Source organism: Delphinapterus leucas, unplaced genomic scaffold (genome assembly GCF_059928025.1).
Source record: "Delphinapterus leucas isolate spDelLeu-1000000601 "Yukka" unplaced genomic scaffold, BTC_Dleu_Yukka2 spDelLeu_asBTCV2_sq25, whole genome shotgun sequence".
NCBI lineage: Eukaryota > Metazoa > Chordata > Mammalia > Artiodactyla > Monodontidae > Delphinapterus > Delphinapterus leucas.
The window spans coordinates 11,261,590-11,539,770 of NW_028322234.1; the positions used below are offsets into that span (position 1 = coordinate 11,261,590).

The window sequence follows — 278,181 nt, forward strand, 5'->3', positions numbered from 1 at the left end:
TCAGAAATCTTCATATGTTCTTGACCATTAGTATAGCTTTCTTGGAAAAATGTCTGTTCAAGTGTTTTGCCACTTTTTAAAATATTTATTTATTTATTTATTTGGCTGCACCGGATCTTAGTTGTGGCATGCAGGATCTTTTAGTTGTGGCATGCGGAATCTTTAGTTGCATCATGCAAACTCTTAGCTGCGGCATGTGGGATCTAGTTCCCTGACCAGGGGTCGAACCCTGGCCCCCTGCACTGGGAGTGTGGAGTCTTAGCGACTGGACTACCAGGGAAGTCCCAAGTGTTTTGCCACTTTTAAACTGGGTTATCTGGCTTTCTAGTATTGATTTATAGGAGTTCTTTATTTACTCTTGATGCAAGTCCCTTATCAGATACATTATTTTCAAATTTTTATTCCATTCTGTGAGTAGTGTTTTCACTCTCTTGCTTTAAAACTTTATACTTTTAATTGTGATGACATACACATGCCATAAAATTTACATCTTAACTATTGCTAAGTGTACAGTTCAGCAGTGTGAAGTACATTGACTGTGGGAAACCAATCTCCAGAGCTGTTTTCATCGTGCAAAACTGAAACTCTATACCCAATTAAACAGCAACCCCCATTCACACCCTCCTCCAGCCCCCGAAACCATTCTATTTTCTGTCTCTATAAATTCGACTGCTCTAGGAACCTTATATAAATGGGATCATGAAGTATTTGTCCTTTTTGGACAGGCTTATTTTACTTACCATAATGTCCTCAAGGTTTACCTTTGTAGCAGGTGTCAGAATTTCCTTTCTCATTAAATCTGAATACTATTCTATTACATGTGTATACTACAGCTTGTTGATCCATTCATCCCTTGATGAACACCTAGGTTGCTTCCACATTTTGGCTATTGTGAATAATGGTCCTATGAACAAATATACAAATATATATAATGGTCCTATGAACAAATATACAAATATATGTCCATGTTTTGAATTCTTTGGGGTATATACCCAATGTAAGAATTGCTGGATCATATAGTACCTGTATAATTTCGGAGGAACTGCCATATTGTTTTCCATACAAGCAAAATGATTTTACAGGCCCACCAATAATGCACAAGGATTCTAATGGGTGTGTTCCCTTTCTTGATGGTGTCCTTTGGTGCACAAAATTTATTAATTTGGTGAAATCCAAAATATCTTTTTTTGCTGTTTCTGCTTTTGGTGTCATATCTAAGAATACTTTGCCAAATCCAAGGTCATGAATATTTCTGCCTATGTTTGTTAAGAGTATTGTAGTTTTACTTCTTATGTTTGGGTCTTTGTTCCATTTTTTGTAAATTGTGTGTGGTATGAAGTAAGCGTCTAACTTCTTTCCTTTGCATGTTGCTCTCCACTTGTCCCAGCACCGGGATTTTACACAAACCTTATCACAGACCCACATCTACTTGACCTTCACAGAGTAAATTGTTCTTACCTCCATCCCATGTGGTAGAGGGGAGTCTCCTGGTCCCCAAACCAATGCCCAAGTTGGGTTTACCCAAATGAGTTGAAAATTTAGGGCTGCACAAAACCCTGAACATGGATATTTATCACAGCTTTATTCACAATTACCTAAACACAGAAGCAATTGAGATGTCCTTGGTGTAGATGAATGGATAAATAAACTGAGCTACCTCCAGACAATGGAATATTACACAGCAGTAAAAAGAAATGAGCTATCAAACCATTAAAAGACATGGAGGAAATTTAAATGCATATTACTAAATGAAAGAAACCAACCTGAAAAGGCTAAATACTGTATGCTTCCAACTATATACCATTCTGGAAAAGGCAAATCTATGAGACAATAAAAGATCAGTGGTTCAATGTTCATTGCAGCACTCTTTACAATAGCCAGGACATGGAAGCAACCTAAGTGTCTATCGACAGATGAATGGATAAAGAAGATGTGGTACATATATACAATGGAATATTACTCAGCCATGAAAAGAAATGAAATTGAGTTATATGTAGTGAGGTGGATGGACCTAGAATCTGTCATACAGAGTGAAGTAAGTCAGAAAGAGAAAAACAAATACCGTATGCTAACACATATATATGGAATCTAAAGAAAATAAAATAGTTCTGAAGAACTGAGGGGCAGGACAGGAATAAAGACACAGACGTAGAGAATGGACTTGAGGACACGGGGAGGGGGAAGGGTAAGCCGGGACAAAGTGAGAGAGTGGCATGGACTTATATACACTACCAAATGTAAAATAGATAACTAGTGGGAAGCAGCCACATAGCACAGGGCTCGCTGCTTTGTGACCACCTAGAGGGGTGGGATAGGGAGGGTGGGAGGGAGACTAAGCAGGAGGGGATATGGAGATATATGTATACATATAGCTGACTCACCCTGCTGTACAGCAGAAACTAAAACAACATTGTAAAGCAATTGTACTCCAATAAAGATGTTAAAAAAAAAAAGATCAGTGGTTGACAGGGGTAGGGTTGAGGGAGAGAAAAATAGGCAGAGCACAGAGGATTTATAGGGCCGTGAAACGATTCTGTATGATACCATAATGGTGGATGCATGTCATTATGCATTTGTCAAAATCCATAGCACGTACAACACCAAGAGTGAACTCTAATGTAAACTACAGACTTGTGCGTGATAGTGTTGTGTCGACGACGTGGGTTCATTGATGGTAACAAATATACCACTGTGGTGCACACTGAGAAGGGGGGAGGAGCACATGTGGGAGGAGCAGGGGCACATGGAAACTCTTGATTTCCGTTCAATTTTGCAGTGAACCTTAAACTACTCTAAACAATAAAGTCTATGAAAAACAACAAAAACCCAGGTCCAGAGAGCTTTACTGCTGAATTCTACCAAACATTTAGAGAATTAATACCAAGTCTTCACAAACTCTTCCAAAAGATAAAAGAAGAGTGAGCACTTCTCAACTCATTCTACAAAACCAGTATTACATTGATAACAAAATCAGACTAAGATTACACACCGATTTCTTATAAATATGGATATAAAAATGTTCAACAAAGTGCCAGACAACTTAATTCAGGGACATATAAAAGAATTATACATGACTAGGGCTTCCCTGGTGACGCAGTGGTTGAGAATCTGCCTGCCAATGCAGGGGACAGGGGTTCGAGCCCTGGTCTCGGAAGATTCCACATGCCGTGGAGCAACTGGGCCCGCCAGCCACAACTGCTGAGCCTGCGTGTCTGGAGCTTGTGCTCCACAACAAGAGAGGCCGCGACAGTGAGAGGCCCGCGCACCGCGATGAAGAGTTGCCCCCGTTCGCCACAACTAGAGAAAGCCCTTGCACAGAAACAAAGACCCAACACAGCCAAAAATATATATATTAAAAAAAAAGAATTATACATGACTAGGTAGGTTTTATTCCAGGTATGCAAGGTTGATTTAACATCCCAAGATCAACTATTATAATACATCATATCAATAGAATAACAAAAATCCCATGATCATCTCCATAGACACAGAAAAAGCCTGTGACAAAATCCAACACTGTCTCATGACGAAAACATGCAGCAAACTTTTTTTTTTTTTGGCCGCACGGCACATCATGTGGGACCTTAGTTCCCCAACCAGGGATTGAGCCCGCACCCCCTGCTGTGGAAGGGCGTAGTCTTAACCGTTGGACCACCAGGGAAGTCCCTGCAGCAAACTGTTAACAGAAGGGAACCTCCTCAAGCTGACAAGAGACAGCTATGAAAAACCCACAGCTAAGATCACACTTAATGGTGATAGACAGGATGCTTTTCCTTACAAGAACAAAAACAGAACAAGAATGTCCACTCTTTTTTTTTTTTCCACACACACACACACAGTATTTTATTTTTACAAGAGATAAATAAACTGACACCAAGCATTGTAAATGGATGACCACAACAAAAGCAACAATGATTGCAATTACCAAACACAAAACACACTCATACTATGTCTTAATATTGAGAATGTCCACTCTTGCTGCTTTTGTTGAACATATCAGATGTTTTATCATTATTTATCATAAGTAGACTAGGAAAAAATAAAAGGCATCCAGATTGGAAAGGAAGAAGTAAAATTATCTCTATTCACAGATGACATGATATTGTACATAGAAAATCCTAAGGAATCTGCTAAAAAACTATTATAACTAATAAATGAGTTCAGCAAGGTTGGAGGGACAAAATTAATATACAAAAATCAACTGTATTTCTATATGCTTGCAATAAAATAGTTTAAAATAAAATGAAGAAAACAAATTCATTTACAACACCCAAATGCTAAAACACATAGGAATAAATTTAACAAAAGAAGTGCAAAACTTATACTCTTAAAAGTACAAAACACTGGGACTTCCCTGGTGGTGCAGTGGTTAAGAATCTGTCTGCCAATGCAGGGAACACGGGTTCGAGCCCTGGTCCGGGAAGATCCCACATGCCGCAGAGCAACTAAGCCCATGTGCCACAACTACTGAGCCTGTGCTCTAGAGCCCACAATCCACAACTACTGAAGCCCACATGCCTAGAGCCCGTGCTCCACAATAAGAGAAGCCACCACAATGAGAAGCCCGTGCACCACAATGAAGAGTAGCCCCCACTCACCGCAACTAGAGAAAGCCCACATGCAGCAACGAAGACCCAACACAGCCAAAAATAAAATAAATAAAAAATAAATTTATTTAAAGAAAAACAAACAAAAAAAAACCCTATCAGTGAGTGGCAAGTGAAAACAAGCTCAGGGCTCCCACTGATTCTGCATTATGGTGAGTTGTATGATTATTCCATTATACATTACAATGTAATAATAATAGAAATAAAGTGTGCAATAAGTGTAATGTCCTTGAATCATCCCAAAACTATACCCCTCCCCCACCCCATCCATGGAAAAATTGTCTTCCACGAAACTGGTCCCTGGTGCCAAAAAGGTTGGGGACCACTCCTCTAGAGAACCCCAAAGATGACCGAGGAGACAAAAGGAAGGACACCAGAGAAAAGTTCAACCTCTGACACTTGCAGGTACAGCAAACAGTAAACAGAGACTAGCCAGATAAACTGAAAATATCACACTAAAGGCTCATTATCTTAGTTCCTTTGTCTCTGCACATCATGTCTGGCTTCCAACAAAAAATTACAAGGCATACTAAGAGACTTAATCTTGGAAAAAATCAGAAGAGAAATAAAACACACCTTGGTTATGGAGAAAGAAGGATAAATATTAAATCAGACTTCTTCTCAGAAATCATACAAAAAGAAAAGTTTGTGTTGAAGATTAAAAAACACCCACGAAGAGGTCTGTGTTGAGCAAAATTATCTTTCAAAAGTGAGAGAGAAATAAAGACTTCCTGAGACAAACAAAAGTTGAGGGAATTTGTCACCAGTACACCTGCTTTGCAAGAAATGTTAATAAATGAATCACAAACAAGGAAAATGAAAAAGAAAGGTAGAGCATTAGAGAATGAATAACTGAAGGGAAAACAAAATCATTTGTTTTTCATACTCTTAATTAATCTCAAAAATAACAGTATGTTGAAAATAATAGCAACATTGTTTTCAGTAATTATAGATTATGGATAAGTGAAATGAATGAAAGCAATGTTATAAGGGTAGGGAAGGGGTAATTGGGACCTCTGTTATGAGGAAGTTATACAACCAGTGAAGTATTACAGTGTTCCCTGAAAGAGTACATAGGTTAATTGTAAATATACGCTGCAAATGCAAGGGCAACCACTAAAAAAGGTGTTTTTCTTAAAAGCATAATTGATATGCCAAAAGAGGAGGAAAAAAAAACAGAATCAGGTAAAAAGCTCAATTAAAGCCAGAGTGCAGGAAAAAAAGGTGGAAGACAAAAGAGAAACAAAGAACAAGCACAACAAATACAAACTAGTAAGAGGGACTTCGTTGGTATTCCAGTGGTTAAGACTCCATGCTCGTTATGCAGGAGGCCTGGGGTTGATCCCTGGTCAGGGAACTGGATCCCACATGCATGCGGAAACTAAAAGGAGCCCACATGCCGCAACTAAAGGAGCCCATATGCCACAACTAAAGAAGCCCACATGCTGCAACTAAAGAAGCCCACATGCCACAACTAAAGATCCCGCATGCCACAATAAAGATCCCACGTACCACAACTAAGACCTGGCACAGCCAAATAAATAAATAAATATATTTTTTAAAACAGGAAACAGTAAGAGTGTGGTAAATATTAATCTGGCTATATGTATAATTATTTTAAATGTCAATGGTGTCAATATAAGAACTGAAAGACAGATACCATCATAGGGTTTTAAAAAATAACAACTATTGGGCTTCCCTGGTGGCGCAGTGGTTGAGAGTCCACCTGCTGATGCAGGGGACACGGGTTCGTGCCCCAGTCAGGGAAGATCCCACATGCTGCGGAGCAGCTGGGCCCATGAGCCATGGACGCTGAGCATGCGCGTCTGGAGCCTGTGCTCCGCAATGGAAGAGGCCACAACAGTGAGAGGCCCACGTACCACAAAAATAAAATAACAACTTATTGAATGTTGTCCATAAAGAAGCCACTTTAGGAGAAACTGACAGTAAAACAATAATAGTCAGGAACTTTAACATCCCACTTACATCAAGAGAAATCATCCAGACAGAAAATCATTAAGGAAACACTGGCCTTAAATGACACATTAGACCAGATAGCCTTAATTGATATATAGAAAGCATTCCATATGAAAACAGCAGAATACACATTCTTTTCAAGTGCAAGTGGAAAAGATAATTTCAGGATAGATCACATGCTAGGCCACAGAACAAACCTCAGTAAATTTAAGAAAACTGAAATCATATCAAGCATCTTTTCCAACCACAATGCTGTGAGACTAGAAATCAGCTACAAGGAAAAAACTGCAAAAATACACAAACACGTGGAGGCTAAACAATATGCTACTAAACAACCAATGGACTGCCAAAAAAATCAAGGGGGAAATCAAAAAATACCCAGAAACAAATGAAAACAAAAACAGGATGATCCAAAACCTATGGGATGCAGGAAAAACAGTCCTAAGAGAGTTTATAGCAATACAAGATTACCTCAGGAAACAAGAAAAATCTCAAATAAACAATCTAATCTTACACCTAAAGAAACTAGAGAAAGAAAAACAAAACCCAAAGTTAGTAGAAGGAAAGAAATAATAAAGATCAGAGCAGAAATAAATGAAATAGAGACCAAACAACGACAACAAAAACAGAAAAGGTCAATGAAACTAAAACCTGGTTCTTTGAAAATATAAGCAAAACTTCAGTCAGGCTCATGAAGAGAAAAAGGGAGAAGGCCCAAAATAATAAAATCAACCAGCACCACAGAAATACAAAGGATCATAACAGACTACTGTGAACAACGATATGCCAATAAAATGGACAACCTGTAAGAAATGGATGAATTTTTGGAAGAGTACATTCTCCCAAGACTGAACCAGGAAGAAATAGAAAATATGAACAAATTACCAGTAATGAAATTGAATCAGTAATAATAAGTTTTAAAAACTCCCAGCAAACAGAAGTCCAGGACCAGATGGCTTCACAGGTGAATTCTACCAAACATTTAGAGCACAGTTAATACCTATCCTTCTCAAACTATTCAAAAGTGCAGAGGAAAGAACACTCCTGAACTCACTCTATGAGGCCACCATCACCCTGATACCAAAACCAGACAATGATATCACACAAAAAGAAAATTACAGGCCAATTTCACTGAAGAACATAGATGCAAAAATCCTCAGCAAAATACTAGCAAGCCAAATTCAACAATACATTAAAAGGATCATACACCATGATCAAGTGGGATTTATCACAGGGATGCAAAGATGCTTCAGTATATGCAAATCAGTCAATGTGATACACCACGTTAACAAACTGAAGAATAAAAACCATATGATCATCTCAATAGATGCAGAAAAATCTTTTGACAAAATTCAACACCAATTTATGATAAAAACTCTCCAGAAAGTGGGCCTAGAGAGAACCTATCTTAACATAATAAAGGCCATATAAGACAAATCCACAGCTAACATCATTCTCAATGGTGAAAAGCTGAAAGCATTTCATCTAAGATCAGGAACAAGACAAAGACCACTCTCCTCACTTCTATTCAACATACTTTTGGAAGTCCTAGCCACGGCAATCAGAGAAGAAAAGGAAATAAAAAGAATCCAAACTGGAAAAAAAGTAGGAAAACTTTCACTGTGTGCAGATGACATGATACTATACATAGAAAATCCTAAGGATGCTCCCAGAAAACTACTAGAGCTCATCAATGATTTTGGTAAAGTTGCAGGACACAAAATTAATATACAGAAATCTCTTGCATTCCTATACACTAACCAGAAAATATCAGAAAGAGAAAGTGAGGAAACAATCCCGTCTAGCATCACCTCAAAAGAATAAAATACCTAGGAATAAACCTACCTAAGGAGGCAAAAGACCTGTACCCTGAAAACTATAAGATGCTGATGAAAGAAATCAAAGATGACACAAACAGATGGAAAGATATACCATGTTCTTGGACTGAAAGAATGAATATTGTTAAAATGACTATACTACCCAAGGCAATCTACAGATTCAATGCAATCCTTATCAAGTTACCAATGACATTTTTCACAGAACTAGAACAAAAAATTTTTAAATATGTATGGAAATACAAAACACCTCCAACAGCCAAAGCAATCCTGAGAAAGAAAAAGGGAGCTGGAGGAATCAGGCTTCCTGACTTCAGACTATACTACAAAGCTACAGTAATCAAAACAGTATGTCACTGGCACAAAAACAGAAATATAGATCAATGGAACAGGACAGAAAGCCCAGAAATACCCACAAACCTATGGTCAGTTAATCTACAACAAAGGAGGCAAGAATATACAATGGAGAAAAGACAGTCTCTTCAATAAGTGGTGCTGGGAAAACTGGACAGCTACATATAAAAGAATGAAATTAGAACATTCTCTAACACCATATACAAAAATAAACTCAAAATGGATTAAACACCTAAATTTAAGACTGGATATCAAACACTCCTAGAGGAAAATTTAAGCAGAACACTATTTGACATATATCGTAGTAATATCTTTTGGACTTGCCTCCTAAAGCAAAGGAAATAAAAGCAAATATAAACAAATGGGACCTAATTAAAAGCTTTCGCACAGCAAAGGAGACCACTGACAAAATGTAAAGACAACATACTGAAAGGGAGAAAATATTTGCAAATGATATGACCAATAAGGGGTTTGTATCCAACAAATATAAACAGTTCATACAACTCAACATCAAAAAAATTAAAAACCTGACTTAAAAATGAGCAGAAGAGGGATTTCCCTGGTGGTCCAGTGGGTAAGACTCCATGCTCCCGATGCAGGGGGTCTGGGTTCAATACCTCGCCAGCAAACTAAATCCCACATGCATGCCGCAACTAAGAAGCCCATATGCTGCAACTATGAGGCTGCATGCCACAACTAAAAGATTCTGCATGCCGCAGTGAAGATCCTGCATGCTGCAACAAAGACCTGGAAAAGCCAAAATAAATAAATAACTATTTCAAAAATAACTTAATTAAAATTTCTAAAAAAAATGAGCAGAAGAACTGAATAGACATATTTCCAAAGAGGACATGCAGATGGCCAACAGGCACACGAAAAGATATTCATCATTGCTAATCATCAGAGAAATGCAAATCAAAACCACAATGAGCTATCACCTCACACCATCAGAATGGCTATCATCATGAAGAACACAAACAACAAATGTGGAGAGGATGAGGAGAAAAGGGAACCATTCTACACTGTTAATAGGAATGTAAATTGGTGCACCCACTGTGGAAAACAGTATGGAAGTGTCTCAAAACACTAAAAATAGAACTACCATGTGACCCAGCAATTCCATTGCTGGGTACATATCCCAAAAAACAAAAAACACTAATTCAAAAAGACACATGCACCTCAACGTTCATAGCATTATTTACAATTGTTAAGATATGGAAGCAACTTAAGTGTCCGTCAACAGATGAATGAATAAAGAAAATGTTGTATATATATATATATATATATATATATATATATATATATATATAATGAAATACTACTCAGCCATAAAAAAGAACACAAAACGAAATTTTGCCATTAGCAGCAACATGGATGGACTTGGAGGGCATTATACTAAGTGAAATAAGTCAGACAGAGAAAGACAAATACCATATTATATCACTTATATGTGGATTCTAAAAAATACAACAAACTAGTGAATAAAACAAAAAAGAAGTAGACTCACAGATATAGAGAACAAACTAATGTTTACCAGTGGGGAGAGAGAAGAGGGGAGGGGCAATATAGGGGTAGGGAATTAAGAAGTACAAACTATTCTACATAAGCTACAAAGATATATTGTACAACATGGGGAATATAGCCAATATTTTATAATAACTATAAATGAGGTATAACCTTTAAATATTGTGAATCACTATATTGTACAACTGTAATTTATATAATATCATACTCAACTATACTTCAATTTTAAAAACTCAGCAACAAGACAACCACCCCAATTAAAAATGGGCAAAACTTCTGAACACACATTTCACCAAAAAAGATATGTAGGTGGCAAATACACATACAAATGATGCTCAACACCACATACCATTAAGGAATTGCAACTAAAACAAAGTGAAATACCAGTAGACACTTATTAGAATGGCTAAAATTCAAAACACTGAGAACGCCATATGATGGAGATGTGAAGCAACAGGAAATCTCATTCATTACTGGTGAGAATGGAGGATGACATGCCTAAGGTGGAAAACAGGCAGTCTCTTTCAAAACTAAATATACTCTTAATACTCTAAATGTTTATATAAGCTTTATTTCTATCTGGCAAGACTTAGAGGTCACAAAGATATCCTTCAATAGGCAAACAGATAAACAATTAGTGGTGAAAATATCCATATGATGAAATATTATTCTGTGATAAAAAGAAATGAGTGATAAAAAGGCAGGATAAGACAAAGGAAACTTAAAACCATATTGTTAAGTGAAAGAAGCCAATCTGACAAGGCTACAAAATTCCAAGTATATGACGTTCTGGAAAAGACAAAAATATAGACCATAAAAAGATCTTTGGTTGCCAGGAATTTAGGGGTGGGGTGGACAAATGAATGAATAGGTAGAGCACAGGGAGTTTTAGGGCAGAGAAAGTATTCTGTATGTTACTGAAGTGATGAACACATGTCATTGTACATCTGCCAAGAACCATAGATTATATAACACAAAGAATCAACTCTAAGGTAAGTGAGGACTTTAATGCATCAATATGGTTGAATCAATTATAACAGGCATACACAGTAATACAGATATAAAAAATAAGGTTAACGGCATGAAGGCAGAGAGATTATATGTGAACTCTGTATTTTCTCAAGTTTTCTGGAAAATAAAAACTCCTCTTTAAAAAGTAGTCTAGGGAATTCCCTAGCACTCCAGTGGTTGGGACTCTGCACCTCCACTGCCAAGGGCCCAGGTTAAATCCCTGGTCGGGGAACTAAGATCCCACAGGCCACACGGTGCAGCTAAAAAAATAATAAAATAAAATAATAAATAAATAAATAAAAAGTAGTCTATTAGAAAAAAGAAAAGATTAAAACTTTTTTGCGGGCCTCTCACTCCGGACGCGCACGCTCAGTGGCCATGGCTCACGGGTCTAGCCGCTCCATGGCATGTGGGAGCTTCCCGGACCGGGGCACGAACCCGTGTCCCCTGCATTGGCACGCGGACTCCCAACAACTGCACCACCAAGGAAGCCCAAAACTTAACCTTTTCTTAATTCAAAAAGATACATGCACCCCAATGTTCATAGCAACATTATTTACAACAGCCAAGACATGGAAGCAATCTAAGTGTCCATCAACAGATGAATGTATAAAGATGTCCTACATATGGAATACTACTCAGCCATAAATAAGAATGAACTAATGCCATGTGGAGCAACATGGATGGACCTAGAGATTGTCATACTAAGTAAGCCAGACAGAGAAAGACAAATATCATATGTTATCACTTACATGCGGAATCTTAAAAAAATGATACAAATGAACTTATTTACAAAACAGAAACAGAGTCACAGACATAGAAAACAAACTTCTGGTTACCAAAGGGGGAAAGGGGAGGGGGATAAATTAGGAGTTTGGGATTGAAATATACACACTACTGTATATAAAAGATAATTAACAAGGACCTAGTGAACAGCACAGGGAACTATACTCAATATCTTGTAATAACCTATAATGGAAGAAAATGTAAAAAAAGAATATATAACTGAATCACTTTGCTGTAAACCTGAAACACAACACTGTAAATCAACTATATTTCAATTAAAAATTTAAGTAGTCTATTAGAAAAAAAGAAAAGACTAAAACAGACACATTAATATCCACCAGTGATCACTGATGACTGAAACAGGCCATCGTTCATTTAACTGATTTGAACTTTAGCCATCATGGTGTGCTATGAGGCCTGCAGGCCAAGACTGGGAAGGGAGGTGAAAGTTCCGTCGAATGCCTTTTCCGAGAGCCCAGCCCCGTGTCTCCTGAGAAGTGAAATGAGTGCCTTGCTTCTTGCCATCCGTGTCTAGAACTCCAACATGGATGAGGAGCGTGCTGGTGGGTGAAGCCTTGTATTGCAGAGTCAGTATACATGCAGACAAGTGTTACCTTGATTTACATGGTGGGTATCTATGAAGTAAGAGATTCCCAGAGTTCTTTTATCACAAAGGGGGAACTCTTAGACAATCATCTAGGAATCGGTAAACATGTCCAGACGGGCCAGCTGTTGGCCAATGCTCAGATGACAGCCTGATGTTTGGTCAGCTGTGTGACCCTTGGGTCCAGTCTTTTATCAGGGACATCCAAGTTAAGGGATGAAAGCAGCAGCTCTTCATCCCTACTGAGCTCCATCATGTAGGACTGTGGCCATGTCACCCATAAAGTATACAAAGTCCTCATTGCTTTTCTTTATTTTTTCAAAGATTTTTTAAAATTTTTATTGGAGTATAGTTGCTTTACAATGTTGTGTTAGTTTCTGCTGTACAGCAAAAAGTGAATCAGTTATACATATACATATATCCCCTCTTTTTTAGATTTCCTTCCTATTTATGTCACCACAGAGTATTGAGTAGGGTTCCCTGTGCTATACAGTAGGTTCTTATTAGTTATTATTTTATACATAGTAGTGTATATATGTCAATCTCAATCTCCCAATTCATCCCACCCCCCCCTTCCCCCCTTGGTAACCATAAGTTTGTTCTCTACATCTGTGACTCTGTTTCTGCTTTGCCAATAAGTTCATCTGTACCATTTTTCTGGATTCCACATATAAGCGATATTATACGGTATTTGTTTTTCTCTTTCTGACTTACTTCACTCTGTATGACAATCTGTAGGTCTATCCACGTCTCTGCAAATGGCACTATTTGATTCCTTCTTATAGCTGAGTAATATCCCATTATATATATGTACCACATCTTCTTTATCCATTCCTCTGTCGATGGACATTTAGGTTGCTTCCATGTCCTGGCTATTGCAAATACTGCTGCACCTCACTGCTTTTCATTCAGTTAATCCCAAGGAGCTCCCCAGGGAGCCTAGCAGTCTGGGGAACGGGTGACCTCCTTCAGCATCACGGTACCTGGCAAGGGACTGAGGAGAGGGGAGGCCACCCGCTCTTGCAGGGAGGAATACGGAGGGCCCAGGTTTGGCTCTATTATGTTGCAAGGAGGTGTCGGTAGCCGTGCTGAGCTCATGGGGTGCTGTTTCCAGATACCAAGGCATAATGAGCAGCCGGGTGGAGGGTCACATGATCAGGGCCTGGGAGAGCCTCTGTTTTCGGGAAAGCACAGTACCTGGTGGAAATGCAGCTCTAATGACATATAGTGTGGGGCAGAGGAGGGCAATTCTTTGCATCAAAAACCTGTGGACAGGGGCTTCCCTGGTGGCGCAGTGGTTGAGAGTCCGCCTGCCGATGCAGGGGACACAGGTTTGTGCCCCGGTCCGGGAAGATCCCACATGCCGCGGAGCGGCTAGGCCTGTGAGCCATGGCTGCTGAGCCTGCACATCCGGAGCCTGTGCTGCGCAACGGGAGAGGCCGCAACAGTGAGAGGCCCATGTACCGCAAAAAAAAAAAAAAAAAGAAAGAAAAGATAAAACCTATGGGCAGGGCTTCCCTGGTGGCACAGACCGCCTGCCAATGCACGGGACACGGGTTTGATCCCTGGTCCGGGAAGATTCCACATGCCACGGAGCAACAAAGCCCGTGCACCGCAACTGCTGAGCCCACGTGCTGCAACTACTGAAGCTTGTGCACCTAGAGCCCATGCTCCACAACAGGAGAGGCCAACGCAATGAGAAGCCTGCACACAACGAAGAGTAGCCCCCGCTCGCCACAACTAGAGAGAGCCCTCATGCAGCAACAAAGACGTAAGGCAGCCAAAAATAAATAAATAAAATTTTTAAAAAACCTATGGACAGGGGAACTTCCCTGGTGGTGCAGTGGTTAAGACTCCACGCTCCCAATGCATGAAGCCTGGGTTCAATCCCTGGTCAGGGAACTAGATCCCACATGCATGCTGCAACTAAGAGTTCACATGGCACAACAAAGGAGCCTGCCTGCCACAACTAAGACCCGGCACAACCAACCAAATAAAGAATTAAATAAATCCTATGGACAGGGACTTCCCTGGAGATTCAGAGGTTAAGATTTCGCCTTCCAATGCAGGGGGTGCGGGTTCAATCCCTGGTCGGGGAGCTAAGATCCCACGTGCTTAGCAGCCAAAACACCAAAACAGAAAACAGAAGCAATACTGTAACAAATTCAATAAAGACTTTAAAAATGGTCATCAAAAAAAAATCTTTAAAAAAAAAAGCCTATGGACAACTTAAGGCCACGATGCGTAACTCAAGGAGGCATGAGAGAAGTTGCTACACCCTCTACAGTGAGTGCCTGCTGTGTGGCAATTTAAACACAGTAAAGACCCTTCTATGGTAGGGGTGCCCATTCAAGGTGGGCCAATTTGCAAGTAACAGCATGAACGGACTCAAGTAAAATTTGTAAACAAGAAATACGTTGCCTCTGAACATCAAAAGAACCAAGTACATGCTTTGGATGCTGAGAGGGACAAGAGCTATTTCTTACAGTGTCAGGGACGGAGAAGCCGTCTCATTAACAAAGAATTTTCAGGAGGGAGAAGCCATCTCATTAATAAAGAATTTTCAGGAACTTAACCAGTGTTAGGGCCTCACATTACGTGTGGGGCAATGACCCATCCATTTTGGGAGGTACTCCTTTTTTCATTATTTCTCTTCCTGAATGAATGTCAAACCAGTGTCCTCAGAGGAGGATATCACTGGCGTCATGTCAGACCTGTGCTCCTGGAGCCAGGTAAATGTGGTTCAGATCCTGCCTGCAGAGACTGTGTGCAGAGGTAACTGTGCTGAGGTTCCCTGAGGATAACCAGGTAAAGGTGTATCATGTCCCTTCAGAGGCGGGACCATCTGCAGCTGAGAGGCTATTCACATAGGCACTGAACAGAACACACTTAGCCAAATCTGGGAGAGCAGGATATTTACCAGTTGCTGAGTGGATGGAGTCAGTAATTCCCATAATGTTGCAGACTGAGAATAGGGGTTTGTGCGGTGAGACCACAGCCTCCAGGTTGCAGTAATGCACTGTGAGGTGTCATTCATTCTCTCCAGGTTTAAGAACAGGACAAATTCCACTATTAAAGGAGAAGAACAGTGGATAATCACTTCTTCATTAAATAGGTGTTATACAATGGTTTTCAATCCTTCAAAGTCCTGTTTACTATGGGACAGATTAAGTAACTTAATTGGGGGGGGCGTGGTGGGGGTAAGGTCTGTGGAATCCCATTTCTGTCAAGACAATTTGGAAGTGCTAAAGACTTCATTTAAATGTAATTCATGTTGGTACAGCCACTATGGAGAACAGTATGGAGGTTCCCTTAAAAACTAAAAATAGAGCTACCATATGATCCAGCAATCCCACTCCTGGGCATATACCTGGAGAAAACCGTGGTCCAAAAGGATACATACACTCCAGTGTTCATTGCAGCACTGTTTACAATAGCCAAGACATGGAAGCAGCCTAAATGCCCATCCACAGACGAATGGATGAAGAAGATGTGGTACATATATACAGTGGACTGTTACTCAGCCATGAAAAGAATGAAATAATGCCATTTGCAGCGACACGGATGGACCTGGGGATTATCATACTAAGTGAAGTAAGTCAGACAGAGAAAGACAAACACCATATGATACTGCTTATATGTGGAATCTAAAAACATGATACCAATGAACTTATTTACAAAACAGAAATAGACTCACAGACATAGAAAACAAACGTATGGTGATTAAAGGGGAAAGGCAGGGGGGAGGGATAAATTGGGAGTTTGGGATTGACATATACAGTGTACTATATATAAAATAGATAACCAACAAGAACCTACTGTATAGCACAGGGAACACGGCTCAATACTCTGTAATCATCTAAGTGGGAAAAGAATTTGAGAAAGAATAGATATATGTATATGTATAACTGAATCACTTTGCTGTACACCTGAAACTAACACAACGTTGTAAATCAACTATAGTCCAATATAAAATATTTTTTTAATTTTTAAATAGAAATAAATATAATAGCAGAAATTTAAAATTTTTTAATAAATTTAATTCATGACTCGTTAGTGTAGAGTTTCCCTGCTTGGTATGGGGTATTTTAGGACACTGGGTATTATGACCATGGGGAATTTAGGCAAGACAGTAGTTTTCTGATGACTAAGGTGAGGCATACCTATTTGTCCCCCATAGTATATTCAGTAACTCCCCTAAGATGATCATGAGTACCTTGCTTAAATTTAGTGAGACCCCCATATGACTCTACTTTGAGACCTAGTATTGATTAATTGCTTGAAGATTTCTGAATTAGTGCATTACACCAGATGGCAAAATTAATTCAGAACCTATGTTGTAGAGGGCAAAAGCCAAGCAGTGTCCTTTTACCTTTTTTGTTGCGTAAAATCTTTTAGTATATGTTGGACTGCCAATTGGTCAAATTGTTTCAGTATTTTTTTTTTCTTTTGCTTCCTCCCTCCTTTCCTCCCCTGTTGTATTTTCATCACTGGATATACCTCAGGGGAAGAGGTGTCCTGTCTACCCTGGTGCTTATCATTTTTTCCCTCCAGAGAGCCTCACACCAGTGCCATTAGGGTTAGGGGTCTCCCCCATGACAACTGGTTGCTTCGTAGGGTTTAAGGACCCAGGACTTAGTTTGAGTTTGAACTAGTACCTTTGCCGGCCACAGAGGTGCCATGGTGTTGTCCCCTATAACCCCAAGAGTAGGATCTTTGTTGCAGTAGAGGCAGGGGCCACAGCAGCAGAGGTACCCAAGGGTCCTGGTGAGCCCCTAGAATTAGGAGGGTGAACTCAGCTGCCATCTACTGGCTGCCGTTCTCCCTCTCTTCTCTTTCTCCCTGTTTAAATGGCAGATGTTTCAGGAGTGGCCACCCCTTTTCCAGGGTATAGTCCCCCTCTGCCACCCAAACCCTGGCGGGTGTCAGGGCCAAACCAGCCTCTGTCATCGCTTCACTCTAACACTCAGATAAATCCGGCAAAGACATCAACACAGAACTACTTTAAGGAGAGCCCCGATCCCATACTCCTGCTCCTACAAGCTTTAGGAAGTCTCAAAACTGCCATCTCTGGCTGGCTGAACACAGAACTGAGTCCTGGTGGGGTCAACAATGCAACAAAGGGCAGCACAGCTCACAGCACGAGCTCCCCAGCACCCAGCAGCCCACAGCGCCGGCCCCCATCAGGGAGCAGAGCAGGTGAGCGAGTCAGAGCAGGAGAAGACAGACCCGTGGTGGGGTGGTCATGTCCGGACGTGCTGCTCACGGTGCCAACTGTTGTGGTCGCCTGCAGAGGTAGGGTTCCCTTGTTGAGGTTGATGCTGATGTGCACACACATGCACACACGCCAAAAGGGTAGGAAAAGGCTTACAACTCACACAATTGAGATCTCAGGAAAGGGCAGGGCTGGCCTCTCAAGCAGCTCAGAAACGGCTTCAGAAAACAAAGAGCGGAGCCTGGCCTGGATGTTCACTGTGGTTGAGGAGTGAGGCTAGGGCAAGTGTTCTGCACACAGGGGCCTGCGCGGGTGGAATCTCCTGCTCTAAGGGAGAGACCACCCAGGCTTTCTCATCAGCTTGTCCAGGTGGGGGCACGAGAGGAAGAGGGCGGGGTGAGGCTTAAGCTGTGAGCTGTCAAACGTCCAAAAATGGGGAGTCCAGTCCACACTGCCACTGCAGGGGGCCGGGGTTCAATCCCTGGCCCGGAATCTAGGATCCCACAAGCCACGCAGCCAAAAACAGAAAAAAATGGGGCGTCTGCTCATTACAAGCGCAAATGTGTAAGAACAGAATGCATTTGCAATTGCTTGTTTTTATATAAAGAAACACTTACAAGAAGCTCAAGAAATGATCAACACAGGTATTGGGGTGGCTGAAGCAAGAGCACTAGAGGCGCCCAGGATATGCTGGTGGGGAATCTTCTTAAGTTAGATTCTTATCTTACAGAGGTTTTTTAACCTTAACATGCATTATTAAAATAAACAGTACGTAATTTATTACCTACCCGATTGATTATCTGTTAGCCTGTATTTTTAACTTACCTTTGCTTTTTAAAATTCATTAATTTTAACTTTTCTTCATAGGAAACCATTCTAAGATATAGTCCTTTAAACCTTAATGGTTATAAAAGCTTAAGCCATAAAAAAAACGAAAATTTTCAAATCTCTTCCTAACTAAACAAGAGGCTATTTTAAGCTACCTTAAACCCTTTCTGGAACAAGGTTGGGTATAAACAGTGAACTTTAAAAATGAAAAAAAATAACAGGAGGCATCAGAGTTTGTCCTTATATATCAAACTGGAGGGTCTTTGGGGGAATGGGTTGCATATTATAATGCACTAAAGGTTTGGGCCTAATCCCATAAACATAGCATGGTTCTCAAAGATTTAAGTAAGCTTTGAGTAGTTCTCCCCCCATCAATTAAAATGGAAATTCATTTGGCTTGGCAATAGTATAGCCTTTTAAATATCAAAATTCTCAGGGATATGCACATAGAAAACCTACTTGAAAAATTGAAAATGTACCTGAAAATTTAAATTCACCCATCTCACATCTTGAGGTTCTCTGCCCTAAAAGGAGCAAATATTCTATTTGTCTCCAGAATTTTCTCGTCCAACACACACTGTATGTTTCAGTCAACTTACATTCTCAAAGCCCAAGAAATTAAAAGTCTCACACACTCCCACAGGAAAAAAAATTACAAACTGCTAAGGGAAATCAGTTACAGGGCCCTAATAATCAACCGATAAAGGAATCAAGGGGAAAAATCACAAATATTCGAATCAGCTGAAATAAGCAGCCTGAGCCCCACAGTTTAGAAGCAAAAGCTACATTCTGAAAGTGAAACACCTTCCCAAGCTTTGGGCTCCAGACTCTCCTCGTTGAGATAGAACCGCCAGGCCAGGTCAGTCCCTGGAGAAGGAGGGTGGGAACACCAGAGCAGTCACAAGAATAAACTCTGGGAGCTCCGCCTGCCCTCCTCTCCCTGGGGAATAATGGAAAAAGCTTCCTCTCCCAGGCTTCCATTCTCACAATGAGGAAACTCTCACCCAAATTCAACTAAAGGTTCTGACCCAGAGAACTCCCAAATTCAAGACCCTTTGTCAGAAGACAGAATGCGTGACCTTCACAGATTTTCTCAATGGGCACAAATTACTTGGATCATGCCTAAGCTGTGGATGCAAAACTCCAACCTACATCTAGAAACAGGCACAAAGGGACTACAGTTACAGCCTCAAAAAGGGCATCACTCCACCCTGCCACCCCCATCGCAGGTGCATCCCCAGCTTTCCAGGGTTGGACCTTCTCTCAGTAGAAAGGGCTCCTTCTCAGCTGGGTGTGAGCAGGTAAGCATCTGCAGGGGGAGGCTTTCAGGAAGAACCAACTGGCCTTCAAGTCCTTCCCTTTGCAGCCTCAAGGCGGGGGCTTCGCTTAGAGACACTGACCTCAAACTCTGCTCCCAGCCAAGTTGCTCTGGACCAGCACTGACATTTTAAAAGCGACGAACCCACTGTTTGGAGAATGCAGTAAAGTCACTCAAAAGCAGTGTTTATGCGTAAAGGAGGGAAGAAATTTGCAAGGCTAGTTCAACGAGAAAACTCACAAATACCTATTCCCTTCAGAAATGAATATAACAGTTAATTATTATTTCCACAGCAAGAAACTGCTTGGAAAACAATCACATTTGAACACTTCTAAGTGTTGCGAGTCTAAGACCTGATATTCCACTTGAAAAGCCCCCAAAATAAGGACAGACTGTAATCAAGCAGGACCCTATGGGGTCTTCCGGAACACACCTCCTCCCCCCACCCCAGCCCCCGCGATGTCCTCCGCCTGCCTCTTGTCTGTAGAAAAACTTTAGCCTCCTAGGCCTTCCCAGAGTTCCAAAGAATAAATTTAATCAGAGAAGTGAGAAAATGCAGAAAAAAAGGACAACAGTCAAGCAATAGAAAATAATAATACTTTAGCCATTAAAGTCAAGAACCTTTAGTTCCTCCTCAAGGGCTATAGATAATATTCGCAGCCATGTCCTTTGAGCTGTTCTGCAGATACTGAAATCCTCACCAGGTGGAAGATGTTAACTGTATGCTGCCCACCAGCACCTAGATCCCAGAACAGCTGGAAACAGAAGGTCGGTGATGCTGACTCCCAATTACCTCACTGCCAACCAATCAGAAGAATGTGCACAAGCTGATCATACACCCCACAACACCCTCTCCCTCACCCCATCTGTAAAAATCTTTCCCTGAAAGCCTTTGGGGAGTTCAGGACTTTTCAGCACTAGCTATCTGGACTCCTTACTTGGTGCCCTGCAATAAATGCTGCACTTTCTTTCACCACATCCCAGGCTCAGTAGATTGGCTTTACTATGTGTGGGCGAGCGGCCCGAAGTTTGGCTCCTAACAAGACCTCAGAATATTTATACACGCTCCCAGGGGAGTAAAAAGGAAACAAGAAATAAACGGAACAAACGTAATAATACTGAAATACATTATTTCACTTTTTAGAAACTCACTTCTTTGTAAATATTTTATACTGTCTTTCAAGATCTCTTAATTAAATACATTTTATATATTGAAAAACTGAGACTCAAATAAGTGAATAAATTTTTCAAGGTGACAAACACAGAGAGGGGTAGGGCTGACAGGTGAGAACACCCAGGAAAGTTTCCAAAGACGTACCGCTGCCCCAAAGACTTCCCATAGGATATAGGTATCCAGGAAAGATCCGGGGGGAGAGACACAAGGATTTCATATAAAGTAATGCCAGCTGGTAATTCTCTGATTTCCTTTCATGTAACATATCCACAAACAAAAAATAAATCTTTTAAAAAGAGCCATCCATCGGCTGTGGAGAATAAACAATTGAAATATCGGGTCCGTTTGAAATGCACCACGGAGAACGAACAGCTGATAATGATGCTGTGAATTCGAGAGGGCAAGTGGGCCTTGGGAAGGTGGGAGGGATCTGGAAGTTCAGGGGTTTACTGCCAGTCCTAGGAAGACCTAGGCTTGGGGGACAGTGTCATGGATTTGAGGTCCTGCTTCCTAAAATTTTTAAAAATTCGAAAGAGAATGGGTGCCGCCTGGGAAGAAAACAGGGACTGGGGACACCACAGACCACAGCTCCTCCCACGCACGAACGCTGGAAACCGAGTCACGACTGTCCCCTGAGGACCCTCCCCAAGGTCACCGTACAATCTGGGCGACTCGGGGGGCTGCGGGCGCACAGCTACCCAGGAGCCGAAGTCGCGGCGCGAAGCGACGGGACAGGACTCCCGGGGTCCCGGCTGCCGGCCCCGCCCCCACTAGCAACACGGAGGGGACTGAGGTCCGAGCGGCGCCCCCGGCCCACGCGAGTTCGCAGACTCCAGAGTTGACTGCAGGGAGGCCAGCGTCCCGCCACGGCAGGTTCCGACTCAATACCCCCTCCCCGTCCTGGGACACATGACCCCGCACACTCACCATTTCCCCACTTCTGGGGTCCCCGGCGTCCTCCCTTCCACTCCCGCGGCCCGGGTAGGTCAAGGCGCAACACACGGTCCAGCAGAGACACCTGAGGCGCTTAAGTGCCGGTAAGCCGCGACCCCGGCGCATCCACAAGGCGTAGCGATGTCCACGCCCAGCCGAGCGTCGCCCCACCCACCTGCCCTTGATGTGCCCCCTAGAGGACTGTTCGCAAGGACCCCCTCTCACCACCACCACCACCCCGCCCCCAGAGTTAACAGCAGGTGGAGGTCACGTGGACAAGCAGACCCGGCTTCCGCTCTGGCCCTCCAAGGATCTTTGCTTTCAACCAAATCCTGCTTCGGACCTGAATGGGGCACAGGTGTAAGCAGGTTACTCAAAGCTGTTTCTAGACGGACCGACGCTTTGAGGAGCAAGTCGGTTGCCAGGACCAGGCCAGACTGGAGCAGGAGGATCTCCTCTCACCAGTCACAAGCTATGAGACATGTTCATTAAATTCTTAGATGTACGGGTTTGGTTTTTGGTTTTTGTTTTTTTGCGGTACGCGGGCGTCTCACTGCTGTGGCCTCTCCCGTTGCGGAGCACAGGCTGCGGACGCGCAGGCTCAGCGGCCATGGCTCACGGGCCCAGCCGCTCCGCGGCATGTGGGATCCTCCCGGACCGGGGCACGAACCCGTGTCCCCTGCAACGGCAGGCGGACTCTCAACCACTGCCCCACCAGGGAAGCCCTAGATGTATGTTTTACATTAGTTTTTCAGTGTGTTCTTAAAGCACTTTGAGAAGTAAACAACTGTAATAGCCCTACAGCAAAATTCCTCTTTTCACTGATAAAAGAAAAACAATAAATTATAAATGTCATATATGTCCCACAATATTATAATTGTTATAAATGTCCCACATTAAATTATAAATGTCCCACATCATATAAATGTGGGATGTACCCACAAACTATTAATATGCTTAAGAGATTGGATTGCAAACTCTTAATGCATTTAGCCATTTATTTGAAAGGCTTTGTTAAGATGCAACACATACTATACAATGGACCACTTTAAAATGTACAATGGACCACTTTAACATGTACAGTGCTGTGGTTTTCAGTATATTCATCACTATGGTCAATTTTATTTTTTTTATTTTTTTTTATTTTATTTTATTTTATTTTTGGCCACCACTGCGTGGCATGCGAGATGTTAGTTCCTCAGCCAGGGATGGAACCCGTGCCCCCTGCAGTGGAAATGTGGAGTCTTAACCACTGGACCACCAGGGAAGTCCCTGTGGTCAATTTTAGAACATTTCCATCATCTCAAAAAGAAACCCCTGTACCCTTGAGCTATCAGTATCTTCCCATTTTCCTCCTTCAGGCCCCAGGCAGTCACTTATCTCCTTTTTGTCTCTATAGATTTCAGTATTCACTGACTTCATATGAATGGAATTATGTAATATGTGGACTTTGTTGTTGGCTTCATTTACATAATTTTTTCAAGGGATATCCAGGTATCAATACTTCCTTTGTTTTTATGGCTGAATAATATTCCATTATATGGGCATAGCACATTTTCTTTATTCATCTGTTAATGGACATTTGGATTGTTACTACCTTTTGACTATTATGAAAAATGTTGCTATAAGCATCTGTAAAAAAAATTAATAAACATTTATTTGTTTAAATAAAACTTGTTTAATTAAACAAATTAATTAATTAGAGTCAGGAGAGCAGAAGGGGGAGCTCCCACACCCTGCAATCATAGCAGAGCCCAAGAGGAAGAAGAAAGACTCCTTTCTTGGCAAAGATTCAGTCAGTGAAAAACCGTAGACTGTTTACTATAACCCTCCCAAAGTCCTTATCCCTTCTGTAAAAGCATTCTCCTTCCCTTGCTCTGGGGAGACTTGCACACAGCTTGCGGTGGTTGCACACCCTGAATTGCAGCTCTCTGCTGATCCTGAATAAACCCATCTTTGCTGGAGAAAGAGCTGACAGTCTGTTTCAAATCAGTGCTGTCATGGACAAGTTTTTGGGTAAACGTGCTTTTATTTCACTCGGGCATATATGCCTGGGAGTGGAATTGATGGGTCATGTGGTAATTCTAGGTTTAAGTTCTGAGGAAATGCCAGACTGTTTTCCAAAGTGGCTGCATCATTTTGTATTCCCACCAGCAGTGTACGAGGGTTCCAATTCCTCCATATCCTCAAGTACGCTTATTCTTTCACTTTTGATTCTAGCCATTCTAGTGGGTATGGAGTTGTATCTTACGAGGTTTTTTTAACTGTTATAATTAACAGATAGCATTATATGAGTTTCAGCTGTACAACATGATGATCCCACATTCGTATATATTGCGATATGATCACCACAATAAGTCTAGTTAACCTCTCTTACCACACATAGTTACAAAAAAATTTTTATCTTGCAATGAGGACTTTAAAGCTCCACTCTTTCAGCAAGTTTCAAATCTGCAATACAGTATTTATTGACTACAGTTGCCATGCTGTACATAACATTCCCGTGACTTATTTTATAAATGGAAATTTGTATCTTTTGACCCCCTTCGTGCATTTTACCTAACCCCCACCCTCGTTGTGGTTTTGACTTGCATTTTCGTAATGTGTAATCGTGTTCAGAAATCTTCATATGTTCTTGACCATTAGTATAGCTTTCTTGGAAAAATGTCTGTTCAAGTGTTTTGCCACTTTTTAAAATATTTATTTATTTATTTATTTGGCTGCACCGGATCTTAGTTGTGGCATGCAGGATCTTTTAGTTGTGGCATGCGGAATCTTTAGTTGCATCATGCAAACTCTTAGCTGCGGCATGTGGGATCTAGTTCCCTGACCAGGGGTCGAACCCTGGCCCCCTGCACTGGGAGTGTGGAGTCTTAGCGACTGGACTACCAGGGAAGTCCCAAGTGTTTTGCCACTTTTAAACTGGGTTATCTGGCTTTCTAGTATTGATTTATAGGAGTTCTTTATTTACTCTTGATGCAAGTCCCTTATCAGATACATTATTTTCAAATTTTTATTCCATTCTGTGAGTAGTGTTTTCACTCTCTTGCTTTAAAACTTTATACTTTTAATTGTGATGACATACACATGCCATAAAATTTACATCTTAACTATTGCTAAGTGTACAGTTCAGCAGTGTGAAGTACATTGACTGTGGGAAACCAATCTCCAGAGCTGTTTTCATCGTGCAAAACTGAAACTCTATACCCAATTAAACAGCAACCCCCATTCACACCCTCCTCCAGCCCCCGAAACCATTCTATTTTCTGTCTCTATAAATTCGACTGCTCTAGGAACCTTATATAAATGGGATCATGAAGTATTTGTCCTTTTTGGACAGGCTTATTTTACTTACCATAATGTCCTCAAGGTTTACCTTTGTAGCAGGTGTCAGAATTTCCTTTCTCATTAAATCTGAATACTATTCTATTACATGTGTATACTACACCTTGTTGATCCATTCATCCCTTGATGAACACCTAAGTTGCTTCCACATTTTGGCTATTGTGAATAATGGTCCTATGAACAAATATACAAATATATGTCCATGTTTTGAATTCTTTGGGGTATATACCCAATATAAGAATTGCTGGATCATATAGTACTTGTATAATTTCGGAGGAACTGCCATATTGTTTTCCATACAAGCAAAATGATTTTACAGGCCCACCAATAATGCACAAGGATTCTAATGGGTGTGTTCCCTTTCTTGATGGTGTCCTTTGGTGCACAAAATTTATTAATTTGGTGAAATCCAAAATATCTTTTTTTGCTGTTTCTGCTTTTGGTGTCATATCTAAGAATACTTTGCCAAATCCAAGGTCATGAATATTTCTGCCTATGTTTGTTAAGAGTATTGTAGTTTTACTTCTTATGTTTGGGTCTTTGTTCCATTTTTTGTAAATTGTGTGTGGTATGAAGTAAGCGTCTAACTTCTTTCCTTTGCATGTTGCTCTCCACTTGTCCCAGCACCAGGATTTTACACAAACCTTATCACAGACCCACATCTACTTGACCTTCACAGAGTAAATTGTTCTTACCTCCATCCCATGTGGTAGAGGGGAGTCTCCTGGTCCCCAAACCAATGCCCAAGTTGGGTTTACCCAAATGAGTTGAAAATTTAGGGCTGCACAAAACCCTGAACATGGATGTTTATCACAGCTTTATTCACAATTACCTAAACACAGAAGCAATTGAGATGTCCTTGGTGTAGATGAATGGATAAATAAACTGAGCTACCCCCAGACAATGGAATATTACACAGTAGTAAAAAGAAATGAGCTATCAAACCATTAAAAGACATGGAGGAAATTTAAATGCATATTACTAAATGAAAGAAACCAATCTGAAAAGGCTAAATACTATATGGTTCCAACTATATACCATTCTGGAAAAGCAAATCTATGAGACAATAAAAGATCAGTGGTTCAATGTTCATTGCAGCACTCTTTACAATAGCCAGGACATGGAAGCAACCTAAGTGTCTATCGACAGATGAATGGATAAAGAAGATGTGGTACATATATACAATGGAATATTACTCAGCCATAAAAAGAAGCGAAATTGAGTTATTTGTAATGAGGTGGATGGACCTAGAGTCTGTCATACAGAATGAAGTAAGTCAGAAAGAGAAAAACAAATACCGTATGCTAACACATATATATGGAATCTAAAGAAAATAAAATAGTTCTGAAGAACTGAGGGGCAGGACAGGAATAAAGACACAGACGTAGAGAATGGACTTGAGGACACGGGGAGGGGGAAGGGTAAGCTGGGACAAAGTGAGAGAGTGGCATGGACTTATATATACTACCAAATGTAAAATAGATAGCTAGTGGGAAGCAGCTACATAGCACAGGGCTCGCTGCTTTGTGACCACCTAGAGGGGTGGGATAGGGAGGGTGGGAGGGAGACTAAGCAGGAGGGGATATGGGCTTATATGTATACATATAGCTGACTCACTTTGTTATACAGCAGAAACTAGCACAACATTGTAAAGCAATTATACTCCAATAAAGATGTTAAAAAAAAAAAGATCAGTGGTTGACAGGGGTAGGGTTGAGGGAGGGAAAAATAGGCAGAGCACAGAGGATTTATAGGGCCGTGAAACGATTCTGTATGATACCATAATGGTGGATGCATGTCATTATGCATTTGTCAAAATCCATAGCATGTACTACACCAAGAGTGAACTCTAATGTAAACTACAGACTTGTGCGTGATAGTGTTGTGTCGACGACGTAGGTTCATAGATGGTAACAAATATACCACTCTGGTGCAGGACACTGAGAGTGGGGGAGGAGCACATGTGGGAGGAGCAGGGGCACATGGAAACTCTTGACTTTCTGTTCAATTTTGCAGTGAACCTTAAACTACTCTAAAAAATAAAGTCTATTAAAAACAACAAAAACCCAGGTCCAGAGAGCTTTACTGCTGAATTCTACCAAACATTTAGAGAATTAATACCAAGTCTTCACAAACTCTTCCAAAAGATAAAAGAAGAGTGAGCACTTCTCAACTCATTCTACAAAACCAGTATTACATTGATAACAATATCAGACTAAGATTACACACTGATTTCTTATAAATATGGATATAAAAATGTTCAACAAAGTACTAGACAACATAATTCAGGGACATATAAAAGAATTATACATGACTAGGGCTTCCCTGGTGACGCAGTGGTTGAGAATCTGCCTGCCAATGCAGGGGACACGGGTTCAAGCCCTGGTCTGGGAAGATTCCACATGCCGTGGAGCAACTGGGCCCGTGAGCCACAACTGCTGAGCCTGCGCGTCTGGAGCTTGTGCTCCACAACAAGAGAGGCCGCGACAGTGAGAGGCCCGTGCACCGCGATGAAGGGTGGCCCCCGCTCGCCGCAACTAGAGAAAGCCCTCGCACAGAAACGAAGACCCAACACAGCCAAAAATAAATATTAAAAAAAAAAGAATTATACATGACTAGGTAGGTTTTATTCCAGGTATGCAAGGTTGAGTTAACATCCCAAGATCAACTATTATAATGCATCATATCAATAGAATAACAAAAATCCCATGATCATCTCCATAGACACAGAAAAAGCCTGTGACAAAATCCAACACTCTCTCATGATGAAAACATGCAGCAAACTTTTTTTTTTTGGCCGCACTGCACAGCATGTGGGTCCTTAGTTCCCCAACCAGGGATTGAGCCCGCACCCCCTGCTGTGGAAGGGCGTAGTCTTAACCATTGGACCGCCAGGGAAGTCCCTGCAGCAAACTGTTAACAGAAGGGAACCTCCTCAAGCTGACAAGAGACAGCTATCAAAAACCCACAGCTAAGATCACACTTAATGGTGATAGACAGGATGCTTTTCCTTACAAGAACAAAAACAGAACAAGAATGTCCACTCTTTTTTTTTTTTCCACACACACACACACACACACACAGTATTTTATTTTTACAAGAGATAAATAAACTGACACCAAGCATTGTAAATGGATGACCACAACAAAAGCAACAATGATTGCAATTACCAAACACAAAACACACTCATACTATGTCTTAATATTGAGAATGTCCACTCTTGCTGCTTTTGTTGAACATATCAGATGTTTTATCATTATTTATCATAATTAGACTAGGAAAAAGTAAAAGGCATCCAGATTGGAAAGGAAGAAGTAAAATTATCTCTATTCACAGATGACATGTTATTGTACATAGAAAATCCTAAGGAATCTGCTAAAAAACTATTATAACTAATAAATGAGTTCAGCAAGGTTGGAGGGACAAAATTAATATACAAAAATCAACTGTATTTCTATATGCTTGCAATAAAATATTTTAAAATAAAATTAAGAAAACAAATTCATTTACAACACCCAAATGCTAAAATACATAGGAATAATTTTAACAAAAGAAGTACAAAACTTATACTCTTAAAACTACAAAACATTGGGACTTCCCTGGTGGCACAGTGGTTAAGAATCTGTCTGTCATTGCAGGGGACATGGGTTCGAGCCCTGATCCGGGAAGATCCCACATGCCACAGAGCAACTAAGCCCATGTGCCACAACTACTGAGCCTGCGCTCTAGAGCCCGCGAGCCACAGCTACTGAGCCAGTGTGCTGCAACTACTGAAGCCCATTCGCCTAGAGCCCATGCTCTGCAGCAAGAGAAGCCACCGCAATGAGAAGCCCATGCACTGCAACAAAGAGTAGCCCCACTCGTGGCAACTAGGGAAAGCCCACGTGCAGCAACGAAGACCCAACGCAGTCAGAAACTAATTAATTAATTAATTTTTTTAAAAAACTACAAAACTTTGTTGAAACAAACTTAAAATCTAAATAAATGGGAAAATATCCCATGTTCATGGATCATAAGGCTTAATATTATTAAGATGTAATTTCTCCCCAGTTTGAACTATAGATTCAACATGATCCCAGTCAAGGATATTTTATGGATAATGACAACTGGTTAAAGTTTATGCAGAAAGGCAAAAGACCTAGAATGATCAACACAATACTGAAGAACAATGTCACAGGACTATCTGACTTCAAGACAGATAGTCTCTTAATAGAGAGCTACAGTAATCAAAACAATGTGAAAGAATAGACAGACTGGGACTTCCCTGGCGGTCCAGTGGTTAAGACTTTGCCTTTCAATGCAGGGGGTACAGGTCCGTTCCCTGGTCGGGGAGCTAAGATCCCACATGTCTCAGGGCCAAAAACCCAAAACAGAAGCAATATTGTAGCAAATTCAATAAAAAGACTAAAAATGGTCCACATCAAAAAATCTTAAAAAAAAACCAAAAAGAATTGACAGATTAATGGAACAGAACAGAGAACCCATAACTGATTCACTTTGATATAAAGCAGAAACTAACACACCATTGTAAAGCAATTATACTCCAATAAAGATGTTTAAAAAAAAAAAAAACAGAGAACCCAAAAATAAACTCACACATAGTCAACTGATCTTTGACAAAGAAGCAAAGGCAACTCAATGAAGAAAGAAAGTTTTTTTAACAAATAAGTCTTCTTAGCAAATGACAGTGGAAAGCATGGATAGCTATAAGCAAAAAAAATTAGACACAAACTTTAAAACTTTCACAAAAATTAGCTCAAATGTACCTCGTAAGCCAAAATGTAAAATGCAAAATTTTAAACATCTAAAAGATAATATAAGGGATTTCCCTGGCAGTCCAGTGGTTAGGACTCAACACTTTCACTGCAGGGGCCCGGGTTCAATCCCTGGTCAAGTAACTAACATCTCACAAGCCAAACAGGGTGGCCAAATAAATAAATAATAAAATTTTTTTAAATAAAAGATAATACAAGAGAAAATCTAGATGACCTTGGGTCTGGCAATGAGGTTTTAGATACAACCCCAAAAGCATGATCCATGAATGAGAAAACTGATCCATTAAAGTTCATTAAAATTAAACTTTTCTGTTTTTCCAAAGATACTGTTAAGGGAATGAAAAGACAATCCACAAACTGGGACAAAACATTTGCAAAACATATATCTGACAAAGAACAATGTGTGAACTGAGTGGAAATATCAACAAAGAAATAGAAAACATAAGAAGAAACCACAAAGGGACTTGCCTGGTGGCACAGTGGTTAAGGATTTGCCTGCCAATGCAGGGGACACAGGTTTGATCCCTGGTCCGGGAAAATCCCACATGCTGCAGAGCAACTAAGCCCATACGTCACAAATACTGAGCCTGTGCTCTAGGGCCCAAGAGCCACAACTAGGGCACGTGCCAGCTGCTGGTGGGGACTCTGACGCTCAAGGAGACGGGAGGAACCCCAGAATGAACTGGTAGGATGTAGAGGGACTGACAGCGGAAGAGAAGTGGAGGCCAGACAAGATCGGCACCCCTGAGGTGGGGGAGATCAGGAGAGGCAGGTGGGAGGGACTCTCCGGGAAGAGTGGGAGAGGAGTGGAGGGCGATCACCTAGCCCACTGGGTCTGGGGAGACTGCTGAGCTTCCAAGCCGGTTTCCTCACCCCCCAAGGCCCCATCCAGGCCACGTGGGTCCTAGGGGCAATGGAGGGAGGCCACAGAGATCAGGTGAGGCAGGTGGGAGGAGCCCTCCAGGAGGAGTGGGAGAGGAGCAGAGGGTTGATTGCCTTGCCCACTGGGGCCCCGGGGAGACTGCTGAGTTCCCAGGCCAGTCCCCTGTCCTCCAAAGCCCTCTCCAGGCTGCATCGTCCTTGGGGGCATAGGAGGGAGGCTGGGGAGATCAGGAGAGGCAGGCAGGAGGGGCCCTCCCAGACTCCAGACCGGAGAAGCAGTAGAGGAGAGGAGGGCATATGCCCTGCCCACTCAAGCCCAGGAAGCCTGCTGGGCTGCCAGGTGAGGTCCCCTGCCCTCTGAGACCAGGAGTGGGGGTACTCCTGGGCCCCTTCTGTTCCTTGAGCCTAAGCCTCACTGCCCACAGCCCTCAGGGCCTTTTCCAGCCCTGTAGGTCCTGAGCATTTGCCTTTCCCACCACCCAAACCTCGCCCTTGCTTAGGCTCCGTTCTCCACAGCCAAAGCCCTTCCCCCAAAACCCCCCTTTTTTTTTCCTTTTCCCTCCTCCTCTTTTTTACTACTGTGGTACTGATGTACCTTCCATTTGTTGATCCATCTATACTTTTATTTTTACATTTTTTCTAACATATCTGTTAGTTTCCTAGTCTAATTTTATTTTTTACTTTATTGTTCTCTTTTCTTTTTTTTCCACCCCATGCAGCTCGCAGGATCTTGGTTCATGAGCCCAGGGGTCCTCATATCAGCACAAAGACCCAGCTCTACTCAATAGGCTACAAACTCCAGTGTTGGAAGCCTCAGGCCAAACAACCAGTAAAAGAGGAACACAATCTCACTCATAAAAAAAAAAAAAAGAGAGACAGCAAAAAAATATGTTACAGATGAAGGAGCAAGGTAAAAAACTACAAGACCAAATAAATGAAGAGGAAATAGGCAATCTACCTGAAAAAGAATTCAGAGTAATGATAATAAGATGATCCAGAGTCTCGGAAATAGAATGGAAGCACGGGTTGAGAAAATACAAGAAATGTTTAACAAAGCTGTACAAGAACTAAAGAACAAACAAACAGAGACGAACAACACAATAACACAAATGAAAAATACACTAGAAGGAATCAATAACAGAAGAACGGAGGCAGAATAACGAATAAATGAGCTGGAAGACAAAATGGTGGAAATAACTGCCGAGGAGCAGAATAAAGAAAAAAAATGAAAAGTATTGAAGACAATCTCAGAGACCTCTTGGACAACACTAAACACACCAGCATTGAATTATAAGGGTCCCAGAAGAAGAAGAGAAAAAGAAAGGGTCTGAGAAAACATTTGAAGAGATTATAGTGGAAAACTTTCCAAACATGGGAAAGAATAGAGTCACCCAAGTCCAGGAAGCACAGAGAGTCCCATACAGCATAAACCCTAGGAAAAACACACCAAGACACATATTAATCAAACTACCAAAAATTAAATTCAAAGATAAAATATTAAAAGCAGCAAGGGAAAAACAAAAAATAACATACAAAGGAACCCCATAAGGTTATCAGCTGGTCTTTCAGTGGAAATCTGCAGGTCAGAAGGGAGTGACAGGATATGCTTAAAGTGATGAAAGAGAAAAATCTACAACCAAGATTGCTCTACCCAGCAAGGATCTCATTCAGATTCGATAGAGAAGTCAAAAGCTTTTCAGACAAGCAAAAGCTAAGAGAATTCAACACCACCAAACCAGCTTTACAACAAATGCTAAAGAAACTTCTCTAAGCAGGAAACACAAGAGAAGAGAAAGACCCACAAAAACAAACCCAAAACAATTGAGAAAATGGTAATAGGAACATACATATCGATAATAACCTTGGATGTAAATGGATTAAATGCCCCAACCAAAAGACAGAGACTGGCTGAAAGGATACAAAAACAAGACCCATATATATGCTGTCTACAAGAGACACACTTCAGACCTAGGAACACATACAGACTGAAAGTGAATGTATGGAAAAAGATATCTCATGCAAATGGAAATCAAAGAAAGCTGGAGTAGCAATGCTCGTATCAGATAAAATAGACTTTAAAATAAAGACTGTTACAAGAGATAAGGAGGGACACTACATAATGATCAAAGGATCAATCAAAGAAGATATAACAATTATAAATATTTATACACCCAACATAGGAGCACCTCAATACATAAGGCAAATGCTAACAGCCATAAAAGGGGAAATCGACAGTAACACAATAATAGTAGGGGACTTTAACACCCCACTTACACCAATGGACTGATCATCCAAACAGAAAATAAATAAGGAAACACAAGATTTAAATGACACAATAGACCAGATAGATCTAACCAATATTTATAGAACATTCCACCCAAGAGTGGCAAAATACACTTTATTCTCAAGTGCACATGGAAAATTCTCCAGGATAGATCACATCTTGGGTCACAAATCAAGCCTTGGAAAATTTAAGAAAATTGAAATCATATCAAGCATCTTTTCTGACCATAACACTATGAGATCGGAAATAAATTACAGGAAAAAAACTGTAAAAAACACAAATACATGGAAGCTAAACAGTGCGCTACTAAACAACCGAGAGATCACTGAAGAAATCAAAGAGGAAATTTAAAAAATACATAGAAACAAATGACAACAAAAACACAATGACCCAAAAACCTATGAAATGCAGCAAAAGCAGTTCTAAGAGGGAAATTTATAGCAATTCAACCTCATCTCAAGAAACAAGAAAAATCTCAAATGAACAATCTAACCCTACACTTAAAACAACTAGAGAAAGAAGAACAAAGAAAACCCAGAGTCAGTAGAAGGAAAGAAATCATAAAGATCAGAGCAGAAATAAATGAAATAGAAACGAAGAAAACAATAGCAAATTTCAAAAAAACTAAAAGCTGGTTCTTTGAGAAGATAAACAAAATTGAAAAACCCTTAGCCAGGCTCATCAAGAAAAAAGGGGTGGGCTTCCCTGGTGGTGCAGTGGTTGAGAGTCTGCCTGCCGATGCAGGGGACACGGGTTCGTGCCCTGGTCTGGGAAGATCCCACATGCCATGGAGCAGCTGGGCCCGTGAGCCATGGCCACTGAGCCTGTGTGTCCGGGGCCTGTGCTCCGCAACGGGAGAGGCCACAACAGTGAGAGGCCCGCATACCGCAAGAAAAAAAAAAAAGGGGGGGGGGAGAGGATGCAAATCAATAAATTAGAAATGAGAAAGGAGAAATCACAAAAGACAGTACAGAAATACAGAGGATTATAACAGACTACTACAAACAACTCTATTCCAATAAAATGGACAACCACAAAAATTGAACAAATTCTTGGAAAGGTACAATTTTCCAAGACTGAACCAGGAAGAATTAGAAAATATAAACAGACCTATCACAAGTAATGAAATTGAAACTGCAATTAAAAATCTTCCAACAAACAAAAGTCCAGGACCAGAAGGCTTCACAGGCAAATTCTATCAGATATTTATAGAAGAACTAACACCTATCCTTCTCAAACTCTTCCAAAAAATTGCAGAGGGAGAAACTCTCCCATATTCATTCTATGAAGCCACCATCACCCTGATACCAAAACCAGAAAAAGATATCACAAAAAAAGAAAATTATAGGCCAATATCACTGATGAACATAGATGCAAAAATACTGAACAAAAAATACTAGTGAACAGAATCCAGCAGCACATTAAAAGGATCATACACCATGATAAAGTGGGGTTTATCCCAGAGATGCAAGGATTCTTCAATATACACAAATCAATCAATGTGATACACCACATTAACAAACTAAGGAATAAAAACCATATGATCATCTCAAAACGTGCAGAAAAAGCTTTCAACAAAATTCAACACCCATTTATGATAAAAACTCTCCAGAGGGCTTCCCTGGTGGTGCAGTGGTTAAGAATCACAAGGAGAAGCTGGGGCGAAGGGAGAGCAGCATCGGCATATATACACTACCGAATGTAAAATAGTTGGCTTGTGGGAAGCAGCAGCATAGCACAGGGAGATCAGCTCTGGGCTTTACAATGACCTAGAGTGGTGAGATAGGGAGGATGGGAGGGAGGCTCAAGAGGGAGGGATATGGGGACATGCATATGCATATGGCTGATTCACTTTGTTGTGCAACAGAAACTAACACAGTATTGTGAAGCAATTATACTCCAATAAAGATCTATTTTTTTAAAAAAATTTTTAAAAGAAACCAAAAAGGGACTTCCCTCGTGGCGCAGTTGTTAAGAATTTGCCTGCCAGTGCAGGGGACATGGGTTTGATCCTTGGTCCAGGAAGATACCACGTGCCGTGGAGCAACAAAGCCCATTCACCACAACTACTGAGCCTGTGCTCTAGAGCCCATGAGCCACAACTACTGAGCCCGCATGCTACAATTACTGAAGCCTGTGCAGCCTAGAGCCCACGTGCCACAACTACTGAGCCCGGTGCTGCAACTACTGAGGCCCACACACCTAGAGCCCATGCTCCACAAGAAGAGAAGCCACTGCACTGAGAAGCCCATGCAACGCAATGAAGAGTAGCCCCCGCTCGCCACAACTAGAGAAAGCCCACGTGCAGCAATGAAGACCCAACGCAGCCAAAAAAATAAAATTAAATAAATAAATAAATATCTCAAAAATATTTTTAAAAAAAAGAAATTCTGGTTACATACATGCACCCCAAGGTTCATAGCAGCATTATTTACAATTACCAAGATATGGAAGCAACCTAAATGTGTCCATCTACAGATGAATGGATGAAGAGGCTAAAGAAGGTGTGAGATATATATATATATATATATATATATATATATATATATATCTCACATGGATGGACTTGGAGGGTTTTATGCTAAGTTAAGTAAGTCAGACAGAGAAAGACAAATACAGTATGATATCACTTATATGTGGAATCTAAAGAATAGAACTAAGTAGTGAATATAACAAAAAAGAAACAGTCACAGATATGCAGAACAAGTTAATGGTTACCAGTGGGGAGAGGGAAATGGGGAGGGACAACATAGGGGTAGGGGATTAAGAGGTACAAACTATTCTGTATAAAATAAACTACAAGAATATATTGGGGCTTCCCTGGTGGCGCAGTGGTTGAGAGTCCGCCTGCTGATTCAGGGGACGCAGGTTCGTGCCCCAGTCCAGGAAGATCCCACATGCCACGGAGCAACTAAGCCATTGCGCCACAACCACTGAGCCTGTGCTCTAGAGCCCGCAAGCCACAACTACTGTACCCAAATGGCACAACTACTGAAGCCCACGTGCCTAGAGCCTATGCTCCGCAACAAGAAAAGCCACCACAATGAGAAGCCTGTGCACCGCAACGAAGAGTAGACTCCACTCGCTGCAGCGAAGACCCAAGACAGCCAAAAATTAATTAATTAGCTAATTATTTTTTTAAAAGTGAACAGAGCCTATGGAATCTGTGGGACACCATAAAATGGACAAATATACACATTGTGGGGGACCCATAAGTAGAAGAGAATAAAGGGGAAGGAAGAATATTTGAAGAAATAATGGCTGGGCTTCCCTGATGGCGCAGTGGTTGAGAGTCCGCCTGCTGATGCAGGGGACACGGGTTCGTGCCCCGGTCCAGGAAGATCCCACATGCCGTGGAGCGGCTGGGCCCGTGAGCCATGGCCGCTGAGTCTGCGCATCTGGAACCTGTGCTCCACAACGGGAGAGGCCACAACAGTGAGGGACCCACGTACCAAAAAAAAAAAAAAAAAAAAATAGAAATAATGGCTGAAAACTTCCCAAATGCAATAAAAGACATGAATATAAACATCAAGAAACTTCAAGTAAGATGAACTCAAAGAGACTCACACCATGACACATTATAATCAAACTGTCAAAAACCAAAGCCAGAGAATTTTGAAAGCAGCAAGTGAGAAGTGATTCATCACCTACAAGGGATCCTCAGTAAGATTATCAGCAGATTTTTCATCAGAAACTTTGGAGGCAGAAGACTGATACATTCAAAATACTAACACAAAAAAACTGTTCACCAAGAGTCCTTTATCCAGCAAAACTGTCCTTCAAAAATGAGCAAGAAATTAAGACATTCTCAGATAAACAAAAGCTGAGGGAGTGCATTACCACTAGTCCAGCCTTGCAAGAAATTCTAAAGAGAGTCCTGTAGGGTGAAATGAAAGGATACCAGATAGTAATTTGAACCTGTATGAAGAGATAAAGATCTCAGTAAAAGTAAATACATGGGTGATTATAAATGCTAGCTTTATTGTAACATTGGCTTATAACTCCACTTTTTGTTTTCTACGTGATTTGCAGAACCGACACAAAAAGACAACATGCGTTGGCAAGGGTGTAGAGAAACTGGAACACTTGTATGCTGTTGGTGGGAAAACAGAATGGTGTCGCCACTATGGAAAATAGTACGGGAGTTCCTCAAAAATTAAAAGTAGAACTACCACGTATAGCACAGGGAATATAACCAATATTTTATAATAAATTTAAATGGAGTATAATCTATAAAATTTTTGAATCACTGTGTTGTACACCTGAAGCTAATACAATATAGTAGATCAACTACACGTCAAATTTTAAAAATGATTGGGAAATAAATAAATAATAAGAGCTGGAGCGAAGGGGAAACACCATAAGGAAGACACAAACCTAATATAGTAGTACTACTTAAGGCAAAATGTGTTGGTAATTACTGGTCAATGAAAATAACAATAATAATGTCTAACATTCACTATGTGCTTCCTACTTACCAGGCATTAATTTAACTAAGTACTTAGCACAGTCATTAATGCTTCAACAGCCCTGTGAAGTACGTACTGCTATTCGGATAGAATAAAAAGAAGTCTCGAGGAGGCTGAGTAACGTGCCAAGTTCAAATAGCTTGTAAATGGCATTCCTGAAATTTGGCCTTTAAATTCATATCTGTCAGATTTCAAAAGCCTAGCCATTTTCTTACATTTTATTCTGCCTCGTATCAACATAACACTTTATGCAAGGGCTACGGTCCTATCTCCCCAGCTGCTTCCCCATCCAGCCCTATCTTTAATAAAACAAATACACATTTTTCCATAATAAAACACCATAAATAAGTAAAATGTATCCTACAAATTCATTAATGTCTCAACATTAGGAAACCCAATAATATACAATTTTATTACTTGTGCTTAAAATCTATTTAAAAGAAACCATGTAACCATTTTTTTTCTTTCCTTGTGTATTAAGAGCTTTTCAGTTCCAGCCATTACAACTTACTTCAAGAATGAAAATGAAAGTCCTGAGATTTCAGAAAATACTAAGCTCTTTTGCATGTTTATGAAACGGCTTCCTGAATATTATGTTGCAATGTAACTTTACTAAGACAGCTTTCCCTCTATGTTTGTTTGTTTGTTTATTGAAGCATAGTTGATTTACAATGCTGTGCTGATTTCTGCTGTACAGCAAAGTGACTCAGTTATACACATATACACATTCTTTTTTTTATATTCTTTTCTGTTATGGTTTATCCTCTATGTTTTATAAATAGATCTATGAGTGCCTATGTTTAGATATATTGAAGGAAAACAGAAGTTTCTGAAAATAAAGAAAAATTTTGTTCAGATATTTCAACACACTTTTCTTATATAAAAATTACATGAGGGCTTCCCTAGTGGCACAGTGGTTGAGAGTCCGCCTGCTGATGCAGGGAACATGGGTTTGTGCCCCGGTCCGGGAGGATCCCACATGCCACGGAGTGGCTAGGCCCGTGAGCCATGGCCGCTGAGGCTGTGCGTCCGGAGCCTGTGCTCTGCAACGGGAGAGGCCACAACAGTGAGAAGCCTGCGTACCGCAAAAAAAAAAAAATTAATTAATTAATTAAATAAAACTACAAATTCACTTCTGGATATTTATCCAAAAGAATTGAAATCAGGATCTCAAGGAGATAGAGCTCCCATGTTCACTGTGGCACTAATCACAATAACCAAGATGTCAAAACAAACTAAATGCCCATCAACAGGTGAATGGATAAAAACACTGTGGCATATACATAAAATGCAACATTGCTTAGACATAAAAAAGAAAGAAATCCTGCAATATGCAGCAATATGGCTGAACCTTGAGGATGTTAGGCTAAGAGAAATAAGCCTGTCACAGGAGGACAAATACTGCAAGATTCCACTTATATGAGATATTTAAAATAGTCAAACATATAGAAACAAGGAATAGAATCGTGGCTGCTGGGGGCTGGAGGGGAGGGGGGAAGGGGGTTGCTAATCAATGGGTATAAAATTTCAGTTATGCAAGATGAATGAGTTCTAGAGATCTGTAGTACAACATTGTGCCTACCAATAAGAAGACTGTATCATAACTTAAAAACCTGTTAAGAGGGTAGATCTCATGGTAAGTGATTTACCACAATAAAATAAAATCTTAAAAATATTTATAAGATGAGACAATGGTAAATAATGTGAAGGTAATTCTAAAACAACAACAAAAAACAAAAACTGAGGTTTGGAACTTCCCTGGTGGTGCAGTGATTAAGACTCCGCACCCTCAATGCAGGGGGCCCGGTCAGGGAACTAAATCCCACATGCATGCCGCAACTACAAGTTCACACAACGCAGCTAAGGAGCCCACCTGCCACAACTAAGACCCAGCACAACCAAATAAATAAATAAATATTTTTTAAAAAAACCTGAGGTTTGAGAAATGCTGCCCTAAATAAAGAAAATGCAAAAGTTGACCATCCTTTATCAAGGACATGTCTTTCTCCACACATCAATAGTTAGAGAGAATCAAGTTTATTTTTTCAAAATTAAAAAAAACACACACAAAGAACTAATACATTTTAAAAAGCAAATACTAGTCTAAAAGCTACTGTTATTGTAACATTAGTTTGTAACTCTGCATTTTGTTTTTTACATAATTTAAGAAGCTAATGCATTTTTTATATAAATTTATTTATTTTTGGCTGCGTTGGATCTTCGTTGCTGCACGGGCTTTCTTTAGTTGCAGAGAGCAAGGGATACTCTTCGTTGTGGTGCATGGGCTTCTCACTGCAGTGGTTTATTTTGTTGCAGAGCAGGGGCTCTAGGCACGCGGGCTTCAGTAGTTGTGGCGGGCAGGTTCAGTAGTTGTGGCTCCTGGGCTCTAGAGTGCAGGCTCAGTAGTTGTGGCGCACGGGCTTTGTTGCTCCGAGGCATGTGGGATCTGCCCAGACCAGGGCTCGAACCTGTGTCCCCTGCATTGGCAGGCGGATTCTTAACCACTGCGCCACCAAGGAAGTCCAAAGAGGTTAATGCATTTTTAAATTATTAATTTATATTTTTGACATACAATGTATAAAGATGTAATTTTGTGACATCTACAACTGAAAGGGGTGGGGAATGGAGCTGTAAAAAAGCAAAGTTTTGTATGTTATTGAAATCAAGCTGGCATAAATTCAGATTACAGTGTTATAACTTCAGGATGATAAATGTAATCCCCACGGCAACCAAAAAGAAAATAGCTATAAAATATGCACAAAAGGGAATAAGAAAGAAACTTAAACATTATACTATAAAAAAATCAACTAAACACCAAGAATACAGTAAGGCAGGAAATGAGGGATAAAAAACAATGATAAGGCATATAGAGGACAAATAGCAATGTGACAGAAGTTAAGTCCCTCCTTATTTAAAGTAAAATGTTTACTTTAAATGTTCATAGATTCAATGCTACAATCAAAAGACAGATTTTGGACTTTGAATTTTGAAAATATTAGGGTTTCCCTATCACTTATTAATTAAAAGTACCAGACATTAAACCATCATGAGCTGGATGCTGAAACCCACGCTTAAAATAAAGGAGTCAAAACATCAGACAGTCATTAATTAAAACACCTTTAATCCACTCGTAAAAGCTGTAGCATTTTCCATCAGAGAAAATGGACATGTTTGGAAAACAAGACAAGATGCATGAGTACAACAAACGAGTAAATGATCCTGTTTCTTTTGAAAATTAAACACACACACACACTCACACACACTAGTATCAAAGGACACTTTGCCATACCAAAAGGATAAAATACCACACTGTAAAATGCACTTCTCCTCACTCCTCACATTAACTGCCCCAGCAATAATGTTATGTTTATTTGTTCCCAGAGAGGTATTTAGAGAAAAGACAGTGTATACAACTATGTCGAGGGGGGATGTTTATTTACGGCTTTTGCATATGTCTACAGATTGCAGCAATTAAATAGTTGACTATTGTGTTGATTTAAATGTTTATAAAAGATTTCAGACAGAAATAAACGTTCGCATTACCATGATGGGAAAAAAAAGTCAGGAATGATCATTCCTGTAAGAAATTATCAAAAAATCCAGGGAAGAGGTAAGAAACCTGTAGGTATAGAGCTGGAGGTAAGCTCTGAGAAACCACATTTTGGTGGGGAATTTGGGGACTGCAAAAGGTACATACACCAAAATTTGTGTGTAGCAGTTCAAACACAAGGTAGAGAACATATGGGTTAGGTTCTTCACAGTGGCTCTATGACAGCATAGAGGTTTTTGCATTAGGATGTTTCTTTTTGGTCTTTAAACACACACACAACACAAATTCCTTCTCCACCCCTCAGTCACAAAGATATTCTCCTATGTCTGCTACTAAATTTATATTTTTACTTTTCAACATTTCAGCATGAGTTAATTTTAATGTATGGTGTGAGGTAGGGAGTCTCAGTTCATCTTTTTACCTGTCCATATACAACTGTCCCCAGCACCATGTGGAATAGACTTCCTTCCTTTTTTAAAAAAAAATATTTATTTATTTTTGGCTGCAACAGGTCTTAGTTGCAGCACACGGGATCTTTCATTGCAGCCTATAGGCTCTTCATTGCCATTCACAGGCTTCTCTCTAGTTGTGGTGCATGGGCTTAGTTGGCATGTGGGATCTTAGTTCCCTGACCAGGGATCAAACCCACGTCCCCTGCATTGGAAGGCGGATTCTCAACCACTGGGCCACCAGGGAAGTCCCTCCCCATGGAGTTTTCTTGGGCCATTTGTTGAAAATCAATTGACCATAAATGTAGGGGATTATTTCTAGACTCTCAATTCTGTCCCATTGATCCATATGTCTAAACTTATGCCAGTACCACACTGTCCTGGTTATTGTAGCTTTGTAGTACTTTTTAAAACATACTACAGTTAACTTGTTCCTGTTCTAGATCCCATTCATCTTCTCTGAAACCCAGTGGCTCTCCTCTTCCCTACTACTCTATCCAATTGGGACCCTGCTCTTCCATCCTACATAACTCCTCCCACTCTGGTCTTCCATCCCCCACACCACAGGACCCTGCTATTCCTCCTTCTGGAGCCCTAGCCTTTGTCTCTTTGGAAACCTACTCTCTGCTTCAACATTCTTCCTCCTCACTCTTATTTCCAGGATCTCCTTTACCCCCAGGATGCTTGGTCTCCTCTTCCTGAACCGATTCCTCTTCTGTGGGCAGAACTCTACCCTAGGTTCATCTCCTTGCAGTGGTCCTTATTTTCACAGAGCCTTCACTGGGATGGGCATGACAAGCACTGGCCCCAGGTGTGAATGGCTCACAAACATCTCTGGGGAAGCCTTTGCCTCATCTCCTACTTCCTTTCTCTTACCTGTCACCTGGTATCCTGGGGCTAACTCAGGGATAGCCATGAGAGTTTAGGAGAGGGGACCTTTTACCAGGGCAAGGAAAGGGGCTAAAAAAATCAGATGGATGCTCTTCTTACAAAAGACAGTACACATATGAGTTTTTACTGAATTGAGCAGGTCATTTGTAACACAAATTTTCAGCAGCACCTGAAAATATGTGATTTACCACCTCCTCAGGGGGTTGTATCCTTCAAGCAGAGTAGGAATCACTTATTAAGCTACTGTCTCTCAGCTTCAATCTCATCCCTACAGATTTTTGTGTGTGTTGCTGGAACTGGGTCTCAGCAAACCATGTTTCTGCCTTGGTGCAGGCTCCCTCTTAAAGGCTACCAATAGAGGGTGACAGAGAGCCTGAAAGGCTGTAGGCGGGAGAAGGGACTTGATTCTTCCAGTTTCTGGTCAAACCAGCTTCTTCACCCTGGCAGAGGCACGTCGTCCTAGCATCCGCTTCTAACTCCAGCTGGTAGTTTTCTCATCACTCGCAGAACCAGCCTCCTTGAGGCTCCTCAGAGAAACAAGCACCAGTCAAGCTGCACCCCTCTTTCCCTCTCTCAGGACTCTGTGTTCCAACCCCACAAGACCCATCTTCCATGTTTCTAAAATTGAAACTATATATAGATAGACAGATATAAGATACTACTACTATACTATACTTAAGATTGGTAACCATCAAAGACCTACTGTATAGCGCAGGGAACTCTACTCAATATTTTGTGATAGCCTATATGAGAAAAGAATCTAAAAAAGAATGGATATATGTATATGAACTGAATAACTTTGCTGTACGGCTGAAACTAACACAACATTGTAAATCAACTATACTCCAATAAAACTAAAATTTTTTTTTTTTTTGGCTGCATTGGGTCTTCGTTGCAGTGCATGGGTTTCTCATTGTGGTTGCTTGTCTTGTTGCAGAGCATAGGCTCTAGGCACACGGGCTTCAGTAGTTGCAGCACTCGGGCTCAGTAGTTGTGGTGCACGGGCTTAGTTGCTCTGTGGTATATGGGATCTTCCCAGACCAGAGATCAAGCCCGTGCCCCCTGCATTGGCAGGAAGATTCTTAACCACTGCGCCACCAGGGAAGTCTAAATCCTCCTTATTAATATAACAAAGATGGCTTGTCTCTTCTGACTGGACTGTAGATGCTATAACGCCATCCTCAGATGAACAACAAGGTCCTACTATATAGCACAGGGAATTACGTTCAATATCCTGTGATAAACCACAATGGAAGAGAATATGAAAAAGAATGTGTGTGTGTATATGTGTATATATATATATATATATATATATAGCTGAATCACTTTGCTGTACACCAGAAATTAACACAACATTGTAAATCAATTATATTTGAATAAAATAATTTTTTTTTACAAAGCCCATCCTCCAACTCCCTTAAGTCTAGACATTTTTTGCCAGCCTTAGGTGCCAAGGGAGTTTGAATTCAGACAGACCTCACCTCTGCTGGACCAGTCTCTTGATGGGATCTTTGATCCCTTACGTTGGCCAGTTCTGTCTCTGAGAGACATCTTCCCTTTCTACTGTGGCCTCTGCCTTTCTTCCCTTTGGGCTGTGACAGTAGCCCATTGCCCAATTTTAGGAAACTGGCCCTTGAACTGTAGGGAGCAAAGCAGACCTTACCCACTAATTGTTGTGTAAGTCTGTTCTAACCTGTTTGGGAGATGCTTGGAGGACAGGTGCAAGGCACTGGTCTCTCTTGAGCCTAACTCAGCTCTCAGGTAGGAAAAGCAGCAGGCACTGCTCGTAAAGCTGCACAGCAGAGTAGAGACCCACAAATATCTGGGGCAAGAGATTATGGAGTTTAGACATACCATAGACTGCCCAAATTCTGGAGGAGACGCTGGAGTGAGATTCTTTGAGATATTGGGACATTCAAAGCAGCTGTGTAGGGAATTCCTTGGCCGTCCAGTAGTTAGGACTCCCACGCTTCCACGGCAGGGGGCCCGGGTTCGATCCCTGGTCCTGGTCGCGGAACTAAGATCCTGCAAGCCGAGTGGCAGGCCAAAGGAAAAGAGAAAAGCAGCTGTGTAGAAAATGATGTCAGGGATGATGGTGGAGAAGGAAGCACCAGGTACCTGATTCTCCATGTAGACAATAATTGTACTGCCACAAACTCTCTGAAGTTAACTCTTTTGAAACAATGGAGTCTTATTTGAATTAGTGGCTTCCATGGGAAATCTTGGCTACTCCACTGCAGCAATTTCAGTCAATTTCAGCCTTTAGTGCAAGAGTGACTACCCATCCCCCACCACTCAGCCCATGGCAGACAGCTTTGGAGACAGTGGCACCTATGCCAGGTGTGGCTTGCTAAACCCAGGGTGGGACAAAAAGACCTTGTCCTCCAATTATCTGGGTTCTATGTTCTGATGGCTGATTACTACTTTTGATCACTGAGGTGCAGACACTGAGGCTGGCTAGCATTGTTTCAACCCCTACCAGCCGAAGTGACTTCCAGGAGATTTTAAGGAACAGTATCTGTGTTTTTTGTTTCTTTCTTTTTCCCTTTTTCACCTTTTTGATTTAAGGATTACAATACTCACAGGCAACCAGATATATGGCAGAATTTAGAAAGTGACTGCAGATGCCCAAGGAAAAAATTAAGAGGTACAAACTATTGTGTATAAAATATACTATAAGGTGGGAGTTTCCTGGTGACATAGTGGTTAGGATTCCGGGCTTTCACTGCTATGGCCCAGGTTCAATATCTGGTTGGGGAACTGAGATCCCGCAAGCCACGCAGCACAGCCAAAAAAAAATAATAAATAAATAAAATAAAATATACTACAAAGACACATTGTACAAGAGAGGGGGCATAGCCAATATTTTATAATAACTATAAATGAAATATAACCTTTAAAAAATGTGAATCACTATACTGTACACCCGTAACTTACATAATGTTGTACATCAACTATACTTCAATTTAAAATTTTTTTTTTTAATTTAAGTGAGCCAATAGAATCCAAAATTTAAAACAGAATACCATTAACAATTGCAACAAAGAAGATTAAATACTTAGGTGTAAATCTAACAAAACATGTACAGGATATGTATCCTGAAAATTACAAAATACTGACGGAATCAAAGACCTAAATAAATGAAGAGATATACCATGTCCATGGATTAGAAGACTCAACATAGTAAACATGACAATTCTCCCCTTGATAGATAAGTTTAAAGTAATTTCTGTCAAAATTCCAGCAAGATTTTGCATAGACATAGACAAACTTGTTCTAAGATTTATATGGAATTGCACAGGTCACAGAATAGCTGAAAACAATTTTGGAAAAAATATAAAATAGAAGGGATCACTCTGCCCAATGTTGAGGCTTACTGTACAGCTACAGAAATCAAGATATGGTGGTACTGGTAAAAGGATAGATACCTAAAACAATGGAGTAGAATAGGGAACCCAGAAATAGACCCACAAAAATATGCCCAACTGATATTTTTTTAAGACACAAAAACAGTCAATGGAGAAAGGATAGACTCTTCAACATATAATGCTGGAGCAACTGGACATTTATGGGAGAAAGAGGGAAGAAGCACTATCTAAATCTTTCACTTTGTACCAAAATTAACTCAAATTATGGATGAAATGAAAATGTAATGCATAAAACCATAACACTTTTAGGAGAAAATCTAATCTTTGGGACTTAGGACTAGTGAAGAGTTCTTAAACTTGATACCAAAAATAAGATCCATAAAAGGAAAAACCAATAAATTGGACTTCATCAAAAGTATAAAATTATTTGCTCTGCAAGACACCTTGGCAAGAAGATGAAAAGACAAGCTGCAGACTGGCAGGAAATGTTTGCAAAACACATATTGCAAAGGACTCTTATCTAGAATATATAAAGAACTCTCAAAACTCAACTATTTTTATTTTTTTATAAATTTTATTTATTTATTTTTTGGCTGCATTGGGTCTTCGTTGCTGCTCACGGGCTTTCTCTACTTGCTGCGAGCAGGGGCTACTCTTCTTTGTGGTGCGCCAGCTTCTCATTGCAGTGGTTTCTCTTGTTGCAGAGCACGGGCTCTAGGTGTGCGGGCTTCAGTAGTTGTGACATGCAGGCTCAGTAGTTGTGGTTTGTGGGCTCTAGAGCGCAGGCTCAGTAGTTGTGGCGTACGGGTTTAGTTGTCCCGCGGCACGTGGGATCTTCTTGGACCAGGGCTCGAACCTGTGTCCCCTGCATTGGCAGGCAGATTCTTAACCACTGTGCCACCAGGGAAGTCCCTCAAAACTCAACTATTTAAAAATAAAAAAAGAAGAAGAAGAAGACCCCAATTAGAAAATGGGCAAAAGACATGAACAGACATTTTATGTGAAAGGACATAAAGTTGGTAAGTAAACACATTAAAAAAAAATGTCAACATGATAAGCCATTATGAAAATGCAAATTCAAACCACAATGAGACATCACTGTGCCCCTTTCAAAGGGCTAAAATAATAAAAGGCAATATCACCAAATGCTGGTGAGGATGCAGAGAAACCAGATCACTCGTGCTTTGGTGGTGGGAATGTTAAATGGTACAGCCCCTCTGGAAAAGAGTATGGTGATTTCTTAAAAAACTAAATATGTGCTTTCCATATAACCCAACAGTTACACTCTTAGGCATTTATATTAGAGAAATGAAAACTTAAATTCACTCAAAAACTTGTACATAAATGTTCGTAACAGCTTTATTTGTAATAGCCACAAACTGGAAACAACCCCAATGTTCTTCAACGGGTGAATGGTTAGACAAACTGGTACAAGCCATGAAATACTAGTCAAAATAAAAAGAAACTATTGATACAAGCAACAACTTGGACATATCTCAAGAGATTTGTTTTGGGTGAAAAAAAAGAAGCCAATGTCAAAGATTACATACTGTATGATTCCAGTTATACAATGCTCTCTTTTTAAACCACTTGAGATAGAATTCACATACCATACAATTCACCCATGTAGAGTGTACAATTCAATGGCTTTTGGTATATTCACAGAATTGTGCACCATCACTACGATCAGTTTCAGTACATTTTCATTATTCTTCCATAAAAACCCTGCACCGTTAGCTGTCAGCCCCTTTTATCCCTGGCACCCCACCCCCTACCCTCAATCCAACAGCCCTAGGCATCGCTAATATACCTTCTGTCTCAATAAATTTGCCTATTCTGGATATCGCACATAAATGGAATCCTACAATACGTGGTCCTTTGTGACTGGCTTCTTTCACTTAGCATAACGTTTTCAAGATTCATCTGTGTTGGGCTTCCCTGGTGGCGCAGTGGCTGAGAGTCCGCCTGGCGATGCAGGGGACACGGGTTCATGCCCCGGTCCGGGAGGATCCCACGTGTTACGGAGCGGCTGGGCCCGTGAGCCATGGCCGCTGAGCCTGCGCGTCCGGAGCCTGTGCTCCGCAACGGGAGAGGCCACAGCAGGGAGAGGCCCTCGTACCGCAAAAAAAAAAAAAAAAAAGATTCATCTGTGTTGTAGCATGTATCTGTGCTTCATTTCTTTTTATTGCTGAATAATATTTCATTGAATGGATATACTTTATAACAGTCTTGAAATGTCAAAACTGTAGACGTGGAGAATAGATGAGTGGTTTCCAGGGGTTGGCAGGGGGAGGTGACAGGGACTACAAAAGGGTAGCACCAGGGACCCTTGTGATGGAACTGTTATGTATCCTGGCTGTGGTAGTAGTCACACAAATCTAGTCATGTGACAAACTGCAAAGAGTTAAACACACACACTCGTGTGCGTACACACACCAGTGCATGTAAATCTGGTAAAATCCGAATAAGGTCAGTGATTGTATGAATTTCCTGGTTGGGATATTGCACTGGAGTTATGCAAGATGTTACCATTGGGAGGAAATGGGTGAAGGTCATACTGAATCTCTGTATTATTTCTTAAAACTGCATGTGAATCTACAAGAGTATCGAAATAAAAAGTTTGTCTTTTTTTTTAAGTGCTTCACTAAAGTCTGACCCACACTCAAGGCAAGGGGAATGAGGCCCCACTATCCGAAGGGAGGATGCTATGGACAGAATATTTGCATCCCTCAGAAATTTTTATGTTGAAGCCCTAACCCCCAATATGATGGTACTTAGAGTTGAGGCCATTGGGAGGTAATTAGGGTTAGATGAGGTCATGCGGGTGGGGCCCTCAAGGTAGAATAAAGCCCTTATGGGGGACTTCCCTGGCAGTCCAGTGCTTAAGACTTCATGCTTGCACTGAGGGGGCCACAGGTTCAATCCCTGGTTGGATAAATAAGATCCCACATGCTGCAAGCCACAGCCAAAAAAAAAAAAAAAGAGGAGGTAGCCGTCTGCAACACAGGAAGAGAGCCCTCACCAAAAACTGAATAGGCTGACACCTTGATCTTAGTGTCAAGATCTTCCATAACTTCCCAGCCTCCAGAATTTTGAGAAATAAATGTCTGTTTCAAGCCTCCCTGTCTGTGGTATTGTTATAGCAGCCTGAGCTAAGACAGAGGAATAGCAAAGAAGTTAAACCTATCACACCAGAGATGTGCCATGGAGCGGACAGAGTTGGAGTTAAGCCTCTGCTTTGGAGTTGGAAAAAACTGAGTTCACAGGCATGCTAGTGACCTTGGACAAGTCCCTTGACTTCTCTGAACCTCAGAATGTCCTTCTGTAAAACGGGGATAATAAGGCTGTTGTGAAAGAGCCTTTTTTTTTTTCTTTTGGCTGTGCCGCATGGCTTGTAGGATCTCAGTTCCCCAACCAGGGATTGAACCCAGGCCATGGCAGTGAGAGCCCAGAATCCTAACCACTAGACCACCAGGGAACTCCCTGAAACTGCCTTTATACTGCATGACCCACAGCCTGGCAGCATGTAAAGTGGGTATTTGCTGTTATTATTATTTTTGTTATTATTGTTCATGTGTTGTTCATGCTAACTATATGGTGGAGCAGGCAGGGCCAGGTCTTCCACGACTTCAGATGCCAGGCTGAATGGCTTGGACTTGACCTCCAGAGCACTAGGGAGCAATGGGAGGTGTGTGAGCAGGGGAGAGATGGAGAGAGATTCTTTTGGGACTGGGATGGATGACTAGGAATTGAAGGCAATTAGGACAGACAACTATGGCCCAGGTGATGGCTGTCTGGCCCTGGGTGATGGCCATGGGGATGGGGGGAGTGAGAGGAAGAGACACATTCAGGATAAGTACTAGGTGTGGGGCTCACATGGTGACCCCATGACCCAGGTTGAAAGGAGCAGTTAAGCGGGGGGGTAAGTTAGATCAGGATTTTAGTTTTGACCTTGCTCTATACATACCCTTCCCTCTGCCTAGGATGTCTTTTCTTACTGTGCCTTCCTAAAAAACTCCTACTGGTCCTTGGAGACTCTGCCCAAAGACCCCTCCTCTGAGAATCTGGTTTGCAATTTTCTGAGACGCGGGCTGCTCATCAGATTATCCTGCAAACATCTGAATCCCTGTGTAGCTCACTCATCCCTCCCCCCGGGAGCTTCTGGGGTGGGGGGTGAGGCAGACCTCGGCTGGCTCCATTGCCCGACCCTCCACACCCCACACAAGGGGGCCTTTGCGCACCAAAAAGGAAACACGGTTTGCAGGACGTTGCTGCAGTTCAGGATTTGCCCACGCGGAAGCAGCAGTGGACAGGTCAAGAGTCTGAGGAGGGCGCCCGGCATTCTGCTGGGGGTCCCGGGGAGCTTCCGAGGTCAAGATTCTCAGACTTTGTTTACCGGGTTTGGGGGAAACCAACAGGATCCGGTTTCTCCCACCGGTAGCACCCACCACGTAGCTGTGGTCCACAGCCCAACAGCTGGTGGAAATTATGCAAAACCTGTTGATTAGTCCCACCTCTGCTCAGAATTCTCCGCGGCGCCCTCCTCCCTGGGGATAAAAACCCTCTTCCCTGCAGCCCCCAAAGCACTCGCACGCACCCCTTACCTCCCTGCCTTCGTTTCCTCCCACTTTTCCCCTGGCTCCTTCTGCTCGAACCACACTGGTCTTTGCGTTCCTCAAATCAAACAAACTCACGATGATGTCTGGATCTGGGGCAGCTTTGGTGCCTAGAAAAATCCATCTTTGTGGTTACTTTGCAAGTATACAGTCAGTTTAAATTATACCTTTAAAAACAGAGTTTCTCTTAAGTCTTCGGTTCCAATTACAGCTATTATGTTACTTATACACCTGGCAAAGTGGACCATCACTTTCAGAGAGGTCATTGGGTACATATTTGGGTCCATTTAGAAATGTAGTGGGTTGAAATCTCTTAAATATTGCAGATGGCATTTATAAAAGTGTTATATTTGATTCTTTAATCTTAAATCCCTCCACCAAGCAAATGCTTCTGAAGTCCTTAGCGTTGTTACAAATCTAAAAATTAAACAAATAAATAGGAGTTTGAAATATGTTCTTTTAAACATTCCAATACTGCTTCTTAATTCAACCAAATTATCATATGACTTTTCAACTTAAATTTAGCAGCCCAGGGCTTCCCTGGTGGCACAGTGGTTTAGAATCTGCCTGCCAATGCAGGGGACACAGGTTCGAGCCCTGGTCCCAGGAGATCCCACATGCCACGGAGCAAGTAAGCCCCTACGCCACAACTACTGGGCCTGCGCTCTAGAGCCCACGAGCCGCATTACTGAGCCCGCGTGCCACAACTACTGAAGCCCGCACGCCTAGAGACAGTGCTCCGCAACAAGAGAAGCCACCGCAATGAGAAGCCCGCATACCTCAATGAAGAGTAGCCCCCGCTCACGGCAACTAGAGAAAGCCTGCGCGCAGCAACAAAGACCCAACGCAGGCAAAAATTAAAAATAAATAAATTAAGAAAGAAAAAAAAGGTTACCATCCTGAAATCAATTAACCAGCTCTGGAAGGAGACACAAAAATCTGGTAACTTTTGTTCCCTCCAAAGCGGAGGACCAGAATGGGAAGGAGACTTCTCACTGTAAACTATTTAGGATTTTTTTAATTGAAATTACAAGGGGGAGAGGACTTCAACTTTATCTCTACTAGTTTTTTTTTTCTTTCATAAAAAGGAAAATGTATATCTGAAGCAATTACAACATTTGCCTCTTCATGTGATGGTAGAGGGGTGTTTTAGGATTATCTTCTGTGCTTTTCTGGTTTTTCTTTTTTTTCAACTTTGGTAAAATACAAATAACATAAAATTTACCATCGTCACCATTTTTCAGTGTACAGTTCAGTGGCATTAAATACGTTCACGTTGTTGTGTAACCATCACCACCATCCATCTCCAGAACTCTTTGCACCTTGCAAAACTGAAACTGTCTTCATTAAACATTACCCCATTCCCCCTCCCCCAGCCCCTGGCACCCACCATCCTACTTTCTGTCCCTATGAATCTGACCACCCTAGGGACCTTGTAGAAGTGGAATCATACAGACCTTTGCTGACTGCCTTATTTCACTGAGTATAATAATGTCTTCAAGATCCATCCATTTGGAGCAGGGGTCAGAATCTTGACTATGTTTTTCAAATTACAGTTAAATTAAAATACAAAAGCACGTTAAAAAAAATACAAAACACATGCACATGATTAAAACAAATGAGACCTTTTGCAGGGCATGAAGTCTTAGCTTCCTCTCTGGGCATCTCCACGATTCTGAATACTGAATACGCTCCTCTCCCTCTAATCACGCACAGGTGAATGGAGCTCTCATCTGCTGATTTTCTGCAGCAGTGGATCAGGATTTAGCTCACAGCCACCCTTTCCTTCCACCTGCCTTCCACACCAGTGTAGATCCCATGCTTAGGTTCCTCTGATGGCCATCTTTGAAATTTTTCAGCAATATTCTTACCTCTTTATTTCTTCTTCCACCAAGAGTAATTCTTTTCACTGTTCCAACTGGGTAATATTATAAGTAAGTGTTTTCAAGGCATTTAAAAAAATTTTTTTAATATTTATTCATTTATTTTGGCTGTGTCGGGTCTTAGTTGCGGCACACGGGATCTTCGCTGAGGCATGCAGGATCTTTAGTTGCAGCATGTATACTCTTAGTTGCAGCATGCAGACTTCTTACTTGTGGCACGCATGCGGGATCTAGTTCCCCGACCAGGGATCGAACCCGGGCCCCCTGTATTGGGAGCATGGGAGTCTTACCCACTGGGCCACCAGGGAAGTCCCTCAAGGCACTCCTTACATGCCAGGCACTCCTCAGTATTTCTACACGAATTCACGTGTTCAATACCCACGACAGCCACAATCAGATCTCAGACAGGCACCCTTACTCTTCCCATTTTAGAGATGAGAAGCTGAAGCCCATAAAGGTTAAGACACTCCCTCCAGGTTACAGAGCTTTGCAAGTAGCAGAACCAGAGCTGCCTCCATTTACTTCTATTTTTTGTTTTGAATCTCACGGGGGTTGAGTAAGTTCTTTCTTTCATGACTGTAGCTGAGGTTTATCAGAACTTGCCCAGTGTACACTTAAGGCTTGTACATATCATTGTATGTAAATTTCACATCAGAGAAAAGAACTGTAAACAAATATCGAATTCTAGTTAATGGTATGAGCACAGAAGCCTTGGCAGGGAAGTGTGCAGATGTCCGCAACATATTAAAATAGGTAAAGAGTAAGATAGATGAGTGAACGGATGGATAGATACTAAAGCAAATATATGCAAATCTTAATTGCAGTATCTAGGAGCAAGTGTGTGGCTGTTCGCTGGACAATTCTTCCAACTTTGCTGTGTGTTCGAAATATTTCAGAATAAGATACTGGGACCTCTGTCCCGTGATCCCCACAGGGAAACCTGTCTTCTCCCACCCAGACAAGCAAGGGGCCCCTCAAATTCAATGTACCCACGCTCGGGTTTGTCCACTTCCCCAAAAATGGTTCCTCTCCCTGAGCTTCTTCCTTGGGTCTGGGTTCTCATTCTCCAGACCTGAAAGCTGGAAGTTGCCAGAGATTCCTCCCTCTAACCACTGGGTCCCAAGATTTACCTTAGGGTGACCAACTATCCTTCTGATTTACCCGAGACTGAGAGGGTTCCCGGGATGTGGGACTTTCTGTGCTAAAATCAGGAAAGTCTCCGGCAAACTGGGATGAGTAGGTCCCCCAACTTCTTATTTCTGCCTCTTAAACGTGTTCAGTTTCTCCAAATTGCCACTGCCCTAGTCTATAATAATAATACACATAATAGTAATGATAATAATAACAAGCAGTGACAGCTAGCTTATAGGGGGTGCTGGCTATGAACAAGGTCCTCTGCTGCATGTTCCATCTGTGACAGGACTTTTGGTGCCAGTACACGACACTCTGTACTGAATAACTGTAACATCACCCGTGTTAAAGATGAAGAAATAGGGCTTCCCTGGTGGCAAAGTGGTTGAGGGCCCGCCTGCCGATGCAGGGGACACGGGTTCGTGCCCCGGTCCGGGAAGATCCCACATGCCGCGGAGCTGCTGGGCCCGTGAGCCATGGCCGCTGAGCCTGCGTGTCCAGAGCCTGTGCTCCGCAACGGGAGAGGCCACAACAGTGAGAGGCCCGCGTACTGCAAAAAAAAAAAAAAAAAGATGAAGAAATAAGGCACAGAGAGGTAAAGCCCCTAGCCCACAGTCACACAGCTAAATAACAGCAGAGGAGCTGGAATTTGAACTCAGGCAGATGGCTGCAGAGCCCCCTGACTCAACCACCTTTAAACAGCCATCCTGGAGGGCTGACCCAACTATACCAGCCACTTGGGGGGGTGGGATGTCCCCCTCACTGTAGGCTCACCCTCTATCAACAATCATCTGTGCCTCCATCAGAATGGTTATTTAGGTAAATACTGTTTTCCTGATTACAAAATCTTTACTAGCTTTTAATTTTTAAAGATGAATTCAGTAAAGTAGAAATTGATAATTTCCCAGGGCAACCATCCCTGGAAGAAACCACTCTTAATTTTTTTCCTGTGGGCGCCAGAATTATTTCTTCTTGGTGAGTAGCAACCAAGCACTTGTAGTTTTGTATCAAGATATAGTGTGATAGACAGATTGATAGATAAAAATTAAGGGATGGATAGATAGAGATACAGATAGATGGATATAGATAAATGGATAGATATACAGATAGATAGGTAGATAGACAGACAGATAGATAAAAATAAATGGATAGAGATACAGATAAATAGATGGATAGATGTAGTTACATGGATATACAGATAGATAGATACAAATAGATATAGTAATGAGACTTCCCTGCCAGTCCAGTGGTTAAGACTCTGCACTTCCACTGCAGGTGGCGTGGGGTCGATCCCTGGTCTGGAAACTAAGATCCCCACATGCCGTGCAGCCAAAATAATAATAATAATAATAGATACAGAGAGACAGGCGATATAGATCTGTCTGTGACGTGCTTTTTTCCAGACTGACCTTTTAAAAACACAGCTTGGACCCTATCCTGCAAACCTGTCACCCTCCAGATCGAGTCCACACTCCGTAGCTCCAGGCCATTAGCTCCTGATACCTCCCACCTCAGGCTCTCCTCACGACATGTACCAATCTGCGCATACCTCCCTTCACTGACCGTGCTTGTCAGAAGTAATGCTAACCGCCTGCCCCCCTTCTGACCCCATCGAGTGGACATTTGTTGTCCACCCAGACCTGCTTTCGTGGGAATTCCTTGGGGGGCGGGGGACTTGACAAGAGTAGAGACAGGGGACTAGGTGTTGGGTGTGTGTGCTGAGTCAGGGTGTCAGGGTCGTCTGAGGAAGTGGCATTGAAGCCAAGTGCTCAAGGACAAGAAGGTGGGGGAGAGTGGGCCAGTGGAGGGCACAGCAAGTGCAAAGGCCCTGAGGTCAGAACACACTGTCCTTAGTGTGACTTGTGCGCAGTGGCCCCAACATGAAGGAGATGCACACATTGACATATCTCCAAGAGTCCTGGACAGATTATCAAAAACAACAACAACATTTGGGACTTCCCTGGTGGTCCAGTGGTTAAGACTCCCTGCTTCCAATGCAGGGGGCACAGGTTCAATCCCTGGTGGGGGCACTAAGGTCCCACATGCCACGCAGCTTGGCCAAAAAACAAAGAAAACAACAACAACAAAGTTTAGATCTGAAGCAAGCTGTAAAGGAGTTAGGGATGAAGCCAGGAGGGTGGGGGGAAGCTGCACATTCAGACTGGAGGGAAGGTTGTGTCGTGCAAGCGAGTCCCTTCATTCCATCCTTCCCCAGATAATTCCTGAGCAGCTGCCTTTGTGGGCCCCAGATTCTAAAAGCCAGAGAAACAGCATTAAACACCACTGACTGCAGACAGTTCTTGTTGCCTCAGACCCCATTCGGGTGGGGAGACAGACTGAAAACAAGATAAGCAGAGTTTGGTTCATCAGGCCTTGATAAGGGCTACTGAGAAAATTACAGCAAGTTAAGAGGGAGTCAGGATGGGGGTGGGAGGGATGCTTTTTAGATAAGTTAAAGGAACTTAAATACAGTGGGAGGGAGCCACGGTGATAGCTGGAGAAGGAACAGCCTTCTAGGAAAATGGAACAGCAAGTGCCAAAGCCCTGAAGTCAGAGCGAGGGCTCCTATTCCGGGAAGGGTGAGAAGGCCAGAGGAGTGGTGAGAGCTGGGGCAGAGAGGGGTGGGGAGGGCAGGGAGGAACTCAGCCATGGGATTGACGTTGTTGTTGGGAAGCAAGGCAGGAGTGGAGGGGGAGGGAGGCTCAGAGCCAAATCCTGATCCACCTCCACAGAAAATCAGCAGAAGCAGGCTCCCCTGAGTGAATGGAGGGAAAAGAGTTTACTCGGAACCCCAGAGGTGACCAGAGAGATATAGCCAAGGGTTCACAAGTTTCAGTACACACTCCGCAAGAAGCCTGATTTCTTTTCATGTGCATGTGCTTTTGTACTTTTTAATTTAAAAGATATAGAAAATGTTAACATTTGACACACTTAAAAAATTATATCAGTAGGGAATATCCCTGGCGGTCTAGTGGTTAAGACTGCACGCTTCCACTGCAGCGGGCATGGGTTTGATCCCTGGTCAGGGAACTAAGATTTCTGCGTGATGCACAGCATGGCCAAAAAAAAAAAAAATGGTGTCAATAGCATACCATTTTTCAGAAGACACATGTAGGCATAGAAAAATTAATGGAAAAAAATTACTGAAGAGTCACTCTCTAGGCAGACGAATGTAATCATTTCCTTGTACTTTTCAGTATTTTCCAACGTTTCTTTAAAGACCAGGTAATACGATATGATAATAAATATTATAATTTTGTGTGATCTCAAAAAAATACAGAAAGCATAGAAGATAATCCCTCAAACACCCCCAGACCTGCCACATGAAGAAGCAAATGTTAACATTTGGTCCTAATTGCTTCAGATAATTTTTTTTTTCCTTTTCTGTGAAAGGAAAACAGTAGGGATAAAGTTGAAGCCCCCTGCCTGACACTCCCTTGTCCCTGAGCCCCAATTCCATTCCTCTTCCCGTCTCCCCAGAAAACAATCACTGCCCTGGATCTGTGATGAGGTCTTTGCTTCCCATGTTTACATTCAGACCACAGATACGTTAGGAGGAAGTTTGCATTTATTCTGCTGGCAAAATAACAGTGCTTTTCAAGCAAAAATCCAAACAATACATAATGTATAAAATGGAAAGAGAATGCCCCACCCCACCCCCAAAGAATGGAAAGTAATTAACAGCTAGAATATAAATTTCACCAGCACATGGGGCCCCAGAAGAGCAGGTGTTTCCTATCTGTCTTGTTCCCTGCTGGGTCTGCCAGTACTGGGCATACAGCAGGTGCTCAGTGCATGTCGAATCCATGTTTAAGTTTCTTGGATCATGCCTATTTTCAAAGTAAACTGTTTTATTTTGGAGTAATTATAGATTTACAGGAAAATTGCAAAAAAAAAAGCAAAGAGTTCCAACATACACCTCACTGTTGCCTCTATGGCCAGCATCATCTGGAACCACGATATACCTGGAACCTGTACGCGATTCTGTTTCTTAGTTGTGTTACTATTCACAAAACTCCAGGCTTTCTTTGGATGTCACCAGTTTTTCCACAAGTGCCCCTTTTCTGGCCCAAGATCCCACATTCACTTCGTCCTCCCGGCTCCTGGGTCTCCTCCAGTCTGTGACAGCCCCTCAAAGGTTGCTTTTTCATGACTGGGCCATTTTTGCAGAGTTCTAGGCAGGTATTCTGTAGAATATCACTGGATTTGGGTGTATCTGGTATTTTTCTCATCATAAGCCTGTGGTTACAGGTGACAGGAGAAACCCAGGAGGTGAGGGGCCCTTCTCATGACATTATGTCAGGGCCACGTGATATCAATAAGACATCACTATGCTGTTCACCTGGATCATCTGTTAGGGCGGTGTCTGCCAGGTGTCTCCACCAGAAAGTTCCCATCTTTTGCTTTCCCATGCTTTACTCTTCAGATAAGACTCTTTTGCCTCCCACCCACCTTCAAAAGGAGGCGGGAAGGGTTGCAGCCCCAGCTCCTGGAGGGGTGTTTCAACATAAATTATTTGCGATTCTAAGTAAGATTGGACTCTTCAGCCCTCACACCGAAAGACCAGGAAATTGAGGTTGAAGATGAGACTTCCTCACTAGAGGGTGGTGCAGCCCGGGGCTGAGGCCCCACCCAGCGCTGTGGGGGCTGTGGGCGCCCCAAGTGCGCAGGCAGGTGGAGACTCTGCCTGCGTGGGGACAGGGGGAGGAAATCGGGTCCCCGAGCCACCCTGCCCGGCCGAGCTGCAGGCCAATCGGCAGGTCTGCGCCGCCCTCCAGGGAACGTTACCTCCTGTTACAGAAGTGCGCCCCGCAGGCGTGGTGGCGCGCAGGGGCCCAGCAGCATCCCCGGGCGCGCCGGCCTGGCCAGGAGGCCCAGGCGCCCGCGCTTGCAGCCGGGTATCACCTGGGCCGCCCCCTCCCCGCCGGCAGGGCGGGCTAACTGCTGCCTCCTTAAAGCTGGGGCAGCCCCGACGGCTAGCACCCCGCACTCCTGCAGCTCGATTCGCAAGGCCGCGCCTGGCCTTGACCCCTGGCCCAGGCTTTGCCAGTTGAGACCGCCCGGCGGCGGGAGGTCTCCACCCGGAGGAGGGGGTCTCCGCCTGCCCTCGTGACCCACTTCCTGTTTGTCGGGGCTGCGGGGCCGTGAATGAGGGGCCCCCATCTACTCTCGCAAGAGGCTGTAGGGAACCAGCGTGAGTGTGCAGTCAGGGCCGGGAGGAGGGAGGCAGGGAGGGGAGGGGCAGGTCAGAGCGGCCTCAAGTGCAGGGGCCCCGCTGCCCCATAGCCTGCCCCCCTGCCCTTGGGGTCTGAGGGTGTGAGGGTCAAAAGTCTGTGGTCACACGGCTTGTCACCAGCTGCCTCCTGCCTGGGTTCCTCCTGCAGGAATGGGGGGTGGGGCAGAGAGGAAGGTATGGGCAGGACTTCCTGGAAAAGGGAACCCCTGCTGTTTGGGGGAGGGGGTGTGACCCTGGGACTCAGGGCTCAGATGTTGTCAAACACACCCCACACACCGGACCTACAACTCAGCTGAGAAACACAACACAGAGACACACAACTCGGCTCGGCCACATGACAGGGACACACAACTCCTCATCGCGCACACACAGTTCCACTTGAGGACGCAGGCGCGCGTCACAGGCTTGCCACACAGGCCTTGCCAGCTCAGTGTCCACAGCCACGGGGACATGGGACTCCCAGGCAGACATGTGACCGAGGCAGGCACGCTTGGCTACACACAGAAAACAGCTCAGACACACCCAGGCACTGGCAGACAAACACGTCCGCGGAGGACACGGACACACATACGGGAGGTGCCTGGCCGGGGCGCACAGATAGAGCTGCGCACACAGCACACACGAGGCCAACGACACAAACGCGCTCCTGTGAGCAGACGCAGAGCTTGTGGGGCAGGCGCGGCTGCACTCATAGGCCAGACCACCCCCACCCCCCACCCCCGCTCCCGCCTCGAATCCCGTGTCCGGCTGCCGGGGAACTAACTCCAAGGCTCACATGACCCGAGGGGAGGGCTTCTGGAACAGTTGGCGGAGAAACTGCATCATCCCCTCTAATGATCCATTTCCGCCCCCAGGGAATAAAGGCTCAGTGACGACCAGTTCTGCTCTGGAGCTCACCTGCCTCTCTGAGCCCCCAGCCGACTGGCTTGTGCCTCCCCCAGGGTGAGTACTGGGCCCGGCATACCCCCGCTTCCCACCCCGCTGGCTGGACCCTGCCCGCCCCCTGACCCTCCCAGCCAGCTCTTGCACTCAAGTCCCGGGAGCTAGGGAGCCAGGCCATCCCTGCAGGGAGCCGTCTCCTCCTTTCTCAGAACAGGGCAAGTGGGGATCTCGGGGGGCGCATGCTGCCCATGCCCCAGACGCTTGTCTCTCCCCTCCCAGATGGACACGTGGACGGTGCTGCTCGTCCTGCAAGCCTCGCTGGTGCTCCCCCTGGTGCTCCCCTGGGCTGCCGGCATCAGTACCAACACCCGCACCGCCCCCGCCCCTGTACTGCGCTTTGTTGCCGTGGGTGACTGGGGAGGGGTCCCCAATGCCCCGTTCTACACAGCCCGGGAAATGGCCAATGCCAAGGAGATTGCCAGGACCGTGCAGATCCTGGGCGCAGACTTCATCCTGTCCCTGGGGGACAATTTCTACTTCACTGGCGTGCAGGATGCCAAAGACAAGAGGTTCCAGGTGTGCGCCACTGGAGTAGGTGTGGAGGCGGGGGGATGCGTGGAGAAGCCCCTCGACTTTTTGACTCTGGAGAGGGCAGAGGGAAGATGACACTAGTAGACGCCTAGCACACTCAGCGTCTCCCTTGTACATAGCGCCTGACTTGGTGGGAGCATCCGATGGCTGCTTGAACCTGCGGGGGGGGCGGGGCTCCCTTCTGTGTCGGCTGCAGGAGACCTTTGAGGACGTGTTCTCTGCCTCCTCACTCCGCAACGTGCCCTGGTACGTGCTGGCTGGCAACCACGACCATCTGGGGAACGTCTCGGCACAGATAGCCTACTCCAGGATCTCCAAGCGCTGGTGAGCCTGCCCCTCCTTCTATCCATCCCTCTGCCAGCCTCGCTCAGGTGGGCAAAGAGATCCATCAGCCAGAGCTGAGCCTGGGGCTTCTCTGCCCAAGACGGGCGCCCACCACCTCCATCCCATCCACAGGAACTTCCCCAGCCCTTACTACCGCCTGCGCTTCAAGATCCCACGGTCCAACGTGTCCGTGGCCATCTTCATGCTGGACACAGTGACACTGTGTGGCAACTCGGACGACTTTGCCAGCCAGCAGCCCGAGAGGCCCCGCAACCTGGCGATGGCCCGCACGCAGCTGGCCTGGATCAAGAAGCAGCTGGCGGCGGCCAAGGAGGACTACGTGCTGGTGGCCGGCCACTACCCCGTGTGGTCCATCGCCGAGCACGGGCCCACCCACTGCCTGGTCAAGCAACTGCTACCGCTGCTGACCACGCACAAGGTCACCGCCTACCTGTGCGGCCATGATCACAACCTGCAGGTGAGGGGACTGAGGGTGGGGCGAGAGCCTGGGAAGGGGTCCCCAGCCCAGCCACTGGGCCACATGGCCTAGTGCGGTCCTCCTTCTGTTTGGGAGCCCCCTGAATGTCACTCTCTCTCAAACTCTATGCTCGCTAACCAGAAAACAGCCCAAAGTTCCCTAAAAGCCATCTCACGGGTCCCAGTTGACTCTTGATTGCTCAGAGCAATACACTCTCACACGTGGGAAAAGCTGAGGCCCAGGACAGGACGGGGTGGGGTATGTCCCTTGCTCAAGGTGACTCTGTGGTCCATCACAGGCCTGACCCTGGACTCAAGACAGGTAGACACCAAGCCAGTGGTAAACCTCACTGAGGGGCTGGGGACTCCACTGAACCTGCTTCCTCTGTCCGCAGTACCTTCAGGATGAGAATGGCGTGGGCTTCGTGCTGAGCGGGGCCGGGAACTTCATGGACCCCTCGAAGAAGCACCTGCGCAAGGTCCCCAACGGCTACCTGCGCTTCCACTACGGGGCCGAGAACTCACTGGGTGGCTTCGCCTACGTTGAGATCAGCCCCAAAGAGATGAGCATCACTTACATCGAGGCCTCGGGCAAGTCCCTCTTCAAGACCAAGTTGCCAAGGCAAGCCAAGTCTGAGCACCAGCACCGACGGGGGCTCCACGCTGGGGCCTGAGTTAGGGGCGCCTCCCAGCTGGTGGGTGAGTGGGTCCCGCTGGGACCCCCTGCCCATGGGCAGGCTTTCTCAAGGGCCGGTGGTGCTACGGCAGAGCAGGAAGGAGAAGGACAGATGAGAAACTGTGGTGCCACGTGGCCTTTGTGACAAGGATGCCCATATACGTGAAAGAAGCATGGACACGTGTTCCGGCCAGAGTGCCAGGCCCCTTGGCCGGGCTCGCCCAGCCTGAGTTCCGGGCACTGGGGGACAGGGAGGGAAAGCCCTCCCCTGGATCAGGCATCCTTCTGTCACTGCCAAATAGTCAATAAAAAAAAAATAGTTGCAGAGGCTGAACGTGTATCATGAGCATCCCTTTCCTCACCTCACTGGCGAGATGCATCACCTGGGTTTGAAAGGGTCTGGGCTCCCCCACTTGCTGGCCTGCGTCTCCATCTCTAAGCCTCATCCATAACCAACTGGCCTCATACATGGATGCGATTTTAAGTAAAGACCAAACACAAAGAAGGGTCCAACGTGAAGCAAGCCTTCCTCCCCCATGCTCACCTTCCTAGGGACAGCCATCATCATGTTCTTTCCTTCCATAATAAAAACATCCTCCTTTTTTCACACAAAGCATCACAATGTATACGCAGTTCTTTTTTCCTTTTGTTTTTTTTTTTTGGCGGGATCTTAGTTCCCAGGGATCGAACCCATGCCCCTCACAGTGCAAGCACGGAGTCTCAACCACTGGACTGACAGGGAGGTTCTTTTTTTTTCTTCTGGGGTGGGGGGGGGTCTATTTAACCACAGGTGGACTGTTCATATCAGAACATTCATTTTTGTTCATTTCACTGTGGAATCGGTGCTATTCATATGGTTCGAAAATCTAAACCGTAGAAAGGTAAAATATCTTTCACCCCCTTCCCATCTGTCCCTCCACCTTTCCAAAAAGGAAATAGCTTTTTGTAAATGCCTTGGGCTTCCTTGCAGGATTTCAGTGCGCAAATGAAAGCAAACCTGAACTGTTTTTTCCTCCCCTTTCCCACTGATCTGCACCTTGCTTTTTTGGTGTTGGTTTTGTTTTCTTTTTCAAACCAACTTCATTGTGGTCTAATTGACACATTCTGAAAGTCTGCAGTTCAGTAAGTTTTGACAAAGGCACACACTCACAAACCCACCATCACAATCAAGATAAAAGCATTTCCTGCACCCCCAAAGGTTCTCTTCTTCAATTTGCTGTTTCTGCCTGTTGTACCTGGAGATCTGCCCATCAGCCCTCTGGGGGAACTTCTTTCTGCAGCCACAGAGGCCCCGCTGTGTGCCAGTCCCCAACTGTTTATCTAAACAGCCATCTACTGAGGGTCACCTGGATTGCTATCCTCAAACAATGCTACCATAAATGACCCACACATTCATTTCCTACATATGCACATATGCTTGTAGGATAAACCAATCTTTTCCAGTCTCTCCCTCTTACCAACAGAGCTGCAGTGGACACACCTGGACCCATGCTTTTGCACATCTGTGCAAGTACGTACAGAGGAAAACTTCCAGAAGCAGAATTATTTCAGGGCCTGTTCCTGCCGAGGCATGCTGAAAGCAGAATGCTCACCCTGAACTGAAAGCTGCAGAGAAACCCAGTTCCCCTCTGGGCTTCTGAGTTGACTAACACCCACCACAAACAGCCTGAGCCAGCCCGTCACAGGAACTGCTCTCTTGGCCTGCCCTCAACAGCCACTTCAGCTGCTACGGGGCCAGGGACCCAACTGTTTGGGTCCAGCTGCCAGCCCACCTAAATAGAATGAAATAGCACCCTGGGTAAAATAAGTGAGGTTGCTGGGGGTGCAGCTGTCTCCTGAATCAAGCATCCTTTGGTCACTGCCAAATAGTCAATAAAAGAATACCTGCAAAGCCTGAACGTGTGTCATGAGCATCCCTTGCCTCACCTCTCTGGGGAAAGGGACTTGATGGAAGTGGCACCTTCTGTTTGCTACTTTGTAGCAGTCAACACTGCTGAATTTGTTACAAGGTAACATGTGTTACTATTAAAATGAAGCAAAGCTGGGGCTTCCCTGGTGGCACAGTGGTTGGGAGTCCGCCTGCCGATGCAGGGGACACGGGTTCATGACCCGGGCCGGGAAGATCCCACATGCCGCGGAGCGGCTGGGCCCGTGGGCCATGGCCGCTGAGCCTGCGCGTCCGCAGCCTGTGCTCCGCAACGGGAGAGGCGACAACAGTGAGAGGCCCGCGTACCGCAAAAAAAAAAATTAAGCAAAGCTGTCTTACCAGAATGCCAGCCCTGAGTTCTTTCCAGCTGACATTACCACCCACCAAGCTCTACGCCAAATTAACCCGCCATCCCTTCTAATCCTGACCCAGGAGGAAAGGGCCAGCATCATCCTGGCTTCTCAGAGGACAGAAGCTCAACAGATTAAGTCAGGTGCCGAAGGTCATATCCAGGAAGCGTCACACCCTCAATCTTAACCACGACAGTCAAGGCAGCTCACGGCCACCCTGCCTCTTCCCACTGACTCAGAGGCTCCAAGCCGGCAGGGGTCTGAATCAGAAGTCAGCCCAGTGTCCCTGTTTGCAGGGCCCAGAGTGTGGAATTAGCCCAACATCCTAGTTCACAGGGCCCAGAGGGTGGAAAGGAGAAGTGACACATCCAAGCTGACACAGGGAACTAGTGGCAGGGAGGGGGATTGGTCCCCCTCCTCCACAATGGCCAAGCATGTCTACCAAGCACCAAGGACCAAGTCCTGCGCCAACTCAAGGAGCACCCAAAGGAATAAGGCAGGATAGACACATGCCCTCCTAGAGGGCTTCCTTCCAGCTCAGGGGACAATGTCAGCCAGCACACGGCCATGGGTAGAAAGATTCCTTGTAGGAAGCAACCTAAGTGTCCATCGACAGATGAATGGATAAAGAAGATGTGGCACATATATATAATGGAATATTACTCAGCCACAAAAAGAAATGAAATTGAGTTAATTGTAGTGAGGTGGATGGACCTAGAGTCTGTCATACAGAGTGAAGTCAGAAAGTCAGTAGAGAATGGACTTGAGGACACGGGGAGGGGGAAGGGTAAGCTGGGACGAAGTGAGAGAGTAGCATTGACATACATACACTACCAAGTGTAAAATAGATAGCTAGTGGGAAGCAGCTTCATAGCACAGGGAGATCAGCTCGGTGCTTTGCAACCACCTAGAGGGGTGGGATAAGGAGGGTGGGAGGGAGTCACAAGAGGGAGGGGATGTTCGGATATACGTATGCATATAGCTGATTCACTTTGTTATACTGCAGAAACTAACACAACACTGTAAAGCAATTACACTCCAATAAAGATGTTTAAAAAAAAAAAAGATGCCTTGTAAATTACAGGAAATAAGATGGCAGAATTCCTGGAGACCAGTCACAGAGTCTCATCTCTTCCCGCTTTTCCTGAGCAACTGCATCTGATTCAACCATCATGGATATTATCATCTCCCCACTCCCCTCCTCACACCAGGTGCTGGGCCTGGCACCGGCACCCTCACTCAGCCAGGAGGTTGTCACTGGAGAGTCAGGCCACATCCACCCTCTCAACAGCCTCCAAGGCCAAGACTCGTGAATAGCAAGGTGAGAAAGCCGCCTTGCCAAACAGCAAAACGCACTGTCATCAAAACAGCATGACCCTGGCTCCGGGAAAACGTCCAGAGGGAATCTGGAAACAAATTCAAGAACACGTGAGAACGTGATGTAGGTTAAGGTGACATTACAACTTCCCAGGAAAGATGTTATCTGCCTTGTTGGTTAGCCCAGAACAAAACACAACCTGAACCCTACTTCAGACCGTATACAAAAATGAATTCCAGAGGAATCACATGTTTTAGTGTAGAAATAAAATACAGTAGAGTAAATCAACTACCCTCCAAAATAAAATAAAAATTAAATTAAAAAAATACAGTGGAAAACGAACATCCACCCAAAGATCTCAATGAGACAGTACATAGTAGCTTTATTCATAATCGTCCCAAAATGGAAACAACCCAAATGTCCATCAGTAGGTGAAAGGATAAACAAACTGTGTCCATCCATACAACGGAATACAACTCAATGATAAAAAGGAACAACTACTGATAAACACAACATGGACATAGGGAATTCCTTGGCGGTCCAGTGGTTAGGACTCCACGCTTTCCGAGGACATGGGTTCAATCCCTGATGGGGAACTAAGATCCCACAAGCAGTGTGGCCAAAAGAAAAATGGACACGTCGCAAACGTACTGAGCTGAGTAGAAGAAGCCAAATTCAAAAGGCTATGTTTTGTATGATTCTGTTTATGGGACTTCCTCAAAAACACAAAGCTGTAGGAACTGAAAACAGATTAGTTGGTGTCAAGGGCTGAGGGTGGGGTAGGGATTGACTACAAAGAGACATAAGGAAACTTCTTGGGGGGATGGAAACAGTCACTGTCATGATTGTGGTGATGGTTTCACAGGTGTATGTATATGTCAAAACGTGCCGTTTATTGTCTGTCAATTATATCTCAATAAAGATGTGAAGGAAGGGAGGGAGGAAGAAAGGGAGGGAGGGAAGGAGAGACAGAGAAAGAAAGAGAAGAGAAAGGAAGGAAGGAAGGAAGGAAGGAAGGAAAGGGAGAGAGAGAAGGAAGGAAAGGGAGAGAGAGAAGGAAGGAAAGGGAGAGAGAGAAGAAAGGAAAAGGGAAAGAAAAGACAGAAAACCTGTGAACCTGGCAATCATGACTACGGCAGTCACACAATAATTATCTGTATGTGTATTGACCACTAAGTGGAAATAGCAAGTTGCAAGGTAACATGTATGGTATGATCCCATCCTGTGTATATCCAGGTTTGTACAAGCACGGAGAAGGGGTCCTCCAGAGAGGCACTGCCAAGGGTTAAGCTTGGCAGTTCTGAGAGTAACACTGCCCTCTAGAGGACTTCTTGGAGATAGGTCTATTGGAAATACATCGATAGATCTCTTGACAAGTTATTTTCCTAATCGCTCCAATGAAAGAGCTCTTATCAAGACTGCCAGGGACCAAACACTTGCCAAAGTCAACAGTCAATTCTCTTTCCTCATCTTACTCAAACTCGCAGCCACATGTGACACAGCTGATCACTCTTGTCTTGAAATACCTGCCTCTGGAGGCTTCTGGGAGAGGGCAGCCCACGTCTTCCTCCTCCTACCTCACTGTTCTGCCCAGTCTCTTGCTGGCTCCTCCTCCTAACCTCTAAGGCTGGGGAGCCCTGGTGTCCTTCTTAGCCCTCTTCTTTTGCTACACTTTGCCCCTTACCCCTGAAACCATGTGACCTCCTCTGGCCCCAAGACTTTAAATAACCTCCATATGCAGATGACTCTCAAAATCACATCCAGATCCTTCTCCTGAGCTCCTGGCTTCTCTTCCAAAGGCCCCTTCCAGAGCCCCTCTTGCTTGTCTCAGACTAATCACAGCCTAACACAACCCTTGACCACTCCTCCGAATTACCTCTCTTGAGCCTTCCTCATCTGAGTAAGAGGCAGCGCCCAGGGTCTCCACCCTTGACACTCCTCTCTCCTTCACTCCCTCTTAAGTTCTATAGGTGCTACTTCTGTCTGTGTGACTTCCACTCAGGTTTTGGATTCCATCCTGAGCATCGGCCTCCCAGGGAAGCCTTCTCTAACCTCTCGTACTAGTTTGGCAGCCCCCTCCACCATCACATGCTCTGAGATCCACACACCCCCTTCTGCTGCGCTGAACAGTGTAGCAACTGATCCTTTATATTTCTGTCCAGCCTCTTCACTACATCGTGGGAATTGTGGAGCTTTGTTTTCCCCTCCCCCAGCCCCTGCCTGCCTGTCCAAACTCATGTATTATAACTTCGGCACTCAAAGTGTGGTCCTGCAGACCAACAGCACGTATGGCACTGGGGACCTAGTTAGAAAGTCAGACTTCCAGGCCCCACTTCTGACCTAATGAACCAGAACCTGAATTATAGTAAGATCCACAGGTTCTTGTTAAAGTTTGAGAAGAGCTTCTTACAAGCTTCCCCCGTTAACTCTGATTCAGCCATACTGGTATCTGCCGTTTCTTAGCACTGAGATGTCTGAACGTGCCCGACATCGGGGAGACCCAGGTGAGCTGCGAGGAGCTGGGGCTTGAAGTGGGAGAGAAGGCACGTGAAGATGCTGCAGCCATGGGAGAGGCTGCCTTTCCAGTGCTGCTATGGCCCGGTCCACCGCTCCTGAAACGCGGGAACTGCCACCGAGGAAGCTCACTAGAGGTAGCAGCTACTTGTGCACCAACTGTGAAATGCGGTCCAGCCCTCGCGCACGCGCACTGCGATCCCGCCTCCGGGCCCGGAATGAGAGTACAGAGAAGACTTACTCTCTGTGCGTGCGCAGACAGACACTGGAGGAGGCGGGGCTTACTCGCTGGGAGGTCCCGGCCTCGGGTGGGTGAGACTGAAGGGGAGAGGAGGGATTTCCGCTTCCGCCGGGAGCTGGAAGTCACTGTCTCCCGGGAGAACGAGGCTGTCGCGAAGATCGTTGGCGAGTGCAGGTGAAGGATCGCGCGGGCGGGCTTTGGGGACGGGTGGGACTGGGCGCTCTGCGACTCCGGGGCGCTGACTGGGAGGAGGGGCCCAGGGCCCAGGGCTTGGGGGGCGGTCCATCGGGGAACTTGACTCCCCCGGGTCCCAGCGGGTCCCAACCCGCTGTTCGGAGGCCTGGCTTCTACCGGCGGCCGGCGGGAGGCGACGCCGAAGCCTCGGTGAGCCTGGAAGGACGGCCCACCGGCCTCCTCTTGAGTCCCGGCAGGGTCGGTGGCTGAGCCCTTTTCCAGCCCCCACCTTGGCGCGCTTTGGACTTAGATCGCCACAGAAGTACAGTCCGAGGCCCCTGGAGTTTTACGTGCAGGCCAGACTCCCTTTTCTGGAGTGTGGTTGGCGGGTGCTGTAGTCACCAGGGAAAATGAGATTCTGGGGCCCACCTGTAGCTTCTGATTCAGGAGACTTGTTTATATTCAACAGTTATTGAGCTCTTAATGCATACCAGGAACTGTGCGTGCTGGGGTTCAGCAGTGGGCAAATCATGCTCCCACCCGAACCCGAAGAACTGACATTCTAATGCCGGGAGATCTGGGGGTTAGGTTCAGAAATCTGCATTTTTTGAGCACCCCCAGGTGATTCTGGTGTGGGTGGTAACCAGGGCCAGGCTTTGGGGGGAAAAATTCAACAGAACACTACCCCTGTACCCCCGAAGGTGAGAGCCTGGGCTGCAGAACTGGCTCTGGCTTACTAAAGCCTACTGGGTCTTGTAGGGTCTGGCCGCTGCTCTCCTGTTGCATCTCACACCCATCTCCCCGTTACTCGCTGGGCTTCAGCTGTACCAGTCTTCTTTCTCTTTCTCAAGAAAAGCTTCTTCTGCCTTGGAGCCTTTGCAGTTGTTATTCCCTCTGCCTGGACTACCATGCATGGTGGCCTTCTCTTATTCAGGCCTCAGCTTAAATGACTCTTACCCAAGGGTTCTTCCAGCTCCACCCTTAAGTAGCCCCGTCCCAGAAGCGTTCACTCAGCCCTGTTTCATTAACCTCATAGCACTTACCAATATTGGAAATTATCTCCCTTATTAGTTAGCTGAAGGGTCTGTCTTCCTCCGCTGGAATATCAGTTGCACGAGAGCAGATACCTTGCCTGCCTTGATTGCAGCAGTGCTGTGGTTTACTGTAGCTTGGCATTGGTCATTCATTCATTCAGTAAATCTCTGTTGAGAGCCAGCTCTGTGCCACGAGCTGTTCTAGGCGCTGGGGATACAAAGAAAAGACAGAAATCCCTGCCCTCGAGGAATTCCCATTTGGAGGGTGCTGGGCAGAGTTAGAGATGCAGGGAGACCAGTGAGGATGCTTTTGTGATAATACAGGCCAGAGATGACTGGGACTCAAGACTCAGACCACGGAGCTGGCCCTGGGAGTGGTGAGAAGTGGTCAGATGCTGGATGTCTTTTAAAGGTAGAACAGTAGGGTCAGGATGGGATAAGGGGTGTGAGAGAGGGAAAGATGGACTTGCTGCCTGTGGGACAACATGTTGAGGTGTTCGGAGCTCGGTTTTGGACAGGTTCTGTTTAAACGTTTGGTAGCACCGGGTAGGAGTGTGGCTGAGGCAGGTGGCCAGGGGAGCCTGCAGTTCAGAGAAGACATCGGTGTAGAGGAGGCATTTGAAGCCCTGACGCTGGGTGAGATCTCCATGGAAATGAATGGAGATGGAGAGGGGAGGGGTCCAAAGACTGAGCTTGTGGACTCACCATTATTAGCGAATTGACGGGGTGAGGATGGGGTTGCAGCGCCAGCAGAGACTGCAAGAGGCTGGGAGAGCCCTGTGAGAATGGTGGGAGGAGGAGCCGGTGTGTCCAGTACCCTGAGGAGTGAGGACTGCCCCTTGGGGTGGGCAGCATGGAAGGGGCTGTGGAGAGAGGGTAGGAGGGAACGCAGACAGCTCTGCTAGAAAAGCTCACAGAGAATGAAGGGGTGGTTTTTAATGATGGGAGAGGTCCTAACAAGTGTGTTTGTTAATGATCCAGTAGAGAGAGAAAATGTGATGTTGGGATCCAAGGCACAAGGTAGCAAATTGTTTTTGCGGGGAGCGTGGACGTTCTTCCATAGCAAAGGAGAGAAGGTCGAGTGGGTGGTCCTGGGGACTTGTGGATTGTGGATGTGGTCTGACTGCTTCTGTTTACTCAGTGAATTGGAAGCACCCTTAGTTAAGAACAAGGATATTGCATAGAGAGTGGTCTTAAGTATAAGTGAAACTCTGGTCTTTATCTGGCAGGCTGCTGACCTCTGCTGTCACGGAAGAATGATGCCAGAATCGGGGAGGCAGGGCGGGGTGGGGATGACCGCTTCCTACAGCGTCGAGCCAGAGGGACGCGTGGGTCCCACGAGTCGCTGACTTCTGCCCCCATCCTCCCACAGGTTTGCCCTCCTGCAGACATGGGGCGCAGAAAGTCAAAACGGAAGCCACCCCCCAAGAAGAAGATGACAGGCACCCTAGAGACCCAGTTCACCTGCCCCTTCTGCAACCACGAGAAGTCTTGTGACGTGAAAATGTGAGCGGGGCCCAGGATCCTGCCTCACGGGGCCGGCCCTCTCCTTCCTCGGTTGGGAGGTGGCTTCCCCCCACCCCCACTGTCTTCCATTCTGTCCCCAGCCCTCCTGGTTAGGGGGATTGTCACCCACAGACACAGGCCCTTTCGTTCACTAAGTCCCCGCATCTCCTTCTGTTCCAGGGACCGGGCCCGCAACACCGGAGTCATCTCTTGTACCGTGTGCCTGGAAGAATTCCAGACGCCCATCACTTGTATCCTTGGGAACCTGGGCTTTTCCCAGGGGGCGGGGGCGGGGCGTCAGGGCTGCTCTGCCCAGAGTGGGCTGCTCAAGGGCACCCAGCCCTGCTGCGTGCCCTGGTGGTGTGGCCACCGAGAGGAACCAGTGCCACGTGCTGACTTACATGGGGTGACAGGCTTCAGGGCGGGGGTCTGGCTAACAGTAGCATGAACAACAGAAGTATGTATAAGAAAGGGGTCCAGTGCTACCAGTTGCCCTTGACCTCAGCGGCTCAGATCTGTCGGAACCAGTGGACGTGTACAGCGATTGGATAGATGCCTGCGAGGCAGCCAATCAGTAGCAACGCAGAGGACCCACTCCCTTGGCAGCCTCACCCGCTGGGTACCAATCTAGAGACATTCCAGGGTCCAGGGTGTGGGTCCAGGGCCTCTGCAGCCCTGTGTGTGTGTGTGTGGAGTGAGTGTGGGCATGGGTGTGAGTGGGTGTGGCTGCAGGTGTGACTGTGGGGGTGTCCTCGTGGGCATGGGGTAGAGTTGAAGGGTTGCTGGGCCCCAGGGGCCTGAACTGCCTCCCTTGGCTCCGAAAGCCTTTGACTTACTCCCTCCTCTGGCACCTGGCCCCTGGCTTTGGGGCCCTGGCTCCTCCAGGGACCTGTGTCCTGACATTGTAGGTGAGGGCAAGCCCAGCAGAGGCTGCCTGGGGACTCTCCAGCGTCTTACCCCACCTCACCAGCACTTGTCCATTTGAACTGGACCAACTGCGCATCCTCCTTCCCTGCCTTCCAAGGTGTGTGGCCTGGGATTCAAGCCACAGCCCCACAGGCCCCCTGGCAGGGCGGCCTGTTTTCACGTTTGGCCACTTTTGTAGAGGAGGGAGGGGCTGGGTTGGGGATAGCTGTCGGCCACCAGCCCTTAAATAAAGCAGCCAACGCGAAACTCCCAGCTCTCTGGTTTCCTGGGCTCTGGGTCAGACCCAGGGGCTCAACGAGGGAACGGGGGAGACTGAGGCATTCAGAGGTGGCCTGGCGGGCCATTGGAAGGGGTCAGCCCTTCAAACCGTCCAACGTTTTATCCACTCTACAAGCATTCAAGGTGAAACCAGGGCAGTGCTGGGCTCAGGGGACAGGGACAAACCCACGGACATCTGGCCAGGCGTTTACATGTTTATGTCTCATGTTTACAGTCACAGCAGAAACCGGGGCCAGTAGAGCCCAGGGTGAGGATTGGGGGCGGGGGGCGGTCAGAGAAGGCTTCCTGGGGGACAGCCTGAAGGAGCTAAGGCTCAGGGGCCACACTGGGCCAGAGGCCAATGTCAGGTTTGCCAGCCTTGCCCCCATGTCGCCACAGCCGCCCTGAGGAAGGAAGATGCTCGCAGATGAGGAGACAGGAGGTCACCGGCCAAAGGTCCCACAGCCAGAAGACTGCACGGCCGGGGCCTTGAACCCAGGAGGCCTGGCTTCACAGCCCAGCGTCTTACTTCCTCCTGAGTCCAGGGTCCAGGCTAAGGGAACAGCTCCTGGCTTCCTGGGGGATGGGGGGCAGTGGGGAGCACTGGAGAAGAGTAAGGGACCCTTGTCCTAGGGTCGTGAGGAGCCTCTTGGAAGGCTGGAGGTGGAGCCAGATGCACGTGTAGGGTGTAAGAAGAAATGCTTGGGCTTTGTCCCTGGCTCCTGGCAGGAAGCTTCTAAAACCCTTGGAATTTCCTGAGCAACTGGAGTACTTTTTGTCATCCATAAAGAGCCCCTTTTGATCACAGGTGAGATTATGCTAATGAAGTGACTTAGAGTTGGGCCCTAGATAGTCTCAGGAAGGGGCAGGATGCAGAGTAGGAACTCAGTCAGCCACACCCACCAACCTTCAGGAAGGGGAAGGGACCTACAGATGAAGCACGACATGAGGACAAGATTTGGTGAGCTTCTGCCCTTGGTGAACACAGGGAGGTGCTGGGACACTTGGAGAGGGCATGGAAGCTCCACCCTCCTTCCTCATACCTTGCCCTAGGCATTTCTTCCATCTGGCTCCTCCCGAGTTATATCCTTTTATAATAAACCAGTGATGTAATAAGTAAAATGTTTCTCCGAGTTCTGTGAGCCACTCTAGTAAATTAACCAAATCTGAGGAGGGGGTGGGGGGGGGCCCCGATCTCCAGCTGGTTGCTCAAAAGCACAGGTAAACAACCTGCACTTGTGATTGGCAGCTTAAGTCGGGGAGGGGCAGTCTTGGACAGAACCCTTATCCCGTGGGATCTGACGCTTTCTCCAGGTAGAGAGTGTCAGTACTGAGTTAATTGCTTGGTGGTATTGGAAAAAACACACCTTAACAAGGCTGATGGTGAGACCCCAGATGGTCTCGTGGTGTGGAGGGCCTGACACTTTGGCAGTGTGGGGCAGGTGCATCTCCTCCACTTGGCCTCGTGAGCCTGGGCAGCAAGTGACTTGTGCTTTGGCTTCCTCATTGGTACAGTGGGAAGGATGATGGAACCTTCCTTCCAGGGCCACGCTGAGGATGGAGGCACCTATCATGATTACTGGCACAGTTCGAACAGACTCAGACCCACCAGGGCAGCGGGGGCTATGAACGGCCGAGAAGATGCTGACCAGGCCAGAAGCCCTGGCCACCAGGCCCAGCCACTGAGTCTGGCATGTGTCCCCCAGGGCCCTCTCTACCCTGACATACCCCTCCTTGGTGCTCCCTCCTCCCCCTCCAAGGCCCCAGGTGGGGTCCCCTGGCCGAGGCAGGACCCAGCGGATACAGGCAGAGTGGTGGACAGGTGCCGGGGGGGTGGGGGATGCCCTCTGGGGTCCAGGGAAAGGGGGCTCCTGCCAACCAGGGCCCGCCCACCCCAGTCTTACAGACCAAGTGCTAATATGGTGCTGTTTTCCCAAGAAGGCAGGGCCCTAGGCCAGGCATGGATCCTCCTCAGCATAGCTTCCCCGAGCTGGCCCCATGGTAGCAGGACTTTGCGTAGCAGGACTTAGGGTAGCCAGGCCAAGAGCACCTGGAATCCAGTTTATGAGGCCCCAGGGGCCGTGTACGTCTGTGTGAGCAGGTCTTCTGATGTCTGTCTCTGCAGGTCCCCACATTCCAGCCTCGCCCCCTGCCCTGGGGAGGGAAGGGGAGAAGACCGCTGTGCCCCCAGCATGGCCGCATCCTCTCGTTGGAACCCTGGCATTTGATAGCTTCTGGGCAGGTTAGCTGGGGCCCACATCACCGGGAGAGCAGGGTCGCCTCTGAAATGTGGGGAGGTTGGGACCTTGTCCAGACTTCTGGGATCCTGGGCTGGCAGGCCAGGCACCTGGGCCAGCTGTGCCCTGCAGTCAGCTACTTAACTCTCTGTGCCAGTTGGTAAAGGGCTATTGCCAAAGTGCCTCCACTGTGCCCATCCAAAGTGGGCACATCTTTCCAAAGCGCCCATCTTTCCCCACTGCCCTGTCCCCTCCCACCTTCCCACAGTCTACTTCAGGGCTAAAGGGTTCTCCCTGCCCACAGGGGCCCCCAGGACCTGGCTGGTTGTCCATTCTCATGGTCAGTACCAAATGTCATCCCCTGTCTGGAGGCGTCATTTCATTTAAGCTCCCTGTGACCCCACAAGGTTCCATGTCATCATTTTCCTAATGCGAAAACAGGCCTAGGGAAGGGAAGTGACTTGCCCAAGGTCACCTAGCTGGCAAGCTGCAGAACTGTGATTTACATCCCATCTAGCCCGTTCCGGCGCTTGGCCTCAACGCAACCCACAGGCCCCCAGGGAAGGTACATGGGTGCTGAGCCTGTGTGTGTGTGTGTGTGTGTGTGTGTGTGTGTGTGTGTGTGTGTGTGTGTGTGGTGTACCTGTGTGAGGGTTTATGTTTTTATGTGCCTGGACGTAGGAGTGTGTACTGCATGTGTATCTGTGTGTGAAAGAGTATGTGCACTAAGGCTGTAGAGAGCGTGTGTACACCATACACACGAAGTGTGCGTGCATGTGGATTTTGTGTGTGGGCGGGGGGGAGCCCATCCTGGGTCCAGCGAGCTCTGTGAGCTCTGTGTGTGTACCTTAGGGTGCATATGAGTGTGTGTGCCTGTGCAGATGTGTGTGTGGGAGATGGGGTATATCCGAGCGAGGCCACTTATGCGTGTGCTAGAGCCACACAGCCTCTGTGACAGAGCAGCCCTGAGTCCTCAGATGACTTTACAGCCATTTATTGTGCTCCAGTGAAGTAGAAAAAGAAAGTGCTCGCGTTACAAACACCGCTGTCACATCCCTTAACGCCAGCTGCAAACCAAACCGCGTGTGTCCGCTGGGGGTCTGGGCATGCAGTTTGTTCCCACTGTGGGAATGGGGGAAGGGGGCGAGCCTGGGCTCTGGGGGCTTTGCTTGGGGGGGCTTCTTGTCCTGGGGGACCCACCTGTGGGGAGTGGGGGACAGCGGGGTAGCTTTGCTCAGTGCATCCTTTGGGTGCTGTCGGGAACACCCGGCTCTATGTTGGACCCAGGGAGGAGCCCCCTTTCCCCCCCACAGGCCCCCCCCAGTCTGCTCCCCCCAAACGCTAACCCTGTAGGCAGGTGCCAGGGGGCTGGAGGAGCCATGCAGGGGGAGGGGGTCGGCGGGCCGGGCTGGGCCCTGCCAAGAGCAGCACCGGCCTCCCCGGGGGAAGGCGGGAGGCCCAGGGCCCTAGGCGGAGTTGTAGTAGTTGTGCGGGTGGTGGTCGTGGGCAGGCTCGCCCAGCTCCGGGTACTCGGGCGTCAGGCAGTACTTGGGGTCGTAGACCTGGCGGGGCAGCCCATACACTGTCATGCCCCGCTGCGAGGCCCCCTTGTTGCTGCCCATCTGCAGGCTGACATTGAGCGTGTCGCAGTGCTCCATGCCCAGCCCCGGCTCGAAGATCTGCCGCTTGGTCCCGGGAGCAGTCATGCCGGCCTGCGGAGGGCAGTGCAGTCAGGCCGAGGGGACGGCGAGGGGCACAGCCCGCCCCATGGCCCCCCACACACCTGGCTGGCTCCCTTGTTGGTGCCCATCTGCAGGCTGATGGTGGCCTGGTCCAGGGGCTGGTCTGTGCCCAGCTTGGGGTCGTAGAGGTGGCGCCGGGTGCCGTAGGCTGTCATGCCCTGCTGGCTGGCAAACTTGTTGGTGCCCATCTAGGGAGCCAGAAGGAGAATCACCCCGAGGCTTACAAATCTCACGGTGGGCCACAAGATGTAACTCATGTCAGCAGACACTTACATGGCCCTCTAATGAGGCACTGTTTCCACCCTCAGGCTACAGACTGGAAACTGAGGCCCAGAGAAGGTGGGTCACATGACTGATAGGTGGCCTGACTTCCAGGGTTCAAGTTCCAGCCCGGCCACTCATCACATGGGCAATCCTGGCAAGTAAGCTATCTTCTCCAGGCCTCAGTTTTCCCGTCTGTATAAAGGGTATGCTGGTAACAGTACCCACCCCCTAGAGCTGTCGGAGGAGTGAGTTAGGGTATGGAAAAATGCCAAGCGTATAGTCTAGTAAAGGCCAAATATCCTGCCACCCCCCCCCCCCCCGCCAAAGCCTGCAGGGACCAGGGCGCCCTCCCAGCCTCCTCCACTCCCTGACCCTCTGCTCAGCTCAGCAGTGAGACCCGGATGTAGAAGGGGCGGTACCTGCAGCCCGATGATGTTCCGCCCTTCTCTTAGCTTCTCTGGCTCAAATTTCCGTTCCTGCTTCTCTGCATATTTCACTCCCACGTTCACCTTGTTCCCTTTCGTCTTGGCCTGGGGAGGGTGAGGGAGGCAGGGACTGACAAGGAAGCCCTGGGCCACACTGTCCCCTCGGAGACCCTAAGCAGCACCTGCTTTCCCCCTCCCACCCACGCGGGGCTCAGAGGGCACAAGGGGCCCCACCCGCATCCCAGCCCCGAAAGCCCGCAGCCCCACGGCCCCATGCCCACCCTTCAGCCACACTCACCATGCTGGCCAGGGCCAGGAGGGTGGACTGCACTTGGGTGTGGTTGGTGTTCTCGAACAGGTCGTTGGCCTCAAAGATGTCGTGGGGCCTCACCCCATACTTGGTGATGGCCTTGATGAAGTTGCCGATGTTCTCCAGCTGGAGGGGAGCCGGTGGCAGTCAGGGGTGGGAGGGGAGTGGGGGTCTGGGTGGAGCTCTGAGGGGCTATGGGCCAGGGGTCGAAAGAGTTAAGAGAGTCTGGGCTCACCTGGTGCCAATTCTGGGTGGACTCATTGACCTTCTTCACAGAGCCTGGCTGGAGCTTATTGATGAACCTGCAAGGCGCAGGGGAGGGGACTGAGGAAGGGGACCCCTACTGCCCCCACCCAAGCCCAGCCCAGCGGAACAAGGGGTCAGGATGACGGTCAGTGGGAGCTTTCCTTTTTTCTGTTTCCCACTGCAGTCAGCCCCCAGCTGCAGCCCCACCACAGACCATCCGCACACACAGGCAGGACCCAGATGGGAAACCAACCCCGGGGAGCTAGACTCGTTCAGGTCAGAAAGTCTCCCGATGGAGGGTGTAGGGGAGTCTCCTGGGTGCACCTGCCTCGCTCGTGACCATGTTTCAATCTCCTTTTGCAAACCGCTACACATCGGAGAGCCCGCAGCTCAGAACTGGGGCCTCTTCTCTGGCTACACTCACCCCCTTGATCTCATCCAGTCTCTTGGCATTTTTTTTTTTTTTTTTTGGCCACGCTGCGCGACATGTGGGATCTTAGTTCCCCGTCCAGGGATCGAACCCGTGCCCCCTGCAGTGGAAGCGCAGAGTCTGAACCACTGGACAGCCAGGGAAGTCCTCTCTTGACTTTAAATGCCATTCATATGCCAACAACTCCCCAACATCTTCCTGCAGCCCACCTCTTACTCTCCATTCCAGCACCCCACATGGGTGTCTCAAATCAAATTCACCCTACCTGGACTCCTGACACCCACTTTCCCCCACAGAACTCCCTCCATCCTCCCCGGCTCAGTAAACCCAGCCCTCCAGGTCTCAGACAAAGCCCTCCGCCGCCCTTGACTCTCCTCTCCCTCTCTCTCACCCCCACATTCCATCCCTCAGCAATTCCTTTTACTCTGCCTCCTGAAGACTTCCAGAAGCCCACCTCCGCCCTCTTCTGAGCCACCAGTGTCTCTTTCCTGGGCTCTTGCCTTGACCTCCCCTTGGGCTCCCAGCTTCCACCTCATCCCCTCCAGATGCTTGTCATCCCATGGCTAAAATGGCCTTCTTAAAACAATTCCGTATGGTTTATCATAGGATATTAAATATAGTTCTCTGTGCTATACAATAGGACCTTGTATAACTTTGCTGTACAGCAGAAATTAACACAACTGTAAATCAAGTATACTTCAATTAAAAAAAAAAATTTCCAGTTACTCCCCAGTTCAGAGCACTCCCATGGTTTCCTATTGCCTTGAGAATAAAAGCCTAACTCCATAGTATGAAGGATGAAGAGGCCCTGTACCATCTGGCCCCCAGCTAACTCCCTCCACTTTCCCTGATCACTGAGGCATGCTCCCACCCCAGGGCCTTTGCACTGGCTGTCCCCGCTGCCTGGCCCACTCTTCCCTAAGATGTCCTGCCGACAACTTCCCTCACTTCATCCAAGATTCTGCTTCAATATTACCTCTTCAGAAAGACCTCCCAGACCATTCTGTACAAAGCAGCAACCCTTCACCCCATGCCCCCCGCCCCCCATCCTTCCCAGCTTGACTCTTCCTCATGGCACTTCCCACCACAGGCAAGTATGTGATTATTTCAACAATTATTTGTTCAATCACCCCCACCGGGACTAAAGCTCCGTAAGCGCCCCAAGTCAAGTCTGTTTTGTTCACTATCCCCAGCGCCTAGACCTGGCTGGCACACAGCAGGTGCTCCATAAATGCACCTCGTCCATAAACGGGTGGGTGGCCCTGCACTCTTTAAGGCCTGGGACACCAGACCATCCCCCGATTCCTTGGATATGGTAGAACAGCATCCCCCAGCCCCTCTCTTTCCAGCAGCTAGGGCTTGGTAACCCTGTGCCTTCAGGAAGCTTCCCTAGCACAAGCTCTGGCTCTTAGGGTCACCCTGCCCTGGGTCAGACTCAGAGAAAAAGACAGGACCCCAGCTGGGCTCAGGGCCCCGCCCAGAAATAGGGTTGCAGTGAAATCTAGGAGGTGGAATCTGGAATCGGGGCTTGGGAGCTGTTGAGGGTTTTCCTCTCCCTCAGTGATTAGGTTCTGAGAGGGGGAGAAAATCAGGGCCCACTTAAATTACTGTGGCACATCGCTCAGTTCACCAAGCCAGCAGTGGACAGCTGATGTGGCCCAGTGCCTTTTCACTGTGACCTCCCTTTCTTGGGACTCTAGAGACCATATGTGTGGCTGCCCCGTATGCATGGCGGCTCAGACTCTAGATTCAGAAGTCATTTCTGTTGGAACAGCGTGGGACTTTGGGCGACGTGTTTTACCTGAGGCTCAGTTTTCTTTACTGTTAAATGGGCACAGTGGTTATCTTTATATCTGATACCTCAAAACAAAGGTATCAGATATAACGTGCCCAATCCAGCTCTGAGCTCTTGGTCATTTGAGGGGCTCAGGTAGTAGAGATGAGGGGTTGGGGGCAGCCCAAGGCAGAGTCTGAGCCATGAGTGCCGCACTCACTCGCAAAGAATGATGCCGTCTTTGAGGCCGTCCATGAAGTTGTTGCCAATGCGGCGCCCTGTCACCCCCTCGATCCACTCTCGCAGCTCCTGTTCCCGCTGGTGGTCGTACTTCTGGGCCAGCTGGTGGTGGGGGACACAGAGAAGGTGGTGAGGACGCAGTGGGGAGCAGGGTTGGCTCCCAGGCCCAATCTAAGCTTCCCTAGCTCTGCTCTCTTCCCTCGTCGCTTCCCAACTAAGGCAATTCTGTCCCAACGTCCAGTTGAGGGGGGTGGGGGGGATGTGCTGAGGGCCAGTGTTGAGGTGGCACCTGCCCAGGGGCCATTCCAGGCATTCTGAGGTTTGGCACCACCGAATGTGGATTAAGGGGTGGAGAACAAGATACTCAGACTGGGGGGCGGCGCCTGGCCTCTTGGTTCCCCCTCCAGACCAAACTTGGGGTTTAGCTTCCCCTGGCCCTGCCCCCCTCCTGGGAGCTTCAGGCAGGGGAGGAGGAGCCCTAAGGAGGTGCCCCTGGATGCCGCCTTGCAGGGGACAGCTCTGTCTTATATCTCTGTCTCAGTGTCTCTCTAGGTCCTCATCCCTGGGGCCCCCTCTCTGGCTCGGGGCGAGGGCCTGTCTTTGCCTTACTCCTGGCCCTGTGCATGTCTGTATTTCTCTGTCTCTCTCCCCATGGCACGATGTCCTCAGTCTCTCTCCCAGCTCTGTCTGTCTTTCCTAGGCCCTGTCATCCTGTCCCCATCTCTTCGTGTCCGGCTGGGGGTGGGCCTCATAGCTCGTCCATCTCTGCTTTCATAGGTCTCTCTCCATCTCTCCGACTCCAGGTTCCCTGCCTCGGGCAAGGATGGGGCTCAGCGGTCTCTCCACCTCTCCATCCCTGTCTCAGTCTTATCTTGCTCCAGGCTCGCCCTCCCCCATCCGTCCCTCTCAAGTCTCAGGCTTCCAGTATCTCTGCGTCTCTCCTCCACCTCTCCTCTCCCACTTTGCCCCCGCTCCGTTTCCCCAGAACTCGCTACCCCAGCCCAGACAGGCTCCGGGCCCCTGGGAGACCCGGTCGCCCCTTCTTCTGGGGGAGGGGAAAGAGGAGGGGAAGGCCCCCTCACCTGGCCCCGGCCTTGCCGCCCCCCTCCCCATCAGCCCGGCTTTATAAAGCAAACCGGCCCTTATATAGCGCGGCCCCACGGGCCGGGCTCCCGAGGCCGCCTTATATGGCGCGGCGGCTCCGCTCGGCTCCTGGGCCGGCGGTGGGGGGAGGGGGGGCGACGCTGGGATCTGTCTCCTGCCCGAGCACCCGCCCCCTACCCGGCCCCTCCTCCAGCCCCGAGGATCCCCCCGACCCAGGTTCCCAATCCCAGCTCCCCATTTCCTGCCTGTGGAACCCTGGGAAAAGCCACCCTGAGCCTCAGTGTTGCCCTCTGTCAAATGGGGCTGGGACTCCTCCCTGGACAGTGCTCAAGGGATTGTTCCAGTGGGTTGGGGACTTCAAGCTTGCTGCCCTGGAGAAGCTGATCCCATGGGGGACACGGGCCGCAAGTTCAGGGGCCCAGTTCTGAATCTCTCTTATATAGGACCTGAGCTACTTGCCTCTTCTTTCTGAACCTCAGTTTACCCATCCATAGCATGAAGGCGATGTCCCCATGTCCTCCCACCCCCAGAATTAGGAGACCCCTGCTTTGTCCCTAATGCCCACTCTCTGCCTATCCCCAGCTGTCTCCGTTTCCTTCACAATCTCCAACACCTTGGGGCCTCACCCCCCAGGAACCCCAGCTCTGGAGCACTCCGCAAATTCTTTGTCGGGCTATGGGGTGTGGGCAAAATCAAGTCCTTCCCCAGACCCCCAGAAACAAAAAGGGTTAACAGGGGACTCTAATCAGGTGGGGTTTCACAATGGGCCAACCGCCTCAGTTTACCTGTGACTGCCTGCATGCCCCCCCATTTCACACCCCAACAGGAGCTGAGGGCTCTGGGATGCTCAGGCCAGGGAGGAAGGTAGCCCCTTCCCCATATACTCGTCGTTTTTCTCTCTCAGGTTCCAAGTCATATGGGATAGGCAGGAAGGGGGTCCAGGGAACCCCAAGTGTGGGGCCTCTGGCCTGGCAGGGCAAGTGGGCCGGGTCGTGGGGAGGCCCTCCAGCCCTACCTTGTTCTTGACCTCAGCTGACAGCCCGTAGGCGGGGCCTCGGTTGAAGTGAGCAGAGGACATGCCGGCTGATGGTGGACAGCGGTGGCGGCAGCGCTGAAGAAGGCGGCAGCAGCTGAAGCTCCGTCTGCACCCTCTTCCCTCCTCACATGTTTTTGAAGCTCGGGAGGCGGCCCGGGCCTCTTCCAAGGCCGTCCCATTGGCCATAGAGGCCTGCCAAGGGGCGGGGCGCCCCCCACCTTGGCCAGCCCCCCTTCGTGATGTCAGGGCCTTGGTATTGGGAGCTGATTGTGTCATTGTTTCCACCTAGGGGGGCGGCCTGGGTTATTCATTTTTGGGGCGGCGGGCAACTTGGCCAGACAGAGACCACCAACCTTTCCCCACTCCCCACTGTTCATTAGCCCTCTGGCTGGGTCTCCTAGTCTCTTTGTGTCTGTCTCTGAGGCCATCTCCCCACATCTCTGAGGTCTTTCTTCATTTCTCTCCTGTCTTGAGGCAGGACTACCACCTGTGGTAGTTTATGGAGCACCACCCTGGTTTTAAGTCCAGACACCAATAGTCTATAAATGTAGGCCAGCCCCTTCCCCTCTCTGAGCCTCTGTTGCCACACCTGTAAAATAGACTAATGATAGTGCCTGCTCATGGGGGTGTTGTGAGGATCAGAAGAAATAATGCCTGGGACCTCCCTGGTGGTCCAATGGTTAAGACGCTGTGCTTCCACTGCAGGAGGCACGGGTTTGGTCCCTGGTCAGGGAACTAAGATTCCACAAGCCGGGTGGCACAGCCAAAAAATAATGCCTCCAATATGCCCAGGGCAGTGCCTGGCACAGGGAAGGACAGGGAATAGCAGTATTTCTGCTGAGAATCTGGCACCCCACTTCTGTCCCCTCCATCCCCTCATAAGGACCTGGGGGAGCAGAGATCCTGGATCTCACCCTCCCCATCCACCTGTGGGTTGCCTGAACCACGGAGTGGCTGTGTTAGTGGGTTCCAGGCCATGGACACCCCCATATATTCCTGTCCCAGCCAGGCTGGCCTGGAGGGAACACCTGCAAGCAGCCCTGCCTGTCCAGATCTCACCCCTGTACCATAGGGGTGGATGACATGCCCACGTCATGCCAGGTATGTTTAGGCCATGTTAGTGACACTTGGATAACATGTCAGCAACCATATCATACACTAATGATACATCAAGGACATGCAATTTGCTGGCCACATGCTAAGGGCACAGCTGTGATGTACTAATAATGACAACAGCCCTTATGTTAGGCCCCGGTCCAAATGCTGTACATGTATCCACTCATACATACCTCACAACACCCTCAGAAGTGGGTGCTGCTATTATATGCACTTTACAGATGCGGAAACTGAGGCACCGGGGTGTGGAATCCCTTTCCCAGTGTCACACAGCTCACTAGTGACAGAGCAGAATTTGAACCCGGGCCTCTGCCCCTAATGCTATGAGGCTAAGGCAGGGTTTCTCAATCTTGCTACTGTTGACACCCCGGCTGGATAATTCATCGTGGGGGCGGGGGTCTGTCTTGGGCATTGCAGAACTTTAAGCAGCATCCCCAACCTCTACCTACTCAGTGCCAGAAGCAACACCCCCCCTCACTTTAGTCTTTTTTGTTTTGTTTTGGCTGCACTGCATGGCATGCGGGATCTTAGTTCCCCCTATCGAACCCGAGCCCCATGGGGGGTCTTAACCACTGGACCGCCAGGGAAGTCGTTCCTCCCTTCCCCCCACCCCACCTTAGCCTTGACAAACAGGAATGTCTCCAGAGGTTGCCAAATGTCCCTGGGAAAGCTATGGGGGTGAGGGGTTGGCAGCAGATCGCTCCCATTTGAGAACGACTGGGCTAAGGCAACCACCGACAAGTTGATAGCGTGTAATGGTATATTGAAGATACGCTAAAATACATAAAATGAGCAAACAATTAGCTCCTACTACGTACTGAGTGCTTTGGATCTGTCAACTCATTCCTCACAGCAGCCTTATGATGTGGGGTCTAAATGTTGTACAGAGAGGTGAAGCCGACTGCCCGGAGTCACACAGCTCCAGGGTGGCGGAGCCAGGATTCAAACGCATAGGTTGCTGGATCCTGCCCACACTGAGCGGCCCGCAGCGGGCCACAGGTCGCTACTGCGCAGGAGAGGACCCGCGCCTCCGCTAGCCCTCGGCCGGCGCCCCCTGGCGGCCCAGGAGGGCGGGGGCGGGGCCTGGCGGCATCCAGGCAGCGATGACGCAACGCGCTGACTCATTCGGCCCCGCCCCCCGGCCCGCTGTCGCTTGGCCATTTATAGAATCCGCGCCGGCTCTGAAGTCACTGCCCAGGCACGACGGGGGCGGGGTGGGGGAGCACTTGGCTTGCCCCCAGACGGGGCAACCCGGGGTCTCCCTAGGGGGCAGCCCTTTTCGGGTCCGTTTGTCCATCCAATTCTGGGTCGGTGTCTCTGTATCTCTTGCAATGTCTTTTGGTCGTTCTGTGCCCGTCTCTCAGCGTCGCCTAGCCTTTTTATGTCTCAGCCTTTGTCTCTCTCTGCGTCTCTATGAATCTGCCCATCTCACTGTCTCTGTCTTTCTCTCTGTCCCCGTGTCTCCTCTCTCTTTATCTCGCCGTCTCTGCGTCTCAGTTTCTGTTCCGCGCCTCTTGGTCACCGTTTTTCACTGTGTCTCTGTATCGTCTCTGTTTCTGTCTGATGGATGGGGGTAGAGGCGGAGAGAGGGGACTGATCCCATCCCGAGGCCCCAGCCCCAGGGGACTCCCCCATCACTGGCTGCCCGGTGTGCAGACCCCCCACTCAGCTTCTATTTGGCGCTTCCCAGGCCGCAGCCCCTCTGTGCCTCAGTTTGCCATCTAAATGAGAAGGATGGGCTTTAGTAAGGAATAGAGTTTCTTTTCTCGAAGAGTCCAGGACAGTCATGAAAGAAAAGCTCTGCCTTTCCTCAGTCTTATGAGATCCCCCAGAAACTTTCTGACTCTCAGAACTAACACACACACAAACCTCTGTGCCTGTGCCCGGGAGAGTCTCACCCCCTTCACTTGCCTATCTTGGCAGACCGTGTCTGCCAGCACCCCCAAACCCACCCCCTACCTAGCTCTCCTTTCCCCAGATGGCTTCTGTTTCTGGAGGGCTCACTCCATGCCAGGCACTGTGCCAGGCACAATCTCACTTAATCCTCACCACCACCCTCTTGAGAGGGGAAGTCTTAGACCCCTTTTTATTTGGGGGGGGCGGGACGGTGGGGGCATGTGGGATCTTAGTTGCCTCCCCAGGGATCAACCGGAGCCCCTTGCTTTGGAAGCACAGAGTCTTAACCACTGGACTGCCAGGGAAGTCCCTTAGACCCTTTTATAGATAAAGAAAAGGTTCAGAGAAACCAAGTCACTCTCCCAGGGTCACGCTGCTTCTGCTGCTCCCACATCCTTCCACATGTATTTCTTGAGTGCCCAAGCACGCTCTCATCTTTGTAGTCCCTTCCGCCTCGACACATTTCCACAAGATGCCTGTGAGCCCTCTCCCTCATTTCCTCTGCTCAGATGTCCCCTCTTCAGAGAGGCCCTCCCTGACCACCTGCTCTAAAATAATGTATCCCACACCCCCAGACTGTGAGAGGATGGGCAGGAGGGAGCTATTCAATTAAGTGTTTGCACCTGACAGTGGATACCTACGTCTGCCTCCATAAAAACTTCTATTTGAATAAGTGATTTTAAAAAGCCCCCTCGGGGCTTCCCTGGTGGTGCAGTGGTTGAGAGTCCGCCTGCCGATGCAGGGGACACGAGTTCGTGCCCCGGTCCGGGAAGATCCCACATGCCGCGGAGCAACTAAGCCTGCGCACCACAACAACTGAGCCTGTGCTCTAGAGCCTGCGAGCCACAACTACTGAGCCCACGTGCCACAACTACTGAAGCCTGCGTGCTCTAGAGCCCGTGCTCTGCAACAAGAGAAGCGACTGCAATGAGAAGCCCGGGCACCACAACGAAGAGTAGCCCCTGCTCGCTGCAACCAGAGAAAGCCCACATGCAGCAAGGAAGACCCAACGCAGCCAAAAATAAATAATTAAAATTTTAAAAATAATAATAAAATTTAAAAAATAAAAAGCCCCCTCCACAGGACTTCCCTGGTGGTCCAGTGGTTAAAAGTGCGCGCTTCCACTGCAGGGGGCGTGGGTTTGATCCCTGGTCGGGGAACTAAGCTCCTGCATGCCGCATGATGTGGCCAAAAAAAAATGAAAAAAATAAAAATAAAAGAGTGGCCCGGATTGGCAAAAATCAGAACACCTCATAACAACAAATGCTGGGGAGGCTTAGGGAACATCTTTGATGGGCATGGGCAGTTTGCTGATAGCTTTCAAAATGATAAGTGTCCTTACTTTTTCTGGTGGTTACTTTTACGTGTCAAGTCAACTGGGCCAGGGGGTGCCCAGATACTTGGTCATACATTATTCTGGGTATGTCTTCAAGGGTGTTTTTGGATGAGATTAATATTTGAATTTGCAGTCTGAGTAAAACAGATTGCCCTCCCCAATATGGATGGGCTTCATCAGATCAGTTGGAGGCTTGAATAGAACAAAAAGGCTGATTCCCCCGTCCACTAAGAAGGAACTCCTCCTGCCTGACTGCCTTGAGCTGGGACATGGGTCTTTTCCTGCCTTCAGACTGGAACTGAAACACCAGCTTTTCTTTGGTCTCAAGCCTGCCAGCTCTTGGACTGGAACTTATACCATTGATGCACCCGGTTCTCACACCTTTGTTCTTGGACTGGAACTACATCATCTACCCTCCTGGGTCCCCAGCTTGCCAACTGCAGATCTTGGACTTGGACTTCTCAGCTTCCATAATCACATAAGTCAATTCCTTATAATAAATCGTCTCTCTCATATATATCAATATATATATGTATGTGTACATACATTTTTTTTTGTTTTTCTGGAGAACCCTACCTATGTAATACACCTTCTGAACCAGCAAATCTCTTTTTTAGAATATTCCTAAGTACAAGTGTAGGTATGAAGAATCACATTTATTGCAGTGGCCTTTTAATAACAAGTCACCCTGTAGATCTATCAACAGGGAACATGTGAGATAGACAAAGATGACAGCAGAATATACAGCACTTTGTTTCAATTAAATAAAGGCACTGTGGTGCTGTGGTTAAGACTGTGGGGCGGGGCTCTGGATCCATATTCCATGGGTTTGGGGCATACCCTGGTGCTTCCTGGCTGTGTGATCTCAGGCAGGTGTCTTAACGTCTCTGTGGTTGAGTTTCCTCCCCTGGAAAATGGGCACATTAATAGTGTCTGCTTCAGTAGGCTTGTTTCTTTTTAACTTTTTGTTTGGAGATAATTTTAACCTTACAGGAAAGTTGCCAAAAAAATAGCACAGAGAGTTCCCAAATACCCTTCACCCTGCTGCCCCTACTGTTGACATCTTACATAACCATAGTATGCTTATCAAAACTAAGAAATTAACTTTGGCACAATACTATTAATAAACTACAGACTCCAGTTTTTTAACTCATGTCCCTTTTCTGTTCCAGGACCCAATCCAAGATCCCTCATGGCATTTAGTTGTCATGTTTTCTTAGACTCCTTGGTCTGTGACAGTCCCTTAGTCTTTCACGACCTTGACACTTTTGAAGAGTACTGGTTAGTAATTTTATAGCCTGTCTCTCAATTTGGTTTGTCTTGATTAGAGTGGGGATTTTGCGTTAGTGAGAAGGATCCCAGAAAGGTGATGTTCCCTTCCCATACCAAGGGCTTATGATGTCACTATGACTTATTGCTGGTGATGGCCCCTTGGTTAAAGTGATGTCTGCCAGGACCCTCCACTGTGAAGCTGCTATTTTCTTTGAGTTGTTTTGAGGACTGCGTGTTAAAGGGTCTACATCAGGGCTTCACACATACTATTGTGCTCTGTGTTTAAAAAAAAAATACCCCTCCCCCAAAAAAGTACATGTCTGTGTTTGAATCAACTACTTCTGGAAGGATAAATTAGAAAATGAGAGCTGCAAATGCCTCACTAGGAAGATGAACAACGGGAGCTCTAAAGGCTGCGGCCAGGTTGGTGAGCCCACCACCACCCACGCGTGCCTTCACTCAGACCCAGCTGAGCAGATCGAACTGCGCCTACTTATAGCTGGGCACGCCCAGCAGAGGGCAGTAGCACTCCCAGCAGCTGCCCACGTGGCTGTCAACGTGCTGGGGAGGGTGCGCAAGCCCTCCTGGACCGGCAGTTGATTGGCTGTAGCGCCTCTTAGATCGGCCAATCACAGGAATCTCGATGACAGATGTGCTGCGGCTGCGCAGAGTCGTGGAGGCATCCTAAGGGTGGCTGTGAGCATCTTTCTGTCCCCCTGCCAGCACCCTGTGTCATGGAGGCCAAGGGATTGCAGAAGTGGCTTTATGGGAGCGGAGAAACATCATCGCCTGGAGACTCTGCCACTGCCAACCCCCCATTTTATGTGCTAATCTGTTGGGGTAATTAATAGCCTAAAACCAGGGCTTTCTGGGGGAGCCCAGGAGCCCCACCACCACCACTCCACTCTGACCTCCTCGTATTTCCCTCAGTTCACTCCACTCCAAAGGCCTTTGAAGTTGCTCCTTATGCCCAAAGTGTTCCCCAAATCTCCAGATGGTTCACTCACCTCCTTCAGGTCTTTACTCAAAGATCACCTGCTCAGTGACACCTTCTCCTAACCAGCCAGTTTCAAACTGCAAACTCCTCTTGCACCTCCTCCCTTTTTCTGCTTCACTGTTCTCTGTATCACTTATCATCTTTAAGTAGACTTTTTCAAAATTGTGGTAAAATATAGAACATAAAATGTACTATTTTTAAGTGTACAGTTCTGTGATGTTAAGTACATTGATGTTTTTCTGCAGCCATCACCACCATCCATCTCCAGAACTTTTTTCATCTTCCAAGACTGAAACTCTGCCCCCATTAAACAGTAATTCCCCACTCTCCCCCTCCCCCACCTCCTGGCAACCATCATTCTACTTTCTGTCTCTATGATAATTTGATTACTCTCTAGGTACCTCACATAAGTGGAATCATACAGTATTTGTCCCTTTGTGATTGGTTTATTTCATTTAGCATAAAGTCCTTAAGGTTTATCTATTTGTAGTATGTGTCAGAATTTCTTTCCTTCTTAAGGCTGAATAATATTCCATTGTATGTATATACTACATTTTGTTTATCCATTCATCTACTGATGAACATTTGAGTTGCTTTGGCTATTGCGAATCATGCTGCTATGAACATGGGTGTGTGAGTATCTGTTCAGGTCCCTGCTTTCAGTCCTTTGGGGTATATCCCCAGAAGTGGAATTACTGAATCATATGGTAATTCCATTTTTAATTTTTTTTAAGGCACTGCCATACTGTTTTCCATGGTGGCTGAACCAGCTTACATTCCCACCAGGAGTGTACAAGAGTTTCACTTTCTTCACTTGTTAGATTCTATTTTTTTGATAATGGCCACCTAATGGTTGTGAAGTGTTTACATAGACTTTACAAGTATATCATACATATAGAAAAGTGTACAAATTATAGCTCAATGAATCAATTATCACTTTAAAAATATTTTTAATTGAGATATTACTTAAAGTAAAATGCACACATCTTAATCGAGAGCTCAGTGAATTTTTATATACATATACACCCATGTAATCACCATGCACAGCTCAAGCTATAAAATACTTCTTTTTGAACAATTCTTAATCTGTTTATTAATATCAGCCCTTTTGTTAATTATATGTAGCATTTTACTTCATGAAAATATACCCTTTCTTGGAAACAGATTCTAAGTACTTGGAGAACTTAAATTTCTTTTCCTTTTTCAAATTAATTTCATATTTCCCTCTGGATCTAGCTTACAACACGTATTTGTTTTAAGTAATTAATTTGTTGAATTAATGAAAGTATTCTGATGCTTTGTTTGAGATGGCAGAATGACAGAAGGCATAAATCTAAATACCTAAATTAATACACAGAACACCAAGAATCAAGCTCTACACACAAGCGAAACAGGGACTAAAAATTGCTGTTAATTACAAAAGGTTACATGTTCTATGTTCAAAATCACTGACGATTCACAAGCTGATAGACAAAATCATATCCTAAACAGCTCTGAAGTTGCACTTAATATTTTTTCAAGCTGCATATAGCTATGAAAATATTTCTATAGAACATGGGTCTTTCGGACTTCCCTCGTGGCGCAGTGGTTAACAATCCGCCTGCCAATGCAGGGGACAAGGGTTCGAGCCCTGGTCCAGGAAGATCCCACACGCCGCAGAGCAACGAAGCCCGTGTGCCACGCACAGCTACTGAACCTGCACTCTAGAGCCCATCAGCCACAACTACTGAGCCTGCGCTCTAGAGCCCGCGACGATGTGCCACAACTACTGAAGCCCACGCGCCTAGAGCCCGTGCTCTGCAACAAGAGAAGGCACCACAATGAGAAGCCTGCGCACTGCAACGAAGAGTAGCCGCCGCTCGCCAAAAGCCCACGTGCAGTAACGAAGACCCAACACAGTCAAGAATAAAAACAAACAAATAAATATTTTTTTAAAAGAAAAGAAAAGAACATGGGTCTTTTTTCCGTCTCCTCCACAAGCATGCCAGCTCCCCCAGGTCAGGAATCTTTTTTTTTTTTTTTTTGCTTACTGCTTTTCCTCAACACTTAAAACGGTGCCTGCTACAAAGGAGGCTCTCAATAAATGCTTGTGTTTTGTGTGTGTGTGTGGGTTTTTGTTTGTTTGCTTGTTTTGTTTTTTTTTTTTCCGCACCACCCAGCTTGCGGAATCTAAGTTCCCCGACCAAGGATTGAGCCTGGGCCCTTGGCAGTGAAAGCGTGGAGTCCTAACCACTGGACCGCCAGGGAATTCCCTCAACAGGTGCTTGTTGAGTGACTCTGAGTCTTCTCGTGATGGGGTGGGCACAGCCTCAGGATCCTATGCACAGCTTCCCTTATTTTGGCCCTGGGTCTGAGGCTGCAGCAGGATTGAGGGAAGCTCTTCCAGATTGCTTCAATCCCTCCCCACACTCTGCTCTGGCGTACTCTGAGATGGCTCCCCAGCCTCAGGCCCCGGACAGGATGCGGTATAACTGTAGAATGTTAAGGATGTCCAGGACCAGCAATAGACAAGGTCATCACCCCTCGAATTTTAGAACCGTATCACAGAGGTGCCAGCTATATAGACTCCAGCCATGACCACACCAGCAAGGCCACTGGTGAGCTTTGGGGACAGCTCACCATACTCAGGAACCAACTGTGGACAGGAGGGGGGCGATCAGGAGTGAAGGAGAGGAAGGTGAATGCAAGAGAGCAGCAGGAAGGCCCTCACATGCCCCCCAGACCCAAGTGCCCAAAATTGACAAAAGGCTGTGACAGACACAGATGGGCATAGAATTCTACAAGGTAATGCAGCCTGTCCCGGGGCTGGAGAAAGAGGGGCGAAGGCAGTGGCAGGGTAATTAGTCAGGCATGCCGAAGGCAGTCACATGGGGCTGTCACAAGGGACCGTTTGCAGGCTTTAAAGGTTCGGGTGAGTTTCAGGAACATTCACCCATTCGTTTACTCATTTTTGTAGCTGACATCTATTAAGCACTTCCCATGTTCCAGGCTCCGTCTCTAATGCTGGGGACACCACACCAAACAAACAACCAAAATCTCCCTGTCCTCTTGGAGCTTATGGTAACCAAGCCCACAGGAGATGTTCAAAGCATGCGGGCAGGGTAGTGGGAGAGGTGGTGTCTCCAAGGGTCCTTATAGAAGCAGGAGAAGCCGAAGAGAGAAACTGCATGGTAACACGGGAACAACTGATCCCTGTTGTGGAGAATCACCACCAGGTCTGAAGGGAGCAGGGTTCAGAAGAGGACAGGGGATTGAGGGAATGTGACCCCCAGTCGCACGCAGCTGGATCCCATCTACCACAGAGCAGGTCAACAGATTCATCAGCCACAGTCCATGAGATGGGAGGAGTGGGGACACCACTGGACCCCCACCCTGGACGTCTCTGGACAGGGCAGCTGGGGGTCTGGTATGGAGGGGTCAAGGCCCAGGTCTGGGCTCTGCCTGGGCTGAGGTAGAGACAGACAGTGGGCTGGCCCATGAGGCTCCTTAGCTGGGCCAGCCTCACTCAGAGAACCTTCCTGGAGGAATATCTCCCTCCTCTGGACATCCTCAGCAGTGTCCACCCCCTTTCCCCATGCTGCCGACTCCCCACCCCTACAGGAGCATAGAATAGGGGTGAAGTGGAGAGTGTCCACTTGGGCCCAGCTGACCCTTACAGAGTGAGGTTCATGTTGATTGTCTCCACAGAGAGCAGGTTGTACCAGCAAAGGGTACTGATGGCCAGGGAGAGGAGGATGGCTACACACCTGGGGAGGGGGCAAGACAAATTAGGCCCCGCCCCTCTCTTCCGCGTGGCCCCGCCCCCGCACCACCTGGAGTCCCACTGGAGGAGTTTGCGTGAGTCCAAACTTGCTCCCAGGCTGGCGGGAGGCTGCTGAACGAGCGCTGGCTGAGCGCCTAGGAGCTCCTTTGGTGCAAGACGAAGCCAGGAGGCTGAACCACGGTGGGTGGAGGGGGAGGGCCGCCATAGAGACGGGTAGGGGTGGTTATTGAGCTGTGGCTGTGGCCACGTCCACGCCTCGGGCACCTCCTCTAACACACACAGACAGATCAACACAGTCATAATCGACCAATATTGAGGCAGGGTCATAGACACACAGTGTCATATATTGTCACACATCGATGGTGGGGGGCACCTATACAAGTCACACCCATACAAGTCAGAGACACACAGTGTTACAAACACATACCAATGGTTGGACACAACTACACAATGGAGTCCCACAACGTCAGAGACCATCCCCCGAATTGGCATGGTCAGACCTTTATACCATTGCTGGGACACAGAGTCACACACAGTCAGAGACACACAGGGTGCCATGAGCATAGCCATGCACACATGAAATCAGAGATTCATACGGTCACAGACACACACTGGTAGACACAATCACACACAGACCGATATGGGGTGTACCAGTCACATGCGTTTTCACAGTGGGACACAATCATTTATCCACAAGTTGGGAACACATGAGGTGTCACAAACACAGTCATCAATCCACTGGTGTTCAGACATGCAATCACACTTGCATTATTGCATGGAACATCAAAGAAATGTTGACACACCTACTCCCAGCCCTCAGAATTGTGGGACAAATTCCACAGCCTTACACACACACAAACGCCCAGAAGCTGGTACAATCACAGATGCACATGCAGCTAATGGCACGTGAACACACAAAGACACCCACACACCAATGTCCCAACTGGCCTGGCTCACACTGACACACACATGGGGGCCACACCTGACCTATGCTCACACAGCCACACACAAACCTACACACCTTTGCTTGAGTTCTGAGACACTACAAAGACACATGAAAACCTCCACGCTCTATCACCCCAACACCACAGTCACACACACACACACACACACACACACACAAAATCATGAATATGCACACAACACTACAGGACCCTCAGCTCTCCATGAGGGTGGCCCAAGGTGTCAAACCAGCCTCCATGCCCTTCCAGTGAGGGAGGTGGAGGGAGGTGTTAGGGTGAGTCCCCCATAATAACAATAGCATAGGGAATTCCCTGGTGGTCCAGTGGTTAGGATTCCTCACTTCCACTGCAGGGTGCACAGGTTCCATCCCGGGTTGGGGGGGGAGGGGCGGGGGGGGGCGTGTGGAACTAAGATAGCACAAGCCGTGTGGTGAGGCCAAAACAAAAAACGAACAGGGCTTCCCTAGTGGCGCAGTGGTTGAGAGTCTGCCTGCCGATGCAGGGGACACGGGTTCGTGCCCCGTTCCGGGAGGATCCCACATGCCGCGGAGCAGCTGGGCCCGTGAGCCATGGCCGCTGAGCCTGCGCGTCCGGAGCCTGTGCTCCGCAACGGGAGAGGCTACAGCAGTGAGAGGCCCGCGTACCACAAAACAAACAAACAAACAAAAACAAACAAACAAAAAATCTCCAGCATACACTTATATGGCTGTTCTGCATAACTCAATTAAATCTCAAAAACAAAAAACAAAAAAACCCATGGGGTTATTATAATTGGCCCATTTCAGGGTTGAGACAATCGATGCACAGATGGGTTAAGCACTAGCCCAGACCCATGAAGCTAGATTAGCAGAGCCTGCCACCTTCCCTAATGTTAGTGTCCAATCCTCAGCGCCTGGCTCAAATGTTTGTTGAACAAATGAAGGAATCCACATCACTTCCACCTTTAATATTTCATTCCCACATTTCAGGTGGGAAAACTGGGGCTGCCAATAGGATTCACAGGCCCCACCCCCACCCCAAGTCCAGCCTCCCAGCCCGGAAATGGGGCAGTCACTCCTTCCCGAACCAAAACTCCTTAATTCCTAGGTAGGAGGCGCCGCTTGCCTCATTGAGGGCGGGGCCTAGCACATTACGAGGCGGGACCAAGGCCTTTCCACCTTCCTATTGGTGCTCCTCTCTTGGGGGAGGGACCTCTCGAAACCGGTGTTCTTGATTTGCTGTCGCCTTGGCGGCCCGTGACCCGGATGGTGCAACATGGCGGCGCCCAGCGGTAAGGTAGAACCGGCAGGGATTCCGCGGCCGACCGCGTGAGTAGGTAGGTCGCGCATGGGGAGGCAAGCGCGAATATCTGGGCCCCGGGGCGGCCAGTTCTGTGCTGGCAGTGCGGAAGGGCGGCCCCGGAGGGCCGCGGCTGCAGGGCCAGGGCACCGTGACCTTGCCGGGTACGGGGCGGGGATGTGCCGGAAAAAGCCGCCCTCTCTGTACCCGCCTCCCCACATCCCTAATCTCTAATTTTGCAGATGAGACTGCTGAGGCTCAGAGAGGTTAAAGCCTTCTCCCAAGGTCACACCGCAAGTCATCAGCTAGGCTGGAATTGGACCCCGCATCTGTCCCTTTTTCCGAAGGGACTCAAAATCCTGGCAGCCAGCCTCAGCTGCTGTAGGTACACCCTGCCTAGGGATTAAGATTTTTAGAAGTTTTGTAGAAATTTAGCTCTTCCCATTAACTGATATTTGCTGGGTACCCACCATATACCAGGCACTGTCCCAGGTCCTGGAGACGCAGCAATAAGGCACACAAAAATCCCCGAGCTCCCCGGGAAGCCAGACATTGAACAAATCAGAAGTAAATGAAACATGTGATTTCAGATGCTAATAATTGCTAAAAATACATTCATCAGGGTGATGGGACTTTAGATTGGGAGTGGGGCGTTGGTCAGGGAAGGCTTCTTATTTGACTATAGACCTGAATGACCAGAGACAGCTCTGGACTGATGGGAGCGGGTGTGGTGGTGGGGGGGTGCGAGAAATTTACAGAAAGAGAAGCAAGTTCAAAGGCTCTGAGGCTAGAATAAAGTCAGCTTGTTTAAGAAACAAGTTTAGCTGGAGCTGCCAGTACTAAGAGTTGAGTTTGGAGGGGCGGACCCTGCCTGATTTTATCTTGTGTGATATAACATTAGTGATTTTAGGCAGAGGACACTGAATAAACTTTACATTTAAAAAGCTCCCTCTGACCACTGTGGGGAGAACTGAGTGGAGGCAGGTAAGGAAAGAAGTGTGAGGCTGGGTAGGTGGAAAGAGGTCATGGACTGGAGTGGTGGCCTGCAGATGGAGAGAAATAGATGCATCTGAGGTGGATTTGGAAGCAGTCAACAGGAGTAGCTGATGGATTGGATGGGGGAGTGAGGGACACAGTGGACTCAGAATTCCCAGGTTTGTGGTCTGAATGACTGGGAATGGTGATGTCATTGGCTAGGATGAGGAAGAACAAGTTTCAGCAGGGATATAATTTGGAGCAACATAAGTTTGAGATGGCTGGGGAATACACCAAAGTGGCAGTTAGGTATGGAGGCTGGAGCTCATGGCATAGATCATCATTTCTCAGACTTTAACACACAGAGGAGAAACCTGGACTTTTGTTAAAATGCAGATTCTGATTCAGCAGGTCTGGGTTAGGGCTGAGATTTTGCATTTCTAATAAGCTCCCAGATGATAATAACCAATGCAGCTGGTCCCTGGGACACACTTTGAATAGCAAAGGTTTAGATTAAAGTCTTAATCTCAGCTGCATGTTACAGTCATTGGAGTGCTTTAAAATGCTGATACCTGGGCCATGCCTCTAGATATTTGGATTCAGTATATCTGGGGTATGGCCTGGACAAGGGGATTTTTAAAGCTCCCTAGATAATTCTAATATGAACAAAGTTTAAGAACCATTAGAGCTGCCTACAGGAATACAGAGAGGAGAGGAACCTCTCTTGGAAGCTGAATGATGCCTTAGAGTAGCAGACAGATAAATTCAGAACGTGGGACTCTTTGCAGCCTTATTACTCAAAATGTGGTCTCCAGACTAGCAGCATCAGCATCACTTGGAAGTTTGTTAGAGGTATGGTCTTTGGCTCCACCCCAGACCCACTGAATCAGAATCTGCATTTTAACAAGATCTTTGGTGATTCATCTGCAAATTCAAGTTTGTAAACATTGCAAACTTTAGAGAAGGAAGCAGGTCTTACTGAATGGTTGAGAAATAGACCTGGGTACTAGGAAGAAAATCAAGAGTGTCAAGGTGGGAGGAGGACCTCACCTATGCCAAATCCTTCTGAGAAATTGAGCAAAATGAGCCAAAGAAATAACCACTGGCTTTGTTAAGTGTAGAAGATACAAGGGGTCTTTACAGGAGTGGTGTCAGTGGAGTGGTTGGGGCAGCAGCCAAGTTGGAGAGAGTGAGGAGGGAACACAGCGTGCAGACATCTCTTGGGAGAAGCTGTGCTATAAATGGAGCAGAGATGTGGAGCAGAGGCGAAGAAGATGCTAGAGAAAGTTTAAACGGTGATAAAAGTGATCCAAATACTTCCCAACTCATTTTATGAGGCCAGCATTACCCTGAAACTAAACCAGACAGACACGACAAGAAACGAAAACTACAGACCAATATCTCTTATGAACCTGGATACAAAAATCCTCAACAAAATGTTAGCAAACCAATTTTAGCAACATATAAAAAGAATTATACACCATGACCAAGCGGAATTTGCCCAAGGAATGCAATATGAGTTTAACATTTGAAAATCAGTTAATGTAATACACCATATTAATAGACTAAAGGACAAAAAACCACATGATTAGTTTGATAGAAGCAAAAAAAAAAGCATTTGACAAAATCTGATGCCCTTTCTTATAAAAATACTCAGCATCTAACAATGGAAAGGAATTTCCTCAACCTGATAGGTCATCTGTGAAAAACCCACAGCTGACATCATATTTAATGATGAAAGACTGGATGCTTTCCCCGCTAAGATCAGGAACAAGACAAGGATGTGCACCCTGGCCACTTCTATTCAACACTGTACTGGAGGTCCAGCAAGGACACTTGGGCAAAAAAAAGAAATAAAAGGCATCCAGATTAGACAGGAAGAGGTAAAACTATCTATGTTTGCAGATGACATGATCTTGTATGTAGAAAATCTCAGGGAATCCAATTTAAAAAAAAAAAACTATTAGGACTAATGCAAGTTCAGCAGGGTTGCAAGACACAAGATCAACACATAAAAATAAATTGTGTTTCTGTACACTAGCAATGAACAATGTGAAAATGAAATTATACAGTAGCTTCATAAAGAATAAGATACAAATAAATTTAACAAAAGAAGTAAAGGACTTCTACACGGAAAACTGTAAAACATCGTTGAGAGAAATTAAAGAAGATCTAAATTAATGGAGAGGTATCCCATGTTCATGGATCAGAAGATAATATTATTAAGATACCAGTATTTCCCAAACTGTTCTACAGATTCAACACAATCCCTACCAGAATCCCAGCTGGATTTTTTCCAGAAATTGACAGCTGATTCTAAAATTTATATGTAATAGTGAGGGATCCAGAATAGCCATATAATATTGTAAAAGAGAACAAAATAGGAGGACTTAACACTTCCCAATTTCAGAACCTACAAGCTACAATAATCACAACAGTGTGGTATTGGCATAAGGCTCAACATATAGATCAACAGAATTAAATTGAGAGCCCAAAAGTAAACCCTTACATTTATGGTCAATTGATTTTCAACAAGAGTGACAATGAGAAAAAATAGTCTCTTCAACAAATAGTACTAGGACAACTGGATATCTACATGAAATGAACCCCTTCCTCACACCATTCACAAAGATTAATTCAAAATGGATCAGAGGGGAATTCCCTGGTGGTCCAGTGGTTAGGACTCTGAGCTTCCACTGCAGGGGGCATGGATTCCATCCCTGGTGGGGCAACTAAGATCCCCACAAGCCACAAGGTGTGGCCAAAACAAACAAAACTTCTAGAAGAAAACATAGGAGTAAATCTTCATGACCTTGGGCCAGGCAATGGTTTTTTAGATAAAACATAAAAAAAAAAAAAAAGCAAAAGCAAAGCTACAAAAGTAAAACAGAAATTGGATTTCATTGGAATTAAACATTTGTGCCGCAAACAATAACATCAGGAAAGTGAAAGACAATTCAAAGAATGGGAGAAAGTATTTGTAAATCATAAGCTTCTAGTATCCAGAATATATAAACAACTCAATAATAAAAAGATAAATAACCGAATTTTTAAATGGACAAAGGATATAAATAGACATTTCTCTGAAGAAGATACACAATGGCCAATAAACCCATGAAAAGATGCTCATCATCATTAACTTTTAGGGAAATGCAAATCGGAACCACAGTGAGATACCACTTCACACCCATTAGGATGTCTGTAATCAAAAAGAAAGACAACAGCAAGTATTGGCAAGAATGCAGAGAAATTGGAACTCTTATACATTGCTGGTGGGGATGTAAAGTGGTGCAGCCACTTTGGAAAACACTTTGGCAGTTTCTCAAATGATTAGACATAGAGTTACTATATGTCCCAGCAATTTGATTTCTAAGTATATACCCAAGGGAAGTGTAAACATGTGTTCATACAAAAGCTACACAAGTGTTCATAGTAGCAATAGTCATATAGTCAAAAAGTGGGAAGAACTGCAAGTGTTCATCAATGGAATGGGTAAATAAAATACGGTTAAATCCATATAATGAAAAAATTTTGGCAATTAAAAGGAATGAAGTCTGATACATATTACAACGTGGATAAACCTTGAAAACATGCTAAGTGAAAGAAGGCAGTCACAAAAGAGCCCATATTATATGATTCTATTTATATGAAATTCCCAGAGTAGGCAAATTTATAGACACTAGATTAGGGGGTGCCTAGCGTTGAGGGTGAGGGGAAATAGAGGGACTGCTAATGGGTATAGGTGGGGTTTTTTTGGGGGGGGGTGTGACAAAAGTGTTCTAAAATTAGATTTAGTGATGGTTGCACAATTCTGTGAATATACAGTTGACCCTTGAACAATGTAGGGGTTAGGGGTGCCGACCCTCCTCACAGTTAAAAATCCAAATATAACTTTATAGTCCGCCTTTCATATCCACGGTTCCACATCCTAAGATTCAACCAACCACAGGTCGTGTAGTACTGTAGTACGTATTTACTGAAAAAAAAATCAGCGCGTAAGTGGACCCATGCAGTTCAAAGCAGTGTTGTTCAAGGGTCAACTACTGAAAACACATTGGATTTTATACTTAGGTTCAACTGTATGGTACACAAATAAAGCTGTTAAACAAAACAGAATGATCTGGTAGGGAGGGGGACGAATGCAGGAGCAAATTCCTCAAGATAGTGAAGGGTTTGGCCCAGAAGAACAGGGACCTTTGATTGTAACAGTCACTTCTGCTCCACCTTGTGCATGCAGTCTGGGACGTGACCTCTGCCCAAGAGAGGGGTCTCATTGCCTTTAGCGGGTGGGGTACCAGGCTGATGCTCTTTCTTCTCTCTTTCTAGGTGGTTGTCCGACAGGCAAAGACATGAGCTGGGCCCAAGCCATCCTGCTGGCCCGGGGCCTCTCTCGGGGCTGGGGAGGTATCTGCAGCACTGCCCTCACCGGAGCCCCCTTCTCTCAGGTAACTGCCAGTCATGGGGTGGAGAGAGGCAGGCAGGCCTGGGATTTGCTCACAAGCCCTCCCAGTGAAGCCAGCTCGGGGTGGCGGGGGTGGGGGTGGGGGGTGTCTGGGCTGGCCTGTCTGCTCTGAGGGCCAGTTGAATGTCTCTTCTCATTTTAAGAAGTGTTGGTGTGCCCATGAGTGCGGCGCTTGAATTTGAAATCAAGAAGGTCTGAGCTAAGTAGATTTGGGTGGTGACTCTGGGTGACTCCTGTATTCACTTGTAAAGATGTGAATTGAATTTCGTTCCCTTACCCTAAGTGACCAGGCTGATCAACGGCCATAAATTATAACAAGGATGGTGATGGTGACAATATTAATAGCTCCCTTACTGAGCACTTCCTCTGGGCCAGGCCCTGTGCTATGCATTTCATTCGCATTATCTCATTTGTGGTGTCTCCCCTTCTTTGGAGCATTCTAGAGCTGCTTTTCTGCTTTCTGCCCTATGCACGTACCACCTGTAGTATTAGTTTCCTACACTTTCACTTTATTTATTTTTTTAAAATATAAATTTATTTATTTATTTTTGCCTGCGTTGGGTCTTCGTTGCTGCGCACAGGCTTTCTCTAGTTGCAGCAAGTGGGGGCTACTCTTCATTGCGGTGTGCAAGCTTCTCATTGCGGTGGCTTCTCTTTGTTGCGGAGCAGTGGCTCTAGGTGCGTGGGCTTCAGTAGTTGTGGCACACAGGCTCAGTAGTTGTGTCACACGGGCTTAGTTGCTCTGTGGTATGTGGGATCTTCCCGGACCAGGGCTCGAACCCGTGTCCCCTGCATTGGCAGGCAGATTCTTCTTTTTTTAAATAGAGAACAGGAGTATTTATTTATTTATTTTTAAATTTATTTGTTTTTATTTTTGGCTGTGTTGGGTCTTCCCTTCTGTGCAAGGGCTTTCTCTAGTTGTGGCAAGCGGGGGCCACTGTTCATCGTGGTGTGCGGGCCTCTCACTATCGCGGCCTCTCTTTTTGCGGAGCACAGGCTCCAGACGCGCAGGCTCAGCAGTTGTGGCTCACAGGCCTAGTTGATCCGCGGCATGTGGGATCTTCCCAGACCCGGGCTTGAACCCGTGTCCCCTGCATTAGCAGGCAGATTCTCAACCACTGCGCCACCAGGGAAGCCCTGGCAGGCGGATTCTTAACCACTGCGCCACTTTAAATGAATGCCTTTTTTAAAAAAAAAAATCTCCTTACCTAAGCAGGATATTGGGATGGCTATTGGGTGCAGCAGAACAGAGGGCTTCAATCTCAGCTGTGCTGCTTTGCTGCTGTGTGGCACCAGGCATCTTGTTTCATCTCCCAGGGCCTCAGTTTCCTCATCTGTAAAATGGGTACACGAAGAGGCACTCCTTCAATGGACAGTTGAGAAGAGTAAATGAGCCTCACTCTCAGAAAGTGCTCAACAATGCCTGGAACATAAGAATATTCCATAAGGGACTTCCCTGGTGGTCCAGTGGTTAGGACTCTGTGCTCCCACTGCAGGGGGCCCAGGTTCGATCCCTGGTCGGGGAACTGAGATCCCTCAAGCCACACAGCCCGGCCAAAAAAAAAAAAAATTCTGTAAATGTTAGCTCTTATTAGCCATATATTTGAAAAGATGCCTTATGTATAACCATTCTAATTTAAACATACAATTTAAATGAAAGTAAATCTATTAGGGTACCATCTAGAGCAGGGGTTGGCAAACTTTTTCGTAAAGGGTAAGACAGTAAATGCTTTTGGCTTTGTAGGCCATGTGGTCTCTGTCACAACTACTCAACTCTGCCACTGCAGCACAAAGCAGCCCCAGACCGGACATAATGAAGGCATATGGCTGTGTTCCAATAAAACTTTATTAACAAAAGCAGGCAGCTGACTGGATTTGCCCCACAGACTGTAGTTTGCCAACTTCTGTTCTAGAGGGATCTGACCTGCTCCCAGCAGCATACACTCCCCACTCTGGGGAACAAGATCCCCTTGACCCAAGGGAGGTACCATCATAATAGATGGGGAGAGAGGCCTGAGCAGTAGAGTGGGTTGTGGGTATCACCAGGTGGAGGACAGTCACGCTGAGGCTCCTGCTGACTCCAAAATCTGCATTTTCTTTTTTCGACTCAATTTTTTTTTTTGGTTTTTTTTGGCCATGCCACGTGGCTTGTGGGATCTTAGTTCCCTGACCTGGGATTGAACCCAGGCCCTCAGCATTGAAAGCATGGAGTCCTAACCACTGAATTACAAGGGAATTCCCTCAACTCAGTTTTTGAAATCTATCTTTTAAATAGGTAATTACAGCAGACAATATAGTTCAAAATTCAAAAAGTTCTGAGGCTGTACCGTGACAAGGGTCTCTCTCTCTCTCTTGCCTGGCCACCACTTAGCTCCCTTCTCTAGAGGCAAGATGTTGCCTGCTTATTGTATTTCCTTCCAGAGATGTTTTTCACAAAAGCAAAAAATATGTATCCATACAGTCGATTCTCATTATTCACAGTAACATTCTAGAAAGTCACTGCATACGCTGAATTAGCGAATACCAAACCATTGCTGCCAGGGGAGATACGGGATAAGGTTCCTGTGAGCCTCAGGTCATAACATTTTCATCAACCAATCAATCATAACGTTGTTGTATGTGTGTTTCTGTTTAAAGACATCCTATTTAATATAGGTTTTTGATTCATTAACATTGAACCCACGGCCAACAGCACTATAACTCATGCCTGAGCTTACCTACCACATGTATCTTCTCTAAGGAACAGCAGGGCCTTCTTGCACGTAGGAACACTAGGCAGGCTTAGGGGTCCTTTTCAACCACAAATCAACAAAAAAGATGCAGAAAACATACACTAAATAAACCTCTAGGGACTTTCCTGGTGGCGCAGTGGTTGAGAATCCACCTGCCAATGCAGAGGACACGGGTTCAAGCCCTGGTCTGGGAAGATCCCACATGCTCCGGAGCAACTAAGCCTGTGTGCCACAACTACTGAGCCTGCATTCTAGAGCCTGTGAGCCACAACTACTGAAGCCCACATGCCTAGCGCCTGTGCTCTGCAACAAGAGAAGCCACCACAATGAGAAGCCCGCACACCTCAACGAAGAGTAGCACCCGCTCACCACAACTAGAGAAAGCCCGCGCACAGCAACGAAGACCCAACACAGCCAAAAATAAATAAATAAAAATTTTAAAATAATAATAAATAAACCTCTAAAAGGACACTCGTTGGGAATTCCCTGGCGGTCAGTGCTTTCACTGCCGGGAATCCAAGTTCGATCCCTCGTTGGGGAACTAGTTCCTGCAAGACATGCAGCACAGACAAAAAATAAAACAAAATAATATAAAATAAAAGGACACTTGTTGACAGCATGGGGGCTGATACAAGAAGGCCAAGCATTGCCTTGTTCCATCTCAGCTGGGAATATAGGCGCTGGGCAACTCAACTTTCCACCCCCCTGCACGTGTCTGCAAATGGCCAGAAAGTGCCAAGAGTACTGGCTTTGGGAGTATAAATGAATTTTAGCAAGTAGGCAAGTTTGCAAACATGGAATTCGCAAATAATGAGGACCAACTATATATAAGCTGTTGTTGTTTTCTTTTTTTTACACAAATGGGAAGCTACTGTACACACCGTTTCACACCTTGGTTTTTTTTTCATTTAATGGTATACCCTGGAGCTCACTCCAGGCCACACAAGACCTCCTCAGTGTGCCTTACAGCGGTAGGTGCTCCTTGTCCAGGTGCTTGGCCATTTACTAAATTATTTCCTTGCCGATGCACATTTGGGCCATTTCCACTGATGCAGCAGACGAACAAAAGTCATTTGGTGCAGGTGCTTTTAGAGCTATCCGATTTAAATACCAGATGCAGGATTGCTGCGTCAGAGGGTGTGTGTTTGTCATTGTGGTGAACATTGCCTCCGTCGGGGCGTTACCATTGCTCTCTCACACTTTGTGATGGTGCCTGATCATGGGTCTGTAACCTGCGCAGCACACTTCTTCAGAGGCCCTTAGGGAGGCCTGCTGGCACCTTTCTCAGCAAAGAGCCAGTGCGGCAGTCCCCCAGGGGCACTGGGAGACCCACATTCCAGCAGTGGTTCTCTATCCGCAGGTGACGCCCCAGGCCCCGCGGGGCCTCCACTGCAGCACAGCCGCCCACCAGCCTGACTCGCCGCTGGTCCCACGCCCACCCGAACCCCAGAGGGGGCTGGTCAAGGCCCTGGCACCCCATGAGGAGCTGTTTAGGCAGGCGCCAGATGGGGTGCGGGACAAGGCGAGCTTCGTGCAGGCGGTGCAGAACTTTACGCAGTACAACGTGCACAAGCGGGGCCACGTCGACTTCATCTACCTGGCCCTGCGCAAGATGCGGGAGTATGGCGTCGAGCGGGACCTGGCTATCTACAACCTGCTGCTCGACATCTTCCCCAAGGAGGTCTTCCGGCCTCGCAACATCTTCCACAGCATCTTCCTCCACTACCCACGGCAGCAGGAGTGCGGGATCGCTGTCCTGGAGCAGATGGAGAACCACGGTGAGGCCAGCAGGCCAGCTCAGGCGGGGGCGGGGGCCACCTCCCTCTCCAGGGTCTCGGGGCCCTCCATGGCTCCTTGGCTCTGACTCGTCTCCTCTCTGTCTCTCTGTCTGGCTTCCTCCTCTGCGCGCCCACCCCCATCTCTTGCTCATCTCTCTCTCCCATCATCCCTTCCCTCTTCTGCCCCCTCCCTGAGGCTCAGCCTCCATCTGCCTGGCACAGGGGTGATGCCCAACAAGGAGACGGAGTTCCTGCTCACTCAGATATTTGGGCGCAAAAGCTATCCCATGCTCAAGTTTGTGCGCATGAAGCTGTGGTTCACCCGCTTCAAGAATATCAACCCCTTCCCCGTGCCCCGGGACCTGCCCCAGGACCCAGTGGACCTGGCCAGATTGGCCCTGCGGCACATGGAGCCCGACCTCAGTGCCAGGGTCACCGTCTATCAGGTATCCACCCCGTCCACATCCTCGGCCGCCTCTGGGGCAGGGCCCCTTTCAGTAAGCCCAAGTGATTGTGGTGAGACAGGCCGTGATTCGCTGGCAGAACCTCCGCTAGAGTCCAGGGCCCTTGGCACAGCTTGACCTCTGACCTCGGCCCCTCTCCCCACATTCACTGTATTCCGGGCATGGCTTTCTGTTCCTTGAGCAGTCTGTGGCAGCTCCCCCCGAGGCCTTTGTGCTTGCTGTTCCCTCTGCCAGGAACACCCTTCCTCCGGGACTTCACTTCCTTCAGGTCTGAGTTCCACCGACCTTTCGTCAGGACCTCTTTCCTGACCACCCTGGCTGAGCCTGGTTCCCCGTGACTCAGTTTCACCTGTGTCTCCCAAGGCCCAGCACAGGTTCTGGCACAAAGCGGACGTTCCACAGCTGTTTGTCGAATGACTAAATGAAATATTCCCCATATCCTGGGGGCTGTGGGAGCCCAAGAGGGAGCAGGGAGGGCTTCCTGGAGGAGGTGAGGGTGAGCTGGGCGCAGGCAGAACAGAAGAGGTGAGGAGAGTATTCCAGGCAGAGGGAGCAGCATGGGCCAGGGCTCGAGGGTGGCTGGGAGTGGCTGGAGATGCTGAAAGGGCTTCCTTTGGTCGGAGCAGGGAGTTGGGGTGAGAGAGAAGAGGCATGTAGGACACCGGGTTAGTAATGAGAGGGCCACGGGGAGGTTTTAAGAAGAGGAGGGTTGGGGTGCAAGTCAAGTTTCTGGAAGGATTTGCGCCTTTGAAAGCGCCCCCTGGCGGCCGTGTGGATGGTGTTGGATTGGGGGCAAGGCAAAGAGGACAGAGGGGCTAGGAGAGTGGTGATGTGGTGTCCCAGTGAGAGAACATATTGCAGAGGGAGTGCAGTTTTTAACTCATTTCTTCGTTTTTTAAAGTAATGCATTAAAAGGAATTCCCTGGTGGTCGAGTGGTTAGGACTCTGCGCTTTCACTACTGAGGGCCTGGGTTCCATCCCTGGTCAGGGAACTAAGATTCCACAAGCTGGGCGGCATGCCACCACACCCCCCGCCCCAAAAAAAGTAATGCATTAAAAAGCCAAACAGGGAACTGCACGGGTTCGATCCCTGGTCAGGGAACTAAGATCCTGCAAGCCCACACGGCACAGCGGGGAAAAAAAAAAAAAAGCCAAATGGTACACAAGAACACACAGTGAAGAGTTCCCCTCTCCTACCCTGACCCTTTAGCCCCCAGGCTACTTCCCCAGAGGTGACCACTTCCATGTCTTCTTCCCAAGAGATCTATGCATTTGCATGCAGATGTATACTTTTATTTTTGCATATATATCCTTTGTATTTAAGTATCCCTTTTTTCCCGTTTCATTATTAAAAGTGTACACAGAAGGGTTGAAAACATGGTAAAATGATCACCTACACCACCTAGATTTTTTTAAAAACTTTATTGAAGTATAGTTGATTTACAATGTTGTGTTAGTTTCTGGTGTACAGCAAAGTGATTCAGTTATATATACATATGTTTACACATATATTTTTTCAGATTCTTTTCCATTATACTTTATTACAAGATCTTGAATATAGTTCCCTGTGCTATACAGTAGGACCTTGTTGTTTGACACCACCTAGATTTAGAATGGGAACAATCCAAGTATCTATCAAGAGGGACTTGTCCATGTCCACTGTGGCACCTCAATCAAAGACTGGTGAAAAAAGTGAAAGGGTGAGGCATGCACAGTGGTGTAGTAAGCCACCTAAAGTGTGAGGAGGGAGGAGAAATAAAAAGGCATATAGCTATTTGTTTATTTTCACAAGAATAAATATTGCAGGGAATTCCCTGGCGGTCCAGTGGTTAGGACTTAGAGCTCTCACTGACAAGGGCCCGGGTTCAATCCCTGGTCGGGGAACTAAGATCACGCAAGCCAGGCGGCATGCCCAAAAAATAAAAAAAATTAAAAAATAAGTAATGCAAAGATAAGTCAGATATGGGTAAAAATGGTCATCTCTGGGCGGGCAGAGGAGATGGGGGTAGAGAGAAAAGGAATGGGAGGGAGACATCTATTTAATATGGGTTGGCTTCTAAACTATGGAAATGTTTAGTCTATCAAAAATATATATAGGGCTTCCCTGGTGGCGCAGTGGTTGAGAGTCCACCTGCCGATGCAGGGGACACGGGTTCGTGCGCCGGTCCGGGAAGATCCCACGTGCCACGGAGCGGCTGGGCCCGTGAGCCATGGCCGCTGAGCCTGCGCGTCCGGAGCCTGTGCTCCGCAACGGGAGAGGCCACAACAGTGAGAGGCCCGCGTACCACAAAAAAAAAAAAAAATATATATATATATATAAAATCAAAAAAGAGGGGAAAGAACCCACCAAAGTTGAAAACAAACATATGTGGCTAAATATCCAATTGACAGCATAACCAGTGAGAGAAAAAAAATTCTGAGTCACTGTTGTCTGACATCCTTAGTGGCCTGCATTCTGAGAATCCTGAACTTAATCCCCTAGCGTTATGGTCAGCTGTAATATCATAATCATTTATGTATGTTGATGGATAAGTCAAATAAGCATGTGTATTACTTGTAATAGGAGCCAAGATTTTGACTGTGAGAGAAAAAGATATACAATGTTAGAAAAAATGTTATTTTAATATTAAAAATAACGGGAGAGGCCACAGCAGTGAGAGGCCCACTTACCGCAAAAAAAAAAAAAGAAAAATCGGTATAAATATATTGTCCAGTAAAAGGGCCCAGGAGCAAAACCTACACTTTTAAAGATGTTTCTCAAACGGCAGCGCATTATACATACACATATTCTGCACCTTGCCTTTTGCTGTTCTCACTTAATAATATGGCTGGGAGCCCCTTTTTTTTTTTTAATTAAGTATTGGATTTTTTTTTTTTTTGATGTGGACCATTTTTAAAGTCTTTATTGAATTTCTTACAGTATCGCTTGTGTTTTATGTTTTGGTTTTTTGGCCACAAGGCATGTGGGATTTTAATTCCCCGACCAGGGATCAAACCCACACCCCCTGCATTGGAAAGCAAAGTCTGAACCACTGGACCGCCAGGGAGGTCCCAAAGGAGTCCATTCTTTTTAACCTGAAAGGGTGGAGGATATGTGTGCCAACAGTTGTCCACTCACAGGTATTTCGGTCAGAGTATGTGCATTTTTTCAAAAATGAATTTCATTTAGTTTTGGTTTTTGTTTTCTAGCCACGCTGCTTGGCTTGCAGGATCTTGGTTCCCCAACCAGGGATTGAATCTGGGCCACCGCAGTGAAAGTGTCGAGTCCTAACCACTGGACCACCAGGGAATTCCCTCATTTAGTTTTTTGTTTTTTGTTTTAAAAGGCTTTTTTTTTGATGTGTAACATTATTTTTTTAATCTTTATTAAATTTGTTACAATATTGCTTCTGTTTATGTTTTGATTCTTTGGCCGCAAGGCATGTGGGATCTTAGCTCCCCAAGCAGGTATCGACCCACACCCCCTGCACTGGAAGGTGAAGTCTTAACCACTGGACCGCCAGGGAAGTCCCTCATTTAGTTTTTAAAATCACATTTCAGAGTGTAAAATTAGAAAGCTACAAAAGGCTGTTCTTTCCCTCCCTGCCCTCCACAGAGGCAAATGCTGTGACTTGCTTCTTGTGTCTCCTTCCTGGCATATTCTGTTTGCATGAAATTCTTTTCTTTTTTTAAATTTCACATGCACTGAGCACTTAGCATGTGCCAGGCATCGTTCTTGGCATTTTAGAACCATCTCAACTAAGTGCTGTTATTGCCCCCATTTTGAACTGGGGAAACTGAGGCACACGGTGACTTAGCCAAGGTCATGCAGACAGTGGCAGAGCCGGGATTTTAACGCAGGTGGGCCAGCTCCAGGGTTCCCTCCATGTGAGTATATCCAGGGTCAGTGGCTCTTACCCAATTAGATAGAAGCAAGAAGGCGGTGGGCTCGAGTGATTGTTGGAGGCCCAGTAGACAGACCCAAGAGGGGTCCTGAATTCACTGGAATCCCCATTTCTCTCTCCCGGGCTCCTCCGTAGGGGCTGTGGGGGCTGCAAGCTTCCACTCCGACTTTCCTTGCAGATGCCTTTGTCCAAAGACTCCACAGATGCCACGGATCCCACGGAGCCCCACATCATAGGTAAGGTCCTGCGGAGGGAGGGGGGGAGGGAGCGAGCGCCGGGTTCTCAGCAGGCCTGCTGGGTGGGCTCCCTGGGCCTCTGGGCATAGCCCCTCAGCCAGGACGCCCCGGGAATGTGTGTCTCCACATCAGGAATCCAGAGTCCTGATCAGCAGGCCGCCCTGGCCCACCACGACCCAGCCCACCCGATCTTCGTTGAGGGTCCCTTCTCCCTGTGGCTTCGAGACAAATGCGTCTATTACCACATCCTCAGAGCTGACTTGCTGCCCCCCGAGGAGAGGGTGAGGGCCCAAAGTGGGAGTCGGGGGTGGTAAGAGTGAGTTGGCTCAAAGGTGGGGAGGGGGGTGGGGGTATAGGAGGGCAGGGGCCGGGGGAGAGGCGGCAGGTGGCTGCGACATCCTGGGCCTCTGCCTGCACCTCCGCTGGCCCCCACCCCCACCCCCGGGTTAGGAAGTAGAGGAGATTCCAGAGGAGTGGAACCTCTACTACCCGATGCAGCTAGACCTGGCCTACGGGAGGAGCAGCTGGGATGACTACGAGTTTAACATCGATGAAGGTAAAAACTGGGATGGGTAGGATTCTGAACACTCCATGGGATGGGGTGCCACCTCTGGAGTCGAGGGGTGGGGCCCGGGCCGAGACCTAGTCCAGTTACACACACAGACCCTCTATACACACACACACACACACCCCACCACCACCCCACCACCTCCCCCCACGAAAGCACAAAACTCACCACTCAGGGGCTCCAGACCTGTCAGCCCTCAAACATCCTCCTTCAGACGTTTATGGAGCACCTCTGTGCTGGCTACTGGGCATGACCAGGACAGGCCCAGTCCCTTCCCTCAGGCCAGCGGTGGATCAGACAAGTTACATTCTTGGGGTTCCAGCGGAGGAGCACACAACTCAGCCTCAGGTGGGAGTCAGGAGGATTTCCTGGTGGAAACTTGAGCCAGGAGGTGTCACCTAGGTGAAGCATGGGACAGGCAGGCTAGGCAGAGCATGTGCAAAGGCTTGGAAACACACAAAAGGAAAAAGGGAGCTTAAAGCCCCCATCCTTGGCCTGGAAGGGGTGTGGGCTTGAGGGGGCTGCCCCAGTCCCTACTGCACAAACTGAGGGCCTGTCTCTCCTGACAGTGGAGGAAGGCCCTGTCTTCGCCATATGCATGGCGGGTGCTCACGACCAGGCCACGCTGGCCAAGTGGATCCAGGGCCTGCAGGAGACCAACCCAACCCTGGCCCGCATCCCGGTGGTCTTCCGCTTGTCAGCGTCCTCCGGGGAGCTCCTGGCATCCTCCTCAGGGCTGGAGGAGCCACCCTTGACCCCACCCGAGGGCCGGGAAGAAGAGGAAAACAATCAGCAGCGACAGCAGCAGAGCCAGAGCTGAGCCTAAGCAGCACAGGAGCACAGGCGGTGGACTGGTGTGAAAGCATGAGATGACCTTTTAGTGTACAGCAAATAAAAGTTTTCCGGCTTGGGGCTGCCCTGCCTCCTCTCTGGCAGTGTAGCGTCCCTGTCCCTTTAATGCCTGGTGTTACGTCTTTTCAAGTGGTGGAAACATCATCCAGAACTGACAGGTCGAGCCGCTGGCCTTCCGTCCGCCTTTCCTGGACAGCTCCCACCCTTCCTTTGTCATCCCCACAATTCATTCAGGATAAAGGTGCGGAGGAAGAAGCCCCCATCACCCCAGGGTGTACGGGCTCTCCTGGCTCTTTCTTCCCGGATCAGCCTCAAACCTTCAGCTACCCCTTCCGTCTCTGCCTTGTCAGAAAGTTTAACAGAGAAGGGAGTAAAGGGAGAGTGGGTTGTTGCTGGCGCTTATTGCGCGCATGCGCAGCTTCCGCTCTCGATCTTCTTTTGGCGCCGCGAGGCAGTGAGAGTCCATGAGAAATTTCTCGTCGGCGCGGAACATGCGCGCCACTTCCGGCCGGGCTCCTAACAACGGGGGAGGCTAGTAACCAGGGAGGGGGGGATGGCGGAGCGGGCGCCGGAGCCCGAGGCGGAGGCGGAGGCTGAGGCGGGCGCGGGCGGGGAGGTGGCCGCCGAGGAGGGCGCGGCGGGCCGCAAGGCGCGGGGCCGCCCGCGGCTCACGGAGTCGGACCGGGCCCGGCGGCGGCTCGAGTCCCGGAAGAAGTACGACGTGCGGCGCGTGTACCTGGGCGAGGCGCACGGGCCCTGGGTGGACCTGCGGCGCCGCAGCGGCTGGAGCGACGCCAAGCTCGCCGCCTACCTCATCTCGCTGGAGCGCGGCCAACGTAGCAGCCGCCACGGGTGAGGGGGCCCGGCCCGACGGAGGGAGGGAGCGAGGGAGGAGACGCCCCCATCCCCCGCTGAGCCTGGTCCCGCCCCCTCCGCCCCCAGGGCCCCGCCCCTGGCACCTGTGAACCCCGCCCAGCGCCCCGACTGCCGGCCTGGGTCTCTGACTGCTGGTCCTGGGACGCGCCTGGCTCGCGGCCCCGCCTTCCTTCGCTCCGACTGCCCAATCTTAGGATACGCCCAGCCTCTCGACCCGCCTCCTGGGCGCTTGGCCCTGCCCCCTAGTGCTCTGGCTGCCCAATCCTGGTACGGGCCCCACCTCCAAGCATTCTAACGGCCCAGTCCCTGGAAGGGCGGCCCCGCCTCCTGAGGCCTGAGGGGCCCGAGGTACCTGCTGGTCCCAGGCATCTCACGTGCCTCATTCCCTAAAACTCCCACAATGTAGCCTGGGGCTGTGAAAGGACACCCCGGGCCACCCAGCCCTACCCCTCATGAGGTTCCGGTGACCCACCTGGGACTGCGTGTGGCCCCATTCCCACACTGGAATGGGGCCACTGGGGAGGCCCCACACTCCCAGAGCACCCCTCACAATCCAGATCTCACTCCCCTAAATCTCTTGGCTCTTGGGGAACACCTCTGCCCAGGGAGACTCAGGTGAAGAGGAAACCCCGAGTTAGCTGCTCAGGTGGAGGGCAGAGGCCTTTGCATTAGCTGAATCTCGAGAATGAGCAGTATGGAAGGAATTTTTCTCTTCTTGCCTTATAGGTTGATGTGATGATTAAATGAGTTAAAATACAGCAGAGCGCCTCGAACGGTGCCAGGCACATAGTGAGGAGTCCGGATATTAGCTGTTATGATGATGTTTGTTTCCTGTCACAAACAGTGCTGCAACAAAACCCTTGTTCTGCCCTGGTTTTCACTTGTACACATTCACATGCTTCTCTCAGGGGAGATTCTGAGGGCCAAGAATCAACCAGAACCTGCTGAATTGTACCCACCCCCTCCCCAGCGTGGCAGGCTGGCTTATATGCCCAAGAGCAGGGCAGGAAATGCTGGGAGCTTATAAAACTTCAAGCCAGAGTCCCAGCTATTAGAGTTTCTGATTCAGTTAGTCTGGGTGGAGTTGCAGACCCTGTATTTTTTTCTGAAGAGCTTCCGGGGAGACTTGATGTACAGCTGGAGTTGAGAACCACTGACCAGAGGGAGCCCCTGGAGGTTCCGAAGCTGAAAGTGGTATTTACAGAAGCTTGTCTGGCTGAGCTGGAGGTGTGTGGGAGCTGTGCAGGACTGGGGCAGGGGCACTGAGACAACCCAGGCAGTGTGTGGCAAAACCTGACCCCGGGGCACATGAGTAGTCAGGAAAATACACTAAGGGATATTTATTCCTTCAAACTGCATGGCAGTTCTGTGTGGGAGGCACTGCGGTTACCCCCACTTCACAGATGGGAAAACTGAGGCCCAGAGGGGACCAATCCTGCTTGAGGTCACACAGCCAGTCAGTAGCAGAGATAAGACTTGAACTCGGATCTGACTGACGCCAAGTCTGTCTCCACCACGATGTGGCATTCCCCGCACTCCAGCCGTGGCGAGGCTATGAATGGGTGGAGGTGGTCATGGGTGTTTGGATTTGGGTTTGGGTGAGGATCTAGGCAGCCAGCCTGGCCCCTTGGAGGGGAGGTGGAGCCTTGGGAGGGGATAGAGGCTCCCGGGATGGTACAAGGGGACATGGATTCCTGGGCAGAGGGCAGAGCCTGGGCAGGAGCCCCAAGGAGCTGTCCCTGGGCTAGACATGGGGTGTTGGGGCTGAGGATTGCTATCAGGCTGGACAAGAGTCACTTAGGGTGGGCGGTGGAGCTGAGGAGAGACCCTGGGCTGGTTGTCAGGACATTGGTGGCAAGAGCGTGGCCCCAGCCACAGCGAGGAGACCCGTGTTCCAGTGCCTGGCTCTGTGATAATACTGAGAATCATAATGGTCATCGTTACCATTTGCTGAGTGATTCTTAATTACCAGGCTCTTTACAATGCATATGACCCCACGCCAACCCCATGAGGAAGGTACTGTTTTGAGCCCACACTACACATGGGGAAACTGAGGCACAGGGAGGCAGGGTTACTCACCCAGGGTCACAGAGCCTGCTGCTGTGGTTTAGAAGAGGAAGAGCAGGGAAGCAGTCTGAGTCAGGTGGGCAGACCCTGAAGCATGGTGGCAGGAAGGCAAAGGGAGGCCCTAGCAGGTCCAGGAGAGATGGCTCCAAAGCACCTGCCTGGAGCCTGTGCTGGGTCACAGCTGAGTGTGTCATGTAGGGTCAGGAACCTGCTTGGCAGATCTGGTGGCCATCCTGGTGTGGGAGGCCATGGGGGCCCCTGGCCTTAGGGTCTGGCCCTGCCCTGGGCTCCCCAAGGCCATGGCTCACTGGGACACACAGTCAGGGTATTGGGACCCAGGCAGAGCGGGGAAGGCCCTAGAGGTAGGCGGACATGATGGCGTGGCCTTTGGGCCTGAGCTGGCTGCAGGGTCAGGACCCTCATAGAGCAGGCAGTTAGGGCCCAACCATCTCCCCAGGGCTCTGGGCCAGCCTCAGGACCAGGATCTGCAGGTCCTTGGAGGGGGTAGTCCAAAGTCAACTCCATGACTGTTCTACTGGGTGACAAATGACCCCAGACTTAGTGGCTTTAAAACCCCACAGATTTATCATCTCACATTTCTGCAGGTCAGGAATCTGGCACATTTTAGCTGGCTCCTCAGGTCAGGGTCTCAGGAGGCTGAAATCAAGGTATCAGCACGCCACAACATCACCTAGAAGCTCGCCCAGGGAAAGATCTGCTTCTAGACTTGTTCAGAGCATTGGCAGAATCCATTTCCTCCGGGCTATACGGCTGGGGTCCCTGCGGTCTTGCTGACCATCAGCTGGGACTGCTGTCAGCTCCACAAGGTCGTTCTCAGGTCCTGGTCCCTCACAGGCCCCCTCATGCTCTCAGCTCCCAGTCTCTGACTTCAGCAGGGCCCTTTTAAAGGCTCCCCTGATTAGGTCAGGCTCCCCGAATAAGCTCCCTCTTGATAATCCACTCCCCAGCCACGGGGCCCTGGGCCCTCAGTTTCCCACTCCGTGAGGTGGTTGACGATAGTAGACCCCTGCCAGAGCTGCTGTTGGTGCAGGAGAGCCCAAGTGAAGGGGCAAGGGAAGTAGACCTGGCCCGGGAAACGGAAGCCCACATTCTACCCCAGCAGGATTGGCATCTCATCATCCATCAGGCCCCAAGCTCACTCCCCACTGCCCCCTCTCTCTGTTACAGGAAGCCTTGGGAGCAAGTCCCCAAAAAGCCAAAGCGGAAGAAAAGTAAGTGGGGCTGCAACCAGGGTGGAGGTGGCGTTGGGAGTAAGTTGCTTTGTGGTTGGTTCCCTCCCTCCCTCAGGGACCGCTTGTGGAGGGTCCACGTGTGCCAGGAGCCGGGCAGCCCGGGACAGACCCAGCCCTGCCCTCCCAGAGCCCGCAGTCTCATAGGAAAGACAGGGGACAGGCTGAGCAGGGCTGTGGTGGGGAAGTAGAGCATGGCGGGGCCCAGAGGAGGGGTCTGACCCAGCCTGGGTCGGGGGTGGGGATGGGATAGGAAGGGTTGGAGGGGGCCCGAACCTGTGCTGTGCCCACCGGGGGCGCTCTCATCATCCCCATCTGACACAGAAAGGCTGAGTCACTGCCCCAGGCTGCACAGCCAGAAAGTGGCCGGGCCAAACTGCAAACCCAGGACCATGTGTCTCCCGGGGGGTCCCCTTTGCTCCTCTGCTCTCCTGCCCGGTGCGTGGGAGTCAGCCGGGGAAGAGCCAGGCAGAGCAGAGGGAACAGCTTGTGCCCAGGCCTAAAGGGCGTGTGGTGTGCCAGGCTCAAGGGGAGCCGGGCGTGGGCAGTCGGAGCAGAGGCTGGAGTGCGTATTCCCACCCCCTGAGCACGACCCCTGAGCCCTGGGCTGTGGGTCCCAGGCCATGTCCAGCAGAGTGAGGGCCGGTGGTCCAGGGACGGCCGTCTGATGGCAGTGAGCCCCTCTACTTATCACGGTGCTCAGAGGCAGAAGCCGAGCTAAGACTGAGACCCCCAGGCCGAGACGTGTGTCCTTGGTCCCCCCGGCCCCGTCATCTCCCAGCCCGGAAGGTCAGGGGCACACCTTCAGAGCTGAGTGAAGGGCGAGGGGCAAGGCAGGTGTCTAGAGGAAGAGGGCACAGCCCTTGCGGAGGTCCTGAGGCAGGGCCATACTTGCCTAGTTTAGGAACAGGGAGGAGGCCCTGAGGCTCGAGTGGAGTGATCCAGGGCAGCAGCAGCAGGAGGTGACAGGGCAGAACACACAGGGCCTGGTGAACCTCAGGGAGGACTTTGGCTCTTACCCCCATTGAGGTGGGAGCCCTAGTGGATTTTTTCTTTTTTTATTTTGGCTGCATGGGGTCTTCGTTGCTGCGTGCGGGCTTTCTCTAGTTGCGGCGAGCGGGGGCTACTCTTCCTTGCGGTGCACGGGCTTCTCATTGCAGTGGCTTCTCTTGTTGCAGAGCAACGGGCTCTAGGCGCACAGCTTCAGTAGTTGTGGTGCGCAGGCTCAGTATTTGTGGCTCGTGGGCTTAGTTGCTCTGCGGCACGTGGAATCTTCCCGGACCAGGGCTCAAACCCGTGTCCCCCACATTGGCAGGCAGAGTCTTAACCACTGCGCCACCAGGGAAGTCTGCCCTGGTGGATTTTGAGTAGAGAAGGGATGTGGCCTGACTCAAGTGTTCAGGGACGCCCTCTGTCAGCTGCCGGGGGCAAGGGTGAGAGCTGGGAGACTAGGGCCTAGGGACTGAGCTGGTGCAGGCGGGAGATGCTGAGTTGATGAGGACGATTATAACTGTAACTAACAGCTGACAGTCGTTGTGTGAGCACCTGCCATACACCAGGCTTTATTATGTATATGACTTGACTCAAACAATGAGGACATTCCCTGCCAGTCTCTGTTGTCTCTGGGGCAGGTCTCACATCTCTGAGCCTCAGTTTCTTCATCTGTAAACTGGGGACAGGCCTGGATAATACTCAGGAGGGTGTCTCAACCCCCAGAGCTATAAGACCCATGTGGTTCTGGGGGCCGTGCTGCCCAGAGAGGGTGGTAGGGGTGAGCCGTGCCCCTCATGCCTGCCCGTGCCCCACGTGCGCAGGGCGGCGACGCAACGTAAACTGCCTGAAGAACGTGGTGATCTGGTACGAGGACCACAAGCACCGCTGCCCCTATGAGCCACACCTCGCCGAGCTGGACCCCACCTTTGGCCTGTACACCACGGCTGTGTGGCAGTGCGAGGCTGGGCACCGCTACTTCCAAGACCTGCACTCGCCCCTGAAGCCGCTCAGCGACTCAGACCCTGAGAGTGACAAAGGTGGGTCTGCGAGGGGAGGGCTCACGGTGGCCTCCAGTGTTTGGGGCTCTACAGCCCCTCATGGGCCCTGCCAGCCTCAGGCCAGCGTCGCGGACCTCACAGCAGCTGACATGGCCCTGGCTCTGGATGGCCTTGCAGTCTTTGAGTCCTTGCAGAGCCCAAGAGCTGGTCCCCATTTTGCAGAGGGACAGCCAAGGTGCGGCGCAGTTTGCTCATGTGGGCCTGAGGTCAGTCGCAGGCAGGGCTGAGGTCCAGGAACCTGGCTCAGCGGCTGGAGGGACAGGCAGGTGCTGGGCCTCTCCTGGCCTCTTTGTTCTCCTTTACATTCTCCGGCTCTCTCTCAGGCTCTGCACTGTCTCTCGCAGCCTCACCCTCTTTCCCGCCCTCCAGCCTGTTCTCCTCCCTACACCCCGTTCTCTGCTCTTGAGCTTTCTCTTGTTCCTGATCCTCCCCTTTCACCTTTCTGTGTTTCATCCTCCCTCTCTCTCTCTCTCTCTCTCTCTCTCTCTCTCTCTCTCTCTCGCATCTCCTTTCGTTTTCTCTCTTCTTCCCACTGTCTCTCCTCCATCTCACTCTCTCACTCCCATTTTCATCCCTTTCTCTCTCCTCCACACCACGGCCCCACCCTCCCCATCTCTCACTGCCCAGCCCCTCCCCTGCCATCCCACATTGGTCACACACACATGTGAGCTGGAGTCCTTCTCAGGACTGGGAGGGACTCATTTATGAAGGTCCAATTGGCCCTGGTAGGGGAGCAGAGGAGATGCCATGGGTGGTAAGGGGCTGCCCGCCTGCCTCGGGGGCTTGGCATCAGGGGGAGCATGGGGCCCTCTGCCAGGCACCCTGCTGGAGCTGAGGGTGGGATCAGTTACCAGGGCTGAGCCCGCGCTGGCAGGCATCTCTGAGCAGGTGGCATCCCAGCTGGCCGAGGGGAAGCCGTGGGCGAGAGGTGTTCCAGGTGGGCACCCCAGCCAACGGCTGTCCCGTTGTGTGTCAGCCAGGCTCCCAGTGTGCAGCCAGCCCCCCGGCCGTCTTGTCCTCCCGACTCCAGGCCCTGCCCCAAACCACCCTGAGTCCTCCGCAGCCTAATGACAGCCCTGTCATTAGCAGTCGAGGAAACCAAGGCCCTGGGAGTAATGTGACTGGCCCATCTGGCACTGGGTCTGGCTGGGATGGGGGTGGCACCCAGAGGAGTCCCCTGACAGCCCAACCCAACTCTGATACCAGTGCCCTCTGGATCTGGGCTCTCAGGAATGAATGCTGGGATCAATTAGCCAGATCTGCTTTGGGCACTGGCGGGCGGGGGTGGGGGGTTCTGTGAGGGAGTGGCTGTGTCCCTGTCCCAGCCTGGTCCCTCAGCAGCACCCTTGTCAGCTCTCTGCCGAGGGCGGCCCTGCCACCTCGCCATCAGTAAGAAGACCTCGCACCAGGACTGTGGGAGGCCGGTGGGTGCCCTGCCAATCTGTCATTAATGTCATTATCAACTGGCAAGAAGTCCAGTGTCGGCTTAACAGCTGGACATTGTAATTGGGGATCCACACACAGGCCCTGGCCGTGCCCCCAGCTCACTAGGCAACTGCCCCCTCCTTCATAGCGGAGCCACGGGGCTCAATCCACCCTGCAGATTACAGGGTGTTAGAAGGAGGGGCGATCCCCCTACCCCGCCCCTGCTGCTGCCCCAGGGCTGAGTCAGGGATGGGGTGTTAGGATAATAACGATAATGGGAAACACTGATAGGGTGCTTACTGTATGTTCTACTGTCCTGTTTACTCATTAAATACCCCCAAACACCCCGTGAGTAGGTACCAAGTTATCCCCAGGCCCAGAGAGGTTATAAGGCACCCCCCCTTCACACAGCTGGAGGAGTGGGCACCAGGATCCCACCCCGGCAGTCAGGCTCCAGAGCCTGCACTCTCCATGTGACCTTCTGGGAGTGTAGAACACGTAGTACCCAGACAGCATACCCCAACTGTGTCACGAGTGTGTAACTTAAGGGACAGTCATTCATTTTTCCTGTCCCCAGTTTCTCCCTGCTTGCAGACATAAGCACCAAACACCTGGGTAAGATGCCAACCCTCTTGGCCTTCATCACAGCCTTGGTCATGGGTTCATTCATTTTTATAAACATGCACCCAATGTGTACCAAGCAGCGCTGTGTACCTGGGCACTGGGGCCTGTGCACAGGGACCCCATCCTTGTGGAGTTTACGGTATAAAGGGGAAGCAGACAGTAAACAAGATAAACAAGTAAAATCTAGAGTGCAGTGGAAGGCGGTAAGTATTGGGGGGAAAATAAAGGAGAGAAAAGGGTGCTATTTGAGACCAAGTGGTCAGAGGCCTCCCTGAAAAAATACCATTTGAGGAAGGGTCTGATGGAGGTGAAGGAGGGAGCCCACGCAGGTGTCTGAGAAAAGAGGGTTCAGGCAGAGAGAGTAGCGAGTGCAGAGGCCCTGAGGCAGAAACCTGCCTAGTGTCCCTGGGCACAGAAGGGAGGTCAGTGGGGCTGGAGAGGAGGTGACAAGGGCACATGTTCAGGCTGTGTGGCCATGGTGAGGGCTTTGGCTGCTACGCCAAGTGAGTTGGGAAGGGCGTTAACTGAGGTAAGACCAGCTGCCGAGATAGACGCACCCCAGCTTCTGTGACCTAACACAGCTCACTTCCCCCCCGCATTCCGGTGAGACTCAGCTGTATCGCACACCTAATGGCAAAGGATGCTGGGACATGTAGTCCACCAGGTGTCAGGAGGAAGAGACGGGTTTGGTGAGCAGCTGGCCTATCTCTTCCACAGGAAGTGATGAGCAGATTCTCAGTCAAAGAGGGACGTGACCTGAGCAGGTGTTCACAGGCTCCCCCTGGCCAGTGAGGGGAGGACAGACTTGGGGGTGGGCAAGGATGGGAGTGGGGGCACCCAGAAGAAAGAACTGCATGGTCCTGGCAGAGGGCTGGCGGGGCCGTGACCAGGGTGTGCGGGGGAGGTAGGAGAAGCCGTCAGCCTGGGGATGTATTTTGGAAGCAGCGCCAACAGGTTTTGCTGACAGATTGGAAGTGGGTGTGAGAGAAAGGGAGAAGTCAAGGAGAGCCCCAGGACTTTGGCCTGAGCAACTGGAAGGGGCAGAGCTGCTGCCCGCTGAGACGGGGATGTCTGTGAGCCATGCAGCCTTTCTCTGAGGGAAGATTTGGAGCCCAGAGTCTGAGATGCCTGTAAGACCCCTCAGAGGGAGCAGTGGGGCGTGATGGGCTGCAGCTCCGCGGGAGGTCCAGGCGAGAACTGTCCACTGGAGACACTGGGGTATGGGTGGTGACGGTATAATAAAAATAGATGCAGGCAGACCTAGGCGATATTGCAGGTTTGATTCCAGACCACCGCAATAAAGTGAATATCGAAATGAAAGGAGTCTCACGAACTTTTTGGTTTCCCAGTGCGTATAAAAGTTATGTTTACACTATACTGTGGTCTGTTAAGTGTGCAGTAGCATTGTGGGGAAAAAAAAGGTACATTCCTTAATTTAAAAATACTTTGTTGCTGGGGAATTCCCTGGCTGTCCAGTGGTTAGAACTCTGCATTCCCACTGCAGGGGGCACGGGTTCAATCCCTGGTCAGGGAACTAAGATCCTGCCTGCTGAGTATGCTGCTCGGCCAATGATAGATAGATAGATAATAAAATTTTTAAAAATAAATAAAAATACTTTATTGCTAAAAAAATGCCACCATCATCTGAGCCTTCAGTGAGTGGTAATCCTTTTGCAATAGTAACATCAAAGATCATTGATCACAGGTCACCATAACAAATATAATAATAATGAAAAAGTTTCAACAGTTACCAAAACGTGACCCAGAGTGATCAAATGCTGTTGGAAGAATGGCGCCAATAGACTTGCCCGAGGCAGGGCTGCCACAGACCTTCAGTTTGTAAACAGTGTTTGTAATGAGCCCCTTTCGCAAGAGGCCCCTTGGGAACACACCTGAGTCTAATGAAGTGACTCAGGGAGGGGCCCCTAGATAGCTTTACGATGGGGGCTGGTCCCCAGAAAGGCCAAACCCAGGGTTAGAGGGTGGCAGCTCTCAGCCCCACCCCCAGCCCCCAGGAGCAGATGGGGGCTAGAAACTGGGTTATAAAAACTCTTTTATTTATTTTTTATTTTTATTTTTTTGGCCACGCCGTGTGGCATGCAGGATCTTAGTTCCCCGACCAGGGATCGAACCCGTGCCCCCTGTTTTGGGAGCATGGAGTCTTAACCACTGGACCGCCAGGGAAGTCCCTATAAAAACTCTTAAACAGTGATCCGAGAGCTTCCAGGTCGGTGGACACGTTGAGGCGCTGGGAGATTAACGTGTCTGTAGAGAGCATGGCAGCTCCGTGGCAACCCCCAACCTCCCCCCGCCCCCCTACCGATTACCTTCCTTTGTGTATCTGTTCATCCGGCCATTGCTGAGTTGTATCCTTTATAATAAAACTGTAATCAGAAGTAGAGCACTTTCTTGAGTTCTGTGAGTTGTTCTAGCAAATTACCAAAGCTGAGGAGGGCGCTGTGGGGACCTCTGCTTTATAGCCGGAAGTATGGGTGACCCGGGACTTGTGACTGAAATCTGAAGTGGGGGCAGCCTTGTGGGACTGAGCTCTTTAACCCTCAGGGTCTGACACTGTCTCCAGACAGATAGTGTCAGAACTGAATCGAATTGTTGGACACCCAGCTGGTGTCAAGGATGAGGGTGGTATGAGCCTGGTGGATACCCTGGGAGGAGTGGAGCGCTGAGGAGAGGCCCCAGTGACAGCCTCCCAGGCTCATAAGAACAGAAGAGGCTGAGCAGGGGCCACCAGGGAGGAGCCAGGAACCTGAGTGTGGGTCTGGAGGCTGAGTCAGGAGAGCATCTCAAGGAGTAGGGCCGGCTGTGGAGGATATGCACCGAGCTGACCGCTCTTATGGGGGTAGGGGAGTCACAGTGCTCAGCCCCTGGGGAGCCTTCAAGCAATACAAGCTGCTGCCGCCACTGTCGTAACTGTCCCCTCTCCTCTGTCACCACAGTGGGCAATGGCCTGGTGGCCGGCAGCTCTGACTCGTCCAGCTCCAGCTCCGGCTCCGAGGAGCCCCCTGAGGGCCAGCAGGCCAAGGCGACAGTGGCGATGGCGGCAGTTACCCCCACCAGCCCAGCGGGCAGCAGCGGGCTCATCACACAGGAGGGCATGCACATCCCCTTCGATGTCCACCACGTGGAGAGCCTGGCTGAGCAGGGCACCCCACTGTGCCCCAACCCGGCCAGCAGCGGGCCCGAAGCCCTGGAGACAGTGGTGTGCGTGCCGGTGCCCGTGCAAGTGGGCCCGGGCCCTAGCACCCTCTTTGAGAACATGCCCCAGGAGGCACTGGGTGAGGTGGTGGCCAGCTGTCCCATGCCAGGCATGGTGCCCGGTTCGCAGGTGATCATCATTGCCGGCCCTGGCTACGATGCCCTCACAGCCGAGGGCATCCACCTCAACGTGGCAGCAGGCAACGGTGCCCCCGGAGGGGGCCTGGGTGATGAGGTGCCCTGCGCAATGATGGAGGGTGTGGCCGCCTACACCCAGACAGAGCCAGAGGGCAGCCAGCCCAGCACCGTGGACCCTGACGCCATGACAGGCATTGAGACCAAGAAAGGTCTGGGGGGGGCCGTGCCAGTCTGGGGGGTTGGGGGGGCCATGATGGGACCTGGGAAGGGGAGGGCGAGTAATGGCCCCAGAGGAAGCTCCTCAGCAGCCTTAGTCCCCACGGACACTCACCCTGTGTCCACCCCCGTAGAGAAGGAGGACCTGCACGTGCTCAAGAAGGAAAAGGAGGAGCCGGTGGCCCCAGAACTGGCAGAGCTGGCTGCGACGGTGCCTGAGAGCACAGAGCCCGAGGCAGAGGCAGACGGGGAGGAGCTGGACGGCAGCGACATGTCAGCCATCATCTATGAGATCCCCAAGGAGCCCGAGAAGTGGGTGCTGGGGCAGGCGGGGGAGAGGAGGGACGAGGAGCGGCCCTCGGGCCCGCAGCCCTCCTGGTGTCAGAGCCCCGACGCCATGGGCCCTTCCCCTCCAGGAGGCGGCGAAGCAAACGATCGCGGGTGATGGACGCCGATGGCCTGCTTGAGATGTTCCACTGCCCTTACGAGGGCTGCAGCCAGGTCTACGTGGCCCTCAGCAGCTTCCAGGTGAGGCCGCCATCCAAGTGGGCTGGGTGGGACTGCTTCTGTGTCGGGCTGCCTGCGCGCTGGGCCTGGGCAGTGCGGCTCGTGGAGGGCCCCACCCGGCCCCTCCAGGTGCCACTGGCCTGCCTGCCGTGCACCCACCCAGCCCCAGCTGATCTCAGCCTCAGCCACAGAGAGGCAGCCGTCACCTCTCTGCCCTCCCCTCCTGCTCCCCAGCCCCAGCCATCCTGCCTCCTCAACCAGCCACGGCCTCTCTCTGCACACCCCGGGGGCCTGCCTGGTCCTGGTGGCTCCCCACAAACTACCCCTCTTCCAGCCGCCTGAACTCTTCCTGCCTTTGCCCAGGCCACCCTGTCAGCTCACGATGCTTCCCCTCCAAGCTCAACTGAGGACGCCCCTCCGCCAGGAAGCCCACCCTAGTCCCCCCAGCCCCGGGTCACTGCACTACCAGGACATACCTGCCGTTTGCCCTCTGAGGTCTGGACAGGGTACCCTGAGAGCAGAGACAGGATCCCGTCACATCCCCACTCCTGGCGCAGGATGTGGCACCAGGAGAACTTCGAATTTGCCAAGTCATGTTTTCATTAAGCACATGTTGAGCACCTGCCGGGTGCTAGGCCTGGCGCTGGGCGCTGGAGCAGTTGTGCTAGTGAGTTAAAGAATGAAAGAACAAAAGAATGAATGACTCGGGGGCTGCCTGCTCCAGGCGCTAGGGGCAGCTTAGCACTATGCAAAGTGCCACTGTGGGGCTGACAGCCCTGGACTCCGGTCCTAGCCCTGCCACTGCCCACCTGTGAGACACGGGCCAAACCACTAAGCCTCCAGAGTCTTAGTTTCCCCATCCACAAACTGGGCTCATGGCTGATCCCCTTCCCATGGTTCTGACAAGGCTGACTGATGCCCCAGCCCAGAGCCTGGCTGGAGTAGGTGCTCAGTAAGCTGCTCTTTGATCCCAGTTGTGCCCCTGGCCCCCGGCTCGGATCTGGGAGTCCCTGCCCAAGGGCAAGGGCACCCCTCTTCCTCTTCCAGGGAGGCCAGCCCTAGCTGGCCCTCATCTGTCCCCACCCTGGAGCGCTCCAGAGGCGGGCCCATGGCACCCGCAGCCCCACTCCTGCCCCTCTTGCCCCCAGAACCACGTCAACCTTGTGCATCGGAAAGGGAAGACCAAGGTGTGCCCTCACCCCGGCTGTGGCAAGAAGTTCTATTTATCCAACCACCTTCGGCGGCACATGATCATCCACTCAGGTCAGGCCGGGGAGGGGCTGGCAGCTTGAGCCAAAGGCACGGTGGCCTGGGCCTGGGAGCTGGGGCCGGGGCTGGGGCAGGCAGGGTGAAACCCAGACACGGACTGCCCCTCTCTGAGCCTCCTCTGTGTCCACCACAAGGGCTGGTGTGAGACGGTGGAAGTAAAGTGGTTGACTTAGTGCCCACTGGGCACCTCCCAAGTAGTCAGTAAGCTGTCGCTACACGGGTCACAGGGGCATCTGCTATTCTGAGTCATGTGGAGCTGGGCAGGGGTTGGCTGTCTCTTCCCCACCTTGGCCCTTGGCCTCCCCACTTCCATGAGCAATTCTCACGTGGGACTCAGTTCCAGGACTGAGGGGGGACAGTGAAGCACCCCAGGTGGGCAGGGTGGGGAAGTGAACTTGGGACAGGATTTCTGTTCCGTCTGCTCCAGGCGCCTCCTTAACCCAGGACACGGGGTGCGGGCCTCACGGGGAGCACTGGTGCCTATACCCGGCTTCAGATTTTTCGAGAGGCTGGAACTTTGGATTTTTATGTGAGATCACCCCAATACGTGAAACATTAGAGTCAAATTCAGCCCCACTTTAGCTTGGCAGTTTGCACCCTGTGTACCTCAGGGATCCGAGTACGCATTCCTGCTCTGCCCAGTCGCGTTCCTGGGCAGCCTGCGAGCCTCATGCGGGGCCGTAGCTGTCCTTTGTTCTAGCTGCCTTAGCTATTGTAGTCGGCATTCGCGCCCAGAGGATGTGGGCTTTAGTCTGCCTGCGCCCAGAGGCCTTGCGCACTACTGGGTCTCGGCAATGCCGCAGTGACCCCACAAACCCCTCTCTCGACGGCGGCCTGCTCAGCCCCGCGTCTCCCCCAGGTGTCCGTGAATTCACCTGTGAAACCTGCGGCAAGTCCTTTAAGAGGAAAAACCACCTGGAGGTGCACCGGCGCACGCACACAGGCGAGACGCCTCTGCAGTGAGTGACGGGCTTCCCGCGAGGGGCTGGGAGGGAGGGCATCCGGGCCTGGACTCTCACAGGGCAGCTCCCAAGGGCGGGCAACGTCCCCAGCGTTGCATCTGTGGGGTTTCCAGAGTGCTCCCACCCCAGATGGTGCCCCCCCCTTTCCAGGGGTCTGCCCAGCCTTAGTGGTTGTGTCCCGCCCCCGAGGCGGCCCCTCCCCGGTGCTGCTCCCTTTTGCCCCGCCCTCTCTGACCCCGCCCCCCCCGTGCCTCCCGCGTGCTCCCCTGCAGGTGCGAGATCTGTGGCTACCAGTGCCGACAGCGTGCATCGCTCAACTGGCACATGAAGAAGCACACGGCCGAGGTGCAGTACAACTTCACGTGCGAGCGCTGCGGGAAGCGCTTCGAGAAGCTGGACAGCGTCAAGTTCCACACGCTCAAAAGCCACCCCGACCACAAGCCCGCCTGATCCACCCAACCACTGAACGCCCCTATTTATTCATCCCATCGGACACCGTGCCCGAGTCTGCCGGGGCCGGGACAGCCGTGGCCAGCCGCCAGGACCTCGGGCCAGAAGGAGGCGCCTCTGCCCCGCTCCAGGGCTGGGCCCTCAGGGCAGGTCCCCCCGACCCCGCCCGAGTTTTGGAGCTGGCACCTGGGGCTGCACTGCTGCGACTGTGTCAAGAGAGCAGAACGAGATTAAAGAGCGAGAAAGGAGCTGCTCTTCCCCTAGGCCTGGATGATTGGGGGAAGGTGGGCCCCTCTCTGTCTCCAACCTGGTTCCTTCCCGAGCAAGATGGGGGCAGGGGCAGATGCCCCTACACACCAGACAGCGCTCCTGCCCGTTCCTGTCGACCTCTGCTCTGCCTTGGCTACCTGGGCCTGGCAACCCTAAACACCCCCTCCTCTGACAGGGTCAGGTGTGGAAGGTTGGGGGCCCTGGAGGCTACTGAACATGTCCCAGGTCTCAGGATCCTGACTCCCTCTCCTAATCCCTCATAGAACACTCATTCCTCGTTCTCAGAGAGCTCAGGGAGCAGTTGGGGAGATGTCCAGTAAGCCCCGAAGTAAAACATCTACAGCTGTGACAAGCGCCGTGCAGAAAATAGAGTGATACGCTAGTTCTTGGGAGTGCTGTTTAGGTTGGTGGTCAGGGAGGGCCTCTCTGGGGAGGCCTTTGAGCATAGACCAGAATGACGAAGAGGTTCCATCCCTGAAGAAAGACGGGGGGAGGCAAATCCCAGGTCGAAGGAACAGCCAGTGCCAAAGCCCCGAGGTGGAACGGGCTCGGCGTGTTCCTGGAACAAGAAGAAAGACGGGGGAGGGGATTTGGCAGCGGCGGGGCGACTGCACTGGCCCCATTTCCCGGAGGATGATGCTGAGGCCACCTCCTCCTCCTCCTCCTTATGCGGGCCTTCTGGGAGAGGGACGGGGAGCGATTCCAGGCCATGCGGCCGCCAGATGGCGCGCAAACCTCGTGGGCCCTGGTGGCCGCAGCCACGTGACTCCGGGGACCGCAGCCGCGAGCCAGGGCACGTGCCTGGGGGAGCTCTATGGCGCCACGCGCAGAATGGCCCCCGCCGGCCCCTCACCAGCTCGTGGGGGCGGGGCAGCTAGGCCTCATCTTATTTTTCGGACTGGGAGCTACCCCAGCCGGGGACGGATGAGTTGGAGAGGATGGGCGAGTCCGGCTACTGGGGCCGCCCCCGCGAGCCTCCCCGCAAGGCTCAGTCCCCTTTCGCTATCCCCGCACAACCGGGAGCCAGCAGTTTCCATGGGAACTGCAGCCTGGTCTGCGCGCCCAGGAGTAGCTTCCTTCCCGGCACAAGCACAGTTTCCGATCCGACAGGAGCGAGGAGGAACACGGGATGGGGAACAAGCCATCGCTCGGGGTCCCCGGGGTCGGCAGCCAGGTCGCCCTGGCAAATCCAAGAAGGGCCAACCGGGAATCCGCATCGCCACCGCCCAGATTGCGCGGGCCATTATGATTGGCCTTCCCTTTCCATCGCCGTGGCAGCGCTGTCTGCTGCTCGCGCTCCCATTGGCTCAATCTCGAAGGCATCTTCCCTCAATTGGTCCTCTCGGGGGCCATCCCTGATTGGTCAAATTAGGCTCTCCTCGCTGGGTTTGATGGCACGCTCGGACAGTCTGGAGCTTAAAAGGGCGTGCACGGACGAGGATAGAGTTTGGATTGCGACTCTCGGGTTCGGGGACCCGGGCTACGCAGCCCGCAGCGCCCTGGACAGGGCCGTCGGACCGCTGTCTGTGGTGCTGAAGCCTCACTCAAAGGCTCCCCTAGCGTTCTAGTGAGAACACCTCCTCGCGCCTGGTGGCCGCCCTGACAAAAACGTGCACTCGCGCCCGCACACCACAAGAGACTGCGCCACCCCCTATCGCCTGACAGAAAGGCCAGGTCCCGCTTAGCAGAGAGGGAGTGGGTCTCACAGGCGGACCAATCACGAGCCCGGGAAGCCAGGACATTTACATGGCAAAACCGTCCACCCGAAGTTTATGGGGTCCGAGACGGCCCGATGGTTTACTGGGTCTTCAGGGCACCGAAGGGGTTTGCCTGGAACCCTGAGCCCCAAACTTCTTCACTCCCTTTGGAGCAGTGCCCCTGCACTGTGGGATGCCCATTCCCCACCCCCCTTTAAACCTTAGAGACACCTAGCCTGCTCAAAATCCACAGGGTCCCAATTCCTTCTTCAGGCTGACTAGGTCCCCAGCCAGCCCCACCTTCCTCCCTTGGTCTTGGGACTACATATGGTCCTCCCAAACGTGGGGACCCAGGCCTCTGCTCATTGAAGTCTAGGTTCCTCGTTCCTCTGCAGTGCTCTTGGTGGACAGCACCTCCTGAAGGTAGTACAATCGAGCCATCAATATCTCCTCGCCCTCTTTGCTCCTCCAGCTCTGGGTGCTGGACAGAGGGGAACCCTTCCTGTCTTCCGGGCAGAAAGCCCGCCCAAGAAAGGGCGCCAACGCAGGAAGTAGGATCCGTGAGGGCAAAAGGGCCCGAATCTGGCAACCCGAGGCCCCAGGATGTGCCTTCTGGGCGTGCGAAGTCCTGGCCAGCGCGCCCTCTCTTCCACCTGCCGCGCCGTCGGGCGCCGCGAGGAGGCGGGGCTCGGTTGCCGTAGCCAATAAGCGACGCCGGCGCTGGCAGCTGCTGCTATAAAGGGCTGGGGGCGGCGGCGGCGCGGCCCAGAGCGCGGAGCGCGCAGCGCGGGCCGGAGGGAGGGAGGGAGGGCGGGCGAGGGGAGAGGACTGAACACCGGGGACCAGACGGGCCGGGCCGAGGGGCGGCGGCGAAAGGCAGAGCGCAGCGATCTCTGTCGGGAAGCGCAACCTCCTCGGGCCCCGCGGGGCCGCGCAGGGGGCGTTCTCAATCCCGCGCCCGCTCCCTCTTTCCATCCCCTGCCGCCCGCAGGCCACCCCGGGGCCCGGTTATCCGCGCGCGCGCACCCGGGCTCGGGCCCGTCCCCGGCCCTCGAGGGAGTCGCTGTCCTCACCGAGACCTCTGCAGCGGCCGCACCAGAGGCCGCCCGGGCAGGACCCCGGCGTGAGCATCGAGCGCCCCCCAAGGAGTGCACGACCCCCGGAGCCACCCTCAACACGGACCGCGCCCGCCGGGCACACAAGAATGGTCACTGTAGGTATTCCCCTGTCGCTGAGAGGGAACCTAGTCGGAGAGGGGTTAGGCACAGGCTCCGAAGAGATGGGAGGGGGGGTAGGACCAGGCCTAGCTAGGCCCGGGTGGGGGGGGGGGTAGGACCGAGCCTCGGGGCCTGAGAGTGGACAGAGCCGCGCCCAGAGTGCTGGGGGCTCTTAGAGTCTGGCTTGAGAGGCCTTAGGGAATCGAGCTGCGATTCGGGGGACATCCTACGGCGCCCTGGGGGCGGGATTGCCCCCCCTTCAGCAGGCCTGATGGGGGAGGGGACGCCGCGGCGTAGGATGCTTCCTCCATCCAGGCCCGGACCCAGCAGGCCTCCCAGGCAAACGCAGGGCCCCAGTCACTGGTGCTGGGCCAGGACAAGGAGGCAAGGAGTCCCCGAGAGCCCCAGGGAAGGGGTGGCGTCGGATCGCGCGCCCTGGGCCTCGACCGCGCCCTGGAGCCGGGCGTCTCGTCCTCAAGCCCGTCGACCTTGCGGCAAGCGGGGAGGGGAGAGGAGGGGGCGCGCCCGGCGGCCCCGCGGGCCCGCCGCCACCGCCGCCGCGTCCCTTTGTTTCTCGGCGCTTCTTCGCGGGCCGTAGCCTCGCGCGGGCGCCTCAGGCTGCGGGGAGGGGGAGGGGAAAGGAGGGCTTGTAGGGGGTGCCTCGCCGCTCCTGGGCCCCCGCCCCCGGGGGATGGGGTAAGGGGCTCAGGCAGGCCCCCTAGGCCAGGTTCAGGCGTCCCACCCCGCCAGAGCTCTGGGCCGCGGGATGACCTTGAGCGCGCCCGCCCGCCCGCGCCACTCGCCCCGCGCTCGGGGCTTTCAGCAGCCACAGAGCTGGTCAGCTCCCGAGCGCCCGGCCACGCCCGGCCACGCCCTTACTAACCACGCCCCTGCCCCGCCCATCTAAGCCCCGCCCCAGGGGCCCCAGGGGCCCTGCCTCTTCCGAGCCCTCGGATTTCCACTGGCAGCCCGGGCGTATCCCGGGGGCGGGGCTGGCCAATTCTAGACCCACCCCAGCTCCACCCCCGCCCCCGCCGCGCGACTCTGCTCCCCGCGCCGCCGAGCGTCCTTTGTCTGGTCCTGGCGCCGGGGCCTCCTTCTTCCGCTCTTTCTGTCTCTCGGGTCTCTGTGTGTGTGTCTCTGTACACTGTGTCTCTTCCTGGATCTCTTTTTCGAGTAGTAACGAGCACAGTGGGTGGGGGGATGCTCAGCACTCCCTCCACGCCTGGGCCTCTCCCATACTAGACCCTGGGACCCACCCACCTGGCTCTGAGAAAGGCCTGAGAGAGACCACCCTTTTCTGCTGTGTGACCTCAAGGCAGCTCCTTCCCCTCTCTGTGCCTCACGCTGCTCACCCTGATCTAGGAACGTGAGCGAGGCCTCCTGAGGACCCTCAGCACCCCCACAGCAGTCCAGCATACATTGCTCCGATCTCTGCCCTCATTTGAGAAGGGGAAGCTGATGCACAAAGGGGAGAGGGTGTGGTCAGAGGTCACACAAGGGCCTTGAAGCCCTTGGAGTCCTGGTCACTCCAATGGAGAGTACTCAGGCAGAGACCCATCATGGGGACAGGCTGGGAGGAAGTGAGGGGATGAGTTGAGACAGTGAGGGCCCTCCCTGCATGGAGGCAGAAGGGCCCAGAAGTAGGAGGCTCACTTAGCACCACGTGGTGGCCCAGCCTTACCATGCATAGCCACTCAATGCCCTATTGTTGCCAGTACCCAGGCATCTGTCACTGTGACTAGGGCCAGGGGGCACAGCTGGGGGCCAAGGGGGTCTGACACAGCAAGTAACCTCAGGTGTGTTCATTGCAAAATCCATATGTCAGATGTTTGTATAATGGTGCAAAAGAGTTGGAGAAAGGGTGAGAGAAAGAGGGAGGGGGAGAAAGAGAAGCGTTCAGAGGGGAGAGAGGAGAGATGGGGACAGAGGAGAAGAGAGAGAAACTGAGGGGAAAAGAGGGAAAGAGAAACAGAAAGAGGGAGAGACCCAGAGGAAGAGCTGGAGAGAGTGGGAGGGGAGGTTCCCTTGCTCCATCTTTGATCTGCCTTCCTCCCCTCTGACTTCACCTCTCTATCCCTGTTCTGGGACAGCCCTCGAAGGTCCCTGTGATCCCTGTGTCATCCCAGGCCACGCATTTGCTGTGGGCTGAGGCAGGGCGGGTGTGGCCTCCACCAATCCGATCCCCATTAGCAGCTCAGCCGGCTCAGCCTCGGAGGAAATGCGACACTGATCCCTCTAAGCTCTGGCACAGATGGGAGGGAGATGGGGTGGTGGTGAGATTAGTGGGCTGGGCCTCAAGATCCTGAGTGGGAACCCCCCAGTCACCTCTTAACCCCACCCAAGTTGAGGACAGCATTTCCGGGGGTGGAGGACCAGTGACCCTGTATGTAGGCTCTAGGGTCATCAGATCAAGGGGTCAAACCCTAACACCATCGCTACTACTTCCCTCTGTCATCCTGGGCAAGTCACAGGTCCCATTTACCCTCAGTTTCTCCATCTGAGAAATGGAGATGATCTCCAGCTTTCAGGGTGGTTGTGGAAAGGCAATGAAAACAGCACAGGCTCAGGGCCTGGCACATAGTAGGGCTTCCAAAGCTGGGATCTGATGTGTCCTGAAACAGTGGTTTATGTACTGCTGATTGCTTTTGGGGCTCCCATAATAGACATTATCAAGAAATCACAGAATTCTAGCTCGCTGAGCCTAGACAGGAATTCAGACTCCATCTCCCCATACACGGGGGACCTCTGTGCCATATCTTTGGTAGTGGGACAGAGACCTAGAGAGGTAACATGAGTGTCAGAGGATATACAGGAGGGTGGAGCCAGCAGCTGGCATATGGTGGCACCTAGTAAATATTTGCTGAGTTGAATGAGCAGACTCGGCCAACAAAGTGGGTTTATTTTTGTTTGTTTGTTTATTCTTTTTGGTTTGTTTATTTTTAAATTTATTTATTTATTTATTTTTGACTGCTCTGGGTCTCCATTGCTGTGCGCGGGCTTTCTCTAGCTGCAGCGAGCAGGGGCTGCTCTTCGTTGCAGTGCGCGGGCGTCTCATTGCGGTGGCTTCTCTTGTTGCAGAGCACGGGCTCTAGGTGCACGGGCTTCAGTAGTGTGGCCCACGGGCTTCGTTGCTCCGCGGCATGAGGGATCTTCCTGGACCAGGGCTCGAACCCATGTCCCCTGCATTGGCAGGCGGATTCTTAACCACCGCGCCACCAGGGAAGCCCCCAAAGTGGGTTTAAATGTAGTGTTGCCCGGGGCTTGGCAAAGAGTGGGTGCTCAGCTTTGCTTTGCTTTGTTATTAGTATTTCTTTTTAATTGGCCTTTTCATTGAGAGTGGGCTCTAGAGTCTAAACCCTGAATTGGAATTCTTGGTCCACTTTTTACATGCTACCCAAACTTGTGCAAATCCCTCCTCCTTCAATGAGACTCAGTTTTCTCATCTGTTAAATAAGAATAGAGTCCCATAACATTCAATTTGGGGAGAATTGCCTGGAAATTTTCACATAAAGAATTTTGGCTGGCCCATAGCAGGCCCTCAATACACGGCCATGTTGTTCGTGAAGTATTAATGTTACAGGACCAGGATGCAGATGTGTGGAGAGTACATTACTGCTATATTTCAGGCGCCTGTGGCAGACATTGCTAATCAACCCAGTTTGTGTTCCTGGTGAGCCTGGATGTGGCTTCAGAATAATCCTCCAGGGAATTCCCCCGATGGTCCAGAGGTTAGGATTCCACACTCTCACTGCTGAGGGCCTGGGTTCAATCCCTGGTCTGGGAACTAAGATCCCATAAGCCACATGGCGTGGCCAAAAATGGAAGAAAAAAAGAAGAAGAAGAAGAAGAATCCTCCAGGCAGCTCCCCCAGACAGCCACTCCCCGCCAAATGGAGCTGCAGGGGAGTTGACCCTCTGTACTATCCTTTAAATAAGAATAAATGACAAGGAAACAGAAGGCCAAAGAAGAGCTAAGATTGTCGCTGAAGACATACAGCTATGTGGTGGCAGAGCTGCCCCCAGTGTATTGGCCAGTCATTAAAAACGGCTCTGAAGTCCAACATATCCACGTTTGAAATCAATTTCCCCGTTTATATCACCCAACGTCTCTGAGTTATTTCCCTGGTACCTGACACGGTAGGTGTCAATGGAGCAGGATGATTATTAATAGCAGCATTATGAGGCAGGGCTTGTCTTGTGGACAAGACAAGCCCACTTCCACTTCTCATGACTGCCTGTGTCAGACATAGCTAACTGATCCCAGGATGCCTTCCAGCTGCACCCACAATTGGCTTTAGATGGGTCTCTGGTCACTATGCTGGTGATTTGGAGTTTTCAACAAAGTGGAGCAGAGGTCGTAGCATAAAGACTGTTAAGTAGCATACCTGAGGACACGCAGCTGGGAAGTGTTAGAGCCAGCACTAGTCTTGGGTGGCAGTGGAAGTTGGAAATACAGATGCCCAATCAGAAAAGCTCATGCGCAAATCCCTGTTTCACCATTTATGGGCGGCATGATCTTTGGTAATTTTTCAAACATCTCTGAACCTCACTTTCCTCATCTGTTGTCTTACTCAGCTCAGGCTGACTAAAATACCATAAACTGGGTAGCTTAAACAACAGACACGTATTTCTCACAGCTCTGGAGGCTGAGAAGTCCAAGATCAAGGTGTGGGCTGATTCGGCTCCTGGTGAGGGCCGGCTTCCTGGTTTGTAGACAGCTGTGTTATCACTGTCTTCATATGGTGGAGAGAGAGAGATCATCTCTCTCCCGTCCCTTTATATAAGGCTCCACCCTCATGACCTAATAACCTTCCAAAGGCCCCACCTCCAAATACCACTGCACTGGAGAGCAGGGTTTCAAGATATGAATTTGGAGGGGCACAAGCATTTAGTCCATAGCATCTCTTAAGCAGGGGTAATAAAACCCTCCTCCTTTCAGAGTGGTGAAAAAGAAAAGAAACATTCCCTGTAGAGGGCCTTGCACTGTGCCTGGCACCTAGTATGCGCAATATTTGGGAACCATTATGGTATTGAATTTTGGGGCAGGGATGGCTGAGATGATGTGTACCTGCTGGCTCTTTCTAATTCTGTGGCCACAACAGATATTGCTCATCGATCACAGTCATCTTTACTGCTGAAACTGAATATAGCTTTAAATCCTTCTTAATTCATCCATCTAGGAAGACTCTACCAATCTATTTGGGTTTCTAGGTAAGGGCAACCTATTCACCAACTGTGACATAGGAGAAGACCTAAGGAAATGCTAGCTGCTTTCCCTTCCCATGCCCATGACAGACAATACCAATCAATCCCAGCCCTCTTTCGTTCTGAGCCCAGACATGGCTTTATAATTCTTCTCTACATGGCCCTTAAGATAGCCATTACTAATTGTTTTGAATTTTCGGCAAAGTGAACCAGAGGCCCCAGGAGGATAAGGAGCATATCCAAGGACACACAGCGAAGAGTTATCAGAGCTGGTACCTGCCTGGTTGACTGTCATAGAGAATGGTAGAGTGGTCTTCAGGTCTAGACAGGTCTGCATTTGCATTCCAGTGCCACCACTGATATGCTGTGTGACTTCAACAAGTTCCTTAACATCTCGGAGCCTCAAATTCCTTATTTGTCATAGCATAATAAACTTCTACCTGAGCCTCTGTGTGAATTAAATTTTAAAAAAGCATATCTTCCTGAATACAGAGGTTAAAAATCCTAAACAAAGAACCATAAAAAATTTGGCAAATCAAACAATGTATATAAACAAAACTGCAACATGACCAAGTTTAGTGTAGCTTAGGAAAGTTGACTTAATATTGGAAAATCAATTAATGTAATTTATTACATGAACATATTAAAGCAGGCTTCTCCGGTGGTGCAGTGGCTAAGAATCCGCCTGTCAATGCAAGGGACACAGGTTTGATCCCTGATCCGGGAAGATCCCACATGCTGCGGAGCAACTAAGCCCATGCACCACAACTACTGAGCCTGCGCTCTAGAGTCCTCAAGCCACAACTACTGAGCCCGCATGCTGCAGCTACTGAAGCCGCGTGCCTAGAGCCTGTGCTCCACAACAAGAGAAGCCACCACAATAAGAAGCCCGCGCACCGCAACCAAGAGTAGCCCCTGCTCGCCACAACTAGAGAAAGCCGCACACAGCAACGAAGACCCAACGCAGCCATAAATTAATTAATTAATTAATTAATTTTAAAAAATAAAAATAAAAAGCCCTCTTCCCTATCTGTTAAAAAAAATATTGAAGCAAAAAAATCATCTCAATAGATGCAGAAAAAGATATTCAATAAAATTCAATATCCATTCCTTAAAAAAATATCTTGTTAAGATACTAGGAATAAAATTAAACATTCTTAACTTGATAAAGGCCATCTGCCAAAAAACCTATAGTAAAGATCATATTTAGCTGTGAAATGTTTAAAACATTTCCTTTAATGTCAAGAATAAAGAAGCCAATGTCACAATGTAGCCCCTACAACAAGACAAGAAAAATAAATAACAGGTATAGATTGGAGATAAAGAAATAAAACTGTCATTATATTTGCAGGTGTTATTATGATATACATAAAAAACCCAAAATGGCTCAGTGGAAAACCTGTGGGGGTAAATTATGCATGAAGCAAAAGAAATATTAACACATTTGGGATAGGAATTACATTTGGTGGGAAGAGCAAAGTACATGGTCAGGTTTGGGATTATGAGGGCTTCAAAGCTAATAAAAATGTTGTAATTCTTATTCTGAATACAAAGTATTAATTTCATTATTCTAAAAATGCAGACTGGCTGTAGACAAACAGGCAAGCATACGTGCAAATGGGCATACATGGCATTAATATATGGACTTTTTCAGAGTAAAATCACCTGTAAAGTATTTTGCCCGGTGCTCAAGAAGTGGAAGGGACTATAAGAATAATACCTTATCCCCTCTGTATGTTCAAGCCTATGCAGACCTGATTGATCTGTCACCACCAAGCCCCTCCTCACTCCCACTGGTCCCTGGTGTGGGAACTGGGCCGTGAGTGGGTGCGGCCTGTTGTCTCCAGCAGATACTCGGGGCCATGGAGTCTCAGGTGGCGGGGGGCCCGGCTGGCCCGGCCCTGCCCAACGGGCCACTCCTTGGTACAAACGGAGCCAGTGATGACAGCAAGACCAACCTCATCGTCAACTACCTGCCCCAGAACATGACCCAGGATGAGTTCAAGAGTCTCTTCGGCAGCATTGGTGACATTGAGTCCTGCAAGTTGGTTCGGGACAAGATCACAGGTGTGGTGCTGGCAGGTGGGGGGTGGGGATAGGGGACAGAGGTGGTAGCCTCAGGAGTACAGGTGTGGTGTAGAGACAGGTGTGACCCCAGGTGGGAGGTGATGGGAGCAGGTGGGACCCTGGGGGGTCTGAGCTGTCCTCAGGATATGGTAGTGCTCTGGGGGTAACAAATAAGGGTGGAATCTTGGTTCTCATAACCTTGAGGGGGGTGGTCAGTCTCTCAGGCCAGGGTCTGGGAGGACACTGGCAGGTCCAGGGAGGTCATTGTCCTGGTCCTGCCTGCAGGGCAGAGCCTCGGCTACGGGTTTGTGAACTACTCTGACCCCAACGATGCAGACAAAGCCATCAACACCCTCAACGGCCTCAAACTGCAGACGAAGACCATCAAGGTCAGCGCCCTCGTTCCCCACTGCCACCCATCCCTGTGACTTCCCATCTTGGCTGTGCCCATTTCCTCTTTATTACCGCCCACCTGGACTGACCCTTTCATGGCCACCCAGCCCCCCACGACCATACCCTCCCCATACATCCATTCCCCCCACTGCTGCCCACCCTCCCCCATGGCTCATCCCCTAAGGGGTTCAAATCAATCCCCAAAGGCTTTCTGGCTGGGGCCCCGGGGCCAATGGCTCTGCCTCTCTGAACCTCAGTTTCCTCTCTTGTCAATGGGGAGATGATCAGCCCCACATTCTCCGGCAACTCAAGGAGTCAGCCAGGCCCTGGAGGTACCCACCCCCTCAGCAGTAGGAGAGAGTGACCAGGGTCTGGTGGGCAGCCCTCTCCTTGCCTTTGTCATGGAAATGGGGGAGAGGTGGGGGCCCATCTGCCATCTGGAGCCTAACTAGGGTCTGGGAGGGTGGGATTGGGGCGGGCCCTTCCCCCACCCTTGTACAATGCCCCTCGCCCCACGGCCCCCCCTCTCAGCAGCTGCAGCTGGGACCCTGCAAGCCCAGGTTCCCGGGAGGCCGTGGGGGTTGCAGGGAATCGCCATGGAAACCCCCTCTCTAGGTTTGCCTGTGGGTGTCTGGGCTCCGCCCCACAAATCTGCTCCTGAACCCTGGGGGAGGCTGGGCTGGGGAGGATGCCCATCTGGCCCCCAGTTCGCCATGGGAACAGAGGTGCTGGAATCTCTTCCTCTCCCTGGTGTGGAGGCTGACAAGGGCCTGATGGTCCCTCCATGGCCAAGTAGACCCAGAAGCCCCCAGGTTGTGAGAGTGGACCCTAGTGATGAACTGTATGACCCAGAGGGCCACTGTGTGCGTGTGATGTGGTGCATATGTTGGGGGGGGGGACCCTGAGCTATAAGACATGGTGTTTGTGGGACCCCCTGGCTATGGGACCCCCTGGCTATGTGAGTGGCTGTTATCATGTGGGTCTGGCTGTTATAGACGAGGGTGTGTCACCTGGTGTCTGTGAGACGTGGTGTTTATTTGACAGGTGCTTTGTGATGCACTGCGACTCCAGCTGTGACCTGGTGGGGCTGCGTGGGTGTGTCTGGCTGTGACAGGGCGTTTGTGTGTTACGGTGAAGTTGTGTGGGTGTGTCTACTTGTGCCCCATTCAGGATGGAACGTGTGTGACATTGAGGGCTGGTGTGGTGGTGTGACTCTTACTGCAATTATCCCAGACCCCCAGAGTCACCGTGAATGTGGCGGTGGCCTTGTGTCACCCTCCTGCTGGTGTAGTCACCATAGCTGTGCAGTGAGTACCAGAGCGTGGCCCTCTGTGTGGGTGTATGTGCATACATGTGCATCTGCCTGGGTGGCTGTGGTGTGTGGTTGGTCCTGACTAGGTGTTCCAGCAGATTCTGCCCACAATAGTTCCAGCCATTCATCGTGTGCCAGGCCCCATCCTAGTGAGGGGGTGTGGGAGGAGCCCATACCACGTGAGGGACCTGGGTCAGCCCATGTCATGGAAGGATGGGAAAGGCCCCTGAACACTTACTCTGTGCCTCAGATGACCCCTGACCCCAAAACCCACCCAGGAGCTGAGACTCCCCTCCCCTCTCCCCCAGCTCCAATCCATCAACAAGTCCTCACCCCTCAAAATTCACAGCCCCACGGGGTAGGGGAGAGTGGAAACCATCAAATACATGGCCATGAGTTTTAATTATTATTACAGAAATAATAGCAGCTGTGGTGTTTGTCTTTTTTCTGGAGGATCCCAGGTGTGCACAATTGCATCAGTTAGAATCCCCCTACCCCCACCCCATGAACACCCTCACCCCCATCCGCCCTTGGCCTAATTTATTCATTTTGTTCGTTTTTTAATTAGCTATCTCTAATGAAGTAATATGCCCTCACAACTCACCACCCCAAACAAAAGCCAGACCCTTTACAATGACCCCCATCTACCCAGAGGTTAATTTAGAAGAAACAGAAAATAGACATCAGCAGAAATAAGGGGGAACGGAGCGTATCCCACCTCGCCTCCCCCACCAGCTCTAGGTCGCCCTGTTAGCGTTTAGGGGTGGGGCCTCCAGACCATGTTTCCAGGACATTGATAAACACACAATGAGATGGGGTCACACAATACTCGCTGCTCTGTAAATGGACTTTTCTTTCCCCCACTTTACAATACTCACCACTGTTTCGGGGAAATAAATATACACGTCAACCATTTTTTAAACAGCTGCAGAGAGTTTCATTGTTGGGCTGGACCATAACTAATGACATGAATCGAAGGATCATACTAAAACGTGTCTAATTCACAGATGAGAGAAGGGCTTTGACAGAGAGTAACAGGGATAAGGGTGGAGGACCAAATTCAGATGGGAAAGGACAGGAAGGATATTTCAACTGAGACCTGGAGAAGAAAAATAAGGAAGAGAGTTGCAAGCACAGCGGACAGCAAGTGCAAAGGCCCTGAGGGTGAAGCACACCTAGTGTGTTTGGGGAATGTGGAAGAGGCCCATGTGCCTGGAATAGAGATGTGGAGGGGGACAGTGGGCAGAGATGAGGGTAGGGGGGTGATGGGGCAGGTCGTGAAGGGCCTTGTGGCCCTGAGAAGCACTTTAACTCAGGAAGGTGGGAGCCACGGAGGGTTCTGAACAGAGGAGGGATGTGACCTGGCTGAGATGCTCACAGGTGCCCCCTGGCTGCTGTGGGGGGAACAGCCTGTGGGGGGGCGAGGGTGGAGCAGGGAACCAGGGCAGAGACTGCTGCACTGGTCAGGGTGAGCAATGGTAGGGCAGTGGAAATGGGGAGAAGTGTGTGAATTCTATCCAGATAATGAGGAAGGTGGAGCTGACAGGATGGATGGTGGTTGGATGCGGGTGTGACAGACAGGCATTGAGGGCAACCCGAGGCTGGGGACCTGAGCAGCCAGGAGGACAGAACTGTCATTACTGAGTTAGGGCAAGTCAGGGGTGCTGAGTGTGATCCCCCACGAGGCCTCCTCGTGGGGTACCTGAAGGCAGGTGTCACGCAGGTGTGCAGCTCAGGGGCCAGGCGCATGCTGGGCTCGGACATTTGGGAGTTGTCGGGGTTGAGCTGGGCGCTAAAGATCTGAGGGGCCCACTGTAGTCGGGAAGAGAAGGGGCCAGCCAGCATCCCAGGTTCACTTTCCAAGGGAGTGGGACGTGTCAATGTTGATGGAATATCCAGCCTGAGAACATGAGCTAGAGATGTGAGGGTCCCTGAGGCCCCCAGGGAGACATGTGACCCCAAGGGCGCAGCTCCTTTGACCTCCTCGGATGACAGGTCCCTCTCACCGCTCTACGCGGGCAGGGCCACGCTGTCTTGGTCACAGCCACATCCCCTCCCCCAAGCCCTGGTTGACCCCACCCACCACCCATGGTGAGTACTCGCGGTATTTGTTGAATAAACGGATGAGGGATTTCTGTTGCTCAGTGGCGGTTTGAATGTGGCCTCTCCCTCCCCATTTGAAATGGGCTTGCCCTCACCCCTGTCCGCCTGACACCCTCCCCCAGGTGTCCTATGCCAGACCCAGCTCCGCCTCCATCCGGGATGCGAACCTGTACGTCAGCGGGCTCCCTAAGACCATGAGTCAGAAAGAGATGGAGCAGCTGTTCTCCCAGTACGGCCGCATCATCACTTCTCGCATCCTGGTGGACCAGGTCACAGGTCAGGCTGCCGGGGAGAGTGCACCTGGGGGGGGCGGGGGGGGGCACTGGGCTAAGGGACCCAGGTGGGACCAGAGTGGAGAAACCGGAAATAGCAGCGAGGAGGGGGGGCGGGGTCACGCAGGAGGGGGCGGGTCCCCAGGAGGGGGCGGGACCCATGACGCCCTCGCGCCCCGGCAGGTGTCTCTCGGGGTGTGGGATTCATCCGCTTTGACAAGAGGATTGAGGCCGAGGAGGCTATCAAAGGACTGAACGGGCAGAAGCCGCTAGGTGCGGCCGAGCCCATCACGGTCAAGTTTGCCAACAACCCGAGTCAGAAGACCGGGCAGGCCCTGCTCACTCACCTCTACCAGTCCTCCGCCAGGCGCTACGCAGGCCCCCTGCACCATCAGACACAGCGCTTCCGGTGAGCCCCCTGCCGCTCCCTGCCCCCCAGACGTCCCAGACCCCCAGGGCCGGATGCCCTAGGCTTGCAGGTGCCCTCGCCGAACCCCATTCCTGCAGGGCGGAGAGAAACCAGGGCAAAAGGGGAAACGTGGGGGTCTGTCAGGTGCTGAGGCCAGACCCTAGTATACAGCAGACGCTCAATGTGTGCAGGCCACTAAGAGTGGCATTATTGGCGTCAGTAGTTTTAGAATCACCTGACCAGGCCCAGCTCTGACTGCCAACCCACCCCCTCCCCCACCCCGCCAAGGGCACGTGGCTTCAGCTCCCTGCTGGCCAGGCACCCTTACTTTTTCTGCGTAGCGACCCCGTGAGGACAGAACTTGTCCTCATTTTACGGACCGGGACCCTGAGGCTCAGAGAGGCGTTGTCACTTGCCTGGCCCAGGCACTTTGGAGAAGAGACTTCCCTTCTCGGGACCCAAGCCCCGGATTGGGGGGTGGGGGGCAGGCGAGCAGGGCTGGGCGGCCGGGAGGGGGAGGACGAGGACGCCAGTGCAGGCTGGGCAGCAGCAGGGCAGGCAAGAGGCGGTGCCCGAGTGACCACGGTTCCGTGCCAGGCGGTGTCCAGCCTGGCGGGGAGCAGGCAGGCGGGGGCAGGGCTGGCACTGCTGGATGGCTGGGTGGGGGCGGGGAGGGCAGGCTGGCTGCCCGGTGTCACAGCCGGGGGTGTGCCCAGAAGCCACCAGTGACCACCCCTTCTGCCTCCACAGGCTGGACAATTTGCTCAACATGGCCTACGGAGTCAAGAGGTAACAGTGCCCCCGCCCCGCTGCCCCCAGCCCCTCGCCGTCCCTCCTTGGACCCTTTTGTCTTTATGGCCCCCATCCACCACCTCATCCCCCAGGACCACCCCTGCCTGGGCATAGTGTGGCCATTAAGAGATCTGGGGGCTCTTGAGCCTACTAAATGCCTAGAAAGTGCTACTACAGAATCTGGATCTGGGGGGCCTGTCTGTGGCCTCCTCCACCCCATTGAAAGGCAGGCAGTGTTGCCCGGGTCACAGCTGTGCCCCCACTGGCCGCTGTTGATCATCTATGCTAAGGGTCACAGAATGCCCCCTTCTGCCTCATAGCTGGGGGTGGACCTTGAGGCCCCCCACCCGCTCCATTGTCCACATCCCTGATCCTCTGAAGGTCCCCATGTTTATAGCATCAAGAGCTATTGAGCACATGCTGAGGGCCAGGAGCTTGGCTCTGAGCTGGGGACCCAGTGTGGCCTGGCCAGACTTGGCCCCTGGTGGAGATGGAATGATACTGAGCATGGTGCTTGGCACGGAGTGCAGGCTCACTCAGTTTAAAAGGCAGTGTCTCTTATGATTATGGTTACTGTTATTACTTATTTCAGTCCACTGGGGAAGGAGACAGATGAACCGTGATTTGGGCTGTGAAGGGGGCAGGAGACGGGTTGATAAGGATCCAGTGGAGACATCACTCAGGAGACAGGGCCAGAGCAGAACTGGAGTTCCTGGCAGCAAGAACGGCTTGTGCAAAGGCCAGGAGGAGGGAGTGAGCCCAGTGATCAAATGAATGGCTCAGGAAGGCAGGGAGCCAATGCCCCTTCACTCATTCGTTCACTCCACAGACCCCACCCCCACCCCCTGAGGGCCTACTGGTGCTGGGAGCTGTTCTGGGCTGGGACACCGAGGGAATAGAACCTTGCAGGGAAGATGGAGCTAAGGATAAATACATGATTTAAATAGAAAAAGGCCTGGGGACTTCCCGGGTTGTCCAATGGTTAGGGCTCTGAGCTTCCACTACAGGGGGCACGGGTTCGATCCCTGGTCAGGGAATTAAGATCCCACATGCCACGTGGTGAGGCCAAAAAATACATACATACGTACATACATAGGAAAAGGCCAGAGAGGGCCAGAGGGAGGAGGTGGCCACTATATGAGTCAAAGGAGGCCACCCCGGGGAAGTGACAGCTGAGCTGAGACCTGAATAACGAGAGGGGGCGCTTAAAGCCCTCGCTCGCACCCTGGTTCCAGCGCTGCCCTTCCGGGTGGGCCTCCACCTGGCAGGATGGCCAGTGGGGCAAAAGGGGCAGCATCGCCAAGGGCGGGATCAGGGTGGTGCCCGAGTGGGGGTGAGGGCAGGAGTTGGGTGGGAAGAGGTGTCAAGGGAAGGGTGGTGGCCAGGTGTGGGGAGGGGGTCAGTGTCAAGAGGGCTGAGGACCAGGTAGGGTCCAAGGTCAGGGAGTCGGGGTGCATAGGGGCTCAGGGCAAGATCGCAGGTGAGGACCTAACGTTTAGGGAGGGTCAGAGGTCAGGACAGGGCTCCAGGTCAGGATGGAGATCGGGGGCTGGTGGTGTATCAGAGTGGCTCAGAGTCTGGGGCTTAAGGCGGGGTCACAGATGGAGGTCACGGGGCCAAGGCAGGGGTCACATAGTCCCGAGGTCTCCGCACGGTCAGAGGTCATGACAGGGTCAGGGGGCATGCCGGGGGTAAGGGCAGAGCCCGCGTGACCCCCAAAGTAGTCCCCTGTCGCTCATCGCCAGGTTCTCACCCATCGCCATCGACGGCATGAGCGGCCTCGCGGGCGTCGGCCTGTCGGGGGGCGCGGCGGGCGCTGGCTGGTGCATCTTCGTGTACAACCTGTCTCCGGAGGCGGATGAGAGTGTGCTGTGGCAGCTGTTCGGGCCCTTCGGGGCAGTCACCAATGTCAAGGTCATCCGCGACTTTACCACCAACAAGTGCAAGGGCTTCGGCTTCGTCACCATGACCAACTATGATGAGGCGGCCATGGCCATCGCCAGCCTCAACGGCTACCGCCTGGGCGAGCGCGTGCTGCAGGTGTCCTTCAAGACCAGCAAACAGCACAAGGCCTGAGCCACCGCCGCCCTCCCCACCCTTCCCGGGCAGCAGAGACAGAGAGAGAGAGAGAGAGAGAGAGAGAGAGAGAGAGAGAGAGAGAGAGAGATTGAGAGAGAGAGAGAGACAGGGGCCCGAGAGAGACAGCGCAGGCAGACCACGGACGGCACGAGGGCCCCGTGTCCCTGCAGAAGCCACAGGGTGAGCACTCGGTGGGAGGGTCTGCAGGGAATGGGAGGGCTCCTGGGGGTCCCCCACCCCGTCCTCCTGCCCCTCCCCCCCAGGCTGGGCTGTTCACTCTCTCGTCTTGGTTTTGTTCATGGTGAAGGTTTTTGTTTCCTTTTTCGGCTAAAGTGAAAGCAGAGATGTGCCCCCAGCACACCCTCAACCACCCTCCGTGGATGGCTTGGGGGAGGGGTGCTGGGGGTGCCCTCCCAGGCCCCCTTGCCCAGGCCTCCCCAACACCTAGGTGAGCCTGAGAGGGGGGAACAGGTTTAAAAATCCCCAAAAAAGCGAAACGTGAGAGGGGTGTGGGCATCCCTGGCCCAGAGCCCCTTGGTGGAATGTGAGGGGCAGGGGGAGGGGCTGGAAACAGAAACACAATGAAAAAAACGGGGGGTGGGAGGGGAAGAAAAACTCTATTTTTGTAAAAAGGGAAAAAAGACCTCGTGGAGAATTTTTACTGGGGATTCTTGAACTTGAAAAAAAAAAAACACAAAAAAAGACAAAAAAAAAAAAGAAAATATTTTGGCAGGTTATGTTTACCAACTGGGGCAGGGACACAGGGAGCAGGGCTTAGGAGCTGAGGGTCCATGGGGCCACACAGAGAAACACAGCCATGCAAAGACACACAGGGACACACACACACACACCCCACAGGGATACACAGCAGCACAGACGGACCCAGAGACACGCCTCAGGAACTCCCTGGCCCAATTCAGACACGTAGACAAACACATGTATAAACAACAGAAGACTGAAGTATGGGGCTATGTAAATGTGGCCATGGTGGACGTGGGCAGATGCGGCCACGGGCAGATGTGGACACTGGTGAATGTGGCCGGGGACAAATGTGGACACGTGCACACGTGGACATGGGAACATTTCCACACGTGCCTCTGGCCACATGGAAGTGGAGACAGTTACATTTGGACACACAAATCTAGACACCCAGTCATGGAGAAACATAGTCACAATACCCAGAGACAGACATGCCCACAGCATCCCTCAGGCCCAGGCGAGAGGTCACAGCCCAGACCCCAGCCCAGTCCATAGCCCACTTCCTCCAGCGAGGCCGGCCCACCCCTCCTCCTGGCACTCAGCCCCACTCGCCCCTGCCCCAGGTTCTCTGCAGAGCTCTCTCCTGGCTCCTCAATGGTCCCTGCCGCCCACGAACACAGGCGTGAACACACAGCGTCCATGCATCCAGACACACGATACCTCGTTGTCCTTTTGGCATCATGGTGGGCTGGAGGCAGCCCACCCAACGCTTGAGGCCAAAGGACCCCCATCCCTGGGGCTGAGCCTCCCTGGGCCGAGGCCCTGGCCCACGAGGCCGAGGGGGAGGCCAGGCCCTGAGCCTCTCCACTCCAGAGCCTCCTTAGCAGCAAGTGCCCCGACACTCTCCGCCAGGCCCAGGGTGGATGGGCCCAGGGGCCCAGCCCCGCATTCCCTTTCCGTCCACTTGTCACCCCCTTTCAGTTTGTTGGGTTTTTCCGTCTTTCCAGATCAGTGAGGGCAGTGGACGCAGCCCCTATCCCGAGCCCCGGCCTTGGCTTCTGTCTGGACTTTCCATCCCCCTAGTTTTCACTCTTTGTAAAAAACAAACAAACAAAAATCCAATAGAAGCCAAAAGCCGGAGCCCCCTGGGAGCCCTTGAAGCCCCCACCCCCCGCAGAGGGCCCAGTCAGAACTGAGAATGGCAAACCCCGATTTTAGCCTCAGTGCCCTTTCTGTGGTGTCCCTGCATTTGGTGTCTGGCCATGGCCCCATCTGACTGCCCAGCTCTCTCTCCCCCACCCCTCCCGGTGTTGTTATTAAACGTCTGTGGAGCTTCTGCTGCAAGGAACAAAAAGAAAAAAAAAAAAAATCAAAAAAGCGACAAAAAAACACAAACAGAAGAGAAAAAAAGCGACAAAAAAAAGGAAGAGAAAAAAAAAACAAAACAAAACCACACACACAGAAGAGATTTAAAAAAAAAAAAAGGAAAAAAAAAAAAAAACAAAACAGACATAAACTGGCACCAGTTAACTTTCTTGTACTTTTTTGCCGAATTGAGCTTCTTGTAGTTTTAACTTATTGCTATGTTAACTATTTATCCTCCTTGTTGCCCTGTAAGGACATTTGTGTATATTTCTGTTCCTTCATCCAGTTTGCAAGTTTAAAGGAACCACGATGTTCTCTTTGTTTCTTTAAGTTTTGCCGAGACGTGGTTATGCCTAATTTATTTATAAAAGGGGAAGTGGAATCATTAAAGTAATAATAATTATTAATAACAGTAATGGTAGCCGAGCGGCGCCCTGGGGGACCTGTGCTCTGCAGGGCGGTCCCCACGGCCAGCGACGTCCGGGGTCTTAATGGGATTATTTTTGCTCGTCTTGAGAATTTTTTCAGTCCTATTTAGCTGGTGAAACCCTAGCTTGTTCTTGATACACAAACCTATTTATTCTTGTGGTTTTTAAGTCCTCCCCAACCTCCCCGCTCCCCTCCAGCAGGGCAGGCCCCGCAGCGGGTCCATCCCTCTCCCTCTGTTTTCTTGGGGCTTTCTCCCCTCTGCACTCCGTGCGGTGACACGTGTCCACACGTGGGCAGCGTGGCGGAGGCATCTGTGAGCAATAAGGGCTGGGTTTGTCCCTCACCCTGGGGGGGGCCGGGCTCTGGAGAGGGGGCACCTCCCCATACCCCCTCACAGAGGCCTGAGCCCCTGCCACCCCCAAGACTGGGAGGGGACTCCTTTTTCTAAAACACAGAACTCAGCCCAGCCAGCCAGGCCCCCTTCCTGGAGGCCAGCCCCTCACCCCAGGGGAGGGGGCCTGGGGTCTTCCACATCCCTGGGAGGCAGGGGCAGGGTCCATGGGGAAGGGGCTCAGCCCCTCCAGCCCTCCCTTCATCCTGTTATTTATTTGGATGGTTTCAAATCAAGACAGAGTCCATGTTGGAGGTGATAAAGAACTGTTTAAAAAAAAAAAAAAAAAGACAAAAAAAAAAAAACCAAACCCAAAACCCAACAACAAGAACACTTTGCGTTGAGTTTAGACACTATTTATTACCGGGATTACAGGCCTGGCCGCGGTAACAGACTTTTACATGGAATTGTTTAATTATTTGTACTTTTCATGCCAGAAAATAAAAGTTCAGAATCTTATGGCCTCAGATGTATGTACAACGGCGTGCGGGGAGTGTTGGAGCACGTGTCAACAGCCCCGCTGTGTGGCTGAGTGCAAGCTGCTGTCCCTCTCTGGGCCTGAATCTCATCTGGAGCCTCTTGGCCTTCCCACAGCACTCTTGTGATTAGCAGGTGGGAGACAAGTCCAGGTGGAAACCCAGACAGAAGTGGCCCAGGGGCCGTCTGTCCAGTGGCACCAGGCTGTGCTGTCCACGGGGCATCTCAGGTGAGACCCCCAACTGTGGAGCCAGCCTGATGGGGAAGGAGGCCCGCACAGAATCTGCAGAGCTGCTTCCCCTCGCACTTAGCCCTCTCGCACCCCTGGCTGATTCCACACCCAAGCAAAGACAGACAGATGAGTTGGGGAGATCACGTTTATTGTTTGGAGGTCACAGGTCAAGTCACTCTTCCGCACCAGGAGGGGAGGCAGATGCCCTGGGTGGGGGACAGGGTTGGGTGGCGGGGGTGCCACCAGGGCGGGGGTCCAGGGAGGGCAGGCTCCTTTATTCCACCTGTAGAGGCACCTGGGGCCGGGGACCGTGGCTCTGCCCCGCCTGCCCCCAGAGCAGGGCATGGAGCCCCACCCGGTTCCTGCCCGCTGGGGAGGGCAAGGAGACCCAGAGGGGCAAGCCTTGGTCTACAGACTGAGGGGCAGGCGGGCAGCACCGCTGGGGGCTGGTTCCACGTCTTGAGGTTCTGGGGCCGCAGAGAAACCAAATGAGACACAGATGGAGGGAGATGGGTGGGGGGAGCATCAATGGGACCTAGACCACCCCCTGCATCCCCCAGCCGAGGCGGTAGGGGTCTCACCTCCCCACCCACCTCTGGGCCGGGCCGGGCGGGGCAGGGCGGGGCTAGAGCTCATCGCGGTTGCCCGAGGCAGGCGGTTCGGGCGGTGGCTCTGGGCAGGCGGCCGGTGTCATCAGCTCCATGAGGTACTCGCAGCGGCTGGGCTCCGTGGTGCTAGTCACCACTGTCTCCTTCCCACACAGCAGGCGCACCTGGGGCGGGGGGCAGGCAGGCGGGGCTCAGGCAGGCTTGGTGGGCCTGGGTCCCCCGTACCGGCCCCACCCACCGGGCACTCACAGTAGTGGAGCGGTTGGGACCCTGCCAGCAGCCTGTGCCCTGCTCATACTTCATGGCGCTGAACTTGTCGTGGTCGGGGCCAGCCCACGAGCCCCAGGTGCTGCGGGAGAGTGGGGTGCTGAGCGGGGCCGGCCGGGCGGCCAGGGGGACCAGGGGCTGAGAGGGGGGCCCAGCCTGAGCCCACTCACCCGAGGCTGGTGGGGGAGCCACCGAGTTTGGGTTTCTGCGAGACGAGCTTGAAGGGGCAGAGCCGGTAGACGTACCTATCACGGGATGGGGTGCGTGGGTAGGGGAGACCCGGGCCCCAACCTACATGACATCCCCCCCCCACAGGGGGCACACAAGTACCTCAAACTCCAGTGACTGCTCCTAAGCCCCCCTCCTCACTCCCCCCATCCTTGCTCAGGCCCAGGACCTCCCAGCCCACCCACCCCGCCTGTCCGTGGGGGACGCACTCATTGGTGGTGAGCTCGTAGCACTGGCTGTACAGGTAGGCAAACTCGCCGTTGGGACCAAAGTCAAAGGAAATCTCCTGCTCCAGGTTCCTAAAAGCGGAGGCCGGGAGCTTAAGCGGCAGCTGGGGCCGCCGCAGCCCGACTCAGGACAGCACAGGAAGGCCCACTCCGGTGGCAGAGGGCCTCTTGGGGGCTGGGCTCTGCTCCCCATCACCTGGGGACCCTCCCTGCAGGAGCCACTGCCACCTTGCCCGAGGTCGCCCGGGCGACTCCCCATCACCACCTCCCCTGGGGAGCCCAGCAGCAGGCAGCTGTGGGGCCGGTGCAGACGGCACTGCGGCCACACAGGCACCCATACCTGATGGACTCCTCCACGTCCTTCAGGGACCGCTCGGCCTCTTCAAACTTGTTGCGGGCCTCCTGGGCAGCTGGTGGGGGCAGGGAAGGAGATCAGAGGTGCCCCGACTCCCAGCCAGGAAGAGAGGGAAGGGGATGCCGCAGCCACGCCGGCTTCCCCCAGCCCCCGGGCCTGCTCTGGGCGAGGACTGGGCCCACGAAGATTCTGTGGGCCTCGCCAGCCCCAGGGCAGACCCCACCCCACTGCCTGGGCTCTCAGCTCCTGCAGGAGCAGGGCCAGGGCTCCCGGGGCCCAGCCGGCTCCTCACCTGCCAGCCCGTGAGGAGGCAGGAGGGCCCCTGGGGCCGGTGGAGGCGGTGCTAGCCATCCCCAGGCCCCAGAAGCCCCCTCCAGGCCACCCGAAGTCCCCTGGGCTTGCTCGGGGCCAGCCTCAGCCCACCTCTGGGAGCAGGTAAGGCCTCTTTCTTGGGCCCCTGCAGGTGCAGGCGATGCAGAGGCGTTCACCCCTCCCAGGCTCCACCCTCACCATTGATGAAGGCCTGTGTCTGCTCATCGTAGGGCGGCATTTTGTCCTCCTCTGTGGGGCTGACTGTCTGGGGGGGCACGACTGGGGGTGGGGTCTCCTGGGGGGTGGGGGGGACAGAGTCAGCGAGTGACCCCACCCTGCCCCCATCACCCGCCTCTCCCCTGAACACACACCTTGGGCTGCTCCCCTGGCACCTGGGAATCCTCGTCCTCCCCCTCCTCCCCACCCTCCTCCTCCTCTGTCTCCTCTTCTTCCTCGTCCTCCTCCTCTGCGGGCTGTGAGGGCCCCAGGGGCTGCTCCTCCTTGGGTTCCGTCAAGGCGGGTGCAGAAGGCGACGGCAGGTCGGTGGGCAGCACCTGGCAGACGTGCGGAGCGGTCGGTGCTGTGGACTCGGGAGTCCACCTCCCACCCCCAGGGCTTGGGTCCAGGCCTCGTGTCTCTAGCCCTTCCCAGGAGCCTGGCGGGAGGGAGGGACAGTCAGCTGGGAGCGGGGAGGCCTCTGTGGAGGGGGTGGGGTTGCCCAGCTGGCCAGGGTGGCCCGGCGCCAGAAAACGGAGGCCGTTCCTTCGTGAGGCATCGAGGGGCGGGGCGAGGGGGGGGCAGGACCACATCCCTTTCCCTCCCCCCACTGACCTCGGACCGGTACTTGTCCCGGATGGCAGCCCAGATGCGGTCAGAGAAGGAAGCGGCATCTGTCTGCGTGTCTCCCCCGAGAAGGGTCTGTGTGCGTTATGTTGGGGTGGTGTCAGGAGCAGGACCTCCATGTGCCTCCCTGCACCCCAGGCACTCTCGGAGGGGGTGGGGGGGCCCCTCAGGCCGTGGTGCCAGGCACAGCACGCCCTGACCTCCCATGGCCAGGCCGGGGCCAGGCTGGGTGAGGCGCGGCAGCCAGAAGGGGGCAGCACAGGCCTGTGGGAAAGGAGCGGGGCCAGAGAGGTGTCGGGTGGGGACTGGAGAGACCAGGGAGGGAAACTGAGAGGCAGGGGCACCAGAGGTGCCCAGGCCCTCGGAGATAGAGGCAGAGGGGCAGGGGGGGGCGCAGTGGGGACCAGCAGGACAGCGACGGACGGGGGACCAAACCAGCAAAGACAAAGAGCTACAGGCCCAGCTGTGAGGAAGGTGAATCAGGTACGTGCCACTTGGCGGGGTAGGCGAAGCAGGTGGGGCACGCGTATGCGGAACCTGGCTCCGTCCCGATCAGACACCCCTGGGCACCTGCGCGACCCCACCAGGTCCCAAAGGGCAGGGAGAAGCGGCCCTGGGTGGCTGCCCTCCTGGCTCACTCACAAGGCCTGGCCGCATCAGCCACAGTGCGCACCCCAGCAGCCCTGGCCTGGGGCCAGCCGGGAACCATCCATGGGAGTAGCCCACCGCCAGCCTGTCTTGGGCCCCCTGGCCCTGAGGTCACCCTGGGGCAATCCCCTCCAGGAGTCCCAAGTGAAGGGGCCGGTTGGGTACCTGGGCTTCCCCTTCTGATAATGCCCCGTCCCCATCTGTGTCCAGCTCCGGGTGGGTCTGCAGCTCGGCCACGGAGACCCTGCAGGGGCACAGGCAGAAGCCAATGGAGGGGTGAGCCCACTGGCTGCTGGCCAGCTGCCTGCCTCCCCCTGCCAGGCCCCCCCGCCCCGAGAACTTGCTTCAGAACCTTGGGGCAGGGAGGGGAGAGCAGCAGGAAGCTGAGAAAAAATGAAGTCTGGGGTTTGGACCCCTCTGGCCCCCACCCCCCAGGAGAAGCAGCCACCCAGTCCCCACCCTCCTACCCCCTCCTGAGGCTCCACAACCCTGAGGGGCTCAAGGGAGGGAAGGACACAGGGGTGGGAGAAGGAGATACCTGGACAACCCTGTGTCCCCCAAGACCCAGCTTCCACTTCCTTCCACCCTTAGAGCCCAACCCATCGAAACTGCCCTTGGCCTGGCGCCCTCCCCGCAGCCAAGCCCCAATACCCACAATGGCCCAGGCACCACATTCTGTCCCTCCACCCGCACCATCGCCAACCAGGGTGTGGAATGCCCCTGCCCATTCTGCCCCCTTGGTCCCTCCGAAGCCTCCCACCAGGGGGCTGCCCAGCCTCCTCGTTCCCGACAGCCCACCCTCCACCGAGCCCTTTGCCTGGGGTCAGCCAGCAAGTTCAGGGGCGCAGGAGGGATTCTGACTTTCACCAAAGTGTCCCAGGCCGCAGAGTAGGCTTGTGAAAAGTAGTGGGATCCCTAGTCCCCTCGAGGGCCCAGCTCCTTGAGGGGGTGGTTTCCCTCATCTCCTCCTCCGGGGTTGCTCTAGACCCCTCTTATACATGAGCAAGCAGAGGCTCCTTTAGAGAGGGCTTGGGACCAGCTCAGGCCCTGGGGGCCCCAGGGCGAGGAGGTGGGCTCTGGCTGGTTTCTGAAGGCGGGGATGGGAGGAGGGAGCCCAGGGCAGGCAGTGCCACACACTCACGCCCCGTCCATGTCATCGTCCAGCTCCTGGAAGGCACTGGTCGCCAGCTCCTGCTCTCGCTGGGCCTTGGAGGCGGCCAGCTGCTCTGTGGAGGGACCAGCCCATCATCCTCTGCACCGTCTACAGCTCCCGCCACCCCAAAATCTGCCCTCCCCAACGCCCCAGGGGGGCCGCTGTATGGCCAGCCCTCCACTGGGTGCTGGGGCCCTGAGTCAGGCCGCTATGGGGGTGGGAGCAAGGAGATGACAAGGGCTGGCCGGTGCAGGGGCAAGGGGGCCAAGGAGGTAGGAAGTGCCAGATTGAGGGGCTCTGCAGATGGTCTGAACGATCGGTGGCTGTGAGAGGCAGGCGGGGGACCATGCACTAGGTTTGCCATGTCCGGGAGGCCCCGCGGGAAGAGGCCAAGCAGGAAAAAGGTCAGGGGACGGAGACTGGGGCTGGGGGGCAGCCAGGCGAGGGAGATGTCCTGGGGGCCCAGGAGAGAGGGGAGAGGCCACCTGCACGGAAAAAGGGAACTGGGAGTGGCCAGTGGACACAGGGCCTTAGCCCCATATCTGCTCTGATGGTCCCTCCTCTGCCTGTCTGCCTCATCACTACCCGGCTCAGGTGGGCTTCAGGAAAGCAGCCACAGGGGCAGCTCCATTATGAAGCTCAGCCCTCTGCATCAGGACAAGTGGCCTGTGTCCCCGGAGACACCACGAGACCCCAGCAGACTCAGCCGACACCGTCCTCACAGATGAGGGCCTGAGGCTCAGGTGGATGAAGGGACCCGCCCATGGTCACCCAGTTGGCGAGGGGCAGAGCCGGGGGCCCAAGCCGGGCCGTCTGCCTCCAGAGCCCGTGCTCATCCCCACCACCCTCTGGGAATCTGGGTCAAACCCTGGCATGTTACCCCTGAACCTGAGTCGGCAACTCCATGCTGAGAACTCGGGCTAAGGGAAATGGGGCACGAGTACGCCCAGCCTTGTGTAAAAGGACGCTCGCCGTGGTGCAAAACAGTGGAAACAGAAGCAAAGAGAAGAGTGAATTCACTTTCTTTTCTTTTCTTTTTTGGCCACTCTGCGGCATGCGGGATCTTAGTTCCCCAACCAGGGATCGAACCCACGACCCCCTACAGTGGAAGCGCAGTTTTAACTACTGGACCACCAGGGAAGTCCCTGAATTCACTTTCTAACACACGGCCCAGCAAGAAGACACCAGGAACCTGGCACCAAAGATGAATGATAAGAAAACACCGGCAACTTCGGTCACAAAGGGCCAACACCCTAATACACAACAGGCGTTTACGAATGATGAAAACCAGCACTGCGAACCTGATAGAAAAAAATGGCACCTGGATTAAATAAGTCCTGCCAGGGTCATACACCGGAATAGACACAACTGTTAAAAGGAAGTAGGGTCCAGACACAAGGCTACAATGTGGATGACCCTTGACAACACGATGTTCGGGGAAAGAAGTCGGTCACAAAGGCCACACACTGCCTGGTTTTGTTGATCCGAAACGTCCAGAACTGGTAAACCCAGCAGATGAGTAGTGGCCAGGGGCTGGGGGGCGGGGGGATGGGGAGGGACTGCTTGATGGACATGGAGTTCCCCTTTTGGGGAGACGGGAATGCTCTGGAACGAGAGAGCAGAGAGGGGTGCACATGGTGCATGTACTTGATGCCACTGAACTGTACTCTTCAAATTGGTTGAAATGGTAAATTGTACATTTTGTGGATTTTACCACAATACAAAAAAAAAGTGAAGGGTCTGAGTGAAAAAAAAGGAAATGAGGTACACACAGACATAGCACAACACCCATACACCATGTAGACCAGTGCTGTCCAACAGAACTTTCTACAAAGATGGACATGGTCTGCCTCTGCTGGCCAAAATGACAGCCACCAGCTACACGTGGCCATTGGGCACCTGAAGTGTGGCTTTGGGGTCGACACCCAGAGTTACTACCCTCTGAAGAATTGCATCTCTGCCTGGGATGGACAAGAAAGGTCTGGAAAGGGCTTCCCTGGTGGCGCAGTGGTTGAGAGTCTGCCTGCCGATGCAGGGGACACGGGTTCGTGCCCTGGTCCGGGAGGATCCCACATGCCGTGGAGCGGCTGGGCCCGTGAGCCATGGCCGCTGAGCCTGTGCATCCGGAGCCTGTGCTCCGCAACAGGAGAGGCCACAACAGTGAGAGGCCCTCATACCACCAAAAAAAAAAAAAAAAAAAAAGAAAGGTCTGGAAGGTTTCACGCCTCCTGGTAGAGGTTAACCTGGAGGAAAACTCTCTCCCTTTCTACTTTACTACTTTCAGGATTGTTACCCCCAAAAATCTTTTTAACAGAGAATATGGAAGTCAGATGGGATATTTTAAATCACGTGGAAACTAGGAAGAAATAGAGCAGGGAACTCCCAGCCTTCTTTCAAGGCCCCAGTCACATCCCACGTCTCTCACACACACTCACACACCCCACCTCCGATGATCTGGCCTTGGAACTCATACCACCCTTAAAAGTCCAGCTGGGTGACCCCATGTTGTGCTGGCCCTTGACAGGTCTGACTTGGTCACCACCTACTCACTCCAAAACCCAAGAGGGCAGAGAATAGTAGAAGCAATAAGACCCCAGCAAAGGAGGGTAATTCCAACCCTCAGCTTTACCTTTCCAGCAAACAACCCCACCTGCTTACACTACCCCTCCTCCATTTCCCTGTGGGCAACTACCCACCCTACACTCAGGCCTGACCAATCAGAACCTGTGCTGCACCTCCTGGCTCCAGGGATTGGTTCATGGGCAGTCACGTGACCTGGGACAAGCCAATAGGAGCTTGCCCTGGAATTTGTGTTGGGACTTGTGGGAAAGTGGTATTCTCTACTGGCTGGGGCTGCTGAGCCAGAAGGAAATAAACCTAGTGCTGCCTGCCGTTGTGCTGGCACAGGAGGGCAGAGCCTGCCTGGGAACGAAGCCCACAGAGAAGGAGGCAGAGCCCAGAGGTGGAGGGAGGACTCCTGCCATCCAGGGAGCCTAGAGTCCCACTGGGCCTAAAGCTTCCACTTTTTATGAAGTGGGTTCAAGTTGGGTTTTTGTCACATGTGATCAGAAGGGCTGATCTCAGGAAGGAAGCTGGAAAGTGTGGAGGCAGCGGCATCTGAGGGCTTGGGGCACAGTGGGACAGACTCACTGATCTGCTGCTCCCATTTCAAGGTGAGCAGGGCTGCAGGATGGGGCCTCATGTGTCACTGCTGAGCACTGGGCCTAGAGCCCACTAGACACCTCTGTATTTGCAGTGGGAATGGCTGGAGCAGAGGCCTGGGAGCAATAAAGGGCAGCAGTTCCAGGGGAAAGGCAATCAGACCAATGTGGTGAGTGCACAGGGTGCAGTGCAGGGAAAAGTACTCGACTTCTCGATGCAGGGGGGGCATCGTAACCAGGAAGTGGTGGCCCAAATGCTGTCCCACCCAAGGCACTGGGGAGCCGGGAAGACTGCTGGGCAGAAGAATGGCTTGGCCTGATGGAGGGAGGCCATCAGGAGGCCAGGGCAATGCTGGGCCCTGAGCCAGGCGGAACAGGCAGATGACTCAAGCCTCCAGTTAAGGGACAGGGTCTGAATCAGAGAGATTTGGGCATCAACCTCGCTGGGCAAGGACTCAGCTTCCTCATCTGTGACACAGGGCTGCGTCTGGGTGCAGTTCATAGGGAAGGGAGGCAGGAGCGACACGACGATCCTTACGAAACAAGCACTGGGTGCTCTGGTCCAGCTATCATCAGTGTGGGACAGAATATCAGTGTCTTTGTCAGGGGTCGGAAAACTTTACTGTAAAGAGCCTGATGCTAAAATATTTTAGGTTTGGCAACCCATAAGGTCTCTGTTGGCAACCACTCGGCTCTGTAGCTGTATCACAAAAGAAGCTGATGTTGTGTAAATAAAGGGGAGAGTCTCCTCTCCCTCCCCCACACGGCCGCCTTGCTGCTCCTTAAAAACTAGACAAGATGCTGCCTCAGAACCTTTGCACCTGTTCCCTCTGCCGGCACTCCCTCCCACCCTCTGTGGTCAGGGGGCTTTCTCTGTCTTGTTCAATCCTGTATTGCTGGCACCTGGGGTGCACCTGGCACATGACAGGTACACAGCAAATGCTTGTTAGATGAATGACTGAATTACTGATTACGAGAAATCAGAGCAGAGATAGGAAAGGAAGGGAGAACACAGCAGATGCTCAAAGAGATGGATGAGATCACAGAATGGCTTCAGAGAGAAGACTGCCGGTTCCTGGTCACCAGCCTGGTGACCAGCTGGAGCCACACCTCCAAATCCTCCCAGCAATGCTTGGTCTTTTAACTAACCTGGAATGGGTTTCTGTCCCCCCTCTCCCTTCTATCCTCCTTCCACCATGTGCCCCTGCACAGAGCAGACTGAGAACAAATGCCAAGGCTTCAGATTTCCCATAATGGCAACACAATCTATCAACAGCAACGAAATGCTGGACAAAGCCTAAGAAAATCATCTTAAAACCAACCAAGACAGTAGGAGTTTCCAGGACCAAGAGGAAATCAAGAAGGCAAGAGAATATGGAAGCCGCTTTCACCCTAAGGGATTTTGCCAATCCTGGCAAATGTGGATGTCCATTTTGATAACTTGTGAGGGAAGAGAAATGAAAATCAAAGTCCAAGGTGAACCGCCCCCCCCCCAGCATAACTGTGACCCCACGGGGCTCCCCTCAGGGATAAGCTGGGCCAGAAATTACCCAGCCTATGCTTAGACCTCGGCTCACACTGCCTGTGAGGCTGGAAGAATCTCCAGCCTCGAATTTGGATTCAAGGGATCCCTGAATGGTAGTGCTCAGAGATGGCAGAAAGAAAAGCCCCTCCTCTCTAGAGAGGGACCTCTCATCCTAGACTGCAAGTTACTCCTATTAATGACTTTTAAACACAGTGACCAACACACAAAGATAACTGGGCACGCAGGGAACTAAAGTGCCATGATTTAAAAAATCAGCAAAACCACAGATGAGAGATAACAAGCAAGAGGCTCCTGGGCCCAGACTCTTCCCAGCCAGGAGCCAAGGGCAAGTCACGGCCACCCTGGGACGTAGTGATGTACCTTCCCACAGCTTCCGGTGCTGGTCCTTGGCCTCCTTCTCTGGCTTCTCAGCTTCTTCCTTCAGTGTCCGCAGCAACTCCACCTGGTCCTCCAGTGACTTCTTTCCAGCCTGCAGCTCAGTGAGCTTTTTCTGGGTAGGCAGAAGACAGGGATCAGCTCTCTTCCTGTTCCACCCTCTTCCTCACAGACGGCCATCTCCCTGACTCTATTTCACAGGGTGGCCACAGGATCTTTCCAAAATACACACCCCTCTCTGGGTCTCCCCTTTGCTGTGGTTCCCTGCAGCCCACTGGAGAGAAACCCAAAGACGTCAATGTAGCCCCCGAGGCCCTGCATGACCAGGCCCCTGCCCATCTCTCCAGCCCCATCCACCCCACTGCTATCTTAAACTCTAAGATCCAACTGCCCTGACAACATTCAGAGCCCCACTCTCTGCCTCCAGTTCTTCACACATGCTTTCCTTCTGTCTGGAACACTCTGCCTGGCTAACTCTGAATTACCCAACAGATTTCAGTTTAGATGGAAGCCTCCTCCTCCAGGAAGTCTTCCCTACTTCCTACCCCCAAGACGGGTTCGGGGAACAGAGGGACCGGGCAAGAGTCTTCTCTATGCCTTACAGCCCCGAACATCCCTTCTCCCCTCAGCCCTGGCTATCACTTTGTCTGTGTGTCCCTCCCACTAGCTGATGCACTCTTGAGGCAGTTCCACATCTAGTTCCACGTTTGCTTCTAGCCATGATGCACGAGCCCAGTGCATCCTGGTTTTCTGTGGCTATTTCAAAAACGAATGTGTGTGCTGGGTGGACTCCAGCCTAGGGATGGGGGTCCCAAGCTGTAGGGTCTTAGCCCAAGCCCACACGGGATCACTTTCCTCCCAAGACCTCAGCCTGGTCTGCTGCCACGATCCTCCCACCTGCCCAGGAGGGCAAAGATCACCCGGAGCCAACCTCACCATGTGGCTCCCCCAGCATCCTCTAAACTCGGGAAGTATCACACTGGCTCTGAATTCACTGCCCCATAAATTCGGGAGGTACCTCTCTAGCCAGGCCATGGGGGTGGGAGAGAAAAACCTGGAAGCTGTCCAGGGCAGAGAAACAGAGCTGGAGCCCTTACTCAGTGGGTCGGGCAAGAGCCCAGGAGGAGTGTTGAGGACTCTGACCCATCAAACAGCCAAGGGGGTGGCAGACAGGGGAGGGAGAGACACACCCCTGGGGGTACACCCTCTTCTGGCCCCCCCAGCACCCACCCTATTGAACTAACGTGACTGCGACTGACTGACCCCCCTCTCGAGTCCTCCCCCAGACTGGGAAGTCATGTAGCCATTAACCCTAACTTACAGATGAGAGAACCCTGGGACCAGGATGCAGACGTGTCCCTCCTGTCCTAGGGGCAGCAGAGCTCCTCTGAGCCCACTTCAGTCTGCACCCAAGGCCCAGGTCGATGCCTGTACTGGCTGCCACCCACTTGGTACCCGCTTAAGCAACGACTAAATGCCAAGTGGACAAACGAGTGAATCAAGGCGCAGAGAGACAGTAACTGGCCCCAGGACACCACGAGTCAGGAGCAGACATCAACCCCAGCCGGCCTCCTCAGCCTATACCTCCAGGTTGTCCTGGGTCAGCCCCACCGGGCCCCTCACCTGCTTCTCCTCTCGGGCCCTCTTCCAGTCCTCAATTAGGATCTTTTTCAGGCGGAACCCCTCGCGGGTCACCTCCGCCATCTGCTGTAGAGTCTCTCTCTCCTTACGGCCCTTCTCTCTGGGGGGAGGGGACACATAGGCACGATGGCGTCGGGGGCACTTAGCATCCACCAGGTCTGCTCCTTCCAAAAGGGTTCAACACCCATGCCTTCACACCCCCTATGTGGGCAAAGACAGGAGAACAAACCCTCCTCTCCCCACCTCCCCAGGCTCTCTTGGCCTCAGAGTCCCTCATCCCTGTCCTTGTGGGGAAGGACAATGGGCAGGGTTCGTCCACCCTCAGGGTCAGGGGAGGGACTGGGGGGGTGCTGGGATGTGAGGCTGGAAGGTGGCTCCCAAGAGAGGGAGGAGAGAAAAGCAGAGAAGTCACAGACCCCCAGACACAAAGGGCAAAATCTGGCCGGTAAGCACTGTTCTGCTTACTCCACTCTCTGTTTCAAAGATCTTCCATCAAAAGAGTTTACAGAAGTATTGGGACTCTCAGCTTCTTTGAAAAACAAATCCAGCCCTGCCACCTGCCCTCAACTCACAGGAGTGGAGGGCAGCTGTGCCTTTAGATGGCACAATCCCACCACTCCCTGCTGCCTTATACTCAGCCTGCTGTGCTGTTTAGATTGCCTACCTGTGGGCATTTCAGTTTTCAAGTCCTGCTGCAGAACACAGCAGTTAAAAGCATGCAATCTCAAGTTAGACCGACCTGGGTTCAAGTCTCGGCTCTGCTATCTCCTAGCTATGTGACCCTGAGGAAGTCATTCTCCTTTCTAACCTTGAGCTTCCTCATCTGTTCTTAGGCAAACTGCACCTGCTTCCAGGCCAGAGAGGAAATTGCCGATGGAGCATTCACAAGGCACCTGGCACGGGGTGAGCACTCAGTACACAAAAACAGAAAAGAGAGGGAACCTGATTCACCCAGTGGGGCAAGGCAAGGTCTGGAGGGGTGGGGGGGGGATGGGGGGCTGTCACCTACGTACTTGCAGGTGTTCTCACAGACGATCCCGCTGTTGTATTCGTCCGTCCCGTCGCAGCAGTCTGAGGGAAGAGGTGTGGGCACCATCGGACCCGGCAGTGCCTCTTCCCTCCCTCCACCCAGCACGTTGTTCCCAACCCCAGGGAGATCTCATTCACCACAAACTCCATCGTTGACCCATCTGGAGGAGATGTACAGGGGCTTGTAGCCAGTGTTGGTGCAGTGGAAGCTGCCGTTGGGACAGGCGGCTGTGCCTGGGGGGACGAAGGGAGGGAGGGTTTGTGGAGTGTGCTCAGAATCCAGCGTGTCACACCCACTGCGTACACAGAAGGAACAAGGAATGTGAGAGTAACTGATCCCAAGTAAGAGGAGGAAAGACAGCTGCACGCTCGGGGCCTGAAACAAAACTCTTCAGTGCTCCCTCCTGCCTCTCCTCCCTGAGGCCCTCAGAACAGGACCCTGACAAACCCCCTCCCCCTCCCCCTCCGGGCTCCCACAGCACCTCCCGCTCTCCTCACCAAACCACTGACCACTCGCTTCTGTGCCCGCTTCCCCCCACTCAACAGCGAGCTCTCTGAGGACAGGACTGGGTCTGTTTTGCTCACAGCACAGGACCTGGCACCCACCAGCTGCTCAATAAATGGATGATGAATGAACGAATGAAGAAAGAGCTCACCTGGTTCATCTGAGCCATCTTTGCAGTCACAGTAGTCGTCATTGACCTGATCAAAAGGGACACTGGCAGAACCATCCAGGCAAGTGAAAGGCTTGGACTCGTCGTAGAAGTGATGGTCTGGGGAGGGGGGCAAGGGGCTCAGCCCAGGGCAGGAAGAGGCCCTTTCCACCCAACGGCTCCTCTCCCCGCACCCACCAGTTGAGCATTGCCACCTTCCCTGCCCAGAGACCAGAACACTGAAACCGAAGGCTGTTAAGTGCCTCTTCCAGGAGCCTCCCACACCCCACCCCCACCTCTGACCACCTCCAGTGGCCGACTCACTGGTGAGGGAGACGCCCCGGGGTCGCTTGACCTCCACGGCCCAACACATGGGCAGCAGCAGCAGCACTAGTAGCATCTCGCTGGAGCCTCGGAAGCCGGAAACGGGTTCTGTCAGAGGAAGGAGGCTGCTGGGAGATGCGCTGTGCCCTCGCGCTGCAGCAAGAAAGGGGTGGCAGGTCAGTGGGAGAGGGCTACTTCCAGCCGAAGTAAGGCACCTCTCCCTCCAGCCAACTGGATTCCTCCATCGCTTCCGGGCAATGAGGGCTCACTTTGCTTCCCATACTGGGGGCGGGGGGGGTCTCCCCAATCCTGCCCAGTGGAGGGGAATTTCACTTGGCCCAAATCAACGGTGGGGAGATCTCAAAACCTCCGCTCCCCATGAGTAGGGGGTGGTTAGCTATCCAATTCCCGCCTTCGACTGCCCCCAAGAGGAAATTGGGGTGCCCTCTCGCCCACTAGTTCACCACCTACACGAGACTGGGGCAAAGGTCAATATCCACCGCGCCCCCCGACCCCGCAGCCAACTGTTCCTCCTGCAGAAAGAAAGCGGAAATGTGTGGAAGCATCACTTCCGGTATCACGCTGCGCTCCCTGAACGGCGGTTCGTGGCCGCCATGTTGCGAGTGGCAAGTGGCGGGGCCAGAACAGAGACGGCCATCTTGGATAGGACTGTGAAGCCTTAAAGGGAATAGTTCTGAAGGTTAGCGCTTAATGGCGGCGCAAGGTGCCTCCATCTTGGGAGTGTCGGGTTCTGCAGCCGGAACAGAAAGTTCCTGAAAAACGCCCGCGAACCGCCTCGGCGGGGTTAGGGTGGAGGGGTGGGGAGGAAAAGGGATGAGCACGTGACTCCAAAGTACCCTCCCCCATCTTTCTGCGGAGCTGGTCCGGTCTGTCCCCTATTGGGACCGCCCCTCAGCTCAGCGTCAGCCAATGAGAGCCGTAGATTGGAATGCAGGCGATTTCCTTGGGAGCGCCGGAGGGAGGCGGGGAAGGTTACCTAGCAACCGTAGATGCTGCGAGGCCCCGCCAAGCGGTAGACAAGTGCATTCCCAGAGCCCGAGGAACAGGAGCTGACGGATCCTGGACCGAGGCAATTCCTAGCGGATCCCCTAACCATCAGGGATCCTTGGCCTCAACCCAATCATGACGTCTCCTCTGAGTTGGGCGGCCTCCGCCAACGCCATGCCTTCTCAGGACCAGATTTCAGCTCCTTCCAAAGTCAAGGGCAGTCAGGCTCAGATCAAGCCCTACCACCCTCGAGGCAAGGGGTCAGTGCAGGCCTGGCACTCACTCCATTCCAAGGCGGCACCTTTCCACGCCAGCGAGGGGAAGTCCGCTGTGCACACGCAGGTGGCTGAGTTACAAAGGAAGATACAACTGTTAGGTAAGATGGCTCCACAGGGCACAGAAGGGTCAAGAGTCAACAGTCCTCTGAGCTGGCAGGAGCGTTTCACTGGCGTTCATCCAGTGGCCAGTTTCTGAAGGCAAAAACTCATACTGGTTCACGTTTTTCCTCATCTTTCTTGTAAAACTTTTCCTGAGCTCAGAACTGACTGGACTGCATTTCATACTTTTATGTAATTTCAACTCTTCTATCATGCATGGAGTGGTAAAGAATATAGATTTCTAGAGCTGGATTTTCTGGGTTCAAATCCTGGCTCTACATATACTAATTGTTTGACTTTCAGGGACTAAGAGTAACCTAATTGCTCTCAGTTTGTCCAACAATGAAATGGGGATAGTAACAGTACAACCTCATAGGTAGTTGAAATGTGTAAGGTGTTTAGGACAGTGCCTAGCACATAGTAACACTATAAAGTGTGAACCGGTAGTTCTCAATGGAATAGGGCTATTTTGCAGTGTCTGGAGACATTTTGGTTTGTCACATTGCTGTGGGGGGCGGGGGGGTTACTGGCATCTAGTGGGTAGAGGCCAGGGATGCTGTTCAACATCTGACAATGCGCAGGACAGCTCGCCACAGCAAATAATTATCCATCCCAAATGTCAGTTGCGCCAAGGTTGGGAAATCCTGGTATAAACCATTATTGTTTTATTATTAGGAAGTAATTTTGCATAGTGGTTGAAGGTATGGGCTGGGGAGTCCAACTGCTTGTGACTTAGAACAATATAATAAGCCCGAGTCTTCTCATGTGTAAAATGGGTATAATTTGTATATGGATATGTACCTATTGGCACACGCTATTTGATACCTAGAAAATTATTAGTCCAGCATCCAACACATAACAAATGCTCAAAGTGAAATATTATTACAATGTTAGGTTGACAATTACTAAAAGGTCTTCCCTCTGGGAAGTCCCCCCTTCCCATGATCCTCTGCTTCTGCCTACCCACCTCACATGACCCCAGAGGGTGACCGAAAGGCCTTTTATGAGACCAGCCAGTGGAACATCAAAAAGAATCAGGAGACCATCAACCAGCTCCATGAGGAGACCAGGGCGCTGCAATTACAGTTGACAGACCTGCTCCAGGTGAGGTTGAAGAGGTGCCAGGGGGCGGGAGCAGCATCCCCAGGGGCAGAGCACCACCTCAAGTAGAAGTGGCCTGAATCAGTAGTGTGACTGGGCTCTTCTCTCTGCAGGGAGATGAGAAAGTGATCCAGGCAGTGATTCGGGAATGGAAATCAGAGAAGCCATATCTGAAGAACAGGACAGGCCAGGTTTGCCCCACTCCCATTCCACTGACCATCTCCCTTCATTTCCAGCCTGGGTCCCCACCCAGCTGGCCTCCCTTCCCACTATCTCGCCTCTCCAATCCCTTCTCCACACCTGGAGCCACTCATTTATTTCTAAACCTTTATCACGCACCTACCATGTGCCTGGCATGGTTTTAGGTGTTGGTCACCGTGAGGTGAAAGAAACAGACCATGTCCCCACTCCCCAAAATCTCATATCTTGGTGGAGAAAACAGACCTTCACACACATACCCAAAAAAAAAAACAAGAACAACAAATATAGAAACAAAGTAATTCCCAGTGGTGACAAGAGAAACAAATAAAATAAAACAGACTGACTTACTAGAGATGGATGGGGGCAGGGGTTTGCCTTTTAGACTGCAGGATGGGGGTCTTTGCTTTCTCTAAGAAGGTGATATTTGAGCTGAGAATGGGACAGGCAGGTAATGATCTGGGGAAAAGCATTCCAGGCAGATGGAATAGGAAGTGCAAAGTGCCTAGGGTAGGAACAAAAGTAGAGTGTTGGAGACACAAAGGAGGTAAGTGTGGCGGGATGGTAGTGAGTGAGGGGGGCTCTGCAGGAGGTGAGGTCAGGGAGGTCAGCAGGGGCAGAACTTTGCAGCAGCCTTCACTGCAAGAGTGCAGATTTTATACTAAGAATCAGAGAAATGGAAGGTGGGCTGTGAGGAGGCAGGAATAGAAGGCAGGAGGAGGTCAACTGGGTGAAAGATGGTGTTGGCTGCACTAGGAACAAAGGGGTAGAAATAGGAAGAAAGAGCTCTCTATGGAGGAACCTTTGAAATAGAACAGAGAATTGCTAACAAACTGGATGCGGTGGGAGAGAAAAAGAGAAGGTGAGGATGACATCAAGGTTTGGGACTTGAGCACCTGGAAGGGTGGAACTGCCATGAGCTGAGATGGGGAAGATTCAAGAAGGGCAGGTTTGGGGAAAGATCAAGGACATAGTTTTAGACACGATGGTTTTCAGCTGCCTGTGGAAACATCTGGAAGGCAGTGTAGATATGGATATACGAGCCTACAGTTCAGGAGGGAGGCTAAATTGGGGTGTCTTCAGTGTATATGTGACTTTTGAAACCCTGAGACTGGATAGGATCACCAAGGGGGTAAGGTTGGTCAGATGAGAGAAGAACCTCTTCAAAGGCAAAGGAGATGGAGAAGGGGCAGCCAGGGAGGTGGGTGGAAAACCAAGAAGTGGGGGTCCTGGAAGCCACAAAAAAAGAGAATCTGCAGGAGGAGGGGGATCAACCAGGTCAGACGCTACTAAGAGTCAGGGGAGATGAGAACCAAGATATAGGAGAAGGGGGACTTCCCTGGTGGCACAGTGGTTAAGAATCCGCCTGCCAATGCAGGGGACACGGGTTCGACCCCTACTCCAGGAAGATCGCACATGCCACGGAGCAACTAAGCCCGTGCGCCACAACTACTGAGCCTACTCTCTAGAGCCCGTGAGCCACAACTACTGAAGCCCGCGTGCCTAGAGCACATGCTCCATAGCAAGAGAAGCCACCACAATGAGAAGGCCGCACACCGCAACAAAGACCCAACACGGCCAAAAAATAAATAAAATTAAAAAAAAAAAGATAGGGGAGAAGGAAGGAAGGCCTAGGTGGGGGGTTCAGGCCTCTGCCCTTGCTGCCCCCCCTCAGCAGGCCCTGGAGCACCTGGACCACCGGCTGAGTGAGAAGGTGAAGCAGCTGAATGCTCTTCGGTACCAGCTGGGGCTGCGGCAGAAGTGGCTGGAGGAGCTCCAGCTGCAGCACAGTCTGCGTGAGCTGGAGATGGCAGAGGCGAAAGATAGCAACACAGAGGTGGCCAAGGTGGGGCCAGTGAGGTCTGCAGAGGCCTTGATCCTGGGGGAGGAATTGAGGGGGGAAGGGACCCAGCCCGGCCTTGCTTCTCTCTAGACCATGCGGAACCTGGAGAACCGCCTGGAGAAGGCCCAGATGAAGGTGGAGGAGGCCGAACACATCACCAATGTGTACCTGCAGCTCAAGGCCTATCTACAGGTAGGGACCAGGGTGACTGGGGGTGGGAGGCGGCAAGTGGGAGAGCCAGCCTTGTTAGGGACAGCGGTCACAGGCCTGCCTCATCCCTCATGCCCCAGGAGGAGAGCCTTCGCTTGGAGAACCGGCTGGACTTCATGGAGGCTGAGGTGGTGAGAACAAAACACGAGCTGGAGGAACTGAACCTAGTGAATCAGGAGGCGCTTAATGCGAGGGACATCGCCAAGGTGCCAGCCCGTCATGTCCTGGGCGGGGTGGGGGGTGGGGGTCCTGCCCCCCGACCCCCGATGCCGCCGTGGTCTTCTGTTCTGGCCCCAGCATCTGAACCTCAGCTGTCCCGGAACCCGTCCCATCTCTCTCCCAGGACCCCACAGCCTGACCCAGCTGTCTAGAGTTGGGCCTGCGGCTCTGGCCCAGAGCCCGGATAGGTGCCAGCAGGTCCTGCTGTCCCCCTTTCCTGCCCTCTAGAACCAGCTGCAGCATCTGGAAGAGACAGTGTTCCGAGAGCGCAAAAAGCGCGAACGCTACCTAACAGAGTGCAAGAAGCACGCGGAGGAGAGGAAACTGCAGAACGAACGCATGGAGCGCAAGGTGGGCACACCAGGGGTACGGGTCTGTGACGACCCCAGCCTGCTCCTGCTTAGATGCGGCCCTGCTGGGTCCAGGGCCGCGCCACTATGTTGGCCCAGGCCCTAGACCCTTCGGCAGTTCTGACATTTCTCCTGACTCCGCCCCCATCTCCACTAGTTGCCAGGGCTCCTCTCACATCCCTGACCCTGCCCTCCAGCCCTCCCCTTACTCTCAGGTCTATCCTCATCCTTCCCCACAAGACTTGCCTGTGTCGGAAATTTGATCCTGCCTCTAACCCGCCCCTTACCCGACAGGCCCCGCCCCCTGGACCCCGTCCCTCTGCGCTGCTTCTGAGGCCTCCCTTTCTCGACCAAGGCCCTGCCAAGCACTCCCGACCCCTGCCTGGGTGCCCTTACCCACGCCTGGGCCCCACCCCCTCCCTTACCCCAGTGCGGATACTTCCCCAACCCCCGCGGCCTCTGCCCTAAGCCCTTGTCTGCGAGCTGACCCCGGCCCTGACCTCAACCCACCAGCAGACCCAGCGCGAGCAGGTGCTGCTGCAGTCCAACGACAGGCTCCAGGACAGCATGCACTCCAAAGAGGAGGAGCTGCGGCGGCGCTGGGACATGTACCAGATGGAGGTGCTCTTCGGCAAGGTCAAGGACGCCACCGGCGTGGCGGAAACGCACGTGAGTGCTGCCCTCGGCCCTCCCAGCTCCCAGACGCCCGAGCTGAGCCTGGGAAGCCAACACACCCAGCCTCCCCTTTTTGCCGGGTCAATTCTTCAGCACACAAAAGACACCCCTTCTTCCTCCAGCTACTGCCTCATTAATCCGCTACCTCTCTCAGCAAAACCCACACGAGTTATCTACACTGGCCATCATCCTCTAATGTTCTGGCTTACACTGGTGCTGACGTCTTTGCCACATCAGCTCTAGGAGAACTATGAGTGTTTTCTCTCTGCTGTGCCTCCAGCACCTGTAGCAGGGTCTGGGCGCAGTAAAATGCCCAGTGCCAGCCTCAGCCCCAGAGAAGCTGGGCCCCTGCTCTGGGGCCCACGCGTGGCAGCGTCTTCCTTGAAATTTCCTAAGGCTTTATTTATGTCCCCAGCTGGCGAACACTAATCCCCCTGGATCCCTGTTGGGTTTCTCCACTTACGGCGCTCTCCAACCCACTACTCCTATGGGGTAGCCTCCAAGGAGTTCCAGGACTTGGACATGTGGGGTCATCTGGAGCACTGTGGCCAGGCGCCTTTCCCAGCCATATTTCCTCATGGGAGTGGGCAAGATTCACTGCCAGAACGTTGCTGGCACGTTGAGTTTGGAAAGCAGCCGTGCTCACTGCTATCACTGCCCCGCAATCCGATTTTGGCTGATTCAATTTCCCTATATAGACAAGGAAAGGCCCGCAAAAATCATTTCTTCGGGGCTGCACACCCTCGAGGCAGCCCTGGGCCGGACTCACAGAGTGTCTAAACACCATTATGCAGAAGCCATCAGCTCAGCCACTTGTCCTGCGTGCCCGGGGGAAAGAAGGAGGAGTGCACCCCTGCCTGCCCCAGCCCTGGCTCTGACTCGGGCTGGGCGGCCCCCAGGCGGTGGTGCAGCGGTTCCTGGCACAGGGCGACACCTTCACGCAGTTGGAGACACTCAAAAGCCAGAACGAGCAGACGCTAATGAGGCTGAAGGAAGAGAAGCAGCGGCTGCAGCGGGAGCTCGAAGACCTCAAGTACTCAGGGGAGACCACGCTGGTGAGGTGAGGTCCCGGATGCCCGACGGCGAGAGTGGGGCCTGCGGGGTCGGTGGAGCTCCAGTGGTGGCCTCCCTGCTCCCCGCAGCGAGCAGAAGCTGCAAGTCGAGTTGCAGGGGCGCATCAAGGCGGAGGAGCAGCGGCGCGCTGACACACAGGATCGGCTGCAGCTTGCCATGCGGGCAATGCAAATGACCAAAGAGGGCCTGGAACACCTGGCTGGCAAACTGAACCACATCCTAGTGGCAGGCCCCGCCCACGAGGAATCCCCGCAAGACGTGAGAGGCGGTGCCAGCACGCAGGTGTGGGGTTCTGCCCCGTAGCCCACTCAAGAGAACCCACCGCAGGCCCTGTCCAGGACATGAGAGGCCTAGACACAGGGGAAACCTCAACCCACTCCTGAGTCTCCACCTCACGTCTCAGGGGGCACCCCCTTACTCCTTAAGAGGCCCAGGACTTTAGAGACCCTGTCCCATTTCAAATCCCGCCCCCATGGGAAAGTCCCACCTAGCCCCCGCCACACACACACACACCTCCACCCAAAACTTCAGAGACCCCGCTCCAATCCTGGAGCGACCACAGATAAGAGAAGCCCCACCCTGCCCGCAGCAGAATCCCATTTCTTAAGGTCATCCAGCAATGGCCTCTCTCCAGTTAGTATCCCTGCCCTCCCACTAAAAGACTCCCCCCGCCCCCCATCCCTTGGCTTGGGTCTCTGGAATTCAGAGGCAATTGCCCTATAAGCGTGGCCCTTGACCACAGAATCCCCACCCCACAGAGGATAGCACCGCTCCGGTTGGTGGCCCCTAACTTCAAAGGCCTGGTCCCTGAGGAAAAGCCCCGCCCCTGGGTGGAACCTGCCCCCAGAGGCCCCGCCCCCTTCCAACTCACCTGGTTCCGCCCCCGGCCGCAGGAGGCCGGCCGCTTCGCCAGAAAGGAGCTGGATCCCAAGGCAGGTGACTATCTGCCCAACCTACTGGGCCTCGTGGAGGAAAAACTGTTGAAGCTACAGGCGCAACTCCAGAACCACAACGTGCCAGAGTTGCTGCGCCACATCGCCGACCGCGAGGTACCCCTTTAGCCAGGCGGTGGGGTTGAGGGTGCAGGGGCTGGGGCGGAATACCAGGAGGTCGGGGCATCCCCCTGGAGACCAGAGAGGAGGCCGATGGGCCGGGAATGGGCCTTAGGGACAAGGCGTGAGGTTTAAGGAGCTAGGGATGCACCACGAGAGTTCCCAGAGGGCCCTGGCGGGCCAGAGGTCAAGGCTGGGGGGATCAAGGGTGGGGCCTCCAGAGGACAAGAGGTGGGACCTAGAGACCACGGGCGGGCCTGGGAGGGGGAGGGGGAGGGGTATCAGGATGCACGCTGAGAACAAATGACGCGGCAGCGACCAAAGAAAACTTTACAGCAGTGGACAGAGGTGCTGAATGGAATCAGGTTATGTCTCAGAGTGGGCTGGGGAGGAGGGAGAACGGACTTCGCTGCAGCCTCTGCCCACTCACACTCTTCCTTCCCGCTCCCCCCTCCCCCAGTTCTACTCCACCCTAGAGGGAAAGCTGCCGATGTACAACACCCGCATCGCCCTGCCTGTTACCGGTCGCAAGGACAGGTTCTTCGGTCAGTACGGGCAAGGAAAGGGGGCGGGGCCGGGGGCCCAAGCAGAGCATCGGGAGGTGGTCAGGGGCCGGACCTAGGGCCAAGGTGGTGGTGGGATGGTAAAGGCTGGGAAGGAACATCTGAGCCGGGAATGGGAACTTGATCCCCTCATCGCCCTTTGCAGACGAAGAGGAGAGTGAGGACGAAGACAACGACGTGGTGACCCGCGCGGAGCTCAAGATGCGTTCCCAGAAATTAATCGAGTCCCGCAGCAAGAGGCGCGGTCGTTCGCGGAGGTCCTAGACTCGCCCTCGCGCCCACCTGGCGTTTGCGGGCCCCTGCGGAGCCCCCAAACCCCTCTGGGCCCAGCGGCGGGCCCACGGGGCCCCTTCAAGGGCTGAACGCGGCCCGGACGAGAGAGCGGAGCGGACGGGCGATGCCTGGAGTAGAGAAGGGGGCTGGGCTGCCGGACGTTCCCACAGTAAATCTCCCCAGGCTGGTCCGCGCTGGCCTCGGAATCGCGCATTAAAGGTCAACCACCAGCCCCCTGAGTATTCGCCTCTCCTTGATCCTGCACCACCCCATAGATGGCTGCCCCTCAAACCAGGGCCACAGATTCAGCTCCCTCCGACCTGGGGAGTGATGACTCCCATAAGCTAGGGACACAGGTTGAGCTCCCTCCGCCCCTCCAGAGAAATGAGAAATACCTCCACACCTGGGGCGGACCAGCCCTCCCCGTCTGAGCAAGCGGACTCTCCTTCTGAGGACGCAGACCTGTACCCCACTTAGCTGTACACATTAGCTCCTCCACACCTGGGGACACAAAAAAGAGCCCTCCACTGGGAGAGAGAGAGAGGCGTCCTTTCTCCTGGGCTCAGATTTATACACATTTATCCGGAGAGCTCGGACCTCTTCCCCAGGGCCCTGGGCTGGGCGCTGGGGTCTGGCAGGGGCAACCGCGAGCAGTGGGTCCACCCCGCCCCGCCCCCGCGCTGCCCAGCCGCCCCGCCCCGCCGGCCCGACTCCCGGCCACTGCTCCCCGACCGGCCCTTCCGCCTCACTCAGCCGCGCGGCAGAGCGGGACGGGAGCGGACCATGGAGCGGACGACGAGCAAGGAGCTCGCCCTGGTAAGGGGACCTGGGGTCCCAGGACCCCACATCCCTGGCGACCCTCAAGTCCAGAAACTCCAGGTCCCCGACCGCCCCTTGGATCCTCTCTCCCCTCAAATCGGACCCTTCGGAACAGCCTGGGAGTCCCTACCTCTGGCCTCCCGGCCCCTGACCCAGTGAAGTGGCTGGCTCCTTTTAGGGATGGTTGGTGGCGGGAGTGTCTCTGAACGCATCTGCGGGAGGGACTAGAGACAGACTCGCTAAGACTGGACCCTGGGACGTCCCCAAATGCCACCCGATCCTCCCAAGGGCTAGGTAGGAGGGTACCCGCGGCGCCGAGGGGACTTCCCGAGCCTGGACCCCTGCCCCGAGTCTCACTGACTCTGGCCGGCAAAGGGGGATAAAACTGGAGGGATCAGGCTTGAGTCCGCGGAAGAGGCGGGTCCGTGGTCCCAGGAGCCTTCCCCCTGCGGCGTCCTGAGCTCGCCTCCGCGTCCAGGCGCCGCTGCAGGACTGGGGCGAGGAGACCGAGGACGGCGCGGTGTACAGTGTCTCCCTGCGGCGGCAGCGCAGTCAGCGCTTGAGTCCGGGAGCAGGGCCTCGGGGCACCCAGGTGAGGAACGGGTAGGAGGCTGAGGCCGAGCGGAAGGTGACCAGGTGAGGGCGGGGCTGAGTGGAGGGGAGGAACTGGGGCCCGAAGGAGGGGCGGGGCTTAGAGGCGACCAGGTAAGGATGGAGTGGGGCCCGGGGGCGGCCAGGTGAGTGGGGTAGATGAGGAGGCGGGGCCAGGTGAGGCCGAGGTGACTTGCAGGACTTGGGGACGGAGCTGGACGGCAGGGCCTAGGTAAGCCAGGTTTAGTGGGGCGGAGCTGAAGGAGTGGTCTTTAGAAGAGACCAGGCGAGAGCGAGGTGGGGCGGAGAGCCTGGGAACGGGCCAGTGAAGCGCGGCAGGAGAGCTGGGAGCAGCCTGGGGGCGGAGGTGGGGGTGAGGTAGGGGTGACTTGTAAATGGGGCAGAGGGCAGGGCGGGGCCTGGGCGGACGAGGAGGTTCCAGGCGGGTTTCGGGGGTCGATTGTGCTAGGGGGAAGAATGATGAACTCAGGGGGCAGGATTCAGAAGAATGGACAGGATCAAATGCAAGATCGGTGCTTCCCAAAGACACGATTGGAATGGGATGCTGGGACCCACTCTTCTGTGTCTCACTGCGGTCACCCTGCCCCGCAGGCCCCTAGCCCCGGTGCCGACACCTTCCTCCATTATCGCACCAGCAAGGTGCGGGCGCTGAGGGCAGCGCGGCTGGAGCGGCTGGTGCGGGAGTTGGTGTCTGGAGACCGCGAGCAGGACCCAGGCTTCGTGCCTGCCTTCCTGGCCACCCACCGGGCCTTTGTGCCCACTGCCCACGTGCTGGACCTTCTCCTGCCACCGCCGCCGCCGCCCCTGCCGCCGGGGTTAGTACCAACGGGGGACTCTCATGTTCCCACCCCAGACCTTCACCCGGATACTCCTCTGCTCCCTCCGGTTTAGAACCAGGACCCCCCCCTCCAACCCCAGAATCTTCCTCCTGAGTCCCCTCCAGCCGCCCTCTTCCTCACCTGATGGCGGATGGGGGGATGTCTTTCCAGGGTAGAGATCAAGAAGACAGAGGGAAGAGATCTGACCTTCAACAACAACCTGAGGTTTGTCCTCCCGTCGGGTGTAGGCAGGGGGGCATAGAGGTCAAAAGGATCTGAAGTGTAGGGGCTCCAGCGGTCCAGAGCTCTGGGCTGGCCTCTGAGGCCCCACCCCTCTGGCCAGGGCTGTGGTGTCAGTGCTGGGCTCCTGGCTGCGGGACTACCCTCAGGATTTCTGGGATCCCCCTGCCCACTCGGACCTAGGCAGTGTTTGCACCTTTCTGGGCTGGGCAGCCCCATCAGGGGCTGAGGCCCGGGAGGCAGAAAAGCTGCTGGGAGATTTCCTGAAGAATGCTGAGCCACAGCAGGAAGAAGAGGAGCGGTCCCAGACATGGGCAGGTGAGCGGGTTGGGGAACCGATAGTGTCCGGAACAGGCATTCTCCCTCCCCCAGGTGTCTTCTCCCCTCACGGAGGAGCTACAGATCTTGGGCAAGGTTCTTAACCCTGTCTGAGCCTCAGTTTCTCCACCTGTAAAATGGGGATAATAGCCCTTTGTTTAAAGTATTGGCATTTGTCTATCACCTCCCCCACACAACACATCCCAACTACAAAGATAGTCCATCATTGGGTCAGGATACCCTGTGTTTTTGGTTACAAATCATCTATTACTACTTGCCTTAGGAGCTACAGAGACCTGGGTTCAAATCCTAGTTCTGCCATTTGCTGACTGTGCGACCTTGGATAAATCACCTCTCTGAGCCTCAGTTTCCTTATCTGCAAAATGGGGGCAATGACAGTACTTACCTCATTGGCTTCTTCATTCATTCAACAGATATTTAGCCACTGGCTCTGGGCACGTAACAGTGGACAGGAGCTCCCTGTTCCCTGGGGAAGACAATTAGTGGACAAGTAAATAAACAACTAATGAGGGCTTGGCAAATAGTATTATTTTCATTACTGTTGTTATCACAGATTCTTACTTATTAGAATCTACCACTTATAATGAAATCGATACAATAAATCATACTGATGTTTTCTAGTGAAGTGGGTGTCAGCAAACTATCTAGCCTTTTATGGAAAAGTTTGCTGGGACTTGCCTGGTGGTCCAGTGGTTAAGACTCTGCGTTTCCATTGCAGGGGGCATGCATTCAATCCCTGGTCAGAGAACTAAGATCCCACATGCCACGTTTGTTGCTCTCTACAGCAGAGATCTACAACCTCTGTTGTAGAGAGCTTTGGGGGGAAGGAGAAATATCCACATACTTCATGCAGATCTTTTTTCAGTTGTCATCTCCTCAGACATGCCTTCTCAGATCCCCCCCCAACAAATACAGCCTCCCACTCTGAGTCCTATTACCTGCCTTATTTTTCTGCATAGAACCTATTGGTCTTGTCCCCAACTCTATCCCCAGGGTCAGTTACAACACGGATTTGTCTACTGAGTAATTGCATCCTGCTTGTAAAGTATCATCTTTCACCCATCTGTGTTTGATCTGATCCCTGTCACAAGAGCTTTATATCCCTAATCCATTCTTTAATCCTTAAACTGGCCACATTCCTCTCTGCTTTACGAAGTAGCAACCACTTCTCTCACCTGGTGAGAGTTATTTATATACATTTTATCCCTTCATCTTCCCTCCTGGTTACCAAGTATCTTTCTTCCTCTGCCTTCAATATTTCACCAGCTGATTCCAAGTCATCAGAGCTGCACAGGGCAGTGGGGTAGCCACTAGCCCCATGTGGCTATTAAAATTGAACTTAATTAACATTAAATAAAAATTAAAATCAGTTCTTTGGTCACAATGGCCACATTTCTAGTGCTCAGTAACCACATTGGGCAGCACAGGTAGAAAATATTTCCACCACTGCAGAAAATTCTATTGAAAGTGCTGCCCTAAGCTATGAGTTCTTGAGGTAAGAGGAGAAAATGAACATTTATCGAACACTGACTTTATGCCAGGATCTGGGAACCTTAGTATCCTTGTTTGGGAGTTACTTTTTACCATGGAAAATTTCAGACATATAGAAAAGTAGAGAGAAGTAATGTAAAGAACACTGAAACACCCATCACTCATCTTCAACAATTATCAATTTGACCAAAAATTTTTTTTTCAGGATGATTTGAAGGCAAATCCCAGACTTACGTCCCTTCACACACAAATACTTTGGTTCTCACCGGTAATTGACAAGGACTTTAAATATATATATAACCTTCATGCCCACAATCTTTTCCAACGAAATCAGCAATAATTACTCAATATCAAAAAATACTCATATTCAAATTCCCCTATTGTTCCTAAGTTGTCTTCTTTATAGTTGTTTCTTCCAAAACCAAAGATCCATTTAAAGTGTTCTTTTTTTAAAAAATAAATTTATATATTTTATTTATTTACTTTTGGCTGTGTTGGGTCTTCGTTGCTGCACGCGGGCTTTCTCTAATTGCGGCGAGCGGGGCCTACTCTTCGTTGTGATGCTCGGGCTTCTCGTTGCGGTGGCTTCTCTTGTTGCGGAGCACGGACTCAAGGTGTGCGGGCTTCAGTAGTTGTGGCACACGGGCTCAGTAGTTGTGGCGCACGGGCTTAGTTGCTCTGCGGCATGTGAGATCTTCTTGGACCAGGGCTGAAACCCGTGTCCCCTGCATTGGCAGGCGGATTCTTTACCACTATGCCACCAGGGAAGTCCCAAGTGTTCATTTCTTAGATCTCTCTTTTTCTATGACTGTTCCTCTTTGCCTTTTGATTAATGGCATTAGGAGAAAATAATGGGTCATTTGTCCCGAGGAATGTCTCACATCCTTCTCCATTTACCTGTTAGCTTTCTCATGGTGACATGAAGCACGTTCCTCTATTCACCGTATTTGCTGTAAGAGCTAAAGGTTTGATTAGATTTACGTGCAATTTTTTTCCCCATGCTCACTTTCTTTTTTTTTTTTTTGGTGCTCAAGTTATGGGATTTTTTAAAATTTTTATTTTATTTATTTTTTATACAGCAGGTTCTTATTAGTTGTCTATTTTATACATATTAGTATATATATGTCAATCCCAATTCATCCCACCCCACTCTTTCCCTCCTTGGTGTTGTTCTCTACATCTGTGTCTCCATTTCTGCCTTGCGAACAGGTTCATCTGTACCATTTTTCTAGATTCCACATATATGTGTTAATATACAATATTTATTTTTCTCTTTCTGATTTACTTCACTCTGTGTGACAGTCTCTAGGTCCATCCACATCTCTACAAATGACCCAATTTCGTTCCTTTCTATGGCTGAGTAATTTTTCCCCCTATGCTCACTTTTAAAAACTAATATTTTGCGGGACTTCCCTGGTGGCCCAGTGGTTAAGACTCTGTGCTCCCACTGCAGGGGGCACAGGTTCGATTCCTGTTCCAGGACCTAAGATCCTGCATGCAGCATGGCACAGCCAAAAAAATAAAAATAAAGTAGTATTTTGCAATGCTACCTGTCCTAATACGAAATGAAAGACAGATACTTAAACAGATTTACACAGATAATTTAAAAATAATAATATGATGCTGAAATTGTAATAGGAAGGAGAAATAAGACAAAAGCAATTTACACAACAATCAACTATACTTGTTGGTATGTCAGTGTCTGGGCATGCCTCACCAGGAGACATGATGAAGTTGTTCAGTGCCTTCACCTGCCATAGCATCATGGTGAATATGGCAGCCAGAAACTAATGCAGGGGGATGCACTGGCGACACAGATGCAGCAGCATAGATGTTGGTGACATCAACTTCCAAAATGGTGAACAACACTTGCCATTTCCATACAAAACAAAGTTCACAGTCCTTGCCTTTCTAGAGCCAAAATAATTAGTGTTTATGAGCAAGATAGTTGAGTTCTAGGTGCCAAGTATTGTAAACAGGTTTTTCAAGGACACAAATTTCTTGGAGGGACATTTGGAGGCTGGTGATACAATTCTTCACTATGAGTGCCAAGCCCCTCTTGTGGCAAGATTTCAACTTCCAAAATGTCCCCCTAGGGGGCGCCACCATTGAACGTCACCTCAGAAAAATCATATTTATTGAGTACTTTATAGCCGTCTGGTATGCGTGATTTCATGTGATTAAAATAAAAATCCAAGTGAAGAAACCAAGGCACAGAGAGGTTTAAAGTCTTGCTTAATTCGCACAGCACCCCGGTGGACCAGTTTGGATTTGAACTGGGGACGTTAAGACGATAACCTTTCCTTAACCACAAGGTTATACCACCTCTAACCACCAGAAAAGGGCAGATGGATCCTATCCTAATACAGGTTCAAAGTCAAAAAGCTCTATTTTCTATTCTAGACTTTGAGCACCTGGCTTCAGATCTCTGCCATTTACTGAAGATGTGAGTTAGAGCAAATTCCTGCCTCAGTTTTGCCCTTAAAAAGGGTGCACAATAGTACCTCCCTCGCAGGGTTAGTGTATAAATTTCCCCGTTAATCCACCCAAGATGCTCAATGAACAGTTACTGCTGCTCTGATGTTCTTAAAAACACTCAAGGAGACCTCTGTTTCACAGATGAGAAAAGTGAGGATCACAGATGCCCAAGGTCACGCAGCCAGTCCTGGATTCAAACTTCAGAATTTTTAACCCCCTCTAATGCTCCCTCAGGACATCCAGGGGTTGCCCAGATACCCCGTCCAGACTCCCCGGTAGGCTGCTTGGAAGAGGTGGAAGGACTCGTGCGGGAAGGTCCTGAGCTCCTGGACTTCAGTGTAGACGACGTGGCCGAGCAGCTGACCCTGATGGATGCGGTGAGGATCCCTGCTGGGTGCGGTCGGGAGGGGGCGGGGCGTAGAGGAGGGGGAAGGGGAAGATGCCCAGCTGAGCACAGATCCTACCCACCCCCAACCCCCGCGCGCAGGAGCTCTTCTCGCGCGTGCGGCCCTTCGAGTGCCTGGGCTCCGTGTGGTCGCAGCGGGACCGGCCGGGGGCCACAGGCACCGCCTCCACTGTGCGCGCCACTGTGACCCAGTTCAACACGGTGACCGGCTGCGTGCTGGGCTCGGTGCTCGGGTCGCCGGGCCTGGCCGCCCCGCAGAGGGCGCAGCGGCTGGAGAAGTGGATCCGCATCGCGCAGGTGCCTGTCGGGGGGTGGGTGGAAGGGGCCATGGGGCACCGAGGCCAGAGAGAGGTCGGGGGCGGGCGGAAGGCCGAGGACTGGGGTCTGGGGATACTTGGAGGATTGGGGCTGGGAGGTGCCTAAGAGAAAGCCTAGGACGTGACTGGGCGGGACTGGCGCCTGAGACCGCAGAGGGACGCAGGGCTGGTCTAGGAATAAGGATGGGATGGGGGCACTGGGGAGCGGATAGGCTTGGAGGAGAGACCAAAGCCAAGAGACGGAGGCAGAGGTCCTGAAAGAGACTGGATGGAAGCGGGGCAGGAGCCTGAGCAGAGAGGAAGAGTAGAAATGGGGGCCAGGAAAGAGAGTGGGGGCGTGGCAAGGCGAAGGGTGAAGAAGGTTGACACCTGGGGTGAGACTTGGGCTGGGGGGGAGGAGTCTGGGTCTAGGAGAGATGCTACGGGTCCGTCTGGGGCCCAGGGAGAAGTAAGGAGTGGGGACACGGGAAGCCAAGGTCAGAGGAAGGGAATGGAGGGGCAGCTGGGGGAGGGGATGGGACTGCAGCTTGGAGAGGGGGAGGGGGCCCCTGGGGGAGGAGGCTGAATCTGGGTAGCTCGTCAGATATGGGGCGAGCTGTAAGGATCTAACCTGGGGTCACAAGTCACGGGATCAAAGGTGGATCATACTTGGAGTTAAGGCTTGGCGGTGTGACCAGCGATCCCCCACCCCGCTCCCCAGCGCTGCCGGGAACTGCGGAACTTCTCCTCCCTGCGCGCCATCCTGTCCGCCCTGCAGTCTAACCCCATCTACCGGCTCAAGCGCAGCTGGGGTGCCCTGAGCCGGTGAGCAAGGGGCGGGGTGGTGGCGCGGGACTCCTTGCCCACCTCATGCCAGCTCTGACTCTCCCCGCGGCCACCCCTGACCCCTCTCCTGTACCCCCAGGGAACCGTTATCCACTTTCAGGAAACTTTCGCAGATTTTTTCCGATGAGAACAATCACCTCAGCAGCAGAGAGATTCTCTCCCAGGTACAGATGGGTGAGGACCCCTCAGATCCCAGGCCCAGGAAGGTGACCAGGGGCCCGGCAGGGCATTGCTTGTCATTGTCATAACATTCAGTGTCCTTTCCCTATGCCTCGAGAATGTCCTTCCTCTTGTTTGTGGGCAGCCCTGCGTTTTTACTCCCTCTGCTGCCCTCATTATAGCTCACACTTGGTGGCTGCCTTATTTATTCATTCAACAAATACCAGAAGTTACAGGGAAAAGGTCACTGAAGGCCAGAGTCAGAGCAAAGAGTGAAAAAAAAAAAATTCTGCTAAGGACTTGACTTTGATAAGAAAAACTGGAAAAAAAAATGTGCCAACAAGGTTCAGGGCATTTCTGGGGGATCTCCAGGTACAAGGATTTTCACCTGTGTTAAGGCCAGCCTTGGGGGCCAAGGCACCCACAAGCCCCACCTCCCATCATCCCCAGTGAGCCCTGCCCCCTGCTGCTTACCCGTTCTCTCCCCCTCCCTGTTCACTTTCCCTTGGGTATGGCCTTTACAACTGCTTGTGATGGAGGCATCTTCCCCGAGGGAGGGGACAAAGAGAGCCCAGGACTGCTCAGTTCTTCCCCTTCCCCCAGGAGGAGGCTACCGAGGAGAATGCCCCCCCAGGAAGCCTGCCCTCAGTGAGTGATGTGGTTTGGGATGAGGGACAAGCAGGATCCTGGGTGGGGGGTGGAGCCTGGTGGGGTTGGTGATGGCTGAGAGTGACTGGAGCTCTGGGGGCCACAGAAACTGCCCCCAGGCCCCATCCCCTACCTTGGCACCTTTCTCACGGACCTGGTTATGCTGGATACAGCCCTGCCGGACATGCTGGAGGTCTGAGCCCTGACCCTTGACTCCTGACCCCAGCCTCACTCACCCTCAGCACAGACGGCCTCCTGACCTCACAGCCGTGACCCTGCCTTGTGCTCCTAACCCCAGCCCCCTTAGTGCGGTAGGGCTCCTGACATCCCAACCCCTGACCTTGACCCTTGATCCTTGACCCTGGAGGTTCCAGTTCAGACAAAATTTGCCCCCAGGGGGATCTCATCAACTTTGAGAAGAGGAGGAAGGTAAGTGGGCACTGGGGTGGGCATGCGGGGGGTGCGGGCGGTCCAGGATGGGGGTTGAGCATGGACGGGGTCTCAGAGGCCACCCCCTCAGGAGTGGGAGATCCTGGCCCACATCCAGCAGCTGCAGAGGCGCTGTCAGAGCTACTGCCTGAGCTCCCACCTGCCCATCCTGGCTGCCCTGCACACCCAGCGCCAGCTCAGCGAGGAGCAGAGGTGACCAACATGTGGCCTGGCCTGACCAACCTCCCACCCGCTGACCCTGGATCACACACTGGATCCACCTCCCCCATGCACCTCTCCAGCTCCTCCTAAGACCCCCCTCCTGAGCCCTGACACCCCCCCACCCAGCCTGTCACCTTGCATTGTCTGCGGCCCAGTCGAGGGCCCCAGTTGACCTCTGACCCCAAACTTTGACCCATCTGACTTTCTGACTTCAACCTTTAACATGCAGCTGGCCATTCCATTCAACCATCTCATCTTTTCTTTCCTCCCACCTCTGGCCCTATCTGACCCATGACCCCATTCATAACCCCCATATGACTCTCTGAGCCCAATCATTGACCCCCAATTCTGAGCAACTGACTCTTATGTCAGAGCATCCAACTCAACTGTCCCAATGGTTTCTTTTCATTCTACTGAATCCATGATCCTAACAATTGACCTCAGTGATTATCTAACCTTGAACTCTATCCCCGACCCAATTTGACTCCTCAGTCCCACTCTGTAAACCCCTGTGTGACCTGCCAACCAAGCCATCTCATCTTATCCCTGATAAGACCCCACAGCTGTAATGGCCCTGACCCCAACATTGGGTGCCCACCCCCTGGCTGTTCCCACACACACACACACCCAAAACCCAGCTCCCGACCGATTCTAACTCATTTCCCAACCCCCCCATCCCATCTGCATCTTGACCCCTCAGCTACCGCATCTCCCGGGTCATTGAGCCACCGGCCGCCTCCTGCCCCAGCTCCCCACGCGTCCGGCGGCGAATCAGCCTCACCAAGCGCCTCAGCGCGTGAGTCTCAGGGAGTATGTGGGGAGTGACGTGGGCAGAGATGGCATCCGCTCCTGGGACTGAGTCTGGGCTCAGCCTCATCCCCTGTCTCTATTTTCAGGAAGCTGTCCCGAGAGAGAGGCTCATCCCCTGGTGGGAGTCCCAGGGATCCCTCATCCTCCACCTCCAGGTCAGCATCCCATTTGGTAAAGGGGCTGGAGAGGACAGGATCAGAGATCAGGACAGCCACCCCACTTCAGACTCTGTGTCTCCCCCAGTCTGTCCCCAGCGTCCCCCCCATCCAGTCCTAGAACGAGGGACCCTCCTCCCGGCAGTCCTCCGGCCTCTCCAGGGCCCCAGGGCCCCAGCACCAAGGTACCAGGACTATGTGTACATGTGGGACTGCGGGCACCCAGGGCTGTGTGTGTGTGTGTGTGTGTGTGTGTGTGTGTGTGTGTGTACAGGATTTGGGGGCTAGGTATGTACACAGGAGACTATGCACACAGTTGGCTGAACACTCTAGGGATATGTCCAGGAAGCCACGTGCATTTTCATGGCCCCGTTTGAGGGACTGTCCATCAGTTATGCTCAGATCTGGACCAGAGCTTCCACTTAGACACAAGGTACTCTGGGGTGCAATCACCCACTTTTGCACAGATATGCATTTTCCTAGGAATTTGCATACCTGGAGGGGAAATGCGGGCATGAATATCCACAGGACCACGTGCAGGGTTTTTCATGGACATGGGCTTGTGTGTATCCAACAATTGTGAGCAAATGGGTGCAGTCGCCGCTCTCTGGTTACACAGGGTTTCTTGTGTGTGAACATGAGTCGTGTGTGAATTCATGTAACAGGGCATGAAAGTCTGTATGTGATGGGATTGCATAGATGTGGGCTTGTGTATGTACCCTAATTGCATGTCCCAGGCTTGGGGTGTGCAGGAAGACGTGTTGCATACAATGAGGGAGGGGCCTCGTGCTCTCACCGCTCAGTCCCCACCCCACTGCCTACAGCTGCCACTGAGCCCAGACCTACCAGGCCCCCGGACCCTAGCCTTGCCCTTGAGTGGCCCTCACATCTCCCTCCCGGGGCAACAGGGCTCAGAGGCCTGCGTCGTCCGAGTCAGCATCGACAATGACCATGGAAATCTGTATCGGAGCATCCTGGTGAGGGGCTGTGCCTGGGACCTGCTGGTGGCAGCCCTGCCCTTGGGGCTTGGGCTGTCATCCCTCACCTCTCGCCCTCTCTTCCCAGCTCACTAGTCAGGACAAGGCCCCCAGCGTGGTGCAGCGAGCCTTGGAAAAGCACAATGTGGCTCAGCCCTGGGCCCAGGACTATCAGCTCTTCCAAGCCCTTCCTGGGGACAGGGGTGAGCAGGGACAGCTTGGAGCCAGAGCTGGGGGGCAGCTTCAGGAGGGGGGCGGCAGACTGACCGGGATGGTTCTGGCACAGAGTAGGGGTGAGATGAAGCAGGGTTGGGTTAAGGGCAGAAAAATATTGGTACCTTCATTAGGTGGGGTCATGAGGTTGTCCTGTCTCAGTGTGAGGGAAGCGGGCACCAAAGGTGACTTCCTAGGATTTATGGGGAAATGAGATTGTCCAGGGTCCAGTGGAGAGGGAATGTAGAAGGTCATCCGGGCTTAAATTTGTAGAATCATGAGGTTATTCAGGCTCAACCTGGTGGAGCACAAGACTGAAGCAGGGTCTGGGCTTGGATCTGAGGGGAAATGAGTTTGTCCAGGCTCAGCATGGGGACTCTGAATTTGGCATAGGCGAGGGCCACATGGTACTGAAATTCAGGGTAGGGAAGCATGAGATCGTTCAGTGTACAGGTGAGTAGGAGGTTGTCCAGTTTTCAAGAAGGAGAGGCAGGGGCTTCCCTGGTGGCCCAGTGGTTGAGAGTCCGCCTGCCAATGCAGGGGACACGGGTTTGTGCCCCGGTCCGGGGAGATCCCACATGCCGCGGAGCGGCTAGGCCTGTGAGCCATGGCCGCTGGGCCTGCGTGTCCGGAGCCTGTGCTCCACAACGGGAGAGGCCACAACGGTGAGAGGCCCGCGTACCGCAAAAAAAAAAAAAAAAAAAAGAGGGAGAGGCAACAGGGAACTATATTCAGTATCCTGTGACAAACCATAATCGAAAAGAATATGAAAAAGAATTCTGTATAACTGAGTCACTTTGCGGTACAGAAGAAATTAACACAATATTGTAAATCAACTATACTTCAATTAAAAAGTTTTTTAAATGGAGAAAAAAATGTAGGAAGAAAAAAGAGAGAGAGGCAAGAGATTGACATGCTAAGGAATTCCCTGGCAGTCCAGTGGTTAGGGCTCTGCGCTTCCACTGCAGGGGGCACGGGTTCCATCCCTGGTCGGGGAACTAAGATCCCGCAAGCCCCACAGTGTGGCCAAAAAAAAACCAGAGAGAAAGCGACACATTAAAGGGCATGATGTGAGGTTGGCTGGACATTAGGAAGGATACATGAGGTTGTTCACGTGTCAAGTGTGAGGTTTGTACAGGCTGGAAATGGGAAGTAAGAAGTTGTCCAAGTTCATGGTGAGAGCAGTATGCACTTGGCTGGGAGTTGGCTGTGGGGGAAGGGTGGAATGGGCAGGAAGTTGATTGGGCTGGGTGGCCTGACTTTGTTCAAGCTGGTAGTGCAGGTTGTCTAGACTCCAGGGGGAAATAGCAGGAGGTAGCCTAGGTTCACGGGGTTGGAGGTGGGGGGAGACATGAGGTTGTGCAGGCTTTGAGTGGGAAGTGGTCTAGGTTCACAGAGAGAGGAGAATGAGGTTGGCTTAGCACTAGCTGAAGGGACCCAAGGTTGTTCAGGCTCCAAGGTGAATGGTGGAAGGTTACCTAGGTCCTTTGTGAGGGAAGAATGAGGTTGTGTGGGCCTTTCACCATCATCTCCGCCCCTGGTCAGAGCTCCTGATTCCTGACAATGCCAATGTCTTCTACGCAATGAGCCCAGCCGCCCCTGGAGACTTCGTGCTGCGGCGGAAGGAGGGGGCCCGGCACACAACTTCAGTCTCCCCAGCCTGAGGTGGTTCTCCCCCTCCTCCAGGACATGGGCCCCATGGGCAGCAAGGGGCCTGGCTTCTCTCACCAGGGGGCAGGGAGGGAGCTCTTCTCTGGAAATCTCTCATTCCCCAGTAGAGGCCATTGTCCTCCATACCCTGTAAACTCCCCCTCCCCAAACTTTATTGGACCTCATCCCTCTGACCCTTTTGGCACCAGACCCCTATTCCAAAGACATCAGCCCATGGGTGGCTGGTGGAGAGCTTCATCCCATAAACATAGAAAGGGGTGCGGTGTCAGGGGTCAGACCCTCTCCCAGAGAAATCTTGTAACTGCTGGAGACATATCTGAAGCAATAGAAGTGGATGAAAATAGTGATCAAAGTTATGAAAGCAGGAGTCTTGTTTGTTCTGCGCCTGTGCTTCATGTTCACTTTTCATCAAGATAAGAATTGAGGGCTTCCCTGGTGGCGCAGTGGTTGAGAGTCCGCCTGCCGATGCAGGGGACACGGGTTCATGCCCCAGTCCGGGAAGATTCCACATGCTGCGGAGCGGCTGGGCCCGTGAGCCATGGCCGCTGAGCCTGCGCGTCCGGAGCCTGTGCTCCACAGGGTGAGGCATGACTTGAATCCAGGGGCGTCTCTATCACAAACAGAGGGTTCAGGACTCCCTCCCTCAACATTGTTGGGGTGGTATGATTCTTTTCTGCCATGTATATGGGAGAGTGAAGAAGAAATTTCACTGGAATCAGAGACAAATAACATCATCACCCGTGAGTCATTAAGGGCTGTGAGGATGAGAGGGGTGAGCTAGCGGTACTGGGGTAGGATGAAGAAACAGGTAGAGAAGGCACAGACGAAGTGAGCTGTAGGGCCACCCGCAACATAATCATATCAACAACAGCAACAACAAGAATTATACTGACTCATGAACTCCCACTCTGCCAGACATCAACTAGGGGCTTTATATCTAACTATATTAATCAGGGTTCTTTGTGTTTCGAGTGATCAAAAACCCAAATCAAACAGGTATGTGCCAAAAAGGAAATGAATGCCCTGTAATTGTAAAGTTCCATGGGTCCAGCTTCAGGCACAGTTGGATCCAGGGACTCAAAAGATGTCACCAGGACTTTGTAACAAAATCTCTTGCCTCTGATTTGCTCTGAGAATGAGACTGTCCATTGTCTCCCTAAATCCATTCACCTTCTTCTATGGTAATGGAAACACTGATTTTTAGCTGGCTACCCAGAGTAAAAACCACATTTCCAGTCTCCCTTGCAGCAAAATGTGGTCATATGACAAAGTCTTAGCCAATGAGATGTAGAGGGAAAGTATATGGGTAAATTCCAGGCTCTGTCCTTGAAGAGAAGAAGGGTTGTGTCCTCTCCTTCTCCCTTTTCCGCCTCCTGGTGGTTAGAATGAAGACGTGGAGTAGATCATCTTGGAGTAGGTGGATCATACCCTCTGAATAACTGAGCCATAAACTGGAAGGAGTGTGGCCCTCTGAGACCAGGGAGCAGCCATATTGTATTGCTGCTACTTGGATTGTTACAAAAGAGAGAACTAAATGCCTATCTTATTTAAGCCATCACGTTATGATTTGGGTCTCTATTACAGTAGCCAAAAGAACATTTAAATGACTACTGCCCCACTCCAAGGCAGCCTCACCCTCGTTGGGGCAGTGCCAGGCTTACATCCCACCAGCTCCACCTTCCCATGCAAGGAAAATCCCTTCATCCCATCAGCTCCAGCAAAAGTCCCAGAGCAGGTGCTGACTGGACCAGCGTGTCTTGTAACCACCCCTGAGCCAATCACTGTGTTCAGGGGAATGTGATATGTTCATTGGCCAGGCCTGGGTCCTGTGCTCATTCTGTCAGCTGGCAGAGACATTTCAAATCACAGGAATGGAGTCTGGGAGGGCATGTAAATAGAAATTACATTTGCTGTTACTAGGAAAAGGGAGAATTCTGGTGAACATGAAAAAAAAAAAAACCAAAGACAATCCCTAGGGTTCTAAACATTGTCCCTGGAACAATAATGGGGGATGCCCAGGCATTGTCTGGAGTGGGAGAGGAACTAGAAGAATCTAGTTATCATGTAGGGCCTCATGAAAAACTGTTAAGCACAGAGCACGCTACTTTACAGGATTTTTTTTTTTCTCTATTAAGACATTAAGACCAATCAGGACTTCCCTGGTGGCACAGTGGTTAAGAATCCGCCTGCCAATGCAGGGGACATGGGTTTGAGCCCTGGTCTGGGAAGATCCCACATGCCGTGGAGCAACTAAGCCCGTGTGCCACAACTGCTGAGCCTGTGTGCTGCAACTACTGAAGCCCGCGTGCCTAGAGCCCGTGCTCCACAACAAGAGAAACCACCACAATGAGAAGCCCGTGCACCGCAGCGAAGAGCAGCCCTCACTCGCTGCAACTAGAGAAAGCCTGCGCCCAGCAACCAAGACCCAACGCAGCCAAAAATATAATAATAATGAAAAATAAATATAAAAAATTTTTAAAGTTTTAATTTAAAAAAAGACCAACCAGATGTAAGTAACAGCATCCTTCTTAAGTTAGCTTAAGCAAATAATTGCTATCCTTACTGAGTGCTTACAATGCACCAGGCATGTTCTCAGAAGTTGATATAATCTATCTCATAATCCTCACAATAGCCTTATGTGGGGGCGGGGAGGGGTGCACTATTATCATGCCCATTTTATACATGAAAAACTGAGACTAGGAAGGGTTAAGTAACTTTTCCAAGGTGGCATGGTAAGTGGCAAGGTTGGGGTACAAACCTGAATGGCCTGCAATACATCAGAACACATGCACTTACCAACAGGGCTAGTTTGCCTCTCACAATCACAGTTTACAGTTTCTCTCCCTCTCTCTCCCTCTTTCTCTCTCTCTCTCTCCCTCTCTCTCACACACACACTCAAACCAAATGCCAATTTCCGGAGGAAGAGATTCTCATTGACTTCTGTTTTTTTTGTTGTTGTTGTTTGTTTCTTGTCCACACTGCCCAGCTTGTGGGATCTGAGTCCCTACCAGCAACAGAACCCATACCTCCTGCAGGGGAAGCATGGAATTCTAACCACTGGACCACCAGGGAATTCCCCGACTTCTGTTTTTAAAAGTGCAGGACAGGACTTCCCTGGTGGTTCAGTAGTCAAGAATCTGCCTGTCAATGCAGGGGACACAGGTTTGAGCCCTGGACCGGGAAGATTCCACGTGCCACGGAGCAACTAAGCCCCCAAGCCATAACTACTGAGCCCAAATGGCACAGCTACTGAAGCCTGCACGCCTAGAGCCCAGTGCTCCGCAACTAGAGAAGCCACCACAATGAGAAGCCCACACACCGCAACGAAGAGTAGCCCCCACTCGCCGCAAGGAGAGAGCCTGCGTGCATCAACAAAGACCCAACACAGCCAAAAATACATAAATAAATTTATTTTTTTTTAAAGTGCAGAAGTGCTCAGGAACAGCTCTATCCAGTGGCTAACACAAAGTCAACTGTTTCTCTATATCTCTCAGCTTGGTTTTTCACTAATCTTTTACTCCACAAATATTTCCTGACCTCCTACTGTATGGCAGGCCCTGTTCTAGGTACTGGGGATGCAGAAATGAACAAAACGGACTAGTAAAGGTGGTGAATCAATAACAAAGCATCAAATACCTATTAGATAAAATAAGTACAGGGAATGCAAAATGCTGCTACTACTACTACTACTACTACTGCTACTAAGCCGTTTAAGGGCTGATGGGGAGTGTGGGGCTAGAGGGTTGCTATTTTATTTATTTGTTTGTTTGTTTGTTTTTACTTTTGGCTGTGTTGGGTCTTTGTTGCTGCATGCGGGCTTTCTTTACTTGCGATGAGCGGGGTCTACTCTTCATTGCGGTGTGCAGGCTTCGCATTGCAGTGGCTTCTCTTGTTGCAGAGCACGGGCTCTAGGCGCATGGGCTTCAGTAGTTGTGGCACGTGGGCTCAGTAGTTGTGCCTCGCGGGCTCTAGAGCACAGGCTCAGTAGTTGTGGCGCACGGGCTTAGTTGCTCCGTGGCATGTGGGATCTTCCCCGACCAGGAATCGAACCCGTGTCCCCTGCCTTGGCAGGCAGATTCTTATGCACTGCACCACCAGGGAAGCCCGAGGGTTGCTATTTTAAATACGGTGAGCAAAGAGGGCTTCATTGAGGAGGTGACATTTAGGCAGAGCCCTGAGTAAAGTGAAGGAGTGAGCCCCATGTCTAGTTAGAGGAAGAGTCTACGGGTGGAGGTAACAGACAGTTCAGAAACCCACATTAGCTTCATTATCAGGCAATTTTTTCCCTCCTAATGGCAAAGATGTCTCTGGCTAGTCATCTGCTCACCTCATCATCCAACAGAAAGCGGCACCCCATTTCCCAGTAACTCCAGGAAAAGTCCCATGATGGAAGCTCACTGGATCCCTTTCGGTCACATGCCCTCCCTGAACCAATCACTGTGCTCCAGGGAATGGAGCTCTCTCTCTCTCTCTCTCTCTTTTTTTTTTTTTTTTTTTTTTTTTTGCGGTACGCGGGCCTCTCACTGTTGTGGTCTCTCCCGTTGCGGAGCACAGGCTCCGGACGCGCAGGCTCAGCGGCCATGGCTCACGGGCCCAGCCGCTCCGCGGCATGTGGGATCTTCCCGGACCGGGGCACGAACCCGTGTCCCCTGCATCGGCAGGCGGACTCTCAACCACTGCGCCACCAGGGAAGCCCTCTCTTTTTTTAATTAATAAATTTATTTATTTATGGGTCTTCGTTGCTGGGCGCGGACTTTCTCTAGTTAAGGCAAGCGGGGGCTACTCTTTGTTCCAGTGGGCAGGCTTCTCATTGCGGTGGCTTCTCTTGTTGTGGAGCACGGGCTCTAGGCGCGTGAGCTTCAGTAGTTGTGGCACACGGGCTCAGTAGCTGTGGTCGCGGGCTTTAGAGCGCAGGTTCAGTAGTTGTGGTGCACGGGCTTAGTTGCTCCGCGGCATATGGGATCTTCCCAGACCAGGGCTCGAACCTGTGTTTCCTGCACTGGCAGGCGGATTCTTAACCACTGCACAACCAGGGAGCTCTCTGGCTAATCTGGGGCAGGCTGCCACAATGAGGTAGGTATCAGCACCACCCCCTCCACCTTCCCCAGGCATGTACCTCTGTGGGGAGGGTGTTTACCCCAGTTTAAGCTCAGCCCAGGTGAAAAGCTTTTATAGTTTGTTCTATACTTTCCAGATTATTAAAAGAACTGCACACTCCTTGTAAAATAAAATCCCAATAGTATTTAAATGTAAGCAGAGAAAAAAAGCAAAAAAATCACACATGAAACCTCACACTACAGAATATATGTAATTTTACAAATGCAGGCTCTTTCGCACATACTGTCCGGCAGCACTGCCCAACGCTGTGCAAACACTCAACCGCTACTCACTATTACGATTATTATTTTCCTACCCAGACTGGGAAGAGATGTTGATTAGCACGATAATATCAGTAGCTTACATTTTTGGAATGTTTGCTATGTGCCAAGTCGGATTTTACAGATGAAAAGGCTGAAGCTCAGATAAGGTAAGTCACCTGTTCAGGGTCACACAGCAAGAAAGTGGGTCCTACGCAGAAACCAGAGCTGCTCCCGCCACCCCCCCAACCCATCCCCCAAGGGGCCCCCAGACCCTGGAGGGCCTCTGCCCTCTCTAGCCCGGCCTGGCAGGGCGGCTGCCTCCCTCTTATCTCAGCCCAGGCTGCCTGCTGGTCCCGCCCCCTCGGGGGAGCTGCCACTTGGAGGCGCCTGGCCGGGAAGGCCTGGTCAGCTGTGTCCGGCGGAGGCAGCTGCTGACCCAGCTGTGGACTGTGCCTGGGGCGGAGGAAGGGGGGGGCAGGAGCCCTGGGCCTCCCGTGGCAGGGGCTGCATCATGTATCATCTCGGGGCACCCCTCTGGCCTGGAGTTGGCTTCCTCTGTCTCCTACTCGCTGGGGCAACCTGGGCTCCCCCACCCAACCCACCGGATCCCAAGTTTGAAAGGAAAGGTAAGGGTGGAGCTGAGTGTGGACCCCCGCACTAGGTCCTGGAGGGCAATGCTGGGGCCTGAACTTCCAGCCTGGGTCCTGGGGGCTATGCCAGGTTCTGAGCCCGAGTCTGTGTCCTGGAGCCCCAGCTGGTGTCTGAACCCTAGACTGGGACCTGATATGGCATACTGCGGGTCTGTATCCCCAGACTGCGTCTGCGGGAGAAGGTAGAGAGGGGCGTAAGAGTCCTGTTTTATCTTCTCAAGGAGTCTGACACATGCTAAACACTAAATGGGGCAGGGGTGGTGCTGGTTCTAGGCCCTGTAGTCTAGAGTCCCCAAGGGGAGGGGACCTAGCCGACCCTCCAGTGGGGGAGGGAGGCTAAAACCAGGGTCCGAGTCAGAGGGGCCGGGCCGCAGGCGTCTGTAAACACTGTTTGCATGCGGGCGCCATATCCCTGGGTCCGCGGGGTTGAGGGAGCGGGGGCGGGGGGCACGGTTGGCGCTATCGGGCAGCCGGGAGCCTGCCGGGGCTGATAGGGGACCCCGCCTCCTGCACACACACACTCACCCTCACGCACGTCCTGGGCTGGGGCGGGGCCGGCAGCGGGAGGCGGAGGCCTTGAATGCTGCGCTCAGCTCAGCCGGTCGCGGGGTGGGCGGGCGTGTGTGGGGAGACAATAAGACATTGAACCTACGCATGGGAGTTCGGGGGGCAGCACTTCTGCAGACCCCTCGAAGGGCCCCGCTGGGGTAGACAGAGGGGCGGGGCATTTTTCTTATCGGTCCGCACAGGCGGCAGGAGGGAGGGAAGGATGCTGTGGCCCGAGGACGGGGCTCGGGTCTCCTGACCCCCTCCCCTGGCCCCCATCCCCAGCGGCCCTGCTGACAGCCCGTGAGCCTGAAGAGTTTCTGTGCTTCACCGAGAGGTTGGAGGATTTGGTGTGTTTCTGGGAGGAAGCGGCAAGTGCCGGGGTCGGCCCGGACAACTACAGCTTCTCCTACCAGCTCGAGTGAGTCCGACGGGGCAAGTGGAGCGCCCCACAGGTGGAGGGGGCGGGCGGGCCGAGCAGCGCTCCCCGGAGCTCGCACCTTGGGACTTCTGGTGCCAGGGGCCTGATGGCACCTCCGCTGGTAGTTACTACTGGGAAGCCCACGGGGTCAGGGCCGACACGCTGCCTAGTGGTCGGGGCTGGAACACTCCCGTGATCACTGCTGGAGTGCGACCCCAAACTTCAGGGCTGGGACAACACCGCTCCAAAGCAGGACTAAGGCGTCGCGTACGTCGGGGCTGGGACGCCCCCTGGTGGTAGTGTCCAGAACACACCCTCGGTCCCGGCAATGCCTCCCAACTTGCTCCCTACCCTCGCTGGTTCCTGGGCGAACAGGGGTGAGCCGTGGAAGCCGTGCCGCCTGCATCAGGCGCCCACCACCCGCGGCTTGGTGCGTTTCTGGTGCTCGCTGCCTACAGCCGACACGTCGAGCTTCGTGCCCCTAGAGCTGCGCGTCACTGCGGCCTCCTCGGGCTCTTCACGCTACCGCCGTATCATCCACATCAACGAAGTGGGTAAGAGCGCTGGGAACGGGAGAGTGTTCGGGAGGGAGTCCCAGTCTCCGCCCACCTGAGCAATCCCTCTCCACAGTGCTCCTAGACCCTCCCGCTGGGCTGCTGGCGCGGCGGGCAGACGAGGGCGGCCATGTGGTACTGCGCTGGCTCCCACCGCCTGGGGCACCCATGGCAAGCCTCATTCGCTATGAGATGAACATCTCGGCAGAGAACGCCGCTGGTGGCGCGCAGAGGGTGAGGCTCGCTCCTACGGCCTAGCCCCAAGGGCTCCAGAGTCGACAGGCCCTCTAGGTCCCACCCAGACGGTCACCACGGCCCCGCCCCCATGGCCTCGCCCCTCCACCTCCCGCCCAAGACAGCTCCACGTCCACCGACTTGTCCCCTTTCCCAATGTCCCCTTTCCCCAGCCCACCTGGACTCAATCCCACTAAACCCTTGTCCCAAACCCTAGACTTCTTCAGGGCCCATCCCCTCTGTGCTCTGGCCCCGCAGTTAAATAGCCCGAGCCCGCCCTCTTCTACCTGGGGCCCCATTTTGATTGGCCCCGACCCTTCCTGGGCCCCGCCTCCTGCTTTCATTGCCCGCCTCCCCATGCTTGGGCTCGGTTCTTCCTTTCTCTGATTGGCTCGGTCCCTCAGGGCCCACCCTCACATACCCTCCTTTGCCCGCCCCGCCCCTATTGGCGATACCTCTCACCTGGGCCCCGCCTCCAGGTGGAGATCCTCGACGGCCGCACTGAGTGCGTGCTGAGCAACCTGCGAGGCGGAACGCGCTACACCTTCAAGGTACGCGCGCGTATGGCCGAGCCGAGCTTCGGTGGCTTCTGGAGCGCCTGGTCCGAGCCTGTGTCGCTGCTGACGGCTAGTGGTGAGGCCCCAGGCAGGGGTGTAGAAGGGGCTGGGCGGAGCATGGGGCAAGCTCACCGCCCTGACCTCCTCCCTGCTCCCCAGACTTGGACCCCCTCATCCTGACGCTCTCCCTCGTCCTCGTGCTCATTCTGCTGCTGCTGGCCGTGCTAACCCTGCTCTCCCACCGCCGGTGAGCGCCCCACTCGGCACCTGACTCAGATTCCTCCCCACCAACGTTCTCCTTTCCCTGTGGGAACCTAGGCTCAAAGAGGGGCAGGCACTTGCCTAGGGTCACACATGAGGAGTCAGTGGCAGGACTGGGATGCAAGCCAGGTCAGACGCAGACTCTTACTTAAAATTCTCTGCTCTTGGGCATACTTTCACCTGGTTTTCCTCCTACCTCAGTGGCTGCCCCTTGTTGGATTCCTTTGTACTTTTTCCCCATTTCATCAACTTCTGTAAAATCAACCAGAAGGGCTTACTGAAACGATTTAACCCCAAGTGCCTCCCACCCCTGTTGTCAAGCTCCTTAGATGCTTTACGATATGACCAGCCATCCTGAGGTTTTTGTAATTCCAAATACAAACCATGTGTTTTCACACCCCCAAGGCTTGGCACATACTGTTCCTTCTGCCAGGAATGTCCTTCTTGCCATGTCTGCCAAGCAATCTCCTCGTTGTCTTTCAAGGCCCTGTTCATTTACTTGGTTGGAAAATACATACTGAATGCCAACTGTGTGCTAGGCACTGGGGAGAAAGTGTAGAACAAGCCAGACATATCACTGACCTTGTGGATCTCATAGCTGAGTCACACAACAAATAAGGGAATCAACATATATTTGATTATAAATTGTGATGAGTGATATCACAGAAATTAATGGGGATGGGGCCATGACAGGATAGTCAGGGAAGGCCTCTGGGAGGTGACATCAGAGCAGAAACCTGAAGTCTGGTAGGAGGCAGCCACATGAAAAGCAGGGAGAAAAACCAGCAAGTGCAAAGGCCCTGTGGTGGGAATAAGCTTGGAACATTGAAGCAGCTGCAAGAAGAGCTGTATGGTTAGAGAAGAGTGTGTAAGGGGGTAAGTGGTGGATGATGAGATGAAGGAGGTGACAGAGGTCAGACCATGCAGGGTCTTCTGCAGGGCTGTGGGGAGGAATCGGGACTTTATTCTGAATGCATTGAGGAACTATGGAAAGGAGTGAGGAGGGAAGTAACAATGGACCTTCAGACAAGACTGGGTGGGTTTTAGACGGAGCATGTTGAACTCCTATGCATCCTTCAAAACTTTGTTCCAGTTGCCCTTCTGTAGAGCCTGGCAGATGCTTTGGCCGAGCCCCTGTTCCTCAGCCCCACACACTCCTATGCCTTCATCATGATCACAAGGGGCTAGGAGTATCTTTGCCCTGTGACTGGTGCTGAGGGGGTGCTGGTGAATGTTCAGTGACACATGACCAGGTATTCGTTTCTTTTGGCTTCACTAGGACTCTGAAGCAGAAGATATGGCCTGGCATCCCAAGCCCCGAGAGCGAGTTTGAGGGCCTCTTCACCACCCACAAGGGTAACTTCCAGGTAGGTGGCCTGGTTGTCCCCTCAGGGCCTGGGGTTTCCCTGCTCCTGTGGCCGAATTCCCGGTCTCTGAGCAGGCTGCTGCTGTTTCCCCAGCTGTGGCTGTACCAAACTGATGGCTGTCTGTGGTGGAGCCCCTGCACCCCCTTCACAGAGGACCCACCTGCCCCCCTGGAGGTCCTCTCTGAGCACTGCTGGGGGGTGACACAGGCAGTGGAGCCAGGGGTAGATGATGAGGGGCCCCTGTTGGAGCCGGTGGGCAGCGAGCATGCCCAAGACAGCTACCTGGTGCTGGACAAGTGCTTGCTGCCCCGGAGCCCACCCAGCGAGGACCTCCCACAGCCTGGTGGCGATTTGGACATAGCAGCCATGGATGAAGCCTCAGAAGCATTCTCCTGCTCACCCGCTTTGGCCCTGAAGCCTGTGCCAGAGGGGGCCTTGGCTGCCAGCTTTGAGTACACCATCCTGGATCCCAGCTCCCAGCTCTTGCGCCCGAGGGCACTTCCCCCTGAGTTGCCCCCTACCCCACCCCACCTAAAGTACCTGTACCTCGTGGTGTCTGACTCTGGCATCTCAACTGACTACAGCTCTGGGGGTTCCCAGGAAGCCCAGAGGGGCTCATCCGATGGCCCCTACTCCAACCCTTATGAGAACAGCCTCATCCCAGCCCCCGAGCCTTCACCCCCGAGCTACGTGGCCTGCTCCTAGGACTCCAGCCCTCAGATGCACAGGGACCCAGAATGACCTCAAGTGCTACTCCAGGCCCAAGATTTATCCGGCAGGGTCAGTGAGGCCTGCTGACCTTGGCTTTCTGCTCAATTCATCCTGGTCAGAAAGTCACAACCTTGCAGTATTTTTAAATGTACAGTCTTTTGTGTAGATATATAAATATATATGTTTTCTGTCACGGCTTCTATAAATACCTGTAAGCCCCATCTTTTCCCTGGGCCCAGGCCATAGGAGAAGCAGTAAAAGGCCTTGAGTTCAGTCTGAAATTCTGACCTGGCAATCTGAATAATAATAATAAAATGAATTAGTTAGTATGTTATGCTAGCTGCCCTAACAAAGCTGCCCTGAAACTGAGTGGCTGAACACATTAAATATTTTCTCTCATTTCTCAATTCAAACAGGTGGGCAGCTATCCCTGGGATGGGTCAGAAGCCCAGACTGTAACTTTAATATCCCCCGGGGCTACCCTGGGGTCTTTAGATGGATCCTCTGCATCCTGCCAGCCAACACGAGAGAGACAGCAGAAGATTCTGTGGCCTTTGGGGACCTAGCCTAGAGGTGGGCGCCATCTCTTCTTTACAAATTCTACTGGTCAGAAATGGTCATGTGACCCTAGCGAGAACCATGGACAGCTGGGAAATGTAGTTTAGCTGTGCACCCAAGAGAGAAAAGCTGTTTAATGAGCTGCTAGCTAGTCTCTGCCACTAATAATAATACCAATGACATTCATTCCTAGGGCTTTATTCTGAATCAGGCCCTGTCCTAAGACAGCACTCTGATGACACCAAATGTCATCAAGTGGCTCAATGGGAGTTCTGGTTTAACCACTTTTAAATAGTTTGACATAACCTAGGAAAGCTGAACGTATGCATACCTTCTACTCCAGCAATGCCACTTCTATGTATGTACCCTAAAAACCCTCACACACATGAACCAGGATATGTGTACAAGAGTGTTAATAGCAGTAAATAAGTCAATCTGATGAGTAAATTGGGGTATAGTCACCCAAGGAATTATACAAAGTATGGAAAAAGGAATGAATGAAAAAATGTGGCTGAATGTTTTCTGTATTTTGGCTGCGCTGCACGGCATGTGGGATCTTAGTTCCCAGACCAGGGATCAAACCCGTGTCCCATGCACTGGAAGCATGGAGTTTTAACCACTGGACCGCCAGGGAAGTCCCACGGCCGAATATTAGTAACAATGTTGAGCGGGAGAAGAAGGAAGTCTCAGATTACATTTATCATGAAACTCTTTACAAAGTTCAAAACAGCAAAGTTAAACAATATGTTGACAATATGTACAGGATAATGCTATATTTATGAGAGAAAAAGCACTTTATAATCTTTAGGTCTCTGAATTTGCATCTGTCCCTGAGGTAGGTATTCCAGCCATGGAAACTGAAGCATAGAGAGGTTGTCACACTCCAAACCTCAAGGTTGGCCTCCAGAGCTTGAACTCTTGTGCAAGCTGGTGTCACCAGCCTGCGTGGGCCACGGGGTGACTGTCATCTCTCCATCTTGTCGGAAAGTCACCCGCCACTCTGCCCTGGCACCCAGCCCACCTGGCTCCAGGCAGGCTCGGAGGCAGTGCTGTCCTGGGCCTGGTGCATCGGGCTGCAGCCAGCACTGGGCAGGGAAATACCTCTGAAGCAGTGCCAACTGCAGGGCAGTCGCACTGTCTCCCTCCTCCTGGGTCTGGAGGGCCACAATGAGCCCACAGCCCCGGCCAGACCCAACCCGGTGGCTGAAGTGGGCAGCTGTATCCAGAAGCAGGGCGGCCAGGTAGGCGGCTTCCTGGGACCCGGGGTCTTCCGTTAGGTACTCCTCCAGGCCATCGAGCAGCAGGAGGGAAGGGGCTGGCCCCCGCGTCTCATGGGCAGAGCACAGGAGCTGGAGGAGCTCACGGGTTGAGGGTGGGTACTGGAAGCGGATCTTCTACAGAGAGGAAAAAAGGAAACGGCCAGATTCATCACAGGAAGCCAGGCTCTCAGCTATAGCAGCCCTGCTTCCTTGCATACTTTCCTGGACGGGGTTCTCACTCCCCAGACCGCTGGTTCCAGAGTGAAGCAGCTAGCTCAGAGTGGTCGAATATTCTTCTGTTCGCCACGCCCGCCCCCCACCCCGTTTTATTTTTTGTTTTTCTAATTCTGCACTCATCACTTCCCGGTATTAGTTAAGAATAAGGTATATCGTTTTGTCAAATCTCTAGGGCAATCTTTCCACGGAAAACCTGCCCATAACGTCCGACCCCAGCATTGACTCCAGCGGCCCAGAAACTCTTGTCCAGACCCGACCCATGTTTAGCCCCGCCCCCTACTCGCCCCTGACTCCAGTCCTTGGGCGGCACCTTTGCTAATTCCGCCCCCTCATTGGATGGTTTCTCACTCAATCTTAACAAAGCTTCGCGTAGTCCCACCCCCAACTCGTTCCAGACTCCGTCCCATAATGCCTGCTCCGGCTTGCCCTCCCTTCGTCTCCGCCATTGGTCTGTCTCTGCCTGTCACTCAATCGTCCATCCGCCTCGCTACTGGCTGGTCCGCCTCTGGTCCCGCTCCGCCCCACCTGTAACCGCAAGGGTTCGAGCGCAGCTCCAATCCGGCGAGGCAGGCTTTGCAGAGGCCTCCGCGTCAGGAAGAGGACAGGGCCTCGGCCTTCCCCTGCCGCCTCCAGGGCCGCCGCGAATAGCAGCGCTGTCTTTCCAGAGCCGTGACCGCCGAGCAGCAGCAAAGGCGGTTCGGCCTCAGCCGTGTTCTCCTCCCCGGAGCCAGCCGCGCCGCCCGAGTTCAGCACCCGCCTCAGCGTCTCCGCCATTCGCAGCGTACCTCTGTCCAATCGGCGGCCCGTTCCTGTCCTTGATCCCGCCCAGGACGGGGTCGCATTGGTTACAGTGCACTTAGCTTCTCCATTGGTCCAGTGATCTGTTCATCAAAGCTAGATCGACGTTTCCTAGCTCCTCCCCCGGTGAAGGGGCAAATAACCTAGTCTGAGGAAGGAATGGAGGCCTTTGAGGGAGATAAGGCCCTTCCCTGGGTGAGTCCGCTGGCGGAAGCAGCATGAATACTATTATTCTGAGCTAATAAGCTAATCAGACAATACAAGGGTTGAGAGTTGGAGGGAGTAGGCCCTAATCACTGACACATTACTTAAAGTCTCCTAGCCTCAGTTTGCTCACCTGTAAAATGGAGCACATGGTATCTCAGAGGAATATTGTGATGCGTATGTGTGTGTTTCTGCTGATGTTACCCAGTGACAATGAAGAAGGGGAGAGATGGAGGAGCTATGTGCTTGTGTCTCTCTCTGTACCTGAGTACTTGCACAAATGGGGGCGGGGGCTGCAGGCTTGAGGACATTCGTGTGCAAAACATCCGTCAGACAGCAAAGCAGCTGTCTTTGAGGGTCTCTAAGAAGAAGAGTCTCAGCTGGCCTCCTCGTTGGCCTGGGGGCTTCTGGAGTCCTGCTTGGGGTACAATGGGAGGCAGGACCATAGAATTAAAAAAAGGGCCAGGAGAGAAGAGGCAAAGATGAAGGGGCTGGGAGACTGAGGGAGAGCCACAGCACGACCTTGTTTGTCACGTTCACTTCGGTATCTCCAGTGCCCAGTCAGTGCCTAGGGCATTGCAGATTCTCAATACAGGTTCGTTAAAGGAATGAATGAAGAAAGGAAGGTAGAACTGATGAGAAAGTGGGAGAGAAGGAGGAACAAGGTGAATAATCAAGTGATCACTGGTTGGGTCTCTTCACCCAGACTTCTCCCCAGAGCTGCCACTCACGCCCTTGTTGCCCTGGCAACTCTGTCTCCTGGTAACTTCAAAGTGGTGCTGTTGCCAGGAGACCCAGGGGCAGGGCCGAACTGAGATTTCCAGGGCTTTCTCTCTCCCTCTGGGGCCAGAACACAGCTCCACAACATCCCCCAATACACCCACTCACAAAGCCGGGTACCCCCACATCCCTCTACAAATACATAGACACACACACACACACACACACACACACACACACACACACACACACACGGCATCTCTGCATATATATTCACTTCCAGAATCCCCATGATTCTCATGCTCACAGCCATGTCCTATCCTGACACAACGCATCCCATACACACTCTTTCCCACATTCATGCCCCCACACCCTTTCCCTTGCACGCATACAAAAACACACTCTGATATAACCATACCATTGTCACCACACACACACACACACACACGAGGCATGCTGTTACATTCCCCTGTCAAATGCACAACCTCAGCCCCATGGTTCACCTTACTTTGCAACACTCTAAATACACAAGCACCCAGTAGTGACACCCGAATCACACAGTTCCACACAGTTATATACATGGGAGTATGCCCAACACAGCCCCATTTCAAGTCCTTTGCACTTGCTGTTCCATTGCCTAGAGCACTCAGCTCCCAGATATCTATCCCTAGTTGTTTTCATTCCATTCAGATCTCTGCTCAAATATCACCTACTTAGGCTTTCCCTGACCACTTGTGTAAAGTCACACACCCTTCACTCTTTAATTGCTTATTCATCTGTATTTCTCTTCAAATCACTTCCAACCTTATGTATTTATTTTATTGCCTCTCTCCCCACGAGTATGTCAGCTCCACCAGGGTAGGGTCCCTCTTTCTTTCACTACTGGGTCCCCAGCTCCTAGAACAGTACCTGGCGCAGAGTAGGTGCTCCTAAATGTAGCTGAGTGAGTATATAGTCAGAGATGCAGACATTAGGTGTATCTCTCATGCACACGGTACTTCTTTCCCTCCCTTCTTAGGATCCCATCTTCATGTCCTGACAGAAGGACTCTTACCTTAGAGGGGCTCCCTGGAGGAGGCAGGACCGCAGGGTGAGGTAACAGGGAGGTGGAGAGCTCAGGGTCAGTCTGTGTTCCTCCCTGGTTTATCAGCATCCTCAAGTGATTAGTTCATTCGTTTGGCGAACACTTATTGAGCACCTACTTTGTGCCCGGCCCTGACCTAGGAGGCACAGGTGTTCAGCGGTGAACAGACAACAAAATCTCTGTCCTGGTGGAACTGACATCCTAGCGAGGGAGGAGATAATGAAGAGTTTAAATAGTCTATGGGAAAATGATAAGTGTGTGCAAAAAAAGAAAAAAAAGTTTGCACAGGGAAGGGAAGGGCCAATTGTTTGTTTGGTTTTTGCAATTTTGAATAGGGTGGTAGGGGCAGGCCTCCCTGAGAAGGTAATACTTGAGGAAAGGCTTGAAGGAGTTGAGAGAGGGAACTGTGTAGCTATGTAGGGGAAGAGCATTCCAGGTGGAGGCACCTTCAAGTGCAAAGGCCTGGGGGCACTGGGAGAACTTTGGTTTTTACATAGAGTGCCATGAAGAGCCAACAGAGGGTTTGAGCACAAGAGGGTCATGGTCTAACTTACATTATAAGTCAGAGCTCAGTTTTTTAAATAAATTTATTTATTTATTTTTGGCTGCATTGGATCTTCTTTGCTGTGCGCGGGCTTTCTCTAGCTTAGGCGAGCAGCGGCCACTCTTTGTTGCAGTGAGTAGGGTTCTCACTGCAGTGGCTTCTCGTAGCAGAGCATGGGCTCTAGGCACGTGGGGTCAGTAGTTGCAGTGCGTGGGCTCTAGAGTACAGGCTCCGTAGTTGTGGTGAACGGGCTTAGTTGCTCCGCGGCATGTGGAATCTTCCTGGACCAGGGCTTGAACACATGTCCCCTGCACTGGCAGGTGGATTCTTAACCAGTGAGCCACCAGGGAAGCCCGGAGCTCAGTTTTGATCGAGTTGAGCTTGAGAGGCTGTGAGACTTACTGGGGCATGTTGAGAAGGCTTTTTTTTTTTTTTAATTAGAGGATTTTTTAAAATAAATTTATTTTATTTATTTGTTTTTGGCTGCATTGGGTCTTCGTTGCTGCACAAGGGCTTTCTCTAGTTGCGGCGAGCGGGGACTACTCTTCGTTGCATTTCGCAGCCTTCTCATTGTGGTGGCTTCTCTTGTTGCAGAGCATGGGCTCTAGGTGCGCGGGCTTCAGTAGTTGTGGCACACGGGCTCAGTAGTTGTGGCTCGCGGGCTCTAGAGCGCAGGCTCAGTAGTTGTGGCACACGGGCTTAGTTGCTCTGCGGCATGTGGGATCTTCCCGGACCAGGGCTTGAACCCGCGCCCCCTGCAGTGGAAGCACGGAGTCTTAACCACTGGACCACCGGGGAAGCCCTCAAGAAGGCTTTTGAATAAGCAAGCAGATCTTAGTCTGGATTTTCTTTCTTTTTTAAAAAAATTTTTATTTATTTATTTATTTTGGCTGTACTGGGTCTTAGTTGCAGCACGCGGGATCTTCGTTGTGGCATGTGGGATCTTCAGTTGTGGCATGTGGACTTCTTAGTTGCGGCATGCATGCAGGATCTAATTCCCCGACCAGGGATCGAACCCGACCTCCCTACATTGGGAGCATGGAGTCTTACCCACTGGACCACCAGGGAAGTCCCTTAGTCTGAACTTTCTACCTAAAATTATCACCTAAAATTAACACCCCCCTGGGATGGGGGTGTGTGCAAGGCCAGGGCTGCTGTCTCCAACCTCTCTAGCGGTCCCAGACACTTCTTTGTGTCTGGCAGCCCCGCCTTTACCCTTTCTTGGCCTCCGCTTAACATCAGGACCACGGACAGCGCCAACCGGGTTGCGGTAGGGCGCTGTCCATTGTGCTGAAGTTTTGCTTCTTTCCTGCCCGCATGGAGGCAGCTGTGCGTCTGGAGGGACCACGGGCCTCAGGGGTGCAAGCCCTGGAAATAGAAGCTCTGGGCGGTGAAGCAGGGGGCTCCATGATTCTGTTCCTCCTCTGCCTGCAGCCCTCTCATGCGTCCAACTCATTCCCTGCAGCCCTCAATCCACCCCACCACCTCCTCCCCCTCCGTCTCCCTGTCGCCTGCTCAGCTCCAACCGCACAGGTGTCCTCACTGTTCCCCGAACACAGCTGGCACGTTGCCACTTCAGGGCCCTCATTCTTGCTGTTCCCTCTGCCTGGAACGCTCCCCTTGCTCCACACTGTGGATACTTGCATGGCTCCCTTCCCTCCCTCCTTCACACCTCATCTCCAGTGCCAACTCCTCAGAAAGAACTTCCCTGACCACCCTCTTTAAATTGCAAGCTGTGTCCCCATCCCAGAGTTGTCCCATTTTCTTCTCTAGCTTGAGTTTTCTCTGTCACTTATCATTCTAACATATCAGCGATCTCAATCCCTGACCTAAATCCTTGATCCTACAGTTTAGAATTCAGAATTTTTCAGATTTTCGAAAGGTACTACGGTGTAAATACTATGCACTGAATAACACTCCTAGTTGGACTTGGGATAACATTGTAAGTCGAACACTTTATCTGCAGCAAGACGTAAGAATAGTCACATAAAGTTAAATAAAGAAAAGCTATAATAACCTATGTCAGTTCAGGTCAGGTTTTGCCACAAATGAGAAACAAATTTTGGTTTCCAGACGTTCTTGAAATTTGGAATTGTGGTTTTGTGTATAGCTTATTTATCTTGTTTATTGTCTCTTAGGTGTTAGGAAGTGAGCTCCATGAGGGCAGGATTTTGTGTCTGTTCTGCTCACTGCTGCAGCCCCTGTGCCTAACTAAACAGCACCTGGCACTCAGGTGTGGGGGGGTGCTCCATAGTGTTCGCTGAATGAATAAATAGATGGATGGATGAATAAGCGAGAAAGAAAGGAAAGCAGACTCCCCTTTCCTGGTTTCTGGATGACTCTGTACCCTGAATGGCCTGTCTGAAGTCCCTATGAGCCACAGCGTGTGTAGGGGGGGGAGGTGGTCTGTGGCTCCGTGTCCCTCCTACCTTCCCTGGTCTCTGCTGGGTCCTCAGGGATTGGTTCTCAGCAGAACCTCATAATCAGAACCCCTGCTCAAATCCATGTAGTCAGGGATTCAGCTTGGAGGTTCCTACAGCCTCCAGCATCCCCTTCTATTAGAACCCTTAGGGTCCCCTCACCCGATTCCCTGTGCCCTCTGCACCCTGGCCGTGGTCAGAAACAGGCCAGCCGCCTGGGGAAGGCAGTCATTATGAGGCCCCTCACCGTGTGTTTGTGTGCCTTACATGTGGCTTGTAGGGCTGTTCGAATTTGACATGAAGAAACAAGGGCACAGAGAGGTTAATTAACTTTCCTGAGGCCACACAGCCAGGAAATGCTGAGCCAGGATTTAAAGCCAAGTCACGGACCCCACAGCCCCATGCTGCCTCTCCACAATCGCCCTGTGACAATAGTCACACCCAGCCTCACTGACACCTAGACCCAAAATTAAAGTCCTCCACACCCTGCCACCTGGGGGAGGAAGGCAGGTGGCCAAACTTCTGTTACAAACAGGTCTTTATTAAAGATGAGGAGGGGATAGGAAAAAGGGGCAGTGTCTCCCCTGCCCACTGCCTTTGGCTGCCTGGGGTGGGGAGCCGTCTTTGCTCCACCTGTGCCCCTATGATGGCACATCTGTACGAGGCTGAGGCATGGGGGGCAGTGTGAAGAACGGGGGGTGGTTCTAAGAAAAAAAACCTCCTTCCCCACAGCCCTAATAAATAACAGAAGAGTTTGGGGTGACCTGGGCACAGGCAAGGAAGGATGCAGCACCCTGAACCCCAAAGCCTCTGAAGTGGGGCAAGCCCTGCATAAGTTGGGAGTTAGGAGGGACTGGGTGAGAGACTGCATATGAGGGAGGGGCTGAGAGAGGAAGGGGTACCCCAAAGACCCTGCCATGGGGGAGCCTGCCCCCCACCCTCCAGTTGGACTCTCTGATTCTGAGGAGAGAGGACCCGATGACAAAAGATGACCCCATCTCCCTCCTCTCCTTTGCACATGCTTAGACATGGGCGGTCCCCCATTGACTGGAATCATACCCACCCACCCTAGAAATTCTGAGAACCAAGGACTCCTATTCATTGTTCAGACGCTGAACACTGGCTAGAGTTGCCCTCTTGCCTGAGGATTCTAAGAAATGATGGGGAGGCTCCTATTGGCTGGAGTAAACTCCTTTTGGCCAGAATTCTGAGAACTGGGGGGCTCCCACTGGCTAGGCAATGGCCAGTGGAGTCAGGCTTTGGCCCTTAAAAGGGCAATCCTAGGAGGCAAGGACCCATCTCCCAATTATGCCCACTTGGATGTCCCAGAGGGCAAGAGAGGCAGGGGGTCCCCTAGATGTCCTTCCAGCCGTGCTCTGATGTCTGGGCCTGGCTGGTTTGGGGACAAGGGCTTTGGCACTCACACAGCACACGCACACACACGCGTGGCAGGGAAGAAATGGGGACTGGGCAGATTCTGGGTGGGTGTTGGGCCTCACAGCAGGTGGTCACGGCTGGCAAACAGGTAAGGGCTGAAGTTGTCCCGGTGGAAGGGGGAGGGATAGAGTCCACTAAGGGTGTACAGGTCCCGCAGCAGGGGTGTGGGCAGCAGCAGCTTCCGGCCACGGCCACCACCCCCGCCCGGGCCCCCAGGCCCAGGGGAGGAGGGCGAGGGGCCCTGGCTGGGGGTTGGTGCGGGTAGGGGCAGGGGCAGAGGCAAGGGTGTTGGCTCAGACCTCAATCGAGGGCGGGGCACACGGGGTGATGAACACATGGCTGGAGCCCTGGAGGACACGCAGCTGGGGATCAGGTGGCCACGGTGGGCGCAGTTCTGCGGCTCTAGGGATCAGAAGTCAGGGGGTTAGAAAGCTTGGGAGGGGTCATGAGAGCACAGGTGAGACCTCTGTGGCAGTGATCGCCATCTGGAAGTCCCCCCGTTTATCCTCCCACTCCCTCGACACTCACTGGATGGGGTGAGCCGTGCCGGTGTCGAATGCGGCCTGCAGGCCTCGGGTTCCTGAGACAAAGAGGCAGAGGGAAGGGGCTAGCGGCCCCCTGGGCCCCACTGGCCAGAGCCACAAGGGGCTCATCGGGCAGAGAGCCCAATGGAAAAGACAACAAGTTTTCAGGATTAACCATGTTCCCTTGGGAGGGAGGGGGTGGCCGCCCTTGCATCCTGTGGGACGGTCCCCCCAGGACCTAGGTCCACAGAGGTGAGTGATCCCTCTACCTCTCCATGGCCCTGAGACCCCCACTGCCTGCCTGACTTCCTGCCTCCTTTGTCCTCCTCCACCCACCACCCTCTCCAGCCGGGAGCAGCCCCCGGCCCCCCTTACCTGGGCCACACTTAACTTTTCGAGGCGGCTGTCCATGGTGGGAGTTTGGCCCAGGTCCTCCCAAGGGGAGAGCCTTCGGCCAGAGGGTGGCCGGCTCTGGAAGTTGTGCACGACACAGGTGACCTGTGACAGAGGGAGGGGGCACGCTGAGGCCTGAGGCCAATAAAGTAAATTACCATCCCCATTTTTCAGATAAGGTTACTGAGGCCCAGGATTTCAAAAACAGCTAACACTTTTATGGTGCTTACTATGTGCCAAACACTGCTCTTTCCACTTTACTAAGAGATAGGTACTATTATTACTTATTCCACACGGGGAGGCAGGTAAGGCCAAGTTGTGTAAGAGGATCTGATCCTGTCCTTATTTAAACCTTTGGTATTTTGGACATTATGGGTTTTTGCATTAATTTTGATTTTTAAAAATGTTTCACTACAATATTATTTATCTTGTTTACTGAGTGTTTTGGCTCCTCCTTAAATTTTGTGCTCAAAGCGAGGGCCTCACTCGCCTTACCTTGGTCCCAGTCCCGTTATCCCAGTTCACAGATGAGAATGTCCAAGCTAGGTAAGGTTAAGGGACTTGCCCAAGGTACGGAGTCCACACCCTTCACCATCATGCAGTCCTGTCTCTTGAGTCAGGGATGGATGGCAAGGGGGCTCACCAGAAAGGTGGCGATCGCCGCCCCTGTCAGGAAGCCGGCCAGCACGTCAGACCAGTGGTTGCGGTACTCAGCCACGCGGACCACGCCCACCAGGAAGGCGGGGCACAGCAGAGCCAGGCAGAGTGAGGGTTTGACCAGGCGGGAGCCCTTCACGCGGAACACGAGCGTCACGTACATCTGCAGGAGCCGGATGGGTCAGAGGACACATGGCAGCAGCAGTTCCCAAACCCAAGCGGACACTACATTCAGGGATAGGGGGTGTGGCCAGAATCCTGAGAAGCCGCAATGGGACTGGAGGCACCAGCCAGGGGCTCCAGGGAACAGAGCCCGGGGGACAGGAGTTCAGGGGATGGAGTCATGGACCCCCAGTGGGCCTTTGCAGGGATGGGGGTGTGTGTGGCCTGAGCACCAAAGAGCAGTGGATAGGGTCTGGGGCCCAGGTCTCTGGGGGACCTGGACCCCAGGTCCAGGTGGGATGGGGAAGGATGCTTGCTGGCTTAGGGTGTGGCCACAAAGTCAGAGGGTGGAGTCAGGGCTCAAGTGACAGGTCCAGGAGCTCCAGGAGGTGGAGTCCCCAAACCCCTGGGGACCACTGACAGGGTTAGAAGCACAGTCCCCAATGGCAGAAAAAGGAGTCAAAGCAACAGAGGGTGCGACCAGGGAAAGACAGGGGACAGAGTCAGGAAGTTCCAGTGAAGTCGAGTCAGGAGCGTGGCCAGGCCAATAAAGGGCGAGGACAAACTGGAGGGCAAGGGCTCCAGGGGATGGAGTTGAAAGCCCATTACCGAGTCACCCAGCCAATATCCAGGACCTGTAGCATGGCGGAGACTTGGCCAGGCTTCAGGGTGCTGAGCCAATAGCCTCCTTTGGGTGTGGCATTAGTGGGTCAGGAGGCGTGGCCAGGGTCCAAGGGGGCGTGGCCAGGGTCCAAGGGGAGGAGTGGGAGCCTCCGCCCTAGGGATGGTGTCACAGTGATGCGTGGCCTCACTCGGGGAGGGATTGGAGGCTCCAGCCCAGACGGTCTCCTGCCCGCTGGCCGCCCCCTTACTGCCGTGCCCCTGTTTCGGGGCTCACCGCTGTGTAGGCGACGGCGTAGGCGCAAAGGGCAGCGTCCTTGCAGGGGAAAGCGCGGCGCGCAGCGGCCACAAGGCTGGGGCTGCCAGCACAGGCACCCTGGTCAGTGACGAAACGGTTGGGCCCTGGCCGGTCCGGTGAGGGTGGCGGGCAGCCCAGGGCCGTATAGTTGGGGCGGCACACGGACAGGAAGTGCGGCGTCGGGTTGCCGGTCACCACCTGCCCTGCGTTGGCGAAGATGGTCGTGGTGAAGAGGCCGAAAGAGTAGACCCCTGGGGTGGGGTAGGAAAGGGGGTTCATGCCAGGGCCCAGCAGCCGTCCTCCTGTGAGCCCTCTTACGGCTCACATAGGCCCCTGTCTCCTTGTTCCTGTGACTGACATTAAAGCACAGCTGGGACTCCCCCTAACACCACACCCCATAATAGCTGGGCCATGTTCCTCTTCCCTTGGGACCACCATGATGGCATTCTGGGCCTCTGGCCTCTGTCCCTCCGGGATTACCAATATGCCAGGAGTGGGCCCTCCTCTGGAATCCATTATAGCTGGACTAGGACCCCTCAACAGCACTACATCAGGATTGGGCCCATGCCAGGGACCTCCTAGGACCACCGTGATGGCATTTCTGGGGCTCCTATACCTGCCCCTGGACTCGCTATTGCTGAGCTGAGCACTTTTCTCCTGGAGCACCACTCAGCCAGGGCTGGATCTCCAGCCCTCTGCCACAGGGACCACCATTTTGGATGAGCTCTGCCCTACCCCAAGGCCACCAACTATGGCTGGGACCATATTCAAAGTGCAGCCAGTGTTCTCATCTCCCTGCCCCCAGGGCCCCCTGGTGTCTGTCCTGTGCTTTTTCTGCCTGAGACTCTCCTTGGGCAATTTGGGGCCCTCCTCTTATAGTTGTCATCAAGGTTGGCTTAGGCCCCACCCATGTCTCTAGAACCTCCACCATGACTGACCTCAGACCCACATCCCTCTTTCCCCATGAAGTCACCATCATGGCAATCCTAGGCCTTCCGCCCCTGGAATTCTTATTATACCTGAGCCTGGCCCATAGCCGTTTTGCATGGCTGACCCCTGACCGAGTCACTCACCCAGGAAGCGGACCAGCCTCCGCAGCGGGGGGCTGAAGCGGCAGCAGGCCCCAGACACGATGGTTCTCTCCCCAATGACTGGGATGGCTGACGGTGGTGCAGGGAAAAAGGCACGTGCCAGCTCCCCAAGCAGGATCTGTGGGCAAGACCGAGGCGTGGTCTTCCTGGCCTTCAAGCCCAGCCCTCCACCCATCTCCACCTGGCCCTCCTGCCTCCTGGAAGGCCCTTCTCACAGTCTGAGCCAGTTTACCCCCAGTCTCACCGTGAGGGTGGGCCCAGCGGTGACCAGGGCGTAGATGAGGGCCGGGGGTGCTCTGCTGGCAGCCTCAGGCCCTGGGTAGGGCTTGGCATAGGTACTGTCATAGCAGAAGAAGCCCTGGGTGTGCACGGGGAAGGTGTCCGTGAACTCCAGGCGGTAAGCAAGCAGGACCACGATGCCCAGCAGCACCGACTGCCGCCCAGCCAGGGTGGGGAGAGAGACAGAGTAAGAACAGAGAGGGTCAGGCCTGAGCTGGGCCACGGAGATGGAGACACAGAGATGCAGACAGAGACAAGGGGGAGAGATAGAGAGAGAGATGAAGAGGAGAGAGGAGATGGGACTGGGAAGAGGGAGAGAGGACAGGGCCAGAGCTCAGAGAGAGAGAGATAGTGGGTAGTGGAGGAACAAACCAACAGAGAAAGAAAAAATACTACTGATAGAAATACTAGAGTTACCACAGGTGTAACTCTTATTGTGGGCAGGGCATCATACTAAACCTCTTCCATGAATTAATCCATTTTACTTTCATAACAGTCCTAGGAGAGAGGGACTGTAATTATGCCCATTTGACAGATGAGGAAACAGGCTTGGGAGGGTAAGTGAGGTGCCCAGAGTCCCACAGTAATGATGGGCAGAGCTGGGTTGAATCCCGGATTGCCACTTCCGAAAGTGCCTCCTCCCCCTTGAGGGTCTGGGCAGGGGAGGTACTTGCGCCTCACCTCCACAAAGACAAAGCAGGGAATGATGGAGAAACTCCTCTTCAGCTGAGGTCTCCCTCCCGCCATGGTGAAGGCCGGGCCTGTGGAGAAGGGGAGGGAGTGGCACTGCCAGGGTGGGGCCTAAGGGGAGGTTCAGGTCACCTGCTTGTGGAGTCTTCTGGCCACAACCTGGCCCCCATCCCTGGCCCCTCGGACTACAGCCAAGGAGCCCTGGCTCCGCCCCCTGAGCCTTCTGGCCACGCCTCTGCATATGCAGGTCTTGCCCTGCCCCTGCCCCTGCCCCTGCCCATTGGAGGCACCAGCCTCCCCTGACACAACCTGCTCAGCTCAGCCTCTGCTGGGGTCCCCACAGATTGTATAGTGGTCTTCTCCCCCAACAGCCTACACAGGAGATTCTGACCCCATACCTTTTAGGAGGGCCTGGCCTCCTTAGCATGTGGGACCCATGCCCTTGGCCTTTAACAGAGACTTCTCCAGCTAATGTGGACCCCTCCCCCAGAAAGAAGGGTCCTCACCCCCACTAGTTTTTAGGAGACCCCATACTCTTTCCCCACATGCTTTACAGGAGACCCCATGTTCCCTGTCACCCACCCCCACCAAGCCCCTCCCCCTATACCACTTCCCCCATGGCCCTCAGGGGCCTCCCTCTCCTGTCCCCATGGGCTGTGCCTGACTGGTTCGGGCTGATGGCCAGGCCCTCCTTCTCTCCCAGCTGCCTCTCCCTCTCTCCCTCCTTCCCCCTCCTCCCAGCCCGTCTGCTTTCCTGTATCAAGAGAGGGCTATCTCCCCCTCAATGTGCTCTCCCCTCCCCACAGTCTAACCTCAGTCCCCAGCACTGAGAGGCCAATGCAGTCACACCTGCTTGACCCATTCTCCCAGCCTAACCTCACCTGTGAAAGGGCCCTATGACTTCCTGCAGGCCGCTGCCACGCCCACAGACTCACAGCCACTCCTGGCGGCCAGCAGGGCAGGGATGGTCACCCCCATTGCACAGATTTGGAAACTGAGGCCCAGGCAGGTAAGGGTAGGCACTCTGGGTCCAGTGCCCCATCCACGTGGCTTGCTCTGCAATGTGACATGTGGGGGTGAGGGTCACCAGAGAGCCCAAGATGCCCAAGATGCCCACCTGGCCATGGCCCCCTCACCTTCTTAGAGACACAAACACACACCGGCACCCCCAGAGTACACAAGTCAGCCAGAGCTTCCATCCCAAACACCACACACACACACACACACACACACACACCATCGCACAGCACTCATTCATCCTACCAACAAGGATCAAGGGCCTGCTGGGTTCCAGGCCCTGTGCTGGGTGCCAGCCTTGTGGTGAACAAGACAGGCTCGCTCATTCAGACAGGTGCCCAACACCCACTACACACATAGCTGCACACACACACACACCACAGTGTGCACACGGCCTGGCACAGACACCCACACAGATCAAACAAATGTCCCCCACACACGGTCACTGGGACACAACAGGAGGTCCTTCACACACCTCACAGCCTCACACCCAGCCCTCACTCCACCACCGTCAGGGACAGACTCGAGGCTGCCAACACACTTAAGAGCCACATCAAAAAAAAGAGAGTCACCACACACAGTGTGTGTGGGGGGGTCACAGAACTGGTCACAGCGTCACACCCCCAATTACAAGGCACAGGATGACACACATTAACAGTCTCTCATCCACACTGACAGTCCTAGGAGCGCCCTGTGCCATCCACAACCACAGCCACATGGCCACACGAGGGCACAGACATGGACCATGGCACAGACTCGCACACAGAGCCACACAGGAAAGGCACATGATCACAGCCACACACTGGAACACAATAACGGCCCCCCCACCACCATCAGAAGGAACACACAACAGCAGCCACACAGTGACAGTCACATGCACACAACCATACAGACACCGAGCCAGCCACACAATCACTGTGACAGCAGTCACACGGCCACTCAAAGGCGACCCCGACAACACAGCCACCACACACTCACCATCAGAGTGATAACCACGGCGACAGCCGCAAATGACAGCCACAGGAGACACAGTCACAGAGACACCACACAGACACCCCTGAAGCCACACAATCTCTCATACAGCCACACACTGACACATAACGACAACCACACAATCACCGTCAGCCTCACCAGGGTCGCCTCCCCATCTTCCCCTCCCCCAGCCCGGTCCCCAAGCCTCAGCTCGCAGCCTCCCCTCCCCCTCCCCGTGCTGGACCCGCAGGGGACCCGACCCACAGGAACCGAACCCTGGCCAGACAGACCAGACCGAGGGTCGGAAGCAGGCGAGAAGGGGTACAGGGGGCTCCCCAAGGCCCTCCCCCTCACCGGGTCTAGACTCCTGCCGCCTGAGCCCCGGATCCACCTAGACGGCCCCGGCGCGGCGGGATTGACAGACAGACGGCCGGCCAGAGAGCGAACGCAGAGATGGAGACGCCGTCGGCCGGCCGGGCCGCGCCGCGCCGCGCAGCGCAGACTCCGCGGCGGGGAGAGGGGCGGGGCCACCGGGAGCATTATTTGCATAACCCGTGAGGCGGGGCCTCGCGGAGGCTCATTAGCGTGATCCGGGGCGGGGCCTCTGTTGCTCTTTGGGGCAGGGCGTTTTAGAATAGATTCGGGAGGGAACAAAGGTTGGAGGTTGGGAGGGAAGACCCTGGTGGGTGCTGAGAGGAAGAGGAGGGTGGGGTGTCAGAGCGTGACCCCGGGCCGAAACCCTGGGCGGAGATGAGAATGATCTCCCCACACACACCCTGGAGTGCTGCTCAACCCCCCTCACCCCTGAGGCTCGGGGCCCTAGGGTGGCGCCCTGAGGATATGGCGAGGCCGTCAAAGGAGTTCTGCAGCAGGTGCACAGCCGACCTGGGGGGAGATGGGGATCTTGGGGTCCCGGGGGACTCTGGACTGCTCAGAGCTGGGGCAGGGAGGCCATGGAGGGGGCAGGGGCAGAGATGAGTCCTGGGAGGAGAGGGACTCAGGTGGGTTCCAGGTTCCGGGGGTCGCTGCTTGATCTTATTAGGAGGAACGCAGGGCAGATGAGGGTCAGGGGCCTCAATTTCCCCATTTGGGCAGTAGGGACAGCAGGCCAGATCGCCAAGGGCCTATCTGGCCACTCATATCTAGACAGACTTACCCCTGACCTTGTCATATACTAAATCCAGCCTCACACTGTCCCCTGACCCTAGGCCCACATATCCCGAACAGTCCCTCCCCAAGACTGGGTAGTAAACTGTGGGGGTCACTCTGAGGCACAGGAAGCAGCCAGGAGCAGCAGTCCACAGGTGGAGGAGGGTCGCAGCTAGTTTATTTTCTCTATGGAGGGGTCTTCAGGGAGAGCAGTCCCAGCTGCTCAGGCTGTGGAGAAAGAGGGTGGGTCAGAGGCTGGCCTGGTCCAGGTGACCCCAGGGCTGGAGGTCAGGGAGCAGATGCCCAGGCTGGGAGTTGGAAGGGCGTGTACTTGGGGATTCCAGGGCAGGCCAGGAGGGGAAGGGTAGGTTGGGGCAGGGGAGTATCCACACCAGGTGGGAAGGAGCAGCTCTTGCTGAGTGGTGGCTGGGAAGGGTCCTGGTCTGAGTCCGAGTCCGAGTTCCAGGAGGGGCGTGGCGGGCTCAGGCATCGGTGCCCCCTATAGCCAGCAGGAGGGACAGGTGCAATCCTGGCACAAACCCTGAATGTGACCCTCGAGTGGCCTTTGAATATGGGCCCAGTGCCCTTGATATTATGTGATCCTTGATTATGTCCCTTGAATATGACCCAACATGACACCAAAGTATGACCTCGATGACACCTGAATTTTACACCACTGACCCTTAAAAAAGATCACAGTGACACTGAGTGACCCCTGGATGAAACCTCCAGGGACTCTTTAATGTCACCCCAGAAAATTATTTAATGTGACCCTAGAATAAGACCCAACAGACCCAACCACCCCCAACTATGGCCTCTGAACATGACCTCCATGTGTGAAGCTGGAGAATGAACCTCCCCCACCCCTGGAGTGCTGCTCAACCCCACTCACCCCTGAGGCTCGCAGCCCTGGGGCAGCCCCCTGAGTATATGGCGAGGCCACCAAAGGAGTTCTGCAGCAGGTGCACAGCGGACCTGTGGGGAGATGGGGATCTGGGGGCCCCGGGGGGGGGGACTCTGGACTGCTCAAAGCTGGGGCAGGGAGGCCATGGTGGGGGCAGGGGCAGAGATGAGTCCTGGGAGGAGAGGGAGATGTGGACTCAGGTGCGTTCCAGGTTCTGGTGGTTGCTGCTTGATCTGATTGGGAGGAGCACAGGGCAGATGAGGGTCAGGGGTCAGAGGTTAGAGTGGGAGCTGGGCATCACCATATGTCACCCAGCTCCTTCTGGAGGTCATCCCTCCAGGAGCCACTGCCTCCTGGTGGCAACTCCTCAGTCTCTGGCCAGTTGGATGTCTCATACCCATGCTGCTTCATTTTGGTCAGGACCTGAGGCCGGGGGAGATGGGAGGATAATAATAATAATGATGATGATGGTGAAACATGTAATATAACATTTATCACATTCCAGGCTGCCTTCAAAGCGCTTATCACTCAGTTAATGCAGCTACTTGGTCAGGTAGGGCTCTATTGTTACACCCATTATTCAGATGAGGAAACTGAGGCCCAGAGAGGGGAAGTGACTTGCCCACAGTTACAGAGCATTAAGAAGCAGAGCTGAGATTTGAACCCATGCTTTCTGGCTCCAGTCTGATGGTGGAGGCTGGCAGAGATCCCCATAACCCCAACTCATGCAAGGTCCCCGTGCTCTCTACTCACCTTGCAGCACTTCACCTGTGTCTTTTGCATCTTCTGGATGTTCACCAGGTTCTCCGTAATCTCCTCTTCCTGCGCCTCTGTAGGGGGAGGGGACTCAGGTGGGCCAGAGCTGCAGAAGGACCCCCCGCCCTCCTGGTCATGGGCTTTGGGCACTCACGTAGCTTTTGATAAATGAAGGTCACCTCGTCCCGCACCAGCTCCAGCTCCTCCCACAAGAACTTCTTGCTGAGGGGACAGTGCAGCCTCTGGCCTCCCATTTCCTGACCTCCTGGCTTCCCATTTGCCCACCTGCCTCCCCAAAGCCTCCTCCACCTCCCATGTTTCTATCTGTTCAACTACCATCTCCCAGGCTCTGTCCCCTCCCCATACCTGCCTACCCACCTGTCCGCTCCTACTACTATTCCCCCACCTCCTACCCCTCCCTAGCCCCGTGTCCTCTCCTTCTGACCTCCAGCCTCCCATTCCCTCAGCCCCCCATTGCCTGGCTTCCAGCTCCCCACCTTCTGCCCCCCCAGACCTCCAATACCCCCAGCCTCTGCCCCCCTCAACCTCCTCTACCCTCCAGCTTCCCATGCCACCCCCACCAGCTTTCTGATCCTCCAGCCTCCCTTTCCATCCCACCTCCTGTCTCCCCTATTTCTGGCCTCCCAGTCTCCCACACCCCCCCACTGCCTCCTGCCTCCCCCATCCCCTCCTCTTGTCCCCCAAGATTTCCAAGGCCCCCCAGACTCCCTTACTCAGGCCCCTCCCATTTCCCCCATCCCACCTGTGGTTCCCTCTCCCTGGCCTCCCTTCCCTCCCTCCTGGCAATACCCACCTGTCCCGGATCTCCTGAGCCAACAGCTGTAGGCAGCGGGTGGTACGGGCCCGCTGCACCTCCTCGTTGTCATACAGGGTCTTCTGCAGCCCCTGCAGGCCTTTAGCCAGGGCCTCATATAGCTCCTGCCGTCCCTTCTCCACGTCCCACTTGTGTCTCTCCTTGTCTGCCTGGCGGCTCGTGGGGCCCAGCATCTCTAGAGAGATGGTGGGACCTTGGCTGAGCCCCACCCACACCCTTAGCCCAGCTTTGAACCCAGCTTGCCCCCACCCTGACCAGACTCTGGTCCTGAACCCAGACACAGCCAACTTCTCTCACCCTGGCCTGACTCAGCTGACCCTGATAGGAGCAGCCTCAAGCCTTACCTTGACCTTTGGCCAGTTCTCACCTTCAAGCTGTTGGATCTTGATTTGCTGCAGGCAGCTGTCCTTCAACATGGTCACTGAGTGGTTTAGGAACTCGAAAGCCTGGAGGAAGAGGCCAGGCCTGGGGGTGAGAGCAGGGGTGGAGTGTGGAGGGGAAACAACTGCTGGGGGCGGGGCTGAGGTGGCTCACCTTGGTCTGGGCCTGTAGCTGACACCTGAGTGACTCCAGTCCACATCTCAGAAGCTTCTGGGATTCGGGAATCATCACGGTGGACTTAATTGTGAGTACAGGTGAGGGTCAGCCGAGGCTGGGAGGGGTTGGGGGCAGGGGCAAGGTCAGGGCAGAGGTCAGTAGAGGCTCAGGGTCTGGTTGAGGGGGGACAGGGCAAGAAGCTGCGGTAGGCTGAGGCAGAGGCAGAGGCAGGAGTAGGGGGTCAAGGTCAGGGACAGGGATGGTGGGCGAGGTCAGGGGTAAGGGTCAGCTGACAATGGGGCAGGGATGAGTGGGTAGCAACGGTGGGGGTCCGCTGAGGCTGGGGCAGAGGGTGGAGGTAGGAGCTGGCAGGTCTCCCACCCACAGTCTTGTTGAGTGGGAAGGTTCTCACCTTTGGTTTTGGAAGAGCTAGTCTCCCAGGGGTTCTATGAAAGGTGGGCATGAGAGCAGTAATAATCTATCCCTGGTCTGCCTCCTTGCTCACCCCAACCCAGTGTGTGTGGGCCAGACATGATTTGGGTCTGCTGAGTTCTGGGTGTCCTAGACCCCCAAGTGCAGGCAAAGCTGCCTCCAGGCATACGCATGCACCCCACCGCCACCCCCACCCCCACCTCTGCCCCAGCCTGAAAACACTCAGAAGTGCATTTGTGTGGCAGGCCCGTGGGCTGCCCCTGAGAGCATGCACCTTCAGAGCCACATCTCTGGTTGCGCTCAGGGAATGGCCCTCCTCCTTAGGGGCATCAACAACGTCTGCAAGGAGCACCAGTAGCCACTGATGCACAACCACACATGGTCATCAAAACACGACCACAGACACGCAGCCTCAGACACAGCCGTGCACACTAAGTCATAAGACCCAGGGCATGCACTCATGCCCATCTCAGACACACAACCACAGACACACAGGCCGTCACATCCAGAGACAATCACAAACAGGACCTCATTAAGACACACAATCGCACATCCGTTCCATTCATTCAAGACATTTTTAGTGCAGGCCTGCTGAGCACTGGGCGCTGTTCGGGGTGCTGAAGACAGAGGGTGTGAGGGGTCTCGAGGAGGACTCTGCCCCCACAGCTCCCTCCCTAAGCCCTGCAGCGGTAGATAGCGGTGCGGCAGGAAGGGGTTTCCCGGGTGCGGATGACCTTAGTGTTGCTGTGATGCCTCTTTGGAGGGTCCTGGTCATTACAGTGCTTCTGTGAGTCTGAGTTGGGGAGGGACCCATGAGACTGAAGCCCCGAGTCTCTCCCTGGCCTCCAGGTTCCAATTGTCACTGTGTTTTCCGGTGCAGCCAGCTGCAAGGTCTCTGGCTCTGGGGTCCTGGACCAGTGAAATGTATATTCCAAGGTCTTTTCTGAGGAAGGGCCTGGGAGTGGGGTGTGTGGTGAAGGTTTCCTGAGAGCCAGCCCAGAGCACTCCAGCCCCTCCTGCTCTCCAGCCCCAGGGCAGCCGCTCAGCGAACCGCAGCACTTGTCACACTTCTCATTAGCAGGCAAACACACGTTGGAGGGTGACCGGAGGTGAGCAATAGCAAGGCACGGAGTAGTCAGGGTCCAGGGGTAGGCGGGCCAGAAGAGGGTTGCTTAGAGTAGGGGGGACAGAGGGCTGCACTGAGACCAGCTCCCAGGTCCTGACACTCTCATGCCCTCTCTGACACCCCAGAGAGGCCTCAGTCCTGAACACAGGCCTCTTATTTATGATAGGAGCCAAAGCTGGGTGAAAGATGATCCCAGCCCCAGGGGTTAGGATGGGCAGTGAGAAGGACCTAGAAGATCCCACAGGAGTCAGTGAGGTCTGAGACGAGCCTAAAAGAAAAAAGATCTTAACATTGGGCCCTAAAGGAAGGACATCCCTGGCAGGAAACAGCGTGTGCAAAAACTTGGAAGTCTGCAACCAGGTGCTCTTTGCAGGTCATGTCAGGGTGGCTGGAGGCAGGGTCCAAAAGGAAGCAGCAGGAGGTTAGCAGGGCCGTTCAAGCAAGGCAGGGCAAGGAAGCCAGGGAACTGGCTCCCCAAGTAAATGGGAGACATAGAATGTGAGCAGGAGAGGCAGAGCATATCTATTTAATAAATGGTAGCTGAATGGGGTCCCAGGCCTGTACTAGGTGAGGCTGGAAACAGGAAAGAACTCAGTTCTGGGTCTCACATCCACACCCCCTGCCCTTCCAGTGTAGTCAGGGCTGGCACAGCTGGAGAAACCTGGGGGAGGTCTGTCTGGAAAAACTTCCAGGTGAAGGGCAACTTGCCATGGGTCACAGTCAGCCAGAAAGGCCACAGTATACGCCTTTCTCTTCTTTTGTCCTTGCTGGGCCCTCTGGTATCTTTCCCCTAACCCAGTCCTCCTGGAAGACTCCTACATACCCTTCAAAACCCTACTAAGCATTGCCTCTGTAAAATCTTCCTTAATCCCTTTTTAAGCTCATATTTTCTGAGCATCTTGCTGAGTGCTGAGCACCACCCTAAGCCCTCACTGGGTGTTCACACCCACCCTGTGATGTAGGAGTTATTATTCTGCCTGAACTGTTCTAAGCTACCACTTCAAAAGTCACCGCCTCAGGGAGGTCCTCACTTCCAGAGGCAGTACAGCATGATGATTAAGCAAGGAGACCCTCCAGCTAGATGGCCCAGGTTCAAATCCTAGCTTTGCCCCTTCCCAGCTGTGCGATGTTGGAGGAGTTACTAAACCTCTCCATGCCTCATTGTCCCCAACTATAAAAATGGGATGTCATACTATCCACCTTACTGGGTTGTTGTGATTAAGTAAATTAATCCATGCCAGTGCCTGATATGCAGTAGTGGGAAGCTCAGTGTCTGTCCTTGAACATCACACTGAGGACTTGGTACTTGGGAATCATAGGAGCCCTGGGAGACTTGGAGGGGAAAGGCAAGATGCATTTCTGAGTGTCAATTGTAGGCAGGCCCCCAGTCGAGCCCCCCCTCCCCCTCCCCCTCCCCCTCCCACATCACCTGTTTTCCCTCAGTCCTTCCCGATAGAATTCTTGAAGGAACGGGGCGGGGTCGTTTGCCTGGGCCCCGCCCGCCGGGGCCTTGAATCCTGCGCCCCGCCCGCCGGGGCCTTAAATCCTGCGCTCGCCAAGCTCCCGATCTCCTTCCACCCCCACCTACCACACACCACCCGCTCCTGCTCTCCCATCAGGGACCGCGAAGCCAGTCCCCAGCTGTGACGCTGAAATTTGATCCCGTGGAGACACCATCCTATTAAAACGCGCGGAGCCCAAAGGTACAGTCACAGAGAGGGGTGTGGCTGGCATTTTAGCTCCGCCCCCGCCGATGCAGCCGAAGACCTCATTGGCACCTTTCCGCTTCCGCAGATCTTAGGAGCCGCGGTGTAATTGGGTGAAATCCCGAGGAGTGGACGGGATTCCGTTCATCGATTAGTCAATATCTAAGAGGGCGGTACAGGAGGTACAGATCTCCGATCCGATTGGCTTCTGGCTTAGCTGGGAGGCGGGACGAATTCTTGGTCCCACGAGGGGAGGTGGCCGAGGAGGTCCGCGGCCACCGCGGAGCGCGAGAGTGAGGTACCAAGCCCAGCCCTCCTGACCCCCTTAGATCCGGCCCCGGACTCTTGAGTGCTGCAGGTCGAGGCCCGGGTCCAGTGGTGGGGTCGGTGTCCTCGGGTCCGCCTGACCTCCTTAGATCCGGCCCCGGACTCTTGAGTGCTGCAGGTCGAGGCCCGGGTCCAGTGGTGGGGTCGGTGTCCTCGGGCCCGCCTGACCCCCTTAGATCCGGCCCCGGACTCTTGAGTGCTGCAGGTCGAGGCCCGGGTCCAGTGGTGGGGTCGGTGTCCTCGGGTCCGCCTGACCTCCTTGGATCCGGCCCCGGACTCTTGAGTGCTGCAGGTCGAGGCCCGGGTCCAGTGGTGGGGTCGGTGTCCTCGGGCCCGCCTGACCCCCTTAGATCCGGCCCCGGACTCTTGAGTGCTGCAGGTCGATGTCCGGGTCCAATGGTGGGGTCGGTGTCTTCGGGATGAGATTTAGGGTTTCTCAGGATTAGATGGCGTCTCCAGGAGGTGCTTTGGGAATCTTCATAGTGATATCTGGGATCCTGTCATGAAAGGAGTAGTCTTTGATATCAGAACTCGGTCCCTGGGGTGATATTTGGGAGTCACTGGGGTGATCTCTGAGGATCTAGGGCTTCGAGCTTGAGCTGCTGGGGCTGAAATTTGGGGGTCTCAGAGGTGGCATGGATGTTGGGGTCCAGAGAGCCTAAGATCTTGAGGGCTGACATTTGGAGAGATGGAGTCGGGACATCACAGAAGTGCTATGGGTCTTCCGCACCGCCACTCCTGGGCTACCATCCCTGGATCTCTGCTGGATAGACCATGACCCTGGCCTTGTGCAGGCTCACAGGGTCTGAAGGCCACAGGGCAAAGGTAAAACTCTGACCACCTGGTGCCTCCTTCCCAGGCCCGCAAGATGGAGGAAGGTGGGAACCCGGAAAGCCTGACTAAGGTGGTTCATCTACTGGTCTTGTCAGGGGCCTGGGGCATGCAAATGTGGGTGACCTTCGTCTCAGGTAGGGACCCTCGGCCTGGATATCATGAGTGCCTAAGGTGGGGACAGGGATGAGAGGGGGACTTGGAAGTGTCCTAACAGACATGTCGTCCCCTGCACCCCACAGGCTTCCTGCTTTTCCGAGGCCTTCCCCGACATACCTTCGGCCTGGTGCAGAGCAAACTCTTCCCTTTCTACTTTCACATCTCCATGGGCTGTGCCTTCGTCAACCTCTGCATCTTGGCCTCACAGCGTGCCGGGGCTCAGCTCACATTCTGGGAGGCCAGCCAGGTATGACAGCTTGAGCTCCACTACCCTCTGGAGATTCATTCCTAGGACCACACTGAGCACCTATGGCTACACCTTTGTGAGAATTAAAATGAAACCCCCCAAACTGCCCCTTCTTCCTGGTGTATACAAAGCTGGGTTCTGGATACCCTTGAGCAGTGCACAGCCTGCACAACCATCCCCAGCAGCCCTGACTATTCCGCAGTGTCTCTCTGCTGGCCGTTGCTCCCTCTCCTCCCCCTGGCTGGGCCTGCAGCCAAGCTGTGGTGACTCAGCTGGGCTGGGGCACTGACCCCAGCTCAGTGTTTAAAAACCAGCCTGACTGGGAATTTACAGTCCCCCACCCTCATCCACACATTTTTCCCAGCCACAAGGCAAGGAACCATCTGTGCTTCTCATATTTTTCTATCTTGCCCTCCCCCTGCCCCCATTATGTCCCTCAGATGTGGGCAGGTGAGGCCTGACAGGGGTTTCAATAATCCCACAGACACAGGAGGGATTATGGGTAATTGGAACTTCGAGGACTTTTAATTCACTCCCTCTGGACCCAGTGTCAGCTTCTAGGGTCTCGGCTGGGGCCACAAAGGAGATGGGCTCTCTCTTAAGCTCTCTATTTGGGGGAAATGAGGGGACAGTTATGGTGCTCTGTCCCAATTCAGGGAAGAGAGGCTCTGCCCTGAGATACCCTCAGTTTGGGGGAACAGAGGAAGGTAGGAGACAGGCTGTATTCTGGAAAGTTCCAGTCAGGGTATCAGAGGAGAGGAGGCTTAGGAGGTTTGGGGGAGAGAGAGGAGACAGTGGTAGAGAGAGGAGATAGTGGTGGAGCCTTTCCTTAGGAGCTGCAGGTTTCAGGGTATGAGAGCTGGAGCTCTGTTTGGGTTTGAGGTTGGAGTGGGGAGGCCTGGCTTTGACCCAATCCTGTCCCCCATTCCCCTCTGGGCTTTGAGGATGCAGAAGGACCCTCCCTAGGGCCCCTGCTGTCTCCCAGGCATGGCTCACCTTGTCCTCCTGCTGCCCTACCAGCTCTGCTTGCTGCTTCTGAGCCTCATGCTGGCCACCATCAACGCCCGCTGGCTGGAACCCCGCACCACGGCCGCCATGTGGGCCCTGCAGACCATGGAGAAGGAGCGGGGCCTGGGCGGGGAGGTGCTGGGCAGCCACCAGGGCTCAGACCCCTATCGTCAGCTGCGGGAGCAGGACCCCAAGTACAGTGCCCTCCGCCAGATCTTCTTCCGCTACCATGGCCTGTCCTCCATTTGCAATCTGGGCTGCCTCCTGAGCAATGGGCTTCATCTTGTAGGCCTCGCCCTGGGCCTCAGGAGCCTCTAGCCCCCACTGACTCTCTGTCTCTGCTGGGGCCCCAAATGTCAATAAACACTTCTTTGGAAATGACTGCTGTCACTTTTCTCCAACTGGGAAGCAGGGGGAGGGGCAGGCAAGGGTAGAGCTGAGGGATTCCGTTTCCCCATTCATGTGGCATGATGATTTGGAGAGTTAGCTGTTGCAGCCCTTAAGCTCTTCCTATAATGGTGCCCATTTGTTGAGCACCCACTGTGTGCCAGGTGTGGCGCTAACCACTGCACAGATCATGTATTATTGTAACAACAGCTGGTTCTGATCCCTAGAGGACAATCATATTTTTCACCCTATTGACATCGGGGGTGGCCATGTGACTTGCTTTGGCCAGTGAAATGTGAGCAAAGTCATTTCCAAAGAGAAGTATACAAGCCAGTATGTGATTCGCCACATCTTCCCCTCATTGCAATGACCGGTGTGAGAGAAACAAACCTTGGATGTTAGATGCCATGATGACTATAGGGCAGCTTGTTACTGAGCATATGCCATCCCTTCCTGACTGATACACATCATCTCAGTTTGTCCACAACAGCCCTTAGAGGTGGCTAACATTGTTCCATGAAGCAGTGGGAGCTCAGAGAAATTCAGCAAGTGGCTTCAGGCGCAGTTGTTGGGATTTGAAGCCCAACAAAGCCTGAACTGTGTTTTGTTTTGTGTTAAATTTTTGGCCACGCTTCATGGCATGTGGGATCTTAGTTCCCCAACCAGGGGATAGAACCTGTGCCCCCTGCAGTGGAATTACAGAATCGTAACCACTGGACCGCCAGGGAAGTCCCAAGCCTGAACTGTTATAACTGCAGATTCTCTTCTGTTGGCTTGAAGAAAAGTCTGGGACCTCAGCTGGGCCTGGTTGCCAAATTGTGTGGCCTCAGGCAAGCGTCTGCCCCTCTCTGATCTCCAGTTTCTTTACCTGTAAAAGGCGGTGGTGGTGGTGGTGGGGGTGGGGGTGGGGTGGGGTGGGGTGGGGGGTGGTGGTGGTGGTTAATTCTAAGGGCCCTTAAGGGTATTTGGGAAAGGCTCTAGCCCAGTTTAGGTCAGGCGCTGCATGTTACAAACACTAACTCAGATCAGAACCCTTACACAACCCTGTGAGGTGGGTACCCTCGTTATCGACCACGTGACGGATGGGGAAAATGAGACCCAGGGAGGTTAACATGTCCAAAGCGACAAGGCTAGAAAGTGGTGGAGCTGAGATTCGAACCCGGCTCCAGAGTCCGTGCTGCTTAGCTGCTGTGCACGTAGTAGGAGCTCCTTAGCTTAGCTGCTGTCCACGTAGTAGGAGCTCCACGTATGGTTAGTGAAAATGAAATATTTATTGTCAGGGAACTGATAGCTGCGCGCGCGGTGCGACTTCCAGCCCCTCCCCCGCCCCCGCCCCCCAATCCGCGGTCTCCACAGGCCCCGCCCCGGTCCCGCCCCGCCCTTCCCCGAGAGGGGCCCCTCCTCCCACGCCTGGGCGGGACCGGCGCGGGATCCGGGTGGCTGCGGGCAGCGGTGGTGGCGGCGGCGGCTGCGGCTGCGGGGTCTGGGTCGCAGCCAGGGCCAGGTCGCAGCGAGTTCGGAGGCGGAACGTCTGAGGGCGGCGTCCCCACGCGAGGTGACCCCGTCGGAGGGAGCGCACCCCAACCCGCGCCCCCGCGTCCCAGCAGGTCTTGGGGGGGACAGGGGCTTAGGGGGAGGCCCGGGGCCTGGGGAACAAAGGCAGGCAGCGGGGGACGCCTCCTCCCTCGCCCCCACCCAGCTGGGCTCATCGGGGAGCGTTAATGGGGCGCGGGCGGGGCAGACAGCCCAGCCGGGGACAAGAGATGGGACCATATGGTGATGGGAAGAAGCTCCTGAGCTCCCCTGCACCTGCTGGGGCGCCCCACATCTAGTGACGGGGGACAGTGCCGAGCCCTCCGGGGCCCCTTACCTAGTGGCAGGCTTGAGGGAGAGTCGGCAGATTGTCAGAAAGAGGTGGGACCGGCTGACAGGTGGGCTGAGGCTGGGGGATGGGGCGGGGCGGGGGCCCCCATACCGGCGGCCCTGCCCTGCATGGGGAAAGGCTTCCTGCCTTTCTCTTCCCCTCCTCAAACTCGTTCTCCCGGAACACGGGGTGGGGCGGAGGGCTGGGCAGGAAATGGGGGCTAGTTGGGTCCTCCTTTAAAGTGGAAAAAAGCCCCGCGGGGCAGTTGAGAAATGGCTTTGCCAGGGGTTCCTATGCTGGTTGTTCCCATTCACCCAGGCCTTCTGGAGCCTCCCTGTGAGGCTCAGGGAGCAGCCATAAACAGCTGGGGAAACTGAGGCCATGAGGGCTGAGGGGGTGAGCTGGATCCAAATGAAGCAACCCAGCCGTGGGGACAGATTGCCAGGAAAGGCAGGACCAGGTGGTCGTGGTGGTGGCTGAGGGTGGTCTTGCATTTGAGGACCGCCATTCTGGCCTCCGTGGGCTGAAGCCGGGGCTGGGGTGAGTCAGCCCTACTGGGAGGGAGGTGGGCCCGGCCCCTTTGACAAACAGAAGGTGGCAGTACCCATGTGGTGGTAGAGCTGGGCTTTAAACCTGGGGTGTATCCACTGAAAGCCCCCTCCCCATGGGGATCAGGGAAGGAGTTAAAGTTGGCTTGGGTGGGGGCAGGCAGGTGGCCAACACCTGCCAAAGTCAACACCCAGGCCCTGAGGGGGACTCTATCCAGCTGGCAACCCCCCCTCCCCCCAGCTCACACCTGGGCCACACCAGCTGCTCACCCTGGGGCAAAGTCCACACCTGCACCTTCCGCAGGGTCTGGTTCCTCCGTGGCCAGATGGGGCACCCCCAACCTGGGCCCTTGCATTTGACAAACATCCCCATTTTCCAGAAGAGGACACTGAGGCCAAGAGAGGGCCAGTGATGCATCCAGGGTCTGTTGGCTTCCAAGTGGCAGAGCGGGGATTTGAGTCCAGGTCTGGTGTAGACACTGGAGCCATTCCTGGTGGGTTTTTTTCCCTACAGGGCTTCAGCCCTCCCCTCCCAGGAGGCTCCGTGCCAAGATGGCGTCAGCTGGAGATCCCCCAACGGGCCAGCGGGATGCAGCAGACCAGAACTTCGACTACATGTTCAAGCTGCTGCTCATCGGCAATAGCAGCGTGGGCAAGACGTCCTTTCTGTTCCGATACGCCGACGACTCCTTCACACCCGCTTTTGTCAGCACTGTGGGCATCGACTTCAAGGTCAAGACCGTCTACCGCCACGACAAGAGGATCAAGCTGCAGATCTGGGTGGGCCAGGCGGCTGTCTGGGGGTCTGCTGGCCAGGCAGGGGCTGGGGTTCCTCCAGGGAAGTCCGGGAGAGGGTGTAGGGCTGTGGGGAGGGTCTGGGTGAGGACAAGTGTCCAGAGTCGAGGAGGGGGCTTGGAGTAGGTGTGAAGAGTAGCAGGGGTTATTATCTATGAGGTGAATTCATCAGAATGAGGGGGATGTGCCCTGCCCTGTAGGGTCTGAGGGGGAGACAGTACTAACCCAAGTTGGTTTAGAAGACCTGGTGACCAATGGAGAAGAGGTTTGGGTACCCTCTCGGGGCAAGCCCAGAGGCCCCCACTGAGCCTCTTCAGAGCCATGCTCTTTTTCCCAAAGCGCCTGCTGGTAATGATTGTCATGGTAACGAGTATCAGGCTCTCTGCATCAAGGTGGTAGCCTCTGGCCCATGTGGTTCTTTTTTTTTTTTTTTTCTTTTTTTTTTCACGTGGTTCTTATTTGTGGTCATGAAGCTGGTTCTTGGAGATGAGGTCAGAAGGGCTTACAAGTCTTTGAAAGGCCACTGACCCCTCAGACCGGGAACCCCTCAAGGACAGGGGACATGTCTCCACCAATAGACTAGAGATTACACGGGCAGGCCCATGTTTCTCCCATTAGACCGGGGGGCTGTGAGGGCAGATCCATGTCTTGCTCATCAAACTGGGGCTATAAGGCTGGGAGACTGGAGCCTCAGACAGGGGCCTGCAGGGGTGGGGTGGGGAATAGAGTGGCTTCTAGACGCCTGACCCCACTGTGTGCCCAGGATACGGCAGGCCAGGAGCGCTACCGTACAATCACCACAGCCTACTACCGCGGAGCCATGGGCTTCCTGCTCATGTATGACGTCGCCAACCAGGAGTCCTTTGCCGCCGTGCAGGACTGGTGAGTGCTTGCTGACCACTGACCCCCTGACCTTCGCCCTCTCCCCCTGACCCTAATCTCTGGCCTAACACAGCCCCTCAAACTCCACAGGGCCACGCAGATCAAGACCTACTCCTGGGACAACGCTCAAGTCATCCTCGTGGGGAACAAGTGTGACCTGGAGGACGAGCGTGTCGTGCCCACTGAGGAAGGCCAAAGGCTCGCTGACGACCTTGGTTAGTGCCCAGCCTGGGCCACAGGCCTGGGACCTCCCAGAACCAAACCTCCAACCCTGTGCTTGAGTCCCAGGTCCAACCACTGTCACCAACCCTTTGCCCTTTGAAGATCTGCCCAGAAAAATACCCACTTGTATACCACCTGCTGCATTTCATTTCAGAGGATTCACCCACAGATACCCTTTACCGCCCCACTGCCCTGGGAACCCAGACTCAGCAAAACCATTTCTGGGAATTTATCCTACAGACATCCACTTCCCATGTGGGAAGTGGCGGGTATATCAAATTGCAGCACCGTTAGTGGAGGGAAACCTTGACAACCTCCCAAGTGTTTCACGGTGGGGGAAGCAGCTACACATAAACTACAGTCACATGGTGGAATCCTACGCAGCTGTAAGAAAGGATGAGGACCTTCTTTATGTTCTGGGGTCTCCGGGTATATGGTTAAGTGGAAAAAGCAAACTGCAGAAAGGTGAGTATCGCTTCTTCCTTTAGTCCAGTGGTCAGCAAACTTTTTCTTTTCTTTTCTTCTCTTTTTTTTTTTTTTGCTCCTTGTGGGATCTTAATTCCCCAACCAGGGATTGAACCTGTGCCCCCTTCAGTGGACGCGTGGAGCCCTAACCACTGGACCACCAGGGAATTCCCCAGCAAACATTTTCTTAAAGAGCTAAATAGGAAATGTTTTCAGTCCTAGGGTCTGTGTCACAACCACTCAGCTCTGCCTGAAAGCAGCCATAGATAATACATCAATGAATGAGCATGACTGTCTGCCAATAAAACTTTAGTTACAAAAATAGGCAACAGCACCTGAAACTAACTTGATAACATGATATTGTAAATCAACTGTATTTCAGTAAAAAAAAAAAAAAAATAGGTGACAGGCCAGATTTGGCCTGCAGCTCAAAGTTTGCCAACCCCTGCATTAGTGTATAAAAAGGGTGAGAATAAGGATATTATACTTATGTTTGCTTAAAGGAACTCTGGAAGGATACAGAAGGATCTAGTAACAGTGGTGACCTGGGTGTCTCAGACCTGGCAGGCCAGGGCACCAGAGTGGGAGGGGGACTTTTCAGTCTACCTTTCTGAATCAGGTAAATGGATTATCAATTCAAAGTTTAAGCTAAAAGAAAATCTTATCTTGGAGTATTCTAGTATTCTAGGCCCTCCCCAGGACTTTCCTTGCGGGAGGCATTGTAACCTCTCTGGGGAAGGGCAGGTTAAGGACCCAGACTCTGGAGCTAGAATCCCCTTCTGCAACCTACTAGCTGTGTGACCTTGGACACCTCACCTACCCTCTCTGTGCTTCCATTTCTCCATCTAGGAAACAGGTGAAAACCACATCTACTTCATAGGGCTGTTAGAAAGATTAAGCAAATGCTGGCCATGATTGAACATTAACTCCTGTTATTTCTCGATTGCTTTGTGATCTTGCACCGGTGACTTCAGCTCTCTAGGCTTGCCCTTCCTCATGTGTGAAATGCAGATAATAACAGCCCCACCTCATCAGGTTGTCAGGAGGGTTAAATGAGTTATGACGTGTGAAGCAGTTCTAACAGAGTCCGGCATACGTGTAGATTGCATCTAAGCATTAGCTAGCATGATTGTGAACTATTGCTGATGCTTGTACATAAAACCTAAGAGATTTACTATCTGACCCTTTACAGAAAAAGTTTGCAGACCCCTGGACCATAACGGTCCTCTTTCTCTTTTTTTTTTTCTTGCCATCATTTGTTGGAGAAACTGGGTCTTTGTTCTGTGGAATGTCTCCGTTTGGGGTTTGACTCTGCTCCCTCGTGGTGCCATTTAACCTGCTCCCTTGTCCCCTGTGTCTTCTGGGAACCTCATTCTGGGTCTCATTAACAGGTGTGCTGGGGAGTCAGCTTTTGGTGGCCAGCCGTGGGCTAGAATACTTGAGGATGCTGCTCACACCTTCCTTTTTTTTTTTTTTTTTTCCTGGCTGCGCAGCAAGTGGGATCTTAGTTCCCCAACCAGGGATCAAACCTGCACCCCCTGCAGTGGAAGCACGGAGTCTTAACCACTGGACTGCCAGAGAAGTCCCCTGCCCACACCTTCTTGCAGAAAACATCTAGTGCCTGGTGTGAGGGGAGATTCCCACTCGGGCATTAAATTTAAAACATTAGAGGACAAAGTGGGAGATAGAATTCGATCCCAATTTTGTAAGAAAAAAGGCACATACGTGTGCACACACAAACATAACCCCTACAAACCGAACCCCAACGATTATGTATTTATATATATATATATATATTTTTTTTTTTTTTTGCGGTACGCGGGCCTCTCACTGTTGTGGCCTCTCCCATTGCGGAGCACAGGCTCCGGATGCTGCGCAGGCTCAGCGGCCATGACTTACGGGCCCAGCCGCTCTGCGGCATGTGGGATCTTCCCGGACCGGGGCACAAACCCGTGTCCCCTGCATTGGCAGGCGGACTCTCAGCCACTGCGCCACCAGGGAAGCCCTATGTATTTGTATTTTTAAAAAGAGTGGAAAACTAAATATCAAAACACCAATAGTAATTGTTTCTGGGTGATGAGGTTACACACAGCTTTTCTATATTTCTTGATATTTTTCAGTAGTTTCTAGTTTCTCCAGTGAATGAGTATTTATAACCAGAAAAAAAAGTATTCAAAAAGAAAAAAAACTTCAGATTATTTGAGGCAGAGCCAGACACAATTAAGGAAATGCCAAATTTGCCTAGGAAGACAGAGGGGTGACATTGATGATCGCCAGACTGAGACTAGAGATCTGTTTTTGTGCCCTGCCTCTGTCATTCATCTGTCCATCCAGCTATCCATCCATCCATCCATCTACACATCCATTCATTCATCCATCCATCTACACATCCATTCATCCATCCATCCATCTGTACATACATACATCCGTCTGTTCAATCAATCATTCAGTCAGTGGTTTCCAAGCATGTGCTCTATGCCAGGCACTGGGCTGCAGTTGTGGACAAGGCAGACAGAAATCCTGTCCTCTTGGCGCTGGTGTGCCAGTAGCAGAGACATAGTAAATGGATAATTACACACGTAACTAATTACAATGACATTTTTATAGTGCTGCATGATAATGACAAGTGCTGGGATAGAGGACTGTTTACCCTGTGATGTGTGTAATATGGTGGACGTTTGTCTGAATTTCTGGCCTACCTTGGGGATGGCAGATGGGAACACATTGGGGACCATTCAGGGACAGCTCCCAGCAAGCAGAGCTTGAACCAACCTTTTAAGGGTGCAGGAAGGTCTGTCATTTATTCCCTTATTTGCAGGTTGATGGGCCACTTCTTATAGCCTAGGGACCCTGGGCAAGTCCCCAAAGCATTTGTACCACCTCTCACCTTTTCCAGGAGGGATAAAATTTTTTTAATGAGAAAAAGTTATGATGGTCACTATGATGCTAAGAATATATTCAAAGCTACCTCGGCATCCCCTTCCCCAAAGGGAATCAGCCAGCCTGCCCTCCCTCCCGAGGCCCAAGGTGATACACTAGAAATGTTTAATCTATTAGTATTCCAACCAGGCAGCCTGGTTGTGTTCCCTGTATGAATTTACATGAGTGACTTTCCTTCTGTGTGCCCCAGTTTTCCCATCTGTAAAATGGGCTATGATAGTATAGGTACTTCCCTGGCAGTCCAGTGGTTAGCATTCCACGCTTCCACTACAGGGAGCATGGGTTCAGTCCCTGGTTGGGGAACTAAGATCCTGCAAGCTGTGCGGTGTGGCCAAAAAAGAAAGTATAAATCTTAGAGCATCCTTAAATGAGTTAATTTATGTAAAGCGCTTGGAAAAATTGCCTGCTGTGTAGTAAGCATGATGTAAGCACTGCCTATTATTATTATTGTTATTATCATTTTTAGTGCATTCTGTAGGCCAGGAACCGTGTGCACAGTATGCTGTCTACAAACTCTTTGAAACCTGCCATTAGCTGGGTGACAGAGGTTGCAAACTGGTAGCCCCTGGGCTGAAGCCAGTCCTCAGCCGGTGCTCAGTCCTCTGTTTTATTGGACCTAGAACATATGTTCCAGAACATGTGAAACACTTGGCTCCATTTAAAAGGTCCACATAAATATCCGGCTCTGTGGGCGCCCTGGCTGTGCCTTCCTGTGCAGCAGAAATTGAATAGAAGATGAGTCCCACTTACACGGGGGCACCCCCATATCCGCTGGACACCAGAATGTTACTGCCTGGACTCTTGCTGCCACTGCCTTGTGACAAAGAGATACGCAAGGTAGTACAGGCAAGGGCTGCTGTCACAGATCTCTACCAGCAGCAGCAGCATCATTGTGCCCACTTTACCGAAGAGCAAACTGAGCCTCAGAGAGACTAAGGCCCTCAGTCAAGGTGCCACAGCTGCCCTAAGGGCAGAACTGGGCTTGGAACCCAGGTTCGGGTGATGCTACAGTCCAGGCTCTGCCCCCCCAGGGTCTCACAGCTCTTCCCATCTTCTGTCCCTGCAGGTTTCAAGTTCTTTGAGGCCAGCGCCAAGGAGAACATCAACGTGAAGCAGGTCTTCGAGCGCCTGGTGGATGTCATCTGCGAGAAGATGAATGAGTCCCTGGAACCCAGCTCCAGCCCAGGCAGCAATGGGAAAGGTCCAGCCTTGGGGGACACCCCGCCCCCACATACCAGCAGCTGCCCCTGCTAGAGATGATCCCTCACCCCCGCCCACCCCCTCCTGCCTCGGCAGGGACAGTGACTGAGTCATGAGCCACAAGGGCTGTTTCCAAGCTCAGGGCGCCCCCTCCCCTCCCATCAGCCGCACCCCCCCGCCCCCTGCCAACTCCCGCATGGCGCATTCTCTGGCCATGGCCACCAGCCTGCCCCAGCGGCCCCTTTCACAGGCTCTAGACCCTGGGGACTCCGCACTGCAGGCAGAGTCTGGGGATGGGGCGTTCACGAGCTTGCTGCTTTCAGGCGTCTTCATGGGGGTAGTGCGGGCAGCGTGTCCCACCCCGCCTGGTGGAGGGGCATCCACAGTGCCTTCTTGGTTAGAACCACTTATCCACATCTGTTTCTTTGTCGGGCATTGTTTGGAGTTCACGCGCTGGCCAAAGATGGTTCTTCTCCCTCGTGCAGTGGGGATTCTCATACTTCATCCCTGGAGATGTGGAAGGCGGCTCCTTTCTCAGGGTCACCCAGTCTGCTTGTGAACCTTCTCAGACCTCGAGGCTCCAAGGCAGGGTGGTGATTTAGTCCTCCCAGAACCCTCCTTTCAGGCCTGCACATCCTCTGCCTGTGAAAGCAGTATTAAAGCAGCTTTTCCTGTTGTAAGAGAAGAGGGACTCAGACCCCCACACACACCCCATTCCCCAGCCTGGCTTCAGGGACCCCAGAAGTGCCTTCTGAGCTTCCCCAGAATTCCACATCACCCACGACTCTGCCACTGTTTGAGCTTATCCACTTCATCCCTGATCCAGAATTGAATTCTGGAACTATGGGCCGCATGGGGCCGGGCAGAGAATCACCCAACCCTTGGCATTCCTGCTGGGGACCTTTTACCAGAAGTTAACTCAGAGTCAGGAGCCTGGGCTCTCCTGCCCAGACCTGCCTCCTCTGGGCCCTGTTTGGCTGGTAATGGTTTAAGCAAGGTTCTTTCCACATCCGACATCCTGCTAGAAAAGGAAATTGAGCAATGTTCCTGTTTTCCTGTGCTGGCTGGTTGCTCTCCATGTAAGGACTTTGGCCCCTTCCACTTGAAAAAGCTTGAAGACGCAGTGTTGGCTTCCCGAGCCACGTCATCGCTAGGGTCCAGTGATGTTCTCTGCTAATGGAGGAGTCACTCGAAAGAATACTTTGGGGTTGGGCTGGAGGGGCGAGAAGGCAGGGTTGGGTAACTGCTGTGGCCGCTTGCATTTCACAGGTGCAGCTTGGGAGTGGCAGGCTGATGGGGGATGGGCGGGGAACCAGGCTCCCTGGTGGAGGCACTAGTGGGGAGCCCATCAGCTTGGGGTCCCCAGCTACCAGGGCCTCCTGCTGAGAGATGATATGCAGTTTGGGGATCTACATCTTGACACATACACCCCCCAGCCCCATCCTCAGCTCAGTGGCCCTTCCTGCCCGCCAGAGTCCAAACCTGGTGACATGAGACCTTCTTCTACCCTGGAATACTGACACTCCAGAACTTGACAGACACTGTGAGAATGGCCAAGCATATGGTTTGTCCAGTCTCCCAGCCCCTGGCGCCAAAATGACTTCCTGTAATCTTAAGGATCTCTGCTGCTTCCTTCCAAGAGTGGGGAAGGTCTGGTTCAAGTTTAATGTAGTTCTTACTTTTATAGAAGCTGGAGATTGAATTTATTTCTAGAGGGCCCTGTTCACCCCAAACCATGGGCTGTCCTTAGAGCTTAAAAGTGGGGATATCTTTGTATACCAACAACTGTAGTGTGATGAAAACGACAAGTTCTTGGAAATGCACCATGAGAGAGTATCTGAAGGTTTGGGGTGGGAGTCAAAAATGTTAATTGCTAAAAAAAAAAAAAAAATGTTAATTGCTTTAACATAAAAGAGAAAGTAAAGCAGCTAGAAAAAGGCTTCTTAAGATGCACCATGGCCTGTCAAGACCCTGTTGGTCAGTTCATTTTCCTTAAACAGCTGCCAGAAAAAAACGGTGGTTCAGAGTGTCACTATCTGAGGGACAAGCTGATTTGTCATCTCCCGTGTGATAAAAAAACAGCTCTGGCTGTATCTTGTACCTGACCTGGCCTAAGCTTTCTGTTTACACAAGATTTTTCAACAGTTCAGCTTCAAGTAGTAACTGAGACAGCTGCCTCTGGGTTCTCTTAAGACTGGGAATGACGTAGGAGAATTTTTCTTGCTTCTTCTAAAAATAACGTAAGTTTTTATTTTGTGAGGTTTTAGGGGGGAGCTTTAACTCCTGATGGTCTCTGAGGAACTGAAACTGATGTCCTCAAAGATCACTAGGAGAGAATGGGAGTTTGCTGAGTTTACAAACAAAAATTAAGCCAAAGGCTGTGGGAAAACAGCTTCCCAACTCCAGGGAGGCTGGCATCTGGGGAGGTCACTTGAGGCTGTATCCTGCATCTGTGCTGTGCCTTCTCACCATTTGCTTTCAGCAACTTGTCCTTCCACAGGCAATTTCAGTGGGAAATTGCCGTGACTGCCATCTGGGGTTATGCTTTTTTTCTTTTTCTTTCTTTGGCTTCTCTGGGGATCATGTTCTTGTATCTTTCTCTCCTACCCCACTGGAAAAAAAAAAAAAAAACAAGTAAGTGGTGAAATTTGATCTCAGTGTTGAAGTGCTGATTCCCCTAACTGGCTTCTCCCCAATGATCCCGAAATACACTATAGAGAGAGCTCTGGACCTGATCATTTATATTCTGGGTGTGGTTCTCCTGTGTAAGCCATTCTTGGATGTCCAGTTGTAAAGATGTGCTCTTTTCTCCACAAGAAAAAAAAATTAAAGTTGTTACGCCCAGATGCAGTTGTTCTTTTATTGCCTTTAGTGAAATGTTCTCCAGGAAGAGGACAGTTAAATCACAGTCAAGTAGATAGTTGGGCGAGGGCCATGTGTGATGCTGCAGAACCCGAATCAGGACAGGGAGGCTCAGGTCTACGGCTGCCTCTAGCTGGGACTTGTGGTCACCGCCTTGGCCCTGGAAAGTTCCACTGCATGAAGGGCAAAGAGGATGATGTTGCCTCAACTAATTCTAGTAAGAAGGTCTGTCCTCCCCATAGCAGCCAGAAGGCGCCAGTGAGTACCTGAGTCAGGTCACGTCTCTCTGGTAGGAGCCTTCCATGGCTCCCACCTGACTCAGAGTAAATGACTAAGTCCTCCCCGGGGTCCACAAGGCCCTGCGTGATCTGACCTGTCACCTCACTTTTCCCTGTCACCTGCCCTGTCACTCTTCCCACTTGCCCCCCAAACTTGCTCTGCCCCTCCTTGCTGCTATTTGAACGCACTAGGCCCCTGCCTCAGGGCCTTTGCACTGGCTGTTCCCTCTGCCTGGAGTCACATGGCTCCCCTCATTCACACCCTCTTTCAGGTCTTTGCACAAATCTCACCTTCTTGTTGACCCACCTTCCTCCCCAACACCGGGCTTAGGACTGCAAACCCTGCCACAGCATTTCTGTTGCCCCTTCCCTGGTGTCCTCCTCCCTACAGCCCCTAGAATCTAAAATACTATATAATTTACTAATTTAACTTAAGCAGTGTCTCCTTCACTGTAATATATGCACCTCAGAAGCAGGGATTTTTAAATTTTTTACTACCGCACCCAGCTCTTTCCTGTCTGCTACAAAAAAAAAAAAAAAAAAGAAAGAAAGAAATATTTGGTCTTTGCCCCTGGTTCTTGGCAAAGAGCTCCTAAAACCTTTGTAATATCCAGAGTGATAAGAGCATCTTTTGTATACTAATGAGAAGACAAGCTAGGCTGGAGACCCCTAGGTAGCTTCAGGATGGGGCTGATTGCCAGAAAGACCAAACCATGATTAGAGGGTTGAGACCATCAGCCCCAACCCCTGGGATGGAGCTCCAGGGAGGAAAGAGGAGCTGGAGATTGAGTTAATAATAAATTGTCGGGACTTCCCTGGTGGTGCAGTGGTTAAGACTCCGAGCTCCCGATGCAGGGGGGCTGGGTTTAATCCCTGGTCAGGGAACTAGATCCCACATGCGTGCCGCAATGAAGAGCCCCCATGCCGCAACTAAAGATCCTGCACGCCCGCAGCGAAGATCCCGTGGGCTGCAACTAAGACCCGGCATAGCCAAATAAATAAATATGGTTTAAAAACATTGTCACTCCCATCTGAGCTATATCCTTGGTAACAGTAAGTAAAGGATTTTCTGCGTTCTGTGAGTTATTCGAATGATCAAACCTGAAAGGGAGGGGGGATTGCGGGAACCCCCTGACTTTGTAGCCACGTCAGACAGAAGTATGGGTGCCCTGGGGACCTAATACTGGTGACCGGCATCTGAGGTGGAGCCGGTCTTGCGGGACTGAGCCCTTAAACTGTGGGGTCTGCACTAACTCGGGGTAGTGTTAGAATTGAATTGAACTGTAAGGCTCTCTGTTGGTGCCCCCAGAGAATTGTTTGGTGTGGAAAATCCCCACACGTTTGGTGTCAGAAACAGGAAAAACCGTTCATTTCTTCTTTTTCTTCCAGTTATTGACATACAGCTCTGTATAAATTTAAGGTGTATAACATAATGATTTGACTTATGTACATCATGAAATGACGATCAACTAAGTTTAGTGAACGTCCATCATCTCATATAGATACAAAATTAAAGAAATAGAAAAAAATTTTTTCCTCGTGATGTGAACTCTTAACTCTCAACAACTTTCATATATAACACAGAGCAGTGTTCATTATATTTATTGTGTTGTCCATTGCATCCCTAGTACTTTTTTTTTATTATTCATTTTTGGCTGCGTTGGGTCTTCGTTGCTGCATGCGGGCTTTCTCTAGTTGCGGCGAGCGGGGGCTACTCTTTGTTGAGGTGCACGGGCTTCTCTTGTTGCGAAGCACGGGCTCTAGGCATGTGGGCTTCAGTAGTTGTGGCACTCGGGCTCAGTAGTTGTGGCTTGCGGGCTCTAGAGCGCAGGCTCAGTAGTTGTGGTGCCCGGGCTTAGTTGCTCCGCGGCATGTGGGATCTTCCCGGAGCAGTACTCGAACCCGTGTCCCCAGCATTGGCAGGCGGATTCTTAACCACTGCACCACCAGGGAAGTCCATCCCTAGTGCTTTTTGTCTTATAACTGGGAGTTTGTACTTTTTGACTGCCTTTATCCAATTCCCCCTCCCCCATGCCCTGCCTTTGGTAACCACAAATCTCATCTCTTTTCCTATGATTTTGTTTGTTTTTGCCGCGCCAGCAGCTTGTGGGATCTTAGTTTCCCAACCTGGGATTGAACCCGGTCCCTTGGCGGTGAAAACGCCAAGTCCTAACCACCAGACTGCCAGGGAATTCCCTGTTTTTGAAGTGTAATTGACCTATAGCACTATGTTAGTTCCTGTTACACAACATAGCGGTTTGATAGGTTTGATATTTCTATACGTTTCAAAATAATCACCACAATAAGCCTAGTTACCATCTGTCACAATACAAAGAAGTTACACGATTATTGACTATATTCCTCCCACTGTACATTTCATACCCCTGACTCATTTATTTTGCAACTTTAAATTTGTACTTCTTAATCTCCCTCACCTATTCCTCTCCTCCCACCACCTCCCTCCCCTCTGGCAACACCTGTTTGTTCTCTGTACCTATGACACTGTTTCTGTTCTTTTTTTTTTTTTTTTGGCTGCGTCACGTCTTCGTTGCTGCGCGCGGGCTTTCTCTAGTTGCAGCGAGCGGGAGCTACTCTTCGTTGCGGTGCGTGGGCTTCTCATTGCGGTGGCTTCTCTTGTTGTGGAGCACGGGCTGTAGGCACACAGGCTTCAGTAGTTGCAGTGTGTGGGCGCAGTAGTTGCAGCACGCGGGCCCTAGAGCACGTAGGCTTCAGTAGTTGCAGCGCATGGACTCAGTAGTTGTGGCTCGAGGGTTCTAGAGTGCAGGCTCAGTAGTTGTGGCGCACGGGCTTAGTTGCTCTGCGGCATGTGGGATCTTCCCGGACCAGGGATCGAACCCGTGTCCCCTGCATTGGCAGGCGGATTCTTAACCACTGCATCACCAGGGAAGTCCCTCTGTTCTATTTTAAAAATAGTTTATTTCTGACATAGAGCAGGCATTGACAGATATTTGTTGAGTGAGTGCATGAACTGCAGAGTCCAAGAGTCAGCTAGGACTTGTGTACTGTCCCAGGATTCTCCATGCCTTCTCTTTGCAGCCTTGCCCCCATGAGGCAGTCACGTCTGAACCAGCTGAGATCTGGCAGAACTGTTCTCTCCCTGTCACCGTATCCAAAGTCCCAAAACCAAGTCCCATTGGCCAGTTTGGGTCCCATGCCCATACCTGAACCAATGACTGTGGTCGGACAGATGGAACATGCCAACTGGCCTGCTGGGATCACATGCCTGCCCCTGGTTTACAGACGGAAATCTGAGAGGCGGGCTGGTTCCAAAGAAAACTAGGTGTGTTCCTGCCAGACTTGGGAGATGATTGCAGCATAGCAATTTTGACATGTGCCCATTTTATCCTCTTTAAATATCCCTCCAAAAGAAAGATGGAAGAATTAGATAAACCACCATTTTGCAATCTCCAGTGAAAGAACTGATTCAGCCCGGTATGATCTTTGGATGAAGCTCTTTGTTTATTGATTCTCAGCCGTGATCATGGCCACCCCTTGCAACCACCTGGGTAAATGTAAGAGTCTCCATGCCCAGGCCACAACCCAGTCCGATTAAATCAGGAGATGGGAGATGCAGTGCAGGCTCTGATATTTTGTTAAAGCTCCCACGGGATTCTAATGTACAGCCAAAGCTGAGAACAAGAGATGAAAAAGAAATATGGGGATGAGAGGAACAAGATAAAGGGACCACAGAAAAGCAAGCACCAAATCCAGACGGTACTGCATTACCCAACATTCCACACCTTTTCTGCAACAAATCTAAGGTAGGTGGGGTTGGAGAAGAAGAGGAGGAATCTAGAGCAGTGGTCTCAAAGTGTGTTCCCCATTCCAGCAGCATGGCCTGGGAACTTGTTAGAAATGCAGATTCCTGGGCCCCCTGCCAGACCTCCTGAGTCAGAAGCTCTGGGGGTAAGGTTCAGACACCTGTGCTTTAACAGAACGTCCAGAGTATTCTAATGCATTTTCTAATACTGTAACTACTGGATTAGGATAAAAGGAATTTAGGATACATGAAAAACGTGTTGTGTGGACATTGTTGGACCCAATTCAAAGAAACCGAGTGTAAAAAGACATGCTGACAATGGCTTGGGTTTTGAGTGATGCCAAGGAATGACTGTTAATTGTCTTGGGTGTCTTAGTCCATTGGGGCGTCTGTAACAGAATAGACTGGGTGGTTTACAAGCAACAGACATTTCTATTTTGTTTAAAATAAATTTAGTTATTTATTTATCTATCTATCTATCTTGGCTGCGTTGTGTCTTCGTTGCTGCGCATGCAGGCTTTCTCTCGTTGCAGCGAGTGGGGGCTACTTCTCGCTGCGGTGCATGGGCTTCTCATTGCAGTGGCTTCTCTTTGTTGCAGAGCACGGGCTCTAGGCATGTGGGCTTCAGTAGTTGTGCTCGTGGGCTCCAGAGCACAGGCTCAGTAGTTGTGGTGCACGGGCTTAGTTGCTCCGCGGCATGTGGGATCTTCCCAGACCAGGGCTCGAACCCATGTCCCCTGCATTAGCAGGAAGATTCCTAACCACTGCGCCACTAGGGAAGCCCTGTCAACACAGTTTTATGGCTATTGCCTTATACAATTGTCTTGTAAATGAGGCAGGAGAAGAATAGATTTTTTATATAAATTTATTTATTATTTTATTTATTTATTTTTGGCTGTGTTGGGTCTTGGTTGCTGCACACAGGCTTTCTCTAGTTGCGGCGAGTGGGGGCTACTCTTTGTTTTGGTGCACGGGCTTCTCATCATGGTGGCTTCTCTTGTTGCAGAGCGTGAGCTCTAGAGCGCAGGCTCAGTAGTTGTGGCACAGAGGCTCCGCAGTATGTGGGATCTTCCTGGACCAGGGCTTGAACCCATGTCTCCTGCATTGGCAGGCAGATATTTAAACACTGTGTCACCAGGGAAGTCTAGTTTTTTAAAAAATTTTAAATGTATACTGTTTTTTATATTTATCTATGTAATCTTTATCAGTGCTCTTTATTCCTTCACGTGGATTCAAATTGGTGTTTTCTGTCCTCTCATTTGAATCTGAACAACTCCTTTTAGTGTTTCTTGTAGGTCTTACAGGTCTGTAATTCATTCTCTTGGTTTTTGTTTACCTGGGAATATCTTAATTTCTCCTTCATTAGTGATGGATAGTTTTGCTGGATACAGAATTCTTAGTTGACACTTTTTTTTTCTTTCAGCCTCTGAATATGTCATCCCATTGCTTTTGGCATCCATGATTTCTGATGAGATAATAGCTATTAATTTTATTGAAGATACCTTGTATATTGGGGTCCCCAACCCCCAGGCTGCGGACCTGTTAGGAACCGGCTGCACAGCAGGAGGTGAGCAGCAGGAGAGCAAGCAAAGCTTTATCTGCCACTCCCCATCGCTCGCATTACCACCTGAACCATAGCTCGCATTATCGCCTGAACCATCACATTATCACCTGAACCATCACTTGCGTTACCGCCTGAACCATCACCCCCATCGCTCACATTACTGCCTGAAACATCCCTGCCCCCAGTCCGTGGAAAAATTGTCTTCCATGAAACCAGTCCCTGGTGCCAAAAAGGTTGGGGACCACTGTTGTACATGATGAGTTGCTTCCATCTTGATGCTTTCAAGAGTCTCTCTTCATCTTTTTCTTTTTGCAGTTTGATTATACAATGTTGAGACATGGATCTCTTTGAGTTTATACTGCTTGGAGTTCATTGAGCTTCTTGGATGCATAGATCCATGTTTTGCATCAAATTTGGGGAGTTTGGGGCCATTATTTCTTCAAGTATCCTTTTTGTCTTTTTCTTTCCCTCCTCCTGTTCTGGAATCCCATTGCACATATGTATGTATGCTTGATTGTGTCACACATGTCTCTGAGGCTCTGTTCATTTTTCTTCATTCTTTTTTCTTTCTGTTCCTCAACTGAATAATCTCAATTGACTCATCTTCAAGTTCACTGATTCTTTCTCCTGCCAGCTAAAATCAGTTGCTGGGCCACTCTACCGAATTTTCCATTTCAATTTTTGTACACTTCAACTCCAGAATTTCTATTTGCTTCCTTTTTTTATATATAAATTTATTTATTTTACTTATTTATTTTTGGCTGTGTTGGGTCTTCATTGCTGCACGCGGGCTTTCTCCAGTTACCGTGAGCAGCGGCCACTCTTTGTTGTGGTGCGCGGGCTTCTCATTGCAGTGGCTTCTCATTGCTGTGGCTTCTCTTGTTGCAGAGCACGGGCTCTAGGTGCATGGGCTTCAGTAGTTGTGGCGCACGGGCTTAGTTGCTCCGTGGCATGTGGGATCTTCCCAGACCAGGGCTTGAACCCGTGTCCCCTGGATTGGCAGGTGGATTCTTAACCACTGTGCCACCAGGGAAGTCCTCTATTTGATTCCTTTTAAAAACTCATTTCTGTCTCTGTTAATCTTTTCTATTTGATGAAACATCATTCTCATACTTTTCTTTAGTTCTTTAGAGAGTCTCCTTTAATTCTTTGACCATATATATAATACCTAATTTAAAGTATTTGTCTAGTAAATCCAACATCTGGGTTTTCTCAAGGACAGTTTCTATTGACTGATGGTGTTTTTCCTGTACACTGGCCACACTTTTTTTGTTTCTTTGCATTTTGTTTCTTTGTAATTTTTTTGTTGAAAACTGGACATTTACAAAATATAATGTGGTAACTTTGAAAATCAGATCTCCCTTCCCCCTATTCTCCGGGGTTTTCTGTGTTGCTGGTTGTGCTTGTTGCTGCTGCTGTTTGCTTGTTCAGTGACTCTCTGGAACTAATTCCACACAGTCTTTGTTGTGTGCAGCCACCGAAGCCCCTGCTTGCTTAGGCTAGTGTTTGGGATGAGAATTTTCTCTTTTTCAAAAGGGAAACCTGGGGGCTTCCCTGGTGGCGCAGTGGTTGAGAATCTGCCTGCTAATGCAGGAGACACAGGTTCGAGCCCCGGTCTGGGAGGATCCCACATGCCGCGGAGCAACTAGGCCAGTGAGCCACAACTACTGAGCCTGCGCGTCTGGAGCCTGTGCTCCGCAACGGGAGAGGCCGCGACAGTGAGAGGCCTGCGCACCGCGATGAAGAGTGGCCCCCGCTCGCCGCAACTAGAGAAAGCCCTCGCACAGAAACGAAGACCGAACACAGCCAAAAATAAATAAATTAATTAATAAACTCCTACCCTCAACATCATCTTTTTTTTTTTTTTTTAAAAAGGGAAACCTGGCTTTTTAAAGTTGAGCAATATTCTGCCATTATTTATTGCTCTATCCGTTCTGTGTATTACAAATCATGTTTCATTCTGTTTTTACAATCTGGGTGGTGTAAAAAATCAAGACCAGTTGAATTGAAAACAACTTCCGTTTACTTCCCAAGTTTATGTTCATTCTTTTCTCCCTGGGGCCTATCTGGGCTGGGCTCTGAGCAAAGATTCCCCCTCGGACAAGGCTCAGGAATGAGAATAGTGTTGCTATAATGAGTAGTCTTTGAGTATCTCTACTGGTGCATGAGACCTTATCACCTTTCAGCCACTGCCTTCCTGTGATCCTTGCTTTGGGCAGGACCTCCCTAGACTTAATGACAATAACTTCCCACAATCACTTCATGCTTTCTGTGGGTAGGGCATTGTGCAAAGCCTCTGACATATTGCACCTCATGAATGACTCACAACAATTGGGCAGTCCATTTTACAAATGAAGGAGGCCATGGTCCTGATGCTCTGTCAGAGAGCTAGTGAGTGACATGACCAGGGCTGGAGTTCAGAGCCCCAGCACTTTCCCACACAGGCCTCCTACCACATAAGTGTAAGCCAGACTCATTAGCTGGGTGGACAGGGCATATCCCTGGAGTAAGTTTTTCTTCACCTGAATTAGGTCTGAGGCCCCCAGCACCTTCATGCCTTGCCCCCTTTATAGGTAAACAGTAATGAAATCACCCTGCTTAAAATTACCTCCTCTATCTTCTTCCCAGTTTTATATTTCTCCTTAACTCTTATCACTATCATGCAATAAATTTTCTAATTTAAAAAAACCATATTTTGGGAGTTCCCTGGTGGTCTAGTGGTTATGATTCAGCACTTTCACTGCTGTGACCCAGGTTCAATCCCTGGTTGGGGAACTGAGATCCTGTAAGCCGCCCGGCACAGCCAAAAAAAAAAAAAAAATCGTATTTTTTGTTTCTCCCTGCTGATTAGAATGTCATCCCCATGAGAGCAGGGATTTTTGTCTGTTTAGTTTATTGTTGTATCCCCAGTGCCTACAGCAGTGTCTGGACTCAGTAGGTGCTCAGTAAGGTTTCTAGAGTGAAAAAGTGAATGTTAACACCCTTCTAATGGCTTTCTATCATACTCAGAATAAAAGCCATACCCCTCTGTAGCCCACAAGGCCTTGCCCTCATCTCCCCCTACCATCCTCCTCACTCACCCTGCCAGCCACAGGGGCCTCTCTGCTGGTGCTTGAGAAAGCCATGCTTATTGCTGCCTCAGTGCTTTTGCACCAGCTCTTCCCTCTGTCAACTCCCATATACACATGGCTTTTCCTCACCTCCTCCAGTCACTGGTCAAATGTCACCAGGGAGGCCATCCCTGATTCCCTTCCCTATCCTGTCACCCGGCTCTTTCTTACTTGACTGCTCCCCCCACCCCAGCATCTTCCTTAGCCTCCTCATTCCCTCACCCCACCCCAGAACATACCACTTACTCCCTAGTATCCATTTGTGTTGATATCCAAGTGTGTTGATTAAGAATATGACCAGAGGGACTTCCCTGGTGGTCCAGTGGTTGAGAATCCGCCTTCCAGTGCAGGGGATGTGGGTTCGATCCCTGGTCGGGAACTAAGATCCCACATGCCACGGGGCAACTAAGCCCGCGTGCTGTAACTAAGACCCAACGCAGCCAAAAAATAAATAAATAAATAAATTTTAAAAATATATTTTTAAAAAAGAATATGATCAGATGTCCCAAGTTATTGCTAGCTGTGTGACCTTGGAGAAGTCACTACACCTCCCTGTGCCTCAGTTTCCCCAACTGTAAATGGGACCAATAGGATCTGCCTCACAAGATTTTTGTGAGGATTAAAAGAAAGAATCTACATGAAGTACACAGCAGTGGCCTGATACATAACCAGCATTCAGTAACCGTTAGTTATATCTAAGTCCTCTTTACATGTGAACAAAAGGGCCGACATGTATCCATCACCTTCTCAGCCATTTTCATGTATTTTCTCGCTCTAATCCCATAAAGTGGGTACTAGTCTTTTCTCTGTTTTATAGTTGAAGAAACTGAAGCTCAGAGAGATTAAGAGAACAGGCACAGTGAATGAGCAGAACAGCCACCTGCAGGTGACGGGACCTTCACTTCCCTTCCTGCAGCCACTGAGATACTCCCCTTTCTTCTGGAAGCTTGAGTTGTCTTGAATTCAAAGGGCTCAGTGCCCCCTTTCATTTAATAGGCTTTTTTTTAAGTGTCCACTGTGTGCTGGGCACTGAAGCGGGCACTGGGAACCCAGCAATGTACAAAAGAGAAAACATTTCTGCCTTGGTGGGGCTAACAGTTGAGTGGGAAAAACAAGTAATAAAGTAAGCAGGTACAGCAATGACTTTGTCAGGTGGTGATTAAGCGTTAGGCACACTAACGCAGGGTAAGGAGATGGAGTGTGATGGTGAGTGGGGGGCATCCTTTTATAGATAGGGGTTCAGGAACAGCCTCACTGAGGAAGTGACAACTGTGCACAGACTTGAAAGAGATGAGGTAGGAAAACATTTAGGGGAAGAACATTCCAGGCTGAAAGAACATGGGAATTCCCTGGCAGTCCAGTAGCTAGGACTTGGTGATTTCATTGCCGAGGGGCTCGGGTTCAGTCTTGGGTCAGGGAGCTAAGATCCTGCAAGCCAAGCTGCAAGGCCAAAAAAAAAAAAAAAAAAATACAGCCTATGCAAAGGCCCTGAGGCAAGCATGTGCCTGTTGTATTTGTGCAGCAGCGAGGAGGTCAGTGTGGCTAGAGTGGAATGAGTGAGGGGGTGAGTGGGACGTTGACAGGCAGGTTGTACAGGGCACAGTGGGTCACTGTGTGGTGCCACGCCCCTCTCTGAGGCCCTAGCCTGGGACTCACTCTGGCCAATTCACCCAGCAAGAGACATTCAGCGTGAAGGGATGAATTAAGGAATGACTGATTTCTCAAGGAAGACCCATGTGTTTATTCCCCTGCAGCAGAAGTTAGGGTGGGGAACCTAGGGCTGGGGTTTGAAGCTCAGCTCCACCTCTCCCTGGCTATGGGAACCTCTCTGTGTCTCAGTCTCCTCATCTGTAAAATGGGAGAAGGGCAGTCCCCACCTCAAGGGGTGCGATGGAGACTGAATTAACTGAATGAGTACCCAGTCATGTGGCAGCCATCACTATCTACAGAACAATCATTTTCCACCATTATTGCTGCAATTTGATTTCTCTGTGAGGCAGGCAGTGTGACCCAGGCAATGGACACAGGCGAACATGGATCAAATCCCGGTTCTACCAAAGCCATGTGACCTTGAACCACTCTCCTCCCCAGCCTCAGTTTCCCCATCTGTGAAATGGGGATGGTAACTCTAGGCTGTGTGGTCGAAATGAGCTGAAATTGTGGTCAAAATCGCTGGGATTCCTGCAAAAATGCAATTTTTATAAAAGTCCCCAGCCCTCGGGGTCTACCTAGACACCTAACAAAATGTCAAGTTACCTCTTGGTGGATGACATCTGCAGACACGTTGTGCCCGTCGCAGGCCACGGTCCCGATGGATTTATAGCAGCCCCTGGGGTAGGTGTGGCCAGTCATCCTTTCGAAGGATGGAAAATCTGTGTAGTCCTTCATGCCACAGCACTTTAGCTGCAGAGAAGAGAATAAACACTTGAAGACTCCCTTTCAAATTTCAAAATAATAAAAACACCAAAAATCATGGTCACCATGGCTACTGTTTAGAGTAGTCACAATATTCCAATGCCTGTGCTAAATGCCTCCCTCTCCCCACCCCATCATGGCTTAGCACCCTCCATGGCTGTCATCTTACTTGGGAGTAAAAGCTGAACTCCTCACCATGGCCCACAAGGCCCTGCATGATCTGCCCTGTCACCTTCAGGTCCTCATCTCCCTGCTCTCTCTTGAACTCACTCAGCTCCACACTGATCTCCTCTCTGTTTCTTAAACACACTTAGTAAGCATCAGCCTTGCTGCCTTTAGATGGCTGTTCCCTCTTTTTGGAATGCTGTTCTATCAGATGTCTGCACGGCTCCCTCTCTCACTTCATTCAGGTCTCTGTTCAAGTGTTCTTCCTCAGGAAGGCCTGCCCTGACCCCTGTTTCTAAGTTAGCCACCAGCCCTGTATCAGTCAGGCCAGGCTAAGTGATGCTGCGTAACAAACAGCCCTTCAATTTCAGCAGTTTGTCTCACACTACATGCTCATACCAACCTGGCAGGGGAACTCCATTTATCAAAGTCTCTCAGAGACTCAGGCTTGTGAAGCAGCCACCATCCAGATGATTCCACTATTGTGGAAAAAAGAAAGAAAGGTCCAGAGGGCCCTACACTGGTAATTAAATAATTTGGCCAGAAAGTGACTCACATCACTTCTCCTCCCAGCTCATTGGCCAGAACTCATCACATGATCCCCAACTAACTACAAAAAGGCTAGGACAGGCCATCCCACTGTGTGCTGAAAATAGGTGACTAATAGCACCTACAAGTAAACAAAATCCTGACTCTCTCTGCCCTTTCCCTGCCTTGCTTTCTTTTTCATGGCACTTACCATCCCTACCACCAATGTTTACTTAGAGGTTTTTTCTCCATCTCCCTACTCGAGCGTCAGCAACACAGGGCAAGGGTTTTGTTTTGTGCCCTGCTTTGTCCCCAGACCCCTGAACAGTGCCCAGCACATAGTAGGTGTTCAATAAAGACTCGTGGAAGGACAGCAACCTAAAGGTCCATCAACAGAGGAATGGATAAAGAAGCTGTGGTATAGGGACTTCCCTGGTGGCGCAGTGGTTAGGACTCCACACTCCCAATGCAGGGGGTCTGGTTTTGATCCCTGGTCAGGGAACTAGATCCCACATGCATGCCGCAACTAAGAGTTCGCATGCCACAACTAAGGAGCCCACGTGCCGCAACTAAGGAGCCGGCAAGCCGCAACGAAGGAGCCTGCCTGCTGCAACTAAGACCCAGCGCAACCAAATAAATATTTAAAAAATATTTTAAGAAACTATACTTAAATTAAAAAAAAAGATTAGTGGAAGGACTATATGAATGAATGAGAAGTACTTTCTACCACCTCAAGCTTCAGAAGCCAAAACGGAGATGCAAGCAAGTCCCCTACCCATCGTGTGCCCCCTCCCAAGCCTGAACTTGACCCCATAGCAGTTCTTGGGCCCCAGACTGAGATGGAAAACACTCCTAGAAACAGGCAATGGCTTTTCCATTCCACACCCTCCCTCGCCTCAAAGATCCTTCTCAACCATCTGCCTCAAGAGCTTAGATGACACATGGAGGCCAGTCTTGCTCCTTAAACACCAAGACTCAAGATATAAGTCTCACCACCTCACACCTGTGAGAATGGCTACTATCAAAAAACAAAAACAGAAAATAAGTGGTGATAAGGTTGTGGAGAAACTGGAACCCTTGTGCCTTTATTGCTGATGGGAATGTAAAACGGTGCAGCTACTGGGGAAAACAGTATGAAAATTCCCCCCAAAATTAAACATAGAATTATCAGATGATCCAGCAGTTCCATTTCTGGGTATATACCGAAAAGAACTGAAAACAGGGACTCGAAGAGATATCTGTACACCCACGTTCACAGCAGCATGGTTCACAATAGCCAAAAGGTGGAAGCAACCCAAGTATCCATTGACAGAGGAAGGGATAAATAAAATGTGGTCCATCCATACAATGGAATATTATTTGGCCCTAAAAAGGAAGGAAATTCGTGCTACAACATGAATGAACCTTGAGGATGCTAAGTGAAATAAGCCAGACACAAAAAGACAAATACTGTATGATTCCACTTATATGAGGTCCCTAGAGGAGTCAAATTCCTAGAGAATGGTAGAATGTAGGATGGTGGGTCCGGGGGTTGGGGGAAGGAGCCTTAGTGTTTAATGGGGACAGAGCTTCAGTTCTGGGGATGCAGGGTGGTGATGGTTGCACAACCATAGGAAAGTGCTTAATGCCACTGAACTGGACACTTAAAAATGGTAAGATGATAAACTTATGTTATATATCTTTTACTACAATAAAAATAAATTAAACAAACAAAACAAAAGGATGTGAATCTCATCTTCTCCATGACCAAATTCCATTCCAGGGAATAGTCATCCGGCTGTTGTAACCTCTGTAATTCTCAGGGTCACAAAGTTGTGCTCCAAGGCCATTTCTCTAACCTCAGAGATGAAACAGGGAGCGGTGAGCACAGAAAACAGCAAGGTGCCCCATTTGGTGAGGTTTCTTGGGGACTCAGGAGGGAGGTGGGGGCTTCCCTTCTGCTTCCTTCATGGCCCCTCCCCCAGCCATGGGTCTGCGCTGGAGGAGGACGAACTCTGGCTACCATCGCCCCCGAGAGCGGGACACAGGGAAGAGCGTGGGTCTCGAGCCCAGCACATCTGGTTGTATCCAAAACTCACAAACGGCTTTGAATCATCTGCTCTTTTGAATCGCCCACACGCCTGCTACGCCCCCGTCATGGCTGCAACTCGATGAGGGACTTGAACATCGTCTTCAGCAACTGAATTTCTCTCTGCACAAAAGGGGCAACTTTAATCTTCTATTTTTTAAATAGAGGTCTAAATTAAAACCATTTTCCCCCCAAAGAGGTGAAATAGTCACACGGCTCAAAATTCACAAATCACAGGAGGGTAAACCATGAAAAGTCTCCCTCCCACTTTTTTCTCCCAGCCGACAAGTTTCTCCCGCTTCACCACCTCGACTGTCATGGTTTCCAGCGTCTCCAAAGACGTATGCTATGTGTGTCAAAGCAAAGTATATCCTCATTATTGTCCCCCTTGCTTTATTCTATTCTCATTGTTCTGCATCCGGCTGTTCGCAACACGAGTAACAGTGGCTCTCGGTGCCCTGCTCAAATCCCGGTGGCTTCTCTTATTTCTGTGCCGCGGAGCCCGGCTTCCCGCTGCCAGCAACCGAGGTTCTATTTTTTTTTTTTTTTTTTAACTTTTTGGCCGCGCCTTGCGGCATTCAAGATCTTCGTTCCCTGAGCACTAATGGAACCCGCGCCCCCTGCAGTCGAAGCTCCGAGTCTTAACCTCTGGACCCCCAAGGAAGCCCCCAGCAACCGAGGTTCTTGCAGTGGCCTCTCCGCACGCATGCGCCCTGGGAGCAGCCCTTAAGCAATGACTGATGGGAGGTGTTGGATTAAAACTGCAGCTCCCTAGTCGCTTGGGTGGAGAAAATAGATGGCGTGCTCCTTGCTGCGTCCCCGACATCCCCCACCAGGACAGCCCAGTTGCACAGTGTCAGCTTTTTTTTTTTTTTTTTTTGCGGTACGCGGACCTCTCACTGCTGTGGCCTCTCCCGTTGCGGAGCACAGGCTCCGGACGCGCAGGCTCAGCGGCCATGGTTCACGGGCCCAGCCGCTCCGCGGCACGTGGGATCTTCCCGGACCGGGGCACGAACCCGTGTCCCCTGCATCGGCAGGCGGACTCTCAACCACTGCGCCACCAGGGAAGCCCCACAGTGTCAGCTTTTAGGGGCTACATTCCCTTCCCTGCCTCACTGCCCCTGTCCCCAACAGGTGTTTCTTGGGATCACCTCTCAAATAAACCATGAGCCTTCAAATTCTTTTCTCAGGGTGAGCCTCTGGGGGGACGCAAACGGGGACAGCACTATGTCCTGGAGAATGTACCATCTCCTGCACATAGAGGCTCCTCCTTCCTTCTTTCCAGCTGCATCAGACTCCCTTGTGTGGATTATTATACATTATAAACTCCCCCCGCCCCAAGCATATCCTTGGATAATTCCTAGGGACCAGATGGTTGGGTCAAAGTGTCCATGCTTTTTCATTTTGATGGATATTGCTAAATAGCCCTCTATTTTGAACTCATTTCAAAACCCCAAGAAACTTCACAGCTTTTCCCATTCCTCCCCCAGCAATTACTTCCCATTACTCCCCCAAATGAGAGGTGGTCCAATTCACTCCGCAGTTTCTTGAGGGGAGCCTTTGAAGGCAGGGCTGAGGTTTCCGGCTTTTCGCCCTATCTCTGGAGACTCGGTCTCCCACCATCACCGGATCCTGGCGAGCGTGGGAGCCTCCCGGGGGGAGGGGCGGGGCTTCTATTGATTCTGTTTATTTCTAATGCAGAGTGAGAGAAGCCGAGCTGTACTTACAATCGGGAAGAGGGCAAGGACCACTGTGGCGACAGTGATTTCCACGATGAGAATGATGACCATGACCGAGAAACACTGGAGGACACAGGGTGGGGAGTCGGGGGGGTGGGAGCCTGCTGGGAGTCCTTCCACCCCATCCCCAGGCCACCGTGGCCTCTCCATTTTGAAAGAACACACGCCGGGGGGAGGGGGGTGGGGGGTGTTATTTTATTTCTTCCAGGTGTTGCATTCCTGAATGTTGTCCAGGATGCTGGCAGTGGGATATTCTTAGGAGCTATCAGTCATAGCTGGAGGGACTTCCCCGGTGGCGCAGTGGTTAAGAATCCGCCTGCTAATTCAGGGAACATGGGTTCGAGCCCTGGTCCGGGAGGATCCCACGTGCCACGGAGTAACTAAGCCCGTGCACCACAACTACTGAGCCTGCGTGCCCCAAGGACTGAAGCCCACGTGCTTAGAGCCCGTGCTCTGCAACAAGAGAAGCCACCGCAGTGAGAAGCCCGCGCACCGCAACGAAGAGTAGCCCTCGCTCGCCGCAACTAGACAAAGCCCGCACAGCAACGAAGACCCAACGCAGCCAAAAAACGAATAAATAAATTCATTAAAAAAAAAAATAGCTGGAACCCCATTTCACGGCCACCACTTTCTGAGAGTCTGGGAGGCTTAAGAGGCGACTTCCAGCGGTGTGTGCAGACAGCAGCGGCCGATGGAAGGGCAGGAGGGACAGTGCGGGGCACCAAACAGAGGCAGGAGGGAATTCCCTGGTGGTCCAGTGGTTAGAACTCAGTGCTTTCACTGCCGAGGGCCCGGTTCGATCCCTGGTCGGGGCACTAAGATCCCTAAAGCCGCGCTGCAAGGTCAAGAAAAACAAAACAAAGCAAAACGAAAAACAGAGGAAGGGCCAAGAAACCTCAGAAATACAAATTGCGGGGAGGGGTGACCAGACTGAAGGGGAGATACCGGATGACAGGACGGTGGGTGCCAGGGGAGAATGCCTCATGTTTCCGATGAAAGTCACATGCCTGGTGGCAAACAGTGGGAAATGCTGTAAGCGGGGGTGGGGGGACTTCAAGTTATCCACCGAGGAAAAGCTGCTTCCCTCCTGAGCCTCAGTTTCCCCATCTGCACAACGGAGGGGTGGGACCAGCTCAGGGGGATCTCAGTGGGTTCTGTGGAGCTTCTAGAGACCAGATTGGGGGGGGTGTCAAAGGAAGGTCAGCTCCTGTCTCCCCTTTCATCTATGTCTATCTATACCTATTATTATTATCATTATCATTAAAATCTCTTTGATAATTGAGGCTTTGAGTTGCCAGACCAGCCGATGGCTGGGCTTATCTGGCCTTGACACAGAGAGGCAGGAAAGCACAGTGGATACACGTCAGGGGTCCCCACAGTCGACGGGGAGAAACATGAAGGCAGTTGTGAGACGGCAGACATGTGGCTCCTGTAACAGATTCTGAGAATTCCTATTCATATTAGTATTTCCTGGGAATTCCCTGGCAGTCCAGTGTTTAGGAATCTGTGCTTCCACTGCTGGGGGCCTGGGTTCGATCCCTGTTCGGGGAACTAAGATCTTGCACGCTGCCCCTGCGTGACCAAAAATAAAAAATAATTTAAAAATAATATTTCCCGGGACTTCCCTGGTGGTTCAGTGGTTAAGACTCTGCACTCCCAATGCAGGGGGCCTGGGTTCATCCCTGGTCAGGGAACTAGATCCCACATGCATGCCACAACTTAGAGTTTGTATGCCACAACTAAGGAGCCTGCCTGCCACAACTAAAGAGCCCACCAAAAAAAAAAAAAAAAAGAGAGAGCCCACCAGCCGCAACTAAGACCTGGCGCAACCAAGTAAATAATTTTCTTTTTTTTTAGCGGTATGCGGGCCTCTCACACTTGTGGCCTCTCCTGTTGCGGAGCACAGGCTCCGGATGGGCAGCCTCAGTGGCCATGGCTCACGGGCCCAGCCGCTCCGCGGCATGTGGGATCTTTCCGGACAGGGGCACGAACCCGTGTCCCCTGCATCAGCAGGTGGACTCTCAACCACTGCGCCACCAGGGAAGCTCAATAAATATTTTTTAAAAAGAAAAATAATATTTCCCAACCTCTGGGTGAGTGAAGCGTCCAGAGGACAGATATCCAGGCGTTGGCAAGTCCTATTGGCTCCATCTTCAGAGTCTATCCAGAATCTGCCCACTTCTCACCCCCTCCTGGCCCCACCGAGTCCAGCCCCCACCATCTCCCATCTGGACCAATACAGTCCCTCCACCCTGGTCCCCCCTACACTCTGTTCCCACCATAGCCGCCAGAGGGCGCCTGTGAGCACCTGAGTCAGGGCATGATTCTGCTCTGAACCCTTCGTGGCTCCCAACGCCATCAGCTTTGGATGGACCAGACGCTGAGGGTAAAGTCGATCGGATTTGCCAGTGGGTTGGACGTGGGGTGTGAGAGAGAGTACTCTTTGATTCCTCCGAGTTAAAACATGGATAAAATAGTGTCCACATTCTACTGAAGAGAAAACGAAATCTTGCAGACACAGCATCTATTCAATAAATCTTTGCTGAAGTAATTAAGAAAGAAAACGAGTACTTCCCTGGTGGCTCAGTGGTTAAGCATCCGCCTGCCAATACAGGGAACAAGGGTTCGATCCCCAGTCCGGGAAGATTCCCACATGTTGCAGAGCAACTAAGTCCGTTCACCACAACTACTGAGCCTGAGTTCTAGAGCCTGCGAGCCACAACTACTGAAGCCCACAAGCCTAGAGCCCGTGCTCCGCAACAAGAGAAGCCAACACAATAAGAAGCCCAAGCACTGCAATGAAGAGTAGCCCCCACTCGCTGCAACTAGAGAAAGCCCACGCGCAGCAACGAAGACCCAAAGCCGCCAAAAATAAATAAATTAATAAATTTATAAAAAGAAAGAAAGAAAATGAGAGATGATGGAGATTCAGGGAGGAGGAAAGTGAGGGTGGGTGCTTTAACAGTCGGGGCTGTTTATGCTCTGTGAGATGGCTAGAGCAAGGATCTCCCTGAAACCCCCAAACTGAAATTCCTGTAGTTTTGCAGCAACACAGTGGAGGAAGGAAAACAAAAGATGCTGGATACAGATTCAACTTTGGGTGGGATGATGAGCTCAGACAAGATTTTAAGGGAAGTGGGAATGGGGGCTCTCGGAGCTGGACTCTGGGGAGACATTTGGCCAAGGCTACATGTGAGAATGAGTAAGACATGCAAAATCTGTGACATGCTATTTGCATGATCATGCTGGAAATATTCATACCCCATGTATCTGAACATGTACTTGTGCTGCATGGCAATTACAATAGTGTTGTGTTAGTGGGGGATATACACATGGGCCAATGGAACAAAGCAGTGTACACAGAACAGACTTTAGCATAATGGAAACTAGCATAGACAGAGGAGGACTGGATGTACCAGTTGGTAAGTGCAACAGTATGTCACCAAATGGAAAAAAAAAAAAATCAAATCAGACCCCTACCTCACACCACACACATGAAAAAACACGACAAAAGGCTAACGAGCTAAGAGCGAGCTCACAATGTCTTTTTTTTTTAAAGTATAATTTCCACTTTATTGTCTTTCCAGGGAACAGTATTTCTTTAGCCTTTAAGGACTTAGCTCCTTACGTGGGCTTTGGTGGAAGTCGTGGGGCAGCACCAGCAGGTCTAAATAGGGCTGGAGGTGTTCGGTCCTTCCGGGCTTCCCGAGAACGATTCCTGACTCCCTTGCTGTGAATGGCACAACTCACGCAGTAATGCAGTTTCACATACAGCTTGGGAAGCACATAGGCGTCAAAAACACTCGCTTCAGGAATGTCCCTGATGGCTGCGGCCTCTACGATGTTCCGAATGACAAACTTCTTAATGGCCTTATCCTTGGGCACGCATCGGGCACAGTTGGTGCAGTGAAGAGGCCGCGCGTGGCCGCGGCCCTTTTTGGCACGACCATTATTCCTTCTTTTCTTGGTCATCTTAGTCGTGGCAGGAGGACATTTTGCAATTCATATTTAAAACCTTAAAGGTTTTATGGTAAAATCTTTTACCTAGAAATTCCATTTCTAGACATTAAACCTAGGGAAAATAGTCACATGTGTGCCTCAAAACCAGGATGCACAGGGATGTTCATTAAGGACAAAATGTTGGAAGTAACTGAAGTAACCAATAACACAGATTGGGTAGGTAAATCATGGTACAGCCATGCAATGGAATCCTAGAGAGTTTTTTTTATTTTATAAATTTATTTATTTTTTAGTTCTGTTGGGTCTTCGTTGCTGCACGTGGACTTTCTCTAGTTGCGGCGAGCAGGAGCTACTCTTCGTTGCAGTGAGTGGGCTTCTCATTGCTATGGCTTCTCTTGTTGCGAAGCACGGGCTCTAGGTGCATGGACTTCAGTAGCTGTGGCACGCGGGCTCAGTAGTTGTGGCTCGTGGGCTCTAGAGAGCAGGCCCAGTAGTTGTGGCACACGGGCTTTGTTGCTCCGCAGCACATGGGATCTCCCCGGACCAGGGATCAAACCAGTGTCCCCTATATTGGCAGGCAGATTCTTAACCACTGCGCCACCAGGTAAGTTCCTAAACGGTTATGTTAAATGATGCTTGTAAGACAGGGGGTGGCAAATTTTTTTGCAAAAGCACCCGATACTGTGAGCTTCGCAGGCCATACAGTCTCGGTTGAAATGAAACAGCCGGTGTAGTGGAAAAGCAGCTGTACAAAATCTATAAACAAATTTGTTTTATTTACAAATAAATTTTATCTATCTATCTATTTACAAGACTGTACTTTGCTGACTTCTGTGGTAGGAGAATGTTTATTGATACAGAAAAATGTTTTTAAGGCCTAATTTTTTTTTAAAAAAAGTAGATTGTCAACAGTCACCATCGTTGGGTATTAATCTAACGGAGTTGAAAACTCATGTTCACATAAAAACCTGCACATGGATGTTTCTAGCAATTTTCTCCATAATTGCCAAAACTTGGAAGCCACCAAGATGGGCTTCAGCATATGAATGGATAAATAAACTGTGGCACATCCAGACGATGGAATACTGGCACTAAAAAGAAATGAGCTATCAAGCCAGGAAAAAAACATAGAGGAAACTTACAGGCATATTGCTGAGTGGAAGAAGCCAATATGAAAAGGCTACATGGTGTATGATTCCAAGTATATGACATTCTGGAAAAGGCAAAACGATGGAGACAGAAGAAGGATCAGTGGTTGCCAGGGCTTAGCGGGGAAAGAGGGCTGATGGGTGGAGCACGGAGGATTTTTAGGGCAGTGAAACTACTCATGCGATGCTGACATGGTGGATACGCTAGTCAAAACCATGGAATGTACAACACCAGGAATTTCCTGGCCGTCCAGTGGTTAGGACTCCACTCTTCCATTGCGGGGGACACGAGTCCAATCCCTGGTCAGGGAACTAAGATCCCGCATGCCGCTCGCCCCAGCCAAAAAAATGAATAAATAAGTACAAAAAGAGTGAACCTTCATATAAACTATAGACTTTAGGTTCTAATGATATCAGTGTAAGTTCATTATAACAAATGTACCACTCTGATGGGGAATGTTGACAGTAGGGGAGGCTGTGTGCAGGGGCAGGGCTTATATGGGACATCTCTGTACCTTCTGCTCAATTTTGCTGTGAACCTAAAACTGCTCTTAAAAAAGTCTATTTAAAAGGATGAAACACTTACAATTTTTTAAAAGAGAAAAAAATGAGGATTGTAAAGCATTAGCATCCCATGTTTGTTTTGCTGTTTTTCAAAGTTACATAGAAAAGTCTGGAAGGATATAATGATGATATTTATTGAGCCATGTTCTGATGACAAGTATCAGCCCTTTAAATGCATTATCTTGTTTAATTCCCATCAAAATGTTACAGCCACAGGTAAAGAGTGATAGTTAATTTCCTTCTCTTTCCTGGCGGCCTTTCCTCCTACTGTTTTACTATTAAAAGCAATTACTTCTTTAGCAGTGCATATCTTGGGTTACTTTTATAGTAAGAAAAAAATGGTTTGAAAACTGTAAAGGACCAAGAGAAGAACCATTCCCTCCTGCCTTCCTTAACAGCTTAGCTTTCTGCAGGATTTTCTTTAGAGCCAAGTTCTCCCGCCATGGACCCCAGGTCCCCCAGATCACACTCTGCTGCTTGATTTCAGCAGCTCTGGGTCGATGGAGGCTACGCCTGTTCCCAGTGCGTCCTTCTCCTTGTCAGTCTGCCCTACATCCCTCCTGCTTCCCTGGGGACCACAGATCCGGATGCCAGTGAATTTGGATCAACTTATTTCTGTCTTTGAACGAGCCAGTTGTGGAGGAAGGGTTGCAAATCCCCAGGGCCCAGGTTGTGACATACTTACAGCCATAACACCGTTGAAGAAAGATAACGGTTTCTTCAAGGAATAATACGGAGTGTGCCTTTTCAGCCATGTTGGCCAGACTGGGGAGCCCATTTAAGTCAGCACCTTCCCAAACCTCTGGGATACTGCTTCCCAAGATGGTAGAGGTCTGGGGTCGGGGGCACCAAAGCTGCCTTGCTCTACCCCTCTCTCTCCTGGCTGCATGGTCCTCTGCCGGGGAGGGGTCCCAGCGGCTGCCCCTCTTCTGTCACAGCCTTTATCATATCACAATCAGTTGCTGGAGCAAGGTTCCCAGTGCCAGGGAAGCAGGTGCCCCAAACTGCGCCCTGCTGGATCCTCATCCTCCATCCTCCAAAGAAGCCACACCAGGGGTGGAGAAGAGGCACAGTGTGCCACCCTGGTACCCCTCCAGATGCCACCCGGGCCCTGTGGGCACAGTGCTCAGCACTGGCTACTAGTGTGGTTGATGCAACCGTTAGATTGGAGGCTCCGAGTGGACAGGAGCCTGGACTGTCCTACTCACGGCTTTGTTCCCAAAGCCTTGTACACAGTGGTGCTCAAGAAACCGCTGTGGAGTGAATGAAAGGTTCCATGAAGCAGGGATCTGGCTACAAGCCATCATGTTCCCCAAGTGCCTGCCTACACGTTACCTCGCTTGGCTCATCCTTCTCACAGGGCTCAGAGAGGCCAAAGTAACTGCCCAACGCCACACAGGAAGCAGGGCCAAGGCTGGCCTTTAGAGCTCCAGGAGTGACACAGAGGTAGGAACCTCCAACCCCTTCCCACCTGAAAGCCTGTACTTTCTGCATCTGAGGCTTGCTTGGCCACAGCTGATGAAGATATAGTCCTTAAGCTCATGTGTCATTGATCACTGGGCCTTTCTTGATGATAACAGAGGCACAGAGGGCATTTCAGGGCAAAAAAATATGCATGTGGGCACTGAGGGTCCCCAGGCCCAACTTCTGCAGCCACTAGCCTTCATTGTCTCCCTGCCCCCACCCGCCCAGGTCCAACTCTGGGCTCCTCTGTCCAGCCCCAGGCTGGAGCATGTCTGTGGCCAGGTCCTGAAGGGCTCAGGGTTTTCACGGTCTTCTGTGATCCCCAGGGAACAACTCAAAGAAAAAAAATTACTTTCCACTTGAATTAATTTAATGAATGTTTGTAAAACTGCCTGCTTCTTGGAACGTGTAGAACTAAGCAAGATGTTCATGGAGGCGTGGCTGTCTCATTTGAACGTGACCACAGGTCACGTTCACAGCTAGGAGTGTGTCCTTCCACATCTTTCTCTAAAAGGTCACTTGAAATAAGGAGCCTCAGAGATAGAGGCTGAGGGCCCGAAAATGGGGGCGCAAAGGATTCGAGAAAACCGGGAGCAAAGCAGGACAGGAGGGGTGGCATAAAGGAGGGCGGGAAAATGAAGGACGGATAAGGGCGGGGAGAGTGGGAGGCAGAGAGTGACGTGGACGTAGGGGCGCGGTGGAGCGCCTGCCATCAAAAGTGAACAGCCATTGCGGAACTGCGAAAAGAAAGACCCAATGACGGAGGCGTCAGGAGCCCCTCCGAAGCCCCACCTCCGCGGCAGCCCCGCCCCCGAGGCAGCCCCGCCCCGTGGCAGCCCCGCCCCGCGGCCGCCTCGTCTCGGCTTCGAGGCAAGGCAGAGGCCCAGGTCCCGGCCTCTCGCGCCCCCTGGCGGCCATCAGCGGAAGCACGTGCACCCAGACCCTGGCGTCTCCCAGTCAGACACACCCAAATGTGTCTCCGTTCCTCGGAGCCGCCGGTCAGTCCTCGCGTGTGGGGAAATGGAAGGGCAAGAACCACCCCCAGCCCCCCCAGTACGCACCCATTGAATTGATGCGGAGAGACAGAATAGTGCAGGCATCTGGCGTATGGCAAATTCAAGACATTTGGCCAAAAAAAAAAAGCATGCAGAAAACCAGTGCAATTTATCAGTAACTGTTCAAAGGTTCTAGAAAACAGTGAAAAATACCTCTCGAAGGGGCTCCACAGAGTGATTAGGAGGACATTGAAATACCATTGTAGGGCTTCCCTGGTGGTGCAGTGGTTAAGAATCCGCCTGCCAATGCAGGGGACATGGGTTTGAGCCCTGGTCTGGGAGGATCCCACATGCCGCGGAGCAACTAAGCCCGTGTGCCACAACTACTGAGCCCACGTGCTACAACTGCTGAAGCCCGTGCTTCCCAACAAAAGAGGCCACCACAGTGAGAAGCCCGCGCACCGCAACGAAGAGTAGCCCCCGCTCGCCGCAACTAGAGAGAAAGCCCGCGCGCAGCAACGAAGACCCAATACAGCCAAAAAATAATAAAATATTTTTTTTAAAAAAAGGAATACCATTGTAGCATAAAAGTGTCACTCCAGTATTTCCTTAATTACAGGGCTTAAGGTGTGTCGAGAGTCCTAATGTATTTCTCCACATGCTTGGTCTCCTTCCGTGTGTTTTAGGAGAAGTTTTATTTATTTATTTATTTATTATTTTTGGCTGTGTTGGGTCTTCGTTTCATGCGAGGGCTTTCTCTAGTTGTGGCAAGCGGGGGCCACTCTTCATCGCGGTGCGCGGGCCTCTCACTATTGCGGCCTCTCTTGTTGCGGGGCACAAGCTCCAGACGCGCAGGCTCAGTAGTTGTGGCTCACGGGCCTAGTTGCTCTGCGGCATGTGGGATCTTCCCAGACCCGGGCTCGAACCCGTGTCGCCTGCATTGGCAGGCAGATTCTCAACCACTGCGCCACCAGGGAAGCCCCAGGAGAAGTTTTTAAAAAGCACGATCTCCAAGAAAACGGAGTATCAAATAAAAAAAAATAAAAAATAAATTTAAAAATCTAAAAAAATAAAAGGAAAACAGAGTCTTAAACACACACACAATATTTATATCAATAGCCCATATTGGTCTATGAACTGTCCCTAAAATGTTGTATTTGTCATCAATAGCAACAACAAGGGACTCAGGAGATAGTTTCAGCAGGTCTATTGTTCATGTAAAATTTGTAGCACTGATATATTTGTATGTGTAGGCCCCACAAAACCTGGATCCACCCCTGACAAAAAGGCATTTTATGGTTTAAGTTATTTTAGTAACAATCATTGAGGGAGGAGGTGACAAATCAGAATCCACCATCCAACAGAAAAGTCTGGAGCACAGGAAGGAAAGGTGCCTGTTCATGCTGAGGCTGGTCGACTTCCTTGACATCATTCCCTTGCTCTGGGCCTCCCAGTCAGTCCATGGACTTCATCCCTCAACAGGGATGGGTGTATGGGTGTCACCAGGTTATAGCATCATGAGCTGAAATCTTTGACAAGACAGTAGAGAATCATAGTGACAATCATTGCTGCCAACTGAAAAGGAGGCAGACAGCATTTTCACTGTTAGAGATTTTTTTGTTTGGCTTAGCCATTTTTATAATTCCATTTGTTTCATCTTTTTCACATTCTGGTTTATTTTTTGAGCCTTTGTGCTCACTCTGAGTGCTGAGGCCCTGTGGGTTGGGATGTGACAGGTAGGCCCCTGTCCTACAGGGGAGACTCACTGCTCTCCCAGGTTCTCTTTCTCTCTACTTAAAAATCTGGAATTTCTACTCCTTCAGCCCAGCAAAGTCTTAGCTTCATGAAAGGAGAGGAGTAAATGAAGGAGCACCAAAAGATTCTGGCTGATATTCAAAATACTCAGCCAGAAAGTATCACCCAGGAAGCAATGATCCAGACAGAGCAGAGTGTGTCAGGAATGTTGACCCCATAGGACTGGGAGGACTAGGGGTCCTGGTGAGAGTTCAGGCACAAATGTTCACCAGGCCAGTGGGTGCAGGCAGCACTCAAGGGCCTCCTACTTTTAGTGTATGGGTCTTGAGTTATAATTTCCTTTCTTAACCTGGTGGCTGGTCCCAGCACGGTGGCCAAGACTGTTGTTCCCATTCTACTGAAAAGTTCATAAATAGCTTTCAGAGATTTTGTGTAATGTCTCAAGGGGAGACTGTAACAACTGCAAATGGGACTTTTTAAAGTATACGGGTTGATGGGGGAGATTTCCCCCTCTAGGAATTTCTACTACAGATGTATTCAAACACATAGAAACCAGGAGTTAACAAAGCTTTTCTGGAAAGGGCCAGAGAATAAATATTTCTCAGTCATCACTCTGCTGTTGTAGCCTACACAGTATGTAAATGAGCAACATGTAAATATATGTAAACGAATGGGCATGACCACATCGCCAAAATGTTATTTACAAAAACAGGTAGTGGGCTGTAGTTTTGCCAGCACTTGCTCTAAAGCCTAGTTTGAGTTGGCGAATGATTAGAAACAACCTAAATGCCCTTCCCAAGGGGACTGGTTAAATATGGCATGGTCCAACCATAGGAATGTGTTACAGAGTGAATTGTGCCATGCCACCCCCCGCCCCTGGAAATTCATATTGATCTACAATCCAGGGAAAGAGAGACCTCACCAGAAACCAACCCTGGCAGGTTGATTTTTGGATTCCAGCCTCTAGAACTGTGAGAAAATAAATGTCAATTGTTTTAAGCCACCCAGACTGTGCTATTTCAATATGGTAGCCTGAGCTAAGATGAAGGAATATTCTGCAGCTGAGAAAATGAAGGCAGAAGTACCAAAGGTAATTTGGGATCAAAATGAGAAGAGCTCCAAGTGATGGTCTCTTAAGTGAAGAAATAAAGTACAGAGCCGTGTGTATGGACCAAATGAATATTTAAACAAACAGTGATCTAGCCATACAATGTAATATTATTCAGTCGTAAAAAGGAATGAGGCTGTGATACATGCTACAACATGGATAAACCTTAAAAACCTCATGCTGAATGAAAGAAACCAGACCCAAAAGGCCACGTATTATCTGATACTGTTTATATGAAATGTCTAGAATAGGCAAATCCAAAGAGACAAGCAGATTTGTCATTGCTCGGGGCTGGGGGAGGAGGGAATGGGACTGAGCACTTTCTGGGGACAGGGTTTCCTTTTGGGTGATGAAAATGTTTTGGAACTAGATAGGGTTGGGGTTGCCCAGCATGGTGAATGTCCTAAATGGCAGAGAATTGTACACTTTAAAGTGGTTAATTTGATGTTATGTGAATTTCACCCTAATTTAAAAAAAAAGAAATCAGCCACTGAGCTCCATAAAAGCAGAAACAGGTTTCTTATATAATTTTTATTGGGATATAGCTTACTTACAATGTTGTGTTAGTTTCAGGTGTACAGCAAAGTGAATCAGTTATACATATACATATATCCACTCTTTTATAGATTCTTTTCCCATATAGGCCATTACAGAGTATTGAGTAGAGTTCCCTGTGCTATACAGTAGGTCCTTATTAGTTATCTATTTTATATATAGTAGTGTGTATATGTCAATCCCAATCTCCCAATTTATGCTTCTCCCCACCTCCCTCCCGCCATAAGAATATGTTTGTAGATGTCTTCTACATCTGTGACTCTATTTCTTATAGTAAGTTAATAAGTTCATGCGTACCGTTTTTTTTAGATTCCACATATAAGCGATATCATAAGATATCTGTCTTTCTATGTCTGACTTACTTCACTCAGTATGACAATCTCTAGATCCATCCATGTTGCTGCAAATGGCATTAGTTCACTCTTTTTTATGGCTGAGTAATATTCTGTTGTATATATGTACTGCATCTTCTTCAGCCATTCATCTGTCAATGGACATTTAGGTTGCTTCCGTGTCCTAGCTATCGTGAATAGCGCTGCAATGAACATTGGGGTGCATGTATCTTTTCGAATTATGGTTTTCTCTGGGTATATGCCCAGGAGTGGGATTAAAGCAGAAACATTTTGATCTTCCCCAAACAATGACAGATAGATGGAACTTGTTGGGAAATCTTGAGGGAGGCCTTATGGTCAGGGGATTGGGCCCTAACATTTGGTTTGTTCAGATCCTAGAATCCCCCCTCATTGGCCAAATGACTTAAGGCTTGGCACTCACATGACCAGGTCTCGGTTTCCTCACCTGCCAAACAGTGATAATGATAACGTCTGCTGCCCAGAGTCATTGTAAAGCTTTCCATTCAATGGGCAAGCCCTCAGGCACAGAATTGTCATCTTTTGAAAATTGTGAATATCCTTTCAAGCCCCGTTCTAGCCACAGGTTTAGCTCCGGACTTAGAAAGGAACAGATCCTCAAAAAAGTCAAACATGGGCTTCCCTGGTGGCGCAGTGATTGGGGGTCCGCCTGCTGATGCGGGGGACGCGGGTTCGTGCCCCGGTCTGGGAGGATCCCACGTGCCGCAGGGCGGCTGGGCCCGTGAGCCATGGCCACTGGGCCCACGCGTCCGGAGCCTGTGCTCTGCGGCGGAAGAGGCCGCAGCGGTGGCGGACCTGCGTACCACAAAAAAAAAAAAAAGTCAAACATACACAATGGCCAAGACATGGAAGCAACCTAAATGTCCATCAACAGATGGATGGATAAAGAAAATGTGGTACATGTATACAACGGAATATTACTCAGCCATAAAAAGGAATGAAATAATGCCATTTGCAGCAACATGGATGGACCTAGAGATTATCATACTAAGTGAAGTCAGACAGAGAAAGACAAATATATGATATCACTTATATGTAGCTAAAGAAATGATACATATGAACTTATTTACAAAACAGAAACAGACTCACAGACATAGAAAACAAACTTATGGCTACCAAAGGGGAAGGGTGGGGGGAGGGATAAATTAGGAGTTTGGGATTAACATGTACACACACACAAAAGATAATCAACAAGGATGGACTGTATAGCACAGGGAATTCTACTCAATATTCTTTTTTTTTTTAATATTTATTTATTTATTTGGCTGCACCAGGACCTAGTTGCAGAACGCGGGATCTTGGTTGCTGCATGCAGGATCTTCAAGACAGCCTGCAGGATCTTTTCTTTTTTTTTTTAAGGTTCCGGCATGTGGGATCTTTAGTTGTGGCATGCGGGATCTTTTTAGTTGCAGCATGCAGGATCTAGTTTCCTGACCATGGATCAAACCCGGGCCCCCTGCATTGGGAGTGTGGAGTCTTAACCAGTGGACCGCCAGGGAAGTCCCTCTAATCAATATTCTGTAATAACCTGTATGGGAAAAGAATCTGAAAAAGAATGGATATATGTATATATATAACTGAATCACTTTGCTGCACACCTGAAACTAACACAACATTGTAAATCAACTATACTCCAGTATGAAATTTTAAAAATTAATTTATTAATTAATTTATTTTTGGCTGCATGGGGTCTTCGTTGCTGCGTGCAGGCTTTCTCCAGTTGCGGGGAGCCGGGGCTACTCTTCGTTGCAGTGTGAGGGCTTCTCATTGTGGTGGCTTCTCTTGTTGCAGAGCGCGGGCTCTAGAACGCAGGCTCTAGAGCCCGCAAGCCACAACTACTGAGCCACATGCCAAACTACTGAGCCCGTGCACCTAGAGCCCGTGCTCTGCAACAAGAGAAGCCACCAGAATGAGAAGCCCGTGTACCGCAACGAAGAGTAGCCCCTGCTGGCGCAACTAGAGAAAGCCCACGCACAGCGATGAATAAATAAATAAATAAAAAGTCAAACGTGGGACTTCCCTGCGAGTCCAGTGGTTAAGTCTCTGCCCTTCCACTGCAGGGGGCACAGGTTCGATCCCTGGTTGGGGAATCAGGATCCTGAATGCCACACGGTGTAGCCAAAATAAATAAATAAATAAAATTTAAAAAATAGAAAAGTTAAATGTAGAATTACTATATGATCCAGCCATTCCACTCTTAGGGTATATACACCCAAAAGAATTGGAAGCAGGGTTTCAGGTATTTGTACACCCATGTTCATAGCAGCACTATTCACAATAGCCAAAAGGTAGCCACAATCCAAGTGTCCATCAGTGAATGAATGAATATCAGAATGTGTATGTATAGAGTGGAGTATTACTCAGCCTTAAAAAGGAAGGAAATTCTGACACATGCCACAACATAGGTGAACTTTGGAAATTTGCTGGGTGAAATAAGCAAGTGCATTAGTCAGCCAGGACTGCCTTAGCAAAGTACCAACACCCTTTTATTTTCTCCCAATTCTGGAGGCTAAAATTCTGAGATCAAGGTGTTGGCAGGGCTGATTTCTTCTGAAGCCTCTCTCCTTGGCTTGCGGCTGGCTGTCTTCTTCCTGTGTCCTCATACAGTCTTCCCTCTGTGTGTGTCCTCTTCTTATAAGGACATCAGTCATACTGGATCAGGGCCCACCCCAGTGACCTCATTTCATCTTAATTATCTCTTTACAGCCTCTATCTCCAAATAAAGTCACATTCTAAGGTGCTGGGGATTCAAACTTCAACATAAGAATTTGAAGACACAACTCAGCCAGTCACAAAAAGACAAATACTATGTGATTCTACTTACAGGGTGTCCCTAGAGTAAGCAAATTCCTAGACATAGAAAGTAGGATGGTGGGTGACAGAGGCTGGGGGGAGGGGAGAATGGGGAGTTAGTGTTTCATGGGGACAGAGTTTCAGTTTGGGGTGATGAAAAAGTTCTGGAGATGGGTGTTGGGGATGGTTGCACAACAATGGGAACGTACTTCATGCCCCTGAGCTGGACATTTTAAAATGGTTAGAAATGGTAAATTTCTTGTCGTGTGTATTTTACCACAGTAACAAATCATAATAAAATGAATAAATGGAGAGGGGATAGAGGCCTCCGGGTGGGAAAGAGGGAAGTGAATGATGTCAACACACATTTCCTGCAGCTCCTGTGGAATTTCATCCCTTTCTGATCACTTTGGACAATGTAGTGCGTGGGATAGTGACCTCCCCCCAACCCCGAATTCAATTTATATGACCTGGAGCCTCGAATGTGACCTTATTTGAGGATCATCGCAGATGTAACTAGTTAGGGATCTCGAGATAAAATCATTCTGGATTTAGGGTGGGTTTGGGCCCTAAACCCAATGGCTTAGGGTTATTGTGTCCTAATTTAATAAAAAAGAAAAAAAAGAGGGAGATTTGGACACAGACACAGAGAGGAGAACGCCACATGAAGACAAGCTTGGAATGCCAGGAGCCACCAGAAGCTGGAGGAGGTAAGAAAGGACTCAGTCCCGGGAGGGAGTACGGCCCTGCTGATACCTTGATTTCACACTTCTGGCCTCCAGAAAGGTGCGAGAATACCTTTCTTTTGTTTTAAACCACCAAGCTTATGTTAATTTATGGCAGCCATAGGAAACTAACAGAAGCAGAAAACAGTGGGTAGGCGACAGCATGTATTTCAGCTGCCTGTGCGTGTGAGAAGCAAAAGGTTTGGGAAAAGGGTCCATGTCCAGGGTCCAGGGAGGGGTCCTTTTCTAAGAACAGGGATGCTGTTCAGATCTTGCTGGTGGCCTGGGCTTTAAAAAAAAATTAAAACATTTTCACTTGAACATCTCGATTTGGAGTTTCTCTTGGAAAATCCAGAGATGTGACCATGCTGGAACTGCCCTCCTCCATTCCTCCACGCCCCGCCCCGTGGCCACTTGCGGCTGAGCTGAGTACCTGCTCTTCCCTTCCTGGGTGGGGCATAGGGTCAACTTCCAGTTTGCCGGCGTGCCTCCACCTCCCCCAGCAACCTGCCGGTCAGATAGGCATCTCAGTTGTGGCGCCTCAGCCAAGACAGCCACCTGACTGAGATATCCAAAGGATGTCCCCGCAGGTAGGACCCGGCTGTAGCCGCTGGTAGAAAGAAAGGTTCAGAAAGGACGATGCTTAGATATCTAAGTGTCTGGAATTCCTCTTCCTCGAGAGGAAATGGAGGGCGGGGTCCACCCACCATTAAGATCCTTCGAAACGCGACCGCTTTCCACCACTTTCCGGGTCCATCCCCTGACCTCGCTCACCTGGACCAGTGCAGTAGCCTCCTCCTTCGTCTCCGGGCTCCTCCCCTCCCCCCACAGTGTGTTTCCCCGACGGCCGCCAGAGGGCGCCTGTGAGCATCTGAGTCGTTTGGGTTCATCCGCTGTTTAGAACCACTCCCCCGCGGCTCCCACTTTACTCAGAGCAAAGCCAAGTCTTCCTCATGCCCTGCAAAGCGCTGCTGTGTCCTCAGAGCCCAGAAAAGTGCCTAGCACACAGTAGGTGCTCAATAAATGCTTCTTGAGCGAGCAAACTAATGCAGTGACCAGCCTTCCACATCATCTGATTATTATGGCAAACCTTCTGCCTCACGATGAGAAATCATTGCCCAGCCAAGCTATTGGACATTCAACTGTGAGGCTGGAATTACTTTTATGCCCATTTTATAGATGTGAAACCTGAGGCCAGAGGGGGGTGCCTGACCTCCACAAGCTCATCCAGGAAACAAATGGCAGAGCTGGGATTTGAACCAAGTGTGTCTCTTTCTCATCATTTCACTTCGGTTATAATTTGAATTCCTCAGGTAGATTTGCTGACACGCCTTCCAGGCTATCATTCATTGTCTGACACACGTCTCCTCGTGGTCTGCTGGGTTCTATCCACCTGCCATCGTGTTGTTGGTTCTAGCAAGCCAGGAGACAGACCCACAGCCAAGCCAGCGTGCTGAGATTCAAGACTGAGGGTCATTCGTCAACCAGGCAGGGAAGTTAGGCAGCGACACGGCACACTCACTCCACTTCTTTTTATCATCAGTCTCTGAGATCTTGCAGGACCCTGCTCTAGCCTGTACAGGCCAAGGGATATGTTTGTACCTTCTGTGAAGAATGCAAAGTCATGATCAGCATAGCTGTTGAATTTCGTCTAAAATGGAGGAAGATTTACTTGTGAACTTGAACTGCCAAGTTGTCCTGGAATGATTCAGAAGCTGATGGTGTCGATTCCGGAGCTGCCTCCTTGCACAACTCTAGGAGCCGCTGCTCCCATTAAAAGCATATAAATGGCACCTCCTAGAGCTTTCTAGCACAGCAGTTCCCATCTTAGGGATACATACCATTCCTTCTGTCTGTGCCAGGCCTTCCCCCAGACACTGCCCTCTCATGGCAGTGGGTGCGGCTACACCTTCTTACTGCGAAGGAAACAAGCCACAAAGCTTAAAGAACCCCCCAGGAGAACACATCTCACAGGAATTCCCTGGCGGCCTAGTGGCTGGGACTCCTCGCTTTCACTGCCAAGGGCCCGGTTTCCATCCCTGTTCAGGGAATTAAAGTCTCACAAGCTGCGTGGGGTGGAATGTAAATTGATACAGTCACTGTGGAGAACAGTATGGAGGTTCTTTAAAAAACTAAAAATGGAATTACCATATGACCCAGCAATCCCACTGCTGGGCATATACCCAGAGAAAACCATAATTCAAAAAGACACATGTACTCCAATGTTCACTGCAGCACTGTTTACAATAGCCAGGTCATGGAAGCAACCTAAATGCCCATCGACAGATGAATGGATAAAGAAGATGTGGTACATATATACAATGGAATATTACTCAGCCATAAAAAAGAAACGAAATTGGGTCATTTGTAGAGACGTGGATGGACCTAGAGACTGTCATACACAGTGAAGTCAGTCAGAAAGTGAAAAACAAATATTGTATATTAACGCATATATGTGGAATCTAGAAAAGTGGTACAGATGAACCTGTTTGCAAGGCAGAAATAGAGACACAGATGTAGAGAACAAACATATGGACACCAAGGGGCTAAGGAGAGGGGTGAGATGAATTGGGAGATTGGGATTGACATATATACAGTAATATGTATAAAATAGATAACTAATGAGAACCTGCTGTGTAGCACAGGGAACTCCACTTCACTGTACAGTAGGAACTAACACCATATTGTAAAACAACTATACCCCAATATAAATAAATAAATAAATAAAATCTTGGTCATTTTACATCAGATTTGGGAAGCACTCCAGGCCAAATAAGTCCCTGGAAACCTATCCAAAAACGTTGGTCATTTTATATCAGATTTGGGAAGCACTCCAGACCAAATAAGTCCCTGGAAACCTATCCAATTAAAATATAAGGTCAAGCAGGGTGTAAATTGGTACATCTAGCAGAAGGGTAGTTTGGCACTAGGTATTGAAAACAGCAGCTGCCAGGAATTCACCTTCCGAATTCCATCTCTCCTAAGGAAGCCCAAAACTGTGGCTCTAGAGATGTTCACCACGCCACTATTTATAAATGTGAAAAGGGAGAAGCAACCTAAATTCCATCAACAGGGGATTGGTTGTGACTGGTGGTTAAAGAAAGAGGCTATATGTTAATTCAGACAATATTTCTGCGGAACAGAATTGATTGAACAGGAAGCTTAAATGCATATTGCTAAGTGAAAGAAGCCAGTCTGAAAAGGCTATGTACAGTGTGATTCCAACCATGTGACATTCTGGAAAAGGCAAAACTATACAAACTGTAAAAATCATTGGGTGAGGGACTTCCCTGGTGGCGTGGTGGATAAGACTCCAAACTCCCATGCAGGGGGCCTGGGTTTGATCCCTGGTCAGGGAACTAGATCCCACGTGCATGCTGCAACTAAGAGTTCACATGCCACAACTAAAGATCCTGCATGCTGCAACTAAGGAGCCAGCGAGCCACAACTAAGACCTGGTGCAACCAACCCAATAAATAAATAAATCTTTTTAAAAATTAAAAAAATAATAATTGGGGAACTTCCCTGGAGGTCCAGTGGTTAGGACTCCATACTTCCACTGTAGGGGTTCGATCCCTGGTGGGAGAACTAAGATCCTGCATGTTCCAAGGCTCAAAAAAAAAGAAAAGATCATTGGGTAGCAGGGATTCAGGGTGGGGGTAGGGGCAGGAGTTGGGGGGAGGAATACAGGGAGCACAGAGGATTTTTAAGGCAGTGAAATTGTTCTGCACGACGACGCTGTACAAGACATTGTGCCTTTGTCAAAACCCATTGAATGTAAAACACCAAGAGTGAACTTAATGTGAACTATGGACTTTAGTTGATAATAATGTATCAATATTGGTTCATCGGTTTTAACAACTTTACCACACTAATGCTAGATGTTAATAATAAAGCAAACTGTGAGCAGGGACAGAGGAGATATGTGAGAATTGTACTTTCTATTTAATTTTTCTGTAAGCCTAAAACTTTGAAAAACTAAATTCTATTAATTAAAAAAAGTTCATTATTTGGTAATCACTTTAAATGGAGTATAACCTATAAAAATATTGAATCACTATGTCATACACCTGAAACTAATATAATATTGTAAGTCAACTATACTTCAATAAGAAAAGAAATACTGGGACTTCCCTTGTGGTCCAGAGGTTAAGAATCTGCCTTCCAATGCAGGGGACGTGGGTTTGATCCCTGGTTGGGGGACCAAGATCCCACATGCCACGGGGCAACTAAGCCCACACACCACAACTACTGAGCCCACACGCCACAACTAGAGAAGCCCGTGTGCCACAATGAAGAGCCCAAGCACTGTAATGAAAGATCCCACATATTGCAACGAAGATCCTGCCTGCCGCAACTAAGACCTGATGCAGCCAAATAAATTAAATTAAATTAAATTAAATTAAAATACTTTAAAAAATACCCCCCAAAATAAAATAAAATCAGTGAGAAACTTAAAAAAAAATCAAAAATCTGGTAACGGGACTTCCCTCGTGGCTCAGTGGCTAAGAATCCGTCTGCCAATGCAGGGGACATGGGTTCGAGCCCTGGTCTGGGAAGATCCCACATGCCACAGAGCAACTAAGCCCGTGCGCCACAACTACTGAGCCTGGGTGCCTAGAGCCCGTGAGCCACAACTACTGAGCCTGCATGCCACAACTACTGAGCCCGCGCACCACAACTACTGAAGCCCACGTGCCTAGAGCCCGTGCTCCGCAACAAGAGAATCCACTGCAATGAGAAGCCCGTGCACTGCAATGAAGAGTAGCCCCCGCTCGCTGCAACTAGAGAAAGCCCTCGTATGGCAATGAAGACCCAATGCAGTCAAGAAATAAATAAAATTAATTAATTTTTAAAAATGCCTGATGGGCTTCCCTGGTGGCGCAGTGGTTGAGAGTCCGCCTGCCGATGTGGGGGACACGGGTTCGTGCCCCAGTCCGGGAGGATCCCACATGCCGTGGAGCGGCTGGGCCCATGAGCCATGGCCTCTGAGCCTGCGAGTCTGGAGCCTGTGCTCCGCAATGGGAGAGGCCACAGCAGTGAGAGGCCCGCGCAAAAAAAAAAAAAAGAAATCTGGTAATGGCATCTGTTTTCTGCTCCAAACTCATTTGTGCTGTTTGACATTTAATTTATTTAAACAATCTTTTTTTAATGAGGACATAGGACACAAATACAGAAAGCTCCATAAAGCATGTATGCTGGATATAATGAATCATGGCAAAGCAGACAACGTTGAATGCGTGTTTTGTGATTTTATATAAATAACGTAGCACTGAAGGTGTGATTTTTATAACTTGCTGGGAAGGCAGTGCGGTGTCATCCTTAAGAACATCCTTTCTCTGCTGTTGACTCACTGTGGGGGCCAGGGTTGTTGTGAGATTAAGTGGAGTAATATATCCCCATTTTACAGATGAGGAAACTGAGGCACAAAGCTTAAAACTGTCCCACAGAGTCCGAAAGTGGCGGGAGCCAGAATTTGACCCCAGGGCCTCAGTCTTAACCACCACATAGATGTTTTGCTGTCCACCCATCTGCCCACAAATATACAGCCTTTCTTATCTTTTTTTTTTTTTTTTGGCCACACCATGCATGGCATGTGGGATCTTAGTTCCCTGACCAGGGATCGAACCCCGGTCCCCTGCAATGGAAGCATGGAGTCTTAACCACTGGACCACCAGGGAAGTCCCCAGTCTTTCTTATCTTAAAGTACAGAATCCACCATGGCCTTGGAGGGTCAATGGTGGGGAAAACCCACATAGAAAAATCCCGTCATGTTACCAAGAGGACACAGCAGTTTCCAAAGTCGTGCGTTCAGAACAATCCCAACTTTTGAAAAATTCGCACAGTTGACTGTTCTGTAGAGAAAAATGACCAGGAGGAAATTCACAAAAATGCCTGCATTGGTGGGCTTTTGGGCAACTTTTTTTTTCTTATGTAGTCTTTTCTGAAAAATGTTCCCAAATTGTCTAGAGTGAACACGGATTCCTTTGGCACGCAGAAGAAATTGTTCAGAAAATGGAGGGATGTTTTGATTGTTTGTAAAAGGTGCCTGGGGGTGGGACAGTGGCACTGGAGGACAGGCGGCCTCTTCGGCCGAGGCCTCTGCATTCCTGGGAGGGTTTTCTCACCATCTCAGCGGATGCTCCTTGCTGAGCCTGGCAGGGATGTTGGAAACCACGACTTCATCTTGGACCATGCGAGAGAGAGATGATCTGCAGAAACAAAAAAAACAGCTCTGACCCGAAACTTAGCCAGGACCTCAGGGGTCATGGAAAACAGTCCCGCCCAGCACAGGAATTTCCTTTTCAGTCTGGGTTCAGACTGTTTTCTGTGGTTCTCTCTTAAAAGACCTGAGAGAGTTGGTGTAGACATTTCCCATAGCCCTTACTCCATGTCAGGTGCTTGACAAATGGTCTGGATTCTTCCCTCCCCTCCTTGGAGGTAGGTGCTCTTACTACACCCATTTTACAGATAAGAAACTAGAGGCACGGTGGCAGAAGCCCTGTGCCCCAGCCCACACAGATGAGATGTGAAGGCCTGTCTCCTGAGTCCAAAGTCAAGTCTCCTTTCTGATGGGTGGCATCTCCCCACTCTCTAATTCATTCAATTTTTTATTCAAAGAGCATCCATTGAGCATCCAGTATATGCCCACCATTGTGCCAAACAAGACAGACGCGGTCCCTATCATCCCAAACTCAGATATTTTGGGGACCCAGATGTGTAAACAGACAATTACAACATTGAATCTGGCTTCCTTTTTTTTTTTTTGGCCACGCCGCATGGCTCAAACCTGGGCCCCCAGCAGTGGAAGCACAGAGTCCCCAACCACTGGATCACCAGGGAATTCCCTGGACCTGGCTTCTTTCTGAGAACATCGGGTGATGGGGATATCCCTACCTGACAAAGCAACTTGGTCAGTTATTGGTGGACTCCGGTCTGACCCGCTTATTCCTTGGGCCAGGGAGCTCTCAGGCTTCCATGAGACAAAGGAGACGCTGAGCCCACAGCTGTCTCCTTTGGAAGTCCAGCCTTACGTCTGCATCCTCACCTCCTGTTCCCGGGCCTGGCTTTCAGAGTCTGCCAGGGGTAGCCTCTGGCCCCTCATCTGCAGCCCTTCTAACACCCGAAGACCCAACAGGCATCCCTTGACACCTTTCGTGTGTTTAATATGGGCAGGTGTGACTGCTGGCACCAAGTATTTAAAAACAAAATGAAGTCTGGCCATTTTTCATCACAAAAATAGTCTGTGCTTATGATGCCACTTACATGAAATATCTGGGGTGGGGGAGGGATGGACTGGGAGTTTGGGATAAGCAGGTGCAAACTATTATATATAGGATGGGTGAACAGCAAGGTCCCACTGTACAGCACAGGGAACTGTAGTCAATATCCTGTGATAAACCGTAATGGAAAAGAACATGAAAAGGAATGTGTACATGTGTATAACTGAATCGTTTTGCTGTATACCAGAAACTAACGCAGCATTGTAAATCAACTACACTTGAATAAAATAAATTTTAAAAAAAGAAAGAAACTAATAAGGACCTGCTATATAGCACAGGGAGCTCTACTCAGTACTTTGTAATGGCCTTTATGGGAAAAGAATCTGAAAAAGAGGGGATATATGTATACATAGAGCTGATTCATTTTGCTGTACACCTGAAACTAACACAAAATTATAAATCAATTATACTCCAATAAATTTTTTTTTTTTTAAAAGAGAAATACCTAGAATAGGCAAACTGACAGAGACAGAAGAGAGAATAAAAGTTACCAGGGGTGGTATCAGGGAAGTTATTCCTAATGGGTGCAGAATGTCTGTTTGGGGCGATAAAAAATTTTGGAATTAAATAGTGGTGATGGTCGCATGACATTGTGAATGTAATTAACACCACTGAACTGTACACTTAAAAATAGTTAAAATGGCAAATTTTGTGTTATATATATCCTACCACAATTTAAAAAGAGCATAAAAAAATAGCCTATCCTTAGTGTAAAAACATCCAAACACTGTAAAAATTGATAGCCACCTAGAAAAAGAGAGTCCCCCCAACTTATTTTTTTTGGTAGTGAAACTGCTTCTAATCACTGGACCGCCAGGGAAGTCCCAAAAGAGTTCCTTTTAATCCCATATATTCCTCCAAATTTTTCTACCTTATATTAAACTTAGTAACATTATTTTAAATAATCTAGGTCCTCTCCATGCCCCTACTCCTCACAGTTGCAAGGATTCCTGTCTGCTTTGTTCACTGGATGTCTTCAGTGCCTGGTACACAGTAGGAGCTCAATAAAGACCCATCAACTCTTTATTCAAGATTCAGTGAAATGAGAAAACGCTTGTGTCTGGGGTCTAAAGATCTGGGTGCCAGACCTGGCACTGCCCCTCACTGACTGTGGGATCCTGATCCATGCTTGGCCTCAGTATACCTGAGTCTTATCTGCAAAATGGGCTCAAGGAGAGTTTCCACGTGAGGATGTGCAGGAATAGATGCCCTTATACACTGCTGGTGGGAATGTACAATGGCACAGCCACCTTGGAAAACAGTCTGGCAGTTCCTCAAAAGGTTAAACATAGAATTACCATCTGACCCATTTAGATATGCACCCAAGAGACATGAAAACATACGTCCACTCGAGTACTTTGCTGACTTTTCCTTTTTGGGAGGGGGGGTACTTCTCGCAACTTGTGGGATTTTAGTTCCCCGGACCAGGGATCGAACCTGGGTCCTCGGCAGTGAGCTCGGAGTCCTAACCACACACAAGTACCTTGCACTCAGATGTTCAGAGAAGCGCTCGTTATTCACAATAGCCAAATGGTGGAAACAACCCAAAAGTTCATCCACTGATGAATGGATGAACAAATTGGGGTATATCTAAACAATGAAATATTTATTATTCAGCCACATAAGGAATGAAGTTCTGACACACGCTACAACAAGGATGGACCTTGAAAACATTATGCTAAGTGAAAGAAACCAGATGCAAAAGACCACATGTTATTTTATTCCAGTCATAGGAAGTCCAGGGTAGTAGGTTAGTGGTTACACAGGGCTCAGGTGATGGGCACAGGGGACAGGAGACAAGAGGGTGAGAGCTAAGGGTACGGGAGTTTCTGAGTAATGAAAATATTTTACAACTGACCATGATGAAGTTTACACCTATCTGTGAAAATACTAAAAACCACTGGAGTACACTTTACATGGGGCATTGTGTGGTATGTGAATTATATCTCAATAAAGCTATTTTTAAATTAATTTAATTTGTTGAAGTATAATTGATTTACAATGTTGTGTTAGCTTCAGGTATACAGCAAAGTGATTCAGTTATATATATATTCTTTTTCAGATTCTTTTCCCTTATAGCATATTACAAAATATTGAGTATAGCTCCCTGTGCTATACAGTAGCTCCTTACTGGTTATCTGTTTTATATACAGTAGTGTATTTGTTTTTTTTTTTTTAATTTTTATTGGAATATAGTTGATTTACAACGTTGTGTTAGTTTCAGGTGTACAGCAAAGTGAATCAGTTATACATACACATATATCTACTCAGTAGTGTGTATATGTTAATCCCAAACTCCTAATTTATCCCTCCCCCACAGTAAAGCTATTTATTTATTTATTTATTTATTTATTTATTTATTTATTTATCTTCTCCAGGTCTTAGTTGCGGCATGCAGGTACTAGTTCCCTGACCAGGGATCGAACCCAGGCCCCCTGCATTGGGAGCATGGAGTCTTGACCACTGGACCACCAGGGAAGTCCCAAAGCTATTTTTTTTTTTAAAGTATAGTTTTTGCTTCTGAGCTGGAGGTAAGGAGAAACTGCAGGCTGAGGGTAGCCCGAGGTCAGCTGTCCATCCACGGGAGTGTAGAGTGAAGCTGTGGAGAGAAGATACCCACAGCTCAGCCCGAAAGGCTGAGGTCAGGTCAGCCCATCCCTGAACTAGTAACTATTTCCTCTGTGGCCTTAAAGAAAACAGGCTGAGACCTTGCTTTGTGGCTTGAACCCTTGGAGCAGGTTCTTGTCATGGACCCTTCCCTCCCACGTTGGAAGTTTTTCCTCATGGGTTTTTGGAGGAAGCACAGTGGCTTCTGTCGCTCTGAGGTCTGGCCCTGCCCCCCTGGACACGACCCCCTCTCCTGTCTGCATTGCTCCAGGTGGCCTGGTAATCCCAGGTCCTCTGAGATTCTCTTCTTTACCCATGGCACCTCTGTACCCTGGGGTGGCTTTGTCTTAACTGGACCTCTGGGTTTTTTTTTTTTATTAATTTATTTTTTGTCTGTGTTGGGTCTTCGTTTCTGTGCGAGGGCTTTCTCTAGTTGTGGCAAGCGGGGGCCACTCTTCATCGCGGGCCTCTCACTGTTGCAGCCTCTCTTGTTGCAGAGCACAGGCTCCAGACGCGCAGGCTCAGTAGTTGTGGCTCACCGGCCTAGTTGCTCCGTGGCATGTGGGATCTTCCCAGACCAGGGCTCGAACCCATGTCCCCTGCATCAGCAGGCAGATTCTCAACCACTGCGCCACCAGGGAAGCCCTGGACCTCTTTTTAACTTAACGACTTCTTTAAAGACCCTATCTCTGATTGACACATACACACTACTATATATAAAACAGATAATTAATAAGAACCTTCTGTATAGCACAGGGAACTCTACTCAATACTCTGTAATGACCTATATGGGAATAGAATCTAAAAAAGAGTGGATGTATGTATATGTGTAACTGATTCACTTTGCTGTACAGCACAAAACTAACACAACATTGTAAATCAACTATATTCCAATAAAAATTAATTTTAAAAAACAAACAAACACCCTGTCTCCAAATACAGTCCCATTCTGAGGTCCTGGGAAGTAGGGCTTCAACATATGAATTTCGGAGGGAATTCCCTGGTGGTCCCGTGGTTAGGACTCTGCAATTTCACTGCTGAGGCTGCCAGTTCAATCCCTGGTTGGGGAGCTAAGATCCCGCCAGTCATGCTGAGCAGCCAAAAGAAAAAAGAGAAAAAAAGGATGAATCTCAAAGGAAAAAAAAAAAAGTCTCTATACTCAGTCAAATAAACGCCACCCGGTTTCCTGCATGTCTCTCCTCTGGGCCTCTGTTCATGCTGTTCCCGTGGCCTGGAAGGCCCTTCACCTGCCGGACTCCAGCACAGCCTGTTAAGTCTCAGCTCAGATGCCCCCTCCTCTGAGAAGCCCTCCGGCTGGGTCAAACATTGCATCAGGGCCCCCTCAGTGCCTCAGTGCCTGGCATTCCCCCCACGACAGCTCTGATTACTGGGTCATCAGTGAGCTCCAAAACTCCGAAACAATCCCTCAGATTCCCTCATGCTGGCCTTTTGTAGTCAGCCCCAGGCAAATACTCACCTGCTCTCTCATGCTAGAGATCTGTTCTCTGAGAATGTTATATATTTGGAATCATACGGCATGCAGCCTTTTTGAGCTTGGCCTCTTTCACTGCAACATAAAACATTTGGGCGTAAAGCTTTGCTGCCTGTATCAGTAGTTTGTTCCTTTTTGTTGCTGAAGAATATTCCATTGTGCGAATGGACCCAAGTTTGTTTTATATTCACCCATTGAAGGACAATTGAGTGTTTCCAGCTATTGGCGATTATGAATAAAACTATTGTAAATAATGACGCACAGGTTTTTATGTGAACATAAATTTTCATTTCTAAATTCACAGCGGTGGGATTGCTGGGCCGTACAGTGGTTGCATGTTTAGTGCTTTAAGAACCACCAAACTGTTTTCCAGAGTGGCTCACCATTTTGCATTCCCACTATTCCCAGCCAGGGTTCTTGGCCTCCTTAATGGATAGAAATTGATAAGAAGCCAGACAAGAAATTCAGGCAAGGCTTTATTGGGGCCCCTGTTGCAGCAGGAGGGAGCAAAAACAAGTAACAGGTTCCCTGGAGGGGTGGCTTAGGCGGTCTGTCCACCCCCATGGTGGTGCTGTGTGGGTTTTTGGCCTTTTTGTATCTTGTCCATAATTTGCCCCAACTGCCCATGCATGCAGTTATTTTTAGTCCCTTATCGTTTCTTTGTATTTTGTTGCTGGAGGAGGCATTTGTCCAGGTGCAAGCACGGCAGCAAAGGGTCCCAGGTCCCGGCCTGTCTCACCACCAGCAGCATCTGAGAGGCCCAGTTTCTCTGCATCCTCATCTACACTTGGTATTGTCGGTATTTTTAGTTTAGCCATTCTAATAAGCGTGAAACGAGTCTTTTAAGGCTGGCATCATAGCCAAGGTGCAGGATTTGAACCCGAGCATCGGAGCCCGTAACCACTGCAAGGTGCAGTGGTAAAGATACAGGAAGTTGCTGGCCTGAGAAAACTTGTTCCACCTAGAGGATAGAGTTTTGTGGAAGCCATTGCCGCCTGCTCCAAAAAGTTGTGCTAAGGAGGAAATGCCACAGGATGGAGGGCAGGGCTTTCATGCAAGAGGTGGCTCTGGGTTCAAGTCCTAACTCCACTACTTCTCAGCTGGGTCGCCAGAGTCTTTCTGAGCCTAGTTGGCTCATCTGGTGAATGTGCCTCAGAGGTTCCATCTCACAGAGGCAAGGTGTCCCCCGGAGCCCTGGTCGGTCGGTGAGAAAGTTCTTGCAACGTGTGCCCCAGTTCCTTACAGCCAACTCACACTTGTGCTTCAATGGTGGGACAGGTGACACAGGGAACTCGAGAGGAGAAAAGGTCACTGTAGGGGCCAGTCCGGACAGAAGAATCAGATCTTCCTGAAACAAACCAGAGGGTGCCCCTGTCTTGCTATGCACCCCTCCAGGGCTCCCCACTGCCCGCTGGGCTATGCCCAGGCCCCCACTGGGAGGTCCTGCAGGACCTGATCCCACAAACTCACCACCCTTGAGTCTCATCCTCTCCTCCCTGCGCTCCACACGGGTGACTTCTACTTCTCTCCATCTTTGCCTTGCTGGTCCGTCTGCCTAGAACTCCCTGCCTCCCCAACTCAGCCTGAACTTCAGGTCTCAGCACTGACATTACCTCCTTCCCATGCCTGGCATACAGCAGGCGCTCAATAAATGTTGCTGGCGTGAATGAATGAGGTGAGGAAAGGAAGGGGGAGCAGTCTTATGGGGCAGATGTGGGAGTCTGTAGGCCACAGGGAGGAGCTTGGCTCCTTCCTGCAGCAATGGGGAGCCACAGCAGGCTTTAGGCAGGGAAAGGCGTGTTGTAGGGGGACCTTTTTGTGCCGTGGGCCCTTATCAGCGGAAGTTTGTAAGTGCCTAAAATAAAACACCTCAGATGGTAAAGGAAACCCATTACAAACCCATTACATGCGATACAGTTATCAAAATATGCTTTAATTGTGATGGAATTTGTACATCTTTCCTCACACTTAAATACCGAGGCCCGGTAGCAGCTCTAATGACTGTTAACGTTAGGAGCAGGGGCAGGCGTGAGTGATGCAAGTTTTTCCCCTCCAAATTCATGGACCCCCCCGACTTCTATTTGTGGACCCCTTGGGTATCTGGGACCCCTGGAGAAAAATTCCCAGACGTTGGAATGTGACAAGAGCACTGGAAATGAGCAAACTGGACAGAAGTGTCACCAGGAGGGATAAGAAGTGATTACCAGGGACGTGGATTAGCATCCACACAGACAAGCATCTGGAGGCTTGGCCATCTGTTCAAAGAAAAACAGGAAGCCTGTGGCCTGCCCCTCTGGCCTCTCTGGGCCCAGCCTTTGTCTTTGTGACTTAAACTCCCAAAGGCAGGCCTGGACACCCTGAGCTGGCTCCCAGCTTCCTCCCCCGGCTCCGGAAGCAGCAGGAAAAACAATAGGACAAAGGCAGCATCTCCCGGGTTCTGTGCTCTCCTGACAACATCTCATGGGCACCGAACATGGGCCCACAGGGTCGGCTCTGAAGGTAACATCCCCATTTCACAGGTGAGGAAACTGAGGTCCAGAGAGCCCCACCCCCCACCCCATCCAGGTCACTTAGCCTGGCTGTGGCCAAGCCAGCATTGGAATCCAGGTCTTTTTGGACTCCAAGCCCTGCCTGTGATCATTCCTACTCTGAACTCACCACCTGGACCAGTGCAGTCCCTCCTCCTAGGTCCGCAAGCTGCTGCCATCAGACCCCACAGGCTGTTCTCCCACACCAGCCAGAGGAGGCCAAAGTCCCCACCAAGCTCAGCCTCTGTTTGAGCAGCTGCCGGGGTCACCCCAGCCCCGCCTGGCTGAGTCAGGCCTGGTCGTATCCTGGAGAGGAACTGCCTTGTTAATCAAGTCTGGCGGGCACCAGGGTGGGCAGGTAGCTGGAGCAGGACCTTTATTTGGAGGGTTCCTTGAAGAAGTTTTTCCACTAAGACAGGGCTCATAGCCCCCACTGGATCCTGTGTGGAATCAGCTCCCACAAGGGCCTGGAGCTTAGTGCTGACCACACCCTTCACTGAGCAGATGAGGAAACAGAGGCTCAGAGAGGTTGAGAGATTTACCCTGGGTCACACAGCCTGGCCTGGATTGGGATTCAAGTGGTGTTTATTTTATTATTTTATTTTTTATTTTTGGCCATTCCTGAGCATCACTTGGGATCTTAATTCCCCGGCCAGGGATCGAACCAGTGCCCCCTGCATTGGAAGCGCAGAGTCTTAACCACTAGACCGCCAGGGAAGTCCCCCAACTAGTATTTATTTATTTTTTTATTTTAAAATATTTATTTATTTATTTATTTGGCTGCATTGGGTCTTAGTTAAGGCACACAGGATCATTGTTGTGGCATGTGGGATCTTTCGTTGCAGCGTGCGGGCTTCTCTCTAGCTGTGGCGGGTGGGCTCCAGAGCACGTGGGCTCAGTAGTAGCAGCGTGTGGGCCCTCTAGTTGTGGCCCACAGGCTTAGTTGCCCTGCAGCATGTGGGATCTTAGTTCCCCGACCAGGGATTGAACTCGCGTCCCCTGCATTGGAAGGCGGATTCTTAAACAGTGGACCACCAGGGAAGTCCCCAAGCTGGTATTTAGAGACAACCACTTTGGAGTCAGGCTCCCTGGGCCACAGATCTGGAATGACAGATCTGACACTGATTCATTGGGTAAAATGGCACAAGTCACTCTGCATCCCTGAGCCTCAGTTTCCTCATCTGTACAAGGGGTATGGTGATGGCACCCACACGTGGGAAGGAGAACAGCATGTACAAAGGCCCTGAGGTGGAGTTGCGCCCTAGTCTTTAGAGCCACATGGAAGAGGTGGGCAGCTGGAGTGGAGTGATTAAGGAAGACAATGGGAGGAGGGGATGGCAGGGAGGTGACAAG

The 278,181-nt window shown here is 50.9% G+C and overlaps 17 protein-coding genes, 2 long non-coding RNA genes and 1 pseudogene across 39 annotated transcripts; 11 read left to right on the forward strand and 9 right to left on the reverse strand.

The window, feature by feature from the left end:
- Positions 1–46,750: 46,750 nt before the first annotated feature.
- Positions 46,751–54,370, reverse strand: LOC111166152 (uncharacterized). Its single transcript, XR_002642561.2, has 3 exons — positions 52,667–54,370; positions 50,784–50,905; positions 46,751–47,103 (listed from the first exon to the last, which is right to left on the reverse strand). It is a non-coding gene; the product is annotated as an uncharacterized LOC111166152 (long non-coding RNA).
- A 2,017-nt stretch (positions 54,371–56,387) lies between these two features.
- ACP5 (acid phosphatase 5, tartrate resistant) lies at positions 56,388–62,317 on the forward strand. Of its 3 annotated transcripts, none has more exons than XM_022557470.2 (6): positions 56,388–56,408; positions 59,900–59,987; positions 60,207–60,503; positions 60,715–60,842; positions 60,975–61,320; positions 61,715–62,317. In XM_022557470.2, exons 3-6 carry the CDS (start codon positions 60,207–60,209, stop codon positions 61,991–61,993), a joined length of 1,050 nt encoding a protein of 349 aa, XP_022413178.1. In that variant the 5' UTR covers positions 56,388–56,408; positions 59,900–59,987; the 3' UTR covers positions 61,994–62,317. The 3 variants fall into 3 exon arrangements, with proteins under 3 accessions (XP_022413178.1, XP_022413175.1, XP_022413177.1); XM_022557467.3 differs by lacking the exon at positions 56,388–56,408 and adding an exon at positions 58,620–59,003; XM_022557469.3 differs by lacking the exon at positions 56,388–56,408 and adding an exon at positions 59,438–59,693.
- Positions 62,318–67,826: 5,509 nt separating this feature from the next.
- On the forward strand, positions 67,827–68,789 carry LOC149744077 (uncharacterized). The gene is given in 3 exon segments (XM_089905890.1): positions 67,827–67,876; positions 68,028–68,328; positions 68,367–68,789. Coding segments are annotated over 3 exon segments (774 nt in total).
- ELOF1 (elongation factor 1) lies at positions 68,418–73,395 on the forward strand. Of its 2 annotated transcripts, none has more exons than XM_022557315.3 (4): positions 68,418–68,519; positions 70,926–71,059; positions 71,240–71,310; positions 71,573–73,394. In XM_022557315.3, the coding sequence occupies exons 2-4, from the start codon at positions 70,944–70,946 to the stop codon at positions 71,635–71,637; spliced, it is 252 nt and encodes an 83-aa protein (XP_022413023.1). In that variant the 5' UTR covers positions 68,418–68,519; positions 70,926–70,943; the 3' UTR covers positions 71,638–73,394. The 2 variants fall into 2 exon arrangements, with proteins under 2 accessions (XP_022413023.1, XP_089761562.1); XM_089905436.1 differs by lacking the exon at positions 68,418–68,519 and adding an exon at positions 69,885–69,965 and having other exon boundaries at positions 71,573–73,395.
- Positions 73,396–75,834: 2,439 nt separating this feature from the next.
- Positions 75,835–82,901, reverse strand: CNN1 (calponin 1). The gene is made up of 7 exons (XM_022557312.3): positions 82,032–82,901; positions 79,893–80,014; positions 77,458–77,524; positions 77,211–77,348; positions 76,907–77,017; positions 76,265–76,411; positions 75,835–76,193 (listed from the first exon to the last, which is right to left on the reverse strand). The coding sequence occupies exons 1-7, from the start codon at positions 82,326–82,328 to the stop codon at positions 75,948–75,950; spliced, it is 1,128 nt and encodes a 375-aa protein (XP_022413020.3). The 5' UTR covers positions 82,329–82,901; the 3' UTR covers positions 75,835–75,947.
- An 11,718-nt stretch (positions 82,902–94,619) lies between these two features.
- On the forward strand, positions 94,620–110,729 carry ECSIT (ECSIT signaling integrator). Of its 5 annotated transcripts, none has more exons than XM_089905438.1 (9): positions 94,634–94,709; positions 94,915–95,053; positions 99,974–100,092; positions 104,202–104,619; positions 104,842–105,065; positions 109,146–109,203; positions 109,336–109,484; positions 109,654–109,759; positions 110,341–110,729. In XM_089905438.1, exons 2-9 carry the CDS (start codon positions 94,915–94,917, stop codon positions 110,589–110,591), a joined length of 1,464 nt encoding a protein of 487 aa, XP_089761564.1. In that variant the 5' UTR covers positions 94,634–94,709; the 3' UTR covers positions 110,592–110,729. The 5 variants fall into 5 exon arrangements, with proteins under 5 accessions (XP_022412973.1, XP_089761566.1, XP_089761564.1 ...); XM_089905439.1 differs by having other exon boundaries at positions 109,702–109,759; XM_022557265.3 differs by lacking the exon at positions 94,915–95,053 and having other exon boundaries at positions 94,620–94,709.
- Positions 96,384–111,768, reverse strand: LOC115804187 (uncharacterized). 2 transcript variants are annotated; one of them, XR_016391498.1, is made up of 3 exons: positions 109,940–111,768; positions 108,981–109,211; positions 96,384–104,597 (listed from the first exon to the last, which is right to left on the reverse strand). It is a non-coding gene; the product is annotated as an uncharacterized LOC115804187 (long non-coding RNA). The 2 variants fall into 2 exon arrangements; XR_004025038.2 differs by having other exon boundaries at positions 96,384–106,814.
- Positions 111,153–126,570, forward strand: ZNF653 (zinc finger protein 653). Of its 3 annotated transcripts, none has more exons than XM_022557263.3 (9): positions 111,153–111,475; positions 114,755–114,798; positions 116,631–116,846; positions 121,871–122,476; positions 122,618–122,795; positions 122,900–123,011; positions 124,139–124,253; positions 125,119–125,218; positions 125,494–126,564. In XM_022557263.3, exons 1-9 carry the CDS (start codon positions 111,177–111,179, stop codon positions 125,669–125,671), a joined length of 1,848 nt encoding a protein of 615 aa, XP_022412971.2. In that variant the 5' UTR covers positions 111,153–111,176; the 3' UTR covers positions 125,672–126,564. The 3 variants fall into 3 exon arrangements, with proteins under 3 accessions (XP_022412971.2, XP_022412972.2, XP_089761563.1); XM_022557264.3 differs by having other exon boundaries at positions 125,102–125,218; positions 125,494–125,656; XM_089905437.1 differs by lacking the exon at positions 116,631–116,846 and having other exon boundaries at positions 125,494–126,570.
- Positions 126,571–128,241: 1,671 nt separating this feature from the next.
- ELAVL3 (ELAV like RNA binding protein 3) lies at positions 128,242–147,223 on the forward strand. The gene is made up of 9 exons (XM_089905891.1): positions 128,242–128,335; positions 128,630–128,851; positions 129,205–129,449; positions 135,913–136,129; positions 136,415–136,518; positions 140,060–140,213; positions 140,393–140,618; positions 141,369–141,407; positions 143,156–147,223. Exons 1-9 carry the CDS (start codon positions 128,242–128,244, stop codon positions 143,484–143,486), a joined length of 1,632 nt encoding a protein of 543 aa, XP_089762017.1. The 3' UTR covers positions 143,487–147,223.
- A 452-nt stretch (positions 147,224–147,675) lies between these two features.
- Positions 147,676–161,025, reverse strand: PRKCSH (PRKCSH beta subunit of glucosidase II). Of its 2 annotated transcripts, none has more exons than XM_022557084.3 (17): positions 160,924–161,025; positions 160,453–160,605; positions 160,132–160,248; positions 159,614–159,709; positions 159,460–159,517; positions 158,429–158,546; positions 156,791–156,920; positions 151,712–151,796; positions 150,736–150,814; positions 149,911–149,997; positions 149,472–149,633; positions 149,278–149,374; positions 148,753–148,822; positions 148,395–148,484; positions 148,128–148,202; positions 147,940–148,039; positions 147,676–147,854 (listed from the first exon to the last, which is right to left on the reverse strand). In XM_022557084.3, the coding sequence occupies exons 2-17, from the start codon at positions 160,526–160,528 to the stop codon at positions 147,708–147,710; spliced, it is 1,587 nt and encodes a 528-aa protein (XP_022412792.1). In that variant the 5' UTR covers positions 160,529–160,605; positions 160,924–161,025; the 3' UTR covers positions 147,676–147,707. The 2 variants fall into 2 exon arrangements, with proteins under 2 accessions (XP_022412792.1, XP_022412789.1); XM_022557081.3 differs by having other exon boundaries at positions 149,451–149,633.
- ODAD3 (outer dynein arm docking complex subunit 3) lies at positions 160,710–169,695 on the forward strand. Its single transcript, XM_022557079.3, has 13 exons — positions 160,710–161,836; positions 162,820–162,941; positions 163,052–163,129; positions 164,812–164,982; positions 165,070–165,171; positions 165,270–165,395; positions 165,637–165,759; positions 166,272–166,427; positions 167,333–167,493; positions 167,576–167,789; positions 168,401–168,556; positions 169,020–169,104; positions 169,268–169,695. The coding sequence occupies exons 1-13, from the start codon at positions 161,596–161,598 to the stop codon at positions 169,384–169,386; spliced, it is 1,854 nt and encodes a 617-aa protein (XP_022412787.1). The 5' UTR covers positions 160,710–161,595; the 3' UTR covers positions 169,387–169,695.
- An 84-nt stretch (positions 169,696–169,779) lies between these two features.
- RGL3 (ral guanine nucleotide dissociation stimulator like 3) lies at positions 169,780–183,341 on the forward strand. Its single transcript, XM_089905892.1, is given in 20 exon segments — positions 169,780–169,859; positions 170,034–170,211; positions 170,693–170,806; positions 171,418–171,641; positions 171,816–171,869; positions 171,988–172,202; positions 176,427–176,569; positions 176,680–176,895; positions 177,616–177,719; positions 177,820–177,904; positions 178,506–178,547; positions 178,654–178,740; positions 178,944–178,976; positions 179,068–179,189; positions 179,899–179,994; positions 180,095–180,163; positions 180,252–180,348; positions 180,988–181,140; positions 181,229–181,343; positions 182,899–183,341. Coding segments are annotated over 20 exon segments (2,460 nt in total). The 3' UTR covers positions 183,132–183,341.
- Positions 183,342–188,889: 5,548 nt separating this feature from the next.
- On the forward strand, positions 188,890–194,131 carry EPOR (erythropoietin receptor). The gene is made up of 7 exons (XM_089905448.1): positions 188,890–189,010; positions 189,866–190,001; positions 190,377–190,555; positions 190,632–190,789; positions 191,269–191,422; positions 191,506–191,593; positions 192,887–194,131. Exons 1-7 carry the CDS (start codon positions 188,896–188,898, stop codon positions 193,677–193,679), a joined length of 1,623 nt encoding a protein of 540 aa, XP_089761574.1. The 5' UTR covers positions 188,890–188,895; the 3' UTR covers positions 193,680–194,131.
- Positions 194,132–194,917: 786 nt separating this feature from the next.
- On the reverse strand, positions 194,918–196,528 carry SWSAP1 (SWIM-type zinc finger 7 associated protein 1). Its single transcript, XM_022557249.2, has 2 exons — positions 196,265–196,528; positions 194,918–195,637 (listed from the first exon to the last, which is right to left on the reverse strand). Exons 1-2 carry the CDS (start codon positions 196,511–196,513, stop codon positions 195,134–195,136), a joined length of 753 nt encoding a protein of 250 aa, XP_022412957.2. The 5' UTR covers positions 196,514–196,528; the 3' UTR covers positions 194,918–195,133.
- A 4,312-nt stretch (positions 196,529–200,840) lies between these two features.
- PLPPR2 (phospholipid phosphatase related 2) lies at positions 200,841–208,654 on the reverse strand. Of its 6 annotated transcripts, none has more exons than XM_022557506.2 (9): positions 208,543–208,654; positions 207,653–207,732; positions 206,937–207,125; positions 206,675–206,810; positions 205,581–205,852; positions 204,507–204,683; positions 203,846–203,968; positions 203,475–203,526; positions 200,841–203,348 (listed from the first exon to the last, which is right to left on the reverse strand). In XM_022557506.2, the coding sequence occupies exons 2-9, from the start codon at positions 207,716–207,718 to the stop codon at positions 203,005–203,007; spliced, it is 1,359 nt and encodes a 452-aa protein (XP_022413214.1). In that variant the 5' UTR covers positions 207,719–207,732; positions 208,543–208,654; the 3' UTR covers positions 200,841–203,004. The 6 variants fall into 6 exon arrangements, with proteins under 6 accessions (XP_022413214.1, XP_089761569.1, XP_089761567.1 ...); XM_089905443.1 differs by having other exon boundaries at positions 206,937–207,050; positions 207,653–207,772; positions 208,543–208,625; XM_089905441.1 differs by having other exon boundaries at positions 207,653–207,772; positions 208,543–208,625.
- Positions 208,655–210,960: 2,306 nt separating this feature from the next.
- Positions 210,961–218,172, reverse strand: CCDC159 (coiled-coil domain containing 159). Its single transcript, XM_089905893.1, is given in 14 exon segments — positions 210,961–211,328; positions 211,688–211,774; positions 212,005–212,126; positions 212,457–212,533; positions 212,614–212,681; positions 213,274–213,469; positions 213,662–213,740; positions 213,829–213,917; positions 214,244–214,277; positions 214,998–215,369; positions 215,371–215,408; positions 216,987–217,067; positions 217,398–217,534; positions 218,153–218,172. Coding segments are annotated over 14 exon segments (1,641 nt in total). The 3' UTR covers positions 210,961–211,087.
- On the forward strand, positions 217,346–220,048 carry TMEM205 (transmembrane protein 205). 3 transcript variants are annotated; one of them, XM_022557078.3, is made up of 4 exons: positions 217,346–217,393; positions 218,282–218,390; positions 218,496–218,659; positions 219,680–220,048. In XM_022557078.3, exons 2-4 carry the CDS (start codon positions 218,291–218,293, stop codon positions 219,983–219,985), a joined length of 570 nt encoding a protein of 189 aa, XP_022412786.1. In that variant the 5' UTR covers positions 217,346–217,393; positions 218,282–218,290; the 3' UTR covers positions 219,986–220,048. The 3 variants fall into 3 exon arrangements, with proteins under 3 accessions (XP_022412786.1, XP_089761572.1, XP_089761573.1); XM_089905446.1 differs by having other exon boundaries at positions 217,347–217,388; XM_089905447.1 differs by lacking the exon at positions 217,346–217,393 and adding an exon at positions 217,783–217,801.
- On the forward strand, positions 217,373–232,665 carry RAB3D (RAB3D, member RAS oncogene family). Of its 3 annotated transcripts, none has more exons than XM_089905445.1 (5): positions 217,373–217,393; positions 222,981–223,246; positions 224,025–224,143; positions 224,234–224,358; positions 228,837–232,665. In XM_089905445.1, the coding sequence occupies exons 2-5, from the start codon at positions 223,019–223,021 to the stop codon at positions 229,022–229,024; spliced, it is 660 nt and encodes a 219-aa protein (XP_089761571.1). In that variant the 5' UTR covers positions 217,373–217,393; positions 222,981–223,018; the 3' UTR covers positions 229,025–232,665. The 3 variants fall into 3 exon arrangements, with proteins under 3 accessions (XP_089761571.1, XP_022412784.1, XP_022412785.1); XM_022557076.3 differs by lacking the exon at positions 217,373–217,393 and adding an exon at positions 221,471–221,661; XM_022557077.3 differs by lacking the exon at positions 217,373–217,393 and adding an exon at positions 221,471–221,609.
- Positions 232,666–242,184: 9,519 nt separating this feature from the next.
- TSPAN16 (tetraspanin 16) lies at positions 242,185–254,170 on the reverse strand. Its single transcript, XM_089905894.1, is given in 7 exon segments — positions 242,185–242,968; positions 245,385–245,452; positions 245,455–245,472; positions 245,475–245,583; positions 247,469–247,543; positions 248,484–248,587; positions 253,762–254,170. Coding segments are annotated over 7 exon segments (699 nt in total). The 5' UTR covers positions 253,931–254,170; the 3' UTR covers positions 242,185–242,812.
- Positions 251,026–251,452, reverse strand: LOC111166085 (small ribosomal subunit protein eS26 pseudogene; annotated as a pseudogene).
- Positions 254,171–278,181: the final 24,011 nt, after the last annotated feature.

Coding starts and splice junctions, on each gene's coding strand:
- ECSIT (XM_089905438.1), top strand. CDS start 94,915: ATGAGACTGCTGAGGCTCAGAGAGGTTAAAGCCTTCTCCCAAGGTCAC. Junction 100,093..104,201: donor CCGGAGCCCCCTTCTCTCAG/GTAACTGCCAGT, acceptor CTCTATCCGCAG/GTGACGCCCCAGGCCCCGCG. Junction 109,485..109,653: donor TGCTGCCCCCCGAGGAGAGG/GTGAGGGCCCAA, acceptor CCCCCGGGTTAG/GAAGTAGAGGAGATTCCAGA.
- RAB3D (XM_089905445.1), top strand. CDS start 223,019: ATGGCGTCAGCTGGAGATCCCCCAACGGGCCAGCGGGATGCAGCAGAC. Junction 223,247..224,024: donor GGATCAAGCTGCAGATCTGG/GTGGGCCAGGCG, acceptor CTGTGTGCCCAG/GATACGGCAGGCCAGGAGCG. Junction 224,359..228,836: donor AAGGCTCGCTGACGACCTTG/GTTAGTGCCCAG, acceptor CTGTCCCTGCAG/GTTTCAAGTTCTTTGAGGCC.
- PRKCSH (XM_022557081.3), bottom strand. CDS start 160,528: ATGCTACTAGTGCTGCTGCTGCTGCCCATGTGTTGGGCCGTGGAGGTC. Junction 159,710..160,131: donor AGATGGCTCAGATGAACCAG/GTGAGCTCTTTC, acceptor TCGTCCCCCCAG/GCACAGCCGCCTGTCCCAAC. Junction 150,815..151,711: donor GACGATGACATGGACGGGGC/GTGAGTGTGTGG, acceptor GTGCCCCTGCAG/GGTCTCCGTGGCCGAGCTGC.
- CNN1 (XM_022557312.3), bottom strand. CDS start 82,328: ATGACACAATCAGCTCCCAATACCAAGGCCCTGACATCACGAAGGGGG. Junction 77,525..79,892: donor GACGGCATCATTCTTTGCGA/GTGAGTGCGGCA, acceptor TGCGCCTTGCAG/GTTCATCAATAAGCTCCAGC. Junction 76,412..76,906: donor GGAACATCATCGGGCTGCAG/GTACCGCCCCTT, acceptor CTGGCTCCCTAG/ATGGGCACCAACAAGTTTGC.
- SWSAP1 (XM_022557249.2), bottom strand. CDS start 196,513: ATGGCGGAGACGCTGAGGCGGGTGCTGAACTCGGGCGGCGCGGCTGGC. Junction 195,638..196,264: donor TCGAACCCTTGCGGTTACAG/GTGGGGCGGAGC, acceptor TCCTCTCTGTAG/AAGATCCGCTTCCAGTACCC.
- EPOR (XM_089905448.1), top strand. CDS start 188,896: ATGTATCATCTCGGGGCACCCCTCTGGCCTGGAGTTGGCTTCCTCTGT. Junction 189,011..189,865: donor TCCCAAGTTTGAAAGGAAAG/GTAAGGGTGGAG, acceptor CCCCATCCCCAG/CGGCCCTGCTGACAGCCCGT. Junction 191,594..192,886: donor ACCCTGCTCTCCCACCGCCG/GTGAGCGCCCCA, acceptor TGGCTTCACTAG/GACTCTGAAGCAGAAGATAT.
- ODAD3 (XM_022557079.3), top strand. CDS start 161,596: ATGACGTCTCCTCTGAGTTGGGCGGCCTCCGCCAACGCCATGCCTTCT. Junction 161,837..162,819: donor AAGGAAGATACAACTGTTAG/GTAAGATGGCTC, acceptor ACATGACCCCAG/AGGGTGACCGAAAGGCCTTT. Junction 167,790..168,400: donor GAGGCGGTGCCAGCACGCAG/GTGTGGGGTTCT, acceptor CCCCGGCCGCAG/GAGGCCGGCCGCTTCGCCAG.
- ACP5 (XM_022557470.2), top strand. CDS start 60,207: ATGGACACGTGGACGGTGCTGCTCGTCCTGCAAGCCTCGCTGGTGCTC. Junction 60,504..60,714: donor CCAAAGACAAGAGGTTCCAG/GTGTGCGCCACT, acceptor TGTCGGCTGCAG/GAGACCTTTGAGGACGTGTT. Junction 60,843..60,974: donor TCCAGGATCTCCAAGCGCTG/GTGAGCCTGCCC, acceptor TCCCATCCACAG/GAACTTCCCCAGCCCTTACT.
- TMEM205 (XM_022557078.3), top strand. CDS start 218,291: ATGGAGGAAGGTGGGAACCCGGAAAGCCTGACTAAGGTGGTTCATCTA. Junction 218,391..218,495: donor GTGGGTGACCTTCGTCTCAG/GTAGGGACCCTC, acceptor TGCACCCCACAG/GCTTCCTGCTTTTCCGAGGC. Junction 218,660..219,679: donor CATTCTGGGAGGCCAGCCAG/GTATGACAGCTT, acceptor CTGCCCTACCAG/CTCTGCTTGCTGCTTCTGAG.
- PLPPR2 (XM_022557506.2), bottom strand. CDS start 207,718: ATGGCGGGAGGGAGACCTCAGCTGAAGAGGAGTTTCTCCATCATTCCC. Junction 204,684..205,580: donor ACGCCGTCGCCTACACAGCG/GTGAGCCCCGAA, acceptor CGGCTCCTGCAG/ATGTACGTGACGCTCGTGTT. Junction 203,349..203,474: donor GGCACGGCTCACCCCATCCA/GTGAGTGTCGAG, acceptor TCTGATCCCTAG/AGCCGCAGAACTGCGCCCAC.
- ZNF653 (XM_022557263.3), top strand. CDS start 111,177: ATGGCGGAGCGGGCGCCGGAGCCCGAGGCGGAGGCGGAGGCTGAGGCG. Junction 122,477..122,617: donor AGGCATTGAGACCAAGAAAG/GTCTGGGGGGGG, acceptor CCACCCCCGTAG/AGAAGGAGGACCTGCACGTG. Junction 122,796..122,899: donor ATCCCCAAGGAGCCCGAGAA/GTGGGTGCTGGG, acceptor CTTCCCCTCCAG/GAGGCGGCGAAGCAAACGAT.
- ELOF1 (XM_089905436.1), top strand. CDS start 69,885: ATGACTGGGACTCAAGACTCAGACCACGGAGCTGGCCCTGGGAGTGGT. Junction 71,060..71,239: donor AAGTCTTGTGACGTGAAAAT/GTGAGCGGGGCC, acceptor CTTCTGTTCCAG/GGACCGGGCCCGCAACACCG. Junction 71,311..71,572: donor ATTCCAGACGCCCATCACTT/GTATCCTTGGGA, acceptor TCAGCGGCTCAG/ATCTGTCGGAACCAGTGGAC.
- ELAVL3 (XM_089905891.1), top strand. CDS start 128,242: ATGTGCCTTCTGGGCGTGCGAAGTCCTGGCCAGCGCGCCCTCTCTTCC. Junction 128,336..128,629: donor GGAGGCGGGGCTCGGTTGCC/GTAGCCAATAAG, acceptor TGCCGCCCGCAG/GCCACCCCGGGGCCCGGTTA. Junction 136,519..140,059: donor TGCAGACGAAGACCATCAAG/GTCAGCGCCCTC, acceptor ACCCTCCCCCAG/GTGTCCTATGCCAGACCCAG.